A 288,358-nucleotide genomic window follows, 5' to 3' on the forward strand; every position below is an offset into this window, starting at 1 on the left:
TGAAAAGACACAAAAGGCAAAGGTCTCATAGCACTGCTTATTACTTACCTACCCTAATGTTACCTATACAGCATCTCAGACTCAACTTAACAGGAACCAGCTGTGTAGGAGCATAGTGATAACTTGGCCCTCAGCAGTTCCCTGTGGAGCACCAAGCCACTGATGTAGTCCCAATCAATTCCTACACAGTTACAGTTCAGTGAGCTATTTAAAGAAAAAGATGACTGTGAAAAGCAAAAACGATATTCATTGAGAAGAGTAGCCTTAGAAATAAAGAACAGAAAGCAAGACAAAATCTGAAGTGATAAAGATATGAACCAGCACAGAGAAGGCGGGGGGAGAACAGAAGGGAGAAAAAAAGCAAGACAGAAAATCGTGAGGGAAATCCTTAGGCAAATGAAAGATAGATTCACATCACCAGCATTATTTGACATTTCTAGTGCTTTTCATGTGGAAAAGCACCTTAATTCTCTAATTTCTCTTTGCATGCTTCTCTGCAAAACTCAGCTCACCAGCCAAATAGCTCAGAAAATCATTGGAAGAACTATGCAGTTATTAAATAATATAGGCAATTTTTCCAATGAGGATTTCTGATACTACCTTAATGACTGTCTTACAGATGCAATGTGTGCTGGCTGCTACCAAGCTTAAATATCTCAATCAGTCAAAGTAATATGAAAATGCAAGAGATGTTCAGATATAGTATTACTACAATCTGTGTGCAGATTGTTTGTATTTCATTATAACTACTACATGCACATAACTTCTTGTCCTTGGTCTTGTTCACAGCAGATTTCTTAAAGATATATATTTAAATGATTTGCAGAATGAAAGCATACTGTTCATACTTCCCGTTCTTTTACTACCACTGATGTGATTAATTAGAAACGTAAAGTAAGACCAGGGTTGTTTGTCAAAATTCAATGTCTTAAAACAAAAATACAGCCTACTTTCCACTAAAAATTGAAATAATTTACTATTGCCTCATATAGGCTGCAATTTAGTTTCATTTGTTTGAAATGTTTATGGTATAAGCTTTCTTTTGTCTCTCCCTCCCTCCTGATATTAGCACTTGCAAGTAGTTAACTTATTTAGCCACGGTTTTACAAATCCAAGCAGTTTAGCCACTTCTAACCAAACCAGCAAAGAGCCACTTTCAGAAACTGCTCTAATAGATCACAATGAAATTCTAACTCTTCAGTGCTGAAATGTCATAACATACAACACATATTTTTGTTGCCACAAAGAGAAAAAGAATGAAGAATTGAAGATGGAAAGAAAACAAAAATTGCAGAATTGCAGCTGAAATGAACATGGCTTAAATATCCATGAGTTTTTGAACTATTTTTTAAAATGTCCGAATGGTAACCTCTGTATGTCACAGCCTTTTCAAAACGTTTGGGTTCCCGTTTGAAGAGGTTCTGACAGCTTTGCTAAAAGAATGGTTGTGAGTTCAAGGCTCTTAATACTGCTGCTTATGGGAAAAAAAGCATTCTTTTCCAGAAATCTGTAGTTTAACAGAACCCATTCTATATACGCTAAAATAGAGCCAAAGTTCAATTTAAAGTGCTGTTGCACACTTTACCAAAGCTCTTGACTTCAGAATTTTTTTCTCAACTGGGCTTACAAATCCTGTATGTGTTGACCTTCAGAACTTAGTATAAGACCATTTATTCTCTCAGCTTCTTGCTTTTGTGTGCGTCTGAGCACAGGAAAGAGGTGAGGAAAGAGGAAAGAAGAATCTTCAGAGGAAGTCACTGATGTTTAAGACACATAGCATGGACAAAAAACATAAAAATGAAACTGCTCAAGGAAGGGAGACAGGCAGAATATAATTAGTCAAATGCTATTAGCAAGGTTATCATAAAATGGGCTAATTTCTTCTCTTGTTTAAATGAGTTATAACAAATATGTAATAACAACATTGGCAATATTTGAAAGAAAGAAACAACTATCTATTCTTGATTGCAATTGAGGTTTAAAGTCTTCAGTTTCCATAGCCATTCTGAATTGCTGCATAGGAAGTGAAATGTTTATAATACATTTGGAAAAATATTAGTTGTTATGAATTGTTTGGTCCAGTATCTTGCTAATATAGTTAGACATAGCAGAATGACTGAAGCATTCAGTATTAGCATCAGTTAGGATTTCTTCACTTAAGTTAACTCCTCTGAAACCCCTAGGGAATATTCTTTGTCTAATATATAGGCATTCCTTCAAATTATGATCTTAAATTTTAATTATCTTTTAGATAGAGGTTAATAGCATGAATCAACTACAGGAATACTGGAAACATAAATTATGAAACCAAACACCAGATTTCTGACAGATCCTTGCCTTCAGCAGGGCTGTTGTTGTTCCGAAACAATGCAGTCTTCCATACTGTGTTCAATTATGCCAAATTATTAGAATTTACAAGTGTATGCAGACCTGTATCAGAAATTAGCTTGAGATCTCATTTTACTTTTATCCACTGCTATACTTTCTCAGGCTTTCCAGGTTGGAAACCCTAGTTTTATTCTAAGTAAACACCTTGCACTTCCACTGCTTTTATACTGATAATACAATAAATGTATAAAATTTGTGCATGTTCTGCTGTGTTGTCAGACAATATTTGATTTGATGAGAAGACTGAATGGGAAACTTTTTATTGCGCTGGATTACAAGAACATTTCACTTCCTATGATATGAATCTAGTTATCTCTTGAGTTTTCTACTAGAGGCTGTAATTCATTATTCACTAACTGTATCCTCAATCAAAATAAAATCAAGCTTCCTATAGACTACTTGTTTCAAAGAATCTGCTTATGTGTGATCTTATTGCTTTTGGAAGATAACGTAAGATGTGACACCTAGCACTTCACAGGCTTACTCCTCATTTTTGAAGGTCTATTTACATGTATTAAATGTATTTGGCCAGTTTGGGGGCAGTAGATGGGTTTTATCAGTATTTGAAACTGAATTGTTCCAAGGCAGCAACATCTATCTGAGAAAGCATATAAACAATTAAGTAAGAAAAAGAGGAGCAATGTGAATTAGTAGAATTGCAGTTCTTTCATTGACATCATAAATGGCTCCTTTGAATGTTTTGATGTTGTTTTGACATAGAAATCTTACTACACATTGACACATTTTTCTATTTGCAGTTGCTTTGTGCAGTATTCTTTGTGTGCCAAATCGTGGTAAAAGGTTGACATTATAAAAGCTAAAAATTTGTATCTTCTCTTGCTCCTACCTATCTATATCCATTAGGGCCTGATCCTACAGATGCTTTCAAATAAGAACAACTCTGTGTTATTCTCTGGCTCACATATGTAAATGTGAGTGACTGGGGATTGGAGTGGGAGTCTGACTATTAATGAAAAAATTGGCTTCCAATTTTTGAGGCCTGAAATCAACCAAACACTGTAAATTAATTATGATTCATTTAGCTTATAAATTATTTTTGTTAATTGAAAGCATTTTATATGAGAAATGCACCCCTTTGCATATATACAGTATGTAATAACACCACAATTCTGAATTGCTAAAGAAGCAGTGATAATTTACAGCACTAGAACTCTCAGGCTAAACCTTGCATTCAATGTCCCAAAAACCACAGATTTACCAGTGAGCTAAATAGACTGTAGTGCCCCTCAATCATTTGTATGTTTTCCCACAAAATGTGATACATTTATGGCTGCACTTCACCAGTTTAGATCAGTACTACATTAGTGCCTGATATTTCACTCCATTATTTTAAATATCATGAATTTCAAGCAATTCTTCAGATTATCAAGAAGATAAGAATGCCAGTGCTATCCTGGGTTGCATTAGGAAGAACGTTGCCAGCAGGTCGAGGGAAGTAATCTTCCCCCTCTACTCAGCCCTGGGGAGCCCTCACCTGGAGTACTGTGTCCAGTTCCGGGCTCCCCAGTACAAGAGAGACATGAAGCTGCTGGAGAGAGTCCAGCAAAGGGCTACAAAGATGATGAGGGGACTGCAGCATCTCTCCTATGAAGAAAGGCTGAGAAAGCTGGGACTCTTCAGCCTGGAGAAGACTGAGAGGGGATCTCATCAATGTGTACAAGTATCTGAAGGGAGGGTGTCAAGAGGATGGGGCCAGATTCCTTTCAGTGGTGCCCAGCAACAGGACGAGAGGCAATGGGCACCCACTGAACCACAGGCAGTTCCATCTGAACCTGAGAAAAAACTTCTTCACTGTGAGGGTGACAGAGCATTGGACCAGGTTGCCCAGAGAGGTAGTGGAGTCTCCTTCGCTTGGAGATATTCAAAAGCCGTCTGGATGTGATCCTGGGCAATATGCTCTAGAGGACCCTGCCTTGAGCAGGGGGGCTGGACTAGATGATCTCCAGAGGTCCCTTCCAACCTAAACCATTCTGTGAATCTGTGATACTGAGACCAGATTTTCAAAGCAAGTGTCATAGAATCACATAAACGTTGCTTGGAAAGAACTACTGAAGGTCCAACATCCCGTGTGGAGCAGGACTACTGCCAATGGTAGATCGGATCAGTCATGATTTTCTCTAGCTGAGGTCTGAAAAGCTTCAAGAGGGAGATTCCACTACCTCTCTGGGTAACCTTCTTAGTGAAAAAGTTTTACTAAATGTCAAATCTAAACCATCCAAGCTGCAGCTTTGCCATTTGTTCTGCTATCTGCCACTACAAGAAGATCTTGGTTCCTTCATTTTCATTATTCCCCTTCAGTAACTGTAAAAGCTATTAGGTTTCCCTTCAGCCTTCCCTTCACCAAGTTAAACAAGCCCAGCTACCTAAAAATGTCTCCTCATAGGCCATCAGCCATGCTGGGAGCCCTCCACTGGATTCTCTCTATTTTCTCAACATCCTTCTTGAACTGGGAGGCCTGAAACTGGAAGCAGCATTCCAGGCATGGCCTCATGAGCAGTGGGCAGACAGGGACAATAACTTCCTTCAGTCTGCTAGCCACATTCCTAGTAAAACCCAGTAAGCAGTTTTCCTTACGCACATAATTTGCAAGTGATTATAGTACAAATCTCTCTTGTCCTGTTGGAGATGTGGATGGGAGTTCAAAGAACTAACAATGTCTCCTGACTTCACATCTTAGACCTAATTTAAATGAATTAATTGAGTAAAAAAAACCCTAAGGATTAGGAAAAGTATGAAAGCTGGTGATTGGAGGCTTATGTATAATTTGTGTTAAAATAATAGACTTATAAACCTTAATTCCAGAGGGACCAATAGATCTTTTGGACTGACCTCCTGTATGTCAGAGGCTAATAATTTTCACTCTGTGATATACTCCAGCCACTACTACAGAAATTTCTTTGTTGTCAGGGAATTGCACCCTTGCAAGCCTATAGCTGGCTAATGAAGAAGGGTTTGGAAAAAACCTGCACTTAGACACTAGAAAGAAATGCTGCTGGGAAAAGGAAAAGGTTAAAAGAATAGGAGGATCAGTGGGGAAGAGAAGTCTCTCAAGCAGACAGTCAAAACTCCTGCTGAGAGGGACTTGGAGACTTTTTCCTTTTCTGGCTCTCCCTTTGAGGAAAGAGTATCCAGCCTACCTTACAGGGAGGATAAAGAGCAGCCATAAGCTCGGAAAGTTGAAAAGTAGAAACTGTGAGTGGGAAAAGTAGAAACTGTGAGAATGGAAAAGGAATAATTATCCCTGTTTGCTGTGATACTAGGTATCAGCCTAAACATTTTTATTCAACTGAAGCATAAATTCTAATTATAATGAACAATTGCTTATACCAACGAAAAAGAAATGAAAGCAATTGTATGTTATTTCATTAAAACTGCAGTGAGATAACAGAGTCGAAAATTAAGGAGAAATTCTATAGAGAAGTAAAAAGAGATACGGAGTACTTCTAGCAATAATACTAATTTCCTGGTTCTTATTAGAACAATTCTATTTTGTTACCAGAAATAAGCACCTTCCATCTCTGCCCTGTAGTAGAATGTCCATTGGGAGAAGTCTAGCTGTAGAACTAAAAAATTTCAGAACTGCTAAGGAATGTTCATTTAACCTGAACTCAGGTGAATTCATAATAAAAGCCTGTACCTAGCTTATAAATATAGCTTTATTTTCCTCTAAACTGAAACCTCACTTGGTGCAAAAGACAGAAAACCATGCAGGAAGGACAAACAGAGGTGACAAAATAAATGTTAGCTGTCTCTTTATGGTCTCACTTGATGAAATAACTTTTCATCATTATCTTAAATGACTAAATTTCACACAACCACTTTCCTTCCACATTTCAGGCACATAGTATGTAACAAACTATAGCTGCTTTCTGATGTTGGTATTTGCTTGAAACCAAATCTCACCTTGGCTGAGAGCTGCTCTGAGAATCTAAGGTACACTTACTGTCAGCACATCTTACAAACAATAAACTATTCTTAAAAGGTCAAATCTGTGATTCTTTAATAGATATCAGTTTTATTAGAATAACACTTGCATCTTTTTCTTAAAATATTCTTTCTTTCCATGGTCTAAGTATAAATGTATTTGCTAGAACATTTACCTGTCTCTGTTCAAAAATACACACAACTCTAGGTACAAAATCTTCAAATAACTAGGTGTACTTATTGACTTAACTTTTCCATTCAGAGACCAATCAGCTTGGCTGTTCTAAGAGCCTGGCAGTCCATACAACCAGCTGTGGTAGTGCTTTGATTTTCACTGGTGCACAACTGCCTTTAAAAAGTGATCCTGATGCATTATGACAGGTTTTAAAGCTTGAAGAAAAAGGTTCCAATAGCAATTTCCTAAAAATTTAAAGCTTATAAGAGAGAAAGGGAAAGCCAGCTCTGTGACTCAATACTAGTAACAGACAGACATACTATGCTGTGATTGTATGGCTTCAGCTTTTGTTAGAAATGTATTGGTAGGAAAATGGCAAGTGACTACAGTGTTGGATTGTCAGCTGAATATTGTCCCCTTTTTATGAACTATTGTACTGAAAACAAATAAAATCACTTCAAGTCAGAAAAAAATAGTTTTCATTGAGAGACCTGCTGAACCTTCCAAGTATTTTGTATTTAAGAATACCTAGTTAGTGATCAAAAGACTGCAAATGTGTCATGGGATCCCTTAAGGACAGGACTGAAGGGTTGTTTACCCCGAACTCAGTATGATCCTAAGTTCCTAAGAATATTGTTATCACTCAAAGAAGAGGCAGCAAAGAAATAAAAGTGTTCTTTCTGTTCCCTCATTTATAGATTATGGTTGACAATGTATATCTAAACGAACTGTAAGGTTCAGAGTCTAAGCTTTTCACACTGTGTGTATGGTTTAATGGTTACAAAACACATCGTCTATGTAAGTAAGTTCATAAGGTTTCCACTGAGATTTCCACATTGCCTTACTTAGGTAAGGTATTGCATATCTTTATAAAGGTATTGCATACCTTTAAAGGATCATCAATTCAGTCAAATGCAGAATATGTCTGCTACTAGCCTGGTAAATGTAAATTAGCATTTCGAAAGAGATTAGGGCAACTGATAGTCGAACAGCTCCTGAGTACCTGAAGGATAATGTTTTGGGGGTGAGGAGGGAAAAAACTGAGATTTTCACATGGATAACTTCCTACTGCCAAAATATCAGAAATTAGGATAGAGAGAGAAAGAAGGATGGAAGGGCAGGAAGGCAGATAAACCCTTTAAGTTTCACATTAGCAGATGAAATGCAGTGTTCTTTTTCTGCCACCCACGTTTATCTGAACTCAGTAAATGGGTCATCTATTTTGGACATTGCAAGTTAACTGTTCAGTTTATTTTTGTACTGGTGCTAAAAGGGAATTTAAGGTAGCTAAGAAGGTGATCTATTTCTCTGTTGCAATGCTTAGTGAAAAATGAGATTTCCAGTACACAGTTCTCAGAAACGTGGATTCAAGTGATGGGGTGTGCCTCCATTCAGCCGTTCTCAGGCACGAGAAAGTGTGTTCCGCTGGTCATGATTAGCCAGGAAATCCATCTCACATGAATCATACTAACAAGGATACTTACTTTTTCCATGTTTACTAGTGTCAGATTAAACAGCTGAACAGTCCCCTCCATTCCCATCCACCCCACAACTTGTCTTACATATAAATGTACCACAGGCTTGTTTCAGAATTCTGTCTCTAAAGCATTGATTTATAAGTTTTCAAAACTTCAGAAAATTGTTCCTGATAAAAGCTAAAATGATACGACAAACCAAACATTTAAGAATATGTTAGTCAATGCACTAAATACTATGTTAGGCATATAATTCTTTCAGGCAAGAATATATCACCTACATTATCTGTGTCTTAAAATAATAAAGTTTATTTTTATCTTTCTTATTTTCACTATAGTATATGACTTCAAGAATTCTAAAATTCTGCACCTCCCGAACAGCTTCAAATGATTCTTGATTATTTTGAACCAATTTGAAAAATTAAGAAATCAATTTCTCTCCCTTTCTTCAGCTGTCAAACCCTCTTTTATTCCCTAAATGAAAAAAATCAAAGAAATACTAACTCATCTCTTTCATTAATTCGCTTGAGAGACTGTCACGTTTCAGAGGTGGTCAAAAAGAGCAGTAGTTAAGGAAATTTTCGGGTTTTATGAATTATAATGTGAAGTAAAATTGGACCATCAGTAAAATTCCATAACATTTGAATTTTGGAAGTACTGCAAATTATTGCAAAGTAAGCAATTATAATCCAAAATAGGTTTCCTATAGTAATTGATCTGCAGCTTTGGCTCAGTCTAAGTGACAGATCTGCTTTAAAACCCCAGATCTCAGAAATGCTGGATATTTGGTCTGGACAGGACTAGGTTGCTTGAGAACCGTGCTTGAGATTTGGAAAGAAATCAGTGAACCCAAGATAAGGGCAGAGTATCAGTGTCTGTCCTTTCTTTGATTAATTATTGCAAAAGGAAATTTCTGATAACCTTTACATTTCTATCGTCACAAAGAAAAATATTCTTGCTTTAAGTATACAAACTTACAGACCTGCAAAATCAAACCGTAATACAGCAGCATGTTTTATGTGTAGTAAAGCTATTTTTGGCCATACATCCACTTTAAAATGTTTTTTTCTTTTTTTTTTCATTTTTCTCTTCCTCAATCTCTGCACGATTGCATTCATGACAACTAAAGCACTTGACATTACAGATGGAGACAAACAAAAAAAGTCGTATTAACATTATAGTATTTCCCCGAAATATTTCTGAGAGGATCACAATAATACATGTCAATACATATACAAAATACATGATTGTATGGGGTGCTAGAAAGGTTTTCCTGGCACGAGTATGTAGTGACCTACATAATTCATGAACAGTAAAGAATAGGACCATTATGTACAGCAAAATGAAGACAGCATTGAGTACTACCAAACTTCATAATGTGTCTGTATCAAGCTTAGCTTTTCAGTGAGTCAAATAGATTTTATTCAAAGCTCAGAAAGTACAAGGTCAGCCAGATTATTAAAATGAATTTGCAATAAACAGATAGATTCATATCCTGTACTGAAATTCATATAAAACTTCATAGGGTTAAGTGGTAGGTCCAGCTGTGTGAAAAATGTCAGCATTTGTCCCCTTGCCACAAGTGATTTTAGAAATATCTCTATTATTCTTCCAAGGCTGCCAGAGTAGTCCACAATACAGTGCCAAACGATCCACCTTTTCCATTTAATGTTGTGCACCAGATGTTGATACTTTTACAGACACTAAGTACCCTTTATTCCATAAGGATATAGTTTCACTGCCATGTGGCCCTTAGTGGTCTGTCCTGTTGTGTATCCAGATAATGAATCGAACTTTCTAATTAACTTCTCAAATAACAAATTACTGCATTTTGATGGCTGCAACTGAGGAATCTGCTTGAGCTATGACACTAGCAATATGTCAGTAAAGAACCTAAATTGATAACTTTTTTAAAAAGAACAAGGTCCAGCTATATTTCTCCTTAACGCATCTTTATTCTGCCAAAGAAAGAAGGTGGTTATTACAGCATGCCTTTGAGGAAATTTTGGGATCAGTCATTCCAAGTCAGCTGTTACCCAAAGTTTTTAACTGTCAACATGTGTGGTCTGAACCAAGAACCAATGATAAACTATATTAAATTAGCCTGTTTAGAGATTTGTATCATATATGATTTTAATGTGCAGATTACTGTAATAGTTATATATATATATATATATATATATATATATATACACACATATAGTGATACCTGCATTCCAAACTGAATAATGCCAAGTTGCCACCATAGGAGGAGGGAGGGTGACAGTTTTGCACTTTGTTTAAATAGAGAGCCATTTATTAACTGGTTAAGTGCAGTAAGAGACATCTACCTAACCGTGGAAAGAACTTTAACTAAGAGGCGGTCTGCTACAAAAAGAATGAGTTCAGAGGGAGATTCAGAATAAAAAATTAAACAGACCTTAGAGCTCCTAGAAAATCTGGAAAGAAAGTTTGGCTGTAAGAGCTAAGATGCTCTGCTAAGACACTCTGCCAAGATGCAAGGGCTGCACAAAGGTTGTTGCTACACTTGTCAGAATGAAAACGGCAAGTCAGTTGAGAGATGGAAAAAGGGACCTTTCTAATCTAATCTTTGCATAAGTAGCTTATGCACAGTTTCCCCTTTATACCTTCATTTATATCTTTTATAAACATTTTTAATCTTGTTCTGAATATGACAAATAGTTTTATGCTTAACTGGAATTAAAGGTAACTGAATAACAGCACGGCATTCTTTGACCAAAAGGCATCAAATTCAGTTTCTGGGATACCTGAGACACCTTAGCAAGTGCCTAAGTCCTCCGCATACAATGCACTCAAAGATTAGCATGAGTACCTCTTGAGATGCATGGGTAAAGTGAAGGAAATGCGCTACCAGAATTCGTCGAAAGGCAGAAACGTCTTCCAGCGATTGCTGGTGAAAGTAAAGGCTCTCTGATGTGCAGTAAGATATTGGGGTACATGACTGAACTGTAAGAGTCACAGGGAGAATGTCACAATAACAACCTTCACAATGTTTTTTCCGTTATTTCTAGTTTTGTTTCACTAATCACCTGATCTAGGTTGATTCAAAGTTAAAGGAATCAGTGGAAGGTTTGCCACTGACTGTAGTGGACTTTAAATCCACACCATTAGAAGTGGCAAAATATATGCTAGAGACATATCTTCACAAGCTAATAGGGAACAAGACCTGAGGGAGCAAAAATATTATTTAATCTAATGTTCTACCATGGAAGGTTCACAGAGTTAAACTGAAGTATAACCAGCAGAAAATTGGATCTTCTGGGTCTGAAGATATCAAGAGATGGAAATTTTGCCATCAGTTAGTGAAGATAACAATCTCTACTTAGAATTTGACTAAATTAGCTTTCTTCTACTAGACAGTTCATGAAAACTTCTGAGAAGATCATCATTTCTTCCTCAATAATGTCAAAATCACCTTTAAGAAATAAACATTTATTTTAGAAATAAGGATCTTAATTTAGAAATGTGCCCCCTGTTTATAGGCACACGATCAAAGTACATACTTCATACCTTTGGAAATAGGAGTTTCCAGCTCATAAATTTGCTGCAGTTATGAGCGTGAGCAAAATGACAGGTAAGTACAGTCTGGACGCAAATACAGTGTTCCCTATTAATAAAGAAAATACCTGGCCCTAAATGGTAAATGGCATCTTGAATTCTTTAATAAAATGCTCTGTTATCACATGGATGCATAGAGATGATTTTTTAAAGTGATGAGGTCAGAAGATCCTACATTCCGAAGGTGATACATCTGTGGGAGCCTTTCAAGCTTTCCAATAAAACATGTTCAACAAGCCCTCCAACATGATCACAAGACTATTTTCTTTCTATCCCCAACTTGTTTTGTTTATTATCAGAGCAGGTGTTTCATAACAATTAGAGGTCCTGATGCAACCTTATCTCAGAGAGGTAAGCAAATAGAGCAAGCACGCTGTCAATTCATAGAGGATATTTTTTCTCTATTAGGAGGACCATCTGGTAACTCAAAAGAAAATGTAGCTGAATGCTTCATACTTTTCTCTGAATAGAGTAGCAGAATTATTGCCACCCCTCTGGAAGTATTAGTGTTATATTAAGTGTTTTTTCTGTACCTTTGTTTCTTTTGTGATTCTGGAAGAGCACTTTGACATTTCACCATATGCACAGTGTATTATGTATCAAGGAACCAGTGGATATTACTGAAGGGCTTAGGCGCTTTTGTTTTTGGAAAGGGAAGGTAGTTTTGCTGTTGCTGGTTCCTTTCACACAGATTTACCAATATGTTCTTTTATTCTCCCTTTGCCTTGGAACAAAGCCTTAATTTCATATTTCAGTGTGAATTAATTCTTTGGCTTCACTAGCCTAGAAAGCCCTCTGGGGCCAGCTATTTACAGCAGTGCCATTTTACAAGCATTGCAGTCATGGATACATGGCTAGATAAACTGGTGGCAGTAGCTGCAAGAAGATTAACATTTTTTGCTGTTTACCTGGCACATACGTTTTGAACAAATAATGCCTTATCTTTCTATAACAGTTTTTACTGTTAATCACTGCAGAACCAATTAATTAACTGACTTGTGCTAATTCATAACAATCTTAGGGAAAGTATGCATAGTTTACTGCACACCCCTGCCAGAAACAGCAGAACAGAAGCCTAAAAAGAAGAAATTCAGTCAGATAGTATGTGCAGGACTCTTTGGATACCAGTGGATGCCTTTGTGGGATTTCTGTGTGGGAAGATGACAAAACATTTCAGGCTGGAAGGGAACTTGGAAGGAGATCTGGCCCAGCCTCCTGCCTAAAGCCAGGTCAGCATTGAATTCAGGCCGGGTTGTTTGAGGCTTTGCATAGTCTGGTGCTGAAAGCTCTAAGGATGGAAGTTCAGCAGCCTCCCTGGAGAACTTGTTCCAATGTGCAAGATGGCGGGGCATGAGCGTGCTCCTCCGTGGAGGGATTCTACTGGAAATACAAATTCATCCATTCAGACATCATTTGCTGTCTCTTTGAAATCACTCTCTCCAGGAAACTGATTAAGACCAGTAAGTTACACTCCTATGATACTCCTTAACAATAATAGTGAATTCTACAGGGATAAGGATTTCCATCGCTAGAAATATACTGATTTTCTATGATAACTCTCCATCAGGACTGACTGCAAAAGAGAAGAATTGTGGTTTTTTGCTTTCCGTACGGGCCTATTTATTCCCCAAATAGGAAATAATATATATTTGCAAGATTATAGTTTACATAAATTAAATAGTTTCTCTTTGCCACCCTCAAAGAATATACGATCTCAGAATTTACTCAAAGCAGATCATCCTTTCTCTATCCCTCTGAAAAGCATGTGTGCAGGATAGAAATGCCATAGACTGAGCTTGAATGAATGTCCTCCTCTGTGCCTAAACATCCGGGTGATACTGCTGACCTCAGTTTTTATTTAGGGCTTAGACAGGCAGAACACAATTCAGCTGAAGTTCATCTTGACAGGAGACAAGGACAGAAATCTGAGTGAGAAATTCAGGATCTGTTTGTACAACCCTAATTCATTCCATATTATGCCAGGGATTAACTTAGCTGTCTGACCGAAGAATCTACTCATCCTGATCTCCATCTGTAGCCGATGGAGAGATGTGAACACCACTAGAGGATGATTCACATTGTACTTAGGCTTAAAAACAACCTTTGGAAGGTAAGGGTGATTACTGTTCTGAACTAAGCTCTCCAGTTAGGTGTGTTGAATGTATATTGCAGTTTGAATCAGTTTGAACCTTTTGCTGTCAACTCAAAAGTTGTCTCCTATGATGCACCAACAGTGATGTGAGCTGATAATACATCCTTATTATTCAGGAGAAAACCTGCTTTACGCAGTGGAAGATATACGGAAGGAACTCAGCCTGTAAACTCAGGCTACAATTTCGTCAGCACCATATGCTCAGACAAAATGCAGATGACTGGTTTATTGGCATCAGTTCAGTATATAAAACATGCAAATTTTGTTTGAACTGATCCTGAAGAAAATATTCATTTTGATACTGTTCATGGAGAAAGTTGGCAAAATTGAGCTTAATACCCTATAGAAATCAAACAAAAATGATTGATTTATTTACACACTTGATTTTAAAAGTCTTCAGCTTGTTTTTGCAGCACTGTTATGTTTTCAGTTCTGTTGTAAGCCCTCATCATTGTTATAAATCAAACCTAAGATTTTGTCTAGCAAATCTCAGGTATACACAGAAAAACAAGAGTATGCCCAGCAGCCATATACGACCGCGTGCCTGCTTCATCCACAGTACAGCTATGTGCCAGAAATAGCAAATGGCTGTAGTTATCCAGGGGAACAGTGACCTTAAAGACCATCCTTTTTCTGCTGTATTTCTCTACCTCCTTTATAACATAGCTTTCAACCTGTACAACAGAAGCAGTGGTTTAAAGGTAGCAGCTTTATTTCACTTTAGGCCCTCAATTTTTTTCCAGGATGCTGCCATGTAGAATATATGCCAGAAGTCCTTGGCAATGTGTGCTCAGTATATGACCATGTGTAATAAACTGTAGAACAGAACAGAACAGAACAAGAGGAGAGGAGAGGAGAGGAGAAAATTATGTTGTTGTTAACATTTGTCTAATATTATGAGAAGTCTCAGGAACATATTTAAAAAAGAACAGGACAGAAATTCTCAAGGAAAAAGTGCCATGTATTTCCTAATACCTAGTACTTTGCCTGGCAGATAAACCACTAAAAGGAAGATTATACATTCCTTTTTTCAACAGCTGTAAGTCTGATCCTCTCTAACTTTGTGTTCTTAATGACCAAAAAGTGCAAATTAATTTCTTATTCCTTTCTACAACCAGAGACATATTAAGTAGTGGTCTTTATTTTTATCATAAATGTATAATTTTGTCTTGTTGAAATAGGAGTACTCAGGTTTTGACTGGAATTAAAAAATAATAATCTCTCACACTTTGCAAGAAAAAAAGGGGAAAGGGGTCATGTATTAGGAGCCCCAACCTAGTAAAATCCCTTTCCCTAACTATGATGCACTGCTGGTTTTCTGTACTGTGATCCTCCTGAAAATAGAAACTTTATGTTTAATTGATTTATTTGTAATGATTCTGGCTCAGAGAAGAGACTCTTTGAAGCTGATTGATTACTGCAACAAGCTTAAGATTTCATACCACAACAAACCTTTTTGTACTAATAAACAGTGGGACAATAAAGCTCTGGGGCATGGTGTTTCCCTTCACATTAAAGTGAGGATTTGCAACATAAGTATGTGAGGGACATAGTTTATGTGCTCCCAAGAAGCAGACATAATGAACTATTTCTTTTAATGGCAGATTATCCCTGTTTCTATTTCCTGGAGTGAAGACCTCGCAAATTGATGTATCTGTCCTCTGAGGTTTTCAGAGAGGCATTATGGCATTTTAAAATATTAATATGAGAGTACATTTAGCTGAAAGTAGCTAGTCTGGTAGTCTCTTGTGGCTGCCGTACAGGTCACCAGAGACCTCCTGTCTCTCAAGGCAAATGATTTACTCTAAGTGTATCATTAAGACATACTTTTTTGGAATTTATGATAGAGCTTTCTTACAAAGTTATACCTTTTCTATAAAAATTTAAGCATTTTTATGCTATTTTCTCCCTTCACTCACTATTCCTTAAAAACCTGGTCAGTGTCACAGGCAAATTGAAAGTGCCACCCCCTGCACTGCAGCAGTGGGTCTGTGTTGAACACTGATTAGCTAGGACTGGATGTCACATCTTGTTATAACTTTACATAGCTGAAAAATTTCCTAGGAGATTTGAAAAGAACTGCAATTATTCCTCCAATGGAAAAAGAAGAAAGAAAGAAAGAAAAAATAGACTCAAATGCAATATATATCTAGAGGCAAGGAATGGAAAAATATTAATCAAAAGTATAGATACCAACTGATCAGCTCAAGAAGCTTCCAATTATGGGAAACCTTATCATTAATACATACTAATGTTTATTTCATGCTTTCTTCTGGATGACAGAGGACATCAAGGGCTAGCCTGTGACCTTCAGAACTTCAAGAGGAGTGTCATCAGCTCAGCTTAGTACTATTCAAAAAGTCAAGATAATAGACAGATCTCATTTCTATCTATTGAAATGGCATTGGATTTGGCACGTTCACATTCATATACAGACATATACACATTGGCTTTTGCCTCTTTACAGCCAGCAAAGAGTGTGTGTTTTTTTCCGCAGGCATATTCTTTGGAAATTACGAAAATAATAATAATAAGTAAAGAGAGAAAGTCTTCTTTCTCAATGAGCTTGTTTTCTGGAGGCCAAATCCATCCCCACTTAAAATCGATGCTTAACTTCACCAGTGCAGGATCGTGACCTGGAAGACTAAAGGAGCTAACTTAAATACTAGTCTTTGTTTTCTGTGTTTACTTATTTAAGCCTAAACAGATCTAAAGCAAAATAGCACTGCAACCTATTAGCTGAAGTGCAGTCTTTTTATATTTGCAGTACAACATTTGAAGCATACCTGGCAGATTTCACCTCCATTTCATTAATCTATTTTTGTTTAGTTGTGCACAGAAAGAGAGAAAGAAAGAGTTTAGATCTGCATTAGAGCAACAAACTGTAGCCTCAGAAAGGATGCGGAGTTCAGTGGTCCAGAAGAGCATTTACACTTAAAATGCATATCCAAGAAAAATCATCAAAATGTCAATTAAATAATTTTTTTAAAGCCTTCAGTTTCTAGCACAGTTTAAAACCATGTTCATAACCTGGGACATACCATAAAATGTTGAGAAAGACCACAGTCCCCTTAGCTTCAAACGTTTTATGTCACCTGATGCTTTGGCCCGAAGTATGTGTTTCATGGTTTTACTGCCCATTTCTTTAAGCACTAGTATCCTCCCCAGTACTCGCAGTGGAGAGCAGCAGATGGGCCTGTGTTAAAGTCAGAAGACCCAGGGGTGTCTGCATGCAGGAGAAATGCATCCATGTGGCTTCATAGCAAGGCATTAGATAGCTGCCACCTGCTCCTTTGTACCACAGTAAGGGTTAGTGAAACACTGCAAAAGATGGTGGGCAGGCAAATGGGGAATAGTGAAAGTCAGTCATTCTAGATAATGTCTCCTCTTCCAAAGCTGTGGGATTTTAGATAGCTGTACAGTTCATGCCAAGTCAACATTAACTTCAAATCCATTGAATTGCGCTGGGGGAACGCATGATGGGCACAGCTGCAGCTCTACGTCCATCAGAGGTGCGGCAGTGGCAGCAGCCGTGGCCGTAGTGTGAGCAGCCCGAAGTCTCACAGAGGAGCAGGGTGGGGAGCCAACTACTGGCTTCTCTTTGCTTTTCTCAAGCATAAAACCCACTTCTCCTTGGTTTTATGCTCTTTCTCGTGTATACACAAGGCAGAGTATGTGGCCTTTCACATCTGTGGAGGGAAACTAAAAAAAAATTCCAAAGTGGCTATTTTAAGATTTAAAACAATGTTGAGTTTTAAGTTGATCTACAGTTAATTATTTCCTGCTTTCAGTTATAGTCTTTCCTTTTATATGTGAGAAGGATGAGATACAATTCACACTCTTCAAATAATTAACCTGAGAATTTTTTCCTTCTTTAGCTATTAATTCTGATATGGTGTCAAAATGTTTATGAGAAATAGAATAGCATCTAAAGCATCTTGTCCACGGTTTGAAGAGAGAAAATGAGTGCGTTATTTAAAATCTAGACTTTGGACCCAAAATTTTAAATTTATGAGATTTTCAAATTTGGGGGAGCCCAGATGGTCTTTTTATTTTTCGTTTTCTGTTACTTTGACTTTTCTATCTTTCCAAGAAACAATGATATTACATTCTTCTGTGAAAAAATATATTTAAAAAATCAAAACATTTTGAAAAAATAAAGGGAAAAAAGAGAAAGACAAGAAAAATAAAAGGCATAAAAAACTCAAAGGCCGTCAAACTGAATAATGATCAACCCCAAACTGATCATAGGCAAAATTTTCACAAAAATAATCAGATAAAGCAAAATTAATGAACTCTGAAGGAAATGATTTGTCATCTTTCTAATTTTTGAGCAACTCTATTGATATAAAAGTATGTCAGGTGGCTAAATAACATTTCAGACAAGAGTGTCTTAAAATGGCTTTTTAGGAGCAGTAAGAGACAGAATATTTTATTTCTGAGGTTGTTTTATTCTTAATTTCATTTGCCTAGACACATCTGTACTCCTGAGTTAAGTCAAATGGCTGGAAAAGGCCAGGAAGGACTGTAACTGGAGTAGAAAATCCTGGAAAATGTAGATAGCTCTACCCTTTCATTTACCCTTGTTCAGTTGTATGTCAGCATCATTTCTGAGAATAGCATTATTAAATATTTCTTAAGCATGATTTCTAAGTATAATTCCATTCTCTATATCCCTATCATCAAATGTATAAAGGCTGCTGGGTATTCTTGTGATTCTTTTCTTACAATTTTTATGTATATATATTTTTTCACAAGTATTTTGAATTATGGAAAGGAATAGACCATTCAAAATTTACTCATATAGTAAGTATATAAAAACTGATATAGTTGTTACTGCACAGCACATGGCAAAGAGGTTCCCAAAACAAACATTACAAATTATTTTATCTTCCTGTATTTCCTCTATGTCAATTTGTCCATACAAATAACCACATTTAATTCCACATTTAAACTGGGGGTGGGGGGGAAAGGAGGATATCTTAAGTTGTCTTCTTAAACATGATACTAGAGAAAGTAACAGTGACAGCTCCTGCAATGATAAGTGTGAGTGCTCCACTTACAGAATAGATAATACAGGGATCTTGTCAACTGTAGCATGTGGGATAGCAATATCAGAATGCATTCAGCCTCTTCCTAGTACAGTGAGGGAGTACTTGTATCTTCCCCTGCCCGTCAAGTGTTTAGAGTGCATACTAAGTGATATTGAAGAGATTTTTATCAGCAATCAGTTTGAATAAGTTAAACACTTTACTTTCCTAAAAACTAATCTTAAATGCATCTTTAAATTTAACTTTAGCCAGAATGTTGAACACTATCTTTTAAAAAAAAAGTAAGTTCAGAAGAGCTATGAGAATTAAAGGGACCATTAAAACTTCTTTTTTACTGTTTATTTTCCTCAGATTCCCTAAAAATTAGCAATAAAAGTAGTTATGTCTAAGGATAGCCGTCTTTTCTTAAGGACCATATCTGTTATTCAAAAAGCAACAGTAAGCAAATAGCTTTTTATTCACTTACAGTGAAAATTGTGCCCATGTACATATCAAAACCACTTGCTCTTCATTAAATCCTTGTCAGTGACTATCGTTTATCCAGGGAAGGGAGGTGTTTAATACCTTTAAAAATCCGCTTCTTCAACATCAGTCCTGTCTTACATATGCTTATGAAGACCAGCTACTAGTGTAGTCAACAAATGATGCTGCAGCTGCAGGAATGGGAGCTTGGGTCATTCCTCAAACAGCGCAGACAGCTTCCTCTGGGCTTGAAGGCAAATCTGTACGTCTGCCTAAGAGCAAGGGCTGGTCTTCGTATGAGATCAAAGAATTAGTTCTTTATTTCTAGGCTTGGAGTTTTATAGTGGAAATATTATGGCATTTGAAAAGCTGTCTTTAGTTCAAACATAAGTTGTTGGTTAATGCTCACTCATCTAAGAGAATAATTCCCTTCATTGGAAGAATAAGCATGTGAAGTTCCAGAGCATTTAATATTCAAGAGCTCAGAGTCGGGGCTGGATTCATTACTTAACTTCAGTTTATCTTAAAGTATAGATAACCAGTCTAAAATATCTGTATGTACCCTCTTGATAGTGAGTGAGGAGGACTCAAGCATCCAAAGCATAATCCATGCCACCTCCCATCTTTGTCACAGATCTATCTGGACATACTGGTTTCTATGCTGACTATACAACAAAGCTGGAGACTTAGCTACTTTCCAGCAATTAAAGCTAGGCGAGATGAGTCTCGATTTTGGCGATCATAATGGTTTCTTCTGACTTTACACCTCTGCTTATGGATTTTGTCAGTATGTGTAGGCTGCCAGTTTTACCTTCCTTAGGGAAAATCCCTCTAGAATATAGAATAACAATCCATGTTAAAGTGAGACTCCTATTAACTTCAATAAAGAGAAGACTGTGACTCTATATAATTTACAGTTGCAATAATCAACAGCTGCATTTTTTAAACTAAGTATTTAAACTTCCTTTAAGGATAAGGAGATATTAATATATAGCTTATGAGACACATAACATGCATATTTCCAAAGTTACGTTTGGTCTTGGAAATCAATCTGCAAATGCTGAGTCTTTCATTTCAAATACATCAGTCAAACTCTAATCTAAACTCAGTTGTGGTCAGTTCAATTAGCTTAATTGTGCACCAAAACATCACATAAGAATCAGTCAATGTAGCTGTTATACGCCTGCATTTTTTTGTATTGTACAAAATGGAATTTCCCAATATAGCTACTTAAACTTGGTTCTTACTTATAATATGAGCACTTTTGTCATTGTTGAAAAATAAATTTTAATATTACAACGAAACCTGTAGCATGGGTGTACTGAATGCAGATGCCGTCACACTTTTGCACTTGACATATCTTTTCTATGTAAATGGTCTGAGAGGAACATAAGTCATTTTTAATAAATCTGGGGAAAAGGTCTGAGGTGAAATGAGGTTAGTGGTCTGGGCTCAGATTCTGATAAGATAAATTAATGCTACCACTAACAGCTAACACTCAGTGCAGTTGTCAGCAGTCTTGGTTTTAAAAAGAAAAGAAGATCCAAGAAAAGATTTAAAGACGAACAAAATATGTAGGCTAAAATTCTCTTTTCTTTCAGTAGTCAGTGATTCCACTGGGTCAACATTGAGGAGCGATTAAGAGTAGAAGAGTATTAAGAAATCTCACAGTTTAGAAGTGAGATTTTTGCTCATAGGCGTTCCTCTGGAGGGATGAACTGGCATTCGAAAGGGCTACCTTTCTGGACTTGAGCAGAGAATCTGGCCTTATTTTTGAGCCCAGTTCTGGATTTTCAAATTTCCAATCAGTTTTCAAGTTTCTGTAGAGGGCAATACCTGAGAATCCTGTAATACCTTGTCATGCAGACCTCAACAACACCTCAGAGTTACAGGTGTAAAAGGACCACAGAACTGGGCCTTTAATTTTCAAACAGCATGTTTGATAAATTATACTGCTGAATCCATAGTGTTAATTCTCGACAGTGATGTTTATAGAGTAACTGGTATAGCATACATAGAGCACTGTAAATAGGTCAGGTTTTATTGTTTATTTTAACAAATGGATAGGGTTGCATTAGCATTGGGGAAAATGTATAAATATTGATTTGAAAACCTGGCATGCACAATAAAAGTGCAACCCTTGTAACCCTTTTAGAGAAACCCAGCCATAAATAAAGTTCATCTCCATTTTTTCACCAAAACAATTAATACATAATTCATCCAGAAAGTATTATCATCGCTATTGTTACCAATAGCAACTGAAGTATCCTAACACTGCTAACATTACTCCGTGAAGACTATATTTATTTGTATATCTGAAAGGGGGATGCAATGATATATACTGCAACACATTTTCTTTGTGGTGGAATCTACAAGGGCAACTTTTAATAGTTCTACATGAGCTGAGTGCTAAAGGATGCAGCTGACAAATGTTTGTATATTCTGACCATGGTGAAAACAAAATCAATAAATGCATTTTTGGAACTAAGGAAACAGTTATGTATCGTTTTAGGTCATGTCTTGTTCATTTACTTTATATCTTCCTGTATGCAGAAAGCTTTGTCCAAGAATATTAATGGTATACAGCTGTATATAATTAAAGTCCTTTTTTATTAAGTAAACTTTGCTTAAGTAGGATATTAACTGGTTGACTACAGCACATTTATATTCACAATGAACAAACCTATCCAAAGCTTTAGGAGATTCCTTCCATTTTGGATGGACACCATACATTATCTAGGCTTTCTGCTCTGGGAATTGGGTTTGAAATCTCTCAAGTAAGGCTTCTAGCTATATTACTGCTCCAGTTGAATTGGATGCAAGAAAAAACAGCTAACAGCACATCATACACTGTGGAGGGTAAATATACCCAGAGGAAAAAGTGCATATGACATTTTTTTCAACACCCACCTCAGCCACAAACAGGAAATTGTTTAGATAGGTCACAGGTAGCTGACATCTCACAGCCCAAGGGACAATGACTAGCTGAAGGACAGCAATCACACTAAATATGTCTTCAGGCCACCACATACTGCTTGGCTACTACATAGATGGCAGCATGTGTTGGCTGTAAGACAAGAAGCCAGTGGGTACCTAGGGCCAAAATACAAATGTAAGATAAAGACAAGCTAAAGGCAAAGCTTTGTAATGACTGGCTGCCATAACATAGTTTAACCAGTTGAAAACATTTTTAAAATAGTAAATTAGTGATGGAAAAAAAGTGTTACTAAAGCTTGTGAATGTAGAAAGGAAAAGTTTCTTCACCGAAAGGCCATTCCCTTTTAATGAAAGATATTTGGAAAAGAGTTCTTCAGGAAAACCTTTTGGCTTCAGAAGATGACTGAATTTTATCTTCTGGTTATTTTATAACTAGAAGTTCTGATTCAAATCAAATAAATCAGAGTTTGCTCCTCAGCTGTCACAAAACAGATGAGAACGACATTTGCTACTCAGTGAACCTCAAAGTGTCGAACTAGGTATAATAGGAGGTTTTCCATCTATGCATTCACCAAACTCTAAAAAACTGCATACGCTGTTTTAATGGATCCTTGTAGTACTTTGATACCATACTCAGTAAGAGAAGGACATGTCAAAAGGACAGATGATTCCCTTGGGAAAAGCTTTACATTTAATAAAACAAGTAACATTTTGACATTTTAGGGTGAGGAGCTGTTAGCACACTTCTGTGAGAGCACATATTGAAAATCTCACATCCTGGATAGCTGACTAAAAAGAAGTAACAATTAAGGGTGTTAACAACAGAATGCGATAAAGTTACAGCTTTTGATTAGATCTCTCCTTAAACTTCACCATAACAGCGCAACTGGAGTGTTGAAAAATTGACACAGAAATGTGCATTAATGTTTGGAACTCAACCTTGACTGTACCCCTTTCAGCTTACACCTTAAGATAATATCCTTAATAACAATAAATATTAAAAAATATATAATTGGACTGCAACCCCTTTCATATTTCTACAAATATAAACATTAGATTTGGCTTGATTTTACAGAGTTCTGTATATGTGAAGAATATTGTTTCAATAGGACAAACTGTGGATATTTTAAATACAGTTTTCTGGAGTCAGAGATAATCCTAAGTCTAGGGTAATAAAAACTTTTAAGTGACACATGGGCTTTTATTTTAAATTAGTTTATTTATCCTTATCTCTAATACTTGAAGTTAAGTGGTTTGTAGTGTAAAAATAAATAGTGCAATTTCCGGCATATGTATCCCATATCCGAAGCAATGATAAAAAATCCTGGAAGTCCTACTCCTATTAATGGAATAATTTAATTTTTGAGCTATTTTTGAACAGAATACTGAATGGAACATAGAAAGCAAATACTTTTTTACTTAAGACTCAATTCAAGTTATGTATCTAGTTACAACTCATGCCTTTGAAAATCACTTTCAGGGTGGAATGAGGTTGGTTGTCTTTTAACCTATGAGGAAATGAATATTAAATAAATGATGTCTCTGAAACATAGAAGAATTTCTTTCTATATGTACACTAAGATTGTAGAATTTGACCCAAAATTACCTTATTTCAGAAAGGAATGCAGTGAAACAAGAGAGAACTGAAAATGGAAGTAAAAACAAAACTGCCTTTCAATCTTAAATATTTTTTAAATGCCTGTAAAATCCATGGTAAAATGGAGTAGTTGATTCAAGATGAATGGATTTCAAGAGTTTGAAAGACTCTTTTTATCTGAAGCATCTAAAGAAGACTCCTCCTCAACATGAGAGCTCTTAGAGAGATACCTGAACTCTCACCGCCTCATATGCTTCTTGTTTTTGGAAGAGTTCCTGTGGTCATGTTTTCAAGGGAGAGCTATATAAGTAAAATACAATACCATGCTTCTCATCACCATACGGTCTTTTCTCTAAAAAACGTTCTGTTAATTACTGTACGATTCTCTTATTTTTAATTTATTTTTTAAAAGTTTCTGCTTTCCATTAAAACAATATAATTCTCTCTGAGGTCCTGTAATTACAGCCTTGTGAACTTTGCTGGTTAAATGGTGATATGAGAGACAAATACCTTTAAAAAACAATATTCCTTCCCTACCAGGACAGGAATTATCTCCGGGATCCTTTTGCATCTTTATCTCCCTTCTGTCTAGAGCAGTGTAGTAACCATGTTCTCTAGCCTTTTTGTGGTGGTATATGAAGGACTGGAATGTTCCTCACCAGAAGAGCCCAAAAGATCCCAGTATAAGGCAATCTCATGCCCTCGAAAAAGGATAGAATACATATTCTCTACCAAAGCTTTAATACCAGCACCATGACTTCACCTTCCTTAAAGTAGTGACTGGACATCTCCTTCTCCCTGAGAAAAGTGCAGAGGCATAATTCCTGCATACCTTTTACAGAAAAGGTCACTGAATTTAGCTCTAGGTGAAATCTCAGAGCATTGCATTTGCCTTTCCATTGAAATTTTACTCCTCTTTAGTTCACTGCATTTTTCATACTTAAATTTCTAGTTAGATGGATTTTTAGGAAGAAATCAAATATTCAGAATTGCTTTTCCTTCTTATAGAGCTATACTGAACACTTATCTCCAGAATAACCTGCAGGTCTTCTTTACTTAGTCTTCTATATTTGAATATGTTTGATTTGCACAGTTTGCACCAGAAGAAAACATGATCCTCTCCCTATTTTTTGTGACAGAAATACGAAGTTATAACTTCAGTCTAGAAGCAAAAGGATAAAACTGAGGAAAAATAGAATTTAAACAAAGAGCTATTCTTGAGATGTAAGGTCTGTCAGATGCAAAAAAAAATCTCTCTAGTGATGTGATGAAATAATTTGAATCATTTAAAACTGATCTAGAAGCAACATAGGAAGATTATACCACAGAAAATGATGCATCTTCTAATCTCTAATTTCTCTTTAATTGATCAGTTCTTACACAGCCATTTCTGTGAGAAATTTGCATGATTAAAGTCAAGATTTAGCCCTATATTTGATCCTGGGCATTCACAATGACAACATGATGCCACTATATGTTATCAAGGCAGTTTCTGTGAACCCATTATGATGGACACAATAAAGAAAAAACAGAATTTAGCCAGTAAGTTTAACCTGAAACTTAAATTGAAAGTTAGTTGGAAATTCTCAGAGGAAAATTTATCTGTTCCAGCACACGGGAGACCTAGAACTAAATATGAACACTGTAATAACTGCATACAGCTATAACTGGATATCAACTCTTTAGGTGCGATGAAATCTCATACTACAACTGGTGAAGATTTTTGCAAGTAAAGGATCTTCTCCCTTTTTTTCCTATAATTATCCAACTGCAATCAGTAATAACAGCTATTTTTCATGTAACTATGTTTATCTATATCAATATGTATGTCATTTTTTGTCAGTAATCTTAGCCTTTTCCAAAGCAGGAAATTGAAACAACCTAACCAAAAAATCCTGAAGCTACAATGGTTAAAAGTATCACATTAAACGATCAAATGTTAAATAGATATTAATCTAATTGCTCTAAGTCTCCAATTCAGTCCCACTCTTTTCAACGTAGGAGAGAAGACATTTTTAAGTACTAGACTTCTCCCTCAAAACATGTCTTGAATTGGAGTTAAAGCAACAGATGGTCCCAATACCATTTGAGATGTGCTATTTAATGCCTAGATCCCCTATAAAAGAACAATTAACATAGATTTATGACATTATTCATATAAAATTCATATGTATATATATACTATGTGCATGATATAAATCTCGTATATATGGGAATGCATGTACCTTTAGAGGTACATTTTATTTCTAATATTTTAACTCTTTGAAAAATTTCTTAATTTTCACTGACTGAATTCTTTCATAATTTAGAAGTTCCTAAAGATTTAGCCTGTCACCTTCAATTTTCCTTTTTGAGCTTTACTGTCATAACTTAAGATAGCATTTCCTCAGTGATTTTCTCTAGCTGGAGCCTATGACTGTGCTGAACCCAGTATGTCAACGCAGTTTTCCATAGAACAAATTTCAGTTGTTTTCAAGTTCTCAGAAAAGGTACTTACACCAGGTTTACTTTTACTAAGGTACCTCAGTAATGAAAATAGAGATATGAAAATAGAGATATGGCCATAAAGCTCTTTCATATGCTACACAAAACATAAATGAGAGGATGGATTTCTATTTCTTTTGTCTGCTGGGAATACTGGGTGCAATGACTAGATATTGATTTAGAAAACAACGTTAATAGCTTGCATGCATGAAAGTTGGAATAAATAAATAAGTATCAAAAGAATGGATGCTAGAAGCTAGAAGAAAAGGAAGTTATTGCTACTTTAGGGAAGACTTAGCTGAATATATGAATTCAGTCCTGTTCCAGCCAAAGTCAACAGGAGTTTCACCGCCGACTTTCAAAATCTCCAAATTAACCTGCAGTTTAAAAAAACAAACTAAGAAATTGGAAATGAATTAATGAGAAGATATAAACTGACAAATTTAAAAGCCATTTCAGAAGTTCAGCATCGACTATTTGAATTTCTTCGAAAACTGGGATGATAGAGCATACTTCCAAGCAGGAAAATCATTTTCACATCTCATTGCAAGCCCTCACATTGTGGACAGAGCAGTACAGACACTGTTCCCTTATGCATGTTTGATGCTTTGCTTACTCGACTGAAAGTGTCTTACATTGGGTTTCCTAAATCTACTATTCCATGTAGAAGACAATATGCCAGAATGTCTCACTTCATATTCTGAAATAAAATTTAAAACGGTCATAAATTGAAAATAGTATAGACTCGTAGGTTTTGAGAAACAATATTGAAGAAAGTATTACTTGAAGGTTCTTGTGGACCTGTAGTATGTCAAGCATATGAGGGTGAACGAACCTTCCCAGCTGTCTTGTTTCACAGTGTGAATATTGAATAATCTGACTCTTCTTTGTTTGGGTCATGAAGTTTGAATAATTAAACAAGGGGTCATTTGAGCTCTGTTGTGTCATCAACTAATTACTACTTTTATGTTTGTCAATAGCAAAGCCACAGTAGTATTTTAAATTCCATTTATTGTGCTTTGGCTTAGTGCTTACTGTTACTTTTTCTTCGCATTTTTTCCCGTCATGAAAATTAACCCACAATATATCTTTCTGGAAAGAAAATAAACAGCTCCCTTGCCAAGCCTTTCATTACACTGCTTCTTTCCATCATGAATTGTGATCTAACAGTAGCCTAGTAAAAAGCCAGGGCCTTTGAAGTGTTGTGCTAATTTGATTAATACGTAGTTACATCCTGTTATGATGCACTTTGCCTTATGCATTTTAAATGGAAAATGCAGAGTGGATTACATTTGTGTTAAAAACACAGCATACTAAATGAACAGCACTGAAAGTGGGCTGTGATAACAAGCACTGCAACCACTTTAAACATGTAAAAGGTTATTGCTTGCAGGTTAATGATAATTGTACCAAAATACATGTTTTTATAACAATTAAGAAGTCAATATAAATACTATTGAGATTCATACAGCTGCAGTGGGAAATAGTAACCTGATCTAAATTCCTTGATTAAAAACAAACAAAGGAAATATTTAAAAGAAATCTCTAAATTCATGTTCTTGCACCCATTCCCACAAGTGTTCTGGGGCTCAAAGTCACTCTAACTCAGCATCCATCTAAGAATTTAAAATGTGTTCCCCTTCTGTTTAAATAAGGAGCTAAACTTGGCTTATGTGCTGGTACTAAGTATAAGGCTTTCTGTGCATGGTGTAGGATGTATGATTATGCAGTATAGATATATTTTGGATTGCTTTGTTCCCTTTTTTAAAATAAAATGCACTATTTTATCGTAATAGCTTGAGATATTGTAACACTCCAGAATAAGAAATATATCATCATAGTATTTTATTTTTCAGGTCTAAGGTGAGCAAAAAAGATATAGCAAAATCAAAATTTGTGCATCAGTATGTTTTAAATTTGCTAACAATAAAAATCAGTAAAATTGTTTCCATTGCAATGAGTAAGCACCTGGTCAGAATACAGTCTTTCCATGCACTTGCACTTAAACAATTAAAATATCCCATTATTAGTGAAAACCCTAAATCTACATATATAATTTTTTTCAGATTTTGATTAAGATTTGCACAGGAACAGCTCATTGATTGTGTTTCACATATTATATCTCTACTTGAAAATAGAAAGATGAAAGATCCTCCTATTAGCTGAACATATTTTCATATATTTCAGTCTTTAATGTCATTATATTTCTGACTTGCTTGTGGTTAGCAGCTTATCTAACACTGTTTTCTTTTCATTTTAGTTGAAAAAAGATGGACTGGGCAATGTGGTATCATTTTATTGAAGGGGAAATACAGGAAAGGGGACAGAGAATTAGGTTAAAAAGTATTAAATTACTAAATAGTACAATAAAATGTAAGGCCTATTTCTGCCTATTGCATGGATTCATTGCCAAATTCAAGGTGGCAGAAGCTTGTTATTCCATCCATTTCCTTCCAGTGCAAGACAGTACGTCTGCATTTGTTTCTAATTTTAAACAACTCAATTAATAACATTTCTACCTATTCCTTTGCAAAACTATAGCCATAGGTTTTATTTTCATTTGTATTCCTGAAATTAAGTTTAATTGTTTTCTTTCCTCAGGACAGGCATCTTAGTTCTGCTTTTATTCATCCATTAAATAACACATTCCAAAATTTTTGTTTATGCTTTTCACGTGTTTACAGTTTACTTAGAGTTTATCCTTACTCTTTTGTTAGTCAATAATAATATTAACTATTAGCTAATCTCAAGAGGTATCTTCACTGTCACTTTTTATATCTTTCTCTAAATGTTGCCCTTTATTCAATATTTGATAGCAACTAATCATGTAATGGTGGTGGAAACCCTTCTGTATGCATTTGACTGAGGCTATACTTAAATCATTGCAAAAAAAAAACCCTTAATTTCATTGGCTTTGTATCAGGTCACTGTGATTGGATCATACCACAACAAACGCACTAAAAACATAATGTAGGCAGTTGCAAGATGTTTCCTTGAGCCTTCATGGGCTTTTGATCAGAATCACCAAATCGTATTATTTCTTTCCTCGGCATTTACTGTACAGCACACACTGACTTGGCATATGAAGAAACAAAACCTCACCTGTCTTTAGAAAAAGTTTGGATCAAGTTCCACCTCAGGAAATTGAACTTTGCCACTTTTCTAGACCTTCTTGTGGTATTACATTTCAAACTCATAAATGATTTAATGCTCTTGTATATGGAAGTTTTTGATAATTTCTCTTCAAGGTATTGGTTGTTTCATTCAACAATATTTCCACCAATAATTCTAATCTTTAATCCCCAATCTTTAATCCCCTTGATCTGTTTTCTGATTAATATATTGACCTCCTGTTTACAATTCTCGATATTTCTGTATTTAAACACAGCTACTCCTTCAAATATGGTCAGGTTTTAACCTATGCTTTTACATTTATATGATTCCACATTTTTTGAGGTTATAAGAATAGGCTTAACGTGTTCCTAGTATATGTCATAGTTATGCTGGCATCATAATTAAGAATTTATTTCATCATGACTTAATAGCATCACCTAACGCTAATAACACTTCCTGAAAATATCATGTCTCTGTCCCAGATGCCAGCCCTTAACAACTAATTTTAAAGAGTGATATTCAGTGGAGACTCTGCTTCACAGTTTGAATGAGTAGCACAATTTTATAATAGATTAATACACTATAAAACATTGTAAGCCAAAGCCAATGCACTTTAGAATTTAACTGAGTTTTAAATTTTTCATAAGATCTTCAAAAGTTATTTCAAGTCATTAAGTGTAACCGTTCTGAATAGATGAAACACATGTTTAGTTATGATTATCAACAGCAAAGAGATCTGATCTGAAAATGTTTATTGTTTTATAGGTTGAATCTTTATAATAAGAATTTAGCTTAGCAAAAGTTACACTAATTTTTAACCTTTAGCCAGAGATTATAATGAGCTGAACATGATTTCTATGCTGAGGTAAGCCTCTTCTTCTCATAATCTCCTGTCCCATCTCCCACATGATTCAGAATATGCCTAAAGAAATAGATGTAGAGTTGGGAACAGTCAGAGCGTATTCAAAATTGTCCCTGAAAGCCATGATATGAATTAGAGGAGGGGGATGTCTCCCAGGACAATGAAATTTCCTGGGCAGTGATCCTCATTCCTTTCAAGAAAAATATGGTGGAAATTGACCCTGGAAGGGCTTGCTGTCTTCTTTATTATTTGCGTTATATGTTTATACACAAAACTGACCAACTGACATGAGTCCTTCCTATATTAAAGATCCTCAGAAACCCGCATAGGATGGTACAGTAATATTTGCTTGCTACCATTCAGACTCAATATATGACTCTTCCTTTTTCCTTTCTTTTCTTTTTTCTTTTTTATTCTTTTTTCTCTTTTTCCAGTTTCTGATTTTCCTAAGGTTCTGAAAGACTTGAACAGCAGCTGGGTCAGAATCTTTTGTGCATCCTCAGTAAACTGATGCAATTGCTGTTGCTTACATTTCAGAATTCCTCAATTCAGAGTCTTTCAGAACCAGTGACCTGTCTCTGTAAGATTTTTCCAATGAAAGCCTTTGATGAAAAGAAATAATTATTCATTCTGAGACCAAACACAGCTTTCTGAAACCAGATAAGATCTCAAAGGCAGGTTAATATCCTTCGTAATCAAAGACAGAGTGATCCTTATATAATGGAGCTTCCATTCTGAACTATTGAACTACTGAAATACAAATATAAACAGTGCACAAATGCATTATGCCCATTAAAGATTTATATGATCAGCCAGGTCTGTCACCATACTAGCCATATATCTTAAGAGAAACTAAAACAAAACTGCATAGATTGAAGTTTGCATATTTAATGCATCTCATGCATAGCTTGCTTTGTCTGTAACTGAGTTAGATCCTGTTGCTGGTATTCAAATAGCAGAGATGGACTCTTGCATCCAGTCTGAATTGTCCTGCTTCAGTATAGCTCTTCAGAGGTGATGCACAGCTGAAAGATAGAGGTCTGATGTGTTAGCTCATTCTTTTGGGTTGACAGTGCCCTACATGGAGCGCTCAGTACCCAATAGCACTGCTAAACTATGACTTTCAACAGAAAGCATTAGAAAGGTAAACATTAAAGGAAAGGATTTTTAAATCCATGCAAGGACAGGAATACCCTTCACTTCTAAAATGTATGTGAGCTCTAAATGAATTATCAAATTTGATATTGAAAATTTTATGATCAGCTAAAATAATGAGGAAATACTGAAAGCGTTATATTCCTGTCATTATAAGTACAAGCTTAATTATAGTTCTAATTGGCATTGGTAAAAGGTAGTGTATAAAAGAACAAAGAATCAACCCTGCTTATTGCTCATTTTATAAAGACTCTTTGGAAGTAGAAACGGGACTAGTCAGCAGGACAAGAGATAGGACATATTACTTGGCCCTCCAGTTTTTCACCAGCCTGTAGCAAGAATCATCTGTAGAGGTCTATTGGATTGAGAGTGTCCTTCCAATGTTGTTTTGCCTTACCTTCATTATCTGGAACCTGAAAAGAAAACTTACCCTTACTACTGTCACGAAGTACCTCAGCATTCAGCTGAACTATTCAGCGAGAGCACCGTGACATAGTATTTTAATCCAAATCAGTAAAACCTTCATTATCTCAGTTATGTGTTCTTTGTGCCTGCGTTTCTCCTCTTGGTTCAAATAAGGAAAGAATGCAGGATTGGGATCCTTACATTTTACAGATGAATATTTTCAAAATATTAGACATACACTGTTTACTTACTTATTACAATGAATACAAGAGAGGTTTATCCTGAAAGTAAATTCAAATGCAGAGCCTTAAATAATCAAACGTTTTAAATCACACTGATTAATCACTAGAATACATTAGAAGATATGGTTTCAGCATATTTTGTGCAGAAAATGTCTTTTAGTCAAACTAGTTTCCCTCTGTCTGCTACATGTGTAATTCATGAACCTTTAAACATTATGAGATTATAGATAGCTAAACTGACATTTTTACTTTCACTTAGCAGCCTGAATAATTGGTACACTCCAAGCATTTTAAATACTAAAGTAATCATTGCTTTGAATTCATCTTGTGATGTCATAGCAGCTGACGACTGACATAATAAATTTCAAGTATATGAAAGCTCCAAAAGAATATTAGAAATATTTCTCATTTTTAATACATAACAATTAAATGATCTATAACTAGCAGTATATTCTGATGTTATCTTTAATGAAATGCTCTTTAAATGTATAATGTATTGTTATTGTTTTTCCACTTCTGGGCAAGAAGAGAATTCATTAATTTTTTTAGTGCATTTTCCTCAAAGTCGGAAGGAAATGTACATACAAAAATGTCAAACTTATTTAATATCTTGAATAAAAGGGGAAGTTCAGTGCAGACATTTAAAAATTCAACTTTCAGCATAGGAAAGGGCAGGAATTGTGTTGTCTTCCCCTGCTCAGATGTTCTGGGAGCCAGATACAGCCAAGTAACAAAGATGAAGCCCATTATATTTTGCAGTGAGTATAATCTTACCTAGCCTTATTCTTTTACCTCCATCATCTCTTGTAATAACAGTAACAGAAGAACCACTGTGCTTGCCAGGATATACAATTTTGTAGTGTATACACTGACACCTCCAAAATGTAGAAAGACAGTACGTATGAACTTTGGGCATTATCTGCACTTCAGTTCCCTCTCTTATGTAGAGACTGTACTGCCCTCCACATGGAAACAAGACATATACTGAATATTAACACATTAGGATGGGAAGAGATGAGTCCCATTGCCTCACTCAATAAATCTTTAATTATTTTAAGCAAAGAAGAATGGCTTAAAAAAAGAAAGCACGAAAGAGGCTGCTTTCCCTAACCACAGTACCACATACAGGTATGGATTATATACAAAAGCAGTAGTTATGGCACTGCTTTTGGACTGAGTCCAAACTGCTATTCCAGATCAGTGTTCTCTCACGTTGGTCATTCTGGTGAATGTCATAAACTGTAAAAGCTAGGGGTTTAGTTTGAGGTGGGTTTTTTTTGAGGGAAGGTGGAAATCAGGATGACTGCTTTGGCTCAGTAATCTTTCCCCAGAAGAGGGTTCATAACTCTTAAAACCTCAGAAGTTTTCACTTTCCAGTCCATATTCAAAGACACCTTCTTCGTTTTTCTCTTGGTAGTTCAATTCTCCTCCCTGGGTTCTGTGAATTCTTATGTTTTAGGGAAGGCTGCAAAGAATCTAAAAAGTAAATGTTAAAATAATTAGGAGTGCAAGGTCAAAAACTCCTTCCATCTAGCAATTTATCTGCATGAACACAATTAGCATATTGCTGACAGTACATAAGCAATGATGGTAAAAGCTGATCAAATCTAATTATTGTTTCTAGGCAGCAAAAAGCACAAGATAGATAAACCTGTGTGAGCAACAGAATATACATTCATATGAAAATGTATTTATCTTGCAGTAACACCTCACATTTGGAAAACTGGCATACTATTGCTTTGAGCACATCATGACCAATAATAACAGAAAGTACTTTCTTGGGAAATGGCATGTTCCATACTGGAAGAAATATTCATTTATCTCGTAAGTAAGGCTGAAGATGAATCAATTAGTCAAGCTTTTGAAGCTACACTACAGTAAATAATGTAATTGTTGATTATGTCATGATCATAGTCTAGATTTTAACTTGAAGAAACTAAGATTGGTATTCTTCATATCTAACTCCAGCTGTCTGAAGTGAGGCATCTCTCTAAACTAGCTGTCCAACACCCTCTGCAGTGAATGGAAAAACAAATCTTCACAGAACAATCCAATCTACCCCAGGACAGGTTCGATAACTCTTCCTCTAAAGGTACTTCTGTATTAATCTCTTTATTAAGAGTATCTAGAGAGACTCTTTTTATTAACTACAGGACAAACTTAGATCACTAGTTTTGGTAGAAAAGCTTCTCTTTTATGTTGTAGCAACAGTTCATGCAAATGCTTTTTTTTTGTATTGCCTGAGTTTTATTTATTAAAATATGATGTTGGCCAAAAAGTCCGTTATTTAACTTGTAGCTCAGAAGAGGAGAAGTTGGATATAAAAGGAAAGGAATTCAATCTCTGGAAAATTAATTCATGTCCACATTCACAACAAATACTTGACAAATGGACAAGTGTATATGTTATTGGAAAAGCTCTGTAAGTGTGGTATATAGGCTCAGGCTTTAAAACAGCTGTAATAGTGAGAGGAAGAGATATCAGAAAGATTAAATGAGGTATGGTAAATATTCATGCCCACAGAGGAACTCCCAACTAAGTAAATCTGGGCTTATTTTGTTGAGGAAATTTTCTCCCAGATATCTGGTTGTGTAAGATCTCAAATAATAGTTCTTGTTGCCAGTAAAACACTGGAACCTAGATGTCTAAACTTTACACCAAATTCCTTCAACTACTAATGAAATGAAAAGGATGATTCTGAAATGTATTTTCAGAATTCTTTTAGCCTACCTAAAAGGACTGCAATGCGGATTGTTCTGTACACCTAATTAGCTGGTACCAAAAGATTGTTTTATTCCATATATTTCTCTTAAGCTAGCTAACAGACTATACGGGAAACAGATCTGGTAAATACATGCCCAGTGCATAAATGCCCAGCAGTGATCATGATACAAGAATGATTAAGCTGTAATCCTACATAATCGTGGCAGCGACAAAAACTCCCATGATAACAGTCTATAAATAAATCAGTTCTTTACTACAGAAGTAGCAGCTTTGCACTTTCCAAAACAACTGAATAAAGACTTCCATATGAATATTTGTCATAAGGCTAACTAGAGTTTATGTAAAATACATTAGTCAATTATTCATGTCACTCTGTCAAATGAAAGACAACATGAAAATGGAATTAATCATAAAGATAGCTATCATAGAATCTAAGAACAGAAGTATTGAATTCTTTTTAATTGCTAATTGCTTTTCTTGGTTGCTTGAATAGTTAAGGAATTTGAAAATTCAGAAATCAACAAGATGGCTTCTGCAGAAATAACAGTGAACTCTCATTAACTATGACAGCAAATTAAAGTGTTGTTTCCCAAGTTTTACTTGTAACTAAAATGACTCATCAGATTAAAGATTTCTATATTGCCATCAGTGTATTCATTCCTTCTATAACTGAGGAAACAATTAAAGAATTGATTGAAAAGGACATATTTGTTTCCTCTCATCACTGAAGCTTGAAATCATAGAACTGAAAAAAAATTTATGAAAGCCCTTTGTTGCTACAGAGCCAAAAGGGCAATAATCCATTTCTGCTTGATTATTTTTAAGATAGTCATGAAACCACATTGGGAATGTTAAAAAATGTAAAATGTATATTGAATAAAATAGTTTGAACTTTAACATATGCAACCATTTGCAAATTATAATGTTAGCTTTAGGAGATACCATCCTCCACAAAGTGACAGAATATGAGAACGAATATTTACTTCTAGCTATTGTTCAATATGTCATTATTTCAATTTCATATATTTCAGTTATTTTAATTTCAACTACTTTCGCTCATCTGCCAAAGGAATATCAGAACTAGAATTGGTATATCATTATGTCTACCTTAAATGCATGTAAATTCTGAGGTCTGGCCCCAAAAGGCATTGATCTCTATACCTTTCGGTTAAACAAATTGACAGAAACAAAACTTTAATTAATTTTTTTCCCATGTATTGGAAGTTACTTTTATACCTTAGCTTCATATTAGCCTATTAAAATATCTCAATTGTTTAAGGATGAAGGCAAAGACACTTTTCACGAATGAATATTGCATCTCTTTCATGATGTATTTTCCTTCTGTGATACACTCTTAAAGTTAGAGTAGTCTGATCTAGTGTGTGATGAAACTTATAACGTAATATATTTTGCTGAAGGGTAAATTACAAGAACTGATGACACTTTCCTTAGTCATACATGTAAATCTTTTCTGAAACTACATCACAGTAAAATCGAAAAGGGGAATGAAATTTCACTTTCAGTTATTACTTCTCATGTATTTTCAAATTCTTTTCAGGTAAACAAACTATTGAAGGCTGTTTCTGCCCCTTCCTCTAAGGGAATCTGGACTTCTCAGAAAATGGTAACATTAGCAGAGTGTTTGATCTTGTTTCTGCCATTATTGAATATGTGTTTTGATCCACTTTCATACTGCAGTTCTCTAAGTTCCTTAAAACTTAGGAGGTATATTATGTACATGCCTGTCTCAGCTGCATCAATAAAGTGAATACTTTACTTTTGCAAACATACTTAGGTAGATTAGAGAGTCCTGCTGAATGCTGATTACTTTTGGAATTTCCAATTAAAATCAATTTAAATTGCTCAAGTAAATAATTTCATTAATTGATTTCTAAAAACAAGAAATACATATAAACTGTTAAATGCAGTTTAAAATAGCAAACTGAAGAGTTTGACAGCAGGACTGTGCATTCAAAAACTATAGAAATGTACTTTTACAGTAGAGATACATCAAGTTTCACTAACATGCCCCTTTAATGTGTTGTATCTGTTTATGTTGTCCTTCTGATCAAACGAAAAAATGGCTACTGTGTGCTTTTCCATTTCCCACCTGCAATCTGCATGGATAATATCACAAAAGTGCATAAAAATGAGTTGATTTTAAAAGCAATTATTATTTTATTTTTATTTTGGTGTCAGCGTGGCTAGTGATCTTGACTGCTGCCTCATGAACTGGCCACCTATCTTTTTTCTTCTTCTTCTTTGTAAAAAATGAGATACTCAAGAAGCAACCTTACTCCAGTATCTATTATTTCAAGTTTTGCCATAAAATAGTAAAAGTGGCAAAAAATGCTGTACAAATACAGTACAAGATTTTATAAAAGCTGAATCTTGATGGTGGAAAATATAAGTCATGAAAGAGCTCCCAAAGGACTAAACATTTTTCTGCAGACTTTTTTTTAAACGTGGAATGAAATCCTAAAGCATTTGTTTCTAAAACCTCTGCTATAAACTCCCCCTTCACTATAATCTATCAGCTCTGGGGCAACAGAATCTCTAAGGTCAGATTTGCTGTTAACTACAATGCTTATATTTCTCCTCTGTTTCATGGCAGCAGAGAAGGAACGGATGATTTATTTTTAGTGAGTTGCTCAACGCTACACAAGGAACTCCGTAAATGACTTTTTTTTTTTTAACTGATAGGATTGCCAGTGATAGCACTGCTCACGGTAGTATTAACTACGTCTATAAACCTCAGCACCACTTCTCTTGGCTCAGCCATGCTCACATGTTCTTCAATTTTTCTTTCTGATATTTCAGGCTCTTTTTTCGCAACATGTTGAGTAATGTGCAAGATAAACTGCCATGTGTTATGAGAGTAGCACAGCATGTGTGGGTGAATTAGTTATATTATCAGTATAAATGACAAAAAAGTTTTCTGACCTATAACATATGTTTGGGTGAGAAGAAGAAAGAGATACAAGAGAAGGCAATAATGTCATGATACTGCTATTCTATCTTAAAGCAGATGTTTCTTTTAATAAAATAAGAATAGTAATAACAACAACAACAAGCTGTTCAGTGCTTAATCTTCCTTTATTTTAAAAGGCTGGTTTCTCAGAGAAATTAAAACTCTTAAGAGAAGAGTCTTTTCTCCATTCCCAGACTGAGAGATTTCAGTTCTGACCTCCATTACCTTAAGAGGAATATACCTGCTGAAATCTGCCCTGCACTGAGGGTCGAATTGATCCCATGGTATCAGTATGAAAGCCCTTCTTTCCACAAGTGAATCTTCAAGCACAAAGTAAAAATCTGTTAAATCCGTAATAATATTACAGCAGAACCTAGAAAATGATGTTGTGGATGCTTTAAGGGATGTTACAGTAAGGAGGTCATTAAAAAGTTTTGTGAATATACAGATGATTTTTAACATGCAGTTGTCTAAAATAATACTCCATAAAAAAGAAATAGAAAGTAAGCTTTATTGTCTATGAAAATCATTCTTTAAAAGGATCTTTCAATTACAATGTATAGAAACACGTCTGCGAATGCTGACAGCAGTCGTAAGTTCATTTTACAGCCAACATATGAGAGTCAGAAATGTTGATCCCAGTCAGTTGAAAATGGCAACACCGTCTGTTAAATTATCAAATAGGCACCTTTGTGCTTTCTCTCTTGCTTTCACACAGATTTGGAGGAAGGTTTACATAAACAGTCCTAAGCCCGTTTCACTATCATTCTTCAAACCTCTCCTTACAACTGCCACTTGCTATGGTTCCTACACGGGACTTGATAAAACGTCGGCCTTTGTGGTGCTGCAGCAGTGGCTGCAGCACAGGCTCTGTGGCGCTTTCCTCGGCGATGGCTGGGGCTCTCGCATGGTCTCACCTCCCCTGGGGGCAGGCTTGGATGAAAAAGTGAGTGCCTATACGAGAGAGGTCCTTAAATAATGCTCTTACGCAATCTATTAGTATGATTATTACAAATAGCGATTTCCTCTTGGTTTTGCTACTTAAGAGCAAACCCTTTGAAAGCAAAACCCTGTGATGGTTTGGAGCCCATTTACACCTGCAAAGCAGATCTCACGCCGGGAGCAGGGTCCGGAGCTTGTTGTACTAGTGGAGCTATTGCTGTGGCAGTGGACAGAGACTTCACGGGGAACAAGATGCTGCAAAGCGGCAAAGGATATTGTTTCACCTGGGGCGTATACTGTCAATAAATGAATTCCTGGGGTTGCTTATTGCTGGCAGTTTCCTAAAATCTGCATAGGATTCCTAACATTTCTTCATTTCCTTCCCCCAGGTTAGAGGTTTAAGAAAATAAATAAATTATAAATGACAAAGGAAAAGGCTAGGAGACAGTTTTGCCTCTCAGCTATCATGACGCAAACCCAGAATGCTTCTGACTCCAACTATTTCACTTTCACATTAATAACTGAAAATAGTAAGCTGCATTTGTGCAAAAAAATCCATCTAAAGAGCTGCTCTGTCAGAAAATTATTGTCCTAGCCATCATTGTTTATATTATATTCTTTCTCTACATAATTTGCCACATACTCCTAGCAGAATGTTTCCTCTGTGAGGTAAGGAACTTATTTCTAATTATTTTTATGACACCAATTAAAGGAGAAAAGGAATATGCATTAGCTGTCATCAAATACTATTCCACTGCCTTCCAGTCCCATTGAACAGCAATACAGTCTATTCATATGTTAATTATTTATATTGAAAGACTCCATTATGTACAAACAATAATTTTTGAAAAAATAGGTTAAAAATATTATTCGTATTTTGGCATCAAAAATATCTAGCCTAATTTTTAGAGATGAGAAATATATTCAGTATTACTGAGATGAAAAGCGCAAGCAAATTCTCCAGCAGCAGATGTAAATGCTGGGCAAGGTTTGATGCTGACAGAGCAAGCCAAAATCAGAGTAGAAGCTACAGGGTCCCATATAGTAAAGCAGCTTTTTGGTTAACAGGATAATAAAAGAGCAATAATATGTGTATTACTACATCAAAGCCTTTGAATATCAAAGACTTTTTGGAGCCAAGAAGACACCTGAAAGGCAGCTGTGAAATGTTTCCATCATCTGGGTATTTCTGTCAAAAACACCATCCATGAAATAGTTAGCAGCTTCCTATTTAAACTGCTGTTGTCAGACTTCAGAGTTAATATCCACAATGAAAAAGTGGGTATTTAGTTATTCCAGTTCACGTTCCAGAACCTCTGCTTACAGCTTGGAGACTTACAGTCCCAGAGCCGGTCCTGGAGCTTCCAGGTGCTTGGAGCTCACCCTGTGTTTTCATTTTAGGCACAGTGATAAGCAACAGGCAGTTTAGGTAATCTGCCATTGCAGTTCTGATCTTAGCTGAGCCTAATTCTTCATCTGTAGGCATAATGCTTATTTACTTCAAGGGTACTTTTCCTGAAAAAGAATAGCTAGAGCAGGCCCAACATAGTTAATGTTTATTTCATGCAATATCTAGTAACCGTCCCCTTTAAAAAAAATGATTTACCCCAAACTGAAAGCCCTCCTCGTTTTAAAATAACACTAAGCTAGTTTACATAGAGGCCTTACAATCACATTATTTTTCAATAACTTATTTTCATTGATCAGTCTAACAGTTTGACATGTTATTTATGGGCTACTGTGATGAATCACATCCGTTTCCAAGGTAAAGTAAGCAAATTCTCTGTTTATAGGATTAAAGTTGAAGGTCAAACTTTGATTATATTTTCTATTCTACTACAGCAATATAAAGCAAGGCCTTTAGACTTCAAAATTGGCAACCAGTCATATGAGATGCTTTTATACTTAAAAATTGACCACAAATCTTGAGTAAATCATAATTAACATCCAAGAAGCAGGAAAACTAGCAGATGACTGCAATAGAGGTAAAGAGAAATTTATTTTGTGTTTTGAACATACATTTGAATATTTTTTACCCTGCAAAGAGAATTTATTTATTTTTAATCTGTTTTAAGAAAAGAGTTTATGTCTACCAGGGTGTGAGAGCTGGGAAAACACTAACCTTCAATGCTTATGGTGTCATGTGGTATTTATCTAACTCACTGGCCCACTGCTGTTGAACTTCTACCAGTGTATATTTATCAGTAAGCCACTGGCAGGTGCAAGTGAAATTTGCCGCGTCCAGAAATGTAATGTATAAACAACATTTAACCCCCTTTTTTAGCAACACATTATTAAACTCTGAGTTGGAATCTCAGAGCTGCCGAAGCACTGGCAACCTTAAATTGTAAAGGATGTTGCTGTGCAATGTAATAATGAAAAGTAATTACCAGAATACCCTCCACTCGAACCACACACAATGTCATGCAAGCTCAGATGGTTGAAGGGAGGGGGAGGAGATGGGGGAACCATTTGTATTAAAAGATAAATGTATGCCGATGAGAATCTCATCCAAAATATCCCCACTAAATTATTTAACAAAGAAAGCATAAAAGGGAAGATTGTGAAGTGTATGATTTCAGTGAGCCGTGGAACGGTTGCTTAGGAGGGTTCTTGTTATGCGACGCAAGAATTGTTGCATTTAGATTAGAGGTACTGACCTTGCTTCATCACACAGCTTTATAAACCTGTCTCTACTGCATACGCTTTTTTTGTCTTGCAAGGATTTATGTCAAATCATTTGTTATCACATACATTGTTGTGCCAAGACTTTGCAAACCCTGGCTTGCAACTGAAGCAATTCTTTTAGGTCAGGATTAAGGAATACTTTTGGAGCATTCGGCAGAAACAGGCAGGCATCTTTCTTCATATTAGGACTTGTCTTTAGAGAAGGTCTGAACTATGCTTAAAGATCTTTACACAGGGAAACTTTGCTACAGTCAGATTCCCTCTCCTACAAACATGAGAAGGGATTCACACAGGAGCATCCCCAGTCCACCAGACTTTGTGCCTAGCTGCTGTTGGGTATGTCCAGCTTTATGAAGGCAATGACACCAGGAATGCGTGAGTGGCTGTACAGGCTTAGCTATCTTCCGTAACCGTTACTGATATAAATCAAGGGGTTCTTCCTAGTTCCAAGAACTACCCCGTACTGGCCCTTTTAGCTGTCCTGTCATTCTCAGATGGTTGAAGAAGGTTGAACGGACCAAAGAGACTGTGCTACCTTCCCAGTCTGAGATCCTGATCTGTATCTGGGTGGGGATGCAGCAAACTGAAGGGGAAGTCTTGAGACGTCTTGCAAAGTTGACTGCCCTTAGCAGCGCTAGACCAAACTACGAGTTCTCATACAGTTCGTACCAGTTGCCTAATGACACATGTTTTCACAGCTCTGGAGTCCCAGAGTGTGTGTTTGAGCTCGGCTCCCAGCAAAAGAAGGCACATAAACGTCCCAGGAAGCACAACGTCTCCAAAACACATCTTACATCAGAGACATAATTTGTGCCATAGCCCATGCCTACAAATTACTACATCCCTCTATGCTGATGACCTGGCTGAAGTGGCTAGTTCACCACAAAGATAGGATGAAGATTATATCCAGTTCCTTCCCTGATCATTAGCTGTCTTAGGCAGGGGCAAACTAATACCCTACAGCAAAACCAAAAGAGAATTTTGCAGCAAGGGATCAGCTGGACCTCATGCAGCTCCTGCCAGCCACCCTGCTCATGTCTTCTGCCATCAGCTACACACTCAGAGCCCCAGAGTTTATGTGGCTTAAGAAGCAAAGTGGAGCTGTAACTCTCTTTCATTCTCAGACACAGATATGGAGTTTCACACACAGCCTACTCCTTATTCAATTAAATTTTGCATTTGCTTCAACTATTTGGTCCTTATCTCTGAGTTACAGGCTCCCCCATAGCTAAATTATTGCACCTTTGATTTAATACACAAAAGCATTTCTCTTGTAAAGAAGGTCTTCAGCTTTAAAGTTTAATGTAGTTAAAATTACATACTGCTAATTAGGAACGCAGTGCCTCAGCTGGTACTGAAGTGAATTCTGTCCTCATAACTTGGGACTACTCACATGAGCAAGAATTTTCAGGGTTGGGCTCTACATTCATTAAGGAAAAAGATTACATTTTCTGAATTTGCAAAGAGCAGATGGATCACAACAGGACCCTTATGCAGCATAAAGTTAAGCTAATAGAGAATGATTCACAGGATCAGAATCTTCGTGAATGCATTAATTGCACTTCACCTATTTCTGCTAATGAGAATTAAACTGTTGCAGGCTTTTCTTGCGTACTGTGACTTTTGACAACAATAAAATGTTCATTATATGCCATATGACACAGGCAAGTCCAGATGTGCTATTTTGGGTTGAGATGGTTAAACTTTTTTTGTTACTATGGAGATTATCTACTGAATGGTTTACTTACCGCCCCTAAGCTGTCATCGCGTACTGTTTAATTTATAAAGCTGGCCCAAATCTCTGTGGAAAAAAAAAGTCACCAATATTTCTCACAACTTTCTTTGATTTATTTTTCAGTGTCAGCCAAGACATAACATTTATTGTGATTCACCTTAGCATGATGACATTTCATTTTTCTTAGTGAAGAAGATGTTCCTGAAAAAGGAGATCAAAATCTCCTTAGCCTTCTGGATATCACATAATAAATGAGGGGGTCTGTTTTTCCTCAGTGCCTCAATAGGAAGAAGTGTTTATGTTTCAGGACCAAGCCCCCACAGAATATTTACAAAATTTGTTGCGAGGTGTTGAGCCATAAATCTGAAGTTCGAAACCTACATCAAATAGAAATGAAGACCTATAAAACACAGTGTAAAACAAAAAGTCAGGAGAAAAAAATGTAAATATTTTAGAGAATTATTGAAATCCTTAAGTGTCTTCCCCATAAATAACACATAAAATTTATTTTATCAAATGGACTTTGGTGCTAACATTCTAAATATTACAAATGAATTAAATATTTTCATTACAGTGTGCTAAATAAAAAAAAACAAACATTCTAGGGTTGCTATAGATAGCCAACCAAAGCCCATTACACTATTTCTTGACTGAGAAAGAGAGAAGGACTTAAAATAGCATCTGCTTTACATAAGAAATTGTTATCAGAAGCTAAAGGCCTAAGCTGAAAGTTGCTTTGAATTTCATTATGGTAAATGAATATAAATTTATTTTATTAAGGGGGAAAATGTCTTGGATATGAGTGGCTAAGAACCCACTGGTATGATATCAAAAAAAAAAAAGACTAGCCAGGTGATCCTACCATTAAATAGTTGGACTAGAGTTCCTTAGAAAACACCATCACCCTGATGATCATTTCATAATAACGCTCACTTTATCTCACACCTCAATCTGTAAAGCACAGTAGGATTTTATTGCTTTTGGAAAGACTATAAAAAGCATCTTGTTATGTCTGCAGATAACTGGTGTTTGTTGAAGTGTGCATACTTACTTTTTTGTATTTTTATTTATTAATATTAATAACTTGATATTATTTAAATTTGTACTGAAACAGAATGAATATTCTCCTACATTAAGCACTGTATTCAGAGGGAAACAGTCTTGGAGGTATTTCTAGTCTGGAGCCCTGATCACTTGTCAAGTCATATAAAGGCAGATGTCATAGGGGTCATATAAAGGTCTCCAGTGTGATAGTAGCTTTAAGGAGAGCCCCTGTGGGAACACCCATGTTGGAAGATTGGGGGCATTAAAAACAAGTAGCCTAGTGTGACTGTTAGGACATAAGTAGTCAGACAGTATCAAGTTCTTACAGAATTGTTTCTGGCTGTCAAGGAAAAGTATTCTACAAAACAGGCATTTGCTTGCTGCAATGTTTTTTTATTCACGTGAGTGCAAGGTGTTACATCCTCATACACCTTAGAGGCATAAAGCTGTTTTCATTTCCCCAACCTTATTTCTTCATAGTGAGTCCGCATCTAAAAACCTCTGTCTCCCAGCTTCTGCTCATTTATTCCCTTACTCCTTTGCTCCCCTCTCTTACTTCTTTCTTTCCCTCCTGCACACACCATGTCAGATAACTCCTTATTCCCCTGGATTTTTAGCTAGTGCCAGTGGTGCCACAGTGCTGGCTGACTTTGTGGAACTAAGATATTTATTTTTAGCCAGGTTAGTCCCTGTTCCAACTACCTGTGCAGTTGCACAAAACACACATGCCAGTACGATGCAGAGGGGAGGTGTGAAGATGGGACAGGAGGCTGGAAATCAGGGGGGCAGGAACTTGCAGCAGCAGCAGCTCCTATTCACGTCCCATTATGGCCTCACTCAATCTTCCTTGCACAGTATCTTGCTCAGCTCTATATGCCTCCAGCTGCAGCTTCTATATCTTCCAGCTATTTCACAATAAGATATTCAATTGTGCCTTTCATTTCACCTGAAAGAAGGAGATTTAACACATCTGTTGGTTTTAACCCGTTCTGCAGTTTCCGCACAGTTCAAAGGTTCAGACGGTGGCTGTCTTAACCGCTACCAGCCCAACAATACAAAAGCTCTACAGTGAACGGAGGGGTTGTTCTTAATTAAATAAATATGTATTTCACAGTCCCAGCTGATCCTCAGGTTCTGTATCAGCAGACAACATCTGATGTGTCCAGAACACATATGCCCTGCTTCAGCTGCGTAAGTCACAGGTCAGACCCACCAAACGGGTACTGCCATGCGTGCCCTCTCGTCCAGGACAGCCCTGATGGAAACAAGGAGGCACATCAGACAGCTGGGGGTAGATAGCCAGGTCAGGCTGAGAGCACTGATGGATTAGCAGGATTAGAACAATGCAGGGAAAGAGAATAAGAATAAGCATCAGAGGATCACAATTAGAGCTTGAAAGTAGAAAAAAGAAATTGTGAGGGACTGGAATAGTGGCAAAAGGAAGACTGTTTGCAAGCGGGTAGTGGAAGGACTGGTGCATGGGAGAGTGCTGGAGTCATGTTCCTGCGCTCTGTGGGGGCTCCGTGCTGCAAAGCCTGATGGGGTCAGAGCTAACCTGCTTCCCTAGTGCGGTGCCGCCCCTCAGCGGGGCTCACTTGCTTTTTCGAGCTCTCTGGCAACAGCGCAGAGATCTCTGCACCTGACTCCATTGTGGGGGCGGATTGGCCCTAAGACTTTTACATCACTCTGGAAATGAAATACAAATACGTCCAGATCAAGGCCTGTTTATACTTCCAGCGTGGGATAAAGCTTTACTTTCCCTGCTACACGCGTATACCACATACACGCACACAATCCTCCCACCAGCTCACGTTACCCTCATTTATGCACTGACTGAAGGCCAGCCTGACAGTAGTTACCATATTGTAACCAGGTATGCTTCATCCTTCTGTCTCTGATCAACATATAACCAGCACGTAACTTAGGCCACCATTTATGTCACCGCTAAATTTGGCCCAGATATTTCACTGGTATTAGGTTATATTTACATTCTACATTTGTCCAAAGGTCTTTGGTAACAGTATAAATTGCAGCCAAAGCTGAATACTAATCTCTTGAATTTTGAAAGCACAACAGGCAAAGTCAACTACTGAATGCATTTGAAACACAAGCACTCAGAACGCAAACATTCACGGGAAATAACAAAGAAAGCCCTGCCATTAGTACAGTCAAATAATAGCAGTAGTGCTGAACAGAGAACAATTTTAGAGAACAAAAAGGTAGCAAGATTAAAAACATACCTGATTAAACGGAACTTTTTGTTTTGCCAAATGCCTGGGTTTTTGTTAGAAATAGAGAATTCCCTTCATTGTGTGGGTTGAAATTTATGGGGATAAAATCAACAAAAAAGGGTAGAAGGGTAGGACATGATTTTCTACAATGGGTGGCCAAGCAGTTATTTATCTGCAGTGCTGCGACAATGGAGATTTGGTTTCTATTTGCTGATGAGTGAATTACAAGCTGGGGGAAAAAAAAAAAAAAAAGCAATGATCTCACTCGGGTGCACCTCATTCTGCTGCCAAAACGGAGGAATACCTAAAACACAATTTATTTACAAACAGGTCCTTCCTTTGTGCACAGCTCTTGCTGTTCCAAGTGAATAGCTGTGTCCTACTGCTAAATATGATGTCATACCTCCAGTTACCTGTTCACCATTTAGTCAAATGGTGAAATGAGAAGTGCATATAGACCGGTACATGTAAAATCAGCCATCTTTTCAGAATTACTGTCCAAAATTAAGAAACTTCAATCGTTTGGCATGGTAAACTTCTAACTCTTATTTATTAGTCTTTTCAGTCAATGAGGATACTTTCACCTGCACAAAATCAAAAATATATCCAAACAATAATTGCTCCCAGTAAACAGAACCGAAGAAGCTATCCTTGGTGACAAGTGACAGTAAGCAGGGAGGGAGGGTTCAGAAAAGAAGGGAAAGATCATGTTTTCAGCTAATCTGACCATCGTAAAACACTGATGTAGCTTTTCACTTGGTAAATGTGGGAAATCTTGGAGTTCACATACTCTATCTGGCAAGGAATTAAACCATGGAGAAATACTGCCTAGAGTTCCAGACTGTTGCTCTAGTCTCAGACCTGTTTTCTGCCTGCAGCATGTCAGGAATTGCTAGAGACGTCTGCTTGCCGCTGGCACCACTGGTCACCTCCACCTCCTCTGAGTGCTGGGTGTGCCCCGCAGTACTGAACCTGGATCCTGTCCTTTTCTTTCCCTTCTCTGCTAGACCACTATATGTGGCACAATATGCAATAGTCTCCAAGCATTGTGAGCCCAGGCTTAAGGACTGTGGCAGCTGAACAGCACAAATCACACATTAGCCCTTTGCAAAGACTGGTGCTACAAGGTTTGATTCTCACTTCACTTACAACAGTCTTACACTAGTAGAGCTCCTTGGGCTTTTACTGAGCTATACTTGATTTACCCCAGTGCAACCAGAGACTGACTCTTCTCAGTTACCTTCTAAGTTAGGGGCTGTGCTGGCAGAACTTGTGGGTAATGGTACATCAGCTACTTGAGGGTGCTATCCCTCAGTAGAGCTAAATGACTTCCACTAGCAGAGTGATCAGTTTTGTATTCTTTTCAAGTGTTTAAACCATATTTTTAAAAGGAGATAAAAAAGTACCACTAAGTCTCCAGTTTTTCCAGTTGATTAGTCCCTTTCTCATGCTGGCCAGTCATGATCACAAGAACTTATGTGCTGTGGAATGTAAAAACAACAACGCTGAGGCTTATCTGGCTGGTTTGCAGGCAATGGAATATAGACATTAGTGATTCCTCACCGTCTTGGTGTGTGACAGGAGGCGGGTGTAAGAAGGAGAAAAAGATGGGTTTACAGAGGTGAGAATATGAATCAGTTCACTATTGCTTGAAACTATATTTTTCCCTCTATGCATTTATCCCTCTCCCTTCCTTTCTTCCTCAGCATAGTTGGCCTAGGCAGCCTGGGATACGCATGTAGATTTAAGAGGCGATATGAAATAGTGGGATAAAGAATGACATTTTCCAAAGATCTGTTGGAAAATATTGTTTGGTAAAAGAACAATATGTTACGTCAAGATCCCCTGGCTCCTTTCTGGATAGTGCTCTTCATCAGTCCCATTTTTTTTACGATACCACAAGGGCTTTCTTTCTCTTCTTTCCCATTTCTCTATTTCTTTCTGAGCTCTAAGCTCTCACATCCTCCATGAAGTTTTAGCTAATCCTTATCTTTGCTGCACTGAAAACTCAGGTGCAGTGGTGCTCTTAACACCAGAGAGAGAACCAAACAAACCAAAATGGGCAGAAAGGTCTCCTTCTTACAAAAGAAACTCTTTGGGGCAGGGACAGTGTTTTTGGTTCCAGGCTTATATAGTGTCTGGCACAACAGTGTTTGGCCTCTGACAAGATCGGCAGGAACAACTGCAATAATACTGAAAGCGCAAATGATCTATCAATTAATTATTTTCTAAAAGCGACTCCATTTGTCCATGACCACTCTAGCAGCCTTGTGCCATATGGGGCTGATCCTCAGCTAGAACGAATGAAAATAGCTCTCTTCTTTCACGATGCCAAATCCATACCAGGATTTGGATCATGACTTTACCCCATCTGCAGAGAATTGCACCCAGATATTCCCTGCCTTTTTTTGTTCATAGGCACAGTCCTAAAGGGAGGTCAATAGTTTAAGATATAACCCTTATAGAGCAGTAGGATCTGCTCTTTGTATTTAGATATTCATTATCATATTCATTTTGTCAGTCCCAGCATTCCCAATACAAGGCAGGTGCCATTCTGAACAGTCATGGACTTATGTGAGAATTCAGGTGCTTCACTGATGACTCAGAAGAGCTTTAAAATGGATATTAGTACACGTCAGAGCGGATGCATTTTGGAATCTATTGCATGCCTGTCTGGAGCACCTTAGATACATTTTTCAAAGAATACAATATGTAAATAGAACATAAAATTAATAAAAACATAAAAAATTGCTTGCTGCTCATTGCATGGCTAAATCTAGATGATTTTATCTAGTTGTAGATATTTTCACCTTTTCATTCCTACAGACTGAATCTGTCATCATTTCCATTTGGTTTTAATTTCATTGTATTTAAAAAAATGCTAAAAAGATAGTAGAAGCATCTATGGTTAAAAGCTCTAAAAAAAAAATAAAGAAACCTTAAAATATAGAAAAAACAATTTAGGGCACTCCATGTTTATTTCATTTCCAGATTACTTTATTTCATAAGCAAGAGAAGTAAATTGAGGATCTAGAAAATAGGATTTATTATTCAAGAGATTTTTCATCATCCTAGAGGCACAAATTCATACAAATTCCATAGAATCTGGATTTCTATAGTGCTTTGAACTGCACACGCAAGTAGCAAAAAGACAGTCTAACCCCAGAGCTGTCACTATCTCTTACTGGTCAGCCTGTGAATACAGTTGGCATCCATCTACAAGGCCCACTATTTCAGAACAAAGAATGACCAGAATGATGGTAGCAGTTCATTTCATCGCAAACATCAGAAATTTAATAGAAGAATAATAACTCAAGAGCTTGCTGGGAGGGGAGCATGACGCTTAGGAGAAACACAGTGAAATAAATTGAAATTCAGGAACAAACAATATAAGACATACTGGTAAGAACAGGCTTTGCTCACCTGAGATTCCTAGGCTTCCTAGGTCAAGTTTATGAACCCTTGATCTGAAAATAACCTCTAAAAAATGTTTAAAAAAAAAAAGGTTGCTTGGGAACGGGGGAGGAGATTTTGTGGCCATTGTTTGCATGTTTGTTTGTTTGAATCCTGCAAGTTCAGAGGTGATAATAAGGGTAACAAACGAAGACTTTGTACATGTTTTCCTAGATACCTTCTTTACCTGTGATACCTCCAGTGCTACCGTGGACTCCTTATGCTGGATTATCTCAACTACATCTAATTAAGGGGCCATGCAAACTAGACTGTGACCATTAAAATCAGTTTTTGGTGTAGTAGCAACTTTGGTTCCTGATCTGAAGCAATGAAAGACTAGCAAAATTAACCCAGCTACCACTTTAAGAGAAAAGGTTTTACTGGCTATAAAAAAATGTGTAGTTTCTCAGAAACACATATTCTGTACTAGTATGTTGCAAATCATGAAACTGGTGCACAATACTGTACTGTGTGATGTGCATGTGTGTGAGACTTCTTGGCCTTTGCCTTGCTATTCTTGCACTGTTACCAGGGGGAAACTCAGGAGTAGTTAGACTTTATCTCCCTGTAAATGACTGTCACGTAAAAATGTGAATGTTACAGATTCACTGCTGTGAATTTTAAGCAGGGCGTCAATTTCTGTAATTCATGAGCTGGATGCTAGTCCGCCCTTGAGTCATGCTTCGGGTAGCTGCTACCGGGTGGTAAAACAGCTTGTGATGAGGCAGGCACAAGGCTGAACCTGATAATACTCGAGAGCCAAACGCCAGCCCCTGGCGGTGTCCCTGGCAGAGCTGAAGGCAGTGATACTCCTCTGCGGCCAACTGCGCTCAAGCTGCAGTGTTGCTTTCAGGCTGGGCTGCGGCATGTTGTAATGCCTGAAGGTACAAACTGCAGGCATTTTCCTCGCACTAGCAAACTAGGGAGATGCACTTTGCTTTAGAGCCTATAGCCACAGTCAAGAAAGGACCGTACGGCTTATGGTGTGTGTGGGCAGGAGGTATCTGTTTAGGTGGAGGAAGTTCATAAATATATTTGTGACTTTCTGTGTGTGTAACTTGTCTGCCATCAATCAAGGAAGGCTTTTAAATTAATCGACTCGGTAAACTATCTGTAGGGAAAATATCTGCCAAGCGATCAAAAAAAAAGGGGGGGACAGGGGGGCAGAAGCCCGGCATCATTCTCCCGCGCAGCTGGTAGGTCTGGCCGTGCAAGGAGGCGCTCGGCGCTGCACCATCAGCGACTCTGTCCCAGAGCGGTGCAACCAGCCGCTTCGCCTCCAGTGGGAAGCTACAACCCATTGATGCGTTTTGCTCCGCGCTCACAGGCGTGGGTGTGATGTCTAAAATTATGCAGACTGAGATCTTTTTTGATACTAGTTTAAATGACTGATAAAATGGGGAGGAGGGAACAATAGGACTTTGTGGTGCGGGGTGATATGCGGAGGAATAGGATTAAGGAGGCCAATAATTATATGGAAGAATCTTGTTTTCTAACCTCCTACGTGATGAAGTGTAAAGTGTAATTGTAAATTACAATTAGCTGGAGAATAAAGGTTTCCTCGGGAGCGGGGTGGAATTTCATCGCGCTGGATCAATGAATATTAAAGCGGAGCGCGCCAGCGGTTTGACGGGAATCGCGGAGGGCGGCTCGGCCCCTCCGGGGCGGCGTGCGCGGGGCCGGGCAGGGGGCGCGGGCAGGGAAGAGCCCTGGACCGGGGCCTCGGGGCAGCGCTCCGAGCTGCCCCCGGCCGGGCCGGCCGCCGCGGGGAGCCGGCGCGGGGCTGGAGGGCCGCTCCCGGCTCCCGGCACCGCGGCCGTGGGATCCCGGCGCCCGCGCTCCGGCTCCGCCGCTGGCAGGAGAGGAGCAGCGGCTAATCGGATTGGGAAGGCTCCGGTAATCCCAGCCCGATCTGCGGCGGTGTCTCCCTCTCTCCAATATCACTAATGTCACTTCTATTGGCTGCATTAGACAGATGTTCAAAAGCTCCCTCTCTCTCGCTTGCTAAATCTGATCCCCCGTAATACTTTCACTGCTATTAAATCCACATGCACCTACTCGCCCCCACCATCCCTTTTACTTTCCTGAGTGGACCCTATATGCTTTTGATCGCCTTTTCCAGGGCAAAACGAGATCTTCTTGAGAGCAGACAATGGGATTGCCCTCCCGCTCCATCTGGTTGTCTCCCACAGAACCCTGTCTCCTCCACGACCAAAAAAAGTAGCAAAAACAAACAAACAAGCACAAAGTCCAGCCAAACTAATACTGCTTGGGATGTGACTATTGCTGGCTATTCAAGGGATTTGGTTCTCGGCTCAAAAAAGAGAGAATTATGAGACTTACCTCTTCGGCGCATGACTGCAATTAAAGTGTTAGGATGCTCTACATCCCCCCATTATAAATGTATAGATGGATACACATACATACATCTCTCTGTAGACAGATCAGACATACATTTTCAGCAGGTGCGTCTTTCCAATTTGTTTATCTGGACTGAGCTTTCTTTTCCTTAACTCTCCTTTTAAAGAGGGCTAGGGAACGTCCAGTAGGATTGGCTTTTAACTTCTTATTCTTGCTCTTGATCGGTTTCCCCTGACAGTCTTTTCTGCTTCATTTCTACTGTTCTTCCATAGTTTTTGCAGTCTTTTTCGTTGTACTCGCCTTTCCCTCTTCCAGGGTCACCATCCCCTTTGTAACTGTGTGTGTTTTATCCCCCCCTCCCCAGCTGTCCTTTTGTTGTTTTCTCTGACTAACCCGCAGAAATGAAACACATATGCAACTCTGTCTCCTTGCATTTTCAGATGTTTCTCTCACTATTGTCTGCTACAGCTCATTGAAAGTGCAAAGTGAAAACAGATGTATCAAAGATAAAAAATATACACATACACGCTCCAAGCCCATGGCGCAGAGAATAAATCTGGTAAATCTCATCAGAAAAAAAAAAAAGAAATAGAGAGAGAGAAAGAGAGAGAGAGAGAGAAAGAGAAAGAAAGAAAAAAAGAGAAAAAGAAAGGAGGAAAGAAAAAAAGAAAGAAAAAGACCCAGTAAATAGAATGTTAATATAAAATGTGCATCTAAGGTTCCTAATTATCACAAAAGGGCATTTTCATGAGATTTGATCATTTCCCTCTGCCCGGACAAGAGGAAATCAATGGGGTAGGAATCTATAAATCAGCCATCATGTCAGGACAAATCAAAATAATGCTTCTATTATTTCAATCAATAAACCATTTTTATACCTAACATCTGATCTACACAATGTGTTTGTGTTGGAAATTTGCAGAGCCGCTTTGCACGAAAACAAACCATTAACATACGTGTCAATCACATTTGAAACTGTTTGAAATGGCCAGAGATTTCAGCGCGGGGCTGACGTGAAAAATACCGGGAGAAGCACAAAACCATTCGAGGTCGCATTCAGCTGCAAACCCTGCAGAAAGTTTGTCGCTTCTCTGTTCTTTCCTCACAAAACCAAAACTTTAAACGCGGTTCCAGTCGGCAGATGAGGCGGGAAGGAGAGGAGGTGGCTGCCAGGGACGGCAGCAGCGCAGCGGCACAGGGGTGCCGTCGGGTCGGTGCGCTGTGACAGATGTCCCCCAGAGGTCGCCTGCGGAGCGCGGAGCGCAGCGCGGGGCTGGCGGGAGCCGCGGCCGCGCAGCCCGGCCCGCCCCGGCAGGTGTACCCGCCAGCCTGGCACTAACTCGGCACGGCTTTGCCCAGAGCGCCTGCAGCCGCAGAGCTGCGAAACTTGGGCAAGCGAGAGCTTTCTTAGCGAGCCGGGGAAAGGAGCAGCCTGCTGCTCACGGATCCTCTTCCTCTGGGGCGAGCCCGCTCAGCGCCTCTGCGTATCTGCCCATCTAACCACCCCTCTAGCTCCAGATAGGGACAGAGACAACCAGATGGGTTCCCCCTACATCTTGCTGTACAGTTCTGCGCCTTGCTTGTTTGCAAATCCACCAAATAATTCATGCCAAACAACCATTTAGAAACCATTTTCTTTGTTTCTTTGAAACCCTACTGTACAGCTCCATCTGTCTGATATAAATGAATAATCCTTCTTGATACCATTCCTAATCCATTTCTTTACAGTCGAATTGCAAAGGGGGGCGGAGGTGGGATTAATCATCTTTAAAAATGGAAACCCCCAAACAGCCACAGATCCGGCGTATTTATTGCTTCAAATTAAACAGATGTCCCCCCCACCCAACCCCTCCTCTGGTTGGATTTAGGACAAACACGGGCATTTCTCAGAAGAAAAATCCCATGCAAAATACTTTGGAGTTTAGAGCCTGGATTCATTTTTCGAACAGCTAAGTAGCATCAGACGTAACTCATATTTCTCAATCAATCCTTCATTAGACAAGAAGGGAAGGAAGAAGAAGAAAATCAAGGAAGATATTTTAGTCCTCACGGAGAGAGCCCGGTACTGTGCTGCTCTGAATATTCCTGCTACGTTTCACTTTTCTGCCGTGCCCGGTTCTTCCCATTTTTGTCATATTTCGCCCTGTTACACTAAGCACGAGGTGATCATCTTTATACATTGTTTGTTTGGGAGGGGGTTGGAGGGAGGAGAAGCGCGAGTAGGAACTGAAAAGGCTGCAGATCCCCCCCCCCCCAAGAATAATAAACAGGGTGTGGAGGCTGTTTAGCTTATAATATATGTCCCCCAAGGTTTCTACTTTGCTGGCTTTCTCTTCTCTTCTCTTCTCTTCTCTTCTCTTCTCTTCTCTTCTCTTCTCTTCTCTTCTCTTCTCTTCTCTTCTCTTCTCTCTTCTCTCTTCTCTCTTCTCTCTTCTCTTCTCTTCTCTTCTCTTCTCTTCTCTTCTCTTCTCTTCTCTTCTCTTCTCTTCTCTTCTCTTCTCTTCTCTCCCCCCTGTAAGTGCTAATATATTTTGACGATAATGATGATTTTTGTGTGCCTTTGGCAAGGCGCCTCGGAACAAAGAACATTTACACCTCTCCTCTTGCACAATCAGCGCCTGTTCACCCCAGACACCTTTGCTCTGCTCCTCTCCTCGCGCCTCTCTTATTTTTTTTTTATTTCCTAATAGAATTGCTTTTTTTCCACTCACTGCTATTTTCATAGATATTTCCCGCTCCCCTCCCCCAATTTCCAGATCAAACGAAAGCTTCCCTATCTTCCCGGGGGGGCTGTTGTTATCAGATCCCAGATTCCCACAGTCAAAGAGAAAGCGAGGGAAAGCGACAAATCTCAGCATTTAACGGCGACGGGACCCCCGCGGAGCGCTTACGAAGCCGGCGGGCCGCGGAACCCAGCCACGGCCCGGACACGCCGCGGGCGGCGCCGCGAAGCGCACCGCAGCCGCGGCCCCGCCACCCACCGGCGCCCGCTTCCCCCCCGCCAGCCGCGTCCCGCTCGGGGCCACTCGGAGCCCGGGCAGCCGCGGGGGGCCGGCCGGCGCCCGCCCCCGGCCCGACGCCGAGCTCCGCGCGTGCTCCGCGGCTCCCCGCCCGGCAGCGCGGAGCCCCCGCGGCGGGCACGTGTGGGCTGCGCCCGCCGCGCCCGGCACGCCGCCGCCGCGCGCGGGGCCGCGGGCTTCCCCGGCGGCGCGGTTCCGCCGGCCGCACGCCTGGGCGGCACGCGTTGAATTTCTTTCCTTACGACAACAACAAAGGGACAGAGGGAAGATTCCCAGCAGATGCTTCTTTTTTTTTTATATATATTTCAAAGTGGATGCGAGTAAATTTTCGGCCGAAAAAAATCCAGGGATAACTAATGGATCAACTAAAATATTGTTATTGTTATTATTACTATTACTACTACAACGCTGGGGATGAGCTGTCCACTTCCAAGCCTAGACCCAAACATTTCTTTCCATTTCATAATTTCAAACCGACTTAAGTGCTGGATCATCAGTTTTTCCCTTTGTCTGCCCCAGTTGTAAATAATGGCTTTGAGATTAGCTAATTACGGCGCATTAATCACTGATAGAAAGGAAATAAATCAAAGCCGTGTTCGAATTTTCAAACTCACTAGTAGAGACGTGCATAGCAACTCTATCTGCAGCAGATAGGTGCTGTTTAAATTACTGAGGCTATAGAGTAAACCACATCCACGTCACTTTAAAAAATGAAGATTTTATTTATACATACCAGTTGTGCCGTTAAGTGGAGGTTTGGGGGATTTTTTTTTTCAGTCTAGTTTTGTAAAAAAGAGTTCCTATAGTAGTGCAGTCTGAAGGCAGCAACGTTGAAATGTCGAATTAACAAACTTCTTGTAATAAAAGCAGAATATGGAGAAGGAGACAGAGAGATGTAAAAGAGAAATAGAGAGAAAGAGAGATGCAGATAAAAGTCTTGTCAAAAAGACCCATTATAGTATTTTTCTTGTGACTAAATTACACAGAACTCTGTATAACAACATTCACATGAGATGCTATATATTTTAAGTGTTTCACTAGCCCTCACATCCTTCCAGCTGTCCTCCCCACCGCACAACACATTTTGTGGTAGTGTCCTCTCAGTATTTTGAAGCATCTGTCTTCAGGGGTGGGGGGCTAGATAACAAGTATATGCCAGAAAGCAACAAGCCAGCTCGTAGGGGAAACGATCGTGTAGGTCTTCAAAAAAAAAGTAGTCTGCTGAAGAAAATTCAGAGCTCCAGCAAAGAGACCTATAAACCCACCGACAGACACACTCGGACACATGCCCTCTTCACGCCAGAAAACAATCCTCCACCTGGAGCGAGACCGTGCCCACCCTCCCACGGGCTCCACCAGAGCTGCCGCGCTGCCCCGCTGCCCGCCGTGCCCTCCATCCCGAGGCTGCGAGGGGCTCCCGGCGAGCTCTGCCTCGCCTAACCCCCCCCAAGACCGTACCTCCTCCCGGCTCCAAAGCCCTTGCCAGCAGCAGCTACGTTCTCCGACCCATAAAGCTGTCCAAAAAGTGGAGCTAAAGAAGACTCCACAGCCCAGTCATTAAAGCTAAGGCGCGCACACACACGCGCGCACACACACACACACACACACACACACACACACACGCCCGCACTCCTGTGCTCTGTCCTTAGCTGGGCAATGTTGCCAAGTGCAGGTGGCCGAGGCTCTGAATACTAAACCCGCTTAACGACACAGCCTCCCCCCCTTTCTTTTTAGTCAAGAACCTTATAATTAATTTTAAGTTACTCAGCGTACCGTGTCATTAAAAACAGGCTGGGAAACAGCGCCAGACCTAGGGAGCGAGGGATGGGGAAGGGGAGGGCGATTTGCATAACGCTTTGTCTTTAGCGCTGCCTGAGCTGGCGCGGCTTATAGCGCTAATTGCACAAGACTCACGCGGAGACTGCTCTCCGCCGTGTTCCTGCGGCCGACGTACACCCGCAGCTGCCCCCGCCTCCGCCCCCGCGGCGGGGCCCCGCGGAGCCCCGGCCGCGGCGCTGCCTCTGTGGGAGGGCGCGCTCTCCGCCCCCGCGCGGCGCGGCGCAGCGCGCCCCTTCGCCGCGGCCCTGCAGCAGCAGCGCGGCCCGGCGGCCGCGGCGGGGAGCGGCGGCCCCCGCGCGGCGTCCCGCGGCGTCCCGCGGTGTCGTGCTGCCACCTCGCGGGCCGCGCCGGACCTGCCGCGCCCGCCCCCGCGCAGCCTGCGCGCCGCGCCCGCCGCCGGGGCCCCGCGCTCCCCGAGGGGCTCCCGGCGAGGGAGCGGGACCCCCGCCGCGGTGGGTCGGCCCTTCGCTGCCAGCCCGGCTCCCCGTGCAGCAGGGTCCGAGAGGGCCCTGCACCGCCCTTCTGCTCTTGCCACGCCGCGGGCCGCCTCCCGCGGGCACCGCTGGAAACCGGCTCTCGCTTGGACGACTGCTGTTAACAAAAAGAAGTACATCAAAAGAAGAAATAGTTTAAGCACTCGCTTACACACACGGGTGTGTTTCTTCCACAGCACTGGCTTGCAGTCTATTAGGAGTGCTTCCGCTGTTGTCTCCAGTGTGGCGTTAAATTGGAGTAATTATTTTACTGAATTGTTCTATAATATCCAAACTCCTTCGAGCTTTCAGAGATCTACATTTTAGACTGCCTTAAGCAGCAGCAGGAATAAAAGGCTGGTGAAAGAGGGGAAGTGAGGAAGGACTGTGGTTAGTACAGCTATGTCACTTTCTGTCTTGGATAGCATAGCATCTGATCTTTTTTTCTCTGCCTACATTTTGGTGATCAAATTCACCACGTCATGTCTATTTGCAAAAGGGCCCTTTAAATCAAAACTGTACATGCCCCTTCACAGGAGCCTGGGAACTTGCTTGGCTGCCCCATTGTGGAACAGGGCAAAGTACAACTATAATGAGGGACAGAGGAGGGGAAAATGGACAAGGAGAGAGAAAGCAGTCCGCTCTGGGGCACCTTCACTTCCTCAGCCTCTGTCTCCCTTATGGTTCTCTCTTGCTGAATCTGATACATAATGCCTGCAAGACAAGAGGACTAAAAAGACCTGACTTTTCAGTAGGGTTATCCTTCCACAAGGCATTCTGCTTAAATCTTTTGCTTTAGGTGAATTGAGAAGTCCTTCAATGCCATTAATATCTAGAATGAGCAAAATACTGTTTTGCTTGAAAATTAATGATATTCTTGGTACCTCCAGCATTTGGATTAGCCTGAGATTAGTTAATTGTAGTTCTTACCTCTGTCCTTGAGCTGAATTGCAGGCCTTGAAAGACCCAAGTGTAGAATCTAGTGAGGGCAGGGATCTCGCTATCCATGATCTCAGCCCACTCTCTTCTGCAGAAGTGACAGAATAGGATGTCTCAGCAATTAACAATCCAGCATCTGAGCGCAAACCCATTTCCACCAGGCATTTAAGCTAGAAAGGAGGCCCTGATCGCTTCTAGCAGGGGGTGAGGTGAGCAATTGCTAAACTGCTGCAGTTAGGGCTCATGTGTCAGAAACCTTACTATGCGGCTGTGCAAAGCCTGACGGCAACAGGATCCCAGTGACTTCTAGACCACAGCAGGTTTTCTAAGTAGAATTGCAGCACAGGTTAATGATCATTTTACCTAATTATTAGTTTGTTATAGTTAGTTATAATTAGCTTGGCATAATCAGTTATAATTAGCTCTGTTCTGTGGTAGAACAAAAAGCCATACTTCTGCCTCCATCACTTCACAAGCAAATAGCACAACCAGTCCTGACTAATGATACATTACACGCTCCAAAGTACTCATTAGCCACAAATCCCATTACAAGTATCCAGTGGACCCAAACGTTTAGTCTGTGCCTTCCTCTGCTAGCTGCACATATTTATGTCTTTTCATTAGCCATTTCCTAAAATCATAAATGTTGGATTCATGTGTAAGTAGAGATAGAGTATGGTCAGAATATTTACATTTATTTCCAGGTACTATATGTCTGCAAAGTTCACTATTAGAAATCCACAGGTCACAGGCACTTAAGGATCAGATATTCTCACATTAAAGTCTTTGAAATTTGTGACTGATTTGTGTGTAAATTGCACACAGAGCCGTAATGCCTGTCAATATGTTATCAAGCTGAGAACAAAACGACATTCTGTACTTTGAAGACTGATAGCTTTTGTATCCCTTCTGTTACATCCCCTATCATCCCATTTAAATTAAGAACTTTATTGACCCCTAGGAACTCCGTAATAGATTCTTTCTCCAGGCAAGGCACAAGATCCCAGCTGACTGAAGGATGAGATGAGTAGTTTCTTCACTGTTGTTGCAAAAGTCTGCAAAATCCTGAATATATTCCTTGACTCTTAGAACATATCACTGCAAGAATTGCTCCTAATCATATTTAGCTAGGAGTCATTTATTAGAGCCATCCAGCAATAGCATCCTGAAAGTTGATGGCGCTATGACAATAGTCCCAGATTAGGAAGTGGTTATACCAACTGGGCACATCTGTGGCAAAACAAATTAACTACAGAAATCTCACTTGATGTTTTCCAGCAATCAAATAAAATGACAAATGGACCCTTAGTTGTTTTCTGCACTCTGTTTGCTTTCAGAGAAACTGCTGGAAATACAATGAAACTATGAAGCCATGCATGTTATCCTTTCATGACCTGCTTAGGAGAAAAAAACATTTGTGCACGTGTGTGAATATATAACTATATATAAAAATATACATATAAAAGTCTTTTTCTTGTCGTGACAGATGAGCTTCCCCGTTAGTTCTGAGTATAACTGTATATAATCTGTAAAGTGTATTTTAATCTGTTTAGGCTATAGGAAAGATGTTTATTACAAGTGAGCAGATTATTAGCTATTAGTAATGATAACAGATATATGAGTAATAATAACAACAATAAAGACTGCTACTATCACATGAGCCACAATTATGACAGAAATAACAACCACTTCCACCTGTGCTTTGCATTACATTCTTTGTTTTCTTCATTAATTCATAAGATCAGTACTAATAAGAGTCTTTTATCAATATCTCTCAAATTATGGTGACATGTCATTAATAACCCTTAATATGTCTTTATTTTCTCTGTTGCAATCTGGAATACCAAAGAAATTCAGGAGCTGGTAGGCCAGCATTCTTGATATCACTACACTAGAAATGCATTTGGCCCACACACTCGCTCAATTAAATAAGTCCAAGCCGGTGCCTCACCTGCTCCCTGTACCCTTTGATTGCCCTGTAATTACTGACATTTCCACTGTGCAGCATGTGTCTTTCAGCTAGGATTGCTAATTTTTATAGAGATGTATTAAAGATCTAGTCAAGCTGTTCGTCTTTTCAATGTTGTGCCTATGTCTGCAAGGCTATAGCTATACCTTCCACTCTGTGGCTGAAAAGGCTATCACATCATTCACTTCTATCCATGCTCTTTTTATTGGGACAGGGGGTTGTGGGCCCTTAAAGGGATTCATACCCTTCTCCTGTCACCATCTCATCAGTATTGCTCCTTAGACAATTCATCGAGCAAAACCCAGAGAGAGCAGCTCATGAAGAGGCAGCCTTCACGCAGACGAGGGCAGGAGCTAAGTGCAGCAGGCTAACCAGTGCTGAGCAGGGAAGACGTTACAAGAGCACTCTCATGATGGAGAGACTGAGAAGGACGTGGTTTCATAAAAATCAAGAGTGGATGGGATCAGGCCAGTTAGAAAGAAGCAGTGTAAGTTAAAGCCCAGAGCATCTGCTTTCCAGGAAAAGTACAAAGATGAGAAAAAAGAAAAAGATACCTTGTAACAAGGAACAAAGTTATGCAGGATACAACATCAAATCACTGCTTAATACATGGCCGTGTCTACATTGATACCTGTGGACATTACTACGAATTTACATTTTGTGAGATTATAAGCTTTTGGGGGGAAACACCATCTGTGTTTGCACAGGTTTGGAGACAGACTGTGATTGCAGAAGTTAGAACAGGCAGGCCAGGCTCATACTCGGCGTGATGCAGGAAACAGGAAATGACTTCCAACAAATCTGTAAAGCCTGAGGCCTTATGCAGGGTGTCACAGACCACACAAATAATATACAATTCCATACAATGAGAGCCACTGTAATTGATTCTTCTAATTGAAATAGAAATCTCTTACATCTTATGGGAAATTCTGCTCTTCCAGCTTTGCGTGCTGTCTCTTTCTGACAGAGTTGGAGGGGATCTCAACATTTCTTGCAATTCCAAATCCAGAGCCGATAGTTTGGAAGTCTGGGAGGTAGCGACATCCACAGATGGTCAGGTTCTCTTCAGTTTGGCATTTGCTCAGGTAGGGAATTCCTAGAGACACAGTGATTATGTCACAAAAAGTCCTCTTTTAGCTTCCGTATGGAATTTAGGCCTAAATAGAATTGTCCATACAAACCAAAATCAAAAATCAAAAAACAACACATCAAAAGACTACAATCTTCTAGAAAAGCCTAAATATTCCTGCTCTATTATGTGCCCAAGGCTATACATCTTAACTAGCAGAAAAAGTGAGGTACAAGTAAAATAAAATGAGAAAAACTGTTGGAAAGTTTAACAGTTTCTAGAGAGTCTAGATGCTTCCACACAAGGGACAATCATCGATGTATCTCTAAAACTGCATATAACCAAAAACCAATCATTAGCTACAAATACATGGGTAGGAGATTACTGATAGATAAAAACGGTACCTGTGAAAAGAAGGTAGCCCGTAGTACCCACACAGACTGTAGCTAACTCACAGACTGTTTTCACACTTTGGAGATCGGTGAGGTAAGGCTTTATTTGTCCTAGGGACATGTGAGCAGAAGCTTGTGAAATGTAAGAGAAAGGTCAGTTACTACAAATTTGTCTTGAAAAAAAAAAGACATTAGACATGTAGCAACATCCCTGCTGCATCAGTAGGTAATGTTGATGCTACAGTCTCTGTTATGAACATGCTGGTAGCTAAACTAACTGTTTAAACATTTGCCCTCTGTCTCCAGTAGGCTTTTTGGCCTGTGCTGAGTTTAACAGTGCTATAGCACCTTGCAATTAGCTAATTTAAGGCCAGGTTAGGTCAGTTCTGCTCAGTATTATGTATTGAAACTTCAGAGCTAGTGAAGCTCCCTCAATGCACAATAAAGTATAATACCAAGCAGCATTCTGCAGCTTCAAGTGTGGGGTCACTATTAAGCATAGCTGTTAAAGCTGTTTAGTACAGAGCAATCGTGATATAAAAAAAAATCACCTCAGCTTCTTCTTAGCCCTTTTGCCAACTAGTGCAAACTAATTCCATATGTTGTACATGTAAGCAATCATTTTCCTAGGAGCAGGGAAAATAGCCGTTCCTTTGCATCGAGCTACTAAAGACATTCTACTGGGCAGATAATGATTAAACCCTTGAAGAAGATAATTAAAAGAGCTGGAACATGGTGCCTCTGAGTGTGAAATTCTCCAGTAAATTTCTTTGTATAGAACCACTTCAAGTCAAAGCCTACACAGGAAATAAAAAAGTAGCAAAACAAGAAGGCAGTGCTCCAGACGAACATATCCTAATATTTTACACCATCCTAAGAAACATTCTGCAAAATCTTATGCAAGAAAGACACAAAAGAGAAACAACACTATTAGCTAAATGGAACACTGATAGCAAGAAATTCTTTAACATCAGCACATTGAAATACTCAGAACCTGTGAAGCATGATATATGCCCCAGAGAAGAGTTTTTTTTACAATCACAGACAAAAGATTGTTGCTAAAATTTGACCACAGGATACAAGCATATCTGTGAATAGTAGGCAGTTGATCAGGGTGTGTGGAAGTGGTACACCCCAAACAACCTCCAAAGTAGCTGGAGGGACTCCATCATTGCCATTAGTAGTTTTCTTCTTTCCTAGTAATCCACCTTCTGTTAGCTAACTTAAAGTCTCTCTTGCATCTTAAGAAAAGACTTGATATAGATAGCATCAACATTATCTTCTCCATGTGAACAGTCGCCACTGAAATGTAATCAAATTCTAGTTATCCTGCTTTAGGAATCTGTCTCACTGTCTCACCAATATTCTTTAGTGGTCATTATGTTTCTTTTGTCCATTTGAAGAATATTTCTTGCACTAAGTGATGTTCTGAGGAACTGTAGAATGAGCTACTAACAGTTTTATGAATAATGTATGAGTTAACATTTTAGCTTGTGACCATGCCCGAGCTGAGTGCCTTTGAGTTAGATTAAAAATACTCCTGTCATCAGTATTGCATCTTGCTCCCCACCCAGCCTTTTGGTATGCGTGAGGCTCCTAACATGCCTGGCTTTGGCATGAGACCAAACTGGCCTGTACTGGCAAGGCCGAGAGACTTTGGGGCATACAAAGAAACAGAGAGATTGAGAATCAGACACCTAAATCTAAGAAGCAGGAAAACACTCCTCTATGGATCCAATTCTGTGTGACTTTCCCAAGGTTACAAAGGAGGCAGGTGATGAAACAGGGAGCTGAAGCCTGGCAACACAGCCCTGATGCACCTAGGGTGGGTGTAGGCACTAAGAGCCTGCAGGAATCATGGGGAAATGTTTAAACCTGCCTCTCTACTGAAGATCGAGTATACAGAGACGTGGCTGTCAGTCAGTAACAGGCAGGAGCGGTGCCAGAGTTCATCTGGGAGCTGAATCTACTTTCCCTTTCCCTCATTATTTGGCTCCAGTCTGGGGTCCTCATCTTATATATTAAATCTCTGATTGCTCTACCCCCTCCCTTCACCCCTGATCCACCCATCCTCCTCATCGGGGCACTGGAACCAGCTGAAATCCCTTTTTCTGCCTACCCCTGAGCAGAATCTTAATTTTGAGTGACACATAACCTGACTGCATACTGGCGTGGCAGATCTGATCCAGCTAATGGATTCTTCCGAATTTCTTCTCCATCTTTTTGTGAAAAGAGCATAAAAGTAAGGACAATGACAATGACAGAATACTACTTACATTACTCTAAAATCCTATAGAATTTGCTAACGAACATAATCCTCAGAATAGTTTATAAACATTAGACTTTACATCAAATAGAAATCAACAACTTCTCTGTAACATTTACTCTAAGATTTTGTTAGAGTAAAAATTCTGTAGAAAAGTTATTCCCTGTTAAAGGCTGCAGGCTTTTTCGTGAAAGAACTGAAACTTTATCCATTTCTCCTATAAACTCTCCCACATTTTTGGCAGTCTTTCATAATATTCTGGTGTGCTACAGATGATAAAAGAGATGGCTGAGTTTCAGCCGGATGCTTTTTGAAACACTAGTGGGCGATCAGCAATGAGATGATTACCTGTCAAACCGTTGATCCAATTTGTTATGCTCTATTGGGATTTTAATAAATGTGAAGGAGGCAAATAAGTGATTTGGGGAGAATCAGAAATTGATCCAAACCTTCACCTACTACATTGCAGAGAACTGAGAAAGCTTCAGCTTTTCTTTTTCTTTTTTTCTTTTTTTTTCCTAATGAGAAAAGAACAAGCTATAAATCTCACAACAAGATTCTTATCCATATTTGAACCACGATGAAGTTCAGTCAGGATGTTTGGCTCTAGGTTTTGGGTCATTCAATTACAGGAATAAGAAGCTCACCATAACATTTAAGATTCAAATCATTTTAATGTTTTCTAACATGGAAAGATGTTTTGATTTGGAGTTTTGGCTGCAGAGCAGATTGAGTTTACTTTTATCTATGTTTTTATAAGTGGGTTTTCTTCCAGAAAGTAGTTTGAATTCAAAGCTGTGTATGGGGAGAGGAGCCTTTCTCTTGCAAGATTTCTAACTGAAAGAAAAAAGGAATGGACTATCTGTGTAACACATCTTGCATGGCTAAAGGGAGAGTGTTGGTAGAGTTTCATGTACATTTGGACGAGCATCTGCACTTTTCGATGATTATCTGAAACAAGGTTCCAAACTTTTGGAAAGATGCCCAGTACTTATCAACAAACACGAAATACTACTCCCTATGGTGTGTGAATCTGGATTAAAAGTAATTGTATAAAATCCAGTTGTATCATGAAACAGGGGTTAGATGTTTTGTAGGAGTTAGAAGAAAAAACCTTCACACTGTAGTATTGCTCTAAAGAAAAGTCTTCATGTTTATTTGCCAGTTGTTCCTATCATCCGTTACTTTCTGAGAATTACTAATTGAAAGTTAATCTAAAGCTGACTGCACAAAATCTGACTATTTGGCATGGTTCCCTTGTTTAGACTTTCCCTGTGTGAGAGCTGTGAAGAATGTTGTAGACAGTCTGCTCCACCAGACCAAGCATTTCTCAAACACCTGTGAGCCTTTAGCTTCTTCTTGCCCAGTTTAGCAACCTTCTGCAGGGCACCATTCTAAAGGCCATCAAAAATAGCAATATCTTCTAACCTCCTAGTGAGAGTCATTTGCAAAAATGGGCCAGGAACCACCGTTCGAAAGCTCCCTGCTTTTTTACCTCTTGGTTACCTCCACTGTGTCCTGAATTTTTGATGGATAACAATTTTTTATTATCTGGTAAGGAGTGGTTTTGGCAGCACTTTCTTGCGATGTCATTAGAAAAGCTGTAGGTATGATTTAAAAGCCAGGAGCTTTGAGTTATTTTTTAAGGGACTTGATTAACTAGGCACTGTATTCACCTCACATTTTTCTACAAGAAAAGATGCATTTATGGGAAGTTTTCCAGATCTCTCTTCATTAAAGTGAAGAGGTCACATTTTATTTGCTGCTAAATAAAATAGTATATTTCATTGCAGATTATCATACCTAAGTGTGTGTGCTTGGACAATACTTCACAGAAGGCAAGTCAAGTGCAGAGCTATAATTTGTTTCTTCTTGAGAGCTACCTTGGCTCAGAAAAGATCTTTTCTCTCTAAATGTAAAAGGTTTTGTGGAACAGTTCTACTCTTGTATTCTCTATATCATCGTTTCAAATGCTTTCTGTTGACTGTTTAAATATGAATCAAAATATAGCATGGCAAATTTTGCCCAGCGAAGGCCTGGAGGCAAAGTCTTACTGGCTTAGATTTCTAAAGGGGACTTATATTAGGCTTTGTAACACCTGACCTTCATGTATAGCGTATAAGCCTATTGAGCTTAACAGCTCCAGCTGTGTATCTATGGTATAATTAGATAATCTAAAAGAGGTTGTGACTTAAGCATCCTTCTCCAATTTTGGGAGTTCACAGTATGAACCTTTTATGTCCTTTGACATAAAAAAAATCATAAACGACACATCCCCATCCCATCTTGTAGGAATTTTAAACAGCAGAGCTTCACTATGTATGAAAAACAGATAGGTAGCAATCTGATAAACAGTTAAACCGCAGGAAGGGTGGTGCCTTCACCCAAAGGGACAGGGGAAATTTGCTGGTGAAAAAGTAACCTTCTGAGCCATATCTCCAGCAGCTAAAATATTTCAATAAACCACAGCCTTTTTTCATTGTGATTATACCCTAGTGGGTTTGCTCTCAGGCCACAAAGAATATTTTATACCCAGCTTGCATTTGGAACTGGTGCCACATGTAGGCTCCTAATGCACACGTCCCGATACTTATTTGCCAATTTATTTATAACAGTCACATTTCTGTGGCATTGATAGCTAGTATTTGATTTACCTTTACAGTTAGCTTGCAGTTGTCTTATAAGCTCAAGCCAAGAAATCAGTTTTATTCCCTGTAGTTTTTACATCTGATCTAATATTGAATAGTGCATTTGTAAAAAAATGATTGCTTTCCTTGATAAGATGGAACAGAACAATGAGGTATGTTTTAAAAATCACAGCATCATATAGTTACAGAATCACAGGGATGACAAGAGCTTGAAAGGTCATCTAGTCACCTATGGGCCCCACAGTAAAATCAATTATACCCACTTTATTATTGATAGATGTTTCACTGACTTAGTATGAATGACCTCTGAGGATGAAAACTCTACAGTCTCTCTAGGCAAAGTACTCCAGCGCTTCACTATTTCCTTACTGTCCCTAATGTCTGATCTGAATATTTCCTATCATAATTAAAACTCACAAGTACTTACTTTCTCCTCAACAGTTATGGAATACAGATCATTCTCTTTCCCTTTATAACAGCTTTTATGTGTGTATGTTTTTGTGATTCATGCACTCCTTTGGCCAAACAACATAAAAAATAGATACAAAATTTGTTCAGTCAAGAAAGTTTATTATTTAGGCTGGGCTTATAAGACAAAAGGAAGAGAAAGAAACAGAGTGAGGGAGAGATTCCACTGAAAATTCAAGTGATAATTTATTCACTGTGAATTTTTACCTCAACCATACCTTGGCACACAAGTCTGTAACTCTTTGCATATGCATATTAAATAGTATTTAATTTAGTATCAATTCAACATGCAGCATGCTTGCAGACATGAATGAGATTGCCAGGTCAGCAGCACTGGAAAGGTCTGGTTTCTCACAGGTTTGTATGTGCATTACAAAAAGATTTCTTTTACGTCTCTTCTTTATTGCCAATATCAGAACCATGGTGTTTGTTAGTCTAATTCTATCTACTTAGTCATAGCATTATTACATAATACAATTCACTATATATTTTTCCAGTAGCTGTAGTTATTATTTGAGAAGATTTTGGAGGCCTTACAAACTTTGCAACTGAAATGGTTGCAGGGTGCAGGGATCTGTAGGGGACCCAGAAAACCTTTGAATACAGAACTGCATTCCAGATATGCACTGATGTGAGTGCTAACATGCCAGTCAAGGCTAAAGCGTAATTGGTACTGAAGTGCTTCATAAGCCTTTGGAAAATCAGGGTGCCAGTTATGAAATCATGTCTTTTGTGAGTGTGAGTATTTTGGGGGAAGTTAGATGTTATTATACTGGAGACTTCAGATACTGGTATTTCATATTTCAACTTCTTCTTTTACCTATGTAGCTGAAAATTATAGCAGCCACTAGGGTCCAAACTGCATCTACTTACCTTTAGATAATTCTGAGTACCCTCAAAAAAACATTTCAGGCACTATAATTCTCATGAGACTAATTACAATACTCCTTGTTTCTTTTTTTTTTTCTTTCTGTCTGGCAAGCACCTTCCCCCTTAGGTAAAGTCCCCTCTACAGCCTCATATTTCAATTGCTCTGGTTTGAGGAAATGTCATGTTGTGTTGGAGTCTAAGAATAGAAGGTGCTCATCAGTCAACATTTTTATAGTGTGCTAATCGTCACCGCAGTGAGCTGATTTGGTACTCTGGATTTTGACCAGTGCCTTAGTCAATCACTGAGCAGTTCTGTTCATCATCTACCTATTCTTATGGATTTGTTTCCATCATGGCCACCTACATTAAAAAGGAAGAATGGAAAAGAGGACAAAAATCATCCAAATTCCTGTCTCCTGTGAAAAATTCAATGCAATCAATTAATGCTGAAAATAACCTAAGTTAACCTCCCCAATTCCAATCTAGACTACAAATAAATCTGTACTGCGTCAGATAGAAGTTTTATTTGTAAAAAAGACGTCCTTACTATTAGAAGAATGTTTTTCTTTCCTCAAATGCCATCATGGTTGAAATTTATGTAAACCTCCTATTTTCTCTGTATTTACATCCTGTACAAAAATGAACTTTGAACACAGAATTTAAGTGCTTACCCCGTTCATTGTTACTGTAATTAAGAACCTGTGGTGTTACTCTGATTATAGCTTACGTTAATGCCATATACACTGTTAAAAAATGCCTATCCAATTTTTATTATGAAAAATAATGTAATAAATATGCTAGCCAGAAGCATTAAGATCCTCATATGCTAATGCTGTCAACATTCTTTTACGAATAGCTCGGCTACTTTTGACAAGAAAAAGTATACTTAATAAGTATATATAAGACAAGTATATATATATATATCCATATACATATAAATAAGGATCTATCAGACAAGTAAGGATAAAGATTCAGAGACTATCTTCCAGCCTATTTCTCCACAGCTGCCCTCAGCTCTCCATAGTTACCTCGCATGAAGTATCATTTTTACTAGCTTCACTGAGGAGATTGGCATGCACTCTGCATAGAAGGATTTTCCTTCCTGAGTGCCAAATTTTGTTCTACCTTATTAGACTATGTAACGATTATTGGGAACAGACAGTAACAGTGATACTTTCCTCCCTAGTGGATTTCTGCCAGTAAATCGGTACTTTCTCACCTGCCTCTATGTCCCAGCCACAGTTGGCAGGAGATGAAGTTGATCAGATTCCAAAGGTTTTGCTCAATTCTGAGAAAGTATCCTCAGCGTAGTATGGCGGTCCTTCTCTGAGGGTGTTTGGGAACAGCTCAAGTATATTCTAGCCCTGCGTGAGCTGTCTTACCAGTCTGCAGATGAGTTTGTCCAGGTCAAAGCTAGCGTTAGTAAAGCCAAGGCTACTGTCTCACAGGTCGATGCCCTTTTGAATAAGGAAAATTCTACACATTAAAGGAACAAGAAAAAACTCTTGAATGAAAGTACAGCCTTGGTGAAGGAGGTTGGATTTATGTCCAAGATTTTAGTTAAAAAATATGGGAGAGTAAGAAAGCAAGAAAATGCCCTTAGTGAAGAAAAAAAAAGGAGAAAAGGGGTAACTTACCCAGTCAGGTCTAGCTCTAATATGAGATACAAAATATCATGTCCCATGTGCAGACTCATAATAAAAATCGAGCCCAGAAGGGATGTCTGGAGGACATCATCTGAATCTTGCCTGAGGCAGGGATAATTTCCAAGTTATATCAGGTTGCTCAGCGTCCTGTCCAGCCTAGTCTTAAAACTCTTTGAGGGTAGAGATTCCGACGAGGAATTTACCTTTTGAGTCCTCTTTTCCTTTACCGCATTTTAAAAGATTATTTACTGAAATATTTTGGCATTGAGCTTTTCCTAAATATTTATTTCAAAAGGTTCTTATTTGAAATCTGACTTTAGAGGCCTCACACATGTAAACTGTTCATTTCATGTTTATAAAACGTGATGGCAAAGAGATCTGTGGACCAACTGCATGTTCTGCTTCAGGAATAATGGAATCTAAATGCATAAGCTGTTGCCTTTGCTTGGTAGCTAACACCAGCATTTAAATACTTCATTCTCCCAAGGGGCAGGTGTCAACAAGAACAGTTTTTGGTATCAAGGAAAAATGTTTCAGATAAGAAAAATTATATTCCTCCTTGAGAGAAAAAAAAATATAACAGCCATCCTCCTCCTGCAAATATCTCCTTGCTTAAATCTGACACAAGTACCTCCACTACCTGTTGTAACCAACAGCTTATGATGGCATTTCACATTTGTCTAAATCTAAGTGTGCTAATAAGTGTTAGCAAAACCTGGGCCTTAGTACCGAAGGCTGTTGATATGCCTTGTGCCTAGGTGGGGGTGCCAGACTGCCTGGCACTGCCAGAGGTGAGCAGCAAGAGGCACCCTACAGGGCTGCGCCTGGAGCGAGCCCGATCCAAATGCAGTGTTGTAGTCAGAAAAAGCTGACTTTCTCCAGAGTTTTGGGACAGCTGTCAGACATGGTGCTCCTGCTCCAAGGTCGTAGAAACCTAAAAATGTCACAGGGCCCTCAGTGATGTTTGACAGCAAGGATTAGAGCTGCCAGAAGGGATAAGGAGTACAAGAGCTTTAGCCTGCCAGCGTTTGCCATCGTTCTCCTGCCGCACGCGCTGTCCCGGTGCTCCCCGCAGGAGACATCTGTACATCTGCACTGCTTCTAAGTATGCTGAGGAAGCAATAGCGGGAGGACGCAGCATGTTGCTGCTCTGCATTCCTGATTTGTGTTCTAGAATGAAAAAATTCAATTAAATTATTGTAGAATGAAAATATGATAGCTTTTGGTAGGCAACTGAGTAACTGGATATTAGGCAATGAAAATGAACTGACTGGGGCAGCAGTTTAGTACTGCACAAAAATACCAGTAATCCTGAGGTGCTAAAAAGGAAAATGAAAGCACTCTCTGTTAGTTGATTTAAAAACCCCACTAGTTGATAGATATTTGATTTTAAAACCCAGTTGCTGGGATAAATGCATCAGCCTCATTCCTATCTATAACAATTTATCTGTTATTGTCAGTGATAGTATGAGCTTCACCAAATGAGCACAAAGTGAATTAAAAATGCCGCATTTTAAAAAAATTTAAAAATAAAATGTTATTTAAGCACTGGTCACATATAAGACTGTTTGTTTTACTATATTTGTCCTGAAATTCGTTACTATATTTGTTCATGTAATGTGAAAAATTGAATAAACTCTGAAAGGGCTTGTTAGTTCATAAACAGAATATGTATATGTAGGATATCTTTCAGCACAGCTATCTAACTCACACAGAAGTATAATACTAAATATTCACCAAAATAAATCCACTTGTACATCAAAATGCATTTACCTGGCATAATATATAGGGCATACATACGGAACCCTGGCTTAAACGCATTAAGGCTTCCCAAATTTCAGCATTTATCTCCACTTCACATATTATTTCTTTCTGTTTATCTGCATTGCTATCTGTTGGATGATTTTAAGAGAAGTTTTCTCATGCAATAGTATTCCTAGACCCAGTCCAATCATTGAATTCCCACTAAACTCCTAAATTGGCAAAGCACATAGGTATATGTTTAACCTTAAGTATGTGGCTAGACTCACTGAAGTCTCTTGTGGTTTGAGCTGAACACAGTCACAAGTGTTTTACAGCGTCTTTCCTAAAAGCCTGTATTTCTGGTTCAGAAGCTGCAGGGAAGTCAAGAGAATGAGGTGGGGGTTGGTGGTCTAGGACTCAGAAAAGAGAGTTTCATGGCAAAACAAAGCCCACTCTCTTCATGGAGAGTAGGCTTTGTTACATTATATTAATAACTCTACAAATAGAAAATGACATGAAAGGTGTGTTCAACTGATTTATAAGAAAGTTAAAGCACAACTGGAGCATGAGTTTGCATATTTTCCATACACTCTTTCTTTGTACATAGAACATCCCCTGCAATTTTTTTTCTTAATTAAAAAGAAGTGCTGGTGAACTGTTGATGTATTGTGAAGCCAGAGAAACTCTGGCAGCCTAAGCATTATATGTGAACCAATCAAGTGAAAAACTGACTGAACTTGGAAAGAAGATTGCAGAGTAAACAGCAAATGATCTCAACTGTCTCTCTTCTCCAAAGTTTACCTTAGCTATAGGAAGACAAAGAAAAGACCTGCCATATCACTAAGCACAAAACTGTCAATTATAATGAATCATAGGCAAACTGGCATTATGACTCAGCAGAGCATCTGATATATTTTGCAGTTTACATGGTGGTGCTAGTCTGACATCTGCTGTAGATTGCATCTCAGGAAGCAGCTCTCTGTGCAGCGGAGAGTGATTTTCAAAAGGAAGGTGCTCTTGGAGAAGTTATTGGCTTCATACACCAGAAAACAAAATTATGAAGAAACCATTTATCTTCTCCAGGCTCTCTTTTCTTTTTTTTTCCCCCCTTCTCTCTCCCCCTCCTTGAGCCAGTTAATATTTTTCATGTAAACTATACATCATACTGAAAGGTTTATAATAATTTCTAACGTTATCATTACTCAGCAGCAATTTCATAGATAGGAAGTATCTAAGGCTAAGGAACTTCCAAGAAAAGGAAAACATTATTTGAAATCCCTAAATGCAATGAAAATTATTTCAGTCTGGCATAAAAGCTATTGATATGTCTGACTTGGTGAGTCAGAGGATACTGTCACTCAAAACCATCTAGCCCTGAACTCCACCTGTCCCTTGTATTCTCCATTGGCTGAGGACCTAGAGCCAGCTAACAAGAAGTCCTTCATACTAGATTTAAGAGGGAAGTGAAGCTGCTAAACCTAGATGGAGGTTTTGAAAATGCTACTAGTTTTTTGTCACATTTCCAGTGGAAAGATGTTCAAATGATTTTAAAGTTTAGGACAGAGTGACCAGCTCACTTCTGAAAATAGACTGTAAGATAAAATTTACAAAATTAAAGGCAGAGTTTCAAAGCATTTAGGTACACAGAGATACACACTGGGTTCAAGAGAAGTAAAACAGACTTGGATCCTAGCTCCTTTTGAAGCCTTCTTATTATTTTAATCCACGTGAATAAGATGCCTAGATGTATTTGAAACACTAGCCTCTTGAGTAATTAGGTTGGGACTCAACTCCCACCTGGAATTCACTATCAGTTCGTAACCAGTGAAAAGAAATAGGCACCTGCAGAGGTTGACTCCTTCCCTCATATGTACTTAGCTTGGGATGAGCTAAATTTTTCTGTGGAGGTTCTTACCATTTTCCACTGACAGCAAAGAGAGAGTGGGTAACTACTTTGACGCTAACATGTTGCTCACATTTAATGACCTCATAAAGAGCTCACCCAAAATTGCCAGTGAGAATATTGCCTCAAGAATCATACTAACCTAAAAATTAATCTGGTTACTTTCTACCAGAATAGGACTTCTTGAATCAAATAATTTTCTGGGTGTCTTCAAGTGGTATAGAGAGAATGCTAGTCTCTGAAGAAAGTATTTTCTTGATGGAGATATTCTTCTGAAGAAACAGAGCAGACCTATATGCACAGACATGAAAAGAAAATCCTATAAATTGACTTTTATTTCATTGCAATAAAAATTCAGAAATTCTATGAGCACTGCTGAGCTTTGTCCAGTATAGCATAATAGTAGGTGGTTATGGTAGGACTCAGCCTTCAGGCTTGTCTTCCTTGCTGAAGGAAACCAGCAGGAGTGGCATGTAGATTTTTTTTTCTGCCAGTTTGAACTAAAAGAAGTGAAACAGTAATGAAAATTGGGCCCAATTTGTCTTAAAATCTTGGCAGAGGAGAATAACATGTAGATGCATATATATTAGTTCATTATTTTAACAATATCTTCCAAAAATACTATTCCTAGAACCAAATCCAGACTATAGCACAGCACCTGGTGCCATTAATCAGTTCCACTGTTTCCATAGCTGACACTGGGAACAGCCTTGAATAGGTCACAGTTCCCCAGACAGATACTTTATGGGACAGGCTTAATGATTCACTTTAATAATTTCAAATTAATTCTCACTTTTTTTCCCATTCTCTGATTCAGTATTCCACTTTCCAGTAACTGTCTTATACTTTTATCTCGATCAATACTCTTATGAGTAGTCAGAGTACCTGACAGATGACAACATCTTCGTTATTTAAGGAGGTTTCTTATGACATGTGACCATCTACTAAGGGCATTTTCTAAAAAGAGCTTTTACTTCATAATATACTGCAGATGCAGATGGAAAGTGATGTATTATGTGAAGTACTAAACAAAGAAATAAATAACCAGCTATAGGAATATCTTTTTTCCTTCCTGTCACAAAGCAATCTAAATTTTAGTATTTATTCTACAAATGTCCTAGCCTCTTAGAGGCAAATTATGCGTGAAATAATGCAATTAAAAATGAAATAAAAGATTTAAATGCAGCCTCTAGAGTCATCGAATGGCACCACACTGTCTCACTCTTTACTGCCTCTTAAAATGAATGCTCAATTTATAGGAAAACCTTTCCAATCCTGACTCTAAGAATTCTCTGGGTTTGATGCCACTAACTGTAATTCAGTTTCCCTCAGGCATGGTAACATGTCAGCATTTCCTTCATCCTCCTAAACAAACAAACAGCACCTTAACCAAACACAATCTTATTACCCAGCAGAATAGGAAGCATTTTAACTCTTGATATTTTGATTGGCCTATTCTGTTTTTTTCAGAAGACATTCTTATATACCTCCTGAGACTCTCAGTGAATACTTTTCTCAAGGTCATTGGTAGCCTTAGGAATGATGCTTGGAAAATTATTGATGGCAATGCTATGAAATGAGATCTTTGGTTGTGATGGGTGCCACCTTCCAAGCTACCATAAACATTGTCTCCAACAGTATCAAGGATAAGGGTCAAAAAGGTGCACACATTTTTAGTGCTGTAGTAAGCTGCAAAGAGCCTAAACTACTCCCTTTTTTCTCCTCTCTCCATCTAAAGTGCTAACCAGTTTTGATGGCAGTTGTTCATTACCCAGAAATACAACAAAATGAATGAACATGGGGGGTGGGATTCACTTGCCAAAGAGAATAACTTCACTGCTTGTTTCATTTGGGAAGGAAAATTCATGGCAAAAGAGGAAGGGGTTAGGCCAATTTTCAGTTCACAGAACCTAATAAATAGGTTATATTTATCTACTGGCATGTCAGGATTGTAAATAACTTCACCAAAGTCTCTCTGACTGTAGTAAACTACATTGCATAATTACAGAAATTGATTTTCTCAGCAAGAACAGAGAAGATCAATCTATGGAGACTTCTCGTTCTGACTGTGAGCAATGAAGGGATATAATGACATCAGAATAGCTTTAGACAACACATTTGCATTGCAGAAAATACTGTTTTAGAGGATAATAGATATGTCTTAGACTGCCAGCTTAAGCAGCAGAAATATCACAGAGGGACATCAAGATTTGTTGTCACACTATTACTGTCCTGCTGAGTTTCTAGAAAAAAATGCTAGCAAGAAGCAATTTCACAAAATCTCATTGATACTTTTATAAAAACAAGCAAATCAAAAAGACCCGTTGGTTAGAGATTTTCAGGGCACTTACACGAGAGAGCTGAAATAAATGGTATGAATACAGTTGACATTTGAAGTAGCCCATTAAGTTAGATTTTACCAGTTTTCAGCAGAAAGGAGTAATATGTTATTGTCTGAAGACTTACCAAAATGGATGCAGCAAACAGGGCATACCATTAATATAATCATAGCCAGTAAGTTCTGTGTGCACTAACTGACTGTGTGCCATAGCCAGAAGATTTTCTATTTGCATGATCTACTGCCGTGCATTGATCCAGAAACATGCCTGATTATGTCCCCAAATGGCAGGGTAGTAGATCACTACTGGCAGCAATAGTCTGCTGCAGTAGTGGTCAAGTTCAAGTTCTGTAATCCTTAAACTTCCTCATGTGACGAAAGTGCTCTACCTCCTTCTAAAAGTGTGACGGTATACAAGAGAGCAAGAAACACCTTCTCACATCACAGAGGACTCTACATTGGCTTTCCTTCCACCATACCAAAAGGCGTATGTTTGGTAAATGTTAGCTGGTATTGGTAGAGATATTAGAATTTATTATTATTTTATTTTTTAGTAATCTGAGTATAAGAGTGTGTTTGCATAATTTACCTCTTGCAAAATGAATGCTTTGTTTAATTATTAAATATCTCTTATGCTATTGTTAAATTAGTTTTAGAGAAGGACAGAAATTTGTACAGAGTCCTTTGAGCAAGACTAACAGTGCCACAAATTAGAGTATTTTAGGCCTAAGTGTGAAGGTAAAATATGCTAGCCAATATGTTAGTTAAGATGTTCCAAAAAACACATTTTGAATGTCTGATGAAGTCAATGCACACAGCCTTTAACATCTGCAAAGCTTGCTGAGTTAAAATTGACTCTTCTGTTGCTATACAGTAAAACACTTCTTTGCTCAGACAGCATTTTACAAACCCATTAATTAGAATATGCCCTCTATTCTCTTGCAGCGTTTTTCTTATTGTGAAATGGGGCCCCAGAAACCTGCAGGTCGCCACCGATGAGAGAATCTAAATTGCGAGATGACAGCATTAGTTGTAGAGTGCATTCCAAGTCACACAGACCCTACTGCTAGACCAAACGTAGTGGCACAACTTCAGTAGTGCAAGATCAAGTCCAATGTCTGCAATGCAATACTTTTCTTCCAGCCCATCAAATTATCCGCAGATTCCTTTTGTTTGTAAATGTGGATATTAAGGTACACACATATGCATAATAGTATGTTCATGTGTTGTTGACCTTCTTGTAGTTGATAAGCAACAAAGCAGATAAAATATGACAATCTATATTACAGAGAAGATGTTTCAAAAGATATTAGACAGAGAATAAACCGTATCAGAACATCAAGCATAGTTAGGAACAAATGTGAACTACTGTAAAGTGTTCTGGCTGTAGAGAATAGCTTAGCAAAGTCAGCAAAAAATAGTGACTGAAAACATCTGTAAGAAAAAAATCATTTCTTTCAAAATAAACTTCAGAATAGCCTGTTCTAAAAAAATGATTGCTATGTAACAAGTACTGGCATGTAGCATTCACCCATTACTGGATAGAGGAACTGAAGCAGCTAAAACGTCAATAAGCATCTGGAGGTCACTACAAATTCATCCAAATCTGTTATGTAAATCAGTGATACCAACAGTACATAATAATGAGAAAACTAATTTATAGAGCATGGACTGCTCTGCAATGGTAAGTAAGCAGTGCCAGAGATGAGATATTTTGTAGATGCTTAATCAGTGTACATGTAAATGCTAAAGAAGTCCATATAGTCTTTGATGGTAGAGTTTGATCATGTCTAGAGAAATGGAATATTTTACAATGACTCGTATCATAAAACTGAAAGACAGTGCACCAGCAGCTGTTCATGTTGGCAGAATTATGCTTCCTTGACTTAGATATAAATTAAAAATACAGACACATATACTGCCAGACAGGAATAATACAGAAGGTAGGAGAACCTACTGAATGGGTTAGTTGGCTTAGTTTTGTGAAGACACTTCATCTCAACTTAATGGACTAAAATCAAGGTCCATAAATGTGTAGGGATTTGGTAGGACACAAGGAAAAAAGTCTATAGCATTTCCAGCTGACTAAGCTCCACTCAGGAAAGAGCAAGGAAACAGGATCACAGAATACTGTTAATGCTGAGAAAATATTAGCCATATTTCCCTTGTAATATAAATTTGCCTGTGGAAATATTGCACCAGTATATCCCATAGGAACTTGAATAGTCTCAACTAAATTGAAATATGCAAAAAATGGAAGAAGTGCTAGTTTTTATGCATGCAAACTATTTCAATTACTGAAACAGTCAGGTAACTTAGATATAAATAATGGGTATCGGAGTGCAAAAAATTCATGATCAAGAGAACGTCTCTAAAATACGAAATTTTTCTGTGCTGTGCTTAGGATTACCTATTCTCCTCTGAAGATAATTTAATTATTTTGAATAGAGTTGGTAATGACATTGATACAGACATTGCTGGGGAGTCTAGACTGTGTTGCAATTTAGTAACAAATGCTGCTAGTCATTGTGGTGTCCAGTGCAACTAGCTGGGCTTTCACGGGTGATTCCAGTATCGCTACTGAAGTAATTACCAACTGCAAAGGTATTTTTCAGTTTCTAGAATTCTTCTGGTCTAATATGAAATTGTTAAAGTAATATTTGATTACTTACTGGAAACTATTCAAGGTTTGCCCTATGAGAACTGAAGTCAGTTGACTGTCTTTTCATTAATCTTATGAGGGATTGTCCATTACAAATAAATAACATGATCATTGAAAACCACAATTTCTATTCTGAGTTACCAGATTTATCATTTATTTAGTCACTATGTGTTAGCAGATTTTTTGCAGTCTTTAAGACAGAAATGCATTTTGAGAAGGATCCAAAAGAGTAGATGATGCTAGCCTCTTGGACCGGTTTAAAGCACAGAACGCTAACATTCAACCAAATACAGTAGCTGGAACAGTAAGTATTTCTATTCTTGGCTTTAAGATCTTCTACCTCTGCAGCATAAGCACATACCATTATTTTATTATTATTATTACTACTACTATAGCAGCCTTGCACAATGATCTCATTGTGCCAGGCACTGTACAAAAAAACACCTGAGAAAGGCAGTCCTCAAGCAAAGCCCCTCTGCAAAGGCAGCTGTTTGTCAGGCGTCAGCGTACTGCAGTTCCTTCGAAGATGCAAAACCCTGGGCAGTACCTGAAGCACTTCTACAACGGTTACAAGAGATCAGATGCTCTCTGCACCCTTCATCTTTAATATTTTCATTGTTTTAAGTGAGAAGTTATAGTATTTTTTTTTTTCACTCTCTGTCCGGTATTTTGCAGCAGCTGAGCAGTGGTTGCTCATGAGCACTTAAAATATTTTGTATTGTTTTGACTGGACAGAGCTGTTAAATCACCTCATTGTTTCATTTTCTCTCAGAGTATTCACTATGGAAATCCAGGAGTACATCACCGATTTAGATTTTCTATTTTGTTCTATTGGGATCCATTTTGTACTGAGTCATCCTGGGGTTTAGAATCAAGGATGTTATCAAGTTATAACAAGTTATGATTAATGCTTTCTTTAAAAAAAAAAAAGGAATGTTCACTTTCCTTTTAATATGAGCTTAAAATTCTGAACCACTTTCCTGCTCATTTTCAAACATATTCCTCCTAATATATTCCTGGAGCATATCTGCCAATGCAACTGTGGCATACTCTATATAATTCATATTTGATGAGAGTCTTTGTATTTTCCTATCTTTTCTCATGTTTTAATGTGAATGTAGGATTAGCCTGTTTTCTTTAGAAGATATGTGAGCCTGCCCTTCCAAAACAATTATTTTATTAGGTATTTCAAAGATTGGTTTATTTTTACATAATAATGTAAACAAATATCAGCTTCTGATGTCTGAAAGAATGCCTGAAAAGCACGATAAAGCTTTATCAGTCCTGCATCCATTAGGTGTGCTGACGTTTCTTCAGTTACAGCTTTCTTATGCATAATGTCACTGCATCTTTAGTTGATTGAGTTATTTTTTATTCCGAGTTTGGAGAGAGCAGAGGGAAAAAAAGAAGAGGGAAAACGATAAAGGAAAGGAAGGAGAAGGAGTAAATTACGATAGATGAAAGGATACACTAAAATATCAAAGTCCCCTAGGAACCAATCAGAATCTTGCTTCCTGTTGTCAAGATTAGAACTAGAAGGTGGACTAACATACCGACACTGGACATTGAGTGATTATTTGCTTGTAAAAAGGTTATGCAAAAAATGGATAAAGGAATTGCATGCCTAGGGGTGCCAAGAAGTTTGCACCTACTGGATGCATAGTTCATATTTTTACATTATGCTTTAGCAATTTATTCTCTCTGAAATATACTGTTTGCTTTCTTATAATCATGTAAATGCTTTCTTATAATCCTGTAAATAAATCAGCCTTTGAGATGCCCAGTAAAATATTTGTTCAAAAAGTGTATGCACACATGCTTTCAAAAGAAAACAGTCCGATCCTGCTCTCCTACTAAAGCTAGATCAATTTTTGGAGGCAGCTGTTACCTGCTTCTTCATTTTTCTGTCAGGTTCTCCTCTCTGCCCAAAACACCTATAATAATTGAAATATACATTTCTAAATCTATTTACCAGCACAATTATGAAACGTTTCCCTTTTTTAGACTCAACAGAAAAACCTTCAATATATAATGTGTACTGAAAATATTTCTTCCTGCCATCACTCGGTTATGAAAGGAAAATAATTCTAAAGACAATATCATCAGAAAGTATTTAGGAGCATTTCAAAGCAGATGTTTAATTTGGTGAGAAAAACCATACTCGGTCAGACCAAAAGTCTATCTTTTTCTCAGTAGCCTGCCTACAGCAATGGCTGGTGGCAGCTATATAGGGAAGAATATTATAAATAAGGTAAGTGTGGGCTTTTTCTTCTTCTTTTCTAATTTACCCTCTTGGCTTCCAGCTATCATTGGTTTAGGGACTTTGTAAGCTACAGGTTGAAGTAGGAACACTATATCGTCTGATAGATTTACCCTTTATTAATTTATATCCTTGTATTCATATTTTTGGCCTTCACAACATCCTGTGGCAATGTATTTCACAATTTCATTATGAGTCACATGTAAACCACTTTTTGTTTGTTTAAACTTACTGTCTGGATTTCTATTAGTAGTGCTTGTGCTATAGGAAATAGTTATGTATCATTTTGATTCACCTTCTTTATGGTACTGATGATTATATATATGTATTCCCTTTAAAAACACCTTTTTCACAAGTTGAAGTGTTTGAGTCTACTCATTATATGGCGCATCTAGTCATATTTATTGCTCTCTGCAGAATTCCTAGCTCTGTTATAACATTTTGGATCTCAGTATCTGAACAGTATCCAGAACACAGGTGACCCTGGTGCAATCATTTATGTTTCACTCTGAAATCCTTTCCAAGTAATTTCTATCACTTAGTTTGACTTCTAGGCTGAAGATGAGCACAGAGTTGATGTTCGCAAAGGAATGTCCACAATAACGCTGAAGTTTCTTTCTAGGTGGAGATAATTTGCTACCAGTGACAAATTTTCTCACCTCATTATTCATCTGCGAGGAGAAGGATGTTTCATTAAGAGTAAACTCTCCTGTGAAAAATAAGTGAAGTTATTCCTACACAAATTGTAAGGCATGGCAATATTTTCCTTCATTTTGGTATTCCCCTGCCTATAGGTGGTCTGAAGATTGCGCTCCATACGGAACTGGAGAGTAAATGCAGTTGCAAGCCCTAGCTGGCAAAATCTTGCACATGCAACTGTTTATTAACCACTTCTACGCAGCTGTTTGTGGCAGATGAATTTGTGAGGTCCAACCCTTACCACATCTCTAATTAGCTTATAACAAGAGCGAAAGAGTAATGCCGAGTTTTTAGACTTAATAGTGGGAAATAGAAACATCATTCCCATCTCACAAGTTCCTGCATAACATAAATCATTGTGGTTCACTTTGTAATTCCTATATAAAGCCTTACAGATCTCTGTTAGAAAGACATATAGTCTTTAGATGAACTCTACAGATAACTTCCCCCCATTCGCAATGGTTAAGCCTGATAAAAAATTGCATGTGAGGTTGCCTACCATTTTAACTCTAAAGAGCAAAATCATTCCAGTCTTTCTCTGCTTAGTTCACCAGTTGCCTATTATCAAATTTCCTCTCTTTCTCTCCACCAAAGTATCTCAAACACTGCACAGAATGTAAAATAAGTGCTGTTAAGGCTATTACGACTAGACATGATTTGTTTTCCCCTGAAAGGATTACTTGTCCAATTACTACTTTTAAACATGTTGCAGCTGATCTTATGGGACTATGTGGAGTTAGCAACTGTATATTACAAAAGCTTTAAGAAATCAGCACAGATTTCAAAATGGAGTCATACAGGAAATAGTGGTAAACATGTGAAACCAGCCTAGCGAAAGAAAAGGGACCAGGGACTAGGCTTTAAAGACTGTTACAGAAGTAGCAAGACTGGTGTCTAGCAGAATTTACAAAAGCAGCTTTATCTCACTGCAGTGCTCGTAACTCATTTAGGCAATCCTGTAAATATCATTAGACATCTCTCTGCATTAGACCTTCACAAATTTCATCCAACAACAGCGAGTTTTAAGTTTTCATGAATGCTATTTATTTTCTATGCTCTCACAAAGAGATCAGGTACAGGACAGCAGGTAGAATATGCAGAAAAAAATGTAAATGGCAAAGACAGAGGAAGTAATAGAGACTACCAGACACAGTTATATCCCAAGACACTCTGCTCACAGACATTTTTCTTTCAAAATGTGATGAAATAATCTGGATTGGAAAAACAGCTGTAAACTCAAAATTATTTCTTCAGACAAACAAAATATCTATAAAATAAATAAAGGTTTTAGTAGTAGGAAAGTAAATGTATTCTATGCAGCCTGGAAAAAATCCTACAAATTGAATGCAACACAAACTATAATTATCATCCTCTTCAGGATTTGGGATAGTATTACATTATATCAACTTAAATTCCTGCGTGGGGCAGAAAACTTGAAGCTTAAACTTCTAGGGGCACGAAAAGGAGTGTGACCTGTTTTACAAAGACAGTGGTAGAGCCAATCCTCGGGTGAGCTGACTAGGATAGACAGGGTGAAACAAACATTTTGAGTAAGTAAATCATAAGGTATTAACTACCAGAGGTAGTTAATTAAAGTATCAGAGTTTAAGTTACCTACTTACTTCTTATACAGCAGGAAGCAACAGAGCTATCACAATGCTTGAATGACCTTCTCCCAAAACTTCTAGCTGAATTGTAGATGCCCCAGATCCATCCCATTTTTATGGAAGATCTACCAAGTTCAAGAAGAGTTCTAGTATAACCTGGTTAAAAGTCAATATTTATTTTTTATTCTGTGAAGAAAAGTTTTCTTCCATAGAACAAAATATTGGAATTACAAAATTGCCCCCCGATTGGAAAATCTGACACAAATCATTCTGAACAAAAACCTTAACTATGAATGTGTTTAAACGACTCTTAATGAAAAACTCAATATGCTGCAGCAAAACTAGGAGCTAGGGCTGCCAGGTTGGCAGCTATGGGTCACTGAGCCTAGAAACCCTGAGATTTTCCTAATTGTATCTAATCTAGAAATCTAGGAATCTGGGAATCCTCAGGACTTCTTTGCTTCAGAGAAATACTCCAGAAGGAGAGATCCCTAACACAACTGGGATCTAGCTGGCTGCCCAGGAGACAAGAATTTGGAAATATAAGCCACTCATGGTTCATTGGTTTATCTCTACTTAATATTTATTTATATAAGATAATACATTACCAGAAAATATCCTTAGGCTTTAAAGAATTGCCATTTTCTGATAAAATCACTTCTTCCAAACATTTCTATGAAATGCTACTTCTGGGGCAATAGGAAAGCAGATACTGTAACGTACATCAGCATCCAACTGGCTGCAGCTGCACGTGCATGTGAGGCAATCTCTACACACCAGTCCCCGGTAGCAGTCAGGAGTTCGCAAGTTGTACATGTTTAGAAATCCAGTCCTGCTGAAAACCAACTAACGGAAGAAATTGTTTTTGAAAATGGAATTTAAGGTTCTCAGATATCAAGGGATTTTTAAAAGTCTGAACTTTGTCCAGAATGCAGAATCTTCCTTGCTGAAGGAGTTCTCAAAGGTAGACTAAAACTGAGCATGAAGTCAGATACCCCATGGAGCTCGTGACAGAAAGACACCCTTCTGATTGATAACCCAAGCTGAAAAAACAGTAGGCCTAAGAAATGGCCTCTTATTCAGTTTGCAGGGCTTCCCTTAAGATGTTCTGCTTCATCTCTGCATATTTTTCAAGATAATAAAATTACATCACAGCCTTTTCCCCTCACTCTGTGTTACAATAAAAGATGTTTGGTAATGACTTCTAAGTAATGTGCTTTGCTCCCACTAATATCCACACACTCAAAGAGAGAAAGAAAAACACAAGGGTACTTAGCACCTGGGATCGCAGGGCCTATCCACGGTGGACAGCAAAGCCAGCCTTTTTGACCCTTTTCTGAGGAAATGGTTTCAGTCATTATCAGAAAGAAAGGGGGGAAGGAGAAGACTGCAACTTTTTTGCCTTTTCTTTATTTATCTTAGTTTTCTTTATATTCAAAATTGTAATTATATAGGTAAGATGCAATTAATTAGAACTGATGACCTGACTGTCATTTTGAAGCTTATTTAAATATACGTTTTAGCAAAGACAACTCATTCATTGTGAGGTGTCAGAAAGATCTGTTCTGCTGTGTGACACTGAATGGTACTTTTTCTTTGTAAAGGACAAGATGGTGAACATAGCTCTGGCCCAAATGTCAAAGCCCCAGTATAGGTCCCTACAGCTCCTTGCTCCTCAGTCTAAAGACAGGAAAATACACTGCAGTTTTTTTAGAATACCTCATTCTCTCTCACAATTGCTTGGTGCCAGCATCCAGGAGTCTCAGCCACAGATCAAAATCACACTGTGTCAGACATTCAGACGCCTAGTAGCAAGAGTTAACACCTCCGACTCCTTCCGCCTCCCTTGTCCTACCGACTGCTGCCTCCACCTTTGCCTTAATAATTTGTTCCTGGATATATGGGCTTTCTGTGGAAACAGGAGGTAGTATTCCATGCTCGAGGAATTTGAGCAAGTCATGTCATTGCTCAGTGCCTCAGGTTCCCTGTTTCTGAAATGGAAGTGAACAACAATACTTCCCTTAGAAGAACTGTGTAAATCTTAAGGTAGTCAATATATTCATAGCTGTGAGAGGATTATCTCTGAGGATGATGATGTGAGTAAAAGAAATACCTGTTAATGAATAACACATGGCAATATATCAAAGCACTGTCACAATGAAGACATTATAGAAGACAGTATGTATTTTTAATTAAGGAAGATGAAAGATGAATGGAATATGTTGTGGATTTTTTCCCCAGATATTTATACAATTATAAAGTACTTAAAATACCACAATCACTGTGTTTGGGAATTATATATTAACCATACTGCATCCAAGCCATCCAGAGGACCTGGCTAAATCAGTGACCTCAGCAACATCCTGAAGTACGTATGCAGTCTTCGCAATAGTTCCAGACAAGCATAAGTTTAAAATAGACAGACACATTTACTCTTATGGCTTGGATAAAAGCTCCAAATAGTTGCAGATTATTTTTAATATTAGCCATTTTTACTAGCAGTCTAGCTTTCCTCCCCTGCCGAGTATATATCATTTCAAGTACATATCTGTAAGGAGAGAAAGAAGAAGAAATCAGGGGAACCACAGGGACAAAGACCAACCAGAGAGTGCTTGGGAGCAGTTCTCTTACATGTCACTATTTTTTAGCTACCTAGTGATATGGTAGCACATTTTGACAGGTCAGATTTACTGACTGCGTCTTGTGTATTTCTCACTCTGACCCTGGGGCCAGTCTTTCCATGGGGAAAAACATTTTCTTCTTTGCAAGTGTTTAATTTCGATGTACAACTGTATAGTCATTTAACAATTGCTGGCATGACAATATATATTTAGTTAGTTTTATTTATTTTTATAGATTATTTCTAGGTGTTCCTTCCAAATAAAACACATACAGATCTTGTGAAATAAGCATGCTCTCACAATGTAAGCCATTTAAAATCAAATGTCAGCATTGTAAGTCGTGTCATGAATCTTAACTGGTATTCTCCTGCAGCCTTCTTCTGGATGACATCTCAAGCAAAAAGACAATCCATATTCTCATACTGAAAGAACATGGAAAAAGAATCACATCATATTCCAAGATAATCAAATCTCTCTGGCTAATGCTGAAAGGAAGCGAAGTAATGTTATAGGTTTTTTGAGCAATTCATTTCTTATGAATTATAAGACATAAAACATACATATTCAACTGAATTCATACAGATAATTTATTTTACCTTTCTCAAGCCAGGAAGGTGTATTAATCATTTGTGCTTGATGAGCGCTCTCAAAGATTTATAAAGTAAAAATCTAGACCTCAGTGCTTACAGATCCTTAAAACCCCCTGTGCTTAAGTGTTTACATATTAAATGTATTTCGGCCATACAAACTGTGGCCAAATGCTGTGTCTGATAAGGCTTTTTGGTGCCTCAACACAGCTGGTAATGATATAATTATCAGTTTACATAATTCATCACAGTAATAAAAATCGAGTGAAATAACCAAAATCTACACTAGTAGGAAAAGGAAATAGTATCAAATCTAATCCTGCAGCTCAGCAAATTTGGGAAATTCTCAGAGTCCACACTGAGAGAGGAAAATGAATGACTTCAAAATTTGAGCTTCACCTTTATATTCCATCGTTATCCCCCTCCCTGCTGGCTACATCTCAGGTCCCAGACAGTTTTAGGAGTTCTAATAAGGCCTGGCTAGAAAAGCTGGGATTACAGGCTAGAAAGGATGAAGATAACTATTAGATAGCTGGATCTTAAGAGTCAAAACAAGAGTGTCTATGATCCTGTACTATATCTGGAGACAGTTGGACCCTGTAAAAAAAACATCAAAAATCTAAGTGCAGAGCAAGGATTCACTTAAAATTAGCTGTCAGAAAGAATGAAATAGAAGGCATTTTTTCGGAGATCAGATACCTGTTGGGGAGCTGCAGGCAGATGTTTCCGTAATACAGACCAGCGAATTCTCTCTGAAGGTAGGTGTGTATATTCTTTTAAAGAACTGAGCATGGCTCATTTCCCTTTTTTAAAGATTGCCAGAGATGGTGCTAGCTTTTTTGGAAGAGCACTATAGTTTATCACTAGTAGGAGATATTGTTCTCATCCTCAGATTGAGATACTTAAATTTAATATCTGCTCCACTTATAAGAACAGATAAAGCTGTGGGGGCATTCTCCACTCTTCCATTGACACAACTTGTCCTTTATTTTGGCTCTAGGAAATACCCTGACTGCCCAGTCTCCTGTGGGAATTCCAGCAGCCTTACATCTCTCTTCATTCATGGGTTTATTCCCAATTCGGGAAAATTAACAAAGCTCAGAAGAAGGGCTAAAGTAAGTCAGTCATATGAGTTTAATTCACTAGAGTTAGTTTTATGAGAAAAGGTAAACTATAAAGATAGCATCACTAAATAGTGATTTAGTAATATGGAAAAAAAAAACCTAGGGCACATCATAACATTCCACATACATTTCTCAGTCACCCAAACACTATCTTGAAGCCACTATGGCCACTCATTCACTGGTACTGCTTGTAGAAAACACATTGCCCGCATTCTTTGAAGGCCAGACTCAATTTTTTTTATAAAATCACGGGCTTTAACAGCTTAGCTTCCCTCTCTCCTGGTCTGACAGGTGACATCAACTGGGACTCTCAGGCCTATAGTCCTAAGTGAGAGGCTGAAGAGATGTTTTCAGTATTGAGTCCCAGGCTTCCTCCCCCTCAGGGTCCACTTTGCGTTGTCTGTATCATTCAGGCAGCTGAAGGAAGAAATCTCTCCTCTCTGCCTGTGCAACCAACAACAGAGGCCAGAAAATACTTGCTCTCACTAGCTATTTTTACGAGGTAAAGAAGCCTCTGTGTATTGTTAAATATGCATTCTTTCTTTTTTTCAGTTTTTTGGCGTATATTACATAGTTATATGTCTCTGTCTTCATCTTCTTTCAGAGTTCTGTATTTGTGTACCATGGTTTTGCATATGTTATGAGTGAGAAGCACCGCCATGAAATATGAAGATCAATGGAAAAAGAGTTCTTGGAACAGAGGGAAGAACATATACCACACCTCCTGATTTCCAGCAAAGGAAAAATTGCTATTATCAGTTCCTACTTCTTTGACACAAGGCTGCATCGTGTTCAGAAAGAAGTTTCTATCCTCTAATAGGCACAGATTCTTAGTGATATTACCCTGTAGATATGACACTTTTTATGCCTGACTGGGGAAAAAGTTTGAGTTTTTTAGGAAGATCTCTCTGAAGATTGCCATATACAAATGCAGAGGGCAGGCTCTTACTTGAGTTTGGTACGAATAGCAAGTCTTTCAGGGGACTGTGAAGGAAAAAGAACAGTGTATGCATCATATAGACATTTGGACTCGATAGAATCCAAATCCGATCATGCTGAGGCAAGGAGAGAGTTCGTAAGGAAGAAACGTTTGAAAGCACAGGCTGCTATGTTTTTGCTACTGCAGTCCTAGTGTTATATCCCCAGAGTATTACATATCACTGTGCTTAGTCCAGCAGGGAGTTCACACATTCTTCCTATTTTTCCATTTCAGTCCATCAGCTCCCATTTTTCACACAGGAGAAGGTGAATCATTCGACTAAAATGCGTGATTGGTGACTTCCCTGGTATTGCAGCAAACACAACTGGTAGCTGTTCTAATGCTGGGCCAGCAATGGTGCCCAGCAGAAGGCAGCTCAGAAAAGCGCTTCTCCCTGAGTCTTTCTCGCACTAGCCTTCTGGTCAAGTGGCGAGGCTGTAGGAACAGTCCTATAGTCAAAATTGCTTCCTCAGTTAATCGGTCCTCAGGTGCTTGGCCCAACTTCCTGACCTAAATAAATTAAAAGTAATCATACAGAGATGAGCTCAAACCAGCTGAAAAAGGAAAGAACAAATTTCACTTACCGCTGAAGGGGCTCAATGAAACAAAACAAATGAAAATTCCTTAAAAATATCTGACTACTATAGCGTGATTTTCATCAAGTGATCACATTATGTTGATTAATAACTGCAGGAAATGAGTACCTCAATTCAGGTTTTATGCAGACCAGCAAGAGGGTGCAAGGAAGTCTGTGTTGCATATTGCTACTATACCTTTCAAGTTTTTATGGCCCTCAAGAGAAATGAGGCATTCATAATGTGGGGAGAAAATAAAAATCATAGAGGGCATCATAAATCTAAAGGACTAAGTTGTGGAAATCACATCTTTAAACTGACACAGCCATGATTAACTGGCAATGGCTTTTACAGTTAGAAAAGTTTTTGGTTAAAGTTATTTGCCCAGAGAAAGTTTCTGTTAAAAAAAAAAAAAGGAGCAAGTACAAGTATTTAATCAAATCCTTGTTTGGGAGCTGGTGGGATGGAATATGTTAAACCACAAGCCTTTCACCTCAAGAAGCTTGGGTTAGAATCTGTTTTGATCACACAGACTGAAATTTCCAGTGAATGTTGACTCATATTTTTTATAAAACCACCCACAGGATTCAGTAGTCTCTGTTCAGCAGAGCAGTGGAATAAATTGCTGTTCGTGACTGAGCTGTAGTGTCTCAGCTGTCTTTACAAGTTTTGACAATCCCCACATAGATAATACAACGATCCTCACTTTCCTATATTCAAATACCAACTTGTAATCAAAACTAAAAAGGATGCATGTATATGTATGTATATACATTTAGAGAAAACAAAGATAATTACCGTTGATATTGAAGTTTTTATAGAGGTCTGAACCATAATTGACTTACATGCTGTGCAATCACTTGTACTTACTCAGGATGTAGGAATAGCACTACAAATCAAAATAATAGCATCCTTCATCCATTTTGCATTTGCTTTCCCCACAGGAGACTGTACAAGGTGAAAAGTGAGCACAACACTGCGTTAGAAATGTAATCTTCCACCAAGGAATAGCTATACTACTGCAGAGTAGAAAAAGATCTAGGTCTAGACAAACACATCTCCCGAGTTTGCCCGGGACACTTATGCCTACGCAAGAACATTGAAGAGGCCCGAGGACATTCCTGGGCATAGAACATGTCTATGGGTTGTAAAAGTGCTAGAACAATCCCTTGCACAATTTATCCAGCATTGACTCCCCACAAGTTTCTAGGCACAGCTCAGGAGTTAGCATGGACCATGTGAACCATGTCCTTCCTGTAGTTTTGTTTCTTTCTTTGCATTCATGCTTGTAAGACTGGACTATATGTGAATATAGATCGACAAAGTGGTCAATACAAAGGAACAGTTTACACGATACAACACTAGAAAAAAACATTACATTGAATGTGGCAGCATTATGTGAATTCACAGATGATAAAAGCAGGACGAAACTGCCAACATTTTCAGTTCTAGCCAATGTGTCGATAGTACCCTAAAAGCCAAAAACAAAAGCAGTCCTCATTTGGACCACTTCAGAGACTGTTATACTGTTAATAAAGCATATTATGCCTTGGCTATGCAAATTCTACTTACAAAGAAGTAAGTAAAAACTATTCCTCTTATGGCTCATTCACACACGCTGTCACATCTTTCATTCCTCTGAGAAGTAGTTTGATTAAAGTAAATGGACTTGGGGTTTACAAACTTACAACATCTCTGTGGAAAGAAAGCAAATGCCTGTCATAGCTTATTGATGAAAAATCCCATTTTGAACAAATTTATGGAAATTGTTCAAGCACATTAATCTAGGAGATCAATAACATCCCTTAAAGTAACTAAGACCCCAGTAAGCTTTCCTAATAACACAGGAAAAGAAGAATCTGGGAAGGAAAGGCCAGCAATCCAACCTGAACCCTCTTTAAAGTAGTAGCCAGAAATACAGGTAGGGAGTATTTTAAACTTACACTGCCAATTTTGCTTAGATGAAAGGGAATTATGAGAGGAAATTGTGTACATATAAAACTCCTTAGCTTGCATCCTTCTCTGCATACTCTTCTAGCCACACGTTCTTGTCCTCATGTGTAAGTAAATGGTTTGCACATATGCTTTTCATATTGCAGGACTATAATTGCAATACTTCTTCATTATTCATGACTGCACATTTTTGCATTGTAATTCAAATATCCTCAGTTTTGCATTTTAATCATAATATTCAATGTTTTTCTAAAGGCTAGCTGTATGAGTGAAAAATCGAGTGACAAGAAGAGAACTTCAACAGATTAGAAATTCAGATCACATAGCTATGCTAATAGCTATATAAAATAATTGAACAGAAGTAATACAGCTATACAGAAGTAATTGAACAACATAACAAACAGCAAAATGGTCACCTCCCTTTGAGCCCTCTCTTTCAACAACTAAGAGACTACCTAAGACTAAAAAAAAAAAACCAACAAAAAAATTCTAGTCAAAAAGATAACCTAGTCCATCCCTCTTACAAAGAGGGATGAAGTGCCAGTGAGTCAGGTTCAGTGAGTTATTAGCAGCCACCCAACGACTTTTGTAATCAAGGCATCACATGAGACAAATGCTACTGGTACTGTCAGAGATACTGCTGAAAAAGAGATGCGGGAGGTCCAAAGCACTCAGTATTTGAAGCAAATTGAGGAAAGAGAGATACTAAAAGATAGGGTAGTAAGGGAAACCATGGTGTTTCCTTCACAAGCAATAGCCATGAAACAGGATGCTTTCTTAGTGGAAAAAAAATGTTACAAAGAGGAGCAGCTCAGCAATCACAGATCAGATTTCAACTTGTTAATATTTACATCCTCCCGATTAGCATGGCAAGCCTGAAATCGAAGTCTGCAGAAGATAATAAAGAGGCAAGTAGTGAAATAATACAGTTCCACAGGTGGAATATTGCACCAAGAGCAGCATGTCAGCTAAGTTGTAACACACCCAGAAGAGAGCACGAGCGGCCTCCTGGAATTCCCCATGGGCAAGAATTTAAAAGTCTCTAGCACAATATAGCATTGCCAAAAAGACAGCAAATCAGATCTCCCAAAAGCAATGAAAATAGATTATTGGTTAAAAAACAGTATTTCTAACACTGTATTTGTCAAGTCTCTTGTAAACAGTGATATCTTGATCCTTAGTCCTTGAGCCAACAGATCTGTTTTTATTTACATTCACATACATAAACATGCATACAGATACACATATATTTTACATTTAAATACATATTTAAATTACTTGGGGATCTTTGTCTCCTCTCATCTTCAAACTTTCTCATACTGAATTAACCTTTGTAGATGTAGGTGACAAGAAATATGCCAAAACCCCAAGCCGTTTATCTAGGAGGGAAGGAAGGAGCATGACTTTTTCTAACCAGTTACAAATTATTGTTTGTTTAACAGCTCACATGGGAAAAATAATACGACCAGAGTTGAAAACCAGTAAGAAAAATATCAGATATCTATCCATTTCTGGCCTGTTTTACCTGTACAAAGTCCATCAGAATATGTAAATAAAATATGTGAGACAGGATCCAAGGGTTTGTTAATTAAATGAGCAATTCTTCATTCTGCCTGAGAACCTATAAGAAATCCACTGCTGCACTAAATACTTCAGCCTGCTATATGCAAGTACAGTGGGGCATTGCCCAAAGCATGCTGTTAGACTGAGCTACGGTTGAATGGTGATCTATACAGCTACAAGACAGCAGGTTGAAGAAAACATTTTTTTTTCTCATTTCCCCCCAAATAATGGAACGCTTTCTCTTTAAAAGTTACAAATTAGAATTGCTTGGCTGATGATAAGCTCTGGCTTTTGTTGGACAAACCTTAAGCCAGGAGTTCCTGTATTTTTTTCCAGACATAACCTCTTGAGACTTGTGCTGCTCTTGCTTCGGCAGCAGTCACTCTTCCTGCTGTTAGTGTTATTCCCACAGCCTCAGCATTTTGCAGAATGCCAGTTTTCTGAAACTGGATGAAATCCAATAGTTGATGCCTTGCACTAGAGCTTGCTGCATTCAGAGCTGCTACTAAAAGGGTCTTATGCCCAGTTCTGATGCTTTAATTTCCTTTTATTGAATTCCATTTCTCTCCCTCTAACTTGAATGGAAAACGTTTGCCACATTTAAGAAAATCATCCTGAGGGAGCTATTATGTGGATTAACAAAAAATGCCAATTTAAAATCAACTGTATTTTTTTCATGTGCTTTTCCTCTTTTTCACCTGCTTTCATACTAGGCTTTTTCAAGGTACTGAGCCCTAAAGTAAGTCTTGCTACATTCCTTAAGATTTCTTGTCTTTAGTGATTAGAGAGCTTTCATTGTGTTGATAGCTGAGCGTAGCAAAGCTGTGGGCCTCAGCTGCTATTGGCTTCATTCACTTACTGCAGTCCTATAAGCATCCTCCCAATATTATAGGTGGACAAATTCCTCTTGGAGAGGGCCCTAGCTATGTGATCTGTGCAAAATTATCTGCTGCAATTCGCACTGCACTGTAATTTGCAACAAGGAAGCTGGCCAAATGTGTAAATACATTTTAATGAATACAGCACATACTCTTCTCAACAGCCACAATATCTCTTCCTAGAAGACGTTCTGCTTCTCCTCCTGTCATAAAAGCAGCATGTGCATTTGAAAGCAGCCCTGTTCTGTTGTAATACTTTTGTGTTGCTGCCAATTAATGTTTGGATTGTTAATCTCTCGTGCCCCGCACTACACTGTTCAATAGGTGAATACAATATGTAATAAACTTTCCTACTGGAAAATTGACGGTGCATAATGAGAGACCCTGAGATGCTGTGACTTGGTAATGGAGTAGCAGTTAGGCCAAAGTTAGTACAAATCCTGTCCTTCCTGCTATCTGTGGGTACTGATTTTATTGGGAGTCTGAGATTTCACCACTGATCTAATCCTTGGCTTTGCACGTTTGGAAGTCACAGCATTTTCCAGCTCCGAGCTCCCCAAAATAAGGAATCTCTCTTGCATCACAGAATTCAAGCTCCAGCCTCTAGACACCAATCAAAGGCAAATTATCAGTCTTTTCAGGTAGCAATGATATATTTTTTCCTCTGTCTCATATTTATATTTGTGTAAAATACTTACCAGCATTCAAAATAATAGTATTAGTTTCACTATTGCAGCCCAAAATCTGCAGTAATAAAATAACAACTTTTACAAAGCAAAAGCTAAAAATTTCAAAAGATACAAGTTAATATCCACTCATATATAATTAAAAAATAAAATATTCTCATAGGCAATGGAAAAAATAGTACATTCACTGAATTAATAACCAGTCCCACAAATGTCTGTATATTTTATGAGTTGCAGATGTGCATTTATACTTTAAACATACCCACATTAAGTATGACATGGTTCTTCATATATTTGCGGTGTTTTCATGACAAAACCAGTTCTACAGAAAAAACAAGACAAAGGACTTATTCTTTAAAATCAATTACAAAATGCAACTTGTGACATGCTTCTGCATTTTATACAACACTCTGCATGCAAAATACTGTTTTGTTTTCTGTATTTGTATTTTGAACCAGTGGTGAAGCCTATTAAGATAAACACAGCATGGAAAGCTAGTTTTTCTGTTCACCTAAGTATTTTTAAAAAGATCACTGCAGAAAAGTTTTACCCATAAACTTTCGATGTTGTTGAGACCAGTGAAAGTCAAGAAATAATAGTATCAGATTAGTTTACTTCTTAGAAGAATGTTTTAACTTTGAACAAAGTTCTCAAAATAGTGCCCAAATGCATAGTACTTGTTGAACAAATTCAGATTTATTGAAAGTAAACATTTACATTGGCTACAATCTTATAACTGTTACAAAGCTGGATAAAAGGGGCTTAAATAGCAATAGAAAGCAAGTGCAGTAAAAAGTGAATAGAGAAAATATTTGGCCTTAGTGATCTTTCGGCAGTATTTACATTATGTACACGTTGTTAAATATTTGTAATGACTCTAAGGCACCGTAGGCTAAATAGCAGGCTGCAGTACTATTTTGTGCACAAAATTTAATAAATTTATTTGGAGAAAAAAAGGCTGTAAAATTAAAAGAAACATAGGCATATTCTCATGTTAACATAAAGGAGTGGCTGCTTTTTCCAATTATATCACAAAAGATATAATACATATTGGGTAAATTTAAAAATTATTTTTAGAATGCTAAACTATATTGAACATCTACCTATAAGGATTATTTTTACTGACTTGCTGGTAAATATTTAATGCAATCTATTCTTCAATAGCTTTTTCATACACTAGATATGTTCATCTAAAATCTACTCGGATTCTTTTTGCCCCTGCAAAAATCTTATGCATAATGTATCATACTGTATACAAAATCCCAATGCAAAGTGTAATGGGTAGTAATTTACACTGCAGCTGTCCATTGGCAGACTAACACTTAGCAGGAAAAAACAATCAAAATATTAAATTTGTCACACTAAACAGCAGCTCAACGTATTTTATTCCATTTGGTGTTCCCATCGGCTCTTGCTTCAGCTAGTGAGCACAGGTAAAGAACTTCCATCCAGGTAAGACAAAAGGAGCTCAATGCTTTCTCATCTAAAGCTTTCAAAACTAAATCCTGAAATTCAACCCACCAAAAAATTCTTCTTCCATAAAACTCCACATTTTTTTAAATTTTTCCCTTCTGAGGCACAAGTTTCCCTACACTTGAGCACTACAAGGAATAAATTTGATCATTATTACTGCCCTGACAGACTAGACTCAAGATACTTTCTGGATGACTTTTAGTCCTGCACATATTTTGACTGCTCTTCAGACAAAGGACCTTATATAGCTTAGTCAACAGGCTTGTCTTTCACCTTGAGGTAGTGTTTGTAATGAAGAATTTCAGCAAGACATCAGATTGACACCTCCATTACGCAAATAAAGCGCTGTAGGACCCTAAATGCCCGAAGAAGCAACCTGAAAGCTGATGGGAGCCGGTGGGGCTGCTGCTGCGCTGCCAGCGCGCTGCCCTGGCCACAGCAGCCGGCGGGAGGCAGCTCTGCGAGCCCACCCCGGCTCCATTTACCGTGTCCTTTACAGCTGTTTCTCTCAATCGCCTTCACCAACAAGGTTGCTGCTCACTCTACAACAGTCTTAGCAATAACGCAGCCAAAGAAAAGCTCAGTCCTGCTAAATTCCACCTAGGCCTACAGATTGAAAGATGCATAGGTTTCTACATCTAACGCGATCTCATTTGCAATGGGCCTTTGCTTCAGAAGCTTTTAAAAAACTTACTATAGGAGTGAGAAATGACCAGTACAAAAAACAACACTTAATTTTGTTCAAGGGCCTAACCCTCAGCACCTTCAGTGGGTGTTCGGTACAACACAAGATCAGACCCAAAACCTGTATGTTTCGAAAATGCTAAGATTCCAGAGTGCTTTTACTCCTGCTTAGTTATTTCCTCGTCAGTCACGACAAGTATTCTTTTCATTTTACTTACATTTTCTAGAGCCAAGAAGAAATCCATTTAATTAATACATTGCTTTTAAGTACTTGGATACTGTTTCCATATTTGTTTAGGGGTTTTAGATTTTCTTTTTAAATAACGAACCTCTTCATTCAATCGTCCTTTCCTGGAACTTTGTACTCATCAGTATTGGAAGTACACTGATTATTTTTCTGCAGCAGGAAGTGCTTTATAGACATAGTACCTTTGATATAAGCACAAAGTCTTCATTTAGAAATGGTCATAGATTTGTATTAACAAAAGCATAATCTTAGCATTATTCATCTGATTCATTTTCAGTACCGAAATTACACAGCAACAGTAACAGTTTTTCAAGGGCTTTAGAGAAAAAAACAAGCATAAACAAATCTGGCATCATCAGCTAATTCCTGTAAAACATTAAGCAGAGAATTATACAAACTGGCCATTCTATGTTAAGTAATACGGAGCTAAAGACTCAAGTGATCAAAACAGTGTAGCACTGCTGAAGAAAACAGAGCTATGCCGATTTGTATCAGGTAAGAAGATAACCCATATTGCTTAACCCCTTGAATGCTAAACATCTGTCTCAATTTCAAGAAAGATTTAAAAGTGTATTTTTAAAATTCCGTTCTCAATGTTTAAAATACTCACAGAAGTATAAATGGGGCAATTTATAATTAGGGGGCAACATTAAGGTATTAAAATAATTTTTCCATCAAACCGCTTATATCTGTGGGTTGCAATTTGGTGTAGGATGCAGGAAGTTAGAAAGTTTTCCCAGGAGTGGTCTAGGTTGCTCCATTTTGTATGTGGTTACAGCTAGATAGATATGGCCTCATGCAGATTTCTACCAAGGAAGGTAACAGAGCCTGGGGCTCTGTTTTCTCTCTGTCACTAAAAGCTATCTGTGAAAAGCCTGCATCTTTACAGAGGGAGTTTCAAGGATGGCTCTTATATAGAGGATCAGGAGGAAGGGGAAAAGCTTTAGAAATAACACAGGGCCTTTGTTCCGATGACCCTAGCTTTTATTTTTCATCCCCTGGAATCCTCGCAAACGTTAAGTATTTGGAAGTATTTGACAATATGCAACCCCCGCCCTTAGATAAAACTTCTAGGAGAAATCCTTCAAAGAAAACCTTCTCCTCAGGCTTTTTCATTCCAGCTCTTGATGATCAAGTATTTGCTTCAGTTTTGAAGTCAGCGCTAGAAGGGCTATTTATTTTTGAGTTACAACCCCCCCCCCCAAACCTCCCTCTTTCCCTTCACCTTTCTAAAATGATGAGAACTAACACCTTGTTAAAGGAACGATCTGAAGAAACATTTCCACCTGCAGATAATATAACACCTAGAAGAAGTTTCTGATTAATATTTCACCTAAAAAAAAAAGAGTGATCAAGATACGGCGTAGCAAGTGAATTTCAGTTTAATTCTATTGCTGTTGGTAAAGTGGGAGGATTTCCGTGGGATGCAATCCCATAAGGTCCTGGATTCCCTCAACTCCCGTGGAGTTATGAGCTCTCAGATGATGCATCACTCTATATAGACTCTGGCACCTGCAGATCATGACCATAGTACCTCCGAACCAATTTTTGTCCTCGTGAGGAAATTAACTTAGCTTCCTATACAATTAGGTGCATGGTAAAGGTAAGGAAAATAAAGCTGGTAAGAAAAGCAGCATACTTTCGTGGATAGATTGACTCTGCAATGAGCTCATTGCTCTTCAGCTCCACTAATAATGGGGTTTAACAAGGCCTAGCCTCTCAGGACCTTGCAGGAACAGGTCCTTCTACTTTTTTAAAGTTAATTTTTATGCACAGGAGATTTCTTTAAACAAATACCTCTATATGTAAGTAGGAGTTCAATCAGGACAATCTGCTTCTTAAGTGAGGTCATCTGAGAAAGAAAACCACAGAAATTAAGATTGATAATCACACACCATACACCCTTTCTTAAAGCCTGCATGCTCCCTTGTGTGGCTGCACAGAGCTGAGAGTAAATACATGGAAAATCTTCACATTTCCCTTGAAGCCACAGTGTTGGCACAGTCCCACGGATGTGGACACAGCAGGGAAAGCAGAAAACACGCCCGCAGCTCCCTAGGGATCTTGACCTCCTCTCCTGCTCAGAGGGAGCTTTTCAGGATGACTCCTACAGATAGTAGGAGTAACTACAGATATGGAGGGAATAAACAGAGCTCCTTACACACTGACATCAGGAGACATAAGAAGCTGTTTCCAAAGTCAAGCTCTATTACCTCCGTTACCACCTTGTGCACTGATGCTCTTTGTGCCCCTATATTTGTATGTGACACTGGGCTGGCGTCCTAGCACTGCAAAACCTTCACCCGTAGCCCTGGCTCCCCAGAGCTCCCCAGGGCTGTGCCCCACTAGTGGGCTGCCTTTGCCCCACACTATGGCTTTGCCCTAGCAATCCTTTCTCCTTCCATCCATAACTTTCATATACGTGGGTGTGACCTGAGCTGTTAATGCCACCTATCAGTACCTCGGCACCTCCCATCCCTTTATTTTTCCCCACCAACACTCCACTTGCCTCTGCAGAACTATCCTTCTCCCTGAATAGTTTTGCTTTCTCCCACTGTTTTGCAGCCTCTGTGCTCATCACCCTATGCCTTTTACTTTTGGTCACCTTCCTTCTCCGCCATGCTTTGGTCAATCCCCTCAAAACTATTCTCTCAAGTGGACTCCTTACTACAGCAAGGTCCCCACGCACATTGCAGAGCTCTGCTTTCCTCCACACTTTCCCTTCCTCCCATTGAACCATGTAAAACAATTTTCCAAACAGTCTTAAAAGATGGCAGAGATGTACTTCTTTCCCCTTTTCAAAGGTTGCACTTACGATGGCTCCATATACGGCCAGCACCATGACACCACTATGCAAACCAAGGCTGACTTACTGTCATAGCTATATTCCAGGTTTCTTCCTTCAAAGGCTTCAGTTGTGATCCTGCTACGTGGGACAGGTAATACGACTGCTCACCTGGCTTCTCCCCTTCTCTCAGGGTCATCTTTCTTCCTAAATTTTGAGGAGGCCTCTCAGAGCAGTGGACAATCATTCCAGTAAGTCACTGTAGGATATCTTTGTGGACTTGCTTCCTAATTTTTTGGCTATGTTCTGTGACACATTCTAATTCAGCCACCTAGAGCAGGAAAAACTATGGAGGGATAGCAATTCCATGTTTGCAGCTCCACTTCTGAATTACTCTGATTTTGTGCAGTTGCAAGTTGCACAACCTAGTGCAGTCCTAATACAGAAATATTAATTTCAGGAATCCTCTTTGTTTCAAGAAGTTAACCTGTATCCCAAAACAAGAGATAACAATTAGAGCAGTGATTCCCAAACTAGGGGTCCACCAAACGGTAGTGAAAGCCAACAGAAATTCAAGAGCAAAAGGGGAATTTGCAAACAGAATCAGGTTTACAGGTTTAGATGTTAAACCAGAATTGAGGTCAGCAATAAGTAAGCCTGAGCTGCTAAAAACATCTCCAAGTAAAATAACACTACTTTGCCTGCAGAGCATTTCAATTACTGCAGGAAATAAGGAGAGTATAGCTGGGACTAAAAAAAAAAGGAATCACCCACTACTAGAAAGTATGAAAATTATCCCTCTAATGCAGTTCTATCTAAAGGAAACAAACACTAGCCTGTGATGTGCCATTATTAGGCTCTTCAAGATCTCTATTATGAAAATCACACAATGGAGAATTGAGGGTATGAACTCTCTGGTCAATTTTTACCTTCCGAGGTGGCCTGTACGAAGTGTATGGATGGGCAAGCTCAACTGCTCTCCTTATTTAAGGGTGCGATCCTGCAAGATGGCAACTGTGAGGGCCAAATGTGCTCAGCAGGGCAAACGGTATGCTTTATGACTCAGGGACCGGGCCCCTATGTGTGTTGCCATCCTGCTTACTTGGTGGTAACCATTTATTAAGAGAAAAGACAGTTGTTAGTGTAAAGGACAGAGAGATATGAATGGGCTCAATGTGTCTTAGGAATAAATTAATAAAAGAATTTCAGCAAGAGGAAATCAGTAAAATTTTATATTTCTTTGCATTTTCTAATGTATTAACAATCAACTCAAACATAAAAATATTCTAATTCTGGTGGCACTTAAATATGTGGCTAACTTAAACCACAAGAGCAGTCTCACTAAAGTTAAGGCAAAAACATTAAAGAATGTTGTTACTTGAAGAAATTGCAAAAATAATGTATACAAAATAAATCTGTAAAAAGGATGTTATCTTCTGAATTTCTAGTTGTTTGCTGGGCTTGTATAATTAAAATATGTAACTGAACTATTTAATGAATAGTTTTTTCCAGAGAGGCTAAAGAAGAGTAAAGACACACCATCGGAGTCATTACGTTTCATTTGGTTTCACTGACTAAGTCAACAATGTATTATTGTTTTAACCTTTGATTCTAAATCCTAGCTGTATCTGTGTAAAATAAAATGAATCAAAGATAACTGCAGGTAACCAATCTCTTTAATTTACATGTTCCAGATAGCCTTTTATTGTATTTATATATGAGAATATTTTACTTATTGCAAAGTATCCTGCATAATACAGGTTCTCCGCTATAAAATCTTCTCTCTTGGTTATAATTCAGTCATTCTAAATTTAAAATACCAGTATACAGTACTAAAACCTCCAATTGAAGAGTTTAATGTAAAAATATCAGCACAAAACTCCTTTTCAAAGTCTGTTTATTGTGAGCAACCCAAATGCCTGTTTAATTATTATTAGTTGTAGTATATCAATAGACTTTTTACCCCTACAGCTGCTAATTCATACCATCTTAGGTATCTTGATGAGATAAGAAATACTAAGTAAGAAAACAGTAAGTATTCAAAGGGTTAATTTGCTTAGAATAATAATAATAAATTAGTTTTTTGCATCTTCTTCAGTTCAAAATCCAGCTTTGAGACTGAGGAAGGCTTCCAAATCACATCAATTAAATAAGAGTGGTCCTTTTAACCAGTAGCAGTTTGATTGCCAATGACTCGAAGAATCTCTTTATGAATGCTTGGTTCCTGTGTATTTATACTTGTATCACCCACTTGACCATCTTCATAACTAAAAAAAAAAAAAAAAAGTACAGAAAATGAAATTTAATTAGTTTGTTATGAATTTACCTAAAAAAAAAAATCTGCTTCATTCAATAGTCAAGAGTGTTTATTCCATATGTTAACAAGTTTCCTGTTACAATGCTCTACTGTGCTTCACTGCTATATGCAGATGCTGAACGCTAGGGAGTGAAGGGTGGTAGGACTTCCCTTTTACCTGAAAAGCCTCAGGTTGAATAGCCCCTCTGATAAACCAAAAGGAACCACTGCAACGGGTTAACTGGAAGTCAGCATGACTCTTTTTGCAGGGCTGAGGTCTATGTCAGCCCGTAACATGTGTCATGGGTGAGAGGGGGAAATGCTGACATCGGAGACAGGAAGCCTTCTTCTCATTAATGAATTCCTTAGCTTTAAAACATAGATCCTAACAAAAGAGAAGTTTTATGATACATGGATAGACTTACTAACATGAGGTAACGCTACAGAGTGGGAAGAATCAGTAACTCTGCATTCATTGCACTTTTTCTTCTGGAACATAATGTTTACTAAATCATTGTCACTAACTTATACATTTCCTAGCAACAATAAGTACACAGTGAAATTAAAAATCAAGTAATCCTTTAAAGAATTAGGAAGAAATTTCTTATCTCTTTCATTTAAAACTGTCAGAGGGAAAAACATGGGGAAAAAAGCCTAGAAAAGACAGAAGGTGAATGTTAAAAGAAGTTTTGTACTCACACAAAGAAAAATCTTGTACACACATGATCAGTATTGGGAACTACCCATATCTCTCCATGTTTGTGCAGATCGGATGAGGTTATCACTATTAGGGAAAGAATAAATTTCAGAGTGATGAAAACATGCCTGGAAAACGTCATTTTAAAATAACTGCTCTTCTATACACTTTAAATGGCCTTTTGGGAACGTCTAGTTTTCCAGTGCGTGTCTGTGGCATGGTGTAGTAGCTCAGAGTTGGCTGCTTCTACAAACTGGGAGATGAACTTGATTTTTTTTTTCCAAAATACATTATATTTTCCAGAAAACACAGATGTCTGATGTATGGAAGCCAGTTGTTCACTGGAATGATTTTAACCTCAAGTCTGCTTTTATGGTCATTTGGCACTTCACTTAAACAGAGTTCTTTGAAGGCCCCAAACCTGCTCTGGAGACCAGTAAACAGAAAAAATGAAAAAGTGTATTTATTAACAATTGATTTTAAATAGACATAGGGCTGTTAAACAGGACCTGTGTCAATCAATCAGCCTTTGGCACAGAGATGTTTGGGTCTGATGATGGCTGAGCAAAAAATTAAATGCAAAATACGAAGCCTGAAACTGAGATACCAAGGATTTGGGATTTGAAAACTAACAAATATTTTTACAAAATAAGAAGAGTAGTTACGAATCAAGGGCATTATGAAAACACTCAAACACTTGCTGTACTGTTAGAAAACAGTAATGTATTTGAGCATAGGGTGTTTAGCAGCAGAATGAGAGCTATACATGAAAGAATTAATTTTTTGCTAGATAGAAACTTTACCATGAGTCCATATTTGAAAAGATTTCTATAAATGCACTTAAACACCCGCACGAATAAATGCGCATTCAATTTTTACATCAGGTCTTCTATTAACTGTAATCTTTGACTCTACTCTTTCTTTTAAAAAAATTAACAAACATTTATCTGTTGTAATTTATGCTGGTTAAAAATCTGTTTTATCCATGTTCCCTAGACACTTCCTTGCACAGAAAAATGAAGTGATTATCCACTGAGGTAAAATGTGTTTCACCAAATATTCAAAATTCACCCTTAAAAAAATCACAAATCCATTAATAAATGTAAGGGACAAAAGATACAGGTGAAAAGTCTTGCGCATTCATCTCTCCTATCACATAGGAACGTTTTGGAAAGATGTAAGTTGTATTTAAACACTTTGGGCATTAAAGCCAAGAAAATACTAGTAAATCCTAGATTCATTTCATATCTTTAATAAAAACTTTAGAATGGAAGTTATGCATTTTTCAGTCCAGATCAAACTGCAGTTTCATGTTGATTGACATTTTTGAATCACATCTGATTATTTTAATTGCTTCTCTTTAAAAAACACTGCAAAAATATATTTTAAAAAGTATAAACTTAAATTTTGCATTTTGAAATAATGTTGTGTCCAATCTTACTAATTTTTACTTTCTAAATGTAGAAAATGCTCAAAATATAAGGCAAACTGAGTTTAAATATAGGTATGCATGTATGTATATGTGTATTTTGGCCAGTGAGAGGAATTACGTACATAAACACACACACACACACACACATACACACACACGTTTGGCCAGTGAGTCTAATTATCAGACACATTCAAATTTCATAATAGTTCTTATTCAGATCTCATAATCCTTTATTTTTTCTGCAAACCGTATAAGTTTTCATTAGTTGTTAAAAGAATGGTCAAATCTTTCAGGAATGATTATAGTCACATGTACTGGATTTTAACTTCACAGGATTTCTGAAGTAGTCATGGAGAACAGACTGGTTAGCAGATGAACAGCGTATTTGCCCAAGCAGTGAAAAGTTATTTGGCAATTCAAAAGGAAAGCTGTTATTTCTGACTGTTAGATGTTTAATGCATTTGTCGCAGGTGTCAAATAAGACTATGACTTGAGTTATATTGATGTAACAGGAATATCATCACATTTGAAAGGCAGACCAGACGATCAGTCACTACATGTATATGACAATTTCATGAAAGCTAAGCGTGCATTGTAGGTTTTGCTGGAAGAGGGAAACATTCTGCACTGAAATATAAAGGTTATCTATTTAGCAAGTACTTGTATGACTACCAATAGTCTCTTATTTAAAACCAACCAGTACTAGAATTAAAGCTTGCACTGATTTGCATCCAATAACAGCATGCACATGATTAAAAGAATTTTTCAAGGGTTTTCGACTTACCTTCACATAAGGCTATGCATTTTAAGTTACGGCTTTGCAAAAATTGTGACTGTTGTCCTTTCTTCTGTGACTGAAATGTAAAAACATGAGAAACATTAATTAGTGCAGTAAGACAAACTGAGTAAAAAAAGTAACAAAAGGGAGAGCTGCTATTTTCAGTGTTTTATTCATAAATAAATAAGGAGGTAGCCTTCTTAAAAACATTTTGATTACTTGTTTAGAATCATAGGAGGGTTTTAAAACCCTTTATCCTGACAGAAAAGTTCCAAATTACTAGAAATTGAATAATATTTTTTAGAAAGATCACATTATTACTGATCAACAATTGAGAGCAGAAAAAAACCCTAGAAGAATTTGATCACTGATTCTTTGACCACTGCCTTGGTATTTTACCGGCCTTCTTATTCCTACAGGCTTCTGCTCTAATACACAGATCTCTGAAAAGCCAGATTACACTGTACTTTTTACGTTTTACATTTGACTATGGAGACAGATGTAAGATTTCTTTCTCAAAATTTAGCCCTGCAAATAATTGCTAAGAGTTTGCTTTAGATAAAGCAGTGTTTTACTGGTTTAATGTTTAAAACTATGAAGAAGAAAAACTGATGTGCTATCAGTGAACCGCTACTCATTTTACAGCAATAACCACTCTCAATTTCTGCTTCATCATCCTTCAGTAAAAAAATCTAGACTTCAGAAAGCAAGGCCTTGCTAAGGGTCAAAATGTAAAATCTGTATTTTGGTTCCATTGCCTTTCTAGATATTTCTGCATGGAAAAGCATGCAGAAAGGGTACAGGGACCTGCAGTATACCCTGTAAATTGTTACTATAAGCACTTGAGCCAAATTTGATGGTTGCAATATCTCTGGAACTGTTGATTTCACACAATTTAAAAAAAAATCTGTTAGCTTTCACAAAAGCAATATTGCCTGCTTGTCAGCTACCAAGTTCCCAAACATAAACGCATATGTATCCAGAGATAGTTGATACACTACTGTACCTGTGATGTATTACTGCCCTTGCTGCTTGAAGCAGGTTCATCCTTAGCTGATACCTTCTGCTGCTTCTTGTTCATCCCTAAGGATTTTAAAATCATATAAGATATCCTGGCATATACATACCATAATAAGCAAAGTTAAAGATGGATAATCAAGCAGGTAATATGATGCGGATCACAGTCCTCTGCATAGAGCCACGAAACCTAGTTAACTTTGTCATAGAATAATTCAGTTTAATCCTGCAAATTATCTGTACGTCTGCACGTGTTGCAAGGACCTTAGGAAAGCCAGATTAGCTTTAAGCAGGTGCCAAAGTAGTTAAATATGAGCTTAAATTCCACTGAATTCAGCTCAGAAATGCTCTTAGGTGGTTGCTTAACAGAGTTACATGTCAGCCTGTCTGAGTTTAACTGAGCCTAATCAGGCTAAAGTAGCATACACTCTGATTTACTCTGGACAGAGTAGTAAAATTCTGAGAGAAAGGATTTTAGATATTCCTCTTTAACACTTTATTTATATTTTTAAAATCGCTATAATACTATTTTTAGGAGTAGTTAATTTAATTAAAGGTAGCTTTAAAGTCTGCCTAGCCTTTATTAATTTATCTAAAGATAAAATTAATAAAGTATTTGTTGACCCGTTTGGATGCATCCATCTCCATCTCAGAAATTTAAATATTTATGTTTGTATCTTAGATCTCTCTTGTATTACTCATGTTGCTTTGCATAACGTTCCCCTATTGTATACAGGCCTACAGGCCTAATATTTTTCCCAGTATCCCACACTTCTTGGCAGTTTGCAATCTCAGACTGATTTACAGGGAAATGGGATTCTAGGACTCCACCCTACTTTCTACCAGTATAAACTATTATATTCTCTGTGGAAATACATGCCTCTTTCTGGAGGACACTGGATGGAGTGACAAAGAAAGGTAGAGAGATGAGAAAAACACACTCAAGCTGACAAAGCAAAACTCCATGTAGCTAGAAAGTGATACTGCAGTCTGCACTTGTAGTGAGCCCTAAAGTTTTCATACTTCTTGAGTAATCTCTGAAAAGCTAAAAGCACATTTATAGAGATTGCTGATATTGTAATTCAATAAATAGTGGTAGAAAATGCTGAGCTCTAAAAATGGTTTGTGACATTACCTAAAAATACTGAAAATCAGAAAGCATAACTCTCTCAGAATAAAATATATCTACACACACACATATACACACACACAATTATGTGAACATTTAACACTTGTGATTAAATGGTAAATAAACATAACTAATGGAAAAAATCACAGTATTTTACAATCTCCATAAAAAAAATTCTTAATATATACATTTGTGTATCATGCTTCTATTTATGATTTTCTTTTATATGGAAAACTCTGCATGACTCACTTTTGGATTTACTAATGGGGCAAATTATGTTTCCGCCCCTCCTCATGCTAAAATAAACACACTGCTGTGTACTTTCGATGTAGCCTTGACCTAGTGATACACTTGGGAATATTCTTAAATATAAATATTGGAATACCTCTATTGATTTCAGTGCAACCACTCTCTTTATTGAAATGAGTATGCATTTTGTCAGATCACGTCCTGAAAGCCTATGAGTCCATAGCCGCTGTTAAATTGACAGGCAAATACTGACAACAACCACAAACATAGAGTTGGGTTCCCACCACTTAGTGAAGATCTGTTTAGCTCTATACAGCATCCATCTGTTGGATCTGTTGTATAGAGCATCCATCTGTTTAGAGTTGTATAGAGTCGTATAGAGAGTTGTATACTGAGGTTACTATCTACCTCAATTCGAGTTTCAATGTACTCAACACCTTTGAGCAAATCCAGATAGGTACTTAATAAGGGAAATTAGATTTTGTCTTTTTTTAATAAATTAAATCTTGACCTACAAAGATAAAATTGACTACAACGTTGTAAACATTCAAGCAGATAAGAAAAGCAGTAAACTAAGATACCCCCCTATATTTCTCCAACTTTAGAGTGATTTATAAATATCACCTGAGTAACCAAATGATATGCTTGACAATGGACTAAGGTAGATTCCACTTCCAAACATTGCACCATGGAGCTGAAAAAGAGCACAGTGGTTGTTTATCATTAATTTGATTATCTTAACAAAACAGTAATGCAAGGCACAAGTCCTAATGTGGACAAGTATCCACCTCATCACACTAATTTTTTGCCTGATAATAAATGGTGGTCAAAAAAGTCTGGAAAGAGATCATGCGGCAAATTTTACTTCCCCTCCAGGGACTGACTGACTTGTCTGAAAGGGCCTTTAAAGAAAATGTAAAAAGTAGCTGTTACAGCACAAATGAGAATCCAGATCATCTCCTAGCCAGGGAGATGTTATGACCACTGGGCTTCAAAGTCATCCCCACCCTTAGATCCTCCTTTTTGCCCAATGACCTTCACATCATCTGTGCAAGATGTCAGAGCTCTCATAGGAGTGTGCAAACATGCTCCCACTCCTCCAGACCCCACAGCTGGGTAACTGGTTGTTTTTCCTGGCTTGCTGGTACTGGGGTAGGTGGAAAGTACTGGGCTTAGGATATGCCATTTTTTTGAGAGATATATGATGACTTGTGTAAAATGGGGCTTTACTGCTTGCCTCACTTTCCAATATCTCACTTCTGGGAAAAAAAAAAAAAAGGTGCTTACTTTAGTGAATTTTGGTGTATAAATGTTCCTTCCATGGGGAAGCATCTTCCAAAGATGCTAATAAAAACACCTATACCACTGAGGGGAACTGTACAGATTTCCACTCCTATTTTTCAGGGTTTTCTGTTCACTACCTTAGTTCCCTATTCTGTACACTCATATCCTCCTCTAAGGCTCTAAGGCATGTAATCAGGGTCATGGATTCTGCTCTTGGGGAACAGCTGTCAAAACCCTGATGCTAAAATACTCTGAGTAATAGCTCCTCAGTCCCTCTGGCTCTGCCTATTTTGCTCTGCAGTACTGCTCTCCTGATAATTCAGCCTGGGGAACCAAACTGAAGTTTGCAATAGCTCCTCCCGGCCAGCACTCATACTCCTTTCTCAAGGGAACCAAAGGAGATGAAATGCTTAAACCCAGCTTCTGTAAACCTAGGGTGCTTTTGGATCCTATAATATAGATAGAGTTTATGTGGATCTTAAGTGTGAGATTGCTTTTAAGCAATACCGAGCTAAGCCTCCTGGAGGTACTGCTGTGCAATGCAAAACTGAAACTGCAATTACATTGAAGACAATGGGATTTTTGCCACTGATATAAGCAAATACATTGTTTCATTTTAATTGCTTCAGAATAGTATCGTTTTCAGTGAAACATGAGGGTATTTGCAATCGCCCTTTTTTGCCACCTACGTGTGCACCAACGTCAGACCCCTTGAAAACCTGTCTGAGATTATTATGTAATCAAACATACGCAGGTTAGCTGAAGTCCATTTAATCTATTATTTACCTGCAGCCTGGTATTGGAAGCAACAACTAAGCCGTTCCTCAGGATGGAATGCCAATTTTCAATGTGTGAACCACTGGAAAAATAAAATGAAAGGGTTAAAATCCACAGTGTAAAATTCAAAATAAAATCAACAGTCCGTTTAAAACAATAAATTCACAGTGGTAAACCTCAAATGGCAAGGGAAAAAAATAGCTTTGGCATTTTGGTAACCTTTGATTAATATAAATATATGTACTCACTGAAATGCAAAGGTACTTCCATAGAGATTTTTAGCAGCTCGGAAATTGGATTCTTTGGCTGGTGGACTACTGAGAAGAAGGAACTGGTGGGGAGTGTGCATAAACTTTAGTTGCTGTAAAATACAACAGTGCATGAGTGAAAAGAAGTTGATTAACACAAAAACATTGTATTTCCAGAATGGCAGTTCTTAAAATATCATGCTGTTTCACACAATATATTACGGCATCAAAATACCTATGTGAACTAAGTTGAAATCAGTCTCGTTACCATAGTTTTTATTCCAAATCAAACAGTAAAAATACTTCAGGGCTTACGAACATATATAAGTTTCTGAAACAGATTTCAGCCTGAAATGATTCTAGTAAAATAATTAAACTGAACAATTTCATCACGGAATTTTGATGAGAGCTAGCTTTGAATTAAAGCTCAGATTTGAAAGGCTGCAGATTACTACACCCTTAATCAAAGGATAAGAGGAACACATAACCAGAAATGAATCTCAACATCATCCCTCTAAAATTCCAGAGCCATATTCTTTTTTACAGCATTCTCACATTTCAATCTCTAGGCACATGTCATGTTCATATGTGCATTGCTTTTTACACAATCCTGTATCCAATATTCTGTATGGTAACAAAAACCAAAGTGAGGTTCTTCTCACCACTCTCAGATGACTACAAGGTAGAACTTGCATTTGAGCTACTCACCTTAAACAGGGTCTTTCAGAGCACGATTCCTTTGACCTATTTTAGGTATTCATAACATGATTCTATGACTCATGACCTAAAACTGCCTATTTCTTTCCACTGTCTATTAATGGAACATAGATGACTAGTTTGAATGTAGACACCTACATTTGGCCCTGTGAATCCCACCTAAAATGCTAAAACAAGCCATAAGAAATGATAAAATAAGAAAGAACAGGAAAAGGAACCCACAGACACTTACCCTATTCACTGGTAGCTTCACAATATGTGATCTATTACTAGAAATAACCCTAAAATAAGAAATAGTTAGATGTATTAGATATGATAACAAATCAGAACTTTCTTCTTAAAAACATTGCAGAATGCCTGTCACAAAGAACTCGGCTGCTGGCATTTGAACCTATTTGATCAAAGTAGACCAAATTTTGACTAGAAAATCAGATGTGAGGCCATACAAATCAGCTGGAGGCTTTCCAATGTCTTCAGGGGACCCAGATGAGGTTCAGAAACAGTCCAGAAACAAATGCACTTGCAAATGTCAGCCCTGACAGTGATTCTTAGGGTGAGCTTAAACAAAATTAAACTGGGAAGTAATTACTCATTCAGTTTGGTACTTTTATAATTATCATTTCATGTGGGTCAATTTTATACCATTGTAGAAGAGGATGCGCAAGCGGGTCCTGTTTATCCATCTGCTTCTTTATTTCCAAGTAAGGTGCCTAGAAAACAGTAATTATGCTCTTTATTGCTAGCTGAAATAAAAAGGTTACATTTCGTATGTTACATTGCCCATGACTTCATCTATTAAAATGAATACATGGGACTCATTTTTGGGCTTAAATCACAGATTTACTGACATTTAGCCTTGTACAGTTATAAGCGTGTTTTGACAACAACAAGAATTAATATAGCAATTATTTTCCCTAGAGTAAAATAATAAGCATATAATTAGCATCAAAATGAATATACTATAGCAAACATTGTTGATCTCAGTGAGAACAGCAGAAGACCTCTACTTATGTTTGGCTCTTGCATTAAGAAATTGGACTGGAACTTCAGAAAATTAAGTCTCTCAAAAAACCCTAGGTTAATTCACCCCCATAGTTTTAACTGCTTCATGGTACAAACTGGTAAAGTAACATGCTTAATCAGCTTATATTCCCTTTGAAATCTTTTCTTTATTTCAATCACCGTGCAAAGTGTCCCTTTGAAACTCTTCAGTTCAATAATTATTGTTATTTTTATGTTTAAAAGATATTCTTTAGATAACAACAATATCTGAATCTTTATCATTAAAAGATGTTATATGAGCTTACAAAAACACCTCAATGTTTGCTTTCAGCTTATGTTAATGTTCTCCAAACACCTGCTTCCTTATTCCAGTATCGCAAAGTATTATACAAATACAAACAGAATAAGAGTTATATAAGTTTTTGCCTACATAGCATGGTGCATAGGATAGAGGTATTATGGCTCATGCTGAGTCAGAGGAAATCAGTTATAATCAGGTGGGCTGTTTGGAAAACGAAATATTACATAAACTAAGTATGGCTATTACATTCTGTCCCACTGTGAATATTGGAAAATCATATGGTAGTAATCTCAAGAGACCTGAGTCTCCAGCCTCCCACCACACTTTACTGACCAAATGGCTCATTATAATAGAAATAAAGTTATCAGTTATCACCTCAGAACACTGCCATAACATCAATTTCTTCTGCTTTGGAAATAAAAGACTCAGTTTGGCCTTGATATTTTCAGAAATGCAGCAACTGGCCATTATTTTGTTGCACTGTTTGATTCTGCTAGTATTATCTCTTAATTGAAACTCCACAAGACCTGAGTTCTATTTCATCACTTTTATTGCACTGCTGTTATGGATACTGTAGGTTTTTTATTTTTAACATGAATTTTAATATCCTTACAGCTCTATAGGAAAGAGATGATACAGTTGCATTCCCCTCTCCCCCATAGGCAACAATGTAAACACCTACCTAGTTCTAGAAATAGCTATTAAGTTATGTAAAGATTTTAATGCTCACCTGTGTCATCTCTCTAATAGAAGTGATACTATCCAATGCTTTCATGACTCGGTCATAATTCTTCTTCTGATGTAATATAAAATAAGCAAATAAATTAAAAGAATATTCTGGGTCTTTGGCTATACAAAAACCTCAGTTCTTTGAGTGTGTACAAAACCACATTTAGAATCAATGTTCAGCAAACCAATCCTTTCAAATTTTTCTAACCAATAGCTTCCTTCCATCTCAGACATAGACTCTTGTTCGTAGTCCACGACAGCTCCAGGAAAAAAAGAATTATGTTTTTTGTTTGAATTTCACTAGAACCTCCAACATGCAACAAAGTGATCACTTCAAAAATTAGCTCACTTTTTAAACAAATATTTGTAGCTAAACATAGGCTCTGCCAGTTATTTAAGTAATATGCTATTATGTTAAATGATGCAGTGAACAAATAGATGTTAAATAAAATGCTAAATAAGCAGATGTGTTTACTCTGCTAATAGCTCTGTAAAACATCAGAGATACGCGCACCGCTAGTAACATAGTTTGCTACTCCACAGACTCGGTACCATGCTGAGTAGCATGATCGGCCATCCACCTCTGAGTCAGCCTCAGTTGCCACCCTGCCTCCCTCGACTCGTGCCTGTCTCCTGCCTGGGAACTGCTACCAGAGGGCTCCACCTTTTCCAAGCAGATGAGCTTAAGAGCGTGTGCTTCGTGACCCCCATGTTTCACATCAGCCTCAGGAGCTTCACTACTTCCTGCCTGCGGGTCATGCCAACTTTGGCACTTGTGGGCTTTCACCTCACAATGGTGGCAAGGGGCTGGGGGTAGTGAGGGCCCTGCCAGCTGCAGGCTCTCTCCGCAGCTCTGCTGGTGCTACCCTCATTCTTGTTCCCTGTTCAGCTTCATACCTACACTTTACCCCAACCGCTGGACGAGCTGTCTCCTCGCCCACCCCTTTCCTGGCACCTCCTCAACAATCCTTCCATCCCGTGCTCTACAGAATACACTTGCCACTTTCTCTGAAGAAGAACCACCGCTAACCGGCCTTCTTTCCAAACTACTAATGTGTATCCCAAAGAAGGCAGCCCAAAGTTCTTATTTATGCCCTTGAGAACAGCTCAAGTGGAATATAATAGTTCACGGCTTCCCTAAGGCTTCCCTGTGAAGCAGCTTTTGCAGTCCAAGGAGCAAGTACTGCAAACTTAGTTCTTTGCTTCAACTTTGATGCTTGTACAACACTCCATTGCATACCCAGCATCTGATAAATTAAGGACATAATTATTTACAAAGTGAAAATGAGATGGTACCAATAAACAGTTTAAGAATATAAAAGATGGATTGGAAATCCCCCTGGTCTACATGGCCTACACTTCTCAAAGGCCATCTTTTTCTTGACGTTCAAAGCATATATTGACAGGACACCAAAAATAAAAAAAATTTCATCTTGGATTTGTACCCTGAAAGAAGGAGCTCTTGGCTTCAATATAACTTACAGTTTATTTACCTTCTCACAGACAATTTAAAATACTGCAGAGTTCTGAAAGCAGAGCCACATAGCTCTAGAGCTGCATCTCTAATAGTAAAAAGACATCTGGAGAAGAAGGCTTTGCTTTGAAATCTAACACATGACTAAAATCAAGCTACAACATACTGAAATATAACTACTCACCCTGGGATTAAAGGCCAGCATCTGAGGATCATTAGGATCAACTACAGAAGGATATGGCTCAAAAATGACAACTTTTCTAGGTGACTCTAACGCAGACCGGCACATGGATACTAACAGATCAACTACCTGAGGATAAAGAAAAAGATTTATTCAGTATATGTACTTTCATATTGTATCATGCAGTCTGCTTTTCATTTTATACATTATAGTAATATGGTATTTCATTATTACCTATTATATCCAAACTGTTTTATTCACGGCACACAATTAGGACTGAAATTGTCCTCAACAGGCTTTGGGTTTGGCCCTGAAGCTTAAGTCTGACCAATATTTGGTCCTAAAAGTATTCCCATGTTAAATACATTGTCTACAATCCTGCTTTCTCTTGTGTACGTGTGATAATTCCTGGATTAAATTCATCCTCTAAAAAAATGGCTCCGTGTTGGATCTTTGTGCTAGATACCAGCAAAGAACATTTCATAGGGAGGAGAAAAAGGAGGAGAGGATGAGGTTGGTGAATCTGTACCACTGACTACTGTTCTTCTGAAGATAATTGTGCAAACAACAGTAAACATTGCTTCTGCAAGAGCCAGAATCGTGCAGTGATTTAATAGTCATTTGCATGGCTCACACTGAGAGATCCTCTTCCCTTCTTTTGCACGGATTTATGACACGGTTTTGAATATGCGTTGATTTCCAATATATCATCATAAGACTGTGTGTGTAATGCGCACACATGCAAGTATGCACATATGTGCATGTAGATGCACACAACACACAGCGAAACATTTAAGTATAATTGCACCAAAATTCATAACTGAGAGCTTAAAAATAGACTATAGCAATCACAAAACAGAAAGAAGGTAGTTTTATGGCAGCTATGAAACCTAAATCCAGCTCATAATGAAATCCAAAGTTGCTACATAAAAATGTAGTTGTAAATTGGCTCCGTTCTCTCCTGACTCCGCTGTGACTTTTGAACACATTTCTCTGTGAAAATGGACTTTTCCATGAAAGGAACAAAAAGCTGAGATGAGCTGTAGTTAGTAGGCACCCCTGGTTCCTCCCACAATCCCAGATAGATCAGATCTCAACTCACAGTTCAAGCTGTTCTAAAAGTTATTACATCTCTGTTATTATATCTGATCACTTGAAGGAAATAAAAGAGAAGGTCCTTTAGACAAGCAGAATGAAAACATGAATCATGTAATGAAAGTGAAAAGGAATTGCGCTGCAGTGAGTCATACTGTTGCCATTCTCCTCCTCTGCTCCTTTAGCATGAATGGACAATTTTCTCCATCTGTTTAAAAATATTCTGCTAGTTCCAGTTACTCAGTATCTCACATATATTGAAAAATGAAGTTATTTGAGTAATCATTCCTTCCTCCACAGTGCTCTGATTTCTCTCCAGTTTGTAATACCTACAAGTGTGACGACCATCCCAAAATAGGGCCTCTGCACTAGTATTTGCAAAGGAGACTAGGAGTCTGTTTACACAGCCAGGTCAGGCAACCAAGCCTGCAACTGGGTAAACTGGGAAATGTATTCTCATGAAAGTGGGCCCAAGTTCATACTCATACTTCTCCGAAGCACTTCTTAGCTTCCAGCTGTAAAACACTACTAGGAAAAGGCTGTACGAGTTCCTAAATCTTATAACGCAGTGACCCAAAGTTATCTTGCTTTATGACTTACATGGTGGAACTTTGTCTTAAAATTGGCACAGTTGTTATAAGAACATCATCCCAAAGTCTTCCTTTAAAACAAATGTTGACCTTTATATCATTTCTCACCATCATACCAGTATATTACTCTTTCATGGGGGAAAGACAAATAGATTAGGCTTAATTAAACCCCTGATTTCCCCTGAGATCATTGTTTTGAGCTGATGGAACTCAGCAGCTTAAACTGGGAGATAAGCATAATGCAAACATTACAATACAAACTTGTTTATGTGTTCCTTCGTTAATAGGAAGGTCTGTGGATCTAGTAAATGTCCTTATAGCTGGGCCTGAACTTCTCTTATTTAACAGAGGACATTTAAGTAGCTAAATTAGGATTTAAATATTTTCAAGGAGGAAAAAATAGACATCTTCTGAGGACAATTCTCTCTTACGACATCAATCTTTCAGGTAGTGCTTACCTCTCTTAAGAGATTCTCTAGAGGGAGTCTCAACTATCAACAAATCAGGCACTTAACTTTCAGGCATTCTGGGTAAGTGATTGAAATAAGACAAGGTGAATTTAAACTGAAAAGTTTTCAAAAGCGCAGTCTCTAATTATTAAGAAAGAGCCATCAGAATATTGGGAGTGACAAAGTAGAGATGTATACCTTAGAAAACTAGCTTTAGCTAGTTTTAGCTAATTTTTAAGCTAGTTTTCTAAAACTAGCTTTAGGAAAAGCACAGTCGAAAAAACAGGATGTGATTTCCAATACTGGGAGCCTATATTTAGGCTTCTTAGCTACATAAAATGGTTTGGAGACTTAGGGGAAGATTCTTCTGGAGAAATGTAGATATTCACAGTGTAAACACCTACATCTCAGCTAGTTAGCTTAGGTTCCCTTTATAATCAATGGAGAAAATAACCATAGATGTTGATGGTTATACTGTGATTCATGTCAAAAATACCTCAGATGAATCAGTCCCTAAAAACGTTGAATTCTTTCTGCAGACAAGAAAGGAAACCCAGTAAGATCAGATGTAGTGAGCTGGGTGAGATCAATGGAGTGAGAGTTACCAAAATTTAGTCATGTAGGTTCAACAACACAATCGATAAAACCTCTTATCGAATTCCTTTAACCACCATTAAGGTTGTAATAATTTCAGTACTGCTCAGCAAAGCTCTGCAGATGTAGAAGTGCCACATCTCAATACAGCATTCCTAGAACTAGCTATGCATACCTCTGCAGCAGAGAGATCTGCATAAAACAGCATGAGTCCAAATCAGGACTATCTCTCCTTTCAGTTTCATTGAAAAAGAGGAGTGAGAGCTATTTTTCTGTACCTAAATGACCATGCAAGTGCCTACGTTCAGAAAGTAAAAATCTAGCTCCACAGCATGCATAACTCAGGTCTTTAGGGGATATTAGACTGGAGAGGAGATGGTGTTTCATCAGCACGTATCTCTCTACATTTCTTATAGGCTGGCAAAGGTATCCCTATGCTTGGCGCGTGAGATGTTGCAAATAAAACTCATATCCATCCAACTCATATCCAAGCCATCCAACTGTCTTCTGACATCAGACCTCAGATCCCATGGTTATATTCTCAAGTCAAGAAGCTGATGTATGCTGCTGCAAGTTTCTTCCCCTGTGGATGTGCCCATCAGTGACATTCAGGCACTTGGCTGAGTAGTTTATTTCCAATGGCTAGACTCACCAGTTAAATGAACTGAATATCTGCTCTTTTGAAAAACATATTGCTTACTACATACCTAAGTGCCTAATGAGGAACATATGCTTAGGAAATTAGAGAGGAGTGTACTTATCCATAAGATTTCTAAAGGCCACTGTTCCTTGAATTTACTGAAACTCTGTGGCTATTTTAATCTACAGTTAAATGGTGATTCGGCAGCACAGTTAAAAACCTCTGATTAATAACCGAATTTAGAGTCGGAAGCAAGCTCATATTAAATTCCTGATCCTTGACAAGAGAGGAGAAACTTAGGTAGCAACATCAATAAGGACCTTCCCACTGTTATTTAATGATCAAAACAGCAGATGCTCAGGGGATAGCTCTATCCCAACACCAAGAACAGGAAGTAGCTTACTAATTGCATGAGAGTAGTAATGGCTCATTAGGTGAAAATAAAATGGGAATTATCTCCAAAAGACAATGGTTGCCTTTATTGACAGCCCAGGTGACCTAACTGAATACAACTAAATAAGAAAACAGGGCTACTCTAATTACATAGAAGGAAAACAATAGAAGCACCTCATTAGTTCCTTTTGAAAATGCCAGGCTTAAACAGTGTAGTTACAGCTATACATACAAGAGTGGACAAATAAATAATACTTACCAAAAAGTACTGACACAGGGCAAATAAGTCAAAATAAATTCTAGAAGAGATTGAGAAGACTGAGTATATTTATACAAAATCAGACATGTAATGAGCATTGGATAATTCTACCTGAGCCCCAGTTGCAATTTCATCAGCAGCTTCATTCATCACTCCTAATGTTTGGAAAGCAAAAACACAGAGCTCCCGTTCACATACAGTGGGCTAGACAGAGAAATAAAGTTAATTATATTTTTGTTCTAGTTTAGGGTTGTTAGTTTTATTGTGCAATACCTACAACAAAAACACAAACGAATTTTATCTTAACTCTTTTCTCCAGATATTAACGGGAACATTAATTTCAAATTATGAATATATATCAATAATTGAGGAAGACACACTACAAAAGCATTTTGCAGAACAGGTGATAAAAACTCAAAAGCTCTTGAGAACTCATAAAGGCTCAACTTAAAAGAAATCCAAACAATTTACAGCATATAAATTATAGTTACAGTAACCAAATGTCCTTAACACTGTCCTACCGGACTCTGAAAACTACCTACATAATTAAAATTAATGGTGAACAAATCTAGAAACTAACACAGGCACAATCCCTTCATAACTGCAGGTTTATTCTTCACAGCTTGCTGTTCTGCCAAAGAAAACACACAAAAAAAGATCTGATTCAAAAGATAAAATTTTTGAAGAACCTACTTTTAATTTGTTTTTTTATCTCATTTAACAATTTATTTGTTAACTTCAGGTAAATGCATTATATTTTCATAGAATAAATACCTATTTGGGAAGGTCACATGTTATTTCTATAAATATAATTTGTGAACTCTTTTTTACATATGGAAAAACTCATTGATATACCTCACTTGAACCAATTTTTGCCTTTCTTTTTTGAAATGTCAAATTCACACTGCTAACACAAAGTTTGAATAAAAAATACCTATTTAAAGTTATGAAAACTAAGTAAGATTTGAGAGCTCTGTCTTCATAAAGCAAAGAAAAGCAGAAACAAAAAAGAATACAGCTTTAAGTAAAGAGAATAGGCATGTCTTCATAGGCCTCTTAATTAGATATGCTCAATACAGCAACTCCACGCTTATTTATTGAAAGCTAATTAGCAGATCAACATTTTAAAGGCTCAGGTAATGAATCATACAAAGTGAATTGTTATAAGCATTCAAAATGAACAAACAGCTGAAACAAATACAAGAATGAAAAATAAATTAAAACCTTCCTTAAAATTGATCCCAACAACAGAAACTTTAACTACAGTGTTGAAAACAGTCTAAAATATATATTTTTGGTTACCATTTCCTTGAGTTCACAATATTAAATCCCAATTCATAGAAACTTACAACTATATCTGACAGGTATCAGAGAATAGCTAGAAGTTCTGAGTCTAGCTACCTTGACAATTGCTACAGAATTTGTAATTGTATGCTTTGAAGTTCAAGCCAGTGTCTCTAAAAAGCCCTTGCAGAAATGAAAAATGCATCAAACACACAAAGCAAACATAAAATTTAGTTGAATTCTGTTCCAGGAAACAGCTCTGTCAGTAATAAGCATAATGCTGTATTTGCAGTCATTTATTTCATGGCCCTTAAAACATGTCTTTGTTGGGTTTCAAAGATTCCAGACTTCAATAAACATCAGAAATCTACTGCCTTGACATAGTCTCACATCAGTGGCTTTACAAGAGCTATCAGCTTTCAAGTCTAATAGAGGGTCACCCATTTGATTTATTTTATCTGCTATGTTACGTTGCATTAGGCAGTAGACAAAGCCTAACATGATCCAATTCGCTGTGTCATCACGCAGTAGACAAAAAGTATTTATTACTGCCATTATTCTTAGGCTTTCAGATTCAGAAGGTGGCCGAACCATTTGCTTAAGTAGTCAAGGAAGCATGGCAGTACCACTAGCTTGACTTTCATAATCAACAGCATATACAGATGCCCTTTCATCCCAGAGCAAGGAATGGAGAAATAATTCAGCATAGCTAAATTACCCATGCTTGCCATAAAAAAAGAAGCATTAGAAAATACTTACTGTTGTCATTTTGTTTATAACCTCAGCAAAGTAAGTTACTCTGAGACTTAAAGATGGCAAGTGGAACACAGAATTTTTCTGTCTGTTCTGGTTTTTTTTTTCTTTGTTTTATGATGACAGAAACATTGGAGTATCCAGAAGGGGGAATTTAGTAAAGGGATCATTGTACTTCTGTTTGACATTTGAAAGGACTTATTGTCTCAGATAGATATTGGAGCTAAAATCTTAAAGCTGGAAAACGGTAGGTATGAGAAGCAGCAAGACACCAAAAGTTGACCTCTGAAGAGGAACTGACATTGCAGTTAGGAACTATAAAATTCTTCTAATTTTATGCATTTGATGAACTTCAATGTCTAATGAATAATTTTTTAGAATAAAGACTTCACAAGATGATGCTGATAAAATAACACTTCAGGAAACGGAAAGAGTGAAGAATCACTACATTTCCAAAATGCTTACAATCTAGTGTTATTTATTTACATATTCAGATAGTATGTTTAAAATACCTCCAGATGGTACCCCATATCATCCAAGAATTCCCAAAACAGTCACTAAAACCTCACATACTAACTTTTTTATACATTATAAAACCAGAGGAAATGTAATGCTAACTTTGCCTGATCCCCTTCAAAACAGGAGAAACAACTTTTCCCAGTGTTTGTTTGTTTGGTTTTTTTTAGTCTAAATCAATTTCTATTTGAGCAACAACATATATTTCAGGAATCCACCCAGTTTGCTACAGAATTCAGGTAAGTAATATAGTACACACCATTCCCAGAAAATTTTCTCCTATTTTTAACATTGCTATTAAAAAAAGGAAGGTATATCTAGTCTGAATTTATCTTCCTTTATTTACTGCTACTTTAAAGCATTTCCATGGTAGGTTCTGTCTAACTTCAGAAATCATGAAATCCCTGTTTGAAGTGGCATCGGTTAAAGATAATACGCACAAAATTACACACTATGCAATGTCTGCATTCCACATGCTCTCTTCCACTAAAAGCGGGAGCAAATATATAGCTTTGCATTAGATGAAAACATCTGAGCTCTGCCAATGTAATGGGGAAAAACACCCAAACCCTGTAGCAATACAGATGCTTCAATAACCTGCCTTCATATATCCACTCCAATATATCTTTAGAAGACAAAAGTTAAAGAAAATCACAAAGTTTTTGGTAAAGCTGTGGGACTCAAGGCAACTCTTATGCTGCTACTACTGTTTTGCGTGCTGTCAGCCTGTTTTCCTTTAAGGTGTCTGCGTGTCTCTTTTCTTGTAATAGGATGTGAGCCCTTGGGACAGGAACAGTTTTTTGTTCCAACTTCACATCATCAATATGAGAAATGCCCCTAGCCACAGTAAACAAAGAAGAACAACAACAGTAACACATTTTATAAATGTTACATTGCTCCAATGTCATTTCTGAATAATCTTGGTTTAAGATCACTTAATATTCAGCAAACTGAAGTTTCTAAGAACTTTCATGTACAGACACATTTTTACTGATGTAGGCTCATATCCGCAAAGGTACATAAATATTTAACCTGCATCAGATCCCATTAGCTTACATTGTTTCCAAAGGGAGAACACAGGTCTAAATAGGATTTACACACTTGAATATATGGGTTTGAACTCGGACCTTATCTATTAGACAGTGAGAGGTCATGCAAAATCTTACAGGTTACAATCACTACCTTGAACGGCACCCTGAACTGACTAGTTGTGCAACTTTGTTCTCTGCTACCTGAAAAGTGGGGCTGTAACTCCTATTCAACAAAACCAGCCAGTAGTCTCAAATATACTTCATTTTGAACTGGAAGGCAGAAAGTAAATGTAAAGCCATTGACTTCCACAAAACTGTTAGCTAAGTGAAGATCATTGGTGCTGAAAGACTATTTAGAAGGATAATTATTCCACTGGGAAAAGCCAGAAGAAAATAAGAGCCAGGCGGCTAACAGGCTGAGACTGCAAATGCTCAAAAGCAGAAGGCACTGATGAAGCAGAAGGCATTTTTTGAACAGAATAAGGTTTTCTGAGTTTTCCCTTAGCACCCCCATTTTTTGCATGCTCAATAGCACTCATCTACAGCTGTTGTGAAGAGCTCAGTCAGAACTGCTGCATGAGACAAAGCAAGTACCACTTCTTACAGCAGTGACTGAATAGCACACAGGCAAATCATCAAACTGCTATGACATATTCTGGTTTCTGGACACACGCATTACTTAAAATATTTCCCAGACATTCTTTCAATTAATTAGTTGAAACTTTCATAGCCAACGTTGATCTATCTTGCTATTTTATAATGTGTGGCACAGCTGTGCTCAGAAGAGCAATGTGCCACCCTTTCATGTACCCTGTGGGATGCCACACAGACACTAATGAGGCTGCAGCAACGACTGACACACCTAAAAATCTCCTGATCTAATAGGAGAAGCTCAGAGAAGGCTCACAGCCTGACTTACAGCAAACGTCACAATTGGCAAAGGTGAAACTATTAGCGACCACCTCACTTGTGCTAATGAAAGGAGCTGGCAGTGGAGATAAGATATATCTTTAAACCTATGTTCTGTTTTCAACTTTCAGCCATGATAATACTAGGTTTTCAACAGGAGGAACTTTTTCTATTCAGTACACTCACTAGAAGGATGAGGATCCAACGCAGCAGCAATAATATTCAAAATGTGGATAGACAGATACATAGAGAGAGAGAAAGAGAGAAAGGGAGACAAAGAGAGGCAAAAAGAAAGAGACAGGAAAACAGCAAGACAGACAGACAGAGGCAGACAGACAAAGAAATAGAAGGAAAAAGAAAAAGAAGAGAGGATAGAAAGAAAAAGATAGAAAGAAAGAGAAAGAAAATAGGTAGGTCAAGGGTTTTTTTTGTAAGGGAGCTTTCACATTTTCCATGTTTATTACATATTTTTTAAGATATGGATTTTCAGATATATATCTTATCTATATTTGTAAGGAAAGACAAAATAAGATTGGTTTCTAATTCTCCAACACGAGTCCATGTTACATAAAGATCAGGTCATATTTGGAGCATAAGTATAACATTATCACATCTGAAACAGAATCCTGAACTGTAGGAAAGGCTCTCTTCCAGACCTTTCATAGCTTACATCTGTTAGCCATGATTTCAGATGAATTAACAAGTGCTCCAGAAACCTCAGTTTTGTCTACAGTCCGACACACAAGGATCAAAATGATAACTGCAAGACAGGCACTAATGAGGGGCTTGTATACTTTCTACCAATGCTACTTAAACACTTTATGTAAATTCTCATTCTCTGTAAGAGGTCTAAAGCACATTTATGAATTAAAGACTTTTATGTTTCCTATAGTACAACAGAATGCTCAATTCAATTCAAAATTGATAAAACTTTAAAAAAAGTATTGTAATGTCTATCCTTGAACATGCTCCCATAGAATTATAAAATGTAAAGATTTTAAGAGTCCAATCTGTATGATTTCTGCACTTAATTACATCATTAGTGAAACTATCCAGACTTATCATTAACTAAAACACAGGGCTCATCAGGCTTCAGATTTCAAACAAATTTTCATTATTAATGATCAAGACTATTCTGAAAGGCAAATTAAACGCACATCTGCCTACTCTGCCACGGTGTATACTTCGCTGTTTCTGGTATTAGTCCACAGTGGATTAAAAAAGTATGGTTTATTAAAATTAAAAATTAGAATTATATTTTAATAATTTTTATTGACAGGTTTTACCTTTACATTAAAAATGTATTTCAAAATAAACATTCAAAATTAATACTTAATCATGGCACTGTATAGGATCTCAGAAACTTACACTGATTTAGGAATTGCCTTAAAATTAAATAATTACTAAGATGTACATCTTTGTCCTGAGGTTTCAAAGGAAGTCAAACCACTGACCCAGTAAATGCCTAGCATCTGAAACTGAGTTTATTTTTGAACTACTAAACTAACTTTTGATAGCTGTTGCCTCCTCTCTAGGCACTGAGAGAGTAATGAAAATATTTCCTGTATCTTTCATCTTATATCTGCAGGAAAGATAGGGATTTCTACTAATTCCCTAAAGTGAGTCTCACTAGTTTGTTGTTTTTCTTCGCTCCTTCTGGGAAACCAATAATGTACACCAAGGCTAGTGGTGAGGTCAAAATCTGCTTTTGTCATCTTATTCCTTAAGCCGTTAGATATAGGTGCTGGTAACAAGTGAGTTTTGGAAAATTACCTGTTTTTATCATAGCTTAGCACATAGGTAGCACTTCTCTTTACCTGAGGTGAGAGCAGAAAGACTGAATGGGCTAATTTGTCTAAATATGATAGCATGAAAATTCCTTACTGGTATCAGAAAGAAATATTATTTCCTACTATGAAATATAAAATCATCTGTAATAGGAAAACTAATATTCACTGCATGATTTGACCTCTAAATGCCATGTTACCAGAACACATTCAGCATACCTGCAAGCACCTGGCTTTGTTCAGTGAAGAACATTTCCTCCATGTTTTAATGAGATGTCTAGAAATCTTGTAAATGAACATTAACTGCTCTGATTTAACTTTCAGCTAAACAGAGCGAAGCAGGTACTGAGAGGGGAGGCAGGGTAGAAGGGAATGCTGCCTGCAAGCAGTTTACCTCATAGCCTGTGAGCCTATTTAGCAGTGTCTGTTTTCATAGCTAATTTTCAAAGAAAAATGCTTCTGCTCAGGTTTTGAATCCTGGCTATTTTTTACACCCATGTGACACCGCAGTGGATTATAACTGAGCAGACCAGTGCCCAAACACTGGACTCAGGTTTTAAAAGAGCTGGAAATCTTTATAGGTGATGTAAGGCAGCTTCTGTCGCCTTTAGGAATTCAAGAGCAAGAGCAGCCTCTATATGAGTTTACACACTGCCAGAGACCAGGAATCATTTATTTAATAACCTATCAATCACGTTAAATCAATGAGATAAGCTCTCTGAACAATCTCACTGTATTTTGTGACACATGAAACACACTGCCAAAAGACAGAGTAGAGACTACAGCGGTGAGCAGACCTTATATCTATAAGACACAGAAAGATAGAAGAATAGACTGAGATTGAGTGAGAAACATCACTTGCTCTGTTTGGCTTTGTTTATCTGGATTTTACTTTCTGCTTTTCCTCTTTCTGCATTCTTTGACAGTTTAGACTTTCTTTATTTTTATTTTTTTTCATTCCCAGAAGCATAGATGTCAAATAAACAAGCATTATGGAGTGCTAGCTGGGCAAGGTGAGCTCTGATAAGCTCTTGGCTCCTGGACAGACTACGCTGCAGCCAGCTTGCTCTCCCAGTAAACAATAAAAAGATTCAAGTCCGTTCCACTAAAGTACTGGTTGTAACTGGAGACGACTTTTCCATAAAAAGAAAACGAAAAAGCAGGTTATACTGTGCACTGACGATAAGAAAGATCATGGCACTATTCTACAAGAAAGAAAACTTAACTCCAGCACTTTGGCTAAACTCCAGTCTGGCTAAATATATTTGCATAGCTACACTTTCCTCCATAGTTCAATGACTTTTATTCTACACCCGCCCCTAAACGGTGTACTCTTTCTGCAACATCAATGCTACTGTGTTTCTGTGGTGGTTAAGAAACATATATCTGAAGGCCAGAGAAATCCAAGACCTATTCAAGTCAACAGGAATTCAGCAAGGCCGAGATTTCGTCCATAATGACTAAATCATAACTCTGCGGGGTGAAAAACATTCCAAAAATGTAAGGTTGCCGATATAAGTACAGATATATCAGAATTCTCAGATTGTACTTAATTTTAGAGCTAAATACAAACAACAAACATTTCAAATATTGTTTCAAAGTATTTTACCATTCATATTTTATAGACAGCAGAGACATCTGTACCAGAGTGCAAATTTTAAAGAAAATAGCTTCTATATTTAGTTTTTCTGAATTTTTTTACTGCCTATTTCCTGCTTTGTTCTAAAAAGGCCTTAGTGTAAGATTTCAACACAAGATGGCACTCTAAAGAGGCTTCTTGACTCAAAGAAAATTTACTGATACCCTGAGGTAGGTTTTTGTTTATCATCTTATTCTGGGAATTTTTACCCTGTGTAATTGTCTCACAGGTTTTTAAAATCCATAAAATGATGCTCTTTTACCAATGGCTGTAGTACTGGTGAATGAGAAATTCAGGAAAGCATGCAGACAATATGATAGACATTAGCTACACATTTTAAATTATATTGTGCAAAAGCTGACTATGATAATATATTTTTACTATTCTTATTTTAATCATATCCTTACATACAATAACCACTTTCATTAATGACTCTTCATCTCAATTCATCTGAATGTTTATAATAAAAATACTATTATCACATGCTGTATCCTAAAACAAGATCTCTCTCTAGCATTATGTCAGCAAAACTGTTGCATTATTAAAATATTTAGTCCTTCCCTAGAATATTACTACAGCTCTATAGAATAACAGTGAGAATTTCAGATGACGTTAAAAAAAATGTTAATAGCTTTTCAATATAGAATCAAATAAGGACGACATTTCTTTACTATCTTACTACACCTGTTCTGCAAAATACACTTAGCTAGAGGAATCAAATCACAGGATTAGGAAGGACCTTTGGAGGTCAGTTAGTCCCTCTTGTTTTCTAAGGCAGTACCAGCTTTACCGAAACAGAAGCTAAAACTATACTTCATTGACATTTGCATCTTTATGTTTTACCCAGAAAGAGCTTTCTCTCTCATGCCCAGATACTATAGACAGGAGAGGGGCAAGGACACTCCTTGTCTCAGCAGCCTCTTCACTGTCAGTATTTCTAGCATTGCCAATACTAATTTATTCAGGTATCACCTTTTTAGACCAATTCTTATATAGAAAAGCACAAGAGGACACCTTTCTTCTTGTCTTGTACTTTGTATCTCTTCCAGATTACAAATTCTACAGGGCTGGAATTAACATATCTATTCTGCCTTGTGCAGCACCGTAGCCTAGTTGGAGAAAAACTATTAACAGGAACAGGTTCCTGGTTTTCTTTCATCTCTAAGTTGATGAGAGTTAAATCTCACCTGTAATTTTTCCTAACAAATCTTCTGCCCTCTGTGTGACATTTCCCTCACTGTCCTTGGATAATTTGGAGCTGACTGCCAAGCACACATCAGGTAGAGTCTTTATCACATTAAAATTTGTCTTTTTGTGTCCCTTTTTTGAACTCTAAAAATTGTTTTAAGTGGTTCAGGCAACAGGGCTACAGCTTGGTAACGTTAATGTTAATTTCTCAGACATCTTTGGTCACAGCAGTAAAAGTTCACTGAGTTTTATGGGCATCTTACATGCATTGCCTACCACCACTACAAGAAGCACCTGGAGAGGTAACTGATCAAGTGCCTATGGGAAAAAGTGAAAAACTTAAGCCAAAAAAGCTACCTTCATTATATAAACAAAACAACAATGCCACTGACTTCCATGAGATTTGGGAATTCTTGGGGGATTAATTTTGTGGGGAGAGGAGAAGGGAAACGTACTTTTAGCTCTATTCCTGAGACAAAAGTCAAAACTTCACCTGAAAAACTGCAATCCAAATGTATTTTTTTCTGTCTTTGTGCATGTCATGAGTTAAAGGGATGAGCATAAACTTGAAATGTTTACAGTGCTTGGTAAGAGAAAGTAGTTTTTCCTTACAGAAGGTAAGTGTTCATGAAAAGAGAGTCCCTGATCTAAGATACTCTCAGTAATAAGAACGAACAAGAAGCAGGCGTTAGAAGGGAGGAAAAAAGAGATCGTTTAAACAAGTTAAATGACTTGATTAATATCTTAAACAAAACATATAGCAATGTGAAATATAATATATGAACTACAAGATCCAGTTTCTGTTTAAGACTGAATCGATACGTTAAAGTTCCCAACTTCTGTGATTCTAAGACTGCACTCTCCCTTTACGCCCTTTACTGTAAAAGTTATACAAAGACATATTAAGAGACAATCCCTGCCTTGGAGTTTATCTATCACCTCAACCACAACAAACAAATAAATAAGTAAACAGGTATAGGAAATACCGTACAAAAACTGAGAAAACGATATTCATTTATCTTAGGTGAGCCTGGAAGAATTTCAATGACGCATGGTAAACTGACATAATGCCTAACTTAACTGACTCAGGTGAAATTCTCTCTTGCTCAGACGCTGCTTTCTATAAAATTTTAAATACATATACTTACAAAATGCTCTAAAGGGCAGTGGATGAAACAAGCTCCAGTTTCAGGCACTTTTCACTTGCCACATTCGCCTCAATACTTTGGAATAGACTTTGTGGAAGTGTTAAAATTTCCAAACTTTACCTCCAAGATTTAGTCTAACATGCAACTTTGACAGAAATCAAGATTATCCATTTAAATATTTGAAAACTATGTAAATGAGATATTAACTGCTTGAAAATGTCAGAAAAAACATTTCAAAATATGTTGTTGGAACAATTTAAGTTTAGTAAAGAAGATCTAGATTTACTACTAGATTCAGTAAAGAAGCCATTGCCTTACAAACAAATAATAGTCCACGTCTCACTGATCTAAGCAACTTTTCCATTGAGAAATGATTCAAAGATATTCATATGAGACATTGTCTAAAGATTCACATGAGCAGATCCTTATTGTTCTCAAGAATGTTCATAGGAGCTGACTTTCCTGTCTCTCCTCAGCACAAAACCACCTCTGAACTTGTACTTCTCACTGTTTATAAAGCTGAGCAAAGAGCTACTTCAGCACAGACCGATTATGGAGCTTCTAAAAGCTGTGCAATGCAGGTCAGCTTTCAGGAGATGCAGCCATTTCTCTCAGATTCTTTCTATGAGGAAAAAAAAAGAGTGGTTTGGATGCAGCAGCTGCATCCCAACCCTTGCTAATTATTTCAAGGCTGTTTCTCAATCTTTTTATGAAGAGCGAAGTATCTCATATTCACATCAAATTGCTAGGCTCAAGGTTAGAAAGAGCTGCATGAAGTAGTGTGGCCTATACTATTTAAGAAGTCGTACAATATTTTTTCTTCTTAATATCCATATATTCATTGAATTTTCCCTGTGCTTTCCAGAAACATTGCAAATCATGCCATGTGGTAATTTCAGGGAATTTCCAGTTTTCTGTGGCTTTCTATAGAAGTGTGCATCTCTATACAACCACTTTAATATTTATATCACTTTGGATGCTCTAAGCATTAGATTTAATAAGTACTAATAAGCATATATCTCACTGTGCTCTTAAAATAAATACTAAAGAAACATGCTGTGACAAGAAACCCCATTCACCCTCATCTCATATGGAAAAGGTGTGAATACTTATAGGAAAACATTGCCCACTTGCCTGACTTTTCAAAAAGGAGATATCTTCATGAAGGGTTTTAGTACTTTTCTAAAACTTTTTCCTCCGTTCCACAGAACCTTTTTCCTTCCCTGCATAGTAATCACAGCAGCTACAGCACTCTGTGAAAGCACTGGCTTGTGAGTAATTCGGAGTTACCTCATCTACTTAATGTGCATTTATCTATGCACACACATGTGGAGTACATGCAGGGACAGTATTTGTAACTCTGGTCTTCTACATGTCAGGGAACTTTTGAAGCTTGAAAGTAAACTTTAGGTAGTCCTTAGGATCCAAACTTTGCTCCAGAAAGAAATTTCCAGGAGAAATCTAAGATTTTCCCCTTTATCTTCAGTAAGTCACTAAGACAGCTTAACAACATTTAAAGATTCCTGTGTGTGACAGGATCCCTGAACTGGCAGGGAACACTTGCATGATTACATTAGCACCGTGGTCTCTGGAGCAAGACAGCTTTTCATTGTAAGAGCATAAACCCAAACTTAAGCAATTGTTCCATGCAGCTGTTCTACAGTAGACATCTTCCACATAATGGTATGTCTGCCAGGCCGATCTAGTGACTAAATTAAGCAATTCAAAGAGAAGTATCTTGCTATTATCAAGTTGCTCCTATCTTAAGGGAAAGGAGATGTCAAGATGAATAAATACATAAATTGAAATATATTAAAACCAGACCAATCCCCCCAAAATGTTATCTAGGAAAAAAAAAATCACAATATTGAGAAGAAAGCTCATACTGAGAGGGACTGATTGAAAGATACTGCATGGCTAAGATGTAAAAATACAGCCTGTAGAACAAATTTGCAGAAAGGAAAAGCTTTATCTCATAGCTTCACTTGATATCTTCAGCTGTCCTGAGAACAAGACATCAGAATTGTGCAAGTCATTAATAACCAGCACAAGAAATTACACCAAAGTATGTGAATTTTAAGTATCATTTAAAGTATTAAAAGAATGTAATTTTTGTGTGATGGCAATCGTTAAATTTTTTAAATTGCATTTCAAGACAATTAATTAAACTGCATTTCCATTCAGGAAAGGTGTCAGGCTGAGAGAAGTGAGGGCTGCAGAATCAAGTTCTTACTGGAATCAAGGAGTACTGCTTCCTTGTAATTGAGTAAAATCTAGACACATTAGACATTAGAAACATTAGACAACAGAAAATCAAGCCTAAATGCATTTAAAAAGAACTTTGTAAGCAATAACTCTGCTATGCTTTTATAAATGCATATGCCTTCTTTTTCTTTAAAAAGTAGAAGGAAAACTCATCACTAAGGTACATGCTCCTCTGTACACATGATCTGTGCACACACTCTGTGCATGTGTGTGAAGGAATCACTCTTTAAAAGGAAGAGAATAGTTAAATATCCAGAGCTATTTAGTCCGTGTCATCTTTTGCGGTAAAACTAACTATAGAGCCTATCTAAGTAATGTTTCTGAGATACAGATATATGTTGAAAATGAGATCAAGCCGCAGAATCTAAAAATATAAGCGGCCCAGAGCAAGGTTGAGATTGTTACAAAATTCAATGAAGCTACTGTGTTACCAAAATCAGGAGTACTCTAAACTCTTTAGGAAGGCTAGGGATACTGTATCTGGGATCTGTAAGAGAAGTGAGGCTAGATCCTACAGAGTCTTACCTTAAATAAAAGCCTCCTGCACTCTGCTCAGTAGAGCACTGTATTCCCAAGATTCACTGTTACAGCGGTATCAAACAAACTGCTCTTTAATTTGGATCATTCTTTCTTCTTTTCACATACCAATATACAGATATATATACAGAGAGAGAGAGATATGCAGGGATATATATGCATGTGTAAACTATTGAAGCATCTAAATAAATGGAACAATCTTCCTGAAACAAACTTTAAAATTCACTACTTTGGGCTGCCTCCATGGGAGCGCTCAGAAGAATGAAGCACATATTTCCTTAAAACCTTTTGGCAAATTCATGCTAGATTCAAACTAAGATCCTTTCTTTCTCACCCTCTGCAGAACTGCAGATTCATTAATGGCTCTACACTGCTTATTGAGTCACTCAAGCATACAGAGGGCATGACAGATTTCTTCCCACTATCTCCTTCTCTCTGGGTGATGTAAGGACACACTTTCATTTTTGCAATGCTTGCTAGGTTATGCTGCCTGCAAAGGCAGTGATGAACATGTGTGAAATGGCAAATATGTTTGCACTTTCCTCTGTACTGAAGCACTAAACAACTTCCAAACTGATGGCTAAAATAACTTCTCTATATGCTGAAGATGATCCAAGAGAAAAGTCATTCTGAGAGATCTGGATCACTAAGATGGGAAAGGAATAAAAACATTTAGCAGTAAACCTGAATTAAGATTTTTAATTTAGACCTGATGACTTTCTTTTAGTAGTTGAGCATGTGAACAGCAAGAAATTCTACTTTGCTTTATCTGAGTCCTATGGACAATAGAAAAAACTTGGTAATTTAAAAAATTATATCATCCAGAATTTGCACATAACTCACTTGAATCTTATCTCGTCCTGTCACAGGTAGCATGTGTAGTACTGCATTCAGAGAGAAAAGACAAGAAACTGGTGCCTTCTCTATCGGTTTCTCATCAGGATTTCATCGCTGATAAAGCTGGCCGAAATCCGTGTTTATAAAAGGCAGATATGAGCCTAAAGAGGCAAATAACCACTTGGTAGGATTTTCAAAAGTACACAGGTTTAACTGTGACTTAAATCAATGTTAGCCAAATATGTAGGTGCTTTTGAAAATCCTATTAGCAGCCTATTTGCATACTCTGCCTGCAGTCAGAGTTCCTGGCCGTGGCGCCACTGAGCACCACGCGGGCTGACTACGAGGTGATTTCTGCTTCTACGGAAGCAACGACTTTCCTGAATGTAGTTCCATGGGAATATCATAGATGATGTCTCGCTCAACTCCAGTAGTTGCTGACTTAACTGTGGACCTGATATTTGGGAAAGATATTGGCAGGTGAGGTGTTAAGACTACTCATACACTGGTGCTTAACACAATTTTCCACAGCTTTAATCTTAACAGTTACTCGAGCTTCCACAGGATTCACGATAGGTGAAACATAAAAGATTCCGAAGCGCTCACACAGTAAGGTCAGGCCAAAAGGTAAGAGTTTTATTCTCCTATATACTTTTTTACCAAGCTGTACGGATCCAGTAGCTCCAGGCAAAGCGTGTCTTTCATGATCAACCTTACTCTTTTTCACTTTATGCATTCACCAACAGCACTTCGAGGATGCAATGTTTAGAACGCAAAATTCCTCATGCTCAGTTACAAGGCTATGAGAAGGGAGAAAGAGCTGCATAACTGGCCAGAACTTGGACATGCTGAACCACCACAGTACCTCTAGTCTACGATGCTGCTTGCTAGGATGCTTCACAGAGCATCTCCTTCTACTGCCTTTTTAAATCAAATTATGGAGGACGATTCCTCCCAGAAGGGCAGAAGAGAAGGGCAAGAAGAGAAGGGCAGCAGTACTCGTGGCCTTCTAGCATTAATACCAGTGTATCTGAGAACCCCGGTCATTGCATGATAGGAGCTTAAGGACTGAGATAACCCCTGAGCTTTGAGAAGGATGTCAGAAGGAATGGGAAAAGTAGTCTTAGTTGTCCTTATCCAGCCACAAATACTCTAAAACATTAGTTTTCAGTGAAATACGTTCCTCCTTTATATTTCTACGATTACTCTACAAGCCTCCTTTCCCTGTCTCTTATTTGCATTATACGTCTCCAAATGTACAGCAAAAGCTAGTCAAAACGCATTACATTTTTGTATCCTAATAGAAAATTAGGATGAGCCTCATCCAAAATAATTCAATAGTTTTGTAACAGGCTTGTCTGGTCCACTGCTCCTGAAGGCATTAAAATTGCATTATTTAACCCAGCAAACATACAACTTACCCTCAGCATAGGGCCATTCTGGAACACATGGGGTTCATCACAAACCACACAGTATTCATTCAACACTGGTATCCGCTGCTCAGCAAATTCAATAGTCTGAGAACAATGAAAATGAGAATAACAACATCTGCTTAAAAATAATTAACAGTCAGCTCATGCTCCAGAGTGTTTTAAAAATGGGTAAGATATGACATCCTACCTGCACAAGAAAGCCACGGTCTCGTATCGGAATGCATTTTGCACCATAATTTTGCTGCAAGGAAAAAGTTCAGGGAACTTCAGTGATGTTACAAGGCTTAATTACAAGGCTTTCTTGAGGAGATGGTAAAACACTTCTATTTTTTGTGTGCAAATCTGTTACTTAAACAATATTTGCATCTAAAAAAATCTCTCATTTGCATAAACCAATTATCACAAATTGTTAACTGTTTGCTGAGTGCAGGGTGGGTTTGCAGCATTTCTTTCTTAGTTTTTAAATCTGATGAGCTTCTGTATGTCAGCATCCCAAAACTCAAATGGAAACACAAATTTCCTCAACTCCATTCTAAAGAGTAGGCATTTCATTACTTAAAACGTGTATTGTCTTTACGCCAATCTAAATACAGAATACGTGCGTAGGCTTGAATGACTAAAATAACTCCTAGAAGTGTTGAAAATCTTTTTCTTTCATATTTACTATGAGCTCACTTCTGTGAGCTCCAAACTGACAGCTCTCTGTGCTCAGATCCCACTCACACTCCTTCTGCCTTTTTCTTTCAATGTGCAACAACAGAAATAGGGAGGTACCTTTGTTTTGGCAGTCAGTAAGGTACAGGATGCCCCCTAGGCTGACATTTATCATCTCAAACAACCCTTGTTTAGACTGAGAGTCAGACCAGCTCCATTTACAGCTTTTTGGAGTTTTGATTTATTTACAAGCTTATTTTCTTTCAGTCTTCTAACTGCTTATTTGGGAAACTTCACTTTTTTTCTCTTCGGAGATAATCCTGCTATTTGTGCACATATATGAGACTCAAACATTTTAGCTGAGAATCAACATAAGTTAGGGTCCTAATTCATCGGTTACACATTCCACAGATTTCAGATTAGAGTTAGGCACCCAGATTACCTGTATACCTGGTCCCCACATGTAAAATGTGAAATGGATTCTTGATGCCCTTCTGCCAATACCAGTGAAATTACACATGACCATGTAGGTGATGATTTTCCCTAAATTATGATAATAAAATTACTCGCAGTTCTTATAGAATGTCAAGTAGGGCTTTCATTTCTTCTGAATCAGCTGATACTATCAGTAATGAAGCCACTTAGGCAGCTCTTCGTTACCTCATCAAAATCAATGGGACTTTTTTGCACTTAACTTCAGGAGGAAAAAGGCTGCTAAGTTGAGACCTCCTCTGCTGGTTCAGAAGAAAAAATGAACCTCTGCACTGGTACAGGTAAAAAGTTTGTTGGCTCATCTTAAATTAGTTTGGTTGTGCACTTTACAGGAACTAATAACATAGCATGTATATAAATGATTTTACAATAGTAAATCAATGCTTTCAGATTTGATGAGCATAGCTCACAGCTTATTAAGCTTGTTTACCATGAGACATAATACACTCTATGTAATTTCATTATTCAAAAAGTATTATTTTGAATGTATGTATGTACAGCATTTCAACCAAGGATCTCAGTTTCCATAGGCTGGGAAAATCAAGGTACCCTCAGGCTCGGAGACTGGAGAGGACTGTCTCCTAAGTGCCTCTTCACAGGTAGTGAAGTCCAGCTCCTTCCTCTAAAGTGCAAAAGTCATCTTTTAAGAGTCAGAGACGGAAGAATTAAGTTTGAGCTCTAACTTCTGAACTTAAAAATTTGTACTACTCTTTGTTTTCCCAAACAATCATACCTCTGGGGAAAGAAAGGGAGGCAGTGTGGGCCTAATTCCTTCCCTGACCTTCTGCTGCCATGAGAGCGTTTGAAGGTTAAACCTTTCGCAAAGCGTAAATGCGCCCAAGGCGAGCTGAATCATAACTGCATTCCTTCCAGTATGATGATGGTCACAGATGAAAAGCCTAGAGGGAGAAGTGACTTAGCACCCGAATGAGCCAAGGGTGTTGCTTCCCCCATGAAGCAAACAGGAAAATCAAAAAAGACCTGTGCGACTAAGCCAGTTTTGCAGCACAGAAGCTCACACTGTCCCTCCTTCCTGTGGCAAGAAAGGAAGCAGGGAAGGAAGTGGGTGACCAGACTTTCTCAGTGGCTGGCAGCTGTACAGTAAGCTGTGTTCGGAAGAGATGTAAAGTCTCCATCTTGACTTAAGAAGATTCTGGTTTTATGACTTAAATACATGTGTATTGGATAGTTGTTTAAATCCACCTTAAAAAACAGACTCCATTATTCTTCACTGAATGTTAAACTCTTTCAATATCTCCACTAACGTATGTCCTGAATATTAATGCCTTTGCATAATAAGCATAATAGCATATTTGAAAATAATGTGAGAAAAACAAGCAGAATAATAAAATTATTACGCACAGCAGCTTGTGAAGGTGATGATGAAGAAGATGGTGTTAAGATACCAATAAGCCCTGAGGTAAGAGAGAGCCTCCTGCCCTCTGCTATGGTGGACTCCTTGAAAGGCTCCATTTTGGATGATTTAGGGGCATTGGAGTAAGTCTTGCTGAGTAACTTGTGGTTCTTCAATCCATCCAATTCTTCCATTCTAAGATTACTGGAGTAAGACCTGCTTAAAAGTTTGTGGGGCTTCAAGGTGCTGTTGTGCTCACATCGAGGATCCCCCGAACACGACCTACTTAACAGCTTATGGGGCTTTAAAGTGATGCACTCCTCTTGCTTGACAGCTGCAGAGCAAGAACGATTCAACAGTTTGTGCGATTTAATAGCAATTGTCTGTTCAGCTCTAGGGTCACTGGACAATGAGCGGCCAAAGGTTCTGTGGGATTTTGTGGCACACACATCCTCTGCCTTAACTGTGCTAGAGCAAGTCCTTCTCAGTAGCTTGTGAGTTTTGGAGATGCCATCCTGTTCTGACTTCAGTTTTGATTTATTTTTACCACAGCCAGGTGGAGGATAACTTGGCGACCTTAAAAATAAATAAAGGTAGTTGGAGAATAATCAAAAACTTGTGCAAAACAAGCAACTAAGTCCATGTATATGCATGAATTTTTAAGTGCCAGCTGTCTTTATGTATCTGACTAGTGATAAACGAACCCAGCTTTTTAAAAAAATGAGCACTTCCATGTAGGACCAATTTCCCAATACCAAATCTTACTCCTATTTATACACAACTTACTGACTGAAAGGCAACTAACTGCATACATAGAAGAAAGAGCCATATCGTTACAGTTCTTGGTCTAGGTGCCTAGATCTCTAACCAAATGACTTATTTTTGAAATGGAAACCATATATTTCACACAAGATTATAACACATTTTTCTGATCAAAATCTATCTTTCCTATATAATCATTATGGCATGATCCCATTAAAATTACTCTCTTCTGCACATAGCACAACAAATTTTACATGCAGATCAAATGGAAGATATAATGAGCAATGAAACTTGCAGGAAGTATCTCAAATTTAATTCAGCTGAAATGATTTTTTTAACCCCACAATAATCCGAGTGCTTTGTGGAAGACAATTTGATCCCATTCTGTCCTATTTTGGAGAAGTTCTACCTCTTTAACACCGGAAATGAGAAACTGAGGAACCCAAATTATGAATACAGAAAATAAAGAACAAAAGGTTTTTGCAAAACATCATTCATATGAACTGGCACATTTCTATAATGTTCACATTCACCTTTCCTTGCAAAACAAGATACCATAAAACTGGTATCAGGTATGCTGAATCATTTTTCTATGCTTTATAAGTAATCCAAATCTTTTGAGTATTTTTGGCTTGGATCAAATACAAAAGAAACGAAACCCCAAAGGGAAGATCCCTGTAAGAGGCTGGCAGGTTTCCTCAGCCTGTTAGCAAGTGGTAACAGTGGGAGTGTAGCGTGCTGACTCATGGTTGCAGACGGCTCATGATCCCACTCGGATGTATGGGAGGTAGGTATGGGACTCTAGAGAGAGGGAAAGGGGGTCTTGAGCTTGGGCTGAACACTCCTGGGAGAGGGACTGCAATAGCAGCCAAAGCAAGAGGAGGAAGATTGGTCTAGCTGTTGTATGCTCTTTCTGAATAAAAACAACCTCCAAGCTACAGCCTGCACAAACTGCGTTGGCCAATGGTGAGCGGCAGGCTAGGGGATGGGTAAGCTTTCTGCTCAGAACACCATCTTCCTCTTTTACCTTTGAATAGGGAAAAAACCTTTTGTCATCTGTGATATTCCTTCCTTCTCGATGCGAATCAACTGTTTATTCCCCTCCTTTTTTACACGTGGAATTTAGAATGGCAAAATACATCAAAAAGGGGAAACATTTAAAGAAGTATTCGATTCAAATTCAGAGAAGGGGTGATCTTTCAACCCTTCAGAAGCAGGCAAACATGCTAGAGTAGACAGTCACATTCCTGAAAGAGAGAAAATCAGAGCCTGATTTTACAGAGACTTAAAGCGTAAGAGTAACTGGTAGCAGTCATAATGAATTTAACCGAACTAGCACAAACTATTATTTGCATGGTTTTTAATGTCTTTGGACTTTGTCCTTCAAAATTCTGTGCCTTCACTTCAGAAGTTCTGAACGTTCATACGTTCAAACAGTGGGGAGCGGTGGGCGCTCAGCAGCTTTTGAAATCAGTCTTTGACACAGTGACCGTTCTACTTAAAAAAAATCAAAATACAGACAGCTGTGGAAAGAACAGCTGGACAACCACAAAATTAGCAATACACATGCTTGCTACCCAAACAATAGTCAAATGCTACCAAGCTAGTAGAGTGACATATACAGCCAAGTAATATAAAATGAATTATTTCCAGTTCTAGATGAATCATGGTTGTTTCAGAGAGTAGGGCACTGAAATGTTTTGCCTTCAAATAGTCTTAGAAGCTGTAGTAGTACATAGTTCACTTTTGAAGCCATGCAAGGCAAGGACTGGAAACCCATGAGGCAGGATATAAATAGAACACTTCTCTATGGAGAAAAGTCAGCATTTCACCTTGTGAAGTATGCTGTGGATTTTGAGCAGGATGTGACGATAACAGCTCATTTTCCTTGTTATTACCTGCGCAATGTAGAAAAGATGTGCAGAGGGGATTTCACCTTTTTGTCAGACACCTTCTTATTGTGCGTACAGTTAGATTTTTCTTTGCTATTCTTCCACTGCTGTGTAACAAACGTCTGCATGATTCTGCAAATTAAGAAAGAAAGAAAGATTTTCGTATCATAGCCAAGTCACATTCATTTTAATATCAGGGCCTCTGTATTCACCACATAGGCTGTGTGATGCAACATCCTCATTCTACAGGCAGAGCTGCTCTGTGGACTAACTACTGAGGGCTTCAGCACCTCGGAAATGCTTTCTGCCTCCCCTTCCCCCCAAAACTAATTCACATGCTACTTTTATTGAGATTATGCTCTGTGTAATCAACCACTGCAAGACTTGTGGAAGCGTGCTTCTCATGGAGATCTAGGCACAAACTCACTCAGAGTAAAAAGATAACTCATTAAAATTTTAATAAAATTGGGATGTATCAAGAATACAAGAAACTGCTAACTTTTCTCTGCTATTCTTCCTTCTTGTCCTCAAAAGTTGGGCAGCCTAATTATTGTAGTATATCCTAAAAACTACCACTTGGAAAACCTAACTCCTTTATGGTATGTATGATGTTCAGAAATATGCCTGCTCCAGAGACTTCACAATCTAAATGTAAATATGAAATTGAACATGCTTAGCTATAATCTTTTTGAATTTTTGTAGCTTCCTTCCTAAATGTCAGTAAATTGCCAGGAAACCCTGGCAGGGAGCACAAATCAACTTCTTTCCAAGCACTGTCAAAACTGGACTTAAAAAAGGCAACAACTGTTCTTTGTTGTTGTTGATTTTTTTTTAAGAAAAATATGTTCAAAATGCTTTGATTTAACCAATCTGATAATCTGTGAATTTTCTCGTACTTGAGATGGTCCAGGAGCTAAAATGAGTATAATATTTAAACCTAAATACATGGGTTTACACTTTTCCAGACTTACTTTTTCAGCTGATGTCCCAACCCAAATCTTTCCTTCGTAGAGATCTGAAATACATCCACAGTTGGCACTAGGGAAAAAAGAGATCTTGTTGATGCAGGTACTTACAGCAATACTCAGAACAGAGAACTCACGACCATATGTATCGTATTTGAGGACCCCATTCTAGCTAGACCTTTACTATAGGCAGTACCATTGCAGTAGTGGTGCAAGTGGTCATGCCCTGAGTCTATCAAGAAATAGTTCTTTTTGCAATATTAGTCAGTATCAATTTTAAATATTTAATCTTCTAAAATGTATCTCTTTCCTCTGTTTTTAATGACATAAATGTATCTTTACTTTTCATGCTATAGGAACAACTGGAGAGCAGGATCAGATTAAATATGCCTGTATTGACAGTACATCTCAGTCATAATCTCTTAAACTTTCTTCCAAGTAAATAAACTTTACATAGACAGGGTAGGATGCCCTGGCTTTAAATAAATTTACTTATTTAAAATCTTCTCAGTTGAGAACTTGGAGGTGCCACTATTTGTTACCTCTGGTTTGAAGTCTATCATTTTTTAATGGCCCTAGGAGGATCTCAAAAGAATTTTACATGCAGTTACTTTAGTTCAAACTGAACTAGTCCTCATTGGAAACAATGATTTTACGCCTGTGTAACTGGGAAAAAAAAAAAAAAGCCCTTTCACAGAAAGAGCTGCTGATACAGTTTCTTTAGTTACTGGATTTTCCTCAGTAAGATCTCTGAGGATTTTCCTCCACAATCTGAATTTCAGAACTTTATAAAGGTGCAGGACACCTGAAGTATTTCTGTGATTTTTGAGAAGAGAATTCCACGTAAGAATTCAAATTTCCTAAATATAAGTAAAATTCATATGAGTTCCGCACAAGTATCTTTAAACTTAGATCTTGGATAGGCATGTGTGTACTCCAAATCTAGTCAAATATTTCTCCACAGGGTTACAATTCTTGTGAGTATGAAGAAACCCAGATCAGAAAAAACTGAACTGACTTATACTTGAGCTTTCTTTCTAAGGACTTTTTAGTACAAGGTCCATAATACTCATCATCTAAGTGCCTGATGTACGAATCCCAATGGCCAAGGATTACCCTGAATTTCCAGCAAGACCCTTCCTGCCATTGGTATATCTTTATTCACCTGTCAGAAAATTGAGAGCATAAGGGGTAGAGGTTAAGAATAAGCTCCTGGTATTACTAAAATCCTTTAATAACATTTACTAGAGAGAAGTGGCAGATGGGATCCAGCACTTGCTCAGAGTGCTTCAGGTCTTCGCGGCAGGACAACAGCAAACACATATTAAAAGCATGAATCAACTTTATACTTTGTGTTAGGTAAGGGGGCAATGATGATGGTAAAAGAAAAGAAAACAAAATGAAAAATCTGAGTTTGGTTCAAATTTTACTAAAAAAAACCCCAGTATTTGTATATCTATATTATTCTGATCACTAAGAAAGCCAGATCTTATTCAGAATGTCAAAGTTAATCTGTTAATTTCGCTTTAATAAGACAATTTTAAAAAATACAATGTACCTAACTTTGCCATGTAATTTCACTGAATTCAGTGCAGGCACCCTTCCTCTAATATTACTACCAAAATACAATCTCATCTTTTAAATAAAACTGGTTAATTTTTCAAAAGGGATGAATAATTTCATTGAGGTAGCAACGTGTTTAGGTCATCAAATTTCGGACACGGGGTGGGGGAGTTATTTTCAGCGGGATTCATCATACCCAGTTTTTGCAGTCTTAAAAGCTGACAACTAGACTACATTTGTTATCTAACCTTCATAGCCAGAGGAGACAGCTAAGCACCTCCAAAGGGTGATTCATCCTAATCTAAGGCAGGTTTCTAAGATATTGGGTGAAACTGCCCACGGGCATATATAATAATCAGAAAAGATATTAACTAGAAGAATGAGTATCTACAATTAGGATATTAAATAACTACAGGGTGGTTTGTAGACCCCCCCATTGTGCTTTGGAGTATACTGCATATATGATTCTTTTATCAATCAGCAGAAGGTACTACAAGGAGAAAAATACGTTGCATAAAGTAATGGCTTTGTAGTCTCAGGAGGAGACTTTTCAGGAGGAAGGGGAATATACAGAGAAAGGTCTTGTTAACACAAAGGATGGTGGATCTCACTGTCCTTTTTTGGCAAATAAAAAGACATGGCTGCAACAACAACTGCACTGAGCTTGTAATACCAATAATAGCGAAGCATCTGTCTCTGGCTCTGATCTTGCCTTTCTCAGTATTCAGTCACTACCACAACCAGGCAGCTGCAGGACTGGGAACTAAACTTTCTGTTTAACCTTGTCAATAGTGCAGAAGATATCTTCTTGTTACTTTCATTTCACTAGATCATTTCTCTCTGTACAAGGCTCTTCACACTTCATCCTTTTATTTGCTGCACCTAATTTTTTTAATTACATTGTGATAGAAATTTTTCGTGATTACTAACACAGCTACCTACAGCAAATGGCTATTTAAGGTCTGCACATTTATAAAAAGGATTAAAAAATACAGACAAAAAGACAAAAGATAAGCAAAAAACCTGACACTGATGCAATGAAATGTTCATTTGAATGAACAGAATATAGCCTACAGTTAGCATCAGCAGACAACATATCCTATAAAAATAGCTCATTGGGACATATTTTGCTAAACATACCATGACTGGAAATATCTATTCATTTTCCAGGGGCAGAATTCTCCCACAGATACAAGCCTAAGCTGACAGCTTGCACTGGAAGCCTCCAAATCCAGGCAAGTTTTGATTCAAAATATACATTTAGTTCTGACTTCCCACTGTAAAACTATATTTGAACTTGACTCTTGCATATGAATGTTTCCAAATTTTGAATCTCATTTGGGACTTCATGAATTGGAACATTTTTAATCTCATGAGGAAGCTTTACTTACTTAACAACCACAGAGTCGGATGACAACAGAACATTAAAAATTCTCATTCAAATTTAAAGATCCCCAGAGTTCACACAGTCATACAGAAATCAGAAGTTAACAGGATAATTATCATGGCCTGATTCTTCAAAGGTGCATAAAAAAGGGCATAATATGCTGCACAGATCTGTATATGTGTACATAATCAGTGATGTCTGCATCTATGGCGATGATCCCTTGACTGCATACAAAGTGCCTAATTTCAAAAAATCAGGAAATAACATATTAACAATTTCCGATTCTTAATCCTTAAGCATCTCAGGTTCCTAAGGCAGTTATATTTCACAGGCCATCAAGTCAGCAAGTTCCAAAATCCAACCTATAAAAGTTTAAACTAGTGTCCCTGTCATTATTGATGGCATAATCAGGCAAATATATAATTTCAAACAGACAGGACTGCTCTCCTTAGTAGTAGATCTAAGGGTCAAAGATTTGGCAATGAAAGAGTATATCTGTCACCTAGTACCTGGCTCAGAAGTGAGACACCACACAAATCACATGAAGAATACGCGGGTGACTAACCTGGACCATTTAAGTACTGTGTAAGTGAACAGTGCAATCGCACTATTATAGGCTCTGTGCGAATTACATCCCAAGCCACAGCAATCTCTTCCTAATTCAAGATAAAAAGAAAACAGCAAAAACCATTAGCCATCACAGAGAACTGCTGCATTTTGTCAATTTACCTTAGGCTAGGTATAAACACTGATCTTCCATTCATTTACCCAGTCATGGGACATCTATTCCAACTTTAAAGTTGAGAATTAGGACAAACTATTGCCTGCTGATGCCCATAAGAGCAGTGTTAGATTGCTTTCTGTTCTTGAGTAAGCTCATTTAAACTGGGCACGGGTTTCTACACGGTACTACATCTGCAGTGTAGGCAGACACATTCCCATCTATCAAGAGATACTGGTTCAAAGCTGAGGAGCAAAGGAGCAAATAAAGATGGAAAGGAAGCTCGTCCCATAACATAGGGCAAAGGAAACCTGTTCCTCCTTAAGACTGATCAGAACAATTCATAGATTTTCTTACATTTTAGAAGAGCCCCGAAACAACTATCTTATGTGCTGTACTGAACTGGGAATATGATATATCTCATAGCAGAAGCTAATGATGCTCCTAAAAACATTAATTTTCTCTCTGCTTCTAGAGGAGAGGAAGTAATTGCACAAACGAGGTGAGGAAGTGTGGAGTTAATGACAGCATAACTGTCACAGAAGCCATGCCGCCAGTTGGCAGTACCGCTGTCCTGTCTCCTTTGCCGCTCAAGCCTCTCCCTAATCAGGGGCTGATGTTGAGAAGTACACAGGAGAGCCATAGCCAAGGTCTAGAGCTCCTCTAGGAAGTGCTTTCACCTAACTAAGGTCTAGGATAGCAAAAAAAGAAATGTATTTCATTTATATCAGTTACAACATTTACCGTTCACAAAGCATGTTTGAAAGGAAATATACATGCAGTAAATAAAAGCTGACAAAACATTTTAACAGTGAGATTGTAGAAGGAAAAGAAAATCTTTCCACAGAGCAGCAATCAATAACGCGACAGCCACTTGTGAAGATCAAGCCTCTGAAGAAGGAAAGTCTCAGTGGTTGTCTGGAGAGTTTGATATGTAGCAGAATTAAATGGGCATTAATGTTCATTATGTAATTCCGTGATTAGATTACTTACATCAAGAAAGCTAACATCAATATGCAGATCAATATCTACATCATCAATGGCTCCATATTCCCTGAAAGGAAAGAATTACATTAGATTAGATGTCTTTAAGATACTCCTCAGCCCAGGAGTACTTAGAAAAGGGAAAATTTTATACAGGATAATCTTGGCTGTAAAATCAGAATGGTTATAAAATACACATTTACATAGATCAGATCAATATTCCCAGTGGGTGATGCTCTGCTGCACTGAAACTTCCTTTCAGTACATCTTGCTTAAACGGGCTAAATTTTTTCTACTAATTCCTCAAAATTCTCATTCCATTGCTGCTATGTATTTTGGTCTCAGGTACTGGGCAAATAAATCAAGAAAACAATAATGGTCACATGCTGCTCCAATTTATAAGAAAGGAAAACCCCAGTTAATTTAAAAAAATATTTTAAGTAAACACCCAGTGGTCTAAGGAGAGGCTTCAGATGAATCATTAAAGACAAATACCATATAGCCTAGGTGTTTCATTGCCCTCTGAATTTTTACATTTAAAGTGTGACTGTTTTGTTTGTCTTCTGACTCATTCCCATGGCCCCACTCAGTGCATTTGAAGACTTCTGAAAAACAGGGCTAGAAAATACTTGCTCATATACCTAAATCAAAAATTGGTTTCCTTTTTATTTTCATTACTTAAGTGGACAATTCTGTAAAAGTGCAGTTACTCACATTTTTCACACATTAGCTGATACTCTTTTAGTCATTAAATTTTTGCTTTATACTGCATTTACATGCTTGTTCTCATGATGACTTCCATGTTTTTCAACTAAGCTAGATGAAGACAGCACACAGCAGCAACTGGGCCTAAATGAAGCTGATTGATAAGGTAATTTTGATAATATGAAAATATTTTTGTGAATATACATACCTATCTCTTAACAAAGTGGCCATTCAGCCAATGGTAGGGCCTAGTTTACACTAGAAGCGACCAGTTCCTGAGAGCTCAGTCCAAGCGTACATGGGCCTTGATCTTCCATGAAGCTCTGTGAAGGGAACCTCTTCCACCAAACCTCGGTGTCTCTGCAATGCTCTCCAGTAAGAGCAAACCTGAGGCCTCTCTCTTGATCAGACTTGTCCACATGTGGGATGAGGTATGCCAGTGCATGCCGGGCAGGTGGGTGGCTGGCTACGTGCTGTGAGACCTTGTGGCTTCCCAGCTGATCTTGTGGCTTCCCAGTCACCCTTGCAGCCGCTCATGCAGAGCGGTACAGCCCCTGATCTGCTGCAATGGCTCCCAGAATGCTTTCTGACTTTGAAGCTCCTGGAGGTCCTCTGTCCATCAATGGATAGGTAATGTAAACAAGAGTTCGGCTTGGGTGGTCAATGACCTAGCGCCAGAGGTCTTTCTCATGGCTTTGGGGGCCAGATTTCAAAGGGCAGTGATGAAAAGCAGGCAGGTATAAGAATTTCCCTTTTTATATTTAGAGCTCACTCTCTGACAGTAAAAGACTACTAAAAGAGGGACAACTGTCAAAGAAACATGCATGCTTAGTGGGTGTCACTGTCAGATAGACTTGTTGCAGTCAGAGAACTGGAGCTCCAGGAGAGGGATGAAACTGATTGCTAAAAGTTGTATTTGTGGTTTCCAGGAATTTAGGACTACTTTCAACTATTGCAGACTGCAAGAAGCATGAAAGTTTTCCACATGCCAGAAGCAGCCGCAGATGCCAATTTCTAATACATTGAGCCCTAGGAGATCACAAAGCTTACAATGAAACAGCTTATTCAATAAATTAGCTGCATTAAAGTTTTTAAAAGATTACATAAAATGTTGCAGTCTTAAGAGCCTGAGGGACCATATTATCAAGGTATATACAGTTTCATATTTATCAGTTTAGCAGCTAAATGTTTATCATCTCATTAATTTCCTAAACCCATATACAACTATTTGGATTTTAATTCCCCAGGTCCTCTAAACCTAACGAATTTCCACTTAATTTTAAAAGGTATAGTACGCTATAGTTGTAGATAAACTCTCTTTTCTTTGTAATAGTTCTGGCAGATCTGTAACATCTTGTCTACATGTTATTTTTGCAGAATTTTTACAATTACACACACAGAAAATGAAGTCATAAAAATAAAAGACCAGAAGGGACTTTAAGATATCCTATACCTATGCACACTTGTATATGTCCCACAGAAATTTTGTGGCGTTTCTTTTCACAATCCACCTCTGAAAGAGGTTCCACAAGCTCACTGAGTAGGCTACTCTAGTGTTTCACGAACTTAAAACTAGAAAACTTTCCTAAAATCTAACCTAATTCTTCTTGCTATCAAAGTTAGTTTATTATTGTCTCTCTCATGATGACAATGGAGAACAATTGATCACTTTTCCTACCTATAAACAGCCTTTTTTTTTTGCCTGAAGGATGGTTATTATGTCCGCTCCTTCTATCTTTTTTTCCCAGACTAGACAAATCCAGTTCCTTCAGCATTTCCCCAGTGACAACATTTTCTAAATCTCTTATCATCCCTCTTGCTCACCTCCCGGGCAACAGACAGAATATGACAGAACATAAGCAATTCAACAAGGGTTTAGTGTTGTGCTGAATAGTAATTTTCAGCAAAATACAATAGACTGATCCAAAACCTATTGAACTGCAAAAGAAAATGATGTTTTAGAAAAGGCTTCCAGGACCAGTTCTCCGCGTAGCCAATTGTATTAGTATTCAATCACAAAATGAAACCAAAACTAGCATTACTGCCAGCTAACTGTGTTCCTTCATTTTCCTATAATATGTAGAAATCGTTGCTTCAGAAATGACTTCTGTTTCGGCAGTGAAGGAATACCTACATGGAACTCCATTTTCAAAATATTAAAAGTTCCAGAACATGGAAGTGTAAAATGACATACCTGAGAGATACTGCATTATGTCCATAGATCTCTCTCACTGCTGTTAAATCAGCTTCCAGCTGCGGGTGCTTGTGAAGTTCTCCATCATAGCTAACCTGCCGGGAAAAAAATTGTAAAAAGTTTTTATTTATTTCATCATTGGCACCTGTTCAGGTTCCTGAAAGTTCCCCCAACAAAATATACTCAAATGCATAAATATTTCTTAACACCCTGCCCAAAAGGGACACCATGCTGATAAGCTCAAACACTGAGGTTTGCTCTCCTAAACCATTTGAGATTTGCAAAGTAGGCACCCTGACACTGAAATCCCTCAGGACTGAGACCCCTCAAATGCAACATCACGTGGAGTACCAAACTACTCAACATAATGTTTTCTCCAAGCTGTTTTCTGCTATGAACTCAAAGAGAAAAATAAAAATGAAGGGAAACGAAGCTGTGTTCTGGCAAAATGGAACACCCCACTACATCTTCCATCCCCGAATTAGTGCCACAGCCACGCTGTTGTGTGCAAAGGACGCTGCCCGAGTTCTGTATATCTGCGTTTGCAAGTACGTTCTGTAACTGAAGCACGAGAGAGAGTGGGAGAGAATGCGCAAAGGCAGTAGCATTATTGTTTCAGTCCTCTATTCTCTTCTGCAAATGCACAGAGGATAGAGATCCAGAGTAAGAACTAACAAAGAGTCTCAGAGAAAGTGAATATAAAAGCTAAAAAATCTGATAACTTTGCTGTATCTTAAGGGTCTGTTTTTAGACAGTCTCAGTATTTAATCTGAGACCTGATTCAGATTATTCTGTCCCACATAATGACAAAAGGTTGCATTTTTAAAGGAGATTAAGTGATTTACAAACCTAAATCCCATTGAAAATCAATAGGACTTAGGCTGTCGAAACACTTAGCTACTTTAAAGTATTTATCCGTTAAATCCTTAGGGAGGATTACAAGCAGGTGCATAGGAAGTGGATACAAACATTTAATTTATGACCAAAAGGTCATATCTTGTTTTCACTGCCCATCAAATGACATTTCCCATTTTCCACGGTCCTTGTTTCATCATCAGTTCTTCTCTTGTCCCTCCAGCTGTAACCACTTGGAAATGTTAGCATTATCTCTGACTACCACCTTTTCCGACTGTGCTGATCACACAATTACACTGGCATCTATAAATTGCCCTGTAGTTGTTAAAGTAAACATTTCTGTAAAAAACCCTTAGAATTCACTAACTCTATTTTAGACTCCTCTTCCAAGAGTTTCTCTGTGGGAACAGATTCACTTGCCTCAAATGAAGCAGCTTACCTCATTTTTTTGCCCATACATACAGTCAACTATTTTGTCCTTTTGCATATTATTCAATCCCTGTACGCTTGGGTGCTTGCTTGTATGGGTCACTCATACAATTATAACATTCAAAAAAGGACTGTTCTTTTTATCTCTTGAGGAACTTTGCTCACTATTTGGTTTCCTATTTATTTCCTAAGTCCTCAATACTATCATTTCTTTAATTCTACAGGTCTTCTTCAGAACTGTTTCTTTTTGACCACACAGTTTTTAATTCTATCTCCAAAGGAGTCTCCTTTTCTCTCCTGTTAAACATACTGTCAGTGGTACCTTGGGCTATTTTTGTTTGTTTGTCCTCCTTATTTTGCTTTTCCAGTATTGCGTACTCAGGATGTTTGCAGTAATTTGTTATTTTATTTTTATTGTTGATTTAATTGTAATTTAACTCCTTGCTTGACCTGCTGTCATTTCTGCAATTAAATGTACTACCTTAAAAAAATTACAATGCAATATAGTATAAAGCTTCCACTTCAGATGTAAAGTAACTAAATTTTGATCAGCACTACCTCTTAGACAGCTGTTTTAGACCTTGCAAAATGATTTACTGGTCTCTATATTCATCCTCCATATACAGTGTTAAAATTTAGTCATTTATTTGGGCACTGACAGGCATCCTCTAGGAAATCTAGTCACACTGGTTCAAGAAGACTGCACTTCCAGCTCTCTTCTCTCTATATCTTGAGGTTACTGCCCTTTCTGTAGGGTTGAAACAGAAGGCCAGTACACACAACTTATCACCACAAGGCAAAATCGGATTTTTCTTCTCAGGCAGATACTAAACTAAGACACCAGGCTTTGCAATGTACTATGTGTACGCAGTCCACTCCAATACTCCGTAGGGCTGTGGGAGCTGGTAGCTGACGGGAGGCAACACTTGAAGCTATTGCCACAATGAATGTGAGACAAAACCCCAAGCTGACTGATTATTTTCTGACCCTGAAAATACATTCTTTCACTTCCAGTTTCAATTTCACTTCTGATAGCTTTTTAGGGCTGCGCTTTTACTGTAAAGCACCTCGCCTGTTATTTTGTTTTCAAACTACAGCCTGTGGTTGGCTTTGCAGCAGAGCAGGGCTGGGCAGCATCCCGCTCATCAGCATGCCACCCACTCTGCGCCCACACAACCGGCTGGCGCTGCTGACGCCCTGGCATAGCCCCTGCCTGCGCATGCAGGCCATAGATGGCTCCAGCCTCAAGGCTGAGCCAGTGACAACTTTCATAAACATTGACCTAATTTGCTAAAATGTTCATCAAAATAAACAGTGCTAATAACATAAATGATGAATGATTCCGCTTGGGCAATATTTAGAGTAAAAAGATACAAAAAAAATGAATAAAATGAATAGAGGCTAACAGTGTGAAGTGCTCTACTGACATCTCAAAAGAAAAAGATATGAAGGGCTTTTATTTCCCAGTACATAAGAGGATGTAATACAACTAATTCTGCTCAGAGAATAAGAAGGAAAGACAGAGAGCAGGACAGTCATCTTAAAAAATATTCTGCATCTTTCAAGGCAAATTTAACTGAAGAGCTCAGAAAAAGAATGGATTGTTCCCTAGATCAAAATTTTGTTTTGTCATAACCATTTTTACTATTAAATTGCAGTGCTGTTGATGTAACACAATGTCAGTCCTCCAAAAGGAAGCAGATTTGGATCCAATCTGACTTCCCACTTGTATTAATAATAGGATACGCTTTAAAGAATACATAATTATTTCCTGGAAGTAAACAATTGGATTTTTTTTTCAAACATATTGAGCAACAGCTGTTTTTTCTGTTCTTACCGCTTTGCAACTATAAAAGAAATCACCTTATTATGATATAACTCTACTCAATACATTCAATATTGTTCTACTATTTTATAGTAGACTATACATAAAAAGTAGTATACATACTCACCATATTCTATAGTGTACTAAGTAACTCAAGAAAATAATCATTATTATACATTTATAATGGAACGAACCACAGAAGTTTACAAATGTTAACATTCTGAAATTTGTGGTAAAATACCCTCTATTACCTGTCCTCCATAATAAAATTCTTCAGAATCATTATCTCCTTCAGAATCTTCTTCAACTGCGCTGTTGTGCCTGGACTCCTTAATTAAAAGGGAAAGTTAACAATAATATAGGTCATATGTTTGTGTCTTGCATTTATACTTCTAATTATGAATACTGGAATTCTGTCTTTATAAATAATTCCTCCCTGCTCTTTAGTCAGAGATCTTATAGTAGCATTTTTCTAGAAGTGTACTACAGGCCTGTTTTGTCAATAATGAAAGAGCAGATAAAACCCACACCCACTAAACTGGACACATAAAAATACCCTGAATGTATGTTGGATAAATGACACTTTGCCTGGATATAGAGACAGGATGGCATTCTATGGAACTAGAGAAATCAGGAGAATATTCAGGAATATTTCACTCTGTACTTCTGCACAGAGCAATCAGAATCAAAATGTTTATGATAAAGCTAAAGCTAAACTAAGCAAACTTACCCACCAAAAGACATTGGTTTAAGGAACTAACTCAGGCCCAACCATGGGAACTCTTAAGTTCCTTTCTGTGGAAAACTCTGACACATTTCCGTTTAACTATTATTTTTAACAGAGGTATCAACCTGTTGCCAGAAAAGTTCAAACTTAATACTATGCCTAGGTCCATTATAAAACTTTAAAAATTTAAGGATTAGAAAGTAATATGCTTACCCAAGTAAAACCTGCTCTAAATAGGTTGATCTGTGAATAATTGCACTCAAGTAAATAGAACTGAACATGGTACAGCGTGCAACTCAGCATGAGCTAAGTGTTATATTCTGCTTCTTACTAATGAAGCCTATTCTTCTTATTATGTAATTGTTTAAAGATATTAATCCTTGTCTCCATTTGTAATTCTTAGACCCTACAATGAAACGAATCCCCCAAAGAATACTTGCAAAAATCCTAATTCTTCAGTTCAGCCTGAACATTATGTACTTATTACATGTTTTTATTTACGTCCTGCACAGAACTGCCATAATGAAACAAAGATCAAAGAGGACAGTCAAAGATGAGAAGCTACCCCTAAACCCCATACATTCAAAAAAGTCAAATACACTGTTATCACCAATTTCTATGGTCAGACTTTCTAATCCCATTTCCTTACCTTGGCCTCTAAATTCATGCTGTATTCACTGCATGTATACAGAAAGCAAAAATTGTAATTCAGCCAATTTCACAGTAATGTTTTTAAGGCAAGGGATAAAAATCATTTCTGCTTCTACTTTGCTGAAGAGAAACAAAATGACTTCAGTCTTCTCTGTTTAATGATAACCTTAGCTCAAGGGGAAGTGTGTTTTAAAACAGAACTCATATGACCACTAATTCAGTGCACACTAAAGAGAAATGAAACTCTCACACGAGAATAGTGACAAACCCATCCTATCCTGTTCAAAATCTGTAACTGTCTAGCCAACAGAAATGGCCAGCGTTGAAGACTTTTATATAAAGGCTTTTTTTCAGTACTTATCTCCTTAAGTACCTTCTTCAATTAAAAACAAAATGAAAGCTCAAACTCTGTCCCATAAAGCTAACTGTATCTCATGCTTTTAATCAAAAAGGTAAATTATTGCTGCACTTAAATGTCTAACATTTATAGAGCACTATACAATTATGAAGCAGTGAAAGTAAAATATTTCCAGTATAACTTTGTAAATCAAATCTATAAAAAAAAGCCATATCTATTATCATGTCTTCCCATGGTTATCTTCCTTTTCCAGGATCAAATACAGATCTGAGCCTAAAGAGCAGTAATGAAGAAAAATGTGACCAAATTCAGAGCCATCCTTATTCAGTAAAGTCCTTAAGCTAGGCACATGAACTCTGGATACAGGGCTCAATTTCTTGCTTCGGGTGGGAACAGATACAAAACTTTCTTTAAGCTCATAATGCTGTCAGCCCCTGTGGACCTCACATTAACATCATTTCTATCTTGAGTTAATGTCTGTTAAATGCGTTAGGAAACTAAGGTACAGCAAACCTACAGTGACAAAGGTACAGCATAAACACAACTGTAACTGGAAGGCCTTAATTTTCCACATGCTATTTATGGTGAATAGTGTCATGAAGAGGTCCAGAGAATCCAGCAGGATTGCTGTAGGGCACAGGAATAAGCAGGGAGCTGAGAAATGGGATGTCGTCTTGCGTGCAAGACTAGGTTACAAGGTAATGGCATCCTGATCAACTTCTCTGGCACAGCTGTATTTCTAAAACAGACTGTCAGTGCCACTGCTTGACAAGCAGTGATAAAAATGTCAAAATTGCATCTACTAGGGTGAGAGCATCCACATCCCAAGTAATCCAATAGTGAATCACCCAATGAAATGCAGAGAACTATGCCCACTATGCAGAGAACATGCAAGCCCACACTTCGGGTAAGTATGTCTTTAGGCTGAAATTTCTGATACATTTTCGTATATAATTATTCTCTGTAGTTTGTCAACATGCCTTTTGTTAAAATATACATAGAAGAACTACATACCTCTCCATTTTCCTTCTGTAATTTTGATTTTATGGATAAGCAGTAGTTGACATCACTGGTTTTTCTTAATTCTTAAAAAAAGGGGGGGGGAATAAGAAATATCTGTGATAATGTGAAATAACTTTACATATGCAGACCTGAAATATTTAGTTGGAGAAGGTTTTTTTCTATTTTAAATGACAAGCTTTATTTATTTTTAAATTACAGGCATATCTGCAATATAAATTTATCTTAAAGTTCTGACTATAATGACCATTTTTTGTTCGGGTGCCACTCCACCAACTTTAATAAAATTATTCTTTATTTGCATTGGTATAAACAAGATCAAGGTCTGAAGATCATATTGGTTTTCCAATGGAATTCAAAGTAACTCTGTTACGCAAAAAAAAACCCTGAAGCATTGTAATAATAATAAAAAGACTGCAAAGTCAAGTGCTCCTATCTGATGAACTGCCAGAATTAAGACTAAGATTGCTCTATGCAGTCTTGCCTGCATCCTGAAATCATCAGGGAATTTGGCTGTTAAAATCTAAAAAAAAATGTCTATGGAGTATGCACAAATCTTGATTATATATTGTATAAAAGTGTCCAGAACTCTGAAAAGCATGCCTGTTCATGTACAACATGGAAATAATTTCAAATGAAAAGGTTTCTAAAATTTCTCCTCACTGGAAAAAAAAATATATTTTTTCTATAGCCTTATTTCTGAAACGGCTGAATAATTTTGTTTGAAATTTTTTGAAATAATTCACCAGAGACAAAGGTAGGTATAGACAGTTTTATCCTCAATGGTGAAGATTTAGTGAAGTTTCAAGCAAGTGAGCATGAGAACTTGTAACTGGGAAGTGTTAAGCACCTTCCCTGGATTCAAGGAGAAACGCTTTAGCACAGACTGCAAGACATTGAAAGAATAAAACACATTCTGCCTACACAGTTGTGTTGATCCCAGAAAAAAGTATTTTAATTGCTTCTACTCTCAAATGTAGGACAATACAGTATGACAAGCTTGTGAGGCAATAGCAGGCTACACAGTTACACACATTAACTCATCTCTCTCTACATATGTGTAGAGTCTTGTCTTTTCTCACCAAATGTGAACTTGATAAAACACTCAGGACTTAAGATTACCTGTAGCAATCTGATGGAAAATTACCGGGATTGGCTCTGTTGTAACTAACACATCTTCATCATTATCTGAGCTGGAAACATACGTGTTATCTACAAAAGAAAGACATCTTGTACATTGAAGTCCAATGGGGCCATTCAAACCCCTTCCCATAATGCCCATCACATGTTCACCCTTGTACCCCAAGGAACCATATGCCAGGTAGTAAGGGAAGCTCAGCACAATAATCTTCCTGGCATAGGAAGATCTTTTTTCTGCTGAAATTGCTAATAATAGGCAAAATATCAGAAGGAAGATGGGAGATAACAGACCCAAATTTTATATGAGCAAAACCCTGTATTCCAATGCTGTTCCGTTCATTAATCACATCAAAAGTGCTGCTCAGAACCATTCCACAAGGCTTACAGGAGGCTGAACCAAGCTTTACCCAAATAAAAACTTGTTCTATGTTTTGTGCCATGCCTTATGCTAAAACTCAAGCTAGGTCTGATGTGGAGAGTAAAGCTGTCTCCAGAGCTGGGTGCTAATATAATAACAACATTATGAAAAACATCTGTGCCTCATTTTGACTGGTTCCATAGAGGATATTTGAAGTATCTTATAATCACTGGAGAACTTCTCTTCTGCCTCGTGCAAGAAAAAAAAAATCCTTCATGCGACCCTCCAACTTAACAAAAACCTAGGGATATGAATCTACAGAATCTGTTCCAAATTTTCTTTCACAATTTGGAATTAGGGGAGGATATTATATTTGTGATGTTTTTTCTTTTGCTTTCCAAATAAACCTTTAGTAACAACTAGCACGGAGCAGTAACTCTTTATATGGTATCTGGAGAAGCTAATTTTGCATGAATTATTGAACTGCCTTTGATGGTAATAAAATTTTGTTTTCTGTTGATCTGGGCTGAATTGGAACTTATGCTCTTGAGCAGAAATGCTGACAACTATGATAATAACAGATAAAGAGAGAAATAAGAGAACTGAAACAAGGGCTTGATCTACCATGATGCTGAACACTGGTCCCACTTCAGCAAAGTGCATAAACTCATACGTAATTTTAAGCATACTGCTGCACCTGGGTCTCACTGCCTTTGACCACAGTGCTTCCAATGAAATCTTAAAAACGTAACATTAATTTATGAGTAAAACTAGTAAAATCATTTGTATTACAGTGGTTCTTAGAGGCCCGCATCAAGACCAGGAGCTAGGGCTGCGGTCCCTCTCTCGCAGTGACGTCAGTGGCTCCTTCAGGTGTGCTGCACCGCCCTGCAGACGAGCAGCTGCACTGCTGCACGCAGACAAGCACGCGGGGCTTTCCCAGCTCACCACCTGGGAAACAGCCACGTTCTGTCACATTCACACGGCCCTGCTGCGTCTGACGCTCTCCCACACCTTCGCCTACTTCCACTCTGGCATTGCCCCATGAGGTAATTCGAGTAATCTGCACGCAGCTCAACGAACATACTCTGCGAGGAGGTAATTGGTCCTGCAGACTGACAACGCTTTTCCCTGAGCACTGCTCTCCAGTGGGCATGGTAACTCGCTCCATCTGTTCAGCCAGCGCAGGCTGTGTCTGCTTGGCTACACACTTGGCACAGCGACACGTTTTAGAGCCACAGCATACTGCGAATAAAATGGGGTGCCCCCAGCCATCTGCCAGCATTTACTCCTCACATTTGTCTACTGGCATCTACGCCCACCGGCCCTACAGACATGCTGCAAACTATGCCCCCAGGATAGCTGCGTCTCACTCGTCCCATGAATCTCTGCCTTGCCTCTACTTGTGTTTTCCACTGTCCCATCATCATTTCAGCCTTATCACACCGGGCAGTTCTGGATGGTAACATGTGCCTGCTACTTTCCCAGGTTTGGGCCTGTGGCATAGTGCTACCAATGTGAGGCAGTACAATAAGCAAGGTCATCATTTGGCTCTAGGTATACCTCATACAAGATATATATGGATGGATGAAAGGAAATCACATGCTAGAACTTATTGCTGTGGTGTATGAAAAAGTAGGAAACACATATATGAAACAGTAGGAAACACAAAAGTAGGAAACAATCTGTGCTGTACAGAATATAAAACTACCAAGATATACATATAGGGAAAAAACAACTACTCAATAACAGGTCTTACAGCTTTTAATTACATTTTTATGTCCATTGTTTGTCATTCTTTCTTGGCAGCTGGATAATAACTTTTCACTGCCAAGTTTTTGTTTTCCTTCTCCATTTGGCAACCACTGTAATTTTTTTTCTTTACTTCAGTCAGTCTAATGAAACTTCAGATTAAGATAATGGTTTTGGTTTACTTTCTTCAACTTCCAGCTTCTAATAAGCTATACACTGGAGCACCTCTCCTCTTCAGCAGAGCCTACCTGAACCTAACGCAGGGATGCAAGAAACTACCCCCTGCCAAACGGGTTCTTTCCATCACTGCTGCTATCAACCGAGTTCTAAGGGGAGGGTGTTTCTGTTAACGTGTGTGCAATCCATAAATCACTGAGATAACAGACAACAGCAGTTCTACAAGTTTTTGACAGCCCGCATGTATCACTCAGAACATTGATTCATTAACAAAACGCTTGCTACTGTAATGGTTCTCACAGGACTCATGATCGATTCATATTAATGGAACTTCAGTCTACTCATTGCTGTTAGAGTCTGTAACTGCTCCTTAGAAGTACAGCTTTCCCCCAGCTGTTTCAACATTATGAGAAAATGGTTACAAAGCTTTTTTACTGAAACTGTTTTTACCCACCTCTAAAATTTTCACTGATATTTTCACAATTTCAGCAAAGTATAAATGACTTGGAGACATTACTGTCTCAACACCATTCCTACTAAGTTCTGCAGTGTGTCTTTATAAGCATACTTTTAGCTTTCACTTACAATTATGAAACTTTCAAATACCTCCCATTATTTAAAGTTGTCATGTCCTATTAGAGATCTCATAGCTATTATTTAACACTCAGCTGTTTGTAATCTTTTGGTGCAACTATGAACCAGTTCAGCAATAGATCACACTAATCAGTGCCAAAATGATGACGCTAACACAATGCAGGGAGTTAAAATATATTCAGTATCCAAAGCTCTTCCTATAGTATCTAAAATTTACTTGTGGTAGTATCACTTCTAGCTGAAAGAACATCAGTTGTAGAGTAACTTAATCTCTTCTGTTTTCATATATCTATCAAGTACACTGGCAATTTATCTGACGATCAACTCTGACAGCCTCCTGAATTTCCAAATTTGTTCCACTGTGTATTACACACGCTCAGTCTCTAAAGTATACAACTTTGATACGTCTACGAGCTAAGGCAGTTAAAACTTGATCTGTAAAGACTTATCCTATGATAAATTTTATTTGATGAGTAAATGCCCTTCTGAACTCCCTCAACTAGTAGCAATACTTGAAGATCATCTTGCAGTTGAGGAAGATACGAGCACAGAGCTTTCCAGGGCTGACATCATCATACCTTGACATCTCCCTGAATCATCCCTTAAAATACAGGCTAGAGAAGAGAAAGTCACAGTCAGCAGCAATGTTAAGTTAGAGGTTTAGTACACGGAAGGCAAGGAATCTGCTTCACCAAGTCAAAAGGAGTATATTTAGGCTCAAAGCTGTAAAACGGCAAAAAAGTCATTATCATTCCTAACACAGTAAACACCTCTTCATCACAAAGCAAATGTACATGCTGCAAAAGCTTGAGATGTGAATGAAATCAGCTCTTCCACAGGCTTGAAGGTTTAGATTTTAATCAGTAAACATGCACAGCTGCTTTACTCCCCCTCAGCAAGTTAGCTACAACGTAAAATGTTCAAATTCTAGCTGGCTTTAAAATACAGGGGCTGATAGCAGAGAATATTCAACAAGTTTTAGTGACACTGATTCGAAGTCATTGAGCCTTGTAGACCATCAGGGCATGCTGCAAACAGCACCTGTATAAGAGGTTTTAGGTCTGTCAGATGTCAGAGTCTGCTAGGAAATAAGATCTCATTTGCTGTGGAACTAACTGCTGGCTCAGTGTTCCAGTTTTGTAATTTAGTGTAGGGGTTCCCAGAGATTAAGTTCTGTGCTTTCACAAAACCTCACACCCTTAAAATGAATAAATCAATTGCTGACATTTTATAAAAGAGAAAGTTAACGACATACGATGCAGATTTTTTCAGCTATTTGTCCCTCTTTTCACTGTCAGATCAATGGAGCAATCAATCAATCAAGTTATAATTGGTATGACTGTGTTTTTTATGAATTTGTTTCTCCAGTAACTACCTGATTAATAGATTAGGATTAGTAGCAGTTTTTCCTCTGCTGGTGAGAAAAAAATCTCTCTCATAAAGACTGTGAGCATTCTTTCACAAAATCCGTCCTGTTTAACATCAATACTGAGACTGACTTCTCTTTGCATCTGTTTCAAACATTGTGATGTTGTGAACAGACAGATATAGTACGCTCCTGCTTATCAGTGAACAACATCAAAGCTATACTTTTCCAGAGATTCTAACAGAAACAATAAGTATTTATTTTAGAAATATTACAGAGATGTTACGGATAATCATCAAAAAAGGCCAGAGGGTTTCATATCACTTAGTATATTTACACTGTTAACTACTACCAGGTGCAGAATTCAGAAGGTGCAGTCCCGCAGTACTACCATGTAACTCTACTTAGGCACTTCCTTGTCTGCCCTCATCTCAATTTCCCTCTCCTACTTCTTGTAACCCCTATGCCTCCAGAAGTACTCATGCAATGTCTTTGTGAATGAAATCAGGGAAATAAGAGAGATATGGAGCTACTGGAGCAAGTCCAATGAAGGGCTACTAAGATGATTAAGGAACTGAAACATTTCTCACATCAGGAAAGGCTGAGGGAGCTGGGACTCTTCAGCCTCGAGAAAAGAAGACTGAGGGGGAATTTGATCAATTTGTGTAAGTATCTGAAGGGAGGGTGTCAAGAGGATGGGGCCAGACTCATCTCAGTGGTGCCCAGTGACAGGATGAGAGGCAACAGGCACAACCTGAAACACAGGCAGTTCTCTTTGAACATAAGGAAAAACTTCTTTATTGTGAGGGTGACTGAGCACTGGAACAGGCTGCCCAGAGGGGCTGACCCAGCTTGACCAGGAGGGGTTGGACTAGATGATCTCTTAAAGGCCCCTTCCAACCTCAACCATTCTGTGTTTCTGTTAAATAAGCTAGCTAAAGAATATCTTCTCTTTCTGCTTGGTTGTATTTCTTGTGGATTCCCCTTGTCTAGTTCAACCCAGCTCAGGGTATAGCAGTAAGGTAGGAATGGGCAGCTAGGAGCAGCTCTGCAAGTTTACCTTACCCGAGACTTACATATACGCAAACCTTCAGGTCCAGCAAACCCTGAGAATTATCAAAGCACATACCACAGGCTTAACTTTAAGAAGGTGGGTAGCCTCATTAAGGCTTGACGCATTGAAGTGTTTTGCTGGACCAGTGCCAGACTGCTCAGTCTCTTGAAGCATCAAGCCTTATCTACCTTGCCAAAAAGGAGTTGAGCACTTTCAGATCCCTGACACTGATGGCTCCAGACACTGCAAGTATCACAACCCCTGGCCCCAGGAAACTTGTGAGCGACGTATTCTCACCCTGACCCAGCTGGCAAACGATGCCTGAAAGGCAAACCACGCCTGAAAAGGAGAAATGACTGTGAAAATAATCTAACTAATGGAGAATGATTAGCAGAAGGATGCACCTGGAACACATTAACGCCCTTTCAGATATTCTCATCTGAATATTGCAAAATTGCAGTAACATGCATACATGTGTCATGGACAAGAATGTTGCACTGTACCTGGGTAATCCTCAGAGACATGCACTGAATAGGACACGCTGCAAAAAGAAAAAAAAAAAGAAACACAGAATTAATAACAATAACGTTAACTCCTGGCATAAGATTTTCTTCCTCTTCCTGTATTATTTTAGGTTTATTTATTGGTTTCTGACAGTTTCCAGGACAGGAAGTAACAGCTATTTCGACAGCTTTTGAAGTGCTCAGCTAAAAAAAAAAGTCATGCCCATTTTGAAAGCTTACTTTGCTAAATTGGCACATCTTGAATTCAGCATTCCTAAAAAGAATATCAAGAGATCACACTGAGTCCTGCTAGTTTTTTAAGGTTAGCATACATCTTCATTTTGCATTAAATAAATCCAACTCTGGAGCATGCTGAAAGCTTTCTGTTGTATAATTCAAGTTCTTTCCCTTTCTGACTCCTATAAATCGCGTGTGTCAACCTACACATTTAAAAAATACATGATGCTCATGCCTGTAGTGAGTTAAGCAGACACACAAAGGCAGGATGGCAGAGTTCTCTGAACAGATTTTCGTATGTAGTGTATGTACTGTACATTGCTGAAACTTGATACTTGATTCAGTGGATCATTCTAAATTAGGTGAATACAACTTCTATGTAGACTATAAAATAAATCTATGTATGTTTTTTTCGTTTTCTCTATCAAGGAGTTCAGTTAAGTGAGCTCTACTTTCATAATTCAATGACCATGAAAGGCAACCACTAAGAAAAGGTACGTCTCATACTTTCTTCCATAAGTGGATCTATTACAGCACAGCTCTGTCAGCTGTTTTTGCAGATAATTTATTCTAGCATAATTCATTTTATGTATTGTTTGATTAAGAAGCAGAGATGCCTGTTTCTTCAACAGCTGCACATGTTCACATAAATGGAAGCAGAAAGAAGGTTTATTACAGCTGACAACACATTTAGCCACACAACTCTGATAGCTTCAGTCATGCCAGCATTAAATCCCATCATTGCATAAATTCAACATTTTGTGATTTTTCTATTTTAGTTATTTTTCAGACATCTGGAACAGGCAGTATCTACATCCCCTCATCTTGGAGCATTTTCCCTAAAGACATGAGGTACTTAAAGCTAAATAATCTGCAATGGCATTAGCTGTCACTATTTCAAAGAGAACATTCCAAAAAAAGGGAAGATCACCCAGTGCAGGACAAGAAAACTTCCCGAAGATGTGTTTGTAACCATGATTTCTTCCTTCTACCACCAAAAGAAGTCCTTCCAAGTAGAATTAAGAATAATAAAAAAGTTCATCACAGTGAGGGTGGTCTAACATTCAAACAGGGGTTCATAGAAGTTGCAGAATTTCCACACTTACAGATATTCAACACTCAACTGGACCTGGCCCTCAGCAACCTAATCTAAATTTGGAGCTGGATGTAACTTCAAAGTTGGTTTTGCTTTGAATGGCGGGAGGAGCAGATAACCTTCACAGGTCTCCTCCCACCCAAATTACTCTATGTTCCTATGTGCAGAAACCCTATGAAAGTTGTTTCTCTTCCTTCTTCTTCATCATGTGATATCTCTGACAGAAGCATCTGCGCCCACATTAAATGGAAACAAATGTGAAAAAAGAATTCTATACAGTCTTGTGAGATGGAACTAAAATGAGAAGATTCATGAAGATGAAGGTTAAAAAATCATCTCAAATCAGATTCTGTAATGATTGCAGGCAACTTCAGGGTCTAACCCAGAGCCCAGGGAATCCTGTAGCGGCCTCGCTACTATGATGAACCCCTCAGAGAGGAGAAAGGAAAGGTAAAAAAAAAGTATAAAGTAAAATTATTCTGTCATCTCAGTAATAAAAATTCCCCCCCTAGACAAAATTTTGCCACCAAAATGTGATGTCATCTCCATCTGAAAAAGCATTAATGGAATATCTAACTGCCAAACCAAAATCAAACGATAAAATGCTGGATATAATCATGGAATCTGATAGGCCTAAGCTACCACGTCAGAAAAAAGAATTTAAGGGAGATGTGAGCCAAAGCTTACAGAATAAACTTATTAAAAATAGAATGTTTACTTCAAAAAAAAAAAGCAGTTTTGATTAGAAACACGAGTGACTCAGTTTTAAGAACTTAGTTTAAGGTTCCCAGCAGAACTATTTGTTTATTATGCTGGGTGTGGTTAATTTGAAACTGCTAGCCATTTACATGATTAGCCTCCCCACACACAAAAAAGGAATGTCCATTTGTTCTTCTTCTATTTAAATTCATACTTTCAGCACATGTGGGGATCCCTGTGCTGCCCTCTCTTGAGTGTCCTCAGATCAGTACACTCTGAGAAGTACTGTGTCAGAGAAAGCTCTTAAGGGAACAGCTCTTAGATGGGCCATTCCTCTCACACATATTTGAACTCATAGTTGGTGAGAATAAATGGCTTGTTTGAGCCCCCTCAGAGTGGTGGTACTTTGCTTGGGCTTGTTAGTTATGCTCAGACTCTGGAAACAAAAAGCCAAAATAAAAGAACTAAATGGAACAGAATTTCTTTTTCTGTCCCAGCGTACCTTGTCACATATGATCACATTTTGGCACACTTTTCTATGCTCAGGATAAACTTTCTACCAGTTGTGCACCTGCTTTATCAGAAGACAAAACATACCAGACTAATGAAGGTCTCTCTAGAGGTTCCAGTCCTACAGTCACTGAGACATTTTCCCTACTGACTTCAAATAAATTTAGAGCCAAGACAGAAACATAGGACTGTGATGGCTTAAAGCACTTTCAATAATCACAGACCTCAGTGAATATGCAGATGTTAACACCCCTCAGTATTAAATCCCCACAGAGCTAAGGAAAGCCTTCACTCAAGCAGCTTTCTTGTTTAAGTACTCAGAAATGCAACTGGAACTAATTTAGGCCTGGTCTCCACATAGAAGTATAACATGATTATTCCAGTGAAGAGTGTGATTTTTCCTTCTGGCAGTGCACTTCTACTGTACAACCCTATTGCGGTTACATCGCTATAAATACAGCTTATAGCACTGTAATTTATTTCCATTCCCATAAACACATCCCAATCAGCCAACCATCATCCATGCCTGTTCAGGTATATTGCTTTAGCTACACAAAGGTAGTTAAACTCTTGGGTGTAAACAAAGCCTCATTGACCATGTTATCTCTGTTTTATTCAACTTAGATCCTTTGCAGAAGGAATCCTAAAGTACATATATTTCTTGATCTTTAAGCTCAGAACAACCTTCATACTGGAAATGGTCCTGCAAAATTTTTCTTACTTAGCAAACAATAAAACACCATATGAGAGATATCATGTTTCACTGCTTATGAGATTTTAATGTAAACCTCTTATTGCTTGAAAAAATATTCACATGTAGAGCTCCTGCCTTAGTTTAGTAACAATTCTATTTGCGGTGCATTTCTTGCAAATATTTTCTAATGTGTTTCAATAATACCATTTCTTTCTGTAGAGAGATTATCCTGTAAAGGCCTATGTGCATTTGAGAACTGATTCATAAACTAGATGAGGATGAACAACATAATTGCCGTTTTTCAGATGAATCTCTTCCATTTTGAAACAGAACAAGCAGATCCACCTGTATTTGACATTAATGTCTTAAAGCTGGTTAGAAAGGCATTTTAGCCTGTGTAGATTCACAATTTGCAGAGTCAGGATCCACATCTACATAACTTAGCAAGTAAACAGATTATATGCCACCAGGAACATAAATTGCTCTGAGATTTGACAGAGGTAGGACTAAATGGCTTTCAGATATCCCTGAAAAACAACTTTTTAAATGATACTAAACCACACTCTTATACCATAATCCTGAATGGGCTTATATCTTGTTGGGCTCTATTAATCAGCACAGAGTCCAAACTGGTTATACTACCAGGCACAGGCCAGTAAAAAGAATGCCAACATGTAAGCTACTGGGCAAAGAAAAAATGCCATGAAAACTTCAAAAGGTAGCAAAGCAAAACTTACTGAAACAAAGTATGTTTATCAAAAAAAAAAAAAAAAAAAAAGGAAAAGTAACTGTTTATTCCCTTAAATATAACAGTGTTTTTGGCTTCCGTGTGTTTAGTGCATATGAAGAGAAATGAGTGATAGCAATGTTATTCCATAAGATCAGCTTCCTGACATAAACTTGTATCAGCCATTGTGCCAAGCTTTATGTCTCTAAAACAATTTGCAATTGTTTCCTGTGCCTAGAATTGTAGGTTTTATGTATCATGGTATAAACCATGGGATGAGGCATTCATCCTAAAGCCACAACAGTGACGCTATAGCTGAAGTACATGACGTGTCATCCCATCAAATTCACATTATCTCAAATCATGCCACCTGTAGTTTCTCTCTAGGAAAGAAACCCTTTAAGCTGAATTTCCAGCTGTTTTACACAGCAGGAACAGCAAGAAGCATCTGGCACAAGTCTAAGATTTATGCCTACGCAATAGTTATGACAGACAATTTAACTAGCTCTGTCCCATGGCAAAAGCTGACTTTTTGCCTTATTAAGTGTGGAAATCGTGATCTAGTTCCTATTCCAGTTTTAGTTTCTTCTCCTACAGACAGCGATCCATGTGCTAATGTTGTAGCTTAAAAACTTGTTCAAGAAAGGAAACAATCTTTTTGCTCTGTAGACGTTTATGGCAGTCTAACATCAATCTATAACACAACAGAAAAGATATAACAACAGAATAAATATGACCTAATCTCAATGGGTACGGAACTACATACACTGAAGAGATTATGTTTTTAAGCTATCCACAACCCTAGATCTATCTCATCAATGAATTAATGCAAGAATTTAAAAAGATCCACCAAGGTCTGTTCCTGAAGAGAATTCTAAGACTTAGCGTAAGGTATGGACAAATATGTAAGATTAAATACTACTCTGAGACTATATGCCAGGGCCAACTTCTGAACACGCTGATGAGCTAAAAGAAAGGTTAGTGAAACTTTTTAAATAAAAATAACAAAAATACTAGAGAAAACTTTGGACTAAAGGCCTTTTTAATGACCTGAATATTATTTCTGAAAGCACAGCATGATATAGGCCCTCCCTACTCCAGATGAAAAAGTAAGATGGAATAAGAACAAGGTTCAGTTGCACGGATTCAATTGAAATTGTATTCTCTTACCAATTGTTAGCTATAAACTATCACAATTATTACTTATCTTATAATATGAAACTGAAGAACAACATTTCATGAATGTCCATGAATTGTATAGAAAAATTTTCCATTGCCATCTTCACCCTTTTGTTTCATTAGCTTCAAAAATTGTACAAATCCTTCAATGGATTCCTATCATTTTCCTTTAGCCTTCTCTTCTACCTCAGCAAGATGACAGTTTGATAGTGAAGCCAAACCCTTCCTATTATTACTCTTCTGACCGGGGTATTTTTACAAATCAAAGGAATCTGGTTCGTAAGGATTCCATCCACAAACACAGGTCATTCTCTTTTCTAGTAGCTGATCTGATAGGCAGTTTGAAACTTAATAGCTTGGAAATAAATCATATCACAAGTACAAGGTGGAAATTACTATTTTCAGAAGATGTACAGTGGGACACCCTCCAAACTAAACTTCCAGATTGCATTCCTGAAATGTCTGATATATGAACAAGTGCCTTGAGAGTTGGTAAGAGAGAAAAATATTTATTTCTTGACCACCTGAAAAACCAGGCAGGCTATTTTCACAAAAGTTGTGGAATACATAGACAGAAAAAGAAACAAAATCCATTACTCATTCTTTCTTTCTCTCTCTCTCTTTTTTTTGGTAATTGACCTTATTTGAATCTTAGCAAATTCTCTGAAGAGAATCACAATTCTAAACTAATGGTTTAACATTCTGTAGAAAGTTTCAATGTTACATCTTTCTTCCACTTTGTACAAAGATCACATACATGCAAGCAACAGCAGAAAAGACCAGCAGCCTTATATGGCCAAGAGAGCTCTTCAGCTTAATGAACAACCAGCAAAGCGGGCAGGAGACCTGCATGGATGAGCAAGGAACTCCTGGCAAAACTCCAGCAGAAGAAGGAAGTCTACAGAATGTGGAAAAGGGGACAGGCCACTTGGGAGGAATACAGGGACGTTGCCAGAGCGTGCAGGGATGCGACAAGGAAGGCTAAGGCCCAGTTGGAATTAAATCTGGCAAGAGATGTCAAGGACAACAAGAAGGGCTTCTTCAAATACATCAAGAGCAAAAGGAAGACTAGGGAAAACGTGGGCCCGCTGCTGAATGGGGCGGGTGCCCTGGTAACAAAGGATACAGAGAAGGCAGAGTTATTGAATGCCTTCTTTGCTTCAGTCTTCACTGCTAAGGCCAGTCCTCAGGAATTCCAGACCTTGGAGACAAGACAGAAAGCCTGCAGAAAGGAAGACTTTGCCTTGGTTGATGAGGATCAGGTTAGAGATCTTTTGTCCAAACTTGACATCACAGATCCATGGGCCCTGATGGGATGCACCCACGAGTGCTGAGGGAGCTGGCGGATGTTATCGCTAGGCCACTCTCCATCATCTTGGAAAGGTCCTGGAGATCAGGAGAGGTGCCCGAGGACTGGAGGAAAGCCAGTGTCACCCCAGTCTTCAAAAAGGGCAAGAAGGAGGAGCCAGGAAACTCCAGGCCTGTCAGCCTCACCTCCATCCCTGGAAAGGTGATGGAACAGCTCCTCCTGGAGGTCATCACTAAGCATCTGGAGGACAAGAAGGTGATCAGGAGTAGTCAGCATGCATTCACCAAAGGGAAATCATGCTTGACCAATCTGATAGCCTTCTCTGACGGAATGACTGGCTGGGTAGATGAGGACAGAGCAGTGGATGTTGTCTACCTGGACTTCAGCAAGGCTTTTGACACTGTCTCCCATCACTTCCTCCTAGGTAAGCTCAGGAAGTGTGGGCTAGATGAGTGGACGGTGAGGTGGCTTGAGAACTGGCTGGATGGCCGAGCTCAGAGGGTTGTGGTGAATGGCGCAGAGTCAAGTTGGAGGCCTGTGGCTAGTGGTGTCCCCCAGGGGTCAGTCCTGGGTCCAGTCTTGTTCAATATATTCATCAATGACCTGGAGGAAGGCGCAGAGTGCACCCTCAGCAAGTTTGCTGATGATACTAAACTGGGGGGAGAGGCTGACACACCAGAAGACTGTGCTGCCATTCAGAGGGACCTGGACAGGCTGGAGAGTTGGGCGGAGAGGAATCTCCTGAAGTTCAACAAAGGCAAGTGCAAGGTCCTGCACCTCGGGAGAAATAACCCCAGGCACCAGGACAGGCTGGGAGTTGACCTGCAGCTCTGCCGAGAAGGACCTGGGAGTCCTGGTGGACAACAAGTTAAGCATGAGCCAGCCATGTGCCCTTGTGGCCAAGAAGGCCAATGGGATCCTGGACTGCATTAGGCAGAGTGTTGCCAGCAGGTCGAGGGAGGTGATCCTGTCCCTCTCCTCAGCCCTGGGGAGGCCTCACCTGGAGTACTGTGTCCAGTTCTGGGCTCCCCAGGACAAGAGAGACATGGAGCTCCTGGAGAGAGTCCAGCGGAGGGCTACAAAGATGATGAGGGGACTGGAGCATCTCTCCTATGAAGAAAGACTGTGAGAGCTGGGCCTGTTCAGCCTGGAGAAGGGAAGACTGAGAGGGGATCTCATCAATCTCTACAAGTATCTGAAGGGAAGGTGTCGAGAGGATGAGGCCAGACTCTTCTCTGTGGTGCCCAGCAACAGGACAAGAGGCAACGGGCAGAAACTGAAGCACAGGCAGTTCCATCTGAACCTGAGGCAAAACTTCTTTCCTGTGAGGGTGATGGAGCACTGGCAGAGGTTGCCCAGAGAGGTAGTGGAGTCTCCTTCGCTGGAGATATTCAAAAACCATCTGGATACGATCCTGGGAAATATGCTCTAGAGGACCCTGCTTGAGCAGGGAGGTTGGACTAGATGATCTCCAGAGGTCCCTTCCAACCTAAACTGTTCTGTGATTCTGTAATTCTGTAACACCATCATAAGACAAACCTCCTAAAATCCCAGTTTGGAGACATTCTAAATTGCACTTTATGTTGAAATTAGCACAAACAAAACGACTATAGAACAATTGAAAAATAAGCAGAAAGCAGTACCAGATTACTTACAGTTAGGCCAGACAAATTTAATGCAAACTTTCCTTTTGGTGCTGCCAACTGTCGCAGCCATGAGTGAACGATAAATGTTAATTACACTGATAATTTATGAGTAAGTGAATTAGCAAAATACTTGATCACTTGGTATCTACAACTATTATGTTATTAAACACTTTAATACCTCTCTCTGCAGCTCTACAAAAAGAATGCAGTCATGCTATCAGAGCAGCAATCTTGCTATTCCACTCTGGGGCTTCTGAAAGAATCCAACTCACTCTGCACACATCAGCTAAGGGCTACACTGAATCCAACTTTCAGAAATGCACATGAAATTATGGCAGCATCCTATTTTTGTAATTAGGTAAATTATTTAATCAACTACTGTTAGTATTGACTTCAAAATGTCTTTAGTTAAAACATATTGGAGACTTTAAAATGTATTGCAAATCACATTTATAAGTGAAGTAAATACTATTTAAAAGAACCAAATAGAAAGATCAGCAAGTACTGCGTTCCATTCATTCAAGATATCTTTACAATAAGGTCCAAGTAATGTTACAAAAATGTAAGTAAAAAAAGTTTCAGTTGCGTAAAATGCTAACCACAAAATGACACACGTCTCTAATTAGATACACAGAGAGATGAATAGGTAGTTAGAATCATGCCATTTAGAAATATGGAAGATAGCACATATCACATGATTCTGAAAATAAAAGCTTGCATAAAGCCATTTTAAATACAAACAAATATACAGGCTTTTTGCTCTTGCACACAGTCTAATACATGTTGAAGCAAAGGATCTTTTTTTTGAACAGTGAAATACAAATCAATGTCATTAAATAAAATAACAATTACTGAAAACAATCATGTTTATCTTCTGGAAAGAGAATTAAAAGTCCTCCCAAATAAGACAGAAATTAAAAATGAATGGACATAAATTCTCATGCACAAGTTAGCACAGCCATGGAAAAATGACCATTAACCAACTGCAGCAAGAATATTCTCACTATACTAAAATATATTTTCTTTTTTGTTACTGAATTTAGGACTTGAATTAAATCCCGCCAAGATCCAAGGCAACCTCCAGTACTTGACAAAGATTACAGAGGAGCTGCACAGGAAATACCAGGCTTCCACCTCTGCCATGCTCCTGGTATTTCTACAAACACGTATGTAAACACTTTGCTAAAACTTTCAAGAAATGTTTCAAGCAGTGCAAATTTTGGTGAGCATTTTTTTTTAATTTTTTTTTTTTACTTTTGCAGCTTGCTTTACAACTGGACTGTGACTATCAAATCATTTCAGCTATCCCATTTTCTGGATTCCTTATTAAAACAAAGCTCATAGATTTCAAACCAGCTTTTTAAGTACCCTCTAAACTGTTATGAATGTGCTTGTCTGGATCTCAGCAATTTGTTTTCAGATATATAGGCCACCTTAAACCTCTTTCTGAAGCACATTAGTTCAACAAATTTTTGTTTCCCCTGTGATCCAGTAATTGATGACCCAGCAACAGTCACCATTATTTGTGCAACGAGAAAGAGCCAAGTACTTGCAAAGAATCAAAATTTGTTGATACACTCCTTATTCCTTTCACTATATACCAAATTTCCCTATGGTGCACCTGCAATTATACAGAAAAGAATAACAAGCGACTCTGAGTAATCTTTTCCTCTGGATGCTGGAGAATGTATGTATGATGACATATGAAAAGTCCTAGGCAACTATAACATTTCTTATTGATGTCAAATGGAAACTATTCCAAAGACATATGAGCAGTGTCGATACGTCAAAAATGGCACTGCTTTCATTTCCTGACGTACCCTAGAGGAACAGAGGTGCTGAGTCAAAGCTATTAGATGTCTGCATTTGTCACTAAGAATAATTGTGCTACTGGACCTTTTACACAGCCAAAGTGCATCTGAATCAAATGGGGAACGTTATTCATAAAGTGCTGCTTGAATTAGCATGTTATTCAAATAAAGGGGATACAGAAGACTGCAGCTCAACCATTTCCCTTTTACAAAGCTTCCCATGAAAAAAGCATGACAACTTCTAGTAAACGTACAGTGCTCTACAGAATTGTCTCTCCAACAAGCAACACAGGGGAACTCCAAAAAATAAAAATAGTATTACTACTAGAATAACCAAATCAAGGAGAGCTGGAAAAAAGTGTGTGCTTTCATAAGAACCACTTGTTTTTCACATAGAAGGAAATACACTAACACATGGCCACATGTGCAAAGCCAGGTGGTCCAAAACCAGACTGTATCAGAACTATGCAGAGGCTGTGTCTTCTTGCAGTCACCTTTGTCTGACCAGTTCCAGCTCCCTCCCAATGTATCCACAGATACTCTTCAGACCTCTCTTCTATTCTCTTCCTTCTCTTCACTAATCCTATGGGTTTGAATTCTGTCTCCTTATTCCCCATCAGCTCTTCATCCAATTTCAGTCCTACCCAGAGCTCAGAACAAACTCTGGACGGTAACCTCTCAGCTTAGCTCAGGTGGGGCCAGAGCAGTATCAGAGCCTTTAGTGATCTTATTTCCAGGGCTTTTTACACTGTTCGTAATCTTTCTTTTTTTAAAGAAAGTTAGTTTTTCATCTCTTCAAATAGTTTCGTTTTCTTTTGGAGCATTACTGTCAGAAACAGCTACTTGACATGCTTCTTTTTAGAAGCCAGTTAAGAGTTATCTCAAAACTCTAAAGTTTTGGTCTGCATTCTTCCTATTGGAAGGGTGCTCTCAGGATTACTCTCTAGACTTTATTTCTAGTAACTCTGCTTTCAATTCATATTTCATTCATGTAATGGCACAGCAAATTCTGTCTAGCCCCTGTATGGAGCCCCTAGCTGGAGATTTTTCCAAATAAAAATAAAAGGAAACAAACAAAAAATATTTATCGTCCCAAGGAAGAGACAAATGAAAAATTGCAAACTGAACAGTTATCGTTTAACAAGAATTATTATCCAATCCTTTTAACAAATAATTCTACTCACTTGCCAGTCATTAAATACATAAATAAAGCTTTAATAAATCCATAGGAACATGCACTGTTTACCTTCACCAAGTCATTAGCAAGTGGAAAAGTTCCTTACTCTTATGTGCAGTGTTTGGCTAAAGAACAAAGTTCTAGGTATCCTTCTTAGATCACTCTACCTATTCATTAATTAGTTGGCATTTTGCTTGTTTGTCTAATGAGGTGTGCGACAGCCACTGCTGTGTGGGGAAAAAATAACAAATTGAAACCCTATGGTTAGTCAGTTCTTTTAGATATCTGATGGCCTAAGAAATTTAACTTTTTTCATAAATAAAGTCCTAATACTTCCTGGTATTGCTGAAATGTTCTATTTTTTGGATCAATATATATTCTTCTGTAAATTCCATACCTATAGCTTCCATTAACATCAATACAAACAGAACAAACAACTTCCAAATGTAGCATGAACTTCAAAGTACAACCTTTATGAATACTTTAAACTGGTATTGCATATCCTCGCACACATTCAGCATATGAAAATGACATAGGGCAAGATTTTCAATAGATGTTTACCTATGAAATAATACACACCAGTTTATTCAAATCAATATAATGCACTCACATAATACAGGTCCTTGTGGATACATAACAGACACTTAAATTTATCTATTGCTCACAAGTACACGTAGTCTTCTGGTCTGATCAACAAGGTGGTGACTGGGACCTCTGAAAACTGCTAGATCATGAAACAACACTAATCCATATTCTACATGATTGTTATTTCAAGGCAACAACGGTTGTTCCAGACTCTTATGCCATAAAACTGCAAGGATTGTTTGCAGAACTGAAGGACTGGCTCATCTTGGTGTCCCATTACGCTAGTATGGTCCAAACACACCACTTTTGGTAGTTAGAGATACAAAAGCTGCCCTCGCTTCCAGCTGTTTTTGCCTCATTAGGCCAATAGAGCCATAACTACAGTGGTGCAAGGGACAACATGAAACGAGAGTGGGTCATTCTGGCCTCTGGATCCACAATAGGATACCTTTAACTTCTCTGCTACTATATCGTGAAACTCCTGCAATCAAGAAGAGTAAATAAAACAGAAAATTCAGTGAGATGACAACAAGAAAAGACACTTTTCTTTCTTTTTCTTTTTTAGGCTATGACAGTTTGAGAGTATAGGTGAACTAACACTTTAAATACAACATGTAGTCCTGGACATCCTTAGCATCAGAAAGATTCCAATAAACTGGAGGTAGTTCAGGCACCATTGCAAAACAATCGTCGACCTGGTAGAACAGGCCAGTGAGGAAAAAAATTTAAAGATGTTCAGAAAGCTGGTTACACATAGTGTGGCAAATCAATGAGCAAGTGTGATGGAAAATACAATGGCGCTGAGACATGTTTTCCAGACTGCAAACATGAAGATGGATATCATATTTATATGATGGCCTGATGGAAAATGGCAAGCCATATTCAGGTGAAATTAGAGCGAAAAGTATAACTAGGATGAAAATCAGAAACTGTGAACCCCATTAAACAGTGAATTAGTCTTCTGAGGAAGTGGTAGAAGGCTAATCATATAGTCATTTAAAATCAGTCTGGAAAAAGAGCTTAAGTAAAATTTATGGAACAATTTTGCATTGGCAATGATACTAACTAATATGTTTTCCATTGCTACCTTCAAAGCTGTTATGAATGGGTAAAATGTTACTTGCATTTCTCACTAGTAGCTCAGAGAATAAAGTTGTAAGCTGACTATGACATTGATGATTCAATGTGACTCATGGAAAAAATTTCAAAGTATACCCCTTGTGCTATAACTCAACAGCGTGCAGAACAATAGTAGCAGGAAATTTGAGTTCAAGAGCTTTTCATGTATTTGAAGTGGCAGCATCAGTTAAGATCTGAAACAGTTCTCATGAATTTTAGCTGGTCCTGAACATCAGACTCTCTGATTTTCTCTTCATGACAGAATGCAATAGAAAGCACACTGCACTTTTTTTTCCCCCTCACATTAAGCACACTTAGTAACAGCCCATCCAATAGGGAATAATTCCCAAATATAAGGGCTGTTCTTTGAGCCAAAAACCAGCTACAAAATGCATGACTGATCACAGAATACCATATTTCATACCATATCCAAGGAATCATACCTGAATATAGTCTGACAGACATTCCTGTAGAAAATGCTAAACAAACCACAGAATAAACAAATAAAGATAATTTTAGTATGTTACCCCAACATGCAGTCAGAGTTTGAATATTATTTTAATTTGTAAAGATACATTCAAAAAAATCCCTTCACTAGTCTTAATTAGGTCCCTGTCTTCCCATAAAACTAATTACATGTCAGATGAAACAGCAGCTTAGGAAGCCCGTGTAATTCTTGGAAAGATAGAGCTAGATCTATTCTCAGCTCTGTTACTGTGACTTCGGAAGTGCCTCCCGGCAAGAAAAAATGCACATGCTTTTAAAAGGCTTTCAGTAATTACAGAGTGTTCAGACACTGATTTACCTTTCATGTACGCTGAACCTCTAGATCTTCAACAGAAATCAGTGGGAACCTTTGGCAGTTTTGAAAAATGAAGCTTTACAGTCCAGATTTAAAACATAATTAGGCAACAAAATTTGTGCAGAAATGGCAGTTAGACACTTGACCTGAAAATCCCATCAGAACATATCCACCATTCTAGATAACTCAGTGTACTCACAATTTATAAAAATGTCTAATTTATCATGGATTTCCATAGGAGTTTAGGTATCATAAAAGGGAGTTGGCTACCTAAGCACCTTTTTGGAGGCTGGCATGTAAATACCTTTGGGGAATTAGCCAATTGAAACTCAAGCCAAGGCACTCAAAATCAGCACATACTTTTCAAAACACATGGAAGCCCCATGGAAGTCAATAGCCAAAATTCTCACTAACTTCAAAAAAAGTGAGGGTTTACCCTTATTTCAGCTTCTTCATCAGCAAATCTGCAATAATAAAATGTCACAGACAATATACTCCCTTTGCCCCTTCCTTACTACTCATTCCGTTTGCACAGTGTAGCACACTTAGCCACCAAAATGATCACCAAAACTTGGAAAGCATCCTGAAGACAGGAAATGCCCTGTAAGTGCTAAGTTTTATAATCAGGCACGCTTCTATTATGACGCATTTCCCGTAAGTCTAGAGAATGAGAATTAACATGTCCAGAAAACTTCAGACTTCTAACGAGAGACTACAAACAGCACGTTTCACTAATACAGAACTCTTAATCTGAAGATCTCCTCAGAGCATCCAATACAGAGATACGAATGCTGACTAATATAAGAAATGTGATAGCAGAAAGAGAACAAAAAACAATTATCCTATAAAATAAAATGAATAAAAAAGAAAAAGATCAAACAACAGAGAATAACTCCCTCCTTTATGCTTTACTGACAGCACATGCACTTTCAATGACATAAAGAACTGTTCAGCCAGCACTGCCGTTTACTATAAAGTATCTGTGGAAGTAGTAAAGCAGCTGCAAGTGCTTGTCACCCTGTTAACTGAGGCCATTTTACCGAGGAACCTAAATATAGAGATTCAGAAGTCTGAATCAGACATCTACATCTGAAAATCTGGGCCAGTTTTACTGAGATCTAAACTGTTTTCTCGGGCATGTCTGGACACAGAAATATACGTGGCACTGGTAAGTGAACTGCAAAGAATCTGAACTAGACAGAGTTAAAACAATGTAAACACAAGCATTTGGGAGTACTTTCTAGTTTGAGGGTGAGGGTATAGGGTTTTTCTTGAGGAAGTAGAGTTTACATAGGAAAAACTTTTGGGAATATTTTCCTAAGTGGGTGGATGCACTGCATTTTAAAGTCCTCAAAAAAATTCCCCTGAAAAACCCACCAGCAGGCACGGGTCAAACTGCCCACGTGCTTACACAATTACTTATCGTCAGAAACTTCAGTGATATGAGCACCTAGATCAGTAAATATACAGATGTTCTCCACAGCCCAGCCGGATGCTATAGGACTATTGTGAAGGCTGCTTCTGCAGAATGGAAAACTAGAACCACAGTGGCAGAGTGACTATAATTCGTTCCACTTTGAAAAGTCACCCACTTTCCATCATCTGATGCTGTCATTAAGCCCAAGAGAAGCAGGATAACTGTTCAAAATTACTGCCCGGGGTGAAATGGAACAGTAAAGCTGTATCACTTATTTGTACCCAAGAAATTAAAGGAAAAATAACAGTCTCCTTTCACACAGGGACATATGTAGCAGAGGGCTTGAAAAATATAGCAATATTTTACTACTTAACAAAATACTTACAGTGATATATTAAAGCACAGAAATTACTGCTGTAGCAGAGTTCATAAGGTATTCATCAAAACACATTTGAAAAGCTGCAATGAATTTTTGCACCATATGGGATCCAATCTCATGAGGACTTTGCCACTTCCTGGAACATGCTAAGCGTTCCCAATCCTTACCGAGACCTTTGTGGGAATAGCACCTTACAGGATGGGGCCCTTGAATGCTTAAAGGACAATGTAATCTCAATGACTGCATCAGATCAAGCAGCATTAATTAATAGCATTTAGCAAGAATGTGGTTAGCAATGTTAAATGTAATCAAACAAATTTCAAGGTTTTTTTTTTAACTCAAGAACTTTGCGCTGACTGAGTCAGTTCCCCCACTAGTTAACAGCAGTTGAGCTGAGAGAGGGAGAAATAAGCCTGTCTCCCTCCAGAATTTCTCCAGTTGCTGAAGCATCAGAGGGCACACATATTGCTCTCTTTCTTGACATCATTCTCCCTCAGACTCAGTGCTGGGGAAACATTAACACGCATGTTGGGACACAGCTTTGGTGGGAAGCCAACAGATATCCCTCCTGTTTTTTAAGCGGGGAACAAACACGTAGGACATTGAAAAGTTTCAACACACACACACAGATAGTCAGTGGTAGACAACAAGCTGGTATCATAAGCATCAGCTGAAAGGTACCCTTTCTCCTACAAAGTTCTTTAATGCTGGCAAAACTGTTAGCTTCCACAAGATACCAGCCGTTCACATTGACTGATTCCTGCTGAATACATGTATTTTCTATCCTCAAGGGAAGGTTTAGAGTTGACTGAGTTTTGGATAAGTTTTTCAAGTCATGAGCTATATGATCAAAGTGTTACATCTACCACCTGCCTAATTTAGCAAGCTAAGTCAAACTATGAATATGTCATACAATAAAATGAAATTATAACTAATACAGACAACACTGCTCCATTCCACTTTGCAAACTGCAAAACCCTTCCACCTTTTCTTTTGAGGTAACAAAGTAGAATGGTTTACATGAAGACAACTGCTATGTATTTTCAATAAAAATAAGATTTTTTTGTTTTATTTTTGGAACATCCTCTGTATATTTCTTTAAAAATATTCCACCAAACACAGTCACAGCAGTTGATGATTTGATTGCTGCTGGTTGGCAGTCCTAGGGAATTTTACTCAACACACATTCCCTAAAGTGACTCCAAATAGAAGTGGATGAGTAATAATCAGTTTTATTTTTAAAAGCTTGAAGATTTTACTACCATTATGGGCTGTAAGTAATATCATCGACAATGGGAATAAGAGGCCCTTCCACTGGGAATAAGAGGTATAGCTCTTATTATTAGGACACTGCATTTACACAAGAGTTTACTGAGCATGAACATTCTTGCATAGTACTACCAAAAGGACTCATCCTATTATGGCCATAAGCTTTACAGCAGTGGTAAAGCCAATATATAGACCTTGCTGATACAACAGCGCTATAACAATTGTGTAAGGAAAATTGAAAAAAAACATACAGTTAAGTGACTGATTTCTTTAGAGACAAACAAATCCTCTGCATAAAGATTTTTTCTGAAAAAAATCCTTGCAATATGGATCACACAATTATGAGAAAGAAAATTGATTTTGCAAAATACTCTTCACGTCAGTAACAAATCTTAGCTTTGATGAAAAAGTAGTATAATTCAGATTCAATCATCTCTTAAAAAATAATTTGTTGCCCCTCACCTTCTGTGAATTCATCATGTCAATCAAACGTAATGAACAACAATGTAAGGCATGCTACATCTTTCTTACATCAAATAACTTTCCTCACAAAACACTGATCTGAAAGAAGTGAAATTATAGAGAAATAACAGTTTTGAGAAACAGAATATAGAGAATATATAGAAAAAAAAGAATATAGAGAAATAATAATTTTGTTTGCTTGTTTTTGCTTTAAAAATAAAAAGTAGACTCTGCAGGACACTGAAGTGACTGCTAAGTGTGAAATGAAACTCAATTCCATTAGTGGTAGTACACTTTAATGGGTAAGAGAGAAGGGGAAATGCAGTATTGCACTGTAAATGTGCCTAATGAAGCAGGCAAACATAGGCATCAACAACTTGCACAATATATTTTAAATGAGCTGTATTTGTTTTCATCAAAGTATTTGTGCAAGCAGAAACTACAGTCTAAACATAAAAAGACATGGGTATAGCTCATTCAGGCAATTAGAGGTCTAGGAATGTAAACTATTGAATTTAGGAGTCTATTCTGCTTTTCAGGGTCATGCAGCCCTCTCCCTTGGTAGATCCTTGGTAGATGTGTCAGAAAAACAGAATTCTAAATCAAAGGTTTGTTTGTCTCTCCTTTTACAGCTTCTTCTTTCAAATCCACCAAAATAAATGAATTTACCTCTTTCTTTAAGAAAGAACTGAAAATACCAGAAGACGTGGAGAGCTACATGAACTGTGAATGCTTATGCTTAGGAGTTAAATTTCTCAAATGGACTGCCACTAAAACTAATGGGAACTCTGATACCCACTTCCACAGAGGAAGAACTGCTTCCATGCAGTTAAAAAGCCTCATCTTCCACCATTTCTTCTACCACCATAGGCCTCCCTAACAAAACTCCCGAAAAACTTTCCTTTCTTGTAGACCTGCTCAAATCTCCCAAAGACTGAAAGGTGCTGCTTTAGGCCATGAACATCTTCAGCTGTACACTGAACCATGTTAAATATCAACTCTTACAGTAAGCCCTGGCCTAACTAAAGTCTAAGGGATTTTGGTATGCCCTCCACAAAAGGACCAATATTTCCACTAGTTCAACTCCTAAATTATAAGAAAAGTTTGAAAAGAAGGTTTAAGAATGAAAGAATGTTCTAACAGAGTCCAACTTATCCCACCCTAAAGGAGAGTTTGGAGAGACAGGAATGGACTACACTCCACACTCTTGTCACAGTGACCTATAGAGCAGGCTAGACATGAAACAGAATTATACTGTTCTCAGGCAATATGTGAGGCTATAGTATGCTTGACCTTGTCCTCCTTTTGAATATACTAGTGCAAGAATTTTGCCCTTGTTTCTCTTGAGATGACGAAAATCTGTGTTTAAAGGCAACGATGCAATCCAAAGATTTTCACACAATATATGCTTCAGACATATTCCCTAATCAACAAGACACACAACTATGATCAACACTGTTCCAGACTTTCAACTTACATCTAGATTATATCTATCAAAATAAATATCATGCAATGTTTTGAACATGGTGCCCTGTCCCCATACCATCAGGAAGGTATCACTACCCTACGAGATTTCAAGGGAACAAAGCAGATGTGTTTATTATTTTTTTAATTATTAGTTGTGATAAACTGATATTCTGTTATGCAGAATCAAACAAGTAGAGGTTTTCATATTTGAGCATCCAATTTGAGAGACGAAAGTGAACTGTCTCTTTGTTTTATGATACATTAAGAGATCTAGCCATATAGAAAAAAAGGAGAAAAAAGGATAATGTACCCAAATCAGCGTGTTCTCAAATGATACTGAATTTAAATAAACAGAAGAGGGTTCAAGGAGTTCAGCTCTGCCTAGACACAAGTGAAAGTGATGCAAGTTGATTTATTAATAGATAGATAAAACCAGCAGGAAACAACTTGATGAGTCAGTACAAGTCAGCAGCTGAGGGAGCTCTCCATAACCTTTGCAGATTATGGGTGCCTGTTGCTACAAGGTCTACAGATGAAGCCAGGAGCAGCATTCAACTCTTTGGAGCTGATTCTAAGTCTTAAGCAACTGTAACACAAACAGGGCATTCTGCACTTCACACAGGTTATTTTTAGGTGACGTGATGAAAGAAAGGCGCACAGAGGCACAAGGGCAGCTGGGGGAACCTCAGTAACCCCAGCAGAGACACGAGCCCCAGCCCCTGCCAGGGCTCTCCTAAGGGAGCATCAGCCCTTGGGTCGGGGGACACCCAGCACCGTAAGCTGCAGGAGCTATCGCCGTACAGACCACTGCCTGGGGGAATGGAGTCATTATGGGATGGGAGGAACAGCATTTGGGGATTGCACAAGACTTATTATGGGATGTTTAGAGGAGGAGCCAAGCTAGGGAAAGGAAGGGATCAAGGGGGTTTGGGAAGGAACAAGGGTAGGAAACTAGAGGGATAAAGGAATAAAAGTGGAATAAAAAGAGGCCAGTAATGAATCAGTATGGTTGTTTGGCCATGCCCTGCACCTAATCACCTCAGTCTGTTCTGTCTTCTCATTAAACTCAATTTCTAGCTGTTTTCCTGGGTGATGGGGCTTTCTATTCTGTGTGCACGTGTCTGCGTGCATGGAGGTCTGAGTGCCAGCACCTGGGGTTGGACCGTGGGTCATCGGGCCCATGTGCCTGGGGTGCCTGCAACTGGAGACACTGGCTTGCAGGTTGCGTGAGCGTCAGGTCAATGTGCGATCGCTAGAGGACATCAAGCTGGACTAGCCAGTGAGTCAGGTGGCTAGTCTGATCAAAGAAGCCCTAGGTCTGGGCTCAATACTGGAGAGACCAGAGGGCATGTGGATAGGCTAATGGAGGGACCAGGTGTCCCAGCCAGCTGCTGGAGAGATCGTAGGGTCTGGGGGTCAACCGAGAGACCTGTTTGTGTATGTGTGTGTGTGTGTGTGTGTGTGTGTGTATGAGGCAAGGGGAGATGAGGGAATCCACAAGGCATGTGTGCACAGGTCTGAGTACCTGCAACTGGACTGGGGCTGCAGGCCTTGGGGGTTTGCATACCCAGGTGCCAGCAGCTGGGGAGAGCTGGGGATGCAGGGGCCTGCTACTGGATAGACTGAGTGTCCAAGGCCACCTGCTGGAGGGATTCACATTATTTATATGTGTATACTCCTCACTAACAGACATTCATCCTGGACTACCAAAGAGGGAGACAGGATTAGGCTGTTTGTGCCACTGGTGTTTTCATGAGTGGTTTCATCTGGGTTAATCTGTATGGTGCATAGTGTGTATGCGTGCATGTGCCCCTACTGGGAACACATGCCCAGACTCGCTGGACATGGAGCTGCAGCAACCTCACCTCTGTCAGGCTACCAGATTCAACAGCTCCTAACAGTTATCATCTTTGGGCAGGACTTACACAAATAATTGGCAACTCTTCATCTGATTTCCAAATAGAAATAATTCTTGTATAACCAAGAAAGTATGATTAAGGATGTTCTGTGAGCCTCACAGCTCACAAGCTTCCAAAAATCAATTACCATTGAACAATATAGCAAAGCTTTCCAGATGTTCTGTCTGTGAAAAGTTGAAATCTGAGAGTAAATACTAACAAATCTAATATAAAATGTAACAATGTAAAACCAGTAATAAAAGATCTGTATTTCTGCTGGGGAAAAATATTAACTCAAAGGTCATGGCAGTTTACCGGAAAACAAGTTTAGGTGATAAATACCGGTTTGTGGCTTTAAGTTTGTAGTATTTCATTCAGTTGAGCCAACAGCCTCTTTGAACAGCTGAGACTCATAAAAGTGTGGGCCAATGAAAACAAATGAGAATGAGTTCTGAGCTTTGTGCCTGACAACTAACAAAGTCCCTTATATGGCTTTGGGCTCTATGCTTCCTGTTCTCCTTCGATAAAATGCTTTGAAAACTACAAAGGAAAAGCATATATGTATTATATATACACTGAAGCCTTATACTCCAAAATCAGATACAAAGTAAAAGTAAATTACTGGCCAAATTCTCAGATGATATAGAACAGCCTCCCGCCAATCTCAGCTTTTACTTTTCTCAGACGAAAAAGTCAGCTCACAAACTAGCTCTTAAATTAATTTTTACCTGTGACAAAACTTTTTAAAAACTGTTTGCAAAGCTGCAATTTGTCAGAGCCTCCACCTCCAAAAGCAACCAATGTCCTTGGCCTCATCAACCCCATTACTTTTGAATCTTCACGTGCCCAAGAGCAGTAAAGTGCATCCAACCAGAGCTGGGGGAGAGCAGTGGAGCGACTCACGCAGGGGCAGCTCCCTGTCCTGGCAGCCCCACCATACCCCACCGCAGGACAGCCTGTGGCAGGGCTTGCAAGAGAGCCCAAGATAACGGGACAGTATCAGCCTCTGCAAACTTGCTGCCCCACTTCTTTCCAAACGCGGAGACTCGGACTACCTAGCAGCCCCAGTGCGAGCACAACCCTCACATCAATCATCTCACAAAACTCCCCAAGTGGCAACCACATCCAAACTGTGAACCGGGGGCAGCTCAAGAGCTACAAGTTGGTGACTTCTTGCTTTAACTTTCCAGATTTTTCAAAGAAAGCGTGATCTGTGCAAAGGAATGCAAGTAGGATCAGACCTTTTCAGTGGTAAATCAATCGACACACAGTTTGTTTGAAGATCAAAATTTCTCTAATGTCAGTTGCAAAGTAAAAATATCTTTTCTTGATGACTCATTTTCCACACTAGAAAATGTCTGTGGGTGGAAGAACAGAGCTAAAGCAATTCTATTTTTTCCTCTTGTCACTATTGTAGCAGTTCTAAATTCCAGTATGAAACAGAAATGAAGCACTTGCAAGATGTTTTCAGAAGTGAACTGAACAATACTATTTTCTCTTTTGTCACCATTTTTATCTAAATGAATACTATCTTCAAATCAGCACTCTTATGCTCACCCTCAGAATTTGACCTTTAGAACACAGAGACAGAAGTGGTTTTTTTTAATTGCATAAACTTCTGAAATGAATGGTGCATTATTTGCAAAACTTATTTGCTGTTAGTGTTGCAAGTCCAATCATGCTTCAGTTAAGTTAGCATCAGAGTCCCTATGAATTTAATGAGAATATATTTATCCCACAGAATCAAATTCTAAGCAATAGCCTCTCAGAGTAAGGAGGACCTCAGAAAATCTCTAACACAGCTGGACTCCGAAACTCTACACAGCTCAGCAAAGGCTTTCTGCCTCCTGTACTCCCCCCGCCCCCCAACTACAGATAACACCATCCCTTTTGTTATAGATGGGGAAAGGGATGGGATGCTGACACCTAGTATCAGGAGAAGTAGGTGATGCCAGCATCCTAATATATGAGGAACAATTTCCATACACTCAGAAGCTGAGCAGAAAACGGCCCACAGCTTTTGGAATCAATGTTCCCAAAACAGAGATACCAGGAAGTGTGGGATGAATTATTATAAAAGGAGATTTCCTAGCCTCCTCCTCATTCTCTTGAGTAAGCTGACTCATGGTTTCTCTGCAGCATAGGCAAAGAGTCTTTTCCAACAATGCCAAGCATGTATCCTGCGGTGACATTAATAAAACTCCAGTGGGTTGAGAAAGGATGACAGAAAAAGTTGGAGGTTTTCAGAAAGGTAGAGGGATAGGAGGAGCTAGTTTCAAGGGGTATTGGAAAGCTCTGATGGGGTGGGAAGTAGTAGTAGGCATCTCTTGGTATCTCAGGCTGCCCTCAAATGCCTCCAGAATCTCCTTTTTCCTCCAATGGAGATATAGGGTCCCCAATCCATAAACTCTTCTGCAACCCAGAGACTCCCACATACTAAATATCTGCACTTCCCTTTCACCCTTATGTGCCTCCCTGGCTGCTGGAAAAGAAACGAGGTCAAATCTGGCTGAGGGAGAAGCCACTACACTTTGTTCCTTGCCACCACAGAAGAAGAAAGCATTGCTACTGAGAATGGTATTTAGAAAGTCTGAGGAAAAAAAGAAGTTTTCTAAGGGGGGAAAAAGGCAGAGGAACACTCTCTACACAAGAGACAAACAGCATGCAGATTGCCTCAACTGGTCCCACACTTTGTATACAAACATAAACCAAGAGTCTTGCTCTTAGCTTAAGAGGAAAGGCATTTATACTCATTTCCAGAGAAATACGAAAGTATATTAATTTAAACGCAAGTGTCTCTTGTTATTTTGAGACCATCTTCTCTAATGATTTGCTGTGTTGCAAAAACTGTGACATTACGGGGTTGCTTAGGAGGACTCAAGAATTCCTTCCCGTGTTCTTATTCGCTAGATAAACTTTTTAAATTTATGTAGGCTCAAACACTGCACAGCACCAGGTACAAGCTCTGCATTAAAAACACAGGTGTACAGTTAAACCAGCCCAATAACAAATATTTGGCATGGTTCCCAGATCTCTGTCTGAGATAGCACGATCTGATAGACTGACTTTGTTTTTACATTTAGAAGGGGAAAGGATCAGCAATTGCACATAAAGAGAGAGGACACATGCTTTCAATTAAGATAGAAAATTTCTCAGGCAACTACAGGTATACTCAAAAGAGTAGCGCTTTCAGAGAGTATTAGTGCAAGCAGTCCTAAAGACACAGAAAATATAACTGCCTGTGTGTATAAACTCCTCAGTGCAACAGCTACTGATCTGACAACAGATTTGAAGATGCCTTTCCACACTCTTCATCAATCAGGTCAGTACCAAATACACCTCTACAGATTTATTTCCCGTATCCAACATACAGATAATGACTTTAACTCAAACTCTTTTTACTGATCTAAGATCCAAAGATAGGTAGCACCAAATCGATTCACTAAAGTTTGCGCAACATGATGAAGAAATGAAAAAAACAGCTGTTATGAGCGCTCTCAAACTGCTAAACAGTGCATCAGAAGAGGCACTAAGGTCTCCTCTTCACTGCATTTCAACTCACATACAATGTGATTTTCTTGAAACCTGCTGATTCAGTCAAAGAGCTGGCAGTTGTCATATATGGACAGTTATTTCCTTTGGTGAACCTTTGGCTTCTGAAATCTTGATGAGTGCATGGGCTAGGCCACAAAAATCTAGTATTAGTTATTATTCTATGTTGAGCCCAGGGAAGAAACCACCATAGACATATTTTCTGGGATTAGGGATATGGCAACAATACACAGAGTGCATTTACTACATACACGGCCTGCACACCGTCCATATCTGTCTGAGCCTGTGACACAGGAAAATTGGCTAAACACAGACCATCGGCCAAAACAAGAGAGAATTGTTTTCTGAAGTTCTGTAGAACTTAAAAGAGTTCAGGTTTCACCACTGTCCAAAGCACAAGTCTGGTTTTCACTCAGGATTCAAATTCCATGTTAGTTATGAGTAATCATAATTCATTTAAAAATTTGGCAGGCTCATCAAATCTCTGCTTAGCTGTGAACCTCCAAAGCAATATATTGCTAAAGAACACAGGATTGGTCCTCATTAGGCTTAAAGATTCATCTGTTTTTCAAGGTATTGTATTACATTTTATTTCTTATAAGCTCAGGTGAGAACAAAGCCCTCAGGCAAAATATGAGAGACTAGCAAATTCTTACCTCAGAGGGTTTTAACATAAGCTAGAATGGAGAATGGTTTATTTCTCTTTCCCTCAATTCCAAACTAATCTAGGTGACAATCATGTATTTTCAGTGACAGCTTTCTCCATTCTTTGCAGAGGGAGAAACTTTTCACCCTTGGCATCTCATTTACATATGCTGAAGTTAGAAATGTCTTTGCTGATGTGTATTTCACAATGATCAATATGAGAAATGGAAAGGAAACAAAAGGCACTGTAATAAAAACAGAAAAGAGCCAATGGCAAACATGACACACAATCCTGTAAGGGTCTCAGAGATTATTTTCAAGATTAAAAGAAAAAGAAAACCTTGTCCCAGTCCCCCAGTATAAATCATTTTGTTTATCCAAAGTGCAACATTTGCCTTTCTGAAAAGAACGTCTGCCAAGCTATCCCCAAACTACACGGGAGCCCCTGACGCTCACAAACAGTAAAAAGGAAGAGTGCTTGTTTTCCACATCCCATTTCCATAACTAATCTAATTCTTAGGACTGAGCAGCCTGAAAAAAATGTTTATAATACATGTCAACTTACTTACTCCTATGCACTGTGGAAAATCCTACGTAACAGTAAATTCAGGATTATTTTTAACTTTAAAAATATGAACATTACTATAATTTCAGCATATGAATAAAATCAGGTTGCATTAATTTGACAGTTTCTGAAATCTAGATTTCAAAAACAACACTAGGAAAGCACTGTTCCCATGAAAATAGAAGCCTGTAGATTTTGAGGAAAGCTAAGATTTGCACTGGATTTTTTATAGTATATATTTATAATTCCAAACGACACATTTATGACAGAAATTATTCAAAAGACTTTTACTAAGGATTTTTGCACTTCAAATTACATTGCCTTAAAGTTATTGAATTTTTGCTTCTCTCTGTTAGTTATGGTTGTTAATCACTTGCTGATACACAGACAAATATCTAGTTGTTCTGATATGGCAAGGTAGTCAAAGCCTCCATTTTCTCTCTTCCCTAAAAAGTGTGTCTTCCTGACCTGCCTACCCTATTCTCTTCCTCCTTCTTCCTTTCCTCTGCATTTTACTCTCTCGCCTTCCTCTCACCCATTTCTCCTTTCTTTGTCTACAAGGAGCTCCGAAAGGGCTATAGTTCATTATGCTAAATGGAAAGGGTTTAAAAATTCTTCATTATTTATTTAAAAACTGAAAATTATGCCTCCACTAAACCAAAAAATTCCATGAGAAGGATGTGCTTTCTACAGATGAGTTTTCAATCAAGAAGCTAAATATTCTTCAGCAAAAATATTTTTATATGGGCTCAGAGCATCTTGGGAATGGTAGTTAAGGAACCTCATGTCCTCTGTGGCCTGAACAGACTAAGTATTCTATATTTAACACAGTGGCAGAAACTCTTGCACACGATATAACCAAGGCAACTACCTGACCAACCAAACACATTTCATTGCAAAGAGATAATAAAATAAATTTAAGAGCAAAAATGGGAGCAGAAGCTTCGTGGCAAGACAATGTGCAAAACGTCTTGGGCATAACAGCAAGGAGTTTACACTGGGGTGAATTTGCCCCACTGCGCTGCTATATAATATAAGCAGGAAGAACGCAGGAAACAACAGCCCAAAGGTCACAAGGCACAGCAATGTTCATTTATTTTGCGATTTCCTCGCTAATAACAAAATAAGGATGGCAAGATATTAGGCCAGTATCTAAGCTGAGATGTTTATAAACTTTTACAATTAGACAATTTATTGTAAAAAAATCACTTTAATTGAATTTAATTACGAACAGTTTAAATTAATTACTTGTACAACAAACTTCAGGTAAGACTGAGGCCTCCTGTGCCTTCCAGAAACATACAGTAAAAGAGTGTCTACCCAAGCAAATCTACAGCCTCATTCTGATTAAGGTTTTATAGTCTTATAATACAGAAATACACAAAACACACAGCAAAACTGGACTATAATTCAGGAATTTAGATATAAGATCCTGCATATAAGAAGGGAGGGAATGTCCATACTGGAATATCTTTGCAAATACATCATGCATAAGACAATGTGACTTTTCTGACTTCAGTGTAGGGTTAGCCTATACATGTGGACAGATGGCTGACCTACAACTTCTAATTATTTCCTGCCTGGCAGGATGGATGCCCTGGCGGTGACATCCATAAAATTCAGTAGTGAGATCCTGTGTGCTGGTAGGAGGCACTAAGGTGATTTGTTCAAACTCATGTAGATAGCCATTTCACTGTAATAACTAATATCTTAGGAGACTAGGTAGTGAAATAAGTGTAATAGCTTTCAGTGAATGTTTCTGGACATCATAAAACCACTGCACACCTAAGACCAGTCTTCGCAAGCTGAGTTCCAGTGACCGACAAACAAGATCTATTACAAAGCAAGTTAGACGTAAGTTGCCAGGGAGGCCTAGTACTGCTTCATCCCTTCAGTTTATTCAGTCCTTCTAAAACTTATTGCAGCACCACTTCCACCAGGGACGTTTTTTGCCTCTTGGTGGGAGAGAAAAAACAAACTTCAGCTGAAAATTGCATTTCACAATTAAAATCGTCCCTGAGCTATAATTCCAAGTATTGTACAATATTTGCTCAAAAGCACTAAAGGGGGATGAGATGCATAAGCCTAATTAGAGAATACACAGACTGTATTAAATTAATATTCTCCCTCTTTCCCCATTCATATTAGGGTATGGCAATTAACAATTCCAGTTAATGTGGTAATAAATAATAATAGTAATTAATAATAATACTGATGTGAGCACAGGAAACTATTCACAACTTGAGGGTATAGAGGGCAGACTTATTATCCCCCTGAGACTTGCCATAGAGCCTACGTTGGTCAAGTAAGGAAATAAAGCACAAAACCCAAATCCCATTGTCCCCATAATGGCTAAATTTATAACAGTGAAAAGCTATTAGGACAATTTAATATGATCCTCCTAGAGTTCCAAACAAGTGTTTCATATTTTGCCTACTTACAGATACATTAAAATGAGTCCTAGTTAAATTATGGTTTTGGTTAGTTTGGAGTCTGTTCATTAGCAGAACCTTTACCTCCTCCATGCATTATTAAGGTTTCTCTCTTAATGAATCTTTTCACACAAAGAAATATTTTATTGACACAACTCAAACACAAGTATATATATTATATACATTACATAGCAATGCAGAACTGAAAAGCTACAGCACTGCATCATTTAATTTTTGCATAGCAGGCTAAATGGTCCTACTTAGTAAACAGCCTAGAATTTTATGGATTTTAAAGAGAAGAGCAGCTATCTAACACAAAAAGAGAGATTTATACTTCCTTGCTTTCTCTAAAATGCAGAAAGAGGGGAAAATCAAACTTTTGTACCCCCCTGAGGAAAACAGAACAGCTGAGGAGAGGATTAGGAAGAAAACAGGTTCTTATGGTCTTTCATCCCTTACATAGTCAAAACACCAGAGAGCTGAATGACCAAAGCCATAAGGCAAAAGTAAGGGAGCAAATGCAAGCAAGAGTAAAACTCTATTTTGATGCCAGAAAAGGTTAAAAAGTTTTATTAAATAATACATCTCTACATCAATTCCATCTTTTGAAGCAGAATCACCAGTTCCAGGTAAGTACCTAAAATTAGGTGGGGTGCATCTGTGTCAGTGTCAAGAAACCCCATCCACTTTAAAGACATGCATTGAGAAATGAAGGAAAGGCCCGTGCACAAAATACACATACTGAATGAATCTTGGTTGAATCTTGGTTGAATCTTGGTTGAGGGCCTAATCTGAAGCTCATACATTGGTGTGGCTCTAGTGAAGCATGCAGAACTAACTTATGCCAGGGAATGATCTGGATATGCAAAGTGGAAGAGCTGGTAATCTGTAAATATAAATCCAGGTGCAGCTTTGTCATATATAGCTTCTTAGGTGCAAGTATGAAACATACAGCAATGACAAAAAAATGGCAATGAGTACTTGGAGCTTTTCTTTATTAGCCACAGGAGGGAAAAATGTATTTCTTCTATCATTTTGGAGACACCCCTATATGCCATGTATTGAGACTCCAACAAGGTCAGAAAATCAACTCTATGAAATACAAATTACGCATGTATATTTTCAGGTGTTTTATCTTTATCCTTACATTTCCATTTGTCTATGACAAAATAAAGGTACTACAAGCCCATTAATTGCTAGGATAGATTTTTCAGATACTGTTTTTATTAGCAGATCACAGTACAACACACGTTTGCATAAAATACTGAGAAACTTCTTCAGTTCACAGGCTCTTCCTTCCACCTATATCATACATGAATCTACAACTTATCAAATGATGTTGTAAGTTGTTACAATGGAACAGCCAAGTCTAACAAATGAGGTTGTTAGACAACACTGGGGAACACTGAGTTCCTTAATTTTACACCAGTGTCTAATAATAAGAACAGATGGTTCCAAAGAAAATGCAGACATGTTCTCTTATGATATGCCAGGTTAATGGCTACCACTTATTAAAGGGCTGATATCTTTTCCAGCTGAGGAGAATAACTAAAATGCAGCCAAGAACACATACAGTTTACTCAAGAAGCTATGGCTTTCAGTTACAGATCTCTAATTTAGAAACTGCTTTCCCTTAATCATATATACTTACTTGTTGGAGGTACCTGCACATAATAAACATTTATTACCGATTTAATAAGCCATAACATAATAAGCCAAATAAGCCAAAGTGCAAAGAAAAAGATGGAAGTTGAATTTACTGTCTGAAATCACAGACCTCGTTTCACAGATTTGTAGCAGCCATCCCAACACTGAAAGATCAGGCAGGGCGAGAACCACCCTTTCAGGAGGAACCCAAGAGAGGTAAGGAAAAAATAAAGTTGAGAGGGAATGCAGATGTACCCTGATAAACACCAACGAGAAACAGCAGCAGCTACTTAATGTAAAGAAAAATGTCCACGCAAGAACAAGCAGATGGGTGCAACGTTCACTAAATACAGCTAGGTTGGAAATGGGAAGACTTTCTAATCATCAAAAGAAAAGTATCTGAAACCGTTAGCAGAAATAATTTGCCTTATATCGAGTTTATACATCTGCTAAGTGTAGTATATGACATCATTACATAGAAATAGCTAGGATCTAATGCTATAGGAACTATTCAAATTCATATCCAAAGCTTCAGCCAGGTCTCTCTCACCAGCATATACCATCTTCAATAAGTCCACCTCATTCTCAGCAGGTATTACTAGACAGGGAAACCCCAAAGCCTCCTTTCCCGTGCCTACACATACCCGCTCCTTTCCCAGTTCCTATCTTCATGCACTAGGAAGTAGCTGCCTAGTAATCACAATTATCTGCTATAGCAGATAAGTGGTTGGAAGTCATAATGCTGTTACTGCTGCTCTACAATGACTCATATTAAGGCTAAGAAATTTTTCTGATACCTAATTCTCAACTTGCCGGCTATAACCAGAGTCTAGTGGGAGCAGAACTGCTCCTGAATGCTTAACTGGTCTGTATGCAGCAAGAGTGTGCCTGCTCCCGCCGCTGCAGCAAGACAGTGAGAGATTGTCTCAACGTGCTCTCTGCATAAAAACATGAGTCTGAAGGAGCAAATGTTACAGCGTGCATCACCTCTTCTTGGGCGTCAGAGGAACTGAACACCATAAGGTGCATGCCTAATGAAATCCAAGCCAGATCTCAGGGGAACAAAGCAAGATGCTTATGATTTTCTCCAGCACAATGTGTATAGCATGCAGATATGTCTGAGGTGACACATTTATAACTACAGAGGCAAAGCAAATTAAGCTAAAAACAAAGGGGCTGAATCATTGTTGCACGCTGACTGAGAGGGGAGATGTGTGGAAACAAGGAAGGTGAGTTACAGCGGTATTGAAGGATCTCAAAGTTAACTAAATATTTGGTCCCTGAGAGAGCAGCTTCACATTGTGTTTAATCCAACCTAAATAGGGGGCTGCCACCAAGAAGAGACATCCCTTTCTCCCCCCTCCTCTCACTGTTTTCACCACTCTCAAGACCCAGCCACCCATTTCACTGCCTCCCTTGCACTGGATCTAGTGACTGTGCAGCATAATCATCAGCTGTCCAACGTTTCAACTCCCTGATGGAAGGCAGAGAGGACAGTAACACAGCCGCTTTACCACAGGGCATTCAAAAAGCAGCCTCTGGGCAGCAGTCTGCAGTTAGACTGGATTAAGTATAACCTGGAATTATATTCTGAAACTGAACAGTCTCTCTGCACCAGCACTTTCCCCAACATTTCACCCACTTCTACCTTGAATTTGCATCATCTGACTTAAATTTTCAGATGTGGATAGTAGCACATATGAGAGATCATCAGTTTATAAAGACATTTTTTCCCCATCTAGTCACAAAACTGTAATGAAAAGCTTTCAGATGTATCAAGCGATGTCAAAGCCCCCAAGGAAACAACTAGCATGGCCATAAGCATAAATTGTGAAATTCTATTCTTGCAAATCATGAACAAGCTTAAGCACTGAAATGTCAACTCCTAAGGTATACATCCATGAGGACTTAAAGTACCATCTGCTTATGGAGTTCAAGGAAAAGAGAAATGTAAATGCTCTTGTCCAGGCAAGGGCAATAAAAGAAAAAAAACCCAGCAATGAAGTTTGGTGGGCAGGTAAAGGGTCTACCTTGCAATTTGCAAGCTAGCTGTGGCAGACGCGTACACAGAGTTCAGCTGCGGGAGCACAGATCAGCTGGTGCTGAAACTGCTAATGCTCTTGCTCCCTAACCTTAAGATATTATAACGAAGACAGGCTTTGACAGGGCTGATTTAATATCGATAAAGCACCATGAACGAATTAATCTCAGAATACAACTACGAATTATAGCAACGTTATCCCTATGCATTTGTTCTAAGATCACACAAAAGATTAAGGAAATGACAGCTGAGAGGCACAAATAAATGAAAAATGACCTAGTATTTTCAATATTTGCCAACATAGTTGAATATCATATACTGAAAAAAATGAATTCTTTGCTGCTGAAAATATACCAACACCCCTGTCAAATCTCTATAGTAAAGGCACTGTGTAAACAGTCACGTATAAGGAAAAAGTAGCCTTTTAAAAAATCTTCTATGCTTATCAGATTAATTCTGGCAACACACTATGTAGCCATCCTTCCATACAGTAATCCTTCTGAAACTGTTCGTTTCTTTCACCAAAACTGTGTTCAGCGCAGAGATAGCTTCTCCCCTGACAAACGTGTCAGATTTTCTTTAGGGAAATACTCTACCCAAAAATTTGTAACGTGAAAAAAAAAATTGTTCTGCTGTGTGATTCTGTGAAGGGTTTGGTGTGTAAGATGGCAGCAGTTCTAACTTGAGGAGATGAATGCTGCAAAAAATACGAAGGGAACAGAGACAACTGAAAGCAACATGCAGGACAGAAGGACTTAGAACAAGAGAGTATCTGCCTCAGGCATCTGCAACCTGTATTTCTGGAAGGAGGTGAAAAAATGCATGTGCTACTAAAAGCTTGACAAAAATATGACAGTAGCATTCAAACAACTTAGTTCAGAATGACCAATACAGAGGGAGGAAGGAGATACCACAAGCAAAAGTTGAAAATGCTATCTCTGGTGCTGTGGGTGAATCTGTATATATAAAACACATGAATTCTCTTCTGCCTTTATGAGCTGCCTCTATTTTTAAGTCTAACAGCTGCCTTTCACTGTGTATTGAACTGTGTTCCTCCTGATGAAGAGAAATAACACCAACAAATTTGTTAGAAAAAGAAACAGTAATTAAGAGCTAATAAGTAATGAGTCAGGTTGTGTCAACATATAAATGTTTTTTCGCTCTTCTCTGCAAAAGGTGGTAAGTTTGAAGATAAAAAATCTCCACAACAACCGAAGAAAGAGAGCAGGGTCTGATGCTGCCATTTGCAGTCTCAGGGGACGAAGAGAAAGAACACAAAGTCAGAAGCACCAAGCCAAAGACAGCCAGAGAGGTACGGCCTTTCCCAGCAGGTCAGCAAGCCTCAAACCCAGGGCTCAGCCGGTTTTCAGGGAACATGACTTAAACACACATAGGTCAGCGCGGCAGGCCTCAACCCGTGGCCACAGTACACGTCCAAGCAGTGAAGAAATAAGCCAGGGAACCAGCTGTAGGACTTTGCTGCTTTTGTCTGCGTGTAATACAGACCGAGTTAAGCCTAACTGACACAAAAAACATATGTTGTACCTATCATACCTATTTCCTTTTCTTCTCACTTGACAGCTACCTGCTAAGTGTAAATCCATCCTGGAGGTGAGACTCTGGAAACAGAAGTTAGTAAGCAGTTGCAGAGGCATCTGCCCCAGGATTAAGACTTCTGGCCTCCACGGTCCCAAGCCTGGGAGGGTAACAACAGAGTGCCTGCACCCAGAGAATATGTTGAGAAAAGACAGTGGTATCCTCTACCAAAAAATAAAAATAAAAAAGAAAGAAAGAAAGAAAGAAACTTGGGAGCACATAGCTGTAGTTTACTCAACCCAAACTCCATTTCTGGCTGAGTGTAGGGAGGAAGGAGCGTCACCAGGTGCAACAGCTTTGCTGCTCGGGGAGAAGGCAGCCATCACAGCAGGCCTGCTGCAGCTTTGCTTGTTGTCTCCTTGTGTCCTGCTCCCTGTCCTGGTTTACCCTCTCCTTACTGCCTACCACCACCACTTCCTTTTCAGAGAAGCACCCCCCCACCCCCAGTGAAGAGACCAAGCTAGTAAGTCTGACATGCTTCTAAAAAAAGTCTGACCTGTTCTTAAAATGTTTCTACCAACAGAAAGTGCATTCCCCCCAAAATTACTTTGGTTCTCTGAAGGATCACGATTTAGCTACTCCTACTGGACACTGCCAAGACAGTGGTGTGCTTTTCCAAAACAGCTTGGATCATTAGGACAAAGACACCCAACTGGGAAGATGTGACAGTGGGACAGACTTCCCTAGGGTGGTTAAGCTGAATCACACTCTGACCATCCTTAGGATACATGATAACACTTTCCTGTCAGACAAAGCATTTCTTGCACACTCAAAACAACATTCACAACATAAAGAAGGCACAGCAGTGGAAAAACTTCTCACAGAGGGAGGCCTATTCATTATCAACAGCTATTTTGAACGGAAAAGCCTCAGGTGTCTTCGAAACAGAAGCCAAGTATCTACAGGGGCCCATCTGTAGATAAAGGCCACTTTGACAGTAGCATCGGAGCACTGACGAAGTTAGGAGAGTCCAAGCTTTGGTACAGAGAATAATTAATTTTACATATGGGCTTCCTACACAATAGAGCAAAGAGAAGATTAGCGTGAGCAGTATATCTTGCCTTTCAGATACAGCAGTTCTGCAGGACAGGAATGCAAGTGCAGCCACTCTGCTTTGGAAACAGGACTACCAGGAGACCTTAGTGGTCATGGAGTTTCAGCAAAAGATTTTAACGAAACTTTTTGGAAGGGACAACGTCAAGAAACAGCATCGGCAGCAGCCATTTCCTTAAGTCTTGTTCTTATTTCAAAAAGAGGAAACTCTGAAGAATTGTACTCATACTGCTGATGTTCCCAACGCTGCCTTCAGACAGAGAGCGAATGATGGACTCTAACCCACAGCACTGCACTGCTCTAAGAGTGCACGAGACACTTTTCTTGTGTACAGTTAAAGCAGCAGTGGCAATGTATGTTTTAATTTTACAGTGTCTCAGCACTGATGGATTAAATACATTACAGCATAAAAATTTCATTCACCTTTCAAGTCCACTGAATATCTGTGAGTTCCCACTGCTACCAGAAGTCTTAAATTAAAAAGAAAAATTTGAATTAAATTAGATTCGCCCTCAGACATACCTCTCCTACATGTCTGTCACACAAAAGTGCTTGAAGGTTTATTTTAATATTCCAAAGTGAAACAGTGGAGGCAAAATATCTTTTGATCAGATAAATAAATCCTCTGAAAAATAAAATAGAGAATACTACCCTGAACTGACTTAATTTCCCAGAATGGTGCCCCTGGCGTTTATCACTTCATCAAATAAGACCTTTGTTTCATTCAGACTTAGCGACTACACCAATAAGAAACACGAGGCCTATAAATTAAAACAATTTTAGGAATATATACAAATATTTGTTTGACATGTTTCAATTACGCTTTAAAACATTTTTATTGTTTATATGCAAATACAGATAGGTAGGGATTGTTATAATTTAGGATCAAAGTGAGCTATAGTCTGAGATGTGGGAAAGGAAGCACACAAAAAATTCAAAGAGAGTAAGTTTCTTCCTTTTTTTTGCTTGGTTATACATACACTCAACGTTATTGATTTCAAGGGAAATTGTTCCCAATTTAAATGTCATTAGTGAGGAGAGAAAGGGACCCGCTGAGCTGAGAAATAATTAGCAACTTATTTCCTTCTTCCTCTTCCTGTGGGGGCAAAAATTCACACAAACGCCAGTGTCAGTGCAAACTGCAAACAGGAGCTTTGGGAACACGCACTCACGTTCTTGTAGTTTGTAAGTTCTTGAGTTATCAGTATGAAAGTAAAGTACAATGTTAGGAGGCAAGTCATAACAGTATGTGCTGTGAACTTTCATTTCTTGCTGTGAACTTTTACTTCTTGTAGCAGCAGCAATGTCTCCAATTTCAAACATTTCTCTAAATCTTCCAATCCATCTAGATCTCACTTTTCTCCATCTCTTCTCCATTTTAACTCATGCATGTCCCAGCCAGACTTCTCTATTGTAAAAGGAACTTTGAAAAGCATCAGGGATATTACCCTTCTAGTAATGCCAATTCTTGTCTTTGTTGTAAAACTTTTGGAATAAAACCATATCATATGAGAGCTTCTTTTAAAATATGCATAGCAGAGACAGCAATAGATCCATATCTAACTGCAGCTTCTGTTGTTAATTCTATCTACCACAATCTCCACATACTTCTGTAGACTTCATTCTGAGTCTTTATCTGAGCATTCCCCACTGCAATCTCTTTACACTAGTAAATTTATGTGGATCAGGATTGCAATTCATATTTAAAACTCCACTGACAATTAGACAGATGCTACAAACCTCTCCTTCATCTGCATGCATACAAGCATGCACATTTTCAATTTTCATACTGTAGCTAAGTATTTTAATAGGAAACCTAGGCCATATACAGCCAAAAGCTGTTCTATAGTTAATAGAGTTTTAATTTATTTGCCTGAAATGAAAATGCTAGTTCAGGCAGGAGTTAGATCGAGTCATTGCTGTTATAGTTTGCAATAAAACTTGTAAGTTATAGCAACACAACTGATACTAAAGCCAAATTTTAATCTGTTCACGGTACATAACGTGGTTTACCATGTCATCATTAAAACTCTCCTTTTCAGTTACCTATGACTTTGTCAAACTGTACTGTTTTAGTGGAAGTTTCTCAAACTTCCACTTGAGTGGAAGTATCCTCAAGGTGTAACTACGTTGAATGTTCTTAAAAAAAAAAATCTAAAATGGGCCAATTATTTCTAGGAACGAGTCTAAAAGAAAATACGTTCTTTATCCGTATGAAAAATTATACACATCTTTGCAAGATTTGGAGGCCCCACACTTTAGAGCAAGAACTTAACAACCGGCAAGAGAAAGGCGTTTGTCCTGCCCTGCCAACATTATCATATTCCTTATATAGTACATACAAACATATGCACTTATGTGCAAATGCATTAACACATTCTAAGAAAATTTGCCTTATTTTATATAGCTGCACAGGCTACTTACACAATTGCATACTGTTCTGAGGATTTTCTTTCTATTTTCTTTTCTGTAGTTGTTTTGGTCCCTGTGAATATAGCAGTAAAATGTACTACTTTTTACTCCTTTTTCTAACCTATTTTAATCATTTTGTTGTACATTTCTTAAGAACACCCCACGTTTTAAAATCTCTTATCTCAAGAGGGTTTCTTTTTTTTTTAGATGTGATCTTTTCTCACAGGTTCACATTGGCAGCATTTTCTCTCTGACTCAAGCTCTCACACCTGTCTTTCTGTTTCCCCTTCCAACGTACATGTGTCTATCTCTCTGTCACTCCCATTGTCCCCTTCGATAGTACCCAGCCATCTTCTGCTCCCCTTTCTCCCCCCGGTTCTCCACCACCTTTTCACAGTCTCTTTTCATCAAGCCCTTCTCTACAGCCGTTCTGGCTCTGACTACAGTGAAGTAACTCCTGCACACCCTTTCTGAGAACTGCTTACATACATCTATGATGATATGTGGCCTGAGTTAGATTTTCAATTTGTGTAGCTACTGGAAGGCATGAAGGCACACATGGTGAAAGAGCATTAATCCTACAATGTCCCAAAACATCCCAGTGAAGGCAGTGACGTCCACAGTTTCCTCTGATGTCACTAAGCCTTTCAGTCTGTAGACTTCCTAAAGAAATGTGACAATAGCATTCATTTAGTTGTGAGACATATGCCAAAGCTACATTAGGGCAAGATTTGCATAATCATATTGCTTTAAAATTGACTTAACGGCGCTTCTCATTGTTGAAATCCACAGATGTCTACTGTGATGCAACTATAGGTCATTTTGCTCTATGCTATGCATAACATCTTAAACACGATTTTGGATATCTAAATGCAAGTATTTGCACTCATATAGTACAGTTCCTAACGTTCATAAGCTCATGATCAGATTACACTGTTTCATCAATGCAATGCACATCTGTGAAAGATAATCTAGACCTCATTCTCCATTATCTCAAACTTAAAAAAAAAAAAAAAATCTGAGAAGGAGAACACAGGAGAGCAGAAACTGCTTATAAACAATATTGCACCACGGCAGTTTGAGAGAAGTTGTAAGATGGAGATGTATTTATTTCAGGATCACAATACACAGACTTCATCAATGAAAAAAATATGTTGTGTTTTTTTATTGATGCAGTATATCTTAGGTGTCAAGGGCTTGTATATCCTTCACAATTCAGTGGCTCCAGAATCTCATGCAGATGTATACTGGAGTTGCAACTGTCATTTTGCCCAAAAGACCACAGCAAAGCAAGAATCTCACAACTATTAAATGATGGATTTAGAGCAAAATTCCATTGAAAAATACATGAAGCTATGTCAAGTGATATCAGGTTATTTCACTTCACAAAAGGAGTTCATTAGCTGACCCCAGAGACAGAAGACAGAACATTAAAGGATCTTTTGCCATCTATGTTTCTAAACAGTAAAGTTTCCTAAGCAACTATATTTCTGCTGTAGAGCCTGCCCAGAACTGCCTACATCCAAGCAGTCTTACAGAACTAGTCACAGACGTACAAAAAGATGGAAGGATCTTGGGATAAAACTTTAGACACCTCCATGGTTAAATGGCAAATGAGAAGCAACTTGGACAAGGCAGAGGTTTTAAGAAACTTTCAGGCACTAGGTTCCTCAAGCAGCTCCAGTTCTGTTTTTGGCTAGAAGAAAAGCCTAATCATGGTGCTGAAAGAGCTGCACAGTCTGACAACGAAGCACACTAATAATCTGCAAATTAGGTGTTCCTTTGCTCAGGGGACTTCAGCAGGAACGCGCCCTCCAGATCGGCCCCATGTAAACTACTGAAGAAAAGGGAAACACTGCCACAGAACATTTAGCTGTATTTTGGGACAAAAGGGCTGCACAGATACCTAAAGCTTCAAGACTGTGGATAGGAGACAGGCACGTAAATTCCCTGAGAGTTGTTTGTCTTGACAGAAGCCTGACAGCTTTTTCTACCGACCACCTCTGGACATATCCTCTTTATTTACTGACTTTATAAAGACTACTTTAGAGGCTTTGGAGGCTTTACAGTAGGCTTGGCAGCCCACTAGTCCTACTGGAAGCCTGTGTGCCTAAATCAGGATTGCATTAGGCAGCTAGTATGTACAGTGAACTAGCTATAGGGCCAGTATGTGTAGTGAGACAAGTGCAATAGCAAATGAATAAATTTCATTTCACAGATATTTTGAGAATGGTACAAAAGGCATAAGTATAAATTTTTCTGACACAAACACTACACTGCATTCTTACTAGTATACTAGTACTTGCTCAGTATATTCATCCATCTTCACTTTCCATAGATTATAAAAGTCTTAGATTTTATTCTTAAAAGTGAATGTTTTCACTATGTTGTTTCTCAAGACACCTCTGCAGTATTATTTGCCATTTTACTGCTGCAATTGCAAAGTATTTGTTCAGTAACTCAACTTCTCATCATAAGCCTAAACACATGTTTATAGCAGGAACATAAACATTGCATATTACATGTTGGAAAATCCTGAAACAAAACTTGGATGAAGTGGAATCCCTCACAAGTTTAACCAATGGATAGGCCATCAATCATTTATTCTCCTCTCATAATGCTATTCGGTATGTGAGATGGTCATTGTTAATGAAAATAATACTCACAAAGGAAACACGAAGTATCTGAAGCCTCTGTAAATAAATATATATTATATATAAACATAAACAGGCCTTTTGGTTAGATAGATGGCCAGAGAGATAGACAGGGTTAAGCTCTTCAAGTGCAAATAAAACCAATATTGTTACTTCAGTTTTATGCATATGACTGCAGCTGTATGTAATAAGACAGCAAAACACATCAAAGTAATTTGAACTATAAATGGGACTATTTCAAAATGAAATTTGGCTAAATATGTTAACTCTTCGCCTCAGTTACTCCAATAATCTCTAACTGAAATCAGTGGAATGATAAAGGCAAAGTATGACCACACATAGGAAATTATACTGTCTTCTTATACATAGTCTGGGGGTAGAGAGGAACAGGCTAAATGCAGAAACCTTTTCTACACTTATATTCAGTCAAAATACCGATCAGCAGCAAAATGGGAATGTTTATGTGATAATCTCCTGGAACTTATCAAGGACAACAATAAAAACCCTACAGTTCTGACCAATTGACTTCAAAGGAGAAATAATCTAAGCAGGAAAGTCCCAGCATCACCCTGGGCCAATCCTCATTCACCTCACAATTTAAAAATTTTTCACTATAGAACATTGTCTATCATAAGCATATTGAAAATATTAGACATTGAAAACACCCTGAAGTCTGAGAGCTGTAACGGATTCTCACTTAGTAACAGCTAATATCCCAATCAATGTTACTGTAATTCTAGAACTGTGTATAGCAATGTAACAAGGAACTTCAGAGTAGTAGGGACAGAACAGCCTGACCATTTTATCTACTTGATCCTTTAATACATGTCAATCAGATACATAATTTATAATTTATTAATTTTATTTAGAATAAGATGTGGCATTGATCATCCTCAGCCATCAAAATAAAATGAAACCAAATCTAGCAATAGATCTCTGAAGAAAATAATGCTACCATAATATGTAGCATACCTGGCTTCAATCTCCTGCAAAAACCATTCATTAGCACTAAAAATAAATGAGAAACAACTCAGAGAAAAAATACACAGGTAAACAGATAATGATATAACAGGTATTTATATTATGCTTACTTTATTTTAGATTGAAGTATTTTAATTGTAGATCAACGTACTGCAATAAATACCAGTTTATTTTGTCTCTATTGCTGAGCATACAATTTCTTTAATAAAGATGCATTTCCATATACAGCCACACCGAAGTGAATGAAATTGCTACCACTTTGCATTGATTTAACTCAGAGCTGAATGTAGACCAATGTTTTTTTACCACTCATCCACATTTCTCTTCTATAATCCTTCATGCAACGGCAACAACAACAAAAAGGAAACAGTGAACCTTTTCCTGTTACAAGAATCTAACATGTACGGTCACACACTAGCACTCCCCAGAGCAGCGCCGCAGAACCACTGCCATGCTCCTGGCCATTGTGGCAACCTACCAGGAAACTGAGTGGCATAACTGATTTGCACGTACATTTAAAAAATGCACACAGATTTTAATCAGAAAAAAAAAAAGTTCTAATTATGAAACATTACAAATATATTCAGAGCTATAAAAACTCTGAGCAAGAACAAAGGACAGGCTGGTAAAGAGAAAGGTGACACCACTTGTCTAAAATCAACATGCATGCACGCATTTGATATGATCTGGAGTGGCTGCATATGCTGCAGGTTTGTGCACATTAGGTTACTATATACGTAACCTAATACGTATATATGCAATGGAGAAGAAATACTCTCTGCTTAGCTCCTCACTAGGAGAAAATCCTTTATGCTCAACCTGAAGAACGCAGAGCCCTCTGGAAAGCCAAAAAAAACCCAATGAGAAGGGGCTGTGATCCATCTTCAGCTTATTTTTTCCAAATTTCATAGACACTGAACTCAGAGAATTCCCCGTTTGCCTGATAGGCCTGAAAGAGGTGCGCTGGCTAGGCTCCTTGTCTCGCCAGGAGCAGCTCTGTGCCATAGTATGAAACCTCCCTGATCAAAGACAGTCATTCAGGGTAGCTTACGGTGCTATATCTACGCAGCTGTGAAAGAGCAGTCTTCGGTGAGGTTATGCACACAAGACTTTCACTCTCCTTCCACCTCCCCAGATGCACGGGGTACTCCCTGCGCAGCGTCTAGAGCCCATTCCTGTGCCCCTGGAGGTGCCCGATGGCACTAACCCTCCAGGCTAGCTCAGCCCATGTAGGTCCTGCCTGCTCAAGGCACACTTCACCCACCCTAAGCCTTCAAGGCTGGTGACCTGCACAACCGGCAAACCTGGTTTTAAAGCCTCTTTCGTAACCGAAAAACAGAGACTGCCTAAGGAGTCTGGCTCAGGCTAGTGAAACCCCACCGACTGGTTTACAACGGGAAGAGGGAAAAAACCTTCATCTGTCACATAAATCATTACAGGAGAAAGAGAAAAATAACGAAGGAAAACCTCAAACAACATCCTAGAAGGCAAAAAGTAGAGGAAACACCAATTATATTACTGGACAAACACATTAAAAGATGTTGTAATGATCCCCTGAATAAGTATCGAACACCCTGGAAGTTCAGAGTTAGAATTAATAGCACCATGTGCCTAATAAAATACGTGTTGCTGTTGATGGAAGTATCAGAAGGTTTCCTATATAGAACAGTACAGAGTTAAAAAGTAGTTACTGGAGGGATGATTCTGAAGGTCCAGAAGGAGCATTTTTAAAAAAGAGTAGCTATTCTGTAAATGGAGGAATGGGAAACCATATAAAGCAGTATCTATTTTCTTATTTGCTTTACAGTTCTATTTAAGGCATTTTCTATGATTCCTAAGAATTTAAAATTTTTATGGGTTCAGGCTAGGATGTGTTGCTATACTGTGCAGCATCAACAGTAAAAGATCCAAAATACTGCTTATTTCTAAACATCTCTGTTGAGTCTTACTTAGGTACAATAGAAATTTAAAAACATCCCAGTTGAAATAGATTTTTAAACCTAACTCAGCAAACAGCTCGGACTGCAGCTGCAATTATTTCAACAGTGACTTTTTTCCTATCCACCCACATATTAGACACCAGAAACAGAATAACGGATAACAATGAACATGTGATCTCTCTGATTAAAAGTCTGAGCACCCTTTGTTATTCTGGTGAACCTTCCCAAGAACTGAAATAAACATTTCAGGAGATGTATGTATGTATGAATGAACGAGGAGAACTGAGAAATATCTGATCTATATCCTCTGTTTTTAACTAGCTCAGTAGTTATTGAATACCAACTATTTCATGCTTCTCTGCTTTAACAATATGAACATAATAGATGCCAGTTTTTGCCAGAATAAATCAACATGCAAAGCACCCCTGGAAAACAAAAGGCTAGAAGAAAGAAAATGGAGAATGACGAGAAGGAATGCAAAGAAAAGTTGTAAGGAGCCCACGCTGACCAGTGGCATGGCCAGAAGTGGAAAGGGCATGGCCAGGATTGGTGTGAAACCATCTCTAACGTCTGCTGGTAGAAGAGCTCATTATCTCCCGAGAGGGGGCTACAGAGGCAACGTTTTCCAGGGGCCGGGACCTTCTCTATGCCAGAGAGATGCTGTGGGAACAGCCATGCTGCACGCAGACAGGAAAGTGCTCTGTCAAGCTCACCCCAGCACCGAAAGTGAAAAAAGAGACCACTGCGGCATCTTAGCTGATGCCTTTGCTAGTGGGGTTGCACCACATTCAAATCTGAGACTCTAAGACCACACAGCTGAGAACACCTGCTTGTTATGTGGGAAACTTCTCAACTCGCTATCACTTCATCTCTGCCCCATTTTTCCCCTTTTCAATACAAGCCATTCCCAAAGAACATTATATCTCACTTTGTCAGCTTCCATGAAACTGGTCCTTACCTGCCATCTGAAATGCAAACACAGACAATGTGTAATTTCACTTTGCTATGTATTCACACTTACACATTAAACTATTCAATTAGATGTCAATGAAGATAGGTATTGCATTTATATTTAGCTTCGCTCTATTTAAACTTCTTTAACAAGATGACTACAATTATAGATAGATCCTCAGTGCTATAAGTTGGCATGACAATGGTAATTTGTCAATTTAAATCATCAGAGAATATGGGTAATGTTACCTCCCATAAAGTGCAACAGAGAAGTAACTTGGGATAAACTACAGATGGAAATGTGCTGTAAGAAGCCAGAATAATGGCAAAATGCTCATTAATATCAGCAATTTATGATGATTTGCTCAGAACTGATGGCAAACACTTCTACAGTGTGACTGTTATATACTCTAAAATACACCTGCAAGTGTGCTTTAGAAATTGCTATGCCAGACAAGGCATGCCACTTCTCACAGAGGCCTTATTTGATACTTCAAAGACTTGACCCATTGTGCTCTTGGCTCATTACGCCACATTAATAAGGGAGGGGAGAAAGGAGTTGGTCGCTTGGGTAGAAGCTTTTCTTGACCCTAGATGACGATCAGCTTATGTCCTCCAGCAGAAAAATCAATAGCCTTTGTAATTTTTATCCTGACTCATGTAACTGCAACTCCTGCTCCCCTCATAGACAGCAATGCCTAATCCTTATTAGCTCACTAGGAGGCCAGGGCCTTCCGTGCACCCACTCCAACGTTGAAGCCAGACAGCGCTTGAAGTAAAAAGTATTTACACTCCGTATCTAGGTGTGTGTGTTGTCCTTGACAAAGGTCAGTTTTTAGCTGAACTACAGGATCAATGTGTACTTCTTCATGCCCAAATAAACAGTAACACTTTTACAAAGTCGTATTTTTAAAAATCTATTTATTGATGCTTAAACAGAGAAACAATATAGTAACCAATCATTAACAACAAGAGGGACAATCTAAAAGAAATAAACGCACATCAATAAAATATAAATTCAGGTACAGAAAGAGCCTAGAGTCTCCCTCCTCTCATCTATTCCCTATAGTGTGGTTCTGAGGGAAAATGCATTTCTTCTAATTCACTACACATAGCTAAACCCAATAAATATAGGAATTTGATACAATTTGTCACTTTGAATAGGAGTAACAGGAAACAAGAAAAAAATGTAATAGCCAAAAAACAGAATTTGTAAGGTCTTTTCAAATCGATATTACCTAGCAAAATACCTTAATAAAAAGAACTCAGCCGGTAGCAGCTAATCCCATGCAATTTTACTTCAGTAATAAAGGCAGCACAGAGTTAACCAAGACTAAAGTTTGATGTAAAAATTCCCATCAACAGCTAAATTTGCCACAGGGAACATTGAGAAAGCAGGACGATATGCCAAATGTTATGCTGCTTTTGTGTCGTACAGATACTTGCAGCAATATGAAGCATGTGCAAATAGGTTTGCTGAAGGCAGGAGAACTTGTATCTTTGGTAGGCTGATTACTGGAACTCCTTACTTCGTACTCTAGAGACCAATACTAGCTAATTTAAAACTTCTCTTGGCCTGACTTAACAAAACTAGCATATGCCCAAGGAGATTCTTTCAGAGTTTATGTTCCTCCTGTTGCCACCTAAACGTACCCAATTTCACTCTTCTCATCATCCACTGATAAAACATGAGTCCTTTTTCAACGTATAAACCCACAAAATCCTACTATTGAAACTTTATTCCAAGCTTAGTAAGCCTTCTTCTATATGGTGGTTAAAAGTCTTTATAGAAAAATAATTCTCTTACTCTGCCTTCTTGAAAGAAAGAATTAATAAGCTCAATTTTCAGCTGTGACCTCATTACAGCTACGGTAATGTACAAAATGTAATATACAGAGATGTAAAATCCATAAAACCTTGTTAAACCATTAGACAACCTTTATTTATTTAATTCCCCAACCATAAGGGAAGGTTGTTGATAGTGTCCGTAAGTACTGCATTAAGTTGGTAATTAAATGTATATTTTTCAGAAGTTTTTAATACTTGGAGGTCGTATTTTTTGGTCCAAAATACTGCAAAACCCAATTCTTCTACGTTATTTTCACTGTCTTGTACAAATTGTATTGATATGATCGGATTTCACACTGTTTTAATATGGGCAAAGCTAATACGACCCTTTTAGGCATATTCACAGGGTAGTCTTCTTTAAGAAATTACCATTTCTATTTCAACTGGTAGTTGTATCTACAAAAAGCTTTGAAACCATTTTGGGAATTAGTTTAAGATTTAATGCCGATTCTGAGTGAGTGACAGGTAAAGAGTTTTTCATGTGGCCTAGCAAATTATGTTCTTTAAAAAGGACTCTCTGACAACCTGGTTTTCAGATGCTAAGGCAGAAAAAGACACAGAAAGAGGAGCATGGTTTTGACAATTGGCCTTCTATCTTTGCCCTCTGCAATGACAGCGACTTGATAAGAATGCATGAAAGAAAGCTTTTCTCCTTAGATAAATTGCAGGTCTCCTGCCATTGACGAAAGTATTCAAAATGAGAATACATCTTCAAAGATGGCAGTATTAAAATAGAACACTGGTCTTCCTAACTCCCCCAGTGTGAAAAATTACCTGCATTTCCATTCACTAGGAGTACAGTCATGGCCAAATGAGAAATTCAGCAATGCTGTTGTAGACCCAGTTGAGACCCATCACATCAGTGGAACTAGTCTGGATTTACACAGCTGTAATTGACCCTCAGCAAGTACTTTTATGACAATAAAGGACTTCCTGTTTTAAAAACCTTAATCAATCAACTCTGGGCCCTAATCTGACAGAAATGCATACTAATTACTTTCATGTCTTACTCTATGTATGATTATGACCGGGTGAGAACCCCGGCCAAAGATGAATTTTTCAACATTAAAAAGGGGAGATGCATGAAGGAGAATGAGCAGAATTTTGAAAAAATAACATAAAATATCCTATCACTTGCAGAAAAGTTAATGACCTGGAATACTATGTCTATCCTGTAGGCTATTTTTCCTACTTGAGAGTAAACGCTGTCTGTCATATAGGTATTGTCTGTCAATAAGGTATTAAGCTTATTCGGTAGAGACAAGCCAGATGAATAGTGAAAAGTTATCCTGTCTTCTAGCTTTGCTCTTAAAATATGAAAAATGTTTTTCTATAAACATAAGACAAAATATTCATTTAAAGTAACGTTTATGAAACCAAGATTCCAAGACAGCATTCTGCAACCTACAAATTAAACGTGGAATGCTGTAGAGGAACTGAAAGCAACTTATTTTTAATTATAAACTTTTTTTTTTTTTGCAAATGCTATGTTGCCATTTTTTGCACTCTCTTTTTACAAACAGTACATTTCATTAGACAGGAGACATGCTGGTGCTCCTCCTAGCTCTAATCAATGCTTTAAGTCTAGAAGGAGAAATCCGGAGGGCTTGCTAGTTTCTTTGAGCCTCCTTTCTGCCCTCAATTCTTTACTCAAGACAAGTTCCCACTGAGCACAACACAAGCGTCTCTCAGACGGACTGTGTCAAAGGGACTCAGCTCAATAATAACTGCCGAGATAAGCCACAATCTTTTACAACAGCCAGAAAAAGCCAAAACCTCCTACAGGCTTCACACTAGTACTCTGTCTTCAGTTGAGTTATGGAAACACACTCACCCTCCGATATTTAACCAATATTTTTTCTCCCTGTTGCCTAATCTGAGCACGCGCAAGACCATGACTTACTCCCACAGGATTGCATAATGCCCAAAGCATTTATAAAGTTGTTTAGCCCCTGTAGTAGGGGAACACAGTGTCTGATATAAAGCTCCCTGGAGTTTAATGGGTCTTTCCAGGAGATGCCTGACTCATAAAAGCTATGATTGTTCCCAGTCCTTATGTAAGGCTCTTTCCTACTCTTCCCTCTCATACAAACAGGCTGGATGCAATCTGGCATTTAGACTGCATGAGCATGCAGACTGGGAAAGAGAGGTATTTTTGCATCTTCCTTATTCCCTTTTCTTTCAATGAGGTTTTTACCTACTGCTGCACTGGATAGTAGAAGCTTATCTTTATGAGTCAATTTTACCCTGATAAAATGAGGTCCTTTTCCCGAGCTGAGGCCAATTCAATGAAACATGCTGTAAAAATCTTCAACCTGCTGTAGCAAGGAGGACATTAATTCTTAAGAGCTATACTCTAGACTGTGATTTATTTAATGTCAAGGCAGAATTATATATTGGACTCTTTTCTAGATTTACTCAAATTTCATCTCTTTCTTTGTTTTAATTGTAACTAAACTGAACTCTCCCAGCAGTTAAAAATTTACTTTCCCTCTAGCTGCTGAAGCTTATTAAAGTAGGTATTTTGATTCTGAGAGATTAGACTCTGACTCAGAGGAGAATTCATATGCTGCACAGTAAGTAATTCATGGAAAAAAAAATGCCAACAGGTATCTTTGGATCTTTATTTATGAGTACTGAAAAATATGGGATATTGTTAGAGTTTAACAGAAAAAGAAATCAGAAATGGCAATAGTCCCAATACAGACAAAAGTGATCTAAACGAATTTTGTCACAGTGAACGCAGCTTTTAAATTTATTTGTCTTATCACATTAACACTTTAACAATGACAGCCTACAGGTCTATTTTTAGGTACTTTAATATGTTAAAATATGTGATGAAAGCAGAGAAAGAAGAAGTTGCTGTAAACGTTTTCTGTAAAGACATTCAAGCACTTCTCCAAACTCAGTGCTGGTGAAACATTCAAACAACAGTGCATACATTAATACAACAAAAAAACCCACATAAAGAACCTGTTGTTTCTCAAATGCGTTAAGCAAAGTACAGTAATACTGAGACCAGTATGTGGTGTGGGAGTTCAGCACTTTTGAAAACGAGGCCATACATTTATGTGCCTAAGAACATGTTGTACTGACAGAAAAGTAGACATTCACAATTTGAATATATTGCTCTTAGTATCAGTACAGTAGCTAAGTGAAAGGAGATAGCCCCTCACTTTACCAGCCTGGCAAGCGATCTCCGCAAGACCATAATCTCCCTAAATCTCCATCTCACTGATGGAGATTCAGTTCATTTCAGACACCGCTGATCCTCTAAAGCAAGGCAAGAGGGATCTGTCAGAAACAAGACCATCTAAAAAGGCAAGCTCAATGAGATCGTGAGTAGAACAGAGTTATTTTGCTTTACACAAACTCTTAATGTTGCATTTAATTGCTTTTCTACTATAGTGTTTTATTAGAAGTCTTTTTAGGATGAATCATTTGCTAAGTTACACCTACTGAATTTCTCGTAGTATCTATCAAAAAAATTATTATCTATCGGAATGTGCTGGTGGGTTTCAGGTACATACTAAATACAGTCAATATTAGAAGATACTATTAAATCAGAATAGGTATGGGTATCAGGAATTCATAGAGTAGGAAATGCTTGCTTTAAAGAGAGATTTTAAAACTGAAGTACAATTAATACCTGACACAGAACTGCTTTTTATAAGTACCCAAGGCTGTATTCAACATTACTTCACCTACAGAATCTTTAGTGAAGCAACGAAAATAACAATGTATATCAGATCAGGGCCAGTGCAGGTCATAGATAAACCTAGACTGATGTCCCATATTGCATATTTATCCTGCAGAAACAGATGTAGTCCCAGCAAAAATGCTAAGCCATATTTGATAGGAAAGTTAAAACTGAAAGAGGACATTCAGTTTTCCAGTTATTTTGGAATAGCATTAAACAGAATTAAGTACAAGATTGTGCATCTAGCCTTCATCCCTATCTTGCTGTAGCAGAGAGATATTTTGGGAACCTAACTATATACTTAATATCCTGAACACAAAGTTGAGAATAGTAAGCAACTGTCAGCAAAAGAAGACAACCTATACTTGTACGAGCCCTTCCTGAGCACTGTATTTACAGACCTGTATAAAACCGATTCCAGCTACACTAAAACACTCAGAACAATGGGTTCCAGAAAAAACAGTTTCTCATCTTCTTAAGCCACACTTTCATGGAAACTTTTATCTCATATTAGTCACCACTGCTTCAAAGAAGAGCAGCCCAACCTTTTCTTCCCAACCCTCATATAGCTCCCTTCCTAAAGCCAGTAAAAGCATTTATTCGTCCATGCAATGAACCAGGCAGATGAGCTAGGTTAAAACTAATCTATCCAGAAATGACTAGTCTTAAACTGGATCACTTTGGAAAAGAAAGGAAGAGTCAAAATGTTCAGAAAAATGTTTCCATTTTGATGTTTTCGGATGGAAACATTTTTATGCTTTGGTTTAAAAATGTCTTTCCTTTTTTGCGACAGTACAGTTAAACTGAATGTAATTTTAAGATAAAAACATGCATTAATTAGCCTGAAACCATTTTCTTCACAGGTTTTTTGTATTTAAGACTTTCAGTATTATCACAATGACACCAGGATTTCAAAATCATTCATTAAATGGAATCCTGATGTAGGCAGAGTTTTATTAAATTTATATAAGTACCAGTCAGGTATGGGCCTAAAAATTCAAAGAGCCTCTGGTGGGAAAGTTATTTAACACTATTTATTATTATCAAGTGGCTCAAACACACGGTGGACATGACGCACCTGGACTTCTGATATGTGGTTTCTGTCTCTAGCTGTAGTCACTGCTACGCTGAGGTGGGAATTAACTCATCCATTTACGAGAGAACGCCCAGTACTACAATAATAAGCACTGTGGATAACCCCTTGAACAGAAAACGAAAGCTAAACATTCAAAATCAAAACAACGTAAGTTAATATTTTGCCATTATTTAAAGCAAAAATAAAGAGGAAGGAAAATCTTTACTCGTGTTCTTAAATCATTTCAGACCACTATTCAACTTCCCATGCATTTACAGAATTGCCATTATTATCATCATTCTGCTCATGTAGGGAAAGCAGAACATCAGAATCCACTGTGCAAATGGAAGATGTAAATTCTGCCAACAAAATTAATCTCTGTGTTTAGTTCATACAGGTCGTATCTACTTTCTTTAAAATATGCTGCAGTATAATATATGTTCACATGCACAGCCTTTATTGTCACTGTCCCTCACTGCCAATGGCAGTTAAGTACATATTTGATTAAAGAGATATATCAGAACTGATATGATGTCCTTGTTTAGCTCCAAAAAAGAAAAGGGGAGAAAAACACTAAAAAATGAAGCACCTTTTTTTCAGGGCAACCAGGCACTACTTTTATGTAAACCATGTCAAATGATATATCAAGTGAAAACAACTTCAAGGCATCATGCATTTTTATTAGAAAGATGACAGATCAGCAATTCTGTTCAGTCTGTGGGGTTTCTGGAGAAGCAATGTTTCATACAGGCACAGATAATAGGACAAAGGAGACAAGAGATTTAAAAAAAAAAAAAAACCTTCAACATGTTCACGCTTTAATATCCTCTTTAGTTCCTGCAGTAAAAAGCATAAAGAATTCGGCCATTTCTGATATTCTGCCAGAAGTAGTTAGAGTAGAGTAAATCTTGCACAGTCACAGCATCTGAACGAACACCTCACTTTATAAGACATACCTCTCACCTTACTATCACTTTCTGACAATGAAATTTAAATGATTAAATTGATAGACTCATATTTAGTGTTCACACTGGCCACAAAGATGTTCTTCACTAATAAATTCCTCATTACAACTTTCCAAACCGGGAAGCATCTCCGCACTATCAAACAACACAAATAATTTAGAAGTGTGAACACAATTCCGTTTAGAAAAAAATGAAGTACTGTCCAAACAGAGGCCAAAATGATTAATTAAACTACACAGTTTGTAAAGCGTTATTTATGGTAATTAAAGCAATATAAATATGTTTGTATTTACAGAGATTCTTCCCTCCTAACTTTTCAAGAAAAATCCTGCAAGTGCAGGATCTTCTTTAAGCATATTCTTGCCTACCTAACGATCATTTACACATTTACTATTTAACACAGTATAATAGCTTAATACCACCTAAAGGTCAAATGTTGGAACAGGTCTACATAATGAACAAAAAAGATAATAGTTCTCAGTTGGTTTCACTGGAAGCTCTGTACTTGAACAAAAGCTAAGTCATGCCCTCAAGGTTTGGTTCAGGACTTTAGTTTGGGAATACAAATTAACTCCTCAGAAGCTGTAAGTGTGCTCTGGATCAGGCCTATCTGCTTGGTTTGATCTGAAATGTGGTTATGCACCACCTCAATATTTGAATAGTGCTAATGTACAAAGGGGCAGTGCAATCAATCCAAGCAACAGTGAAAAATCTGATAAGGTCAGAGAAGTTGGGCCCCAGAAGAAAAATCTCACACAAATAAAGTTAACCGTTTAAAAAACAAACAGAAATTTTAGGTTATCATTATACCCAAAATTGTACTGGTACACTGACTTCCATGGGCTTATACTGATTTACTGAGAATCTGGCTCCACTGAGACACGGACTTAATGTGTACCATTGGCAGCTACAGTATGCACAGGAAACCCCCCAGCTATGTTTAGCTTGCTTCATGCAAGGGTAAGGCAAAGAATTTTCCTCTCAAACATAAAACATAACTGCCTTCCTTCAGGTGTTTCTGTTCTTGCACCTAGCCAGAGCAAACAGAGCAAAGCTGTACTACACATTAACATTTGAGTGTCATACATCTAAGGGAAGCAAAGAAAAAGTCCTAGTTTGAACCATCACTAGAGAGTGCTAAAGGGCTGATCGCATCCTGTAATCCTCCTTACACACCATTCCAACTCTTACTGATTTAAACCTGTTTCTCACTTTGGAAACTGAGCATATTCCCTTTGCCCATTACTTGAAAACCTGTGTTGATGTCAGGTTGAAAAATACAAAGTCATCAGACTGAATATCTGAAGTAACAGAACGAGGCATATAAGCTGATATTCCGTCTATGACCTTCATTGCGTACCATAAGTTAATAGAGGTTTTGCCATATAGGGACAATTCCTGAGTGCAGTAGTCAAAAAATGGGATCACCACTCAAAAAGTCGATAGCTGCAGCAGTGTCGACAGGAGAAAAATCATGGCCAAGTACAAGATCTTTGGATAGCCGTCCTAAACAGATATCACAGACAAGTCACCGCTGTTGAATGTTGTAGAGCCTGCACTGGAGTCCTGCCCTAAGGTTATACTTATTACAATATACCCAATGTTCACCTAGCATCTTTCTCTAAGAATAAACCACTAACTTATCTTTGACATGAGAAACAGCAGTTTGGCCCTTAATGGTAAAGGCTTAGGGTTTTTCATTTTATGTATGAAGAGAGCTTACTATCATAAACTAGCCACTCAGTACGCCACTGCATACTAAGAATATTGTAAAGCATCTCTCTAAATCCGAAAAAAAAAACCAAGCAGAGAACATGAAACCCTTTTTCAAAGTATTCTTTCTAAGCGTCCTTAAAATGTCAAAAGGAAGGTGAAATTTGAGTATGCACTATTTAACCCACTTTCATCAGTTTCTCTAAGCTTAACTTTTGTATCTCAATTCAACTTGAGTTTTCAGGATCCTGTGACTACTTTCAAGTCAACAGCTTCTTAAGCGGATGACCCTAGTAAAAATTCTAGGCTGCGGGATGCATGGCCATCTTCTGTCTCTCCTTGTAGAAGTGACAATATTTTGCTTCAGTGTTACCAATAAGTTTGTTTTCCATCAGTTATGCCCTTAGGCTTTTTACTTTATTCAGCTTGAAAAATGGAAACAATAGAAAGGTTTCACTTCCTGGTTTCTTGCTGCAATGTTGGGATTACAAAATAGTGCAAAGTAACTTTCAAATTCAGTTTGTTTTAATTAAATGAAAAGAAGTAGTACTTCTGTAAGATAATTTCAACTGCACCAAGTTTTCCAAAACTATCTTTTAAAACAAGACCAAACCAAAACATATGTTAAAACCCTACATTAAAGGGTATATTTTAAGCAACCTGTAAATACATTTGATTCTGAGCTACTGGATGAACTGTTCTGCTCCACCGAAAATGATATGAGTTAGTCTTTCCTTCAATAGGAAGAAATAGGCTAGGGAAGTAGGAAAGTGTTTTTCTGAGCAGTCTAGGAGCCTGCGGACCATCTGGAAGCCTGATCCTACAGCCAGACCCTGAAGCATGCACAGAGCAGAACCGAGGGCTATAAGCACACTGCCTGCATCGCAAGGTTCACCTGCAAAGATCAGATTTCAGTATACAGTACTTTAAGCTGACGTACCCTGGGAAAGAAACACAACTGCCGCACGTATCAGATGAACTGTTTGGAAAATAAATAAATAAATAAATAGAACCAGGATGTCTTTCTAAGCCTTGTAAGACTAAGTGATAGGAGAACGACCTAGCATATACTCTAAATACTATACCAAGTAAAAGCCAACTAGAAGCCAGGAAAACAAAAAAGATGTGCGTTCCACTAATACAAGCTTTTAAATATGTTTTCTTTTGAAAACAGACAAACAAAACAAATGATGAAATGTAATTAAAAATGTATAAATGCACAAGCCAATTTATAAACAAAAACTGTTCTATTAATTTAGAAATAATGTCTAAATTAACATTCAATTAAAACAACAAATATTTTATGTTATAAGCTAGCCTGACATTTTACTTATTTTCTGAGAAGCTTAATTTGGTCAACTGCAGACAGTCTTGCATCTGTCGTGGAACTAAATATGGCTCTCAAATGCAAGAGAATTAGATGCTGATGTGATATTTGGCTTATTTGTTATTAAAATCATTTCTTTCTCAGTTTTTTTAAAGATGAATTAACTTCTTATTTCATATTTGTTGTATTGTCTTTGTTGTGTTTCTGTTAAGTTCACATTATAATTTCTACGTATACACATAAATTAAAAAACAGAAACGGTGGAGCGTGCCACAGAACAGCACTTAGAGGAATGAGCTTCTGACAACTAGGATCACCTTTCTGATCACCTCCCTCAACACTTTCTCCTCAGTTTACGTTTGTCTAAATGTAGATGATTTACTGATCACTCCTTGCAAAAGGAAAGGAAACATAAAGCCTGGCACTGTGCTGTATCAATGTAGCTCACCGAAGCAGGAAACGAAGTGAGTCATTATTGCAAAAAAAGTACCTTTTGGAGCCTCCGATATAGGTGAAGGTAAAGGTGGAGTCTGAGTACCTGAAATCTGAAATACAAAGGCTTGCGTTATTATAACTTATCATCCGTTCTTTATTTCAGCGGTGGGAGCTGAGGTCTCCCAGACCAGCGTTCTGCTGCCGCTAAGGGGGGGCTACCATGAATCAGGGGAAATGCAGCAACTCTTCCCCCCCCCCAGCCCCTTGCAACAAGTGCTCTGGTGCTATGGCAACGGCAGGAATTTCCATTGTCAGTAAAAGGCAACAGGCAGCAACAAGCCGGGCGCCTGCTACGGCAAATCAAATACTGTACAGAACCGTCCCCGTGAAGAAAGAAGCCAAACCCCGATGGTGTGGCACGGAACAGCGTCGCTTGCCCCTCGCCGTTCCCCCAGCGCTGACTGCGGGCAGGCATCTGGGCGTAAATACACGCCCGGAGGCGGGCAGCAGCCCGAGCGCCCCGGCGATAACGCCGAGGCTCCCCGCGGAGCGCAGCACCCCGCTGGGCACGGCACGGCGGCAGCGCCAAGCAGCGGCCCCCCCCACCCCCCACCAGAGAGGCACGGTCGGGCGTGTGGCCACTGCCATGCTCCCTGACTTGGGATACCCCCCCCCCCCCCTTTCCCAGCCGGCGTCTCGTCTCATCTGCCCTCACATGCCCTCGGAAGGAGAGGAGGAAGAGAGGAGAAGAGAAGGGGCTGATGCCAGGCACATGCAGGCTTCAGAGGCGGCCACCATCCCCCTGGGCATGGCCCCCGAAAGGGCTCAGCCGTACCCCGGCCAGGCATGCCGCGGCGGGGGAAGGGGCGGGGGCGGGCGGGCAGGCAGGCAGGCGGGGGGCGTCGCGCCGCGGACCTGGCGCCCGGCAGATAAACTCACCTGCAAACAGGCAGTCCTTCTCCGCCTTGCACTTTTGGATCACAACGTCAATATCCTTCTGAATCCTCTCTTGTCTTGAACACATCCCCATGAAATAAATCCCAGGGGAAAAAAAAAGCAGTCTTTATTTCCACCCCGCCCCACCCCCCGCTCTGCCAGTTTCAATATTCAGTCCAAAAGATGGACCCCGGGGCCGGCTAACAGAAGTCTCCCCCAGCCCCGAAGTGATCCGCTCGGCCGGGTGGAGGACGGAGGAGGAAGGCGGCGGGAGCCAATGTTGCATGCCCAGATGTGCCCGCCCAGATGTGCCGCCGCTGCCGGCGGATGGCAATTTCCTCCTTCCCTGACAATAGATCCAGCGGAGGGTGGCGGCGGCCACACGGGAACCCCCCCACCCCTCAGGGTTTTTTGGGTTGGTTGTTGGATTTTTTTTTTTTTTGAGGGAAAAAAAAAGGGGGGGAGGGGGCAAAGCGCCAACCCGACCGCTCACATCCCTCCTGCCCCCTCCCGCCACCAGCGGCGACCGCCGCGCAGCAGCAGCGCTGAGAGCCCGGCGGCGGCGGCGGCGGCGCCCGCACCCGGTCCCTGGCGGCGCGGCGCGGCGGGGCCGGGCCGGCGCTGCTGCAGCGACGCCGAGCCGCAGACCCTCCCCTCGCTGCCGGCCCGGCACGTAGGGCCCCGCGGGCTCCCCCGGCGGAGGCGGCGCGGGGGAAGGAAGAGGCGGACGCAGGGAGCCGCGCGGGCAGCCCGGCCAGGCGGCGGGCGCAGCGGCCGCGGCAGCCGCCGGCCGTCGCCTCCGCCGCCCCCAGCGCCGGGCACCGGCTACCGGCTACCGCCTCCTCCCGAGCAGCGGCGAAATGCAAATGGCAAGTGATCCCGGCCGCCGGGCGGCTCCCAGGTTGGCACCGGCCCCCGGGCGACGGCGGGCAGGAAGCGGGCAGCGCCGGGCGGCACGGGGCTGGCCGCGGCGCTGGGCCAGCGCCCAGAAAGGCGCCTCCCAGCCGGGCTGCGCGGGCAGGGGCGCTGGCAGCCGGTGGCCCCCGCCTCCCCCGCCGGCTGGGGAGGGCAAGCGGCGCCCGCTCGGCAGCCGCGGCCCCTTCGCCCTCTCCTCACCGGCCCCGGCGGAGCGGCCCCCCCCTCCTGCCGAGACCTTCCCCCCCGCCGGCCGCAGCCCGGCGCCCCCGCGGAGGCGGCTCCCGCCGGGCCCGCGCCGCCCCGGCCGCGGCCCCCCCTGCCGCCCCCGCTGCCGCAGCGCCTGCTGCCCCGCCCGCCCGCCCCCGCCGCCGGGGCGCTCGGCCCGGGGCGCCCCCACGCTGCATCTGCCAGGGGGCCCCGGGGCCCGAGCCCCTGCCCGGCGCCGGCAAGGGCCTTGCTCGAGAAGGGAGACCCGGAAAATCGCCCTTACCGGGTTTCCATCCCCCTGCCGACCTCCGCTCCCTTCCTACCCACGGGGAGGTGTGCACGGTAAAACAATAGAGAGCGAAATAACGTGTTTCTAATCCATCTCTGACCACCGTGGTTTTTAATCACGCTTTTCTCCCATCAGTCTTTGGCAAACCTACCGCTAAAACCTAAGGGCTTTAGGGAAAGGACTCAGGCCGTTAGCACAGTGCCTAACAGTGAGCACTAATCCAGGCTAGAGGCTTTGGGCACTAATGCAATACGAGGAGTGACTGTGATATAATTCAAATGGAATGGTTAAGTCTGCAAAAGCAAGTGTTTTCCATCACCCCAAGTGCTAAGTGAATAATCAGTAAAAAATAAAAATAAATGGGTGTGAACACAGTGGAAAACAGATTTGTTTAAAAAATTAAAAAGAATATTCATAAAATTCAGTTTGTAAGTGTTTGTCCTGGTCTAAACAACTCCCATGGATTATTCATTATTGAGCCCAATGGTTTCAGTGCTTTTTCATTAAGTAAGTCTGTATTAATCATGTATTGCTGATTTCAAGCACAGGGGACAAACGCGATCATTATTTTGTTATTTGTTCTCCAGGGGAAATATTTTAAAATGTGATGATAAAGAGATTCCATATATATTCCTAACTTGACAAGATTTCTTGTCTGAAGGAGGGAACACAAGGGAAACTATAAGAAAAGCAGATAGGCTTTAAAGAGAACAAAACCCCATCGTGTGACATAATTCTCTGCTTTTAAGAAAATAATTTATCTTTGAAGAGAGATTTCCAGACAACTTTTCAGTGCTCTTCCGTAAATTCTCTTCTACTGCAGTAAGACTTTCCCAGGGCAGAATACAGAACTTGCTATTGTACTCGCTGATGGAGTGTAATTCAGTAAGACTTTGTCATCTTGGCAAGTTATACCAGTTCAGTCAAACAGTGAGGCTTCTCTCGAGTTTTCTGCACATATTACACTGTTTCAGCTTTTATCTCTGTTACCTGCCTGCCAGGTATGGCCATTCTGGCTTTGATGGGAGGCTGGTACATAGGCAGGCATGTCTGCTGGCTTGTCCATAATCATAATTAGAAGCTATAATCAGAATTTGGTTTATTCTGGTGAGTTTTTGATCCTCAACCTTGTATAGAAAGGTACCCTTCCCACGTGGATCAGGACAGGGGGACATGGGACTATATTTTTACAATATATTTATGCTGACAATCTCACAGATTATTTTAACCACAGGGTGATTCTCAGTGTCGTAACAATTAACGCAAGTCTTGACTGCCTTTTTAAGCCTCAAGACTATTTTCACAGACTTGATACCCGTGAATTAAAAAGTCATCCACAAAAGAAACACTACTATCATCAGGAAAACTGTTATGGTTGGAATCTAGTTTCACAACATGAATTGAATAGAAAGAAAAGTCGGGAAAAAAATGTTTGGTTAAATATTTATTGTATTTATTGTGTCCCTTCGATTTCTAGATTCTTAGGCAATCTGGCCCTCTACTTACCTGATGACTCTGATACTGTTATAGCAGGAATGGTTGATTCCCATGAGGAAAAGCTAGGTTATATACTGAAGTTATTCTACTGATACAAATATTGAAAACGGAACATACTGTAAAATCAAGGTGAATCTTTAGAATTAGACTTAATCCTGAAATGTGTAAAGCTGCTGACATCAAAGTATCCTCAATTTTATTGCCACATCTGTGTGCGTGCTGTAATCCCCCAAAAAAAAGATGTATCAGCATCTACCAACATCTTTAAGAAACTTTCCGAAGAGTTTTACAAATAATTTCAAGAACAATAGGGCAATTGGTTTTGGAAGTAATGGTTTTGTTTCAAGGGAATTCAAGGTGAGTCTTTCCAATTGTCTTTTTGATCTTGAAAATCTGTTCATGTCATTTTCACTGCTCTCAAGTTCAGCTCAACTCAGTTTGCTTGTACTGAACTGATTACCTCAATTAAGCAAACAAGAAGTGTAAGTAATTTTTATATTACTTGGTTTTTTTACTGTATTGGTAAACAGTAAGTAACGTAAAAGTACATAGCCCCACATTTACATGCCCCAACTGAAACTCTGGTACAAAACAAAGTAAAAATTTGCGCTTTCTGCAATTTCAGTCACTATTTGCCAGTCACAGTACTGCAAAGCTCATTAATTTCTGCAGACATTGAGCTCTGGGAGGTGGAATGCTTAAAGGAGCGGTATCATTCCACTCTTTAGAGTGATAAAACACAACACAACCCCTTCCAGTAAGCTGCCTCAAAATGACATGGTTGTTTCTGCATTACACTGTGCTGTTAAAGTCTGAAAACACAGGCATTAAGTTGTGAGATATATAAGAATAATACTTACCTTGACTTACCTTGTTTCCAACAAAAGAGAAGTGACACAAGTGCATTGTAAAAATACCTCCCAAAGCATAAAAATAGTTTAGCTTTAAACTTTAGTATAATTGTCACTAGAACTCTATTATTAACAGTTATAATCTTATACCCTGTATTAAGATAATACTCTGATAAATACTCTTGAGTTTACAGTTACATTTCTTTAAGAATATTTTTTTTAGATGGATTTCAAGTCACCTGTCTTCAATGCCTTTGCTCTCAGTTGTCCATCCAAGTAGAGGGTCACTGCCACTCTTAGGCAGCCACAATCCTTAGCCAAAGTAATCCATAAGAGAATATAAAGCCACTGAAATCACATTAATTACAATTTTTTAAACAGGTATTAATAGACTGGCTTCTTCAGGTCATCACTGGAAGTCTGTGATGACTTGGTTTCGAAGACCACTAATATGACGTACCTATGATGATTTAAGGGTGTAGTGTAAATAAAGCCTCTTAAGTGATTTTTGGAGACAGTTAGCATTGGTCCATTGATCCTTCAATTTTTTAAAAAGAATACCAGTTTACATGGTATTAATAACATGACTTAAAATATTGATATGATATAAAAGCTTTAAATATTTTTGCGTGATGAATATTGAGGCAATGGCTAGATTACAACGTGAAACAATGCCTTAAACTATCACCTGTTCAATCCGCCATAGGTTTTTAAAAGGATTTTAAGCCTTTTCTTCTATTCTAGTGGCAGCAAACTTTTAGCTAACATATTTTAACATTACATATTTTACTTTCTTTTTTAGAAAAGCTATAGGGGAAAGAAAAAGACAAAAACATTGCAGTGATATACCAGAGGACCAAAGCTTATTTTTTAATTCATTGTTGAAATTTAAAAAGTTGTATTTTTCTCCTTTTTAAAAAATATTATATAAAACAGGACCAAGAGTCACCTCAAACAAAACAAAAGGATGTACAGGTGCTACAAACAGATGTGTGGAATTGTTACGAGAGTAGTCTCTAATTTTCCATCAAAGACCAAGTACTTATCCTTCTAGATGTCAGCAAGGCCCAGAACAGCTATCCTTTTGGCTGCTGGCATTATAAATGCTCTCAGCAATGTCCAATAAATCATGCAATCAGATTCCAAAATGACACCACAATTTATTGCAACTCTTAACATTAAACTTTGTAACGACTGCTTAACCTGTTTGGTTTTTCCTCCTCCATTAATTCCTCCTCATCTCATCTTTCAGCCTCTTCCCGTTTCCCTCATTTCTCCTAGTCCTTTTGACTTCCCTCATTAACTCTTTTACCATTAAGTTAACATCTTATTTCTTCTAATGAATCTCATTATTCTCTTTTCTCCCCTATCCATTCAGTTCCCCTCCTTGGTCTCACTCTTAGCACTTCACAGGCAGCACAAGAAAGAGGGCAAAAAGGGATCTTTCTCTACAGAAACCAGAGTTTTATAACACAGGCAAGCAGGAGTCTTTTAAAACTTGTTATCCCTTGGCTTTACGGCATCAGTCACCTAAGCAAATCCCAAAGGGGAACCCCCTATGCCTGTTTCCTGCCAGCTCCTGAAGTGAGTTGCGTCTTGCCAGCACGGTCATTATTTCCATGAATCTTGGACAATTCTGCCTGCACAGTGGCAGTGCTCAGTAACGCAAATAACGGCGCCTCCATCCAAATTAGTCTGCAGCCTGGTAGTCAGAATATTTCTCTGGGAGATGGGAGTTGTGAGTTTATCCTCATAGGCTGACACTAAGTTGACACTTAATGTCTCCACAAATGTCTCTTGATAGAAGAATGCCTGAAGCTCAAACAGTGATTGAGCTACTGAGTCCTGAAGGTACATCATCCTGCCTGAGCATAAGAAATGGTTTCCAAATCAGAACTGACTTTCCACAGAGAGGCCTATCTCAAGGGGTGCAGATGAGCACCTAAACCCAGGTGAGAGGCAGAATATTAGATCTAATCTTCATCTAGCCATTTTCAGTGTTCCCTGTCAGGCGTTACAGCTATTCTAAATCCCTTTTTCAAGAACTTTACTTTCTTCATTCACTGAATAGAGAACGTAGATGATTGGAAAATCCACACTAAAAGCCTGCAGAAAACATGTGAGCACCGTGAATTTATATTTAGTACCAACCTGAATATTTAGGGAATGGCTCAAGCGTATCCAGACTATTTAAAAAATGCATGGCAACACGTATCATTTGCCACAGCTGCAACTTATCACCTAGCAAATTTCTCAATTGCTGAGCAAACGCAAAGTTAAAAAAAGCCTTAGAACAAAACTCGTCTGTTGCCTATATACAGATTGCAATTTCTTAATGGCAAATAGTCATGCCAGAAAGTACTAAAACTGTAAAATACTTACCTTACTAAAAATATTCAATTTAGTCCATTTTCTGCAACACTAAATATGATTCACCATGTCACCATCTGTTATCAGGTACTGATGCTCGCCTGCTAAAAAAACCTCAATTACAGCCAACCTATGCCTGATCTTAACTAAGAATTTGTAACCCAAAATTACAAGGAACTGCCACGTACTCTCAGTTCAGTTGAAATTGATAGGGTTGGAAGCACTCAGCACCTTGCAAGATTAGCCCTTAGAAAGTGAAGACTAGTTCCAACAACATTCGTTTATACTGCAAGCCGTGGCGTACTGTTTTGATCTCTGACCTAACTCTAAATGAGAGGCTGAGAAAGGGGGGAAATTAGCACATGCAGAGTTTCATGCTGCTGCAACTACGCTACTTCCTGTACCCAAGGAAACTCATTTAGTGTTTGCTCAGCTATTGCTGCTCTACTAACTGTGTTTAACCCCACAGAGGTAATTAGATTTGGGTGTCTGCAGTTGTTCCCTTCAGAAGATTGGGACCAGGGGTTAATGCAATGTTCACTCAGTCTTCCTAAACCAAAGCACTCTTTAATCTTAAGGAACTAAACATAAAAGAAAGTGACATTTACGATAATTAGTGAGTGTATGTACTTGTCTCATCTAACTCTTACCAAAAGCATCCCAAGCTTGCATATGACAGCAAAACTTTCAGACTCCCTATGGGTGTCGTCTTTAGTCATTTTCCCACAGTCCCCTGTCCAGTGCCCCTGTGGTTAAGAAAAAGGTTTTGGTTTTTTAGCTGTTTATAGGACACCTTTTATGGCTGTTTCTCTTCTGGTAAAACAGTTGTGTAACCTGGCAGGATCCAAAGTAGGTGTTGCTTTGCTTTGTTTTGTTTTGAACAATATTGCAAGCATTGTATTTAACATGAAACTCATACAAGGGAGTACGTTGTGTGGGGTTTTTATTTTTTCTTTAGCTGCCAGGAAACCCAGCCAAACCTATGCGTACAGTATTCGTCCCATTGACCATATCACTTGGTAGCTATCCAGATAATTTGTTTGCAAGCCGTGTTCACAATTACTACAAGTCGACCCATTCCCCAGTTTCCCCATTATCTTAACCCTGAGGTACTTTTGTCAGCCAGCAGTATCCACAATGCAGAATTCACTATGAAAACCTAAATAATACCATAGTCTAAGCTAGTAAAAAATTGCAGTCTTTGCTATATCTAAAAGAGACTAGAATAAATACAAAATCCTTAGGCAAAAAGACTGTGGATTCATAAATGAAAACAACCAACACGTTTGGGGAAACAAGTCCACTCCCTTTTAGTTATCTGAGGCACTTTGTACAGTTTGAGTACAAAATCATGCTTATCAAATTTCAAGTAGATGTCTTTTCTTTTAAAACCATCTTCCAACTTCACAAGACTGTTCAGTAGATGAACAGCTTCAGCCATCCAATACTGAGACTGCTGGCTGGCTGTGACATAGGAAATGACTGAAATGAAGGAAGTGCCAATGAAAGAAAACCTGAAACCCCTCAAAGAGATATACAGCAAGTGCAAAAGAAACTATGCAATGTTTTCAATAAAAAGATTACTCAGAGATTAATTACACTTTTGGCGGGGGGGAGGTGCCGGGGGGAAATGGTAGAGGAGTTAATGAAAAGAAAATCAAGAAATAGCTGAGGGAAAAGGACTAAGAATGCTTTTTCTGGGAAGAGAGGAAATAGTTAAGTATATCAATTTTTTTTATGGACATCATGTCAGCATTCTGGCTTCTTATTAGAAAAATAATGTCTAAGAATATCAACATTTAATATTGAAGATCAAGTCTTCATTGCAGAAATTGTCAATTCAGTTAGACCTTGCTTTTGCAAATCACATCTAAGCTTTCAGCATGAGTAGTCCCATTGACGCAAGCAAGACAAGTTATGAATTAAAATGAAGCAATTAATTAGTTTTTAAACACAGGTCTTAGGTTTGCCACATCCATACTCACTCAGATTTTTAAAACCCACATATCTGGGTGGAGCATAAACAAAAAGTGCCATTTTCTGCAAGGCTAGTGAAGCTCTGCCTATTGTTTCTAATAGTATTATTTAGGTAAATATTATAAACAAGCTTCTTTAAACACAACATATTCTTGACAAGAGTATTTACCAAAATAATTCACAGTCATTATTGAAAAGAAATGCATAAATGTCATTGTGAGAAAGGAGGTTGGTATATCCTCATTAAGTAAGCCATGCAAATACACAGTAAGGGTTTGAGTTATCACGATGCTATGTACCTTCTCTGTTCCTTCTGTGATACACAGAACATGCCACAAGACCAAGGTTATATCTAAAAAGTATGGGAAAAGATACCCTCCTGAGCAATTTCCCTACCTTAGCCAAGAGGGGTGCCGTATTTACTTCAAAAAAACAAAATTAACGAGGGGAAAAAAATACTATCAAAGGTTTCTGGACTCAGTGTGTTTTTTCAGAACATCTTTATGACCTTTTTCTCTTTCCTCTTCCTCAGTTCTGCTTGTATTTTTGTCTGAAATGAGATCTGGGCTGCCAGCAGTGAAGTAACCCATTTTACAAATCGTGTTGGAGCCCCATCTGTTTTGGTTGAACTTTGTGTTTATTACTGTCCCACCTAACATTCATAAACACAACTTCAATTTATTATAAAATGTAGGTGAGCTGTCTTGTGACTGATAAGGTTGTTTTACAAGGTTTACAGTGTGTTCATACTGTAGCTTGTGTAGTATAAAATGAATTTCTTCTAACATTCACAACATAAAAGACATACTTGTATAAAGAAACTAACTCAATGATACAGTTATCATTGCTATATGGGGATGGGATAGAAAAACAACCACAATTAAAACAAGGTCATTATTACTGATTCCTAGATTTAAATATCAGTTATTATATATATTTTTATATAATGTTTTATATTTGATGCTTTTCTTTTTTTTTTCTTCCAAAATGGTGAAAACTATCAGGCTATCATGTAAATCTTTGGAAATATTTCAAGGTTGAAAACCGTAAAGTAAAATCATCAGATGCTAATGTTTCAGCAAACTTTTTTTTTTTTTTTTACACATCTGCAGTTCCTCTAAATCAATTATTAGTATGTCCATCATTGTAGTTAAATTATTTGAGTTTTATAGAGATGCTGTATATTACAGTTAAGGTTTTGGTGTGCAGAACAGTGATAAAAAGTTACATAAGAAGATTTATCTTAGTTGTGCCTTGGTGATATTTTTAATGCAGCTACAGACAGTTCTGTACTATAAACCCTGTTTTTTTATTAAATTAATTTTCCATCTTCCTACATAATTATCTAAATTCTCTAAACTGCACAGATATAGCTCTTGGCACAATATTTCATGCTGACAAGAGAATGCTAAAAGAGAAATGCAGCTGGATAGACTCCTAAAATACTCAGCACTGATTTATGCATTTCGGTAAACTCAGTTACAAGACAAGAGCTGGGTAAATAGTAGGAAAAATTATTCATAGACACATTTACAAATGCCTTTTAATTTGGCTATCATCCCACCCCTTATACTTGCTTGTTTTCAAAAATATTCAGCAAGGCTGTTTTATTGCATGATGTCAATATGCAGCCACGATAATTCTTGTACCAATGTTAGTACTTATGCTTCAGCTAGAAAATTCTTTTCTTCTGCTTACACAATCAGGAAATAAACTCAATATCATGTAGCATAATTCAATCACACATCACGAATAAAATATTATAACTAGTTAAAGATATGATTTAGAGGGAACAATTTTCAAGCAATACATTACTTAATAGCTGTTCACATAAAGGTATTTAAATATTGATGACACAATACATACTTCCCCAAAAATGAAAAGGCAAAGGTCTCCAGCATTCTAAGGGCCTTTTGACCAAGACTTTTGCTGCTGAAAAAGAAAGTTTGTATCAAGTTAAACTTATTTTTGTTATCTCTTTTTGTCACTGAAACAAGAGAGAGAGGAGTTCTGGTCCGTTTAACACAAAATTGTTTTTTTCATTCTGAAACAAGATGTTTCATTTTGGGACACTCATTTTAGGGAAAACAAGGAGTCATAACGCTAGCTTGTGAAGAAACGTCCTTTTATTCAGTAGCTTAGAGGCTTGAGGAGACACCATGTCATTTTGTCTCATCGCATCTTTGCATTTTCATATTTATTCAAGTGTTTTAAAGAAGGGGAAACACCTTCAACAAGAGGATCCTGCTCCAGAAAATCCCCCCAGCTTTTAGTTAGGATACTTGGTAGAAGTCAAGGTTGGTTTTGTTCCTGCCTTGAGTGGAACAGAGCTTGTTTTTGAAGGGCACACGAAGGGAAAAGGAATGAATCCTCAGCTCCATTGTTTGAACGGTTGTTCAAGGGGATTCCAGTCCCTTGCCCACTGCACTTTTGGTTTAGAAAAAGAGAAACAGTTTTACAAGCACAGAGCAAGAGCGCTTGTCTGAGAACATGGTATTTATGGCACTCTGTTTAGAAGCACAGGATTGAAACTCCTGAAGAGGAAAGAACTCTTTCAACTTTCCCATATCTGGAGCGAATGCAAGAGCCACACTATTCAATGAAGTAGAAAATTATTTTCAGCTGGGAAAAACTACATCTACACAGTTAATCAGAATAAGTAATTCAAGATCCCCCTTAAAATGGCATTTTTGTGACTTGATAAAAACATTAAGTGTTTATGTAGCAGTCTGATAATCTGCTAAGAAAGAAGCCCCAAGCAAGAGGCACATCCAGGAAAATGAGGTATAGCTTGAGCACCTCTGGAGTTTGGAAATCCTTGGCTCTCAGAAAAATATTTGATTGACACAGTCATTAATGTTCTCTAAGGTAGTGTGTCTCAACTGGTGGTCTAGAGTCAAAATGTGGTCTAAGAAAATGGCTATAAAATAGAAGATTTTTAAGCATGCACACATGCAAGGAGACAAACCTGAAGGAGGGTAAAGAGTCAAAAGCAAAAAAAAAAAAAATCAGACTAAACTTTGAATATGCATTTATATTTGGATGTAAACAAAAGCCTCTGCAACATACTGTACAAAGTAGTTCTGCATGTTCCCCACCCTCCACCCCAAGAATGAAGATAGAAGTTTCACAGATTAAATTCGAGTTTCCATAGTCCACTTCCCCTCTGCCTTTGGCTGTCTGTTTTAAGGCCCTTTATTAGGCCAGCAAAGCCACAGTGAGGTGGTTAAGGAAATGGAGCCAAAAATTAGGTCTACAGAAACTGCGGCTTGGAGTCAGATCAGCTCCTCACATGGCTTATTACAGAGCCATACCTTAAGCAACATGCTGGTTCAAGAGAGGGGACAGGGCCACAGCAGACCCCAGTGTTAGGCTGCAGCTATTCTGAGAAATCCCTAAAGTCCCAATCTTATCTAACACATACTGATTAAAGTCAGGTAGTCTACTTACCCTAGCACAGGCAAGAACATATAGCTTACACTCTAAAATATAAACCTTCTAGTGAAGCATAGAGTACGTCACTTAACATCAGGGTTCCTAAAAAAATGCCAATTGAACTGTACTGCAGAAAACACCTGACATGAGAAGGAAATAATAATTCATCAGAAAGTGGAGGAGTTTAAGCAAACAGAAGGCCAAATAACGTGATACAGTTATCTCATTTACTTCTTTACCATACTGGCAATGAAGGATAGCTCAGGTCTAGACAGTGGGAGTTAGCCAGGTGAGTAAGGACACAAATCAACCAGGAAACAATGCTCATGATGATAGTGTAAATGACACTCTGAAAATCATTTTGCAGATAGTCTGGGAACAGATCTGCAGATCTTTGTTTATGAGGGCGCAGCGCCTCACGTAAAGGAACTGCCTTCTCACTGCCTGGAATAACAAATGTCACTGTTCTGCCTAAATAGACTGCAATGTTCTTGATGAGGCTGGTTTCCAGACTCTGTCATCCATAAAAGCAGTCCGTATTAAGAACATCCCTCAGTCCTAGCCTCCCACCCAGAGGGGAGCTGTGATACTATCCAATAAATTATTTTAAATAATACTTGTGAGGAAAATAATTCAGAAAAATACTACAGAAAGAATGACATAGTTGCTCTCCATGCAAGCCTCTGATCACAAGTTAAGAAACTCATTTCCTTTAGTGGTGTATGGCCCATTAAATTCTTCCACGTTTTAAAATTATGTATTGTCCTGTGGCCATATTACCTTTTAAGAAAGTAATGTAGCATTTATAATTTTTCTGGAAGAAATGAGTATGGAGACCTATATCCTTGTATTCATTCTTTGTTTCACGGTGTATTTAGCTTAAAACACTCTAGTTGATATTTCAGGATAGCATAAAAAATATTTTGTATTGGTAAAAGCAGTATATGGAAATCAAACTTCTTCCAGTAGGTCCAAAGAATAAAGCCTATTATGTGGCTTTTTGCAGCTTTCTTTAAAGATTCTATGTGTTTGCTGCCTGGTGTACACCCAAAAATAAATGGGAAAAAAGAAGTTCATGCTTCATAACTTTATTCTACCAAATGTAAAAAGTATTTTAAGTTACAGGTTTTGTTAAAACCAACCTTGCTATCTTATTATCTCTGACATCACAGCAACTAACACCCTGAGGGAGAAGGGAACCCTGTAAGGTGTGTACCTCTGCCCTCTAACTGTATATAATCAGTATACAGTTAGACATCTAAGGCCCTGTACTTGTGAGCGAAAAATTGCTTTTTCCTATGCAGATTCTTTGCGTTATAAGACTGTCCAGCAAGCTGATCTGTGCAGTTTTATTCTATTTGGGGTGTTCTGGGAGATGGGTGGGGTTGAGGACTTCGGAGGGTTTTTTTTTTTCTAAACACAAAATAACAGGTGAACAAGTAAGGAAATGTGCTAGATACAAAAGCCAAGCAGACGATAGAAGTGGAAGTTCTGGTTTTAACTAAAATGTTGTCTCCCATCATGCTTTTTTTTTTTTTTCTCCATTCTGAGCAACTCTGCTTTTATAGTAGAAGCTGAGTACTAGATCACTTCTTCCAAAAATATTCCCTTTGTCTTCCTATCAGTATTATGACCACTGCAACAGGTAAAAGAGCACATGGCAAAAATTATTGTAACACTCAAGGAAGCTGGGGGATAGCTAACTGTACAGGATGAGGCGCCCATCACATGGTCTCAGCCGCTCCCTCAATAAATGGAAACAAGTTGTCTGACCTACTAATCTGGGCGCACATGCTCTAAAACCCATTTCCCCAGTCAACCTAGCTGCAAGCACCATGAAGTAACCAGAGCTTCTTCCTCTGCTGTGGGCTGGAGGGGGCCCCCAGTCTACCTGCTGTGTTTCTCTGTGACAGTCTTCACTTTCTTAAAAACTCTTTACTGTTCCTCTTTCTGTTGTCTGCCAGGGTGAGCTGTGCAAGCAGCTGCAGAGAGGCACACTGCACAAAAAGACTTCTATCAGAAATCAGAAAACAAAGAGCAATGACAGATTTTCTTTAAAAGGCATGAAGATAAATCTGAAATACGAAATAAAACAAAGGCATGGCCAGTCTGATTGCACAGTTTCTAGGCTGGTAGAAAATTCACTGTAGGAAGAGCTGCAGAAAGAAGCTACAGACATCCTCTTTGACTACAATCAAACCCGATCCTTTGAGGTTGAGAAAGGAAAGTCTGCTATAGACACTATACAGCATGGAGCACCCTAATGCTCTTGGAGGTGTCATAGTTCAACTTTGGTGTTATAGTTTAACCTTACACCTTATTTGATAGTGCTTCGTTGGTAAAGTACTTGTATCTTATTTTTCCAAAAATAATACGGTTAAATATCTCAGTGCAGGTTAAAAAAAAAAAAAAAACAACCTCATGATAACTTTTTTTTATTTCAAATATAGTTCCAAATCCATGTTGTACATATCCTCTGTTCTAATGTAATACTAGTTTATGTTCTCATATCTATGAATGATTTCCTCTTTCTGAATTAGGTCATCACTACACAGTGCTATTTTTTGTTTTGAGGAAGAGAAAAATCTCTCCTGGGTTTCTGAAGAAACATGACCACTTGCTGTTTAAGTAAAAACAAGCAGGAGGGGTTGGTGTTAAAACTATCATCTTGTGGTTAATAAGCAGCCATCCACATATTCAGGCTGTGTTGTACTGAATTGTAATAACTGCTCCACTGAATAATGCTGTAGGGCAGCCTAAAATTAGATATAAACACTGTATTTAATTTTGAAGTACATGCAAGATTTATCACTGGAAACTGTTTCTATATCTTGTATAAGGTTGACAGTACATTGCATACAATGTAGCAACACAATCCTAAAGAAGAATAAAAAATGAAAAGGTTTTAAATATATATCATGGAGAAGAATTGCAATCCAAGACTGTGTTAACAGAAAAAAAAATAGAAAAGAGGAATGAGTGCAACGGATATGCCAGTTTGGAGGGTAGTAAAAGCATAAAAAAATAAACAAACAAGGAACAGTTAAGGACTAATTTTTTCTCTATGCTTATATTAATCTTCTCTGATCCCTGTTACAGAAATTGGAACCTCAGATCTAAATATCATTCTGTTCATCTCTAAAAATACAGCTGATTATGGCAAATAATTAGTTTACTGAAGTTATTTACTCTGTCAGAACAGCAAACCCTTTATTCCTTCTCCAAAATGATCTTTGAGCAAACAGTTTTCTCCGGTGAAATAGCACAGTCTTTAAACTATGCTAGAGATCATTAAAGAACAAATCTCAAATTGTTCTTTGACCTAAAAAGATATTTACATTTTTTACCACACCAGAGTATATTTCTTCTTTGATGGTGAAGAAATCTATCCCCAAATGACCATGATGTATTGGCCAAGATTGACTTGAGAGTGTTACTGACAGTTCCCCATAAGTGGGGAAGGGGTGGACGGGGAGGGGAGAGAAGGCCACTCAGTTCAACTTTTCTCTGTATCTTGATATTTTAGAACTTGGAATTTCTTATAGTCTCTGAGCTACATGAGAATTTTAAACATGGTCACAGGAAAGGGCTAGGAACAACTTCAAAAGTATCAACCAGTGAAAGTCACTAAACACTAGACAATTCATTGACCTCTCCAAGTTTTCCCGGTTTGGAATAATTCTATTATTTGTATGCTGTTTTACTGATACCTTCTTAAATGCTGTGAAAATACTTCCTCCTGGAAAGCCTGGCTGATTTTCTACATGATATAGACAATGTGATTTATGGTTATGGAACGTTGTGTCCAAACTTCATTGTATGATCTGCAATTGAAATGCCCCCTTGCTTTGGTTTATAATGCTCCCAAAGAATATTAGAAAGGAAATTTTTTTTTGATTTTTTTGAAAATAATTTTTTGTTATTTTTTGAACACTGCAACTGGAAGAAACTATTATGGAAATCATTTGCTAAAGAGGCACAAGCTGATGACAAAGTGCATGCATAAAAATATAGGCAAAATGCTGACTATTGTACAACATAGGCAGTTTCTACTGAGGCTTAAAAGCGTTTTTTGCTTAAAATGAGCAAAATTGCACACACAGGTGTATTTTTACTCCAAGAATTGCTAAAATAATAAAATTACAGTTAAAATGATTTTACTTCAGGCAATTATATGCTGGTAGTACAAAGTCATTGTTTTACTTCACAGAACAAAATCATTATTAAAGGAATATCATGTTTTTACTTTGCCATTTTTTCTTTAGATAATATGAAATACTAAAATCCTGGACTGATATCAAATCCAGACGTTCCTGAATGAGAATAAAAGAGGGCGTTTAAAGATCACGTCGTATTTACTATGGGTCTGAAAAGATTCCCGATGACAATAACTGAAGCGTTTGCTTGTCTTGAGGCAAAGACCGTGTTTTTTGAATAGCAGATTGTAGGAGTTCCTTAGAGAAAATGACATCCTTAGGAGGTATGCAATGTAACAATCAAATGGCAGTTAATGTGAACCTGGGCTAGATCCAAGGAAGAGATAAGTCCTTTATGCATTAGAGAGAAATTAGCTACTCAGCCCGAAACACCGTTTAGGGGGCACCTTACCTTGAAAGCACCCAGATGCCACGGGGTGCCACAGGCTGTGCCTTGGTCGGGTGCCCCAAGGGGCTATTTCTGCACATCCTGCACTAGTTTTGATGGGGCTGAGCACCTCAGCCCCGCTAGCCAGACTTCACTGGTCTCCTGCCTCCATGTGAGTGTCTTGGTGGGTTTTTTTTTAGTACTGCTAAAAAACAACTGCCTTCCTGTAGCGAGCTAGTGCTGTAACAATAGCTGCACGCAGACTAGTTAAGGGATAGCCTAGCAGACTGTTAATGATTAGCGGGTGGGACACTCCTGTAGGCAAGAAGAGCCATTGTTCAAAGGTCCCCCCTGCCCAGAGGCTTCCCATCACCCAGAAAGCTATCCTAACCTAAGTATTTATCACCTTGCTAGTGAAGCTGTCCCACTGGAGCAAAGAATCTCTATTCATTAACTGAATTTCAGGAGCTGGCAGTAACATAAAAGGGATTCAACTTTACAAAGACCTTTTCCTGGTCTTTGCTCCAAGGTCTGTTATTAATTAAACTGTAATTAGATGAAACTCATATGTAATGTTTGGAGCAGGGCCTAACATACAAATAACACTATTGTCTGCTGATTTGGAGCCTTATTATGTTTTCTGCTTTGGTGGTCTCTCTCTGGCCTAACGAATTTGGTGTTCTTTATAAACGAGTGGCACAGCCTCAACAACAGAACTACCCCCTTGGCCCAGCATGCCGTCTAGTCAAACAAGAGAAAAAACGTACCTGGCAACTTCAGAAAATGACAGTCGCTCGCTGCCAGGGCGCCACGAGGGCCGGCTGCTCCCCGCGAAGGCTGAGCCAGGAGCCGAGGGTGCCTGCGTGGCCGTGCCAGCACCGACCAGGGCACGGTCCCGCAGCCTCTGACCCAGCAGGACCCGGTAGCAGCCCCAGCCACCACAATACGATGAGCCAGGTCCAGGGTCCCTCTAGGCAATCCCACCAGCAGCAGCAGGAGACCAGGCTGGAAACAAGCTGTAATGGGGGTCTGAAATTCATCCTGGGGGCAGGGCTGGAGACAGGACACCCACAGGGTAACTCAAGCAGGGGCTGATGGCCCTGGATTGGGCTGAAACGTTGGCCTGGGCCCGGGTAGGATCAGGGAGCCCCCGGGGTGGGCAGGGACAGGGAGGGCTGGTGGTACCCGCAGGGCCTGGACACTTGGAAATACTAGGCAGGTACATAACGGCCTCGTGTGGGCAGGGAAGAGAAGGGAGCCTCCTCTATCATTTTATACCGTTTTTGTCTCCTGGTTTTTGACCTGTAAAGGAATGTTTATTTTCAAATTTGTATTCACAACCACTTGAGTTACCAGTAGTGACATTAAGACCTCAGAAGTGGAGCTCAGCACTTTCCCCTTCTGTCAGAACTTTTCTGCTGCTTACTACATGACTGAATAATGTTTTCAGTACAGGAAAAACATCGCTTGCTGACTAGTGGATAAGACTTTCACTGTGAAATGAAAGTTTGAAATATGAAATGAAATATTGGATTTCCAACTGTATTTCAAAAACAGTTACTGAATAAAATACATAAATAGGATTTGGAAGAGTTCTAGTCACTCCCTAGTGAGTGCTCTAACCACAAGGCTACAGGTTCACGCTCCCTTTCAGTCTGTGTCTCTGGGCTAATTAATCTTTAATTATGCTATGACAAACGTAAGAGCTATGGCAGAAGAGGTGGGGAAGGCAGCCACTGCGACCTCATCTGGGGGTTAAGAGCTCTCCCAGGCCATGAGCGACGGCAAGCAGAAGAAAGAGCAAGTGTCTACTTAATTCTTTCTTGACAAAGGTTTTTTCTCCTGCTCTAGATGTTGTGAAGATGTTATTTCCTGAGTTCTCCCCTACATCAACCAATTTAGGTAATGATCAGTCCTGAAGACGATAAATCTCTAAATCTGTTCTGACTATAGATATAGTAAAGGCAATCTAGTTGGGATGGTGGTGTCAAAAGGTCTTCACTTGAGAATGATCTTAGTTATATATTTTTAATCCTGTACTAGAGAGACAAAGGCAGATTTGCCTTACCTCTTCTTTAAAGAGAAAAGTATATTCTGAAGTGTCTGTAACGAGCATAGCTACCAAAACAATGAAAAAATTCAAACACAACACACCAATTAGGCAGAAAAAATGAAAGTATTGTCTTTGTTCTTGGACCTGGGACAGAAGGGAGTCTGTTAAAAGGACAAAGCTCTCCAGAGTTTCAGGACAAGCCTGAGGGATGGGGAAGGGAAATGACAATCCCTTGCTAAGGGGGAAGAAGGGTGAGCCCTTAGAAGATGCATACTGATGACAGACTCCATGCATAAAAATATAAGCGTACTGCTGACTGTAGTACTGAATAGGTAGTTTTAAATTCAGCTTAACAGTAGGTGAGCAGATTTTCATGTACATGAGGTGAATTTCTTGCTCCAAGAAAATAAACAATCAAGATGAAATCTAGAACAACATCTGAACTACCAAACACTGAGACACCTTAGTGCAAACAGAGACAAGAACAAAAGGACAAGAGTCTTATTATAGTGTGTCTAGGGTCTTTCTCAGGGTACAATTTTTCTCACCATGAAGGGAGAACGGGAAAAAGGTTGAACTAAATGAGGGCTGCATACATGCAGTAACTGAACAAACAGGAATAAGTGGGTGCAGACTTTACACGTGGGGAGAGGCACACAAAGGAATATCAAGAGGCACACAACAACTACTGGTTTCACAAAAGTGGTTTCCCTAGGCTTTACCACTGGTTTCATTACATGCTGTTTGCAACATCAAGCATCTACTGCTTAAAGATATTTAAGTGTTGTGTCAAACCACGGTTGAATACCTGACCCACATATTTGCAAATCTTTTTTTTCCCCCCTGAATAAAGAAACAAAAAAGCCCTCAAAAGCTCCTGAGATTTTTCATAACAAATTTATCATCATTATTATCATCATCTGAAATTATCAGCTAGAATTAGATAACTAAGTCTTTGCTTTGGTAATTATCACTTTACGGGGATGTTCTTAGCAGCATTTAGGCAGACATGCCATTATTAACTCCTGCATTCAAATGTTTGAAACAATGAATTTTAATGTTCACAAGCAAGAACTAAGGTATCATTTCTAAGGCTGTCTCTTTATTTTGTGTTGATTTTTTTGATGGAATTTGGTTAAAAAAAAAATCCTTTGCCAGCATTCAGTATCCTCTGAGATTTCTAAGCATGTGAAACAGACCTAACAAAGTCACAATCCAACTTACCATAGTATGCACAAGAGAGATGAACAATGCTTAAAAAAAAGGTTTAGGTGATTTAATCAGTATCAGAAATAGGAGCAAAAGGACCACATAGAGCATGCTAAAATATTACACCTTTTGACCTAGGCATATGACCAATATTCACAATCTTATAGGTTGTTCTAGAAGAAAGGCTCATTTCACCATGAGACGTTCTTAGATGTAGTCCTGCCTATTTACAATTTCCACGTCTCTAGACTAAGCACAATGGAGGGGTGTGACACATACTCTTTGCTAACAGTTGAAAGCCTTTCTACTTTCAACCTTCTTCTGAAAACTGTTTAAAAAGGATTTTTTTTTTTCTTTAGGGTCATACTAGTTCTTCATCCCCATGATACTTTGGATACTTCTTTGACATTGTCTGCATGCTTATGTGCCATTTCTATTTCTTTATTAGCTCTCATTGTGGGAGTAATTAATATTGAAATGTTAAAATTGCAGTCAGATCTAGGAATAAAAGACTCCCCTAAACACACAGCTCATTTCTTATTTCAGCTTTTCACCTCTATTTTAGACATAAACTCTCCCCATCTCCTTTTAAATTAATTGTTCAATAAAGTACTCATTTTTTAACTATGCTGTTTAACTGTCTCATAGCTTCAACAGTTTTATGCAATATTCAGCAGAACAATATTGTGCAAGTCAGAGAAAATAACGATTCAGAAGTTAAAAGTATCAGTAAAGTTCAGTTGTTAGGAATATTCATGTTACTACAGTGGGACATTTCACTAAATGCATAATTTTTTCACAGCCAGTCTCACCTGACTCCTGTTCCCTCCTGTCCTCTCCACCCAAAACCCACCAAACCTTCAGTATCTAGCAAGGAGCAATGAAAGCTTTTGACATTAAAAAACACACAGCAGGTTAGGTATCTCCAGGGAATGGTCATCTCTCATATCTTACAGGTCAACGGTTCAAAACTAGCTTGTCTCAGCAGCAAGTGAATGCTGTTACATTCATAAAAGTATTCAGCGATCTATATAAAATGCATTATAAAGTCTCGTTGCGTTCTGACCTTTTTAGACCAAAACATTCTTTTTTTCTACGTGGAGATAATTTCAGTCCTTTTAAAAACAACTGGAATACTGGAATATTCACTTTTAGACATGTCCTAACTCAAAGATGATGTCCAGGCCCTGCAGGTACCCCCCGCCCTCCCTGCCTCTGCCCATCCCCAAGGCCTCCCCGACCCTGCCCAGGCCCTGCTGGCCCCCACTGCTGCCCAGCCTGGAGCCGTCGGTCCCTGTCTGGGCTCTGCTGGAGACGTGTCACAGCTGTGCCCGTCCCTGGCCACGGACTCTGTTGACCCAGACCCCCCAGCCCACGCCACGGGCTGATGGCTCATATGAGTATGGGGGGGGGGGGGGTTCAAGCTCCCCCAAGAGGGCTGGCTGCACTCCGAGAGCTTCTAGCCATAATTACAGAGGAAACTAGATGGCGTGCCAGGAGTAGGATATTCCTCTAGCTCGTTAGACAGAACTCAGGTTCAGACATGCAAAAGCCTAACCTAAGGGCTAAAATATGCCCTATGTGAAGTGCAGCAGAAAATACAAAGAAGTGAAAACAAACCAATTTTCCTTTCCAATTTTCTGTTAATGGTAACTATTTGTAAAAAGAATTGGTGAGAATTCACAGAGAAAAATAGTTTGTTTGATTTTGGGATGGACGTTATTCTCTGTTGTCTTTAGAGGGGAAAGATTTTTCCTAATACATATCAGTGATTTCTATTATACACCAGTTTAACCTACCAGTTAATTATTGCAGATACTTGTACTTTTCCCTCTTGTTAAGCTCTACTAATGTTCTTAACTGAGCCTACCAATTTGAAAAATAGAGACTGAGATTCTAAAATACATTTAGTGGAATATATACTATGATAGAAGCCAATTTATTTCCTAGATGAGCAGCAACCACATGCTTCCCAAAAATAAAATAGCCACAACCACCCATCTACCCTTTTTATTGTCACTGAATCCAGCATACTGGCAAGTCAATATGTCAATATCAGGAGTAAATTTGCCTAGGGATAAAAAGCAGAAGACATAAAGAGGAGGTTTTCTTTCCTGGGAAGTTGTGCCCCAAGGCTTATTCTACCTATGAAAAGAAACTTATCATTTTGTCATATCATACAAAAAGTTAATTTTGCATTGGAAGAGGGTTTTTTTGTTTTTGTTTTAATTTTTAACCTGATTTACATATTCCTAGTTATTTGTTTTCTATACAAGCATGGCTTGTTTTGGCTATGTCTACACTGCTTTCCAGATACAGACCCAAACCTGCACCCAAGTCCATGGACTTCTGGACATATGTGAGCTTGGACTACAGGCAAAATTCTGACCATTCCCAATAGCTAAATCACACACTACCCTTTAGTATGATCCCAAGCATGGTCCTACCTGCTGATCTGTGCCTACTGAAAGTACAGCAGCTGCCTTGGAAATACAATGAAGAACCTAATGTGTTTCCTATAAGCCAGTTTCTTCAGGCTCTAGTTCAAGATTTGACAGTGTTCTGCAAAGAGTGTTATCCCTCTATGCCTATGTAGGAAGAAGAGTGATACAGAAAAAAAGACTACGTAGACTTAGAATTAAAGGAAACATATTCACATTTCCTATCTCATCTTTTTTGATAAGAAATAAAATTGGGGATTGTAATTCTCAATTCAAGTTATACTCACATGCACAAGAAAAAACATGGCAAGAGCTATCAGAAGCAACACCTAAAGAACAAGAAATAAATATGCAATTGATAAACATTATTCTCTAGCTTCTGCTTTAGAAGCAGAAAAGTAGCAAACGCTACACAAACAGAGGCATTTTCTGAGTAAGAGAAAAAAAAAAAGCGCTACTTGATAGCGCTGCTGTTCTCAGTAGAAAACTTCTGGGAAAACCTTTGGTCAGTTCCCAAAGAAATCCAGTCCTTCTGTGTGATATCTCCCTTTTGTATGGTGTTTTCTTTTAAAAAGCCCAGAAGTTTAATTTTTTGAACTACAGAGGATGTCTGTTTAGGACTAAATGTGGACAGTCATACTGACAATCAGATAAGCTGCATACTTGGCATACAGACAAAGAATTGGAAACGGTGGTGTTTCCGGCTTCAGTTGACTTCAGGTTGCCGTTACAAGATCCTGTCTCTTTTAAAAAAATTCCTCTTTTGAAAAACCCCAAGTGGGTTTTAGGGGTTGTTTTTTGTTATGCATCGTTACGCAATATGCGTGTTAGGAAAAATATAGAAAGTAAAAACGTCCCCCTTCTTTCTGACAAAAGACTGCTTCAATAAAAGATTAATTTTTGCAGTTTGCAAGGAGTGTGAAATGAAGTAATTGAAAGCTCATTGCTCAGCCTGTTAGCAAGATTAAATTAAGTGATGTGTGGACCATACCGTGTTCTCCATTTCAAGCCCATCTCCAGATGGGCTTTCCTTGCAAGGATACAGTAATAACACATTTGAAGGTCTGCTCAAGAGTGCAAAGGTCTTCAAGAATGAGTAAGCAGACTAAAGAGAAAACTGTCAGAAAAGTAACACATGCATATGAATCAGATTTTTTTTCCCCATTAGGAGGGAAAGATGCGACTCAGATTTTCAGTGGGCAAAGCAACTTCTGCAGCACACATCTGGAAAAATTACTGCATTGCAATGAGTCTTCTTAGAACTGGTTTATCTTTCACTGTGGAAAGACACGGATGTCAGAGAAGCTGTAAGAATAGTGATGAACTGTTGCACTGACAAACTGTGATGCACTAGATGATTCAGGAGGTCTCTCCATACCCATACATGACTATTTTTCCCTTATCTGCATTAAGTAAAATAGTGACCAAGAAAGGCATATGAGAAGAGGATCATGTACTTTCCACTCTATTCAGAGATCCTAGTCAGTGACTTCTCTACCAATTTATTCCCCTATTTTCCTACTACTATGTTCAGTTAGCTTATTGCACGGAGGTGATCAACTATTACTGTGCCAAACTATTTCATGATTACTTAAAAAAAACATAACTGATATGCACACTGCCCCTGGTATAACGCATTGTAATAGCTATGCACCATCATTCTCAAGGAAGTATTATTAAGAGAAGAATAAGGTCTTAAAGTAATTTAGAATTAATAGGTTTTAGTTTAGCAACTTTGCAAGAAGCCTTAAACAATTTTACAAACTATTCAGAAATGCTGGGAAAAAAAAAAGTGTACCAGTAAGAAACTATAATTATGACTGAAATTTTATTTCTGATTATGAGATCCCAAGACAGTTCAAAGGTAGCAGTGTGCACATCACTTTTACAGTAAAGCTAGACAGTATCTATCTGTTGAGTTCAGAAAAGACAGCTCTGTAGGAAGCTTCAGCTTCCAAAATAGCCTTTTAGCCAGTCCATCTACTACACTGGCTGTAAATTCAAAAGACCTGTAATCAGCAAGTCCTAGAGATCTGCAAACAATCAAAATCCCTTGCAGAAGTCCTACAGAATAACAAACTCATTGCTCAGTATTAATTTTTTCAGGCCTATTGTACTTGGAATTCAGCTTCCAACACACTGTCAATGTATAAAAGAACTGGAAATTTTGCTTGCATGAAAATGACTCCATTCACACAGTTGTATGCACTCCTTGACGCCCACCTCTCAATCTGTGACCTGTGGTAGAGGAGGCACCTCAAATTTTTCCCTAGCCAGGTCCAAACGTGTTGTCTATGCAAAGGGCAGGGCTCTCTAAAGGAAGGAGGAATCACAAAGTTAGCCAGCAGGGAATGCTGCTACTCTTGACATTTTCAGTGCACCCTGACTACCTACCCACCCTCCACTTCATCCCAGGGAATCAAAAGTAACCTGGCACAAGGAAAAACGAACTAGGAAAGAACAGGAAAGTGTAACGCTTTTCCTGGGTTACCTCAGATAAGGCATGTAGTGTCTCAGCGGAGTTAACATCACCCACAAGGTTGGTGTGAGGACAAACACATTAAACGTTACAAGGCATGGGAATGGGATCCATACAAATAGACTGAAATTTCTTCTGATTGACTTTTTCCAAATAACAGAGGAAGTCAGTCAGAGGAATATAAGCCATCTAAATTTTCAGAATGACCCAGTACCCTCATAGTAAACTATTTTATGTTATTCTCTGAAACCTTTATGTTCCAGCAATTATATAACCCTTAGCAACGCACCTTCTTTAGTCTTACTGATGTCAAGTATAATTTAATATTTATTCTCTTTCCTTTCTGATTTATTCAAAACCAAATAAAATAAAAAATTTTTCTTTTTAAAAGTCATCCCAGCATTACTAATTCTAGTTTGAATTAATCAGAACACAATAATTACAACAAAGCCTTACACTGTAAATTGAAATCCTAAAATACAGCTTCCTGTTGGTTCCAGTAGCTCTTATAACCAGAGGAAGGTGAAATAAGCTGAAGAGGAAACTGGAACAATGAAGAAGCGAAAAATGATGTTTTTCTAGCACTTCTGGGGTTTGCAAAGCCTGAATCAAACCGGATAGATTAACCAGGATAATTTGATATTAGTTATTGCTGAAACAACTTACGTTGCCTTTACTTCTGACTAGATTTTTCACTAATGATATATACTACATATTCTTCGCTTCACAAGGAATCTTTTCTCTTTTTAATTAAATTTTTGAATTGGAAAGTAAAACTAAAATAGGATAAGTTATCTTTGTTGAATCCTCTCCTAATTTACTGCGTATATGCATATTTGGAAATATATGAACAATTGCAGAAGCAGACTTAAAAGTAAAATCTACCTATTACCATACACACATACTGATCTATTTTGGGCTACTTTCACACAAAAATGTATTTTTTTTCCCCTGGGAATATTGGTATCATTATAGAAGTTATATTATAAACTCATAAATCCTGCATGGAAATGCCTCCAAGGTCAAACTGCTGTTAAAAAGACATCTTCAGGACTTCATCTCTGAACCTTTCTGGTGTGACATCAGCTCAAGCAAAAAAGATATTTTAACTCCATTGTTACCAGTGTTAGGTAAAATTTATGTAGTAACAGGATCAATGGATACACAAGATGTACGATACCCCAGTAGCTCCTCTCCACGTATTCCATTGGACACTTCCAATGGAGAGGTTTACAGCGTAGGAGTTAGAAGTATATATCACTTCAGGCATCAGAGAAACTGTAGGATTATGATACATACTCAGACTGAAAAAGTCAAAAGGTGAAAATGGTTATTCACTAATAAATATTCCACAAATTCTAGATATGCAAAATTTGACTCTTGATATTCCTTCGTATTTCAGACAAGTAAGCTTCTTTATTTTAGCTGTGGTGGCTTTCCTTCGTCTAAGCCCTAAATTTGCTGCATACAGTTTCCTCTACTCCAAACAAAATATTTGCAGACTGAAAAACAATCATGTTCTGAAAGAAGCTCTCTCTCTACATACAAGGAACTAAAAATGTTTTCAGGCTATTTTGTTTTAGAATGTTCTTTTCCTTCCTACCCAAAGGAAAATATCCAAGACTACCTCTCTTCGGATCAACATACTCTTTTATTAAAGTACCATGCCATTCAATTCTCAGCATGATTCATTTCAGAGAGTATTTAAATACTTCTGTACCTGTTACATAAATGTTATATTTGGCTGAACTAAAAGCTCTGAGAATTATCACTGTGGTAAACCCCAAAACTGGATTTTCTCTGTAACAAAAGTAGCATCATACAAGGAGCACAAATGTATCCTGTAGCTTGCATATCCCAGTGTACGTTTGTTTGTGCTGTCTCTGAGGGCACGATTCTGCCAACCTGCATGCAAATTCTTAAGTTTTAGGAGAGTTACTATACACATTCACTCAGAGTGACTAATATTAGGTATTCCTAATGCATGTGAATTGAGGTCTCAGCTGGTACGGTGATGAGGACGTGGACATACCTTATTTGCATTCTGTGAAGCTACGAAGCTATCAAGCAACAGCACAGTTCTTCCCGCTTCAGCTCTTCAGTTTTGTCTAAGATCATTCTGCAGTGTTGAAGATTTTATCAAAGCTTTTTCAATCCTTTCCCCTGCCCATCATAAAGCTCCACTTCTGGAGTCCTGCGATTTCCGAAAAGAATCAGATTTCATTTAAGAGGGAAAATAATTTTCCTTGCCATATATTCATAAAGAGGAGCTGAAAAGTATATACTTTCACTACACACTAAACATTAAAAAGCAAAAGACTATTAAAAACTGTTTAGGAATTCAGGAATTTGGAATTACAAACAACAGAGTAGTTTTAGCCGATCGCGCTTTTTGCTGAAGTCCTCATCTCTATTCCTAAAAATAATACTTAAAAATTAAATGAAAAACAATGCTAAAAGTGATAGGATCCTATTAGTGATAGATTTTCTAAAGTTTACTGAAGTTAACTAACAAATATATCAATTGTTGTTTACCTTGAATGACTTCCCTCCACCAGGAAAATAATCAGTAATGATTAGCCCAGTTTACTGATTATTTGTCTTATGCTATCTTTTAAACTTTTATTTTCAGTATTACAAACATGTTAAAAAAAAAGCAACAGCGAAACTGAGTTTACGTGAGTTAACAAAAAAAACCACAGTAGAGGAAAAACATAAAACAGATCAGTTGAATTAGATAAAGCCAACGCTGTCCCCACCCACACAGAAAGCAGAAAAAATATTGTCTTTGATGCCTTCTGAGCTTCTCTAAGACACGCACATTACTCCCCCAGAGCAGAAACCCCACACAGCTTAACCTGAACAAAACAAAGAGGAGGAGGGGCCTCACTTTCACCAGACTCTTCAATGTTCCCACTTATTGCTCATAACAATGATTTTAAAAGTACAGAAAAGTCTCCTCCCTTGTGCTGCTGTATAGTTCAGGATATAGAAGGCCTCTCATCATTTCTAGCTTTGCAACAAAGCAGAAAGTACTATTTTTAAGAGTTTGAAAGCTTAGAAACCAGAGGTCATGAAAGGAAAGACTTATTAGAGGCAACTTTCTTGATATTAAAGCAGGAGGTGAGACTGCGTCTTCAAGTAATATACTCAGAGTAATTGTTCTCAAATTGTATTTAGCTGTAAAGTATGCTGCTTCAGATTAGAGGCACGTTTATTTTTTCTAACTACATGACTATAACGAAAGATACTAAGTACCTCAAAACCTGGTCTTGCTCGAGACATCTAGAATGTTTTCTGCATACTTTGAAGCAACAGCTAGCAAAGCAAACCCTGTCATAGGGTGGCATGCATTGGTATCATGATGAACTTTATTTTTATATTTAAGTAACAGATTGTAGAAAAATGTTTAGATGTCTGCACATAAAGTTTCAATCTAACTTGCATTTTAAACAAAATATTAGGTTTTCATCATACTTTCCATTAAAAATTTCTATTTTTTTCAGGCTTCAATTGAGGGGAGAAAAAGTGAAAAGAGCTGTTAGCCAAAAATCTTTCTTGTCTGATATTCTAGTTGGCAATCTCTAATTAAAGTATGTTTCACGTGAACAAAGCCTTTTCTGAGCAGACTCGCACTACATATAGACTCACTGCAACCCGGCACAAAATCAAACCCCGCACTAAAGTGACTGAGATAGTATCTTGTATAAAACAATATCACCAATGCCAATAATTGGTGCTGATAGCAACATAATGGATCCCAACATGAAATCTTTTTTTCAAGCAACCAGTGCATTATCTCGGCTAAGATTTTTATGAAATATGTTTCTAAAGCACTACAGCTCAAATTTGTGTTTCATCTACAGCTCAGCTCTTAGCCAGTGACATTGAACATCTGATAAACGGCAGAATTCTCAATAGAGGTTATAGACTTAATCTTGCAAATTGCCTGCTAGGAGGTGACAGGAGATACCGGTACTTACAGCCCTTCAGGAGTGTGCAGAATTTGCAGATTATGCAATTGCTGATTGTATAATCAGACCTGTAATATCAAATCCAGTCAAGAGGTCAGTTTAGTTAATTCCCTCAGAGAGGGCAAGCACAAGATAAATGTTTGGCAAAGACAATAAAATTCAGTTTTGTAGTCTTGCATACAATATATTGCTTTGGCTTGTTTTTTAATTTTATTGCAACTTGACTCTTACATCAGAATGGGGACCCATCTAGAGCTCACATAGCATCTACACTAGCATACCTTTTTGACAGTGGTCCACAGGTTAGTAACACATATTCCCTAAAATCCTGGCCTTACTTGCAAGGCTTAGTTCTCAATTAATTCTAAATTGTTTCTGCTGTTTCCCACTGTTTATTTTCATGTTTTCTCATTTCTTACTTTTTCATCTATAAACAAATGTTATCTCCTCTGTCAAGTCCCTTGAATGGCACAAAAACCTATCTAGGGTCTAACAGGGTCTTAATGACTCAGTTTCAGAAACTGAAAGTAACGGAGCACCATCCCTGAAACAGAACGGAACTGCCACCTCAAAAGGTTTTCAATCACTTTTGACTAGTTCTTCCTTTTCCCTGTTCTTCTTGCACATATGCATTAGTTGCCTTTTCACACTGCGGTTGATTTTATAAAAACATACCTTTAGCAATGGAAAACTGCTGGGTCAGGTAGGTTAATTTACTCCTTTAGTTTTTAGAAGAAAGAAATGAACAGCAATGAATAAGCTTTGAGAACATGCAAGGGGTCGGTGGACAAAACATGCTGCAAAAGTACAGAGGATTATCATCTGGATTTTTCTTCAGCCACTAATTAACATGTCAAAGCTATTTTCAGAGCTCTGTTTATTTTACTTCTGCCATGAAAACATATAAAAAAGACCTTCCCAATGAATAAGCTAGCATTTCCCCTTAGTTAGAGGTTTTACTTAATATAAAAGTTTACTCATAGTCAAGAGTACAGTTCAAGCTACAAATCCTTGTTCCACTACAAATATCACATTTTCCAAGTTATTGCCATGTGAAAAAAAGTCAAGGGAGAGCAAATAGAGAGAGAAGAAGAAAATACTCTGGATGTTTATAGATGCAGCAGATTAATCCTATTATTTAAAGTCTAAATAGAGATATTTTTCCTGGAATTCCTAATTACTCACCAGTCATTGTTTCTAAATATAAAGCAAATAGGAGACTTGATTTATTTAAAAAGTTTCCTCAATATTCTGTTTCCTCATAGTTTGTTATTACTAACCTTACCATTTCTGAAATCGCTTATGACAACACTTCCAATAATCTAGCAAATCCCATAGTACTACTCGGGGAAGAAACTAGTACTAGCATGCTATTACAGCAAGACATACTTTAGAGCAACTGAATATACATCTGTTTGGTTCTTTGCTTGATTGGTTCCTTCAAATTCTGCTTCTCGTTTTCCTATTCCTCCTTCCGTTGCTTTGTGGCGTCTGTAGCTCATATCATGAGTATCACAGAGCAATGGCTCATGAAGAAATAGTTTAATATGTTTTTTTCCCTGCCTGCTCAGCATCAAATAAGCATGGGATATACCATTTAGCAGATGACAAGACCTGAAGAAGCCCAGAATTGAGAAGGAATTCCTGCAAAGGTATTCAATACATCTTCAAATTGCTTTGATGCTCTATCCAAAATGACTTGGTGGGAAAGGCAGAAGCCAGTCCTACACGGGACATAATGCAAAGTCAGTCAAAACAAGTGATCTCTCCCAGAACCTCTGCAGCTTCCTCTAGACGGTAAGTGGTAAAGTTTGAGCTATATCCTCAAGCAGACTGTCTTAGCAGCTCCATTCCTGGCAAAGTTTAGCCATGCACTTCTACTTCTACACAACGCTAATCTGTCCACACAGTTTCCAAGTGGATAAAATCTGCCTCACCAAAAGGTGCTGTATAGCCAACTGCTAAATCAGGTAAACATAAGGATTTCTTTCTTACAGGCAAGGGTGCCGCATGCCTGCCTGCTCCACCACCCCTTCCCAGGAGAGCTACTTTGAACTACAAAGTAGCCTTTTCATATCTTAAGACAGCTGCCCTCTCCCCCCCAACCCCTTTTTGGTCCTCTCAGAGACACGTCTCTTCAGGCCTAACAGATTCAGATAAACCAGCTTTCAAGCTCCAGCTAAGTGTTTTGTATTAAAAGCCAAAGGCCTTTTGCCATTCCTAAACAGCCTCATCTGAATTGGATTCCCTCTCTTAATTCCATCATTCTGTATGGTTGTAGCAGGCTGACAGCTTAACAACATACTGTGAGTTCAGTCTCTTCTTAGAGACAGATTGGTGCTGTCTATCAGACAACTCCAGAAAAACTGTAAGTTGTAGCTTAATTTTAAAAGCAGTGGATTTCCAGCTGCAGAGGTATCACTATGCATTCATTACTTATACATGTTTATGACTGCCTACTTTTTGTACATGAGATGAACAGGCTTACAGATGGATCGCAGAAGGCTTCAAGTATATGATAGGGCATTCATTCTCTCAACACTAGAGAAGACTCCTCTCCATATGTGGTGCCATACAGCCAGGAGAAATCCTGAGTCTTCCTCTAGCACACAGGAGGGCTTAATGAACCAATTCTGTTCCCAGGCCTTTGCCATTAATTAATTAATGCCATTAATTAATTTCTATGGGAGACTTTAAAATGGAAAAACTTAAACTGAAGGAGACTGTTCTGGTATTAGAGGACATGGATGGCAGCATGGACAGGCATGATGCTGAAATATCACTATGCAGGGCACCTGACTTATTCCTGCTCTGCATAAACTCCTAGGGCTCTGCCAGCATGGGAGAAATAAGATGATTTAAAGGCTTAGTTGCACGTGCTGCTCCGGGCTCCTTGAAGGCTTTCCCACCAGCTGCTCAGAAGGAGCTGCCCGCAGGTGCCGCCCCGCCGCCGGGCGGGGGCGCGGACAGGGCGCGGGCGCGGCGGGGCCGCCCCGGGGCGCGGGCGGAGCGCAGAGCAGCGCAACGCGGCTGCCCGCAGTGAGGCTGCAGCAGCGGCGGCGGCGGCGGCACCACCATGCCCGCCTTCTCCGGGGAGCGGCTGGTGCGGTGGCTGCTGCTGCTCTCGCTGTGCCTCCCGGGCGGCAGCCCCGCAGGTAAAACCTTCTCGCAGAAATGCGCCTGCCGCCCCTGGCCGGGGTGGGGGGGCGGGAGGAGCTGGGCGGGGATGGCGCGGCGGTGCCCTCCGCCTGGGGTCGGGGTGGGCTGGCGGGAGGGAGGGAGGGAGAGGGCCAGGCGAAGGAGGCACCGCCTGGGAACGGGGGCTGAATGAAGGGCCTCCTGCCCGAAAGCATCTCTCTGGGTCTTCGGGGTGTCTTCTTGCCACCCAGGACACAACTGGCCTTAAAATGAGACTGTCCGCCGGCCCTGTTCCTATGAAAGATCGAGGCTTTTGTTTCCTTCTGCCACCCCAACCCTCCCAGATGTTGCAGCAGTCTGTGAAACTCCCCGGCACTTCCTTCCCCTCTGTGCTAGTTTCTCCCCTAATACCAAAATGCAGGTGCAGCACCTGCTGCCTTGCCTTGCTCCTTCTGCATAAGCGTTGGGGGATCTCCTAGGCCAGTTAGAAAGTAAAAACTGTTCTTGTGCGTTGCTTCTGATGAAAGCTAACGTGCTTGCTAGCGGTGCCTCGCAGCGTGTTTTCGTAGGTAGCTGATAATCTGGCTCTGATGCTGAACTATGTCTAGTGATACTAAAATTCTGTGATCGAAGAGTTTATGCTTTCTGTCTCACAAATAAGAAGGTTTATTAGTTCACGGGTGCAGGACTCAGAGGTAAAGACATAGTATTCAGTTGCTGTTGTATCTTTATCGAATAATGTGTTATTAAGTCTTAAAAAAAAAAATCCCCAACCCTGTAAGTTCTAAACTAGTAAATTACTTAAATATCAATACACCTAGTGGGTTTTGAAGAATGCTTTTTGGAGGATTTTATATTGCATTTTTAAATTCAACATTTAAAATATTCATGAAGGAAACTGGACTCAAACATTTTGAACTAGATGCCTCTAATGGTTTTCTGTAGTTCAAGAGCAGGCCAGCCACTTCTAAGGAGATATGAAGTTATTTATAAAATTAGTGGTTTTCCATTGTTAATCATTGTTTTTGAAGTGTGGCAGGGTTACACTGAACAGTAATGGAAGAAAATATCAGGCTATTGATATTTGCCATGCAAGATGGAAGTAATAGAGCATGTTTTGCTAAGACCGGAAGTTCTACCTGCTATATGTATGTGACCGTTAATGTTGTGAGTTTAGTTAACCATCAATGACTTAACTCCATTTTCAGTGTACAGTATGCAACTAAGTAGTTAGATATTTCTTGGTGCCTCTGTTCCTCTTCCTAAATACTGTTCCCTCCTTGATGTTATCATCATTTCAATAAAATTTTTAGAAGTTTCGTATGAAAATGTGAAAAGGCAGAAAACTTGTTTTGCAGGTCTGTAGCTTGTTGAAACTAGTGTGTGTGTGTGTATATGTATTATATATATATACACACCACATATATGTGTGCATATGAGAGATTTACTTAGAAGTCCTTTCTAACAGTTTCTTCAATCAATGAAAAAGTTTTGTTATTGTCAATGGACTTAACGTTTGTAGGAACCTGTCAGGGACATCATGACAAGCAAGTCATAATGGTATTAATTTTTTTGCTGGTGACTACTACCATTACTACCAAAAATTATACCTCAAGGGTCACTGAAGCAATTCTAAATTTCAGAGTGCACTTATGCAAAACCATCTGGGCAGCTGTATCCTTTTCTGTCATAAAATCCCTGTTTGGGGAATAATTTCCCCAAATCTACTATCTTTCTAAAGGGATGGATATTATGTCTAGTTTTGATCCAATATTAGTAATTGGGGTCACCTGTGTTAGTGACCCTTTATCTGTATAAAGTAAGGCTGGTTTTCATATTTATATTAAACACTTTCGTATTCATGTAATAGGTTTGGTAAGTGGAAAGGCTTCATGCTGTAATTTCCACGCTGTCTTAAATGCGGGGAAGAGTTTTTTTGTTTTTCCGTTAGCTGATAATTTGCAAACACTTGGTCAAGCACAGGCACTAGCTGAACACCACATCAAAGGGAAGTTAACACCTCCTTGGAGGGAGATATGCTAAAACTGCCTTCTAGTGAGGTCCAGAAACAAGATGTATTCTGGAGACGTTTGCAGGTTCACTTAAATTTGAATCGCCACAAGCATGTTTCTTCAAACAGAAAATTAATGTTTGTGGTTAAATGAAACCTAAGGAAGTACCACATGCAAAAGGACTGCGTCACTGATGGTGGGTTAGATATCCTACAGCTGGTCAGGCAGATACCAAAAGGGAAAAGGCTTCCTAGTTTTTATTTTGGGATAAGTAGCTTGAATAGTTTTGAATTCTGTCAACTGTATCTTTTAAGTCTTTAATTGTTGAATTTTTCAAAATAATTAAATAAGCAATCACCTCTGTGTTGAGTTGAAGGTAATTTCAGAGTAAATACTAAATGCCAAGACACGTTCTTCAGAGCTTGTTGCTTTATTTAGTTGCCTGGTTTAGTTGCATTGTATGTTGCCAGATTCCTTTAAGAAAAGCAGACTTAACGCATCCTATCTTGTAACTTCTGCCTCTGTAAATTCACATAAGTTATGCGAGCAGAGGAAATGTCTCATTTCCTATAGGCTTTGCTTCGTTGTTGGTTTTTCTGGTTTGTCCTGAAGGAACGACTGTAATCAGGGTGTTCAGAGCTCCCTTATTAGGGTTTTCTGGTGCCTAACAAGAGCTCGTGCTGTAGCTGTTCCCTTCATAGGGGCCCTATGAAGTTCTCTAGTCTGGGAGCCAATTTCAGATGTTACTGAATGCTTTGTGCATTTGCAGAGAGTATAACTGATACTAAATTAATTGACAATAAATTAAACATAAATGACAAATTAAACCAAGCTGTATCTCAGACTTCTTTTTCAGCCACTTTTCTCTGTTGTGCTTTTGTGAAGATACACAAGTGGGCCAGGCTGTCTGTAGGATTCTAAAGCAAAAGCAAAAAATGTAAAAGCCTGAAATTGCTCTGATAAGTACAGTAGATCCCCTCATTAAAATATTGGTGGTACTACGGAGCAGAGGAAAGGCAGAAAAACAAATAAATGATCACGTGCTCTCATCTGCGCTTTCCTCTATAAAGACTGGGGCAACAAGAACCCAGCAATTCACCACTTTCATTGGTTAAATCTAATGCAAATCAATTATGGGCTAAGACATTTAGCCCTGAGCCAATAGCTTCTGAGAAGTTACTCTACTTAACATCACTGTCTGGCTTGATGACACTGGTCATCTAGTGCTGGTTCGTGTTGATCTTCTATGCTGTTCAGCAGGGTGCATATAAGAGGACAAGACAGAGGTGCGATGTTACTTCTGTGCTACACAGGTTTACATATGGACAGATATGAGCTAAGATATAGAAGCAACTCTGACTAGAAATTATGTTACTTGACTCTTTTCAATTGGTATGTGAATCAAGGAAGAAAGCCAAGATGAAAACTCTTACTATGCAAACCATGTTGCAGGTTATCTGGCTTCCTTGCAGAGAGATAACAGAGCTGCTGTACAGCTTGGCACTGGCACCTTCTAAATTTATCATCTTGGAAGATTTTTAATTACTATGCAGGTGACTAAGCTGACACAGTCGGGTGATCCATGACAACCATAGACTGTCTCAAGACACTGCACAGATGTAAAATTCATTGACCTTTCTTCAACCTTATCCTTAATATCAGAAGTATAATAGCCTTCCCTGCTCTCATCAAGCAGAGATCAAGCAGAACTACTGTCCTAACCAACCAAAGAATCTTCATTTTTGTACATTCTGTAAGGACCATGAATTCTTAATACAAGAGTGACACAGCAGCATGCTCAAAAACTAAACAAATCCTGTCCCTCTTCCCCTACTGTCCTTTATTCAATCAAGAACATAAAGCAAAACCCTGGAATCTTGCCTGGCTCTTAACAAAAACTGTTCTTATAGGAACAAAATTAGATTTGTGATGGTGGTAAGGAAGCTGGAACCTGGAAATAGTGATTAGTATTACTTGGTGAAATCCATGTTCCATGCCAGTGATGCCTTTTGCTTTGTTCATCAGAGTCATAATGAAAGGTGAGGAGGTTGGTTGTTATGTCCCAAAACAGGATAGGCAGATGTCATGCTGTAATGGAGTTCTTACACTATTACTGAATCTGCCAGTCTATGTCTAAAAGTAATAAATTAGCGTCAGTGTTAAGCTGTGATTGTCTAAGCCCAAAGACAAGACAAGATTTGAGTACAGATAATACATTTTATTGGACTACTGAAATAACCTGAAGGGCTTTGCCTAACGGTAGGCTTACTACATGAAAAGAAGGGCTTGTCTTTTTATAGAGCAGATCTGAACAAAGAAGCTCTCTTTCAGGTCAAAGGTCAAATAAAAGATACTACTGCTGTTCTCCCAATCTTTTGTTGTCTAAAATAAGGTAAACTATCTGAAATTCAACTGATGTACGTACAGCCGAAATACTATTATTTTACTTAGAATTTAGGAAAAAAGAAATGCAAATAGCAGGCTGAGGTGAGGGACTTCTGTTAATTCTTCTCATGAACTAGATATTTCTAACTCAGCCCTACTGAAAAGGATTAAAGTTTCTTTATGCATTTTTTTCTTTTTAGATCTACCCATGACAACACAAGATGCCAGCCAAGCTAATGGGAATTTTTTGACTCAAATGCCAACTGGACTTAATGAATCATCTCCTGGTAATCGTTTTACTTCAGTACACCTAAAACTGTAATGTTTTTCCCAGTCCTCCTAAGTGGAGGATCGATAAAGCCTAAGTATTACGCGGCGTTTACAACTTCATACTAATTAAATCCTTTGAATCCTCTTCAGAAGAGACAGAAGCAAATGTATCATCTAGGCCTTCTAAAGCCACTGCAAAAGTTTGTGTCATCAGAATCTTCAGGCCTGTGCGAAAAAGCTATCTGACTGCCACTTGCGTGGTCCACTGCCGTTATGCATATGTGCCATAATAGCAGGTATTGATTTTAGAGACTGGACAATTCCCAAACTAGAACAGGAGGTTCTGTTCTAGCACTAATTCCTGACAGTTTTTGACATGAGGACTCCTTATGCTTCTGTGTTGGCACAACGTGCAATAATGTCTTCATGTCACTGGACCTACTAGCTTCAGCTATTTATATCTCTTAAAATTCAGGGAAGTGTCCCAACCTTCTGCTGTCCCTGTACTTTATTTACTGTACTCCAGATAATTCTGGCTGTGATAGGGAGCCAGAATTAGGGAACTAATTATTATTCCCTAATAAAGTTCCACATAAGAGAATAAATTGGTGATTGTTGATCTCAGCTTTCTTTTCTCTGTAAAGATCAGCACTGCAGAAATTCAGCCATGCATTAAAGCTCATGCTGATTAATCCAAATACAACATGGACTAATCTATATTTATACATGAACTTGGGGCAAGTTCTGACAAGTAACCCCAACCATAGTTCTCTCTTTGAAGATGGTAATGCTATTTATTTCATGTTCATCTTCTGAGCTTTTTAGCACAAAGTGCGTGAGAGAAAGTGAGTGCAATAGCTAATAGATGCAGTAACTATGCATACATATGCATATATGTATGCATGAGCTGAAATACACAAGATCTTTTGTATAATATGACCTCACCTAACTATTTTCATTTGGTATGTGAATTAAAGAAAGCCAATGTGAGAATCCTATTGGTGTGCAAGCAACTCTACAGGTTGTTTAGAAGTTCTATTATTTATCTGCAATGAAACTATACAACCTGGCACTAGTGTTTTCTAAATCTATTGTCTTGGAATTTCGGTTACTAACTAGGTGATGCATGCACTAGGCTAACAAACTCTGGTGATCCATGACAACCTTGTAATGCTCTGAGTGTTTGCACATACAGATGGAGGAACAATTTCGGACCTTCTGCAGCCTTCACATTTAATTTCAGGGGAAAACATTTGGGCCAGTTTGATCTCTGCCTGATAGAGAAACAAGGCCTGCTCGTGCTCCTTTCCAGAGAAATGGTACTTAGTGTCTAGGGCTGGGAGATGGTTTCATAATTTGGTTGCTTTAAAAAAAAAAAAACACCCATGTTTGGGACCAGTGGGTGGGACTGACAATGTTCTGCTATCAACAACTATCAAATGCAGTAGCCTAAAGCTCTGTTCTTCCACATCATTCACCTTAATATACAGGTTTACTGTTAGTTACACTGGTTGAAGGACAAGGCAAGGTATGAAAGCACAGATGGGACAAGCCAGGCATAATGCTGATTGCCTGTGGCATAGCATACCTAGTGTTGTGAGCTGACATGTTGAGAAAGAAAGAAAAAACTTGCCTTACAGAACTGGCAAGCAGTTCGGGAGGCATGCAGGACCTCTGCTTAAGCTTGCTCAGATTGCTGCAAACCCCTAGTAGGGACCTCCTTTAGCACACCAGAGTGTCTGGCAACAACTGTAGCTGGGAGGCATGTGTTTTTAAGACCTTTGAGGTAAACTTCAATATTTTATGCAGGGAAAGGGAAGAAGAAATAATCTGAGACTGTCTAGGCTTTCAGAGATACCACTTCCACTGCCCAGTGATAACTGTCACGCAGTGATAACTCTGTTGCCTCTCTGCTTAGCGAGGACTGAAGCCATAGCCCTGCTTTCCTCTATTTTTCTTTCCTGCTTTGGGACCTTTTCACTCCTTGGGCAGGAAAGATCAGGATGCCCCTTTCCTTCTACAAAAACTGGAATTATTTTCTCTGTCTCACTGCTTATATAATTTCTGAAATGTATTATAAAATAACTGACAATTATTTTGCAAGCATGTAAACCACATATGGTTGTGTGATTTCTATTTCTGTTTCATCACTTTAATTGAAAGAAAACTAAATTTGTTTATAACAGCTTGCTTTTTCACCTTTCAGACCCCGTGAAAACTACACAAATTATCAACCGACAAACTCGGGAGAGCATTTCAGATCACTCACCAGATGGACATAATGTATCTACACCTGGTAAAAGCAAGCATATGTCATCTTAAACTTGAATTGTTAAATATCAGTTACTCTAAGGTTCCAGCCTGGGTTATTATTCATCATGTGGTTATGAAAGATTTATGTTAGTTGATATTACCAGGATATATAGATTGATTAAATTAAGGAGGATTTAAATCCTCCTTAAAGCTGTATAGAAAATAATCATGGAAACTGGAAAAATTGAAAATTGCTGTAATGGTACTGAATTGACCTTTCCTTTAAGTATAATTTCTACTATCTTCTCCTAGGGATTGTACTTCAGTTCACTGGCAACTTGTATGCAGACAGTACAATACTAATGAAAGTTATTTGTGTAGATCTGAACAGATGATGTTTTCTTAGCTGGCCTAAATGTGTTGTTAAAGCTGTAGTTCATCCATTTGCTTTCCTGTTCGTTCTTGAAATGCAGGCAGCACAAGAGCAAATCTAGTGGTAGGAACCAGCTGTGTTTTGTGCTTCCTATTGCCTACCTGACAGCTGTATTGAGCTTTGTAGAGCTTTATAAAGATAGTCTCTGAATAGTATGCTGTCCATAGTGCTACAGTGGGATTTTGCTGGCCTTCCTAGTTGCTTTAAATGTCACTTCCTTTCCTGGAAGGAAGGGAGTATCTTTCAGTCAGGCATCTGATGGTGCTTAACTATATTCTTTGTGTAGGGAAGGAAATTCCCTTCAGTATAGAAGGAGGTTTGTGGAGTGGTGAGAAACTCTGACCAGATTCCTATTTCATCCAGGCCACTCAGTGGAGTTGCCTCTGGAGTAGATAATTTACCTCTATCTTTCCGGCTGTGTTAACTTGTAATGGTTTTGAGAATAACAATGGTCTGTCCTTCCATTTCTTCTCCTTGTTTTTTTTTACTTTTTATTTAATTTTCTGAGTCTTACTTAAATATTAGTCCCATACAGTCCTAGAAACCAACCAGTAGGCTTTAAGAAAAGCATGTGTATAGGTGACTCTTTAAATCGGTCTGTAAAATAGGTAGCTATTCCATTTTACAGTACCTTCTTGTCATTCACAATTGCTTTATTCTATTAAAAAGCCAGCAGCTGCTATCTTAAAATGGGGTAATTACTATAATAGTGGCTGCAAAACACTGCTACTTTTAAAACTTTGACCCTTAATGCATAAGGTGTATGTAAATAATCTCCATAGGTATCAGCCTTTGGGAAGATTCCTGCTTTCAAAAAAAAAAAGTAAAAAAAAAAAAAAAATTACAGTTCCATAGTGACATTCTGCTGCATGATTGCCCCTTACGTTATAGGATCATAATGTATCACTTCACTTCCCCCGCAATCTTGTTAGGTCCAGATCTGACCACAGAAGACTTCAAGCAGGCAAATGAAGAGAAAGCAACTAATTTCACTTATATGGTGTATGAGATACTCCTATCTGGTAAGTATGTTACTTTATTTACTAGTTCAATTGAAAGCTTACAATTGTGTGCAATCTTTTGTATAAGCTGGCAAGTATGAAGTTATAACCAACTTCCTGGATAACTAAAATGCTGATCTAACTGGTAAGTAGGTAAAATTTGTAGAGATCAATTAGAAGTCCTTTACAAAGTTTTGGAATAATATTTTAAGAACATAATAGCACAGCATTTATATTTTATTTTCTTCTGGCAGAAATAATGAGGTAGCTTCTTGTTCTGCTATGAGTATTCTTGATACATGGCTCTCTGCTTATACAGATGCCACCCGTTCTGTTTTTAGCCACTTCTTAATCTGACTGTAAAAACTTGCGCTATTGTGAAGCTAATTCCATTTTCAAAATCACTTTGATCAGAAACAACCACACTGAGTTGTTCGGCTCACAGGTTACTGAGTTTAGTAAATGGATCTAATAAATAAGTTGCTGTAATTAGTTTTGCTCTGCTGTGAAAGACTGAGGTGTTGAGTAAGACTCTAAGCTTAACTCCAGTTCAATGGATTCTGTAATATTTCAGCTAGGACTTGGAGTTCAAGGTGTGCTCTTCCATAAACTTCAAATGTCTCTGTCAGACCCAAATAGGGCTTAAAATATTTTACAGCAGTAGCTTTTGCTTTTTGACTTCAACTACATCTTGCTGCTTTTTAGACTTGAATTTCATTAGTAAGCTAGCCAGCTGAACTTTAAAACTTCCTTCCCTCTTGGAAGGGATTTCAGCTGTGAAAAACAGCCCAATTTTTTACTGATCAAGGATATGCCTGGGGTTGAGGTGGGTCCCAGAATAACTTCTCATCAAGTATTCAGGTGCACTAACCGCGGTTATATCCAGAAGGCATAAAAGGAAAGTCCAATTATGAAACAAAATGTCAGTGTCTGAGAGTACAAAGTAGGTTATTTTTGCTTTGTTCTTATAAAAGCAAAAGTCGTAAAAAGTTCTTATAGATCAGAGAGCATGTCTGTTTGCTGTTGAAACCTACTGTCCATTTATGCACATACTGTATACTCAAGAACCTGGTTAAAAGATGAAAAAGGGTCAGTTTTCCTACTGTTTGGGAATCTTTTCACATTACTATATGTAATGCTATTTGTGTGCTAATAAGAAGGCAAAGGCCTCCTTATAAATAAAAGCGTTTGAAGATTACGATTTCAAGATGAGTACTTCACTGGCAAGAAGGCAGTACCTATAAGTTCAAGGTATCAGGAAAATTTGCAACTGGCTGAAAACAAGATATTTACAAGTCTAACTCTTTTTGATATTACTAATATATCTTTTATTTCATATGTTTACTAATATATATTTAATTCAATAACATCTACTCATTCCATTAGTGCTAAATTTTGCTTTTTAATAGCAGTGCAGTCAAAAAGGAGGTTTAGACAGTGAGCATAGTGAGAAGACAGTTCTCACCAGAAAAAAATAAAGTACTTAGTATTTTGATTTGAGTTAAGTGACAAAGAAGCATAGGCCTCTCTTGCTTTCAGTGAAGTGGATATCTGTGTTTCTATATGTGAGCCCATTAGCAAGTTCATCTATAGAACAAAGTGACTACATTTGTTTTGGTAATGCATATGTATCCTTTTTTCTCTTGGACATGTTTTATAAACCTATTGTGAAAGGCTGATGGTCTAACATTGTAGTTCTGCTAAAATCAGAAAGTATAAGAATCAGAGATCATACCTATGTGTAATCAAGCACATCTCAAACACAATCTTTCAAACTTTTCTTCCTCTAAAATGAAGAAATATGATGTTTATTTCATAATCACTTGTTAGGTGTTTCTGGTACTTCTGTGGAAAAAAATATCACTTTGGACAGCTCAGCTAAAGTTGAGCTCTCATGCAGCCTGGCTGGTAAATATCCTCATTTGAAAATTCTTCAAGTAGCTTGGAAGAAGGGAAATGAAACAATCAAGCACATCAATAAAACGGAAAATAGCTGGAGCATCCAGTAAGTAGCATTCTTGGCAGTTTGACTTGCAGGTTGTGATGTATTATATCACATGTGAATACACAGCCAAAACAAATTACATTGTATATATTGGTAGAGTACAAACCAAATTCCATTGATTATATTAATGGCCATAATCAACATACTGAAACTGAAGAAAAAGAAAAAAGGTTGCATCTCCCTGAGCATGGAGGAAAAGCTCCTACTTTCTTCAGTGCTGGAGAAACAAGCATTCTTCCAGACAGGAATATAGGATAAGGACCTGGTTCTTCCAGCTTGTAATTTTGTTCAGTAGTTGAAGTAATAATCTTGGCCTACTGTGCTGTTAACTATCTCCCCCAATTTCTACCATTCTTCCCCCAGCCCCTCACCTGCGCCTTGCCTGACAGAGGCATTCTGATAAACTGACCACTGATGCCCGTCAGTTTTTTTTCTCCATAGTCAACAAAATGAAAAGAGAAGAAAGAATTGGCTTTACAGAAAATAACTATTTAAATTGTTGTAAAGCTTTTCTTAACTCTTCCTGTGTTTCCCCACTCTATGGAGACTCTAGAAATGTTGTAGAAAGTCGTCTTCAGTTTATACAATTTACTATTGGATTCTGAAAATCTATAATAAATGGGCTAATTTTAACCAGGTAATCTCATGTTGATTTCTGTATGTCTTCAGTTTCTTAACCTCAGTTATGTCCATATAAAATTTCTGTGATGAAAAACATGAGACATTCTGTCACTTTTCTGCTGCTCCATATGCACAACTACTACCCATGTAAATTTTTTAGCAAAGTGCTTGTGAAGTAAGTGGACTCCAGCATTTTCTCGGTTGTCAAACTATTAGATGACAGCTCTTTAAAATTGTTCTGTGTTAGAAAATATTAACCCATTGACTAACAGGCTTTAAGAAAGAGCAAACTATTTAAATTATCTGCTCTGATGTCCTGCATAGCTCATGCTATAAATTTCACCTGGTAAACCCACATCTAATTCAATAACTTGTTCAGTTGGGTCATATTGCTTAAAAGACATCTTGTCTTCTCTGGGGACCTATAAGCAATAAGGATGATAATGGTGTTCACATTCCTTAGCAACCATGTACTCTTTCTTCTTTTTTCTTAAAAATGTCCTGCTGTTTCTACATTGCTGAAACACTAGGATTCACCTTTAGTGCAATGTTCTGTGCTCCACTGCTAATCTCGTCTAGCTTCTTTGTAACTACTACTGACGGCTAACTAACATAAGACAACAAAGAAATACAAGCAACAAAGTTTCACTGTTTTGCTCTTTTCTATTTTAGGTTGACAATCACAGATGAAAATGAACTGGGAAGTTACAGTTGTACTCTTAAAGGTGAAGAAGAAGAAGAACTCAAAGCTGTGTTCCATTTACAAGGCAAGTTGTGTTACGTTTTATTGTTTCGCTTTACCATTGAAATATTGCATTAATAGGGTTTCTGGATAGTACGGAAATTCCAAGTTAGTTTGATAAGCAGTGGCTAATGTAGTTGAGCTAAATGGGAATCTGTCAAATACAATTTCTATAACATGGAGACAGGGAGGAAAAACTTCAAAAGAAAAACTCAAAAGCATTTCAAACAAAATTTGATAACAATCAAAGGAGCAGGTAAGCCTACATTTTTCTGAAGGAATAACTGATTTCCCTTCCTCTCCATCCCTCCAGCAGCAGTGAATAGTCATCACTTGCAGGGGGGAATGGAGGGGGAAGGCATGCCAACAATAAAAACCCTTTAATGGAGTCTCAGATCAGTTATTGAAAAAGCAGAGCCAATGATATGTAATTTCTGAAAACTTGGACTGAGACGATTTGGTGTTATCACCAGTGATCAGTGATGACTGGCAGAATAGAGGCAAATTTTTGGTGAACAAACTGTTATTTCTGAATCAACATATTATTGCTCAAGGGCATCTTTATATTGCATGTAAGAGCATCCCTTTATACAGTTAGAATGTGCTTCACTGATAAGTATGAATGAAGAGCTGAGCACCTGGATCTTTCTTCTGTTTTGTTTTTCCTGCCCACCCCCCAACCTTCCTCCTCCAGTAATTTCAGACTTGCATCTCCAGATGTCAGCATTGCTATCGTCAAGTCTTGGATAGCAATGCTGACATCTGCTTTCAAACCTTCAGCCAGGGGAGACTAGCTTGTAATACTAAGGAAAGACAGAATTGTACTAATTTTTTCAGACCTTTTCACCTCTAAAAATGATTATATTTTTCTTGTCAACATGTGAGTAAGACTTAGCTGAATAGCTATGCAAGTCTGAATAGGTTTACAAAAGTCAAAGCAAGCCTTATTCTTCTGAAAGCATAAAATAACTATTTTAGTAAGGGCAAGAGTTAATTGATAGGGAAGTCACCTTTTCTAGAACACAGTGCATAGGACTGGTTGATTTCTTACTACAAGATGGGAGAATGCACTCAACCATTGTGAAGCCAGCCACATCTGAGGCCATACAAAGTAATGGCTTGACACTTTTCAAGATTAATGCAAGTGTGAAGGAAGTGGGAAAGAGAAAGCTTTGAGTTTTCCAGTCAATAATGCAGTGAGAATAATTCTCAAACTGATGGCTAACATGTTGGTAGAGCACTTTACTATACACAGTGGTTAAAATAATCGCTATTGTTAACTAATTCTGTTGCAAAGGTATTTCTGCCAGTCATCAGCTAGGCATTGTGTTGCCTCTTTTGTTTCTCACTGCCACAATCCTGGCCTAGCGCAGCCCTGAAGATTTTAAGGAGTTAAACCTTAGGGAGTTGAAGAGGAGTTACTTCCTTGCAGACATTCAGGGATTAACTGCTCTGTTACAGAGCCAGGTCCTAGAGGACCTGATGAAATATATTCATGTCCTTAATCATGGCTAATGTGTTCATATGAATTGCTGGTGTGTCTAGAGCTCTGCTTTGCTTCTGACCAGCATGGCCAATCTTTTTAAGTAATGTAGAAATCTGCAGTGCTGAGTACAAGGGTTTTTGTATTCATTTTCATTTGTTCTAATCTTTAATTTTTCAACCTGCCTTTGTTTTTTTGCCTCTTATAGGTTGCAAAGGAAGTGGCAGCAGTTCATTAATAAAATTTGTCCTTTGTATTGACAGCAGTGAAGATGGTCTGACATGGCTTTTTAGAAGGATAAAATGTTTAATGATTAAATCATAATACACACAGAGAAAACTCACTGGTAATGAGGCTGGAAAGCTGAATTGCTGTATGGTGCTAAAGTATAAATGACAACTAAGCTCTCTTGTGATGTTGATCTAGAGTTGGACAAGTTCCAAGAAAAGTAATGAATATATGACGTGAATTTACTTTAGCCATATCTTCTGAGATTGCAAGCAGTGTCCTTAACAAAAATTGGTATCATGTATATTCCAGGAATGGGTGTTTGTAAGTTTAAACACTCAGAAGTGAGCTTCTCAAGAGAATAAGACTTGTGCTCAACCAGTCAATGAGGGGAGGGAGCACGAACAATCTTAGTTTATATCAATCTGTTCCACCATAACTCTGCTGAAAGCAAATGTTTGGACTTTTTGGTATTGTGTGACTGATAAAGTTTTAAAAGTGCACTAGATCTGTACTTACAAGATAGAGCAATGAAGCTTAAGAGGTACACTATAAAATAAATGGATCTGAGGAAAACATATGCTAGTAAGCCTTCAAAGAAGAAGGGAGAGGTGGGGGAAGGGGAAATAGATCCTCTATCATGATATCTGCTCAACTAACTACATTTATGGAATGCCTCAATATATTGAACAGCATTGTATGGGCTTCAGCTCTTGGAAGGCTGTGGTGCATCTGCAGTTACAATAGCTGGGACAAGTAGCTCTAAAGTTATTTCTTGTGGCCAAAGTCTGCGTTTCGCAAGATCGGACCAAAAGTACTTTTTACTGGCATACACCAAAAAGTCATTGCTTCAACTAAGAAAAAGTTTGCAGCTACAAAACTCCCTCATTCTGCAATTTGTCATAGTTATTAACATACAACTTGCTGATACTGTTATTTGATAACATTACAGCTAGAATAGAAGCTTGTCAGTTTTTGCAGATGGAGTGAAATTACAGGGAAAAAAAAGCTAATTTCAAGTGCAATGGAGTTGAAACATGTAGTTCACAGGTGTTGGGGAGGACAAGGGGAAAAACTACCATAGTCTGATTCTCACTTAATTTTCAAGGTTATTTGTCAACTTTTAAGGTTGTATGGCGACTGAGCGCAGGATTCCTGTAGCCTTCTGCAGAAGTTATGTATACAGAACATCAGCCTGAAATGATGCTTCATTAAATCATGTGTCCTAAATGACATAACTATCTGAGTTATTCAAGGAAAATAAATGATTGCACTGCTATAAATGCATATCTAAATATATTTTATCTTTTTTTAATATTGTAGTTAAAACCTGTAGCACTTACATGCTGAATTTTTTCCTGTTTGTTCTTAGTACCAAAAATTGAAGACAAAGAAAAACCCATTATCAGTTATGAAGGAGATTCAGTTGTAATGATATGTAAAAGTTCCAATTATACTCCCATCACTTGGACCTGGTACCTGACCAATGGAAGCGAACAGGTAAGTCTTCCATCTGTTGGGCAAACAAAATAGTATGGCAAAACCCATATACTTTGTTTTTGTATACTTTACAAACACTTTGTAAAGTATAATGGCTTCTTGCTGTAGGTTCTACAAATTGCATTTCCATCAGTGTTAATGCAAATCTCTGAACACGGAAAAAAGTCATCTGTGTCAACTAGAAGTACTTTTTATCACAGAGGTGGTGTTTCTGTTCTGGTTTGTATTTGGAAAGGGGGGGAGGGTTGTTTCTTTTCTAAATTCCCTACCCTAAGAACATTACAACTAGAGAAGAATAAAACAAATCAGATCAGTCTTGAAGTACTTGTTTTCACTGCATTAACGACAGCTGTAATTCTTGAATCTCACTCATTGATACCGAACAATCTCATAGCAGAACACCTCTTGGACAAGGTGAAGGTAAGGTTTTGGAGGCTTAAGGGGGAACATGAGCATATGCCTCCTCTTCCTCATTCTCCTAACTAACTTTGTGTTTCCCAGCCAATGTGACCTCTTTGAGGCACTCGGCCTGAAGGAAGTCATCTCATGGTGGAAACTGATGTGAAATCTCCTCAGTTCCTGCCTTGAAGACTGTGAAAAGCTCTAGCTTGGCAGTTTCCCTTCCTCACATGCTCACCTTCCAGGATCCCCCTTAGCCTTGGCAGCATGGCTACTTTTAGTCCTCTACTGGGAGAAGCACTATCAGTGGAGAGGCGGTAAATAGATGAGGTCTCTTCTATATTGCTGAAGAGAAGAGAATGCACTCTTGAGAGTATATTGACTCATTTCCTGGTGCAGGGCCACTCCCAGCTCTGCTTCATTTAAAGCATATTCTTTGTGCTGTGGTGAAACCTGGACATCAGATCCTGACATCTAAGACTGCCTTTGTCAGTGGAGAGTCAATACAGTCAAGGGTACCTTTCATCTGATCCCAAATTACTAAGGCAGGTCAGATAATTTGCTCCCTAAAAGTGCATTTTTCTCCACTGATTATAAAGGGAAGACAGGGTGAGTAGCTAAGATAAATCTTTCCCTTGGAGTTAGACTAGACGTGCTTCACAAATGCCACTTGTTCCTAATTCATTTTACGTCTTTCTAGATATAATGCTGTATAGAATTATAAATGTTGATAACATAAATTTGATTAAACACTTTCTCATTGCGTTAGTAAGACTTTTTAATGTATTTTTCTGTTTTTAGATTGCCATTAATGATTCTTTGCTGTCAGACAAATATGTAATTGATCGAGTACCTGCAAACACAACCCATCTCAAGATATTGAAGCTTACTAAGAAAGATGATGGTGCATACTGGTGTGAAGCTGTTTTTCAACTAGGAAAAAGTAAAGGAAAGCTGAAGCTTAAAGTTCTCACCTTCATGGTGCCACTCAAACCATTTCTAGCAATACTGGCTGAAGTTATTATTTTAGTAGCTCTTGTTTTCCTCTATGAGGTGTACTCTAAAAAGAAGGAGAAGCCCGCAGGTAGGCTTTTAAATTATTCTTAATGGAATATATTGAATTTAGTGCCTTACTTTCGACTGTAGTTTTAAATTGAAAACTGTAAAACATGGCCCATGCCACCTCATATATAAGTTCTGTGCAATAGTTACCTCTTTTTTTCTCCTATAAAATAATTGTTTCTAGAATATTGTGTTATTTAAGATTTTAAATCTGCTACAGGAGTCTTGAATTCAGCTATGAAGTGCATTTGGTATGAAATAAATTACCTATAGAGGGCCTGATATGGTCCTTACCGATTCCGTTTGTAGAAGAAAAGAAGGCATTTGGAGGCTATACCTGTTTGGGAAATGCTTAAGAATGGAACCAGTGTTAATTGTCTTGATGGGAGGAATTTCTAACCATGAGGAAGAAAAAGTAGACATTAAAACAGAATGCACTAATCTTTGTTGCTGAAACAAAGGCACACATATGTGAGTCAACCTACATATGAGGGATTGAACAAAAGTGAAACAAAATATATACAAGAACAAAATCTGATTTTTAGAACTTGATCAAAATCAAATTCTTAATTAACTTTCAGGTATTTCCAGCTGGATAGAAGAATAGAATAATTTGAATGATAAATGTAATACAAAAACAAATAAGCAAAACAAAATCCTAGTTTGATAATTCATTTATTCTATGCACATAATCATTCTTTTATTGAATTATTTAATGTGTATGTTAAACTAAGACCTTATAATCCTTTTTGCAGAAGATGAAAAAGAATTTGAACAAGTTGAGCAACTGTGAGTAATGAACCTATATTCTATATTGAAATATTTGCTCTTTTGCATACTGTAGTGTATTATTCAAAGTTTCATCTTACTGTTAACACAATTGTTGAGGGTTACCTGTAAATGCCCAAGTACAGTTTATTGCCTTAAGCCTTCATAACTCCAGAAGATGCAGAATGCTGTTTTCTTCCTCTCACTTAATTTTGTTTGGAAATTGTTTTCACTTTATTGTCAGATTGCCAAGTAACCTCACTCTAAACTCATTCTAAAAGTCTAACTGTTAAGAAAATCATTTTCAGGTGGAAACTTTTCAGAGGTTTTTAAAAGCCTTTCACTTATGTTGTTTTCCTGTTAACCTTCATCTATCTCTCACTAATATGTGGTCAGAAACCTAATTTTTTAGATGTAGTTGCTGAACCTTTGGGATTTGGCATTATTTGGCTGTGTTGGGTGTATATGTAACCTTTTTGTGAAAGGTTTGCTAACCTCCCCTTGTTGAGACAAACTGTACTTCCTTCCCCTTCCCCTCCACCCCTGAAGCCCAGTCATTTCCTTTGGCCTCTGTTATCTTTTATTTCCTGTTAAGATGCATTTCAGTAGTTCCTTTTCTCTTTAGATGTATTCCAGGTCACTCCAATTTTCTTTTCCTTCCTCAATCCCTTCTGCCTTCCTATGCTGATCCTGCTTTGTCCCTCTGAGTGGTACTAATCTTTTCCTTTTGAATTTCTTGCTGCAGTGACCTTCGGTTTCCCTGTGCTGTATTCACTTTCCCACTCTTTTTGCCAATGCTAGCTGAAAATGTATCTTAGCTTTTCTTTCTTTTTTCTACTCTAAACAGTTTTAAAGTTGTAATTCAATTATAGCATAAAGTAGGGATATGTCTTGGTAATATAGTATGCTATTATACTCTAAAATGTTTGGGGATATATCTTAGGTTGAGAATTCAGTACCTGCTCTTGTCACATAGTCCTGTTGCTTATAAACATATTGAAACTGTATTATATTAGAATTGTAACACAGTATAGTGCACTAAAGCAATGATACGTTTTCATCTCTTATGAGATGTGGGATGTTTGTAATGCCATGGCTTTGATCAGTTGCTTGATCTTCATGGAGTTCAGCCTTGTTAAATCTTTCTCATAGGTATCTATCTATTAAACTATGTACTTTTAGCCCGACTTCAATAACTGAAAGTTATACCAACTGCTGGCTACTTAGAACAGATTGGTGTACCAGAGGGAGTAGCTCCAAAGGAACGCTTCTGGTCCATTATGTCAAGTGATGCCTTGTAATGCAGTTGAGTGTGGTGGTTGAGGTACAATTAAAATGTCACATCCAAATGTCACATCCAACAATGCAGTAGATAGGAGGACAGTGACCTGGAAGTATGTTGTGGCAGCAAGAGAACTGTTAACACAGATCTAGCTCAAGTCCTGATTGATACCAGGTTAGTGAGTTGTCAGTACTTCAAAAAGAAGTAGTGATCGGAGATGACAGTTTCAGCCCGTGTTCTGTGGACACTAAGCTGTATATTGTTTGTTGTATATTATTCATCTGGGCATATACTTTATAAACTAATTGTAAACACTGAATGAAATTATACTGCAGCAATATACTAATGGGAATATTATCACTGTTCTTATAACTTTTTCCAGAACTTTTCAAACACCTTTTAGCATTGAGCCTTTTTTACTGGGTTAAAAGATTTATTTTTAAGTCAGTATATTTCATTTACTTTTCTCTTTTCTCTTACCTTTACATATCAAAAGAGAAAAATTCAAATACATTCTAGATGTGCTCTGATTTGATTGTGGGACTGCAATGACTGTGCTGATCCTGCATTTTTTTGAAAGGTGTTTGGGAATTTAATCTTTCTTACAGTAAATCAGAAGAAAGCAATGGAGTGGAAAGCAGTAGCACTAGGCACAGGAAAGTGTAAATCCCTTCCTAAAGGAAGGTAAGTAAAAAATAAAACAGACTGAAGTTTTGTTTTCCCTTAAGTAGCCTAACAAAAGGACAATAAAATAAATTCACTATGCCATCCAAATCTGCTGCTTTTATGTGGGAACGACATAGTAGTAGAACCGTTGTTTATATAAAACAGTACATAGTCATTCATGACTTAATGGCAGTAAGACAGTAAATGCAGTAACCTTTTAATTGAATGCTATCATCATTATCACCACTGCAGCTGAAAAATGCGGTATACCCATTCAGCTCTTAAAATAGAGCCCTTATTAACCTAATTAATCAATTGGTTCCTAATCATGAAACATTTCTGTGAATGCCAATGTAGATGCTGAGATGCGTAAGGATTGCTGATGTATCTGAAGTCCTGCTATCTTGAGCTGTAATTTTGAAGGTTAGGGAGGAACGATGCAAGCGCAATAGCAAGAGGAGAACCCAAAAGTGGGGAAAATGGCATTCCTAGAGATGTAAAACAAGGAGTTAAAGGACTCCAGAAAAGAAGACAGAGCTTAACAGGTGGTGACAAATGGATCAGTGGCAGAAGAAAGCAGAAGATATATAACGCTGTAAAAGCTATAGAGTATACTTCCCTGATTCTCTACCCTCTTTGCAGTCTAATTACAGCCTCCTTCAACTTCTGCCAGCTGTAAATGCTTGTCAGAGGATGGTCTGTCAGTTGAGGACCAATCCTGCACTCTAGCCACTTCCCCTTGTCATTTCCTCCCTGCATCTGGCACCCCAATGTAGCATGTGAAGGTGACAGATGCGACTGCATTCATGTCACTACGGGTATTGTGCTTCTTCCTTCTCACAAGCCATGCACTTGAAGATTGTTTCCGTACCTTTTGTGTTTTAGACTGGGAAGACAGTAGTGTCAGGTAAAGCTCATAGGAAGAGAGTAACAAATCAGAAAACAGTCAAGAATCATACTTTTTTTTAAAGAGTATGTTTTCTCTTATGTCTTTCACATGTTACTGTGGCTTTTAGTTGGTTGCTGTGATAGGCTATAAAGGGCTTATCCCATTTTGGATTCAAGTTCCTATTTTTATGAAGTCATTTTGGCACATGATTCTTACTGAATTACTAAGGATTCACTGACTTGCAAATCAGGTTTCAGTAGGTATCTAAACCCCTCACAAACTGGACTACTCAAACGTTGTTAAGTATAAATGTGCAAATGCAATAAAGTTTGTTTTCAAACAAACAAGGGAAAAGATAAAGCAGAGAAATAATAGAATTCATGTAATAAATAACATGTTTGTTCTTCTTTAATTCAGGAGATTTAAGCCAACAGAATTGGAACACTGTAACCATTACAAAGCTATAGAAGATGTATGCAACTATGCATTTTAAACATCCACTATGCATCTACATAAACTTCTCTATACTTACTTGTGAGAAATAAGATGCTTTAAAAATAGCTGTGAAACTAATCATTTTATACAGACAACATTGTATTCTGATATACTGCATTTAGACCTTTGCTTTCTATAATATCAGTGTTTGTCCTTTTACTACTAAAAGGCAATCATTATGCAACCACACTTCTAGTTATTTTACAGCTGATCTGTTTGATTTTTTGTGCCCTAAATTGGGACTAATTTTGCATTCACTGAATGGGCAGAGTGGGCCCATTATCTAAAAGTGAATATTGAAGACTTCTTATAAAGCTGGACTTGTAAGATCAAAAAATTATTTCCACCGAAGAGAATATCTTTTACTAGCAGATTAGGCAAATGTGTCACACAGCCATTTTTACCAAAGAAATGGTGAAAGGGAAATCTTTATCATGATTTAAATGAAAGATTAATAGTTTTGCAATTTGCTGTGGCCACTAAAATAAAATGTCTTCATTTGAGTTTTTGCTCAGATTCATTTAAATCAGGAAAAATATAGGTATATTCTGAATATTTAAGATAAAAATTTCCTTATGATGCCCTGCCATATGGCTCTGCTACCATGCTGTAATTCTAGATAGCCTAAGCATTTCTGTGCAGGTAAAGTTCTATAGCCATATTTCAGAATAGCTGGGAGAAAACAAGCAGAAAGGACACAGTATCATATAGTAATATAACTGAGTTAATTCCCAACTCTTACACAAATTACCTCAGGATCTGAGAGTGCCACAGATGAGCAGTTTTAGGATTGTAATTTGTGCAGAAGATAGAACTTTTGGAAGAATAGTTATATGGTTCATATGACTGTAACTTCTGGCTTAATACACAACCAAACAGTCTTTGGTCTAATTGGCATTCCTACTTTCTGTAGCATACTCTACTGTTGTTTAACAAATTCCCACTCCAAACACAGAGAAGGTCTTAAGCAGCGAAAATTTTTAGGGTAATAGGATAAAGCAGGAGAGCTCTGTCATATACAGTTGTAATACTGCTATTATGACTTACCATATTGCCATAGAAGAGCTAGTCGCTGCACTTTGAAATGTACCAATTCATTGTGTTACATATTCAGCAAATAAAAAATGTACAGCTAATGGTAAACCAATTGATTACACTAGTAGCCTTTTTAAGAAAGGGAAAAGTATACTCCTCAAAAGCATTCCTTCTCTCAGCAACAGTGTAAGAAAAACCAGGCAGCGTTTGCAAACTCTTGAGTCAAGAGAAAAGAAAAACCATCTCCTGAATTGCACAGCCTCAGGTGGCTGTTTCTTTCTCAAGACACAAAGTATACACAAAAGATAAAAATGGTGGGGGGGGAGGGGAAGGAATGGAATTAAACTTAATTTTCAGCTTTTATGGTTTGAAAATATCAGGAGGGCTATCATTGGATGTTTTGGTGGGGGAAAATCAGTCTGATCTGTGCATTTTTTGTTTTGAATTAACACTTTAAAATTGTACGAATTAAAGCTAGAAAATGAAGTCTAAATAAAAAGCAATGGGCAGCCTAAAATGATTGACTTTAAGGGCTGAACATTGATAAAGATTTCCCTTAAATATACTGTTTATTGTATTTGGCCTTGGAGTTTCTATGCACTATACAAACAAAAATGAATTTACAGTTTTTATATGAATGTATATTATTGATATGGCAGTATTTTTGTTATAGCGAGTAAATCTTTGTGCAGTTTACAAAAAATATTTCTGTATATTGACTGTTTGAAACAAATTCCAATATTATCACTTTTGTGGAAAATGTATTTTTGTTGGAAACCTAGTAATAAAAAACATAAGTTTACTTACAGATCTATGAATTAGATGCTAAATAAAGAAAAAGGAAGAGGCATAGGTATAATATGAAAGACATGCTATCTGGAAAAACAAAGCAAAAAAAAAAAAACCCTTTTATCAGAAATGGAAACAACTTATTGCTACCTTCAATGAGTGTTCCCACCTGATCTTGAAACTGCGAGATGAAGTCTTGGCCACGACTGGTGAGTTACATGAATAGAATATTTTGCTGTATCAAATAAAGGCTGCACTAAAGGCAGGCAGGAAATGGACTAAGCATGTGTATTAGATCTATGATGTTTGTTCCTCCTATCATGACTGTATTGCAGACAATTTCTTCAAATTGGCTGCTGAAACTATAGTTTGATCGTGACCTGCCTCCAGCAAGTTCTGCTTGCCATGTCTTCAAGGGACTAGCTGTTTACATTTGGGTTGGCAAGTAGTTTCAGCCTTCATATCCTGTTTGCCTAGGCTCAAACCTTCCTGGGCTCCCCTACAGGGGGAATGATAAATATTAAATAATAAATATTAAATAATTGGCATAACTCCAAAGGTGAAAACCCCCCATTTTTTAGTCCAGATACCAAACAGAAAGCTCTAGAGATGTATAAATTCATATTTTACTAGAAATTATATTTTGTGTATGTTCAAAATATTCCTATTGCAGTTGCTTTGTGTATGTTTTTGTATGGCATAGGTAGCTTTTAATCTAAAAGAACAAAAATGGGACAATTTACAAAAATTCAAGGCAATGACTTTTCTATCTGCTTCAAGCCAAAAGAATACCAAATGAGGGCCGAAACAATTCTTAAGAAGGAGACTTATATTCTACCTTTAAATTTTCCCTGAAAGCATTCCAACCTTATTGACAGATACACAAAATTAGAGAGAAACTCCAACTGGAGTCTTCAGTGTAGGACAAATGTTTCAACTGGGTGTTTTCTAACCCATTCTGGTTGGACCTACTATAGTGCCCAGCATATACAGGCTGACTGTGACTAGCCATAGCATGCTATAATTCCTGTTGGGAGCTCCTGGCGGGAATAAAATAAGAATGGCCAAGGACTGAGGGGGGGAAAAACAGCTCAGAAGGTTTGTTGGAATAGCAGCAGGTCTTCCTCAGGTTCCTCTGCCCTAAGGGACAGCAGGAGCTGAGAGAATTTGATCTTAAGGGTGTATAAGCAAGATGGACTGCAAATCAGTAAGAAATCAAGCTTTGTTCATTCTGCTGTTTGTATTCCTCATGTAGGAATTTCTGTACAATGGCTGAAAACAAGCTCCCATTGTTAAGCACTATCATAGGTGAAAACACATAAAGCTAAGTAATACATTTCGTAAGAGAATAGAAAGTTATATTCTTGGAAACTTTTCTCCACTAGTTTTAATTAGTTTTACAGATTTACTATTTTCTTATGCCATAATATCAATATAAAAAATACAATAAACTATTCTTCATGAAAAGATAATCCAAGTTCCAAGTTTTATCACTTTTTTACTAAAACTGTCTTTAATTTCTTTAAATTTACTGTTGCTAATTGCACTCACTTTTGTAGCTGAATTTTTATAAGACTTCAAAGTTATACTTTGTTCTAGCCTTGATTTTTTTTTTTTTTTCTTCCACATAGAAATGTTACCCTAATACAGGAAAAAGAGGACAATCTTTTTGCAAACAAAAGGTTGAAGGGAAAAATAACTCAGATGAAATTTCTATCAACTGACTTTCTGAGTTATTCTCAAACTGACACTAAAAGTTATGCAACAGTGCCTTGAAGGAAGGAATTTGTTTGCCATATTTTAAAGTTCATCTTTCTCTTTTTGCAATATGTTTGTTAGAGTTTCAGAGGAAACTTGACAGCAAAAGGTATTTTTCTAGTGAAAGATTACTCAGCCTAATGCTTTTATCACGCTTGCCTTATTTTACATTCTGATTTTATAGTCTGTGCTCACTCAGCTATGTTTTATGGTTTTGCTTGAGCAGGAAGATGTGTATAGAAAATGGAATATCTTCTCCTGTATGTTTACTGTATATGCAATAATAAGAATAGTCATATGAGTAGCGGAAATCAGCAATATTGTACTTACAAACAATTCCAATAAATTTAAACACACAGATTCCATAAAGTGGAAAGTGAATTTATGCCTCTTATTTTGGAGAAGTGAAATCAGACACTGGCTCTCATTTCCTCTTTTTTTTTGTCTGTATAAATAACCTTTCACAAGGAACACCCACAAATCTTTTTCTAGTCCTAACCCCCTCATCTGCTTGAGCCCCAAACTGTTATTCACACATAGAGATTTATGTGCTTCTAGGTAAAATCAAAGATAGAAGGAAAGTACTCAGACATCACTAAAAGCTACATCTGGCCCTGGTTCATCCCTTCTAGTGGAGATATCTAGCTTAGCAATCTATTCCCTCTACATCTTCTAGATGCCAGTGGGGGAGAAATAGGTATCTTCCAGTAGAAAAAAGATGCCTACATGGAGTCTAAAGCTGGGCAGGATGCATCTAAGCTTCTGAGACAGAGTGTTAATTTTTTTTAAACAGGGAAGTTGTCAAAATGTACTTAAAAGTAGTGGTAGTCTTTCAGTAAAGAAATCTCTCCAATTGGCTTTAAACTAGATATGTTATTAATCACAGGTCTCAGTTATAATTTTAAAGGAGATTTAAGGATATTTTATAAAGTTGTTACCTATGTGCTCACAAACAGATGTAATTATCATATTTTCATAGTTCATATTACTGCTTTGTCTTGCAAATGTTAAAATAACACATCTTAGCCACTAAAATGCTCAGTGCTAAATGCTGATAGCCCTATTTTCCCACATAGTTCCACTAAGATGAAATAATTAAAACAAACTGCACAGCAGCAAGCATACCTTCAGTCCCTCTTTTTGCAGTTATTTTTTTATTTGTCTGCACAGAAGAGCAAGATACACAGACTGACAGCTGGAAGGACAACAGATACTATGGACAAATGTACCTCAGACATTTTATCAATTGTCAGTTCTCCTTTGTACCAAAAGGAAAACAGAGCTCAAACCTGACTAGATAGTTTCTGTCTTTTTTGGTGGAAAGGCCAATTTATGAAAACTGAACTCTTCATCATAGAGGATTAGTTTCTGAAATGACTAGAATATTTACAAATAGAATATTCTAGTGGAGAGAGGATCTGTTTTTCAGCTCAGAATAACCTTTTGTTTCAAAAGTTAAAATAGAGTGGGAAAAATATAAATTAAAAAAAGGCAGAACATTTTGATATGGCACCATTTTTTCCTTGATTTTTTTTTTTTGCTAAAATGTCAATTTTGGTCTGACTGTAGGACAGCAAGAAAAGTTCCTCGTCCTGGTTTAGCTGATATACAGTCTGGTGAATACTGGGTATAGTAACTGTGTGTAGATAGATAAGCAAGTGAGTGACTAAAGATCTGAGTACTGACAGTTTGGTGTCTGGAAATGACCACATGAAGTGAAAACATGCACAGTGTAATAAATTCACTCTAGAACGGGCTAGGAGTAATAAATTCACTCTAGAACTAGGACTGATGTGGTTTCCTATATTTTTAGCAATTGAAAATATCTTGATATACTAAAGGTAGCCATGTCTGTTGTTTCTCTTGCAAAAATTCATCTTCAAAGGTGATTCTGAACACCAAAGAACCCTGAGGTCTATGTAAATACTTAACTGTGTGACACAAAATTTCTGATGTGAAAACCTTACTCTAAATGACACATGTAACAAGTATGTGGAATAATTTAGATTACACCAAGACAATGGAGGGCTAACTTCAACCTACCCATTAAAGAAAATGGAAAAACTCATCTAATTTTTGCCAATTATATATAAATGGCTCTATTTTCTAAGTATCAGAGTCTTTTTGTCTCCTCTAAGATACGTAAGGCAATACTATGTGTAGCATATCAGGCCCCTCAGATTGTGCTGACTACAACTGAAAACCTAGACTTTATTATTTGATGTGGGTTTGCAACTATGGAGTAAGTATAGTTAATGTCTGTCTTAGAAGTATATTTTTATGTACACAAGTGAAAAAGGAAATAAAGAGTATGATATTTGGAAGCTGAAATAATTTGAAGTGAGGCATAGGTTTGGTTGAACTGGTTTTTTTGATGCGTCTATTCATGGAAACTATGCCTCAGATAGCTAGCTCGATAATATTAAAATCTAACTGAGGCTGTTCAGCTGATATGGCCTATCCTCTGACAGCTTTAGTCTTTGACATTTTTGCCTAGTCCACTACTTCTGTATAAGAAATGCTAGGTGGCATAAATGTAGCTAATGGCTACCAATAAATAGACACATCCTGAGCAGATGTAGGATGCGCAGCCAAGATACTCAGAGAACATCTGAGAGAACAACTTACTGTTACAAAATGAAAGAAAGAGTGAGGCTGCATTTGTACCACCAAATGCTTTTCTATTGCCTTTTTTTAAAATCTTCAGTGGGAATTTAAAGAACAGTAAGTAGAAGGGACATACAGTAATAACAGAGGGACACAAAGACTGGAGTTCTTCCAAAAGAGAAGAGTAATAGGATTTGTATCCTTTACAGTCATTTTATTACTGTTGATGGTCATAGAGTCTTCTAAATGCACACATAGTTCTGAAAAGCATAAAAGAAATATATCAAACAATGTCATGTTAAAAAAAAAAAAAAGCTGACAGCTCAAACACATGCAATGAATTTGAAAACCAATCATTTCCATAGTGCAAATAAAATAGCAATAGCAACAGACTTTCCATACTGTTCAACAACTTTAGTTTAATCCTTTTGAGTCTACTGTTTTTGTAGATAAGAGCTGTTAATCATAGTCAACATTTTAAAATATGTTAGCTTTTAGATTACTTGATAGATGACCTACACAACTGTCTTCTGCTCCCACTAAGATCATCCAAAGGATTGAGGCAATGCATGTTTTTTTAAACAGTGACGGGTTTCCCTTTAGGAGCTATTCTCAATTTGCCACATAGCTCAGCCATTACATGCAGGTGTGCAGTCAGGGCTTTTGAGGATCTTTTTGGGCTCAGGTGCTGTGCTTCTCCTGTTTAACCATGGGACCATGCAAATCTCTGCCCCCATTAACTTTTACAACACAGAAGTGAAGGAAAGAAGTGGCAAGAAAGAATCAAGGAAATGCTTCAAAGAAAGGAATCCCAGGAGATATATCCACTAACTCAGAAAAATAAAGTGTACATAAAAGTTCTTCCTGGCTTCTTTCCCTCCAAATACATATATATATATTATTTATGAAAACTGATGCAATCTGACAGGGTGTGCTTTAGGAGAAGTAAGTAGAAACATTTCTGTCAAATCAGTTAACCCGGGGATACTAGCTTCCTGATCCCTATTTATTATGTCAGACTAGATAGAATGAACTGCAACTGTCTATAACACCCTCAAATGCCATCATGATGAAATAAGATGTCATAGCTGAAGAGTTCAGGTGACTTTCACTTCTACTAAGCCACAATTATTGACAGGGGAAATGTATGAACTAATCAATAGTCTGAGTTGCTTCCTATAACTTCCTTTGGATTTCCACACCTTGGAAACCTTTGGATTTCTACCTCTTTTGGAGGAGTTTTACATTGCTTGGCTATTGTCTGATTTTGATAGTAACAAAGTGTATGCACAGAAGGGAGAGTAAAGTTTCAACAAACTAATGTTTTAGAAAGAATGGCATCAGCTGCTCTTTGAGCTTATACTGATAATAGTACACATCAGACCCAATAAAGGATGATACGCTTATTGTTCATCCAGCAGGAATATAGGCACTACGTCAAGTTATCTGTGGGCAACTTTAAAGTACAGTGCCTTACTGTACTACATTTTACTATACATTTTTAAAAAGTATAGTAAAATAAAGCAAGGGAAGGATAAGGGAGGAGAAACATAAAATTCTATTTTAAATGTTAATAAAACACAGCATTCTATTTTGTGTCAGGGCAATTTTATTGACAGCATGCAAGATGATAGTCAATATTTTTTCAAAGAAAAGAGAATGTTAATTCAGCTATATTACCTGATATCTCTTAAAACATGAATGCAAAGCAAGATAAACATACTCAAAAGAGGGACTGCTTTAAAATAAAGATTTTATTTTTATATAAAACAGAACCACCATCTCTGCACCAGAAATGTATTTATCAAACCCCTAGTATCTAGAGAAACATGTCCCTAGTACATGGCCTTATCAGTTGTGAGAAGAGCTGGCATGTACACTAGCACTGGGTGACTAGGGCAGTGGCTAAATGGTAGAGCTTGCCTCTTGTACAAAAGGAGCCCCTGTTCAGCAGCTACCAGAGCTCATTCTCCAGTCTTTCTTGCCCAGCAAGTCTAGGGACTTTCAGAAGCTGAGCACTGGTGCAACTGAATCATCTGCCACCTCAGGTAGCTTTAGTTTTGGTCACTGTCCTAGGCTCACAGCAATATTCCAAGAAACTAAGCCAGGATAAAAAGGTCAAGACCAAATGTGATGATGACAATAAAAATATTGTTTAGTAAGCAGGTGGTTGCATCTTGTGGGGGGTTTAAGTTTCTAAGAGGTTCAACTCCAGGAAGAAGATACTGAAAAGAAGTGATTACAAAGCACAAATGCTAGTAGTAAAGCCTGCACATAAAGGAAAAGGTCACAGAAAATGGGAAGGAAAGGAAAGAATTCTGGCTGTGCAGAGAAGGAAAAGGAAAGTTTGCAAACTGTTAGCTGCTATGCAAAAATTTCTGTGCAAAAAAAATCTGTGCAAAAATTTGACTGCAAAAGACATACGACTTTGTTTAATAGCCAGAGAAACAGATATGAAACTTAGTCAACGTGGCTAATAATTTTTCTGCCATAGCTTCTCTGAATATAATGTTATAACTGTCACTGTACTGGAGGATATCTCAGCTTTTCCTAATTTCCTTTTCTAAAGATGTTTAGTTTTAAAATGCATGTTGAGTGACAGGAAAACAAACAGAGTAAGTAAGTGGATGATTTTACCTTTCCTTTCAATCCAGAGATATTATGTATGCTTTTGCAAGATCACAGATATCCTCTGTGAAAGCTGGACGTCGTGCCTTTGATCTTGTCCTCCTAGCGATCCTTCTCCTGAAAAAAACCTAAGTGGAAAGTATACTCTGAGAGGAGACATAAACCATGCTGTGCCTGAACCCTACCTTCTGGGCATTTTTTCAGCAGACAAGTAAGGCAGGCAGGAGAGTACAACCTGCAGCAAGAAAAGGGAAAATGAATGTGAGCCCCTAGGACATCATAAGGGGACAGAAGAACAGAAATGACAAGATAGTAAGCAGGAGAGGGTATGAGAATAAGCACGGGCAAAAACGTGTGTCAAAGAAATGGAAGGTATACGATAAGTGTCCAGGGAGATGAATGGCAAAAGCTGTCATTAGTGGTGGATTCAAATACGCTTCCCTTCGAAAAGTTCTCTCTTCTGATCCCAAGCAGCTCAGCATGAAATGTAAGAATGAATAAACTAGATAAGACATCTGGTTAATGCAACCACTTCTGAGAGAAGTATAGGAAGAGATATGGGGAAAACTGTCCTTCAGGTCAGAGTGTACCCTCATCATTATTACTTAAAGTTTGGAAAGTATCTGGAAAGAAATTTTCCAGGTTATAGACACATCTAGGTAAATTTAAATTTGTTTTATGTTAAGAATGATTGAGGAATTATACTGAAGTAAAACAAATATGATAACAACTACATTGTTAGCTATAGTTATCTATACATTAGTCATCCTCTTTGTTTGTAACTCAGTTGCTGGGGTTAAACTAAACCTGTAAATAGGCCTACAAGCTTGGCTCTACAGGCTTCATATAGTTAAGAGCCTAAGGCATATACCACATACATGGGAGAGCTGAGCGGGCATGAGGCAAAACAGGGTCATTTTGGGTGAATAGCTGAGTCTGAGTATGACCTACTGATGCTGGTCTCCACTGCCTCTTCTAGCTCTATTTTGTCACCATCAGGTAATTGTACTGCCAGCAGCTTTTGGACAACCCAGTCCTGCTGCTACTCAGGTGGCACCATCCCAGCATGAAAGCTGCATGTAGCTCTAGGACCAGATACTGACTACCTATTTCTCTAATTCTTTTCATCACTCTGTACTAGCCACATAGAGGTGAACAGCCAAAACAAGATATCCACAACAATGATTTGTTTTTAAAAGGGAAACTGAGTAGAATGACAATTGCTAAGAAGAAATAACAAGCAGCAACCTTGATAATACAATGCTTGCAGGCAGCCCAGAGACTGTTTAAAAATGCTGTAACACAAGCAAAAAGTAACTTTTGCCACTATTAAAGAAATAAAAGAAAATGAGGGACAGCCAGCATGACTGAAGAGCAAAAGAAAGATGGGATCGTCCTGCAGGAAAAAGCTCATTTTTCAGAAAGTGAAAGGTAATAACCAAACATGCAAAGCACCTGTGACAGGTAAATTACCAGATAAAATAGTGATAATTCTTTTGGAAGGGCTCCAAGATTCCTCCTGGGGCTACAGACCAGTAAATCTGATGTCTTCATGAATAAATTGGTAGATACTTCAATAAAGAATAAAATTAGCAGACATAAGTGCATATGATACAATGACAAAGAATCAACAGGAGGAGGAGTACCGCCTCACAAATCCATAAGAGTTATTGGAAGGAGTCAACAGTGGAAAGAGTGAAATGGTGTACTTAAGACTTTCAAAGAACTTTTGACAAGGTCCAATACCAAAAAAAAATCCCTGAAAAGACTAAGGAAACAGTCATATTATAGACAAATAGTTGCTTTAGCAAGAAACAAAGATCAGGAACAACAGTCAACTTTCAGAGTGTTACAAAGTGTTTTCAGTGCTAAGATCTATGTTGTTCAATACACAAATGAAAAAGGGAGCAAGATGAGAAAGTTTTTTATCTGAAAATGAGCTCCCAGAATTGTAGAACAACAACATTTTAAACAACTTTAAGTGACAGATGACAAAAGCTGATAAAGGCAAAATTATAGCTAGTTTATGTACATATTGTTAGGTTGTAATTTTCCCATATTATGTAATTAAACTGAGAACTAATTGCTGCAGCATATTGCGAGTGTCAAAGTTTAGACAAGCTTAAAAAGCAATTATGTAAATTCACCACGGAAAACACTACCAATATTATCAAATATGGATTAGAGCCTTTGTCTGAAAGAAAGTCAGAGCATACCAGTGTGCGTCTGTCATGTTCTCATGCCCTTCCCTGGTGATCTGCTTAGGGCTACTATCAGATACAAGCTAGATTTTTGGTTGTTCTTTTGTTCTTATGGGTTATTACTGCAATAATTATAGTACAAACTCATAATAATGATGTGTTTGTATCAAGATGATGTCATCACAAAGGACTGGAAGACTTTGTTCTTGGGAGCAATTGTAGCCCTTGGAAGGAAGGAAGGAAGGAAGGGTCCAACTGGGAGATGGATCTCTGCTCCATCTTGTAATGTAGTTATTTCTTAAGTATCATCCTATCGGTCAGTCTGCAGAGAAAAGGGCTACATTATTATCTGTATATGTAGGAGAGAATGAAGCAAAAGAAACTTCTCATACCTTTGTGCTCCACATATGTGAAGATTATAATATCCTTCAATAAAATTGTCCATTAGAACAAATTACCTCATGTTGAACATTGCTTAGCAGATATATCCTGTAAATGGATTTTTCTATCTGAATGTAATTATGCCGCAAACATAGCAAAATTGAGAAAATGATTCAGCACATGTTTAGTAATGCTTACTAGACCATCAAAAGATAGATTCAGGCATGGTGTGGGTTGGTATAACTCTCTTAACTTCATTTGTCATTCCAATGATTTCACCTAGCCAGTGTGCCTTATATTTAAATATGCTTCCATTCAGAGAAAATATTTTGTTGGTGTTGTTCTGGTTAAATTGGAGAACTATTTCTACAAAAGGCAAAAAGACACAAAAAGTCACTTGTAAAAAGCATCAGGTCATCTTCTCACTGCCATTCATACAGAGTACTAAGTGACTCCCAGCCTCTGAAAAGGAAATTCACGAAGCACAATCCTGAATGCTGCAAAACTGTGCCTGGCAAACTGCGCATTCCCAAACAAAGGGGGAAGAGCATGTTCTGAATTCCGAGCCAGCTGACAAGTTACTTTGATGAGGTGAAGTCGGTTAGGAAACATGATATGGCACTTGATGTGAAGTTTCTCAGGAAACTGTTTAAACTGTTTGACAATTAAACAAAGAGTACCATCGAAGGAAATCCTACACCCCATTTGTCAACAAGAGCTGATAACCCAAGTCAAAACACTGCTTGCTTGTTGCTGTCTTAATACTAATGATGGTGAAGAGAAAGCTAATGAGACTTCACTTGTGCATATCCTCTTATCATAGACTCTCTAGAAAGCCTGTGAAAAAGGTAACTGCATTCACAAGCCACATCCACCTCTCCTGTATCCCTGAAACCAGGATTTTGACTTTTACAAAATATTCCATAATGCAGAGAGAAAGCAGCAGCAGCAGAGCTAGACCATATGACAGCCAAGGGTAACAACCGTTTTCTTTATCAAATTCAGCAATGAAATTCAAAGCCTACCCACTGTTTTCTATGCTCATATTATTGTGGTATTATCTTTGTATATCATTCAGTTATCGAGGTCCCAGTTTCTTTCTGAAGCCATCTAGTACCACAGGATTATAAAGATTTACTTGTCGTAATCATCATCCTATGGAAGGAATTACAGAAAGGCAAGACCAAAGACAAACATGCTGCCTGAGATGTGGTGCAGCAACTTGGCTGCATTTTGTTTGTTTGTTGCTGATTGTTGCTGAGAAGAATACAACAGAAAAGATTTCTGGAAGAAGTCAGTATTAACATAGCATTTAAAAGACATCCTATAAACAGAAGTGAGATTTCCACAGCATTGGTGAATAACTGAAGACCCCTGAGGCCAAACGTATATAGGTACCTTGCTGAAATTAAGGGCGATGGCAAAGAACTAGGTAACTTAATTATGAGCATGATCAAGGCCTGGTATTTTGTCATCAACACAATACTAAAATTACTGATTTTCTTTCTCTTTTATGTTTTTTTTTTCCTGACATTCACAGCCACCCTACTTGTGAAAAACAGAGGTGCCAGTCTATTTAACTCTCCTTGTTTCTGGTGTCACACCTTAAAGTCAAATGCTCTAAAGAGAATTACCAGTCTGCTTGAGTTATTAAGTGTCAGACCACCTTTAAGAGAGCAAATTTTTTGGTTACAGTTGTTCATAAAGTTTCAGTTGACCTAAAGGTACAAAACTGACACACCAGCTGACTCAACCAACAAAAGACCCTGCTATCCAATTCCCTCTGCTCTCACCACCAATTCTATTCATCAGTCATTAGTTACTGATAGGTAACACTTCAGCCAAGAAAATTTTAGGGTGACTTTCTAAAGCCTTCCAGGAAATTCAGTAGGTAGAAAGAGTAATATAAAGGTTATCTGAACTAAATTATCCCAGAGCATTTCAGACACTCAGCACCCTAAGCTGTCCATCAAATTTCAGACACTGAAAGAAACTGAGTATTGCAATTTGCCATCTGTATCATAATATATGAAGCCCTACTTTGCATTATAAGTTTAGTCTTTGTGTCATGCTGAGTGCTTATTTGAATGTCACATAACATTAGGACATGGTAATGAAGGTACCATTAACATACATCACTGCAGATGTATTTTTCTCTGTTCCCTTAGCTAATGAATATTCATTAAATGTTTTTTAAAAGCAAAAATGGCTGAAAAAATAGCCTTCTCAAGAAGTTCATTTATTTACTGCAGCCCAACTCTAAAATGAAAAACATGGCTAAATATCAGCAATAGAGCATGAAGGTTTCCAGGCACAGGAGGCTCTCTGATGCCAGTGGAAAGCAATTAGATGTCAAGAACAAAATTAATTTATTAAAAAAAAAAAGTACAGTTTGCAGCAGTTATAATAATGACTTGTTCTGTTCTTCGTTCTGAAATCTCTCCCTTGGGCTCCCAACGACACTGCAGCTGAAGCGTTTGGGAGTTGTGCAAAATTGTTCTTTGGCCAGAAGGTGTCACTGTCCTACTATTGTTTGCAACCCTTCAATGTAAAGCTGAGGGGCTATTGCTCTGATAAACATAGCAGTGTTTTGAGCCCAATGACTCATGAGGAAACTGTCTCTGCAAAAGCCAATGCCGGAATATCCCTAAACAAAAGGACTGCACACACCTTTACTCCAACCAGTAAAGATGAAACGACATTCACTGTTGAAGTGACATGCAACTTATTAGAAAAAACACATCACTTCTGGCGGCTCCTGGATGAACTATGGCTTGATTTCCAGTACAATAAATTTCACTATAGCATGAAGCTGTTTCCCTAGGACTTTGGTGAGTGGTTTTTTGAGATCGTGACAGGCAAAAAAATGCTCCAGTTTGCTTCACTCTTGATATGCTTTGGCCTCTGCCTTTCCACATCCCCCTTGTTGATGTTTCCTTGTTTAGTTTAAACAGGAGAGAATATATTGGAAAGAAAAGGTGTTCTCACCTTGGAGAGAAAAGGTAGAAATAGATAAAACTCATCCAGTTTTTTAGTACATACAGACCAATCATACCTCTTCCCTCCCTTCAATGCAGGGTATGCAAAGGATCATTTTATACTCAGAACAAACTAGCCAGATCCTGGACTACGTCTAGTGGGTTAAAACAGAAGTTCTCTAATTCTTAAATGCTTCAGCAGTGAAATATTTAGTGGTGCATTTCCAGTGTAGCAAAGCCAGGTATCTCTCAGATGGCATTCAGCAGCCTCTGGAGCTCATATAACCTTTGTGGGGCAACATCCATAGAGGCAACAGGAAACTGAAAATTATTGTAGGATTATTTAATGATTATTACTATTTGTCCATAAGGAGCCCATTGCTGTAGTTTCTGGTACTGTAAGAGAGACATTGTCACTTTCTGATACGAGAATTATGTAATACCCCCAAATTTCTATTCCCATTCTGGGCACTTAGTTTTCTTTCTACAAGCATTTGGAGACTACTAATGACTTCACATGCATACATGCACATCATATTGTATGGAAAGGAGGAGTCCTATCCAAAGAATTAAGTTACTTAAGTTTCTGAATCATTGTGTTATGAATTGCAAGAGAAATTGTTGCTATTTACAGATAACAGATCATAAGGAAGTATGTGACTAGAGAGAGCAATATCATACAAAAGCAGTATGTTAGAGAAATATGACAGCAACAGTAGATTTAGAGACCAGAATCTTTCTCTCCTAACTTTAGGCACTTAACCTTCTAGCTTAGACATCTATTTATCTCTGCACTTCATGGAGAGACAGAGAGATACTTTCAGCAGCAATTCAGACTTAAGAAGGTCTAAGTTGCCCTCTGTCTATAGGGGAGCCCTAAGCTAAAATATTTATCTAAATTAAGCATTATGATAAGGTGCTGGAAGTTAGTGCCGGGATAAATCTGGATCACCTTTTCTACATTGGCTCTTTCGAACAAGGAAGGCTTGAAATATCAAATTATATCAGTCATAACAGCTGTAGATTTATTTTTGCCTAGCAAGGCTCCACTTGCTTCCACAATAACTACTGCCAATGCCACAGATTTCAAGATTAAAAGAACACAAGTATTCAGCAGGAAACTATGAGAGCTAGATCTGTACAAAATCACTTGCGAGTGTTCTGCTGAGTAACAGTTTTTAGATAATCAGCTTCTGCATAGCCTTAATACACTGTCAGGGTCAGATTGGATTAGGATCAATGTGAGCAGTGTTATTCCAACATACGTGACACTGCCACTAACCAAGCTAGTCCATGAAACACTATGGTAACACTAAAGGCAAAACCTTCCACAATGAAGTTAAAGTATTAGGCAAGAGAAATAGCTCAATAAACGCAAAACTATTCAACATGTCCTGTTTTAACTAACAGTATATGCAGAAAAACTACTACTTAGTAGGTTTGCATTCCCTATGATAAACAACCATAAAATGGCTTCTCATATTCCAGTTTAGGAGCAATAACGAAGTTCCCTGCATATGTTTATCATCCTTCTGATGTAATAGTAAAGATGAGGAAAAAAAAAAAAAAAGAAGAAAAGCATTGCATTCATCATGCAGTATATTAATATCAGATTATTATTATCATTCCACAGACAATTATGTAATACCTGGAACTTAAGTTTAGGTTGTCTATTACTTAAGGTACAATAGGCGAAATCTGAAAAATACTAGCATGATCAAAATGGATTTTGACCATACAGCATCCCAGAAGGTAGACTGTAAAATGAAAAAGCCACACGCGCCTGAGAAATACAAGTTTCTTCCTTCCCAAGAAGGACAGCAGCTCCAAAGGGCTACCACTTCACTGCTGTCAGTAAGCTCACTGAAAAACACTGACAAAGGCCTTCGTGTATGCACAGTGCCTGGCATCGTGGCATAATTTGCTGACAACTAGCGTAGCATCCCTATGCCAATGTATGCCATGTGAACTATATAGATTTTCCAGTGTATTGGCCAAGAATGAGTTATTATTTGAAACAATTACTTTCATGCTTTTCTTTAGTCTGACATCTCTTTCTTTCCAAAATGTACTGTTATCTTCTTAAGTGAGCTTTGTGTGTTTTTCTCAGTCCCTCAAGAGAAACACAATTCGTTTGCTATCTGAAGAAATTTAATACCACGGTTAAGTTTCTGAAGGAAATGAAGACACAATGTGACCTTTTTTTGAGCATATCTTTCAAATCAGTTTGGGCAAACTGATTTGTCCAGGCTAAAGGTCAAAACATACCATTCTCTGGCAAAGAACCCGAAGTCTAAGATCTTTTCCTCTTTTTCCTCCCTTTACGTGCTCTCTTTTAGCAATCTAAATGGACAAAACAGATAAATGGTAAGAAAAAGAAGTACCTTCGCCCTCATTTAACATAAAGAAATCTCTTCCTTATGATTAATATTGCTAGACAGTGGAAAATTAAGAAAGCAAATTAAAATGAATGAAATCTATATTTTAAATAAGAAATATGTATTGTTAGAATGTGAATATCATAGGACCATATTTTGTTCTCAAGTACAGAATATATTCATATTTTACTTCTGACTTCACTAAAAACTGTTTGCTCCTCTGAAATCTTACCTAGCCAGATATGTTGTTTACAGAGTATACTCAGTTACCTCGTGTTGGCCTCCCAAATATAATCAGGTATTACTGCCTTTTTATTATATATCTACACTGTGATTTTATTTTTCACTGGTTAGTCCAGGCAGAGGTTAATGAGGAATACAGCGTTCACAGAATGTGACCTTGCAAAGCTGTTTTATCCCCAGCAGCTCACATAAAACAGTCCTTTCTCGTTTGCAGTTAAGTCATTAATTTTAGCTGACAGACCTGAAGGCAGCATAGATATAAACATGCAGCCTGCAAGCCACCTCTCTCTGCTGACTTAACCAATGAAATCACTCTAATTTCTACTGTCTTCTCCATTTTGCCAGCAGTTTGGCAAAAACTTATCCGAGTCCCCACATATATCTTTTCAAAATTACCTCCATCTTACAGTAGTATATTTGTAAGGGGCTCCCCAGCTGTCCAGCTTAATATGTAGGAACGGTAATTAATATTTCATATGTTGCATCAGCAATTAAAGGGGGAAATATCAAACTGGCAATAATTTATTGACGAGAAGCTGAAGTTACTTATAGGCTTGAGCCTTTTTTTGGTGCCATTGTTTCTTGATGAGGAACCAGAAACTGGACAATGATTAAAGAACTTTTACCATCCTTCCATAGTATACACCACTCTCATTTATTATCCTGAGGCCTTGTGTTCTCTTCTTCAGTGTCCCATCAGGTATCATATTATTTGTTAAAAAGCTTCAATAAATTACAACATTAATATGCATGAGACTCACTACAGATAGCACTGACAGCTGCAAAGAGCAGCATTGATTAAGCTGCATGATTGATAGCTTTCTCCGTTCAAACAGAAACAAATTCTGAAAGGACAAACTGAGACAGGAAACTGAAATATCAGGAAAATGATGTTATTTTCTAGCTCCAGTACTGAAGAAGAAAAATCGGCTAAAAAGTATTCATTTCATAAAAAGGGTTCAGATACAAACTTTCTAAGGTTTAGAGATCAAACTATTTGCCTTTTCTTCAGTCTTCTACTTCCATTTTGCCATCATCTTTTCCAGTCCCTCAAAACAGGAGTTTTGTCTATATAGGAAAATTTTGCTTATGTTATTTCAGTACTGTTGGGGCGGTAAGAACTGATGTCGTCTAACAGGTCAGAAAAGCAGAATTAGGCTATGGATGGTATCATTTTCCAAAGCCAGAGGTTCTTTCCTAATTTCCTTCTGCCAAAATTGGACAAAATAGCTTAAACATTTTAAATGGATGTCTGAACTAATCTCACTGATTATTCTTGCAGTTATGAATTTTGACAATGATGGCAGCAAGTTTCAAAATACCCCTGTCTTCAATATTTCCTAGTAGACAGTTTAGTATGTCCAGTGAGGCACAGGTGGTTCTTTCCTCAGCATGATGAATTTTCTTTTTGAGGCATGTAAGTCCTTTCCAGAATTGCATAGGAAACCACTGTGTTTCTCTGAGCTGTGATTCTTCTGGAGGATGTCAATATGAAAAAAGAGACATTGCAACATTCAGTGCTGCAGTTACTAAGCCCTTCTGCAGGTTTAAGCCTCAAGGCAGGCTCACACTTCTGAATGCAATGTTTGTTACAAAGCCACCAGAAGTAGTGACACCTAGAAATACCATTGTGCATCAGAAATAAGCTGAGACACGACTGAAATGCTAATTAAGCTACTTAAAGAAGCAGCCCAGTCCTGCTCATTAGTTATGATAGGAGGCTATTAAAAGTGTAGGGAGAAGGAAAAGGGGGAGGGGGGTCAGGTCTGGATGATGAAATACATAGCACACTGCTTCTCTATGAAGGAAGATGCAAAGACAGTACAAACAAATCTAAGGACCCTCCAGTACATTCTAGACCGTTAATGAGCAATGAATGGAGCTCTCATTAGAAAAAGTAAACTTAATTTCATACTTTTAAGTCTTGTCAGTAATACGTAACTTCATTTCTTAGGGAGCTCTGAACATAAAGAGGTGTTGTATCATTCTCAATGTGAATCCCTGCTTTGGAAGTACTGAAAATCTGCAGTACATGCTTCTGCCAAGCTTCAAGGGCCAAGGTTGCAATATATGGCTCCTCTGACAACATACGGTGCCATCCTTTTGGAGATAAATTTAGAGATAATTTGTCCTGAGAAGGTTAACTAGAACATATTTTCAAATAACAAGAACACAGGAAGAGAGCCTAAAAGTCTGGGGTCACAGAGTGCCTGCAGTTAGGCAGTGCACAGGCTGATGCTCTGTCACTGATAATCTAGCAACTAGCTGCCACAAATGGGATGGTCACACATCTGTTTCTGAGGCTACCGTTCCTATCCCGCTGGCGCATTTGTGAGCTCTCAGTAAGCCTATTCAGAGAGTTCATCTAGCAAAAAATAATCACTGTCTTTCACAGAATTAGTTTTCTAAAAGTTTATCCCCATTAACGGACCAAGTCAGACAGTTGACAAAAAAAACAGGGGAATGAGGGTGCAGCTCACGCCGGGGGTTGGTCCCGCTTTTGACAGTAGCTAGCTGGTAGGTCAGCTTAGCTGCACTATCAAATCAGTCCTCAAGTCCAAAAGTCATCCACCACCTCTGGTTGTCATTAGTGAGGTTAATACAATAAGAAAACAAAAAGAAAGAAAAACAGACTTTATCATACAGTCAGGTCAAGTCTAGAATCTGTTAAGCCCTATTAAATGACCAACAACAAAATGAAAAAAGTTACTTGTGGCCTTGATTTCTTAAATAAACACACTTCTCAGAGACAATAATCTCCAGACAGGTGGGAACTGCAGCCTCTTAAACTGTTGCAGCACAAATTGCCAGAGCTAGTGAGTCAAAGATTTTTATACCATTTATGTAAATAAGTTTTAAAATGCACCCTTATTTTTAAAATAGTGACGTTTGTTTTGCTTCAAGCATCCACACATTGGATTACATTTTTCTATTTGGACATTATGATTCTTTCCCCTCTGGCTTGGACCCACCACACCCAGACTGCAAATTATGGATTGATACAGGATCAGATACCTAATTTAAAATGTATAACAAAACAACAGTTAGCATTGTTAGCCTCCTAAGTTATATTTAATACCTGAACTGGAAGAATCCCCCACCAAATAGCAGTCTTAAGAAGACACAATACATTAAAATCTACTTGATGGATTCAGAGTATTTTATGCACGTCATTTCATATCTCAACAACTCAGCTGGAATTAGGCAAATAACTTTGTAGAATGTTAAAACTGAAAAAAGATTCATATCTACTTTATTATCTAATAGGTGCGTAGAAAGAAAAGAGATATCTGTATATCTACAAGAGATCCCCCAAGAGATATTCTGTATATCTAGGAGTCAGCATCTGTATTTGGATTTGTAGAAGTTCTCATTCTTTCTAGATACATGTATAAGTTAAAATGCATCCTATTAACTTTAAAATTTTGGAAGAAATAATCACTAGCAGCAAGCTGTATTTGCCAGATGAGACTTTCCCTCATGGAAAATTTTCACGGTAAGAAACAGTAATGTTTGTTGCAGTAATTCTGAAGGGCAGTTTAATTTCAGAGATATTACTGTCAGCATCCTCACTTCACAGGCAAGTGACCTGGCAAAGAGAGGAGCACAAGTTGCTAAAGGGATTTTTCAGTTAAAAGACCTCAAATTAACTGTGCTGCCAGCTCGCACATCAACGAGGAGAGTTTGCGCACTTTATGAGTGAATAGACCAAAAAAATTCTGCAGCCATTAGAAGCAAATCTTCTTCCTAGATATGCCTGATTAAAGACTATGATGCTAATATGAGTTCTCATGCTTTCTTATTTACACAAAGTAAAGCCAGAAGAAACTACAATGATGCCAAACTAAAATCACAGGAGTTCCAGTCCACTGTCTCTTGCAATATAAAAACTAGGGTCATCCAGCGAAACCAGCACATAGTAGGTTTAAGAAAAGGAAGGAATAAGTTATAGTTGAGCTTTCAAGCTTGCTGATACAAGATGCTGTAGATGCTAAAAGCATTTACAGGGTCCATAACAGCTGAACAAGTTCATGCAAGAAAAATGCATCAAGATGCTATGTCTGAATCGGAGAGACCTTTAGTCATGAAACATTGGGAGAGTATCCTGGCTAAGTATTACCCAGTCTTCATGCTGTTTTGTCTATGCTTCCCTTGACATTTCCTATCAAGTTAGGAGGACCTTTAGTCAGACTTAGTACTTCCTCAAGGAAAAATATACTAAAACAAGGGAAAGTGCTATGCATGCTATATCGTCTGTTGCTATTTCTCTATCGACTTCTCTCCAACAGTGACGATCTTCTGAGAAAGAAATACTTTTTGATATCCAGTGTTTACAAGTTCCTTAGGGCCTAAAATCATTTTTGAATGACTCATATGAGTTGACTGAATAGTGATTTACTTTGACCATTTTCCCTTGCTAAATTAAGGCATGCATGGAGTGAGAGTACCAATAACTATATCAGTAGCAATAAAGAGCAGGCCCTAACACATCATAATCTTTTTGGTCATTTGTGGGAATGGCAGGCAAAACAGTAGTAAACAGGCTGAAGAGCAGGTTCCATCTATGCTATATGTTGTCTCTTACAGAGTTTCTCTGAATAGTAGGGAGGTCTTACCTCCCTACAAGATGTCAGAGATCTTTCTTTATGTTTGGCTAGCGAGTCTTTAGGAAACCATCCAGTTCTAGCACTGATTGAAAGTTAGTAGAGTAGGCACATAATAGGGAATATACACTTAATCCTTTATTCTTTTTTTTTTTTTTTTTTTGCTTTTTTCCCAATTTTTATTTGATATATATTCATTATTCATGAAGGTTTTAGCATAAGACACTGCATGGGAGACATGATGCTTTGATGCTCTTTTGCTTTTTGTTTCCTTGCAGAAAGTAAAAACGGGTTAATTTTCACATCTCTTTCCTTACAGTTCTGAAACTAGCACAGTAAATTGTTCAGACATTTATATTCTTTATCTCTTTTATAACTGCTGGGAAACTCAAGTTCAAAGGCAAGAACAGCTACTTCAAATCAAGGACCCATTTAAAAGCTGATGGGTTCTAGAAACCAAGTCTCATTTTTCATCTGTTTGCCAAAAAGAAGTTATAATCTGTACTAGGAACATGTCTGCTAGTTCTGCCAAAATAAATTCTTTAGCTGATTTGCGCTAAACTCAGAGAAATCTCCTCGATAAATTTTTTAATAGGACTCTACTGTTACGT

At 38.3% G+C, this 288,358-nt stretch overlaps 2 protein-coding genes and 1 long non-coding RNA gene across 4 annotated transcripts; 2 read left to right on the plus strand and 1 right to left on the minus strand.

Moving 5' to 3' along the window:
• Positions 1-94,626: 94,626 nt before the first annotated feature.
• Positions 94,627-214,822, minus strand: LOC104146895 (protein mono-ADP-ribosyltransferase PARP8). Of its 2 annotated transcripts, XM_068926972.1 has the most exons (26): positions 214,233-214,822; positions 213,349-213,403; positions 159,279-159,316; positions 153,457-153,546; positions 152,329-152,399; positions 149,830-149,907; positions 146,470-146,564; positions 143,580-143,640; positions 142,431-142,521; positions 138,922-138,988; positions 137,957-138,082; positions 135,305-135,872; positions 132,984-133,037; positions 132,785-132,880; positions 117,581-117,673; positions 113,453-113,578; positions 111,796-111,861; positions 110,405-110,472; positions 109,995-110,043; positions 109,046-109,158; positions 108,807-108,879; positions 107,361-107,430; positions 105,348-105,424; positions 104,348-104,417; positions 102,134-102,218; positions 94,627-101,405 (listed from the first exon to the last, which is right to left on the minus strand). In XM_068926972.1, the coding sequence occupies exons 1-26, from the start codon at positions 214,321-214,323 to the stop codon at positions 101,303-101,305; spliced, it is 2,574 nt and encodes an 857-aa protein (XP_068783073.1). In that variant the 5' UTR covers positions 214,324-214,822; the 3' UTR covers positions 94,627-101,302. The 2 variants fall into 2 exon arrangements, with proteins under 2 accessions (XP_068783073.1, XP_068783074.1); XM_068926973.1 differs by lacking the exons at positions 152,329-152,399; positions 153,457-153,546; positions 159,279-159,316; positions 213,349-213,403; positions 214,233-214,822 and adding an exon at positions 150,955-151,123.
• Positions 214,823-214,942: 120 nt separating this feature from the next.
• LOC138064431 (uncharacterized) lies at positions 214,943-230,112 on the plus strand. The gene is made up of 3 exons (XR_011137676.1): positions 214,943-215,098; positions 217,121-217,269; positions 227,738-230,112. It is a non-coding gene; the product is annotated as an uncharacterized lncRNA (long non-coding RNA).
• A 15,385-nt stretch (positions 230,113-245,497) lies between these two features.
• On the plus strand, positions 245,498-267,988 carry LOC104146836 (embigin). The gene is made up of 11 exons (XM_068928095.1): positions 245,498-245,668; positions 250,249-250,335; positions 252,525-252,614; positions 253,937-254,026; positions 255,836-256,010; positions 257,304-257,398; positions 260,457-260,584; positions 261,785-262,067; positions 262,801-262,834; positions 264,704-264,779; positions 266,068-267,988. The coding sequence occupies exons 1-10, from the start codon at positions 245,590-245,592 to the stop codon at positions 264,759-264,761; spliced, it is 1,119 nt and encodes a 372-aa protein (XP_068784196.1). The 5' UTR covers positions 245,498-245,589; the 3' UTR covers positions 264,762-264,779; positions 266,068-267,988.
• Positions 267,989-288,358: the final 20,370 nt, after the last annotated feature.

The sequence above is a fragment of the Struthio camelus genome, chromosome Z (assembly GCF_040807025.1).
Source record: "Struthio camelus isolate bStrCam1 chromosome Z, bStrCam1.hap1, whole genome shotgun sequence".
NCBI lineage: Eukaryota > Metazoa > Chordata > Aves > Struthioniformes > Struthionidae > Struthio > Struthio camelus.

Excerpts from the sequence above, each read along its gene's own strand:
- LOC104146895 (XM_068926972.1), bottom strand. The coding sequence starts at position 214,323 with ATGGGGATGTGTTCAAGACAAGAGAGGATTCAGAAGGATATTGACGTT. Across the intron at positions 138,989-142,430 it reads ACAGTACTTAAATGGTCCAG|TGCCAACTGTGGATGTATTT; the intron begins GTTAGTCACCCG and ends TTTTTTCCCTAG. Across the intron at positions 113,579-117,580 it reads AAATTGCAACTGGGGCTCAG|GTAGTTGATCTGTTAGTATC; the intron begins GTAGAATTATCC and ends CTTTATCCTCAG.
- LOC104146836 (XM_068928095.1), top strand. The coding sequence starts at position 245,590 with ATGCCCGCCTTCTCCGGGGAGCGGCTGGTGCGGTGGCTGCTGCTGCTC. Across the intron at positions 250,336-252,524 it reads ACTTAATGAATCATCTCCTG|ACCCCGTGAAAACTACACAA; the intron begins GTAATCGTTTTA and ends TTCACCTTTCAG. Across the intron at positions 257,399-260,456 it reads AGCTGTGTTCCATTTACAAG|TACCAAAAATTGAAGACAAA; the intron begins GCAAGTTGTGTT and ends GTTTGTTCTTAG.